The sequence below is a fragment of the Sinohyriopsis cumingii genome, chromosome 10, assembly GCF_028554795.1.
Source record: "Sinohyriopsis cumingii isolate HCF-2022 chromosome 10, ASM2855479v2, whole genome shotgun sequence".
Taxonomy (NCBI): Eukaryota; Metazoa; Mollusca; class Bivalvia; order Unionida; family Unionidae; genus Sinohyriopsis; species Sinohyriopsis cumingii.
Genome location: NC_142970.1, coordinates 121,090,307 through 121,345,887, shown reverse-complemented (window position 1 = coordinate 121,345,887; position 255,581 = coordinate 121,090,307). Strand labels below are relative to the sequence as shown.

Below are 255,581 nucleotides of genomic sequence, written 5' to 3'. Positions count from 1 at the left end.
CTTGGTCCAGTATCATCGTTGATGAAACAACATAATGCCAAAATACGACGAGGACATACTGCAATTCACCGTGATCAGGCAATTGTTGAGCGATTTAATCGAACACTCGCTGAGCGGTTATTTGGATATCAATACGCGAGGGAATTTATTCAAGATGAAAGATCTCGCGAATGGGTTGCAAGATTATCAAGCGTGATAGCTGCATTAAATAATGAGATTACACGAACAACCAACATGAAACCCATTAATGCAATTACAAAAAAAATATACCAACACAACAAGGAGATGTTGAAAAACAAAAAATATTGGGTGATGTTACAGTTAAATATTTATATGAGCCTGGTGAACTTGATGGTGGTAAAAAAAGAGCGACTGATCCTATTTGGAGTGTTACCACACACAAAATATCCACCGTGACAAGATCCTCAGGTAGACCTGCAATCTACAGATTAGATTCGGCTGCTCCTCAACGTGGATTTACACGTGAACAACTACAAATAATCCCCGAGGATACACAACTACCACCGCGATCACTTAACTAGCATTTGTGTCAGCACCCAAGGCGCTGGCTCCTCTACGTCGATTACACTCGAGGCAGGTCAACATGGTATTTTCTCGTGTATGACCGCGACTATTATCTTTTCTATCTACGGTAAATTGTCTTGAATAATTACTCGAATACTGCCGTAACATTATACAATTGCAACTTGTGCAATGATTATTCTGCTGCTGTTTTAACTCAATAATAAATTCAGCATCAAGATCAAAGTCGCGTTTATTTTTGTTATCAGATTGTTTGTATCCGACTAATTTTTTTCTTATTATATCATCATCGATGTTGTTAAATTTATCAACGATTTCAGGAATTATAATTCTAAGTAATTGAAATATTTTTCTGACCCTCGATACCGCTAAATAGACTAAATTTGACCACTCGATGCGATCGTCTACAATCCAGACTCGTGTATCAGAAATAGTTAATCCCTGAGACGAGTGGATCGTCATAGCGTATCCCAACACCCATGGAGATTTGTCAGCGTGTAATGCATCTTCGACCACACTGATATCAACGGCGACAATGTCATTTAATACGAGATTCTGTTTTTCAGTCTGTCCTGGAATATCAACATTAATATTCTGTTTTCGTGTATCTGATGGTCTATAACACAACGGTACGGGCAATTCTGAATATTTTTCTTTATGTAGTTGAAATAACTGCTGCTGTAAAGCGTCTCTGATTATTTTTCTGCTTGCTACTATCAAATCGTTGGGTCTCCATAAATTTAAAAAATCACTCATTGAGGTCTCTGAGATTACTCCGCGTATTATTTCACACTGAATTTTGTTTGATTGCAATCTGATTAATTTTTTTAATTCCTTCAAATTTGCATCGAGAGCTCTATGATCATCATCTATTTCTTCGTAATAATCAACGAATTTTTTTAACCAATTATGTGGAGATGGTCCAACAAAAGGCGGCGGTTGACCATGATCGCCACACATTATTATAGCGGTATTTTTCGTCAGCAACCAATCAAGAAACATTTTTAATGTATCTAATGACACCGTACATATCTCGTCCCAAATAATTACTTTGGGTATATATTTTTCTCCCATTCGTTCAGGAGTCCATGTATCCCCGCGCCATCGAAAGAAACTATGATACGTGCACGATTGTACTTGCCGTTGTTTCATCTCGCGTGCAAGTCTATGTGTGGGTGTCAGCACGATCATATCTGAATTTCTAAAAACATTAATTGCTCGAGTCGTTTTGCCGCATCCACCAGGTCCATTGAGATATACTGTCTTATATCTAGTTATTGGATCACTCAAAGATGGCGCTTTCGACATTTCTGATATTTTATTACCCTTACGATAAAAATTTCTCATTGGAACATCTGCTGATTCTGTGTAATTGTGTAATATTTCTTTTTTATCCTCCACGAACCCCATCGTTCATCATTACTTGTAAATTTCATAACAGATTCTAAATATTTACTCGAAATATAAAACGAATCTGTTGCGACTCTGACTGCGGTCTCAGGAAATCTATTAATCATCGATAATATATTTATAGAAACATAAGCCAGCATGGAAAATCTTAGATGAGTATACTGTGGGGAGACGTCATTTATGTAACTAACGATTGTACCCAATTTTGTTCCGTCGGATAAATAAACACCTTCTCGATTTACAAATATATTTCTCGCTGTTGTATCAGCGATTATAAAATCGTACTCGGCATCATCTAGAATTAATCGTGCGTGGTCTTTTATGATCATATGCACCACCTTGAGTAAATTTACCTATAATTTTTCTACCGAGATCTTTTGCGGTTTTAAGTTTAATCTCGAGAATTTTAGGAGCTTCTTTGATAATATCATCTTCGGAAACATCAGGACATTTTTCCTTAAACTCGCTAATAACTTCATCAATACTGATAGAATCTGGCATGGGCAACCAAACTTCGATCTGCGCGTGATATGATATAATTGCCTCACTATCACACAATCTAGCATATATCGAAATAAAACTATAGGTGCCCAACGTTTTTCACAAAAATGTCTGCCAAACCAAACATAACAAATCTTATGAAGATTTTCGTTAAACTCGACTGATTCAACACAAGCAAATCCAGTCAGATCAAAATCAGGTAATGGTCCATTGATTGCCACTCGCGTCATCTCGTTTATAGGGTGACCAAATCTTTTAAAGTACACAGAACAATCTCCGTATCCTAGAAAACTTCCTGGAAAACATGCAACCATATCAACCGAAATAACATCATTGGAATTATACATGGTATTCCACTATCCGCCGTGTCCGTATTCGACGCAACTTGCGCGTACGTCCTCGAGTAAATCAAATCGTGTTGGTTTCCATGAATTTCTTTCTCTGTCGAAATGAGCCGCAACAGATGGAACGGTAAAACAATTAGTTAGTAATTTGTCGTACTTTCCGCGTGTTTGCACTCTAAAAACGTTTCCGCGAGATTTTTCATCTCGTCATGGAGAGATTCTGTTCGATTTCGATATATTTCACCATTTGGTCTAACAAACTGATCAAATTCACCTTCCTCATTACTTTTAAATAACCATACTGATACAGGATCGTTTTTACTTATTTCCTTAATAAAATCAAACATACTATCTGAGGGGTAAAATCTAACAGTTCGATCACGTGGAAATATTGTTACTGCGCTGGTCCATGCATGCGCGTTATGATCAATAATATTTATTGAAGCTCCTTTCGATTTATATTTAGATTCGTACAGTACCTCTCCCGTTATTGTTGATCCTGCTATTGGAAATTTTAATATTTTTCCTAGTTCAGCAACATCTTTTATTGTAGTACCGGTATCCTTAACTGAATCAACCCACGAGTTCATTTTTTTACGTCTTAAATCAGTTAATCCATTTCCACGCATCGCGTTTTTAAAGTGTTCTATTACTCGTTCGGCTACACAATTTAACCTTGAAAATTTCATGGGTGCCAGTTTATCAACGTTGGGTTTTTTATTTATCTCATAGATTCCATAAATAACCGCTGTTACAGGATACGCTCGCTCAAAATACGGTTTGTCAATACCCGCTAATAGACCCGGTCTGGAATTTTTACTTAATATGGCAATTTTATTATTACCAAGGACAGGATCATATTTGTCACGGATAATCCAACTACCTGTTTCTTTTAGTACAATAAATTTTACTTTGAAGAAATATTTTTGATTACCCTCGTATTCAGTGATGTAGTTAATGATAGTTGCCGCTCGCTTGTCATTCATTGTAGCATCCTTGACAGTATTGCGAATAATCTTGAACGTTGACCATGTATGAGATGCACCATCTGTGTAAAATTCTTTCTTGGCGTCGTGAATTTTTGAGATCAGACTTTTATTTTTCGGATCAACCAAATCTCGTACTGGCAAGTCAGAAGATAATCTGTCGAGGTTGAATTTATATTTAACAGGCCTAGTTTGGGATAATTTCTCAAACTCGTTCATATAATTAAAACAAATATTTAAATAAAAAATATTATATATACAATGTCTCAATGCAGATGGTTGATGATCGGTTCAGTAAATCGATGCAACAAATCCTGTATAGGTGAATTTTGTTGGATGCACTTACAGGGCATACGACGAGGAAGTCTAGGACCAATACCGTGTCTGCGATGTCTATTGGGGTGCGAGGCAAAACAGAATTATGTGGAAAGTGCGGTGGAAAACGGTTCAGAGAGCTTAAAAGATATTATGACAAAAAAAATAATAATGGTGAAAACGCTATAAAATCCGTGGAGGATTATGTATCAAGATTTCAGACAAACAATGATTTAAACAAATAATATTATTGTATAAATGGAGCAAAATATATTTGTCCCACATCCTGTCATTAAGAATTACGAATCAGATCGTAATGGCATGATTAGAAATTGCATGTTGAAGAGACCGGTTGGTACTGTTGATAATACTGGCTATCTTAAATTTACTGTTGGGAAGAAAAGATATCTTTGTCATCGATTTACGTACGAGTGTTTCTTCGGAGTGATCAAAGATGGTCTTGTGATCGATCATATTGACGGGGATCCTCAGAACAATAGTTTATGCAATCTGAGGGTTGTCACGCAAAGTCAGAACTCTGCACGTGGTAATACTGGAAGATGTAAGACAGTTTCTAGAAGGATGATCAAGACTACAAACACAGAAACTGGCGAAGAAATTATATTTCGTTCGATATGTTCTGCTCCGAAATACTTTAATATTTACCCATATTCAGTACAAAAAGTAGCAGAAAATATATATAAAACTGCTTTCTCAAAAAAATATAAACAGAAAATTACATTCCAATATCAATATTTATCATTACTACCTTAAATTATATTATTATTTGAGGAGACCCAGTACTGTATAATCGTATACTACTGAATTTTTGATTATACAAAAGGGAGATTACTTTGTAATATATAGTTTTCTTCGTAGATTTCTGATTTTTTATGATCGTAATTAGTCAGTTTAACTAACTACGTCGTAATTAATTACTCGTAGAAGTATATTTATGGTTTTTAAATATTTCCCATCATACAACATTACGAGAAATCAGGGCAATTTTACAACCGCTGTTATTGATCCGCAAGGTAGCTGTATATGCTGCATTTACAATCAGCTTAGAAACCGTTGTTATGGTGTACAGGTGTATTTCACAATCCGTTATTGATTTCGCAGGTTTGTATTTGCAGTCTGTTTTATAATACAGATATATTCAGAAACCGCTGTTTATATATACAGAAACCGTTATTTTAATGCAGAAACAGTCATTTAAATGTAGAAAGTATTATTATTCAGAAACCGTTATTTTAGTGGAAATATATTTGAAATTAGTTCCTTAGCTATATATTAACTTCCGAAACATATGTTTGTAACAAGATTCGATGGCTCAGTCGGTATCGTATTGGACTGTGACGCTCGCGGTCCAGGATCGAATCCCCATGGCTGACAACTGGTCGGTGGTGTACGCATAATTGCGATTTTTATAATAATTGGGGAACCGCAAAAGCCCCGCTCAGCAAAACTCAACCACCAGTGGTTGATACATATTTTCGTATCACCCACGGGATTGTTTATTGTGGGTGGGGTTTTGCTGAGCGTATATGTTTGTATTGTCCTTTATTCATTTCATAATATATGTTGTGCCGTCCCATGCATAATCTGAGCTCGCTAATACACTCGATAGGGGCTCCTCATTCATAATCTGAGCTCGCTAAGACACTCGAATAGGGGCTCTTCATTCATCCCGACGAACTCGCTAAACACTCGATAGGGGTTCTATAGGGATAATTTTTTTATTTTAAAGATTTATATATTATATAATGAACCATGAAAATATCAAAGACATTATTTCTGCTATCAAAAAACTAGAAGAAAATTAATATATCTGATGAACTAAATCCTGAAAAAATAATATCTGATTTTGAAACGTAGAAGAACTTAAAAATGAAAATAAGTATGTTTTATCATCTCAATATAAGTTCATAAAGCGGATTCAGGCAGCTATGTTTCAATCACTAGCTATGGTGAACGATGATCAAGTAAATGAATTTGTTCCTCTTTCTGTCGCAGTAGAAAAGGTCAGATCGGGATTATCCAGCGAGTACGAAACGAATAAAACAATCAGTACCCGCATAAGATACTTAAGAAAAATTATGTCAGCAGGTAACGACCAAAGCAACCCTGTCTGAAATATTATTTATTTATTCTGAGATTATATTTATTTATTCTGAGATTATATTTATTCTGAGATTATATTTAGTCTGAATTATTATTTATTTTTTCTGAAATATTATATTTATTCTGAATTATTATATTTATTCTGAAATATTTTATTTTTTCTGAAATTGATGGGTCAGTTGGTACTCAGAATTATATAAAATGATCAAATTCATAATTTTGATGGGTTAGTTGGTACTCAGATTTATATAAAATGATCAAATTCATAATTTTGATGGATTAGTTGGTACTCAGAATTATATAAAATGATCAAATTCATAATTTTGATGGGTTAGTTGATACTCAGAATTATATAAAATGATCAAATTCATAATTTTGATGGGTCAGTTGGTACTCAGAATTATTATTTATTTGTTTTTTCTGAATTATTTTATTTATTCTGAAATTGATGGGTTAGTTGGTACTCAGAATCATGCAAATCAAACAAATTCATAATTTTGATGGGTTAGTTGGTACTCAGAATCATACAAACCAATCAAATTCATAATTTTGATGGGTTAGTTAGTACTCAGAATTATATAAAATGATCAAATTCATAATTTTGATGGGTTATTTGGTACTCAGAATTATATAAAATGATCAAATTCATAATTTTGATGGGTTAGTTGGTACTCAGAATTATTATTTATTTATTTTTTCTGAATTATTTTATTTATTCTGATTATTATTTATTTATTCTGAATTTGATTGGTTAGTTGGTACCCAGAATCATGCAAATCAATCAAATTCATAATTTTGATGGGTTAGTTGGTACTCAGAATCATGCAAATCAATCAATTTTGTAATTTTGATGGGTTAGTTGGTACTCAGAATTATTATTTATTTTATTTTTTCTGAATTATTTTATTTATTCTGAATTATTATTTATTTATTCTGAATTTGATGAGTTAGTTGGTATACAGAATCATGCAAATCAATCAATTTTGTAATTCTGATGGGTTAGTTGGTACTCAGATTTATATAAAATGATCAAATTTATAATTCTGATGGGTTAGTTGGTACTCAGAATTATGTGAAATGATCAAATTCATAATTTTGATGGGTTAGTTGGTAGTCAGAATTATTCTGAATTATTATTTATTTCTGAATTATCATATTTATTCTGAATTATTATTATTTCTGAAGTTGATGGGTTAGTTGGTAGTCAGAATTATTCTGAATTATTATTTATTTCTGAATTATCATATTTATTCTGAATTATTATTTATTTCTGAAATTGATGGGTTAGTTGGTACTCAGATTTATTCTGAATTATCATATTTTTCTGAATTATTATTTATTTCTGAATTTGATGGGTTAGTTGGTACTCAGAATTATGTAAAATGATCAAATTCATAATTTTGATGGGTTAGTTGGTACTCAGATTTATATAAAATGATCAAATTCATAATTTTGATGGGTTAGTTGGTACTCAGAAATATGTGAAATGATCAAATTCATAATTTTGATGGGTTAGTTGGTACTCAAAATTATGTGAAATGATCAAATTCATAATTCTGATGGGCTAGTTGGTACTCAGATTTATTCTGAATTATTTATTTTTTCTGAATTATTATTTATTTCTTCTGAATTTGATGGGTTGGAATGATACAAACCAATCAAATTCGGATTAGTTGGTACTCAGAATCATACAAACCAATCAAATTTGGGTTAGTTGGTACTCAGATTTATTATTTATTTTATTTTCTGAATTATCCATTAGATCGTCGGGTAAAGTTGCCTGATTCTCTAATTGATTTTAATTGAATAAAATACCAAAACCAGTAAAAACCAGTAAAAATTACAAAAAAATCAGTAAAATTAGCTCAAATATCAGTAAAATTAGCTCAAAAATATGTAATTTTTTACTGATTTACTGGTTTTTACTGGTTTTGATATTTTTTTCAATTAAAATCAATTAGAGAATCAGGCAACTTTACCCGACGATCTAATAGACAAAATCACCCAAGATGGGTAAAATACCCCTCAAAAACACGAAATTTGTTGATTTTTCACTGAAATTCAGAAAAAAATAAAATATTTCTGATAAAATAAAATAAATTAAAATAAAATAAAACATTTCTGATAAAATAAAATATTTCTGATAAAATAAAATAAAATAAAATATTTCTGATAAAATAGAATAAAATAAAATAAAATAAAATATTTCTGATAAAATAAAATATTTCTGATAAAATAAAATATTTCTGATAAAATAAAATAAAATATTTCTGATAAAATAAAATAAAATAAAATATTTCTGATAAAATAGAATAAAATAAAATAAAATAAAATATTTCTGATAAAATAAAATATTTCTGATAAAATAAAATATTTCTGATAAAATAAAATAAAATATTTCTGATAAAATAGAATAAAATAAAATAAAATATTTCTGATAAAATAAAATAAAATAAAATAAAATATTTCTTAATCCACCCCTTATTTTATTCATTCTGGAATATTATTTTTTTAAGTTGATCGACTTTAATACAGGAGTGTGCATAATTTAGAATCTGATCTCTGCTACAAATGATCTCGATAATATGTTTTTGACGGAGCTCATCTAACTGTTCTTGTGTTAATAAGAAATCCTCGTTTTCGTATTTATCAATAACTAAATTAAGGTTAAATTGTTCTGTATTTTGTGAAAACGTTGTTCTGATGGCGTTTTCAAGTACTTCTTTGTCATGTATAAAAACCCTCACATGCTGGTACATTATATACTATTTACTTGATTAATTAAGATTTCACATACAGATTTACCACAAGCTCTTCTCCACGTATGTCAATTAAGCGATTAAGGTGGTCTGTGAGCTTAAAATTTATTCGTGTTAACATATTATTGTGATACCGCAGATACACAGGATTAGTTGGTTCTTGCACGATTAAACTTCCAGGGGAAACTTGTGGTGTAAATGTATATAAAATATATCCTTGTTGAGCCTGATTTGATTTACCGAGATCTATTTGATAGCTGCCATCGACTACGTCACAAACCAGATTGACCACGATCGTGTTGGTTATATTAACGATTCCCGGAGAAATGTGTCTGCCGCCGCCATGTGGATCATTATTATATCTTAAAACAGCTGAAGGTGGTGACAGTTTTCTCCACGCATCGAGTATTTTAGGAACGTTTTCGTTGATAAGATCATTGAGATTTTTTTTTAACTCAGTTGTGTCAAATTCTGGTAATGTAAAATTTAATAATTCCTCGGCGTTTTTTTGTAATGATTGGTAAATAGATCATTAAAAGAATAATTTAATCTTACACCTGTTAATTTACCTCCAAATGTAAGTCTTGTGACCGATTTACCAACAATTACTGCATTATCATCACGAAAATCTGATATAATTTTATTTAAATGTTGTATTGACTAAATTATTTGTTGTTTTACATCATCGCTGTAAAATTGTGTAATACTAGAAAATAAATTCTGTAAAATTTTAAATCGAGCTTGATATTCATCCTTAAATTTTTTACTTATTGACTCAATTACTTCTTTGGTAATTATTTTATTGGAAATTTCATAATTAAAAATAATTCTACCAACGTGATCATTAGCGGAGTTTCCATTAAGATAATTTAATCCGCTTGCATAATTACTCACTTTCGTAAGAAAATCATTTAATTTTGGTTCTGGTGGTCCTTCATACACTGGCGGAACATCCGGCCAACCTAGTACGGATCTTATCGTGGATTGATAAATATCAACGACGTAATCGGGAGAATGTATCTCAACCGTCGAGGATAGCGTCGGTTCATGAACGTTAATTGATATTTTTGCTTCTTTTCCGGTTATTGATTTTATTCTACGCTGAAATTCCTCATTGATATCTTCAATCTCATAACTACCAGTGGGTATTCCAACATCTATCCAGTCAGGAGTACCATCTGGTTTGTTCTTGTTAGCAAATACGAGCGAATTATTTGCTGGTGTACCATGAAATGATTTTGATCTGATATTTGGCCAGCTGTAATATACCCGTAATTGAGCTAACGCTATTTCTTTTACTGGAATTGCAGTAGGAAAATTAATACTAAATTCAGGATCAGATGAAGTTACCGAGATCATCGTTATCTTTGGCGGAGTTGTGTTAGTCACGATCTGCTGGAGTAATTCTGTCATTATTAATACTTGTATCTTTAATACCGATACCTTCGTCATATATTTTAGTCATCATTGAAAACTCGAAATCAGATATAATTCCATCACTGAGACTCGCTGATAACAACGAGGATAATTTCGAGTACGCTACCGTCGCTGTGTGTAATTTTATTATGTAATTGGATAATTTTTCGTTCGTGCAAGTACATATTTTTTTTTGCGATGATATTAAGCACACCTGCAATCGTTGTTGCTGCTGAAATGCAAATAGTTACGGCTACTGGTGCCATCATTGTCACCGCTGATAATAGAACACCCGTTCCAGCAACAACAGCGGATACTGAATAAACAATCACATCAACGATAACTAATCGTCGTCGATATTTTTTTACCTTTACTGTATATTGTTCAACTTGATCTTTTAGCGCCGCCTGCCATTCACGCGCTTGATTGTACCTGTATTGTGCACCATCCATATATTTTTATGCAGTAACCAATTAAGGTGTTTCAGCTACAAATTCCAAACACCACCAGTAAGATGTTGCGGTTAATTTCTTATCAGCTGCTTCCAGAATAAATATTTCTTCAGTTCCGCTATTTAATATAACAGATACAACCCTGGAAAACCTATCCGTTGAATGACGCCATGGAAACGTTGTAAATATCTCAAATCACGCAGCACTGTGCATTGACAACCTGTACACGCCAGTGACTGTTGCGGTATATTTGATAGTTTTATTTTGCTGTGACCATGTTGCAAATCCCGATGATACCGTGTATACGATGTTTGTGATATGTCCGGGAGTTACTGCCACTGAAATTTTAATTAAACTGGTTTTGTTAACGATCTCAGGAATCCCCGCTACGATGTATTGCTGTGTTCGTTTGATCGTGTCAATGTTGGTCTTGATATCAGAAAGTTTCATGTCAATGGTGTGCGGAGTGCCGAAGAACTCATCTACAGATTCGTCGGTTTTTTGAAAGTTTCTTCGAAGTCTTGTAAAAGCGCCCACGTGAACATCATACTCAACCCTCAGCGTGGATAGTTTTCCATCCACGTTGTCAACGTACTTTTTTGTTGCTGCGTCTTCGTCGGATGTTGGATCTCTTAAAACTACTATCTTATTTCCGTTCATGCTGAGTTCACCCGTCATTGTGTCGCCGGTGTTTTTCACGCGATTAGCAACGCTTCTTGCAATTTCATCTCTGATAGTTTTAAATGATATACTTGAATCCCTGATTCTGCCGCTGTCAGTAAGCACGGGAATATTATCCGTAACTGCACCGAGTACTCGTCGAACTATATCATTCCATCTGATGCTGCTCGTTTTTAGTTTACCATATCGATCTTGAAAAATAACAACCTCATCTGGGTCAACTCCAGCCAGGCTCATGATATCAGCGAGTTCATCTTTAGTTGCGTACTTTGACAGATCAACGTCGCCGGATGTTCTCTTAACGCGTGAGGATCTTCTTCCGTAAATATCAACCATTATAATAAGACCTGTTGTTTAAAACGCTTTACGCGAAACGAATCGGTAACTTGTATAATCATGCACAACTTTATGTGGTGGTTTGGATGATTTTGATATAGCGTCGAGTACATTAATTACTTCACGGCCGCATATTGGCGGATCTGTCATTGTTTGTGTGGATAGCGTTGAATACCAAACTTGCGCGTGAAGTGGTGCGACATACTTGATAAATTCAACGGGTGGAGCTAATAAGTATGAATCAAAATAAACGATTCCACGTGGATCAATTGCGTATGATACCCAATGAGTACCAGGTCCTGAATTCGAGTCTAGATTAATAATACCTGTTTCAAGTTTATTCGGTTGTTTTGGTAATTGATCTCGCATAAAAACACCTCTAAAGGCTTTTATTTTAAATCGTTTAGCAGCATCAAGTAAATCAAAATTTGATGCTGGAACATCTAACGTGGAAGCCTCAGACCTCTTCCCCAACGAGATCCTGGTAATCTTAGACCGCGTCCCTTTTTCTGTTATATCGTCCACCAGTAATTTTATCAAAAACTTTTTTACCCGCCGCTCCAGCAACACCTAACGCGGCTGCTTTTGCTACGGCTGGAGCAGCAGCAGTTATTAACGCTGGAATAGCCGCAAGAAGTGGAAATATACCACCGGTTTTAACCATGTCTTTGATGACACTCGGAGAAAGATGAAATTGAACTCCGGTTTTTGATTCTAGGGCTTTATTGAAATGTTTAATCTGATTATTTGTCAACGATAATTTGTTTGGACCACCACTAATCTGATCTCGTTTTAGTGATATTTTAGTTCCGCATTTGTTGGCGGTTTTTGATTGAAGCTTTTTTACCTGACCAGGAGTCAGAGTAACATTAACATGACCATACGACATTTTTATATAAATAATATTTTTCTAAATAACACGATTAAATATTTTCCACTGGTGCATCAACGACTCTCATTCGACCACTACCACCTTCAAGTAACATGGCTTTATCGCTAAGTATGACCGCGATTGCTCTATAATCAACACCACCTGTATTTAATGTTGCTTTAAGATGTATATCAACGACAGATAGTTTTGATAGATCAAGATGCTCCAACGAAAAATAATAAATCGGATATAAAGTTCTGAAATCATGTTGCGATATTTGCAATCCAGTATCAACATTTTGATCACGTCCCATGAATGACATTAAACGATGATATGCACGTCCTATACGATTCTGTTCATAATTTAGTTGTATATTCTCTGTTGGTTCTTGTTGTCCGTTTATCCGTAAAGAAATGTCTGTGATACCTAGTTTGTCAAATATCATATGAGAGTGAACTTGTGAACCTAATCGATTAGTTTCCTGAAACGCAATAAAAATATGACGCGGTGCAGAAACACCCTGTTGCGATGCTATATGCCATGTAAACTGACCGTTAACGTTAGTTTGCATACTATCTGTGCTTGTTGTTAACCATGACAACAAGGATTTACCACCAGTGTCCATGAAAGAAATTAAATTTTGTTCTACTGCGATCGTTGGAGTCATTACCGGCATCCATAGTGAAAGTTTCGATAATATTACTTTACCAGCATCACCAACAGGTCTCCACAGAGCATCGTTATCATCACCTTTTCGCACAAGAACAACCGTGTGTCTAGCTCCAAAAATAACCTTTCTAAAATTTCTACAAAATCCAAAAATATGCGATAGTGGAATTGCACATGAAAATCTTCTATTGTCTCCTAGCAACATATTTCTACGTGCTGCAAATCCCAAGTTGAAATTTTCGCTAGAACCATGAACCACTGGCCACACATTAGCATCCGCGTTATCGGCAAAATTTCTTGGTCGTCTTATATTATACGGATCGCTTTCAGGGTGATTGGAGTTATCTTTCACAAACATCATTGTAGGACCTGCTGATCTTGTATAATCATCAGAATATCTTGCTAATCCTATTATTGTTGTTGCAACGTCTACATCTTTCTGAATCGATTCAATATTTGTTCCATCGATCATATAAGTGGCGCTATCAAACAACGCCATAATCCCATTGTTGACAAAACCAACTTTTACTGCAACTCCATAATTAGTATCATCCGTTTTTATAATTGTACCTTCTACCTCAAGAAAAGCCTTAGCGGGTAAAAAGTATCTACTTGTATCATGAATTTGTAGTTCAATTCTACCACGTTGATTTGGTATTCGTGCTTCATAAGAATAAAACTGATAATCACGCACAGATTCATGTTTAAGGACAGGTGCTTCCATGTCAAATGCTTCATCGGATTCACGTTTAAACATTTTATTATAATTATTTTCGTCTAACACGAAAACCGGGTTTAGAAATTCCACTCCCTGATATCATGCTTGAAATATTATTCCCTGATTCACCTGTTAACGCCGCTAGTTTTTGATTTGCAGCCTGATTTATTATTCTGCTGACATCTGCTAGCATAATTTCAGTACTTTGTAATTTTACTGGTGTTGTGATTTTCGTCGCAATAATCGTGCTAGTCTTTCTTTGATCGCCGAGAACGCCTTACCAGCAACATTGACAATTGCACTAGGAGCTTTTTCACGAACAATATCAATAGCTTTCATCAATAACTGTTTTGCAATAGGTGCTGCTTTTGGAGCTATCCTTGTAAATAATCCCCGTACAACATCACCAAGTCCATCTCCGTAAGTACCTCTGTAGATTGGTAATCGTGAGTTTACCGCTCTGACCTGTACTGGTTTACGATGATTATTATGTATGATCATCTTATTTTTATTTACCATTTATTTAACAACTAGTCATCAACAAGTTCATCGATAAGTTCTCGGTAAACGCCGATATCCATGATACCACCTTGAAATAATCGCCGACAAATATCAGATGCTTCATTAATTATTTCTGGTGAATTATTTCCGGCACGTTTTCCTCCTATGAGAACCTCTAACCGTGACACATCATTAATAATATTATCAGGACAAACAAAATCATCTCCCAGACTACTCCCCCATACTTCTTTTTCTTTTTCTGATTTTTTAGGTGGTGTCGCTCCAAAAATTTCTTTAATTTTCGACATCATTGGTGAATAAGAATATTGTTTTTGTTCTGTTTGTTGCAGAGGTGGAGGAAGTTGATACTGGGAGAGTTCTTCTTGTTTCTCTCTCTGTCTCTCTCTATAAAGTGTGTTTACTTCTTTATAAAGAGCTTTATATTTCGAATCATCCTCTCTAGCTTGTCCTTTATTTGCATGTATGCGATATATCCATCTAATAAAATTATCATTTTTTATTTTTTCATTAGGGGGGTTTAAAACAGCAGATTTGTTAGATATATAATCTAATATTTTTTCGGGTAATTTTTCTCTTTTAGTATTTCTAATATCTTCGACAAACCCTTCCTTAAAATTTGTAATTAATTTTATATTTTCCTTTATTGGCCAGGGTTCAGGTGTATGTTCTTTCTTCGCGCCGGTGACTTCAGTATAAAGTTTTCCGATACTTTCAAGTACTTCTTCGCCGACAGGTGGAGGTTGAGCCGCAGCTATATCAACTGGAAGATCTCGTAAAATCTTCTTTGTCTGTTAAGTTCTTCTTGCTATTTTTCGGTTTGTTCTGCTGTTTGTTTTGATACCGGAAGAAGATCCTCTTTGATGACTGTTGTAACTTTCTCAGTAGCTGCAGTGACGGGCTTAAACAGTTTTTTAGTGTCTTCTTCGTACTCAACTCGTGCTTCTTGCTGCGCTTGTAGATTTTTTCTAAATGAATCTCGCACGGGAAGAAATTGTTTAATTGCTTCTAATCGTTCTCGTGCTATTCTTGCAGTATGAAATTCTGGATGTATCATTATTTTGATATAACAATCTTTTAATTAATAGCAGCAGAGAGGGCGCCTACCAATGTTGGTCGTCCAGTAAATAAACAAAAAATAAATAAACACGTAGAGTACTTTATTTTACAGCTACCTTTTCAAACTAAGGTTTTATTGATGGGGTTGGTTTCAACAAAAAATAAAAACCTCCCAGGAAACGTTTATTTGTAAAAATCTGGACCTTTCTACAGATGATTTTATTTTGTTTGTTTTATTTGTTTGTCGGAATTCTATGGTCTGTTCGCCCTCTCTGATGCTACTATTCACGATAGTCACTCTGAACTAAATTTGATTCTGTGTATTTTTTTATATTTTGTGTTCAGGAAAAACGTTTTAAGAAACTAAATATTGTGGTGTGTAAGGGGGAGAGATAGACCGAGAAAAAGACAGACAGACCTCTGAACAGACGGGAGTAGTGAAGGGGGATATTATAGGGTCTATGGGACTTATCATTAAAAATACGCTTGGGACAATATAGGGTCTATGTAAATTTAACATGGAGAAAAATCGTGGGACAATATAGGGTCTATGGGAATTAACATGGCCAAAAACCTATGGGACTGTATAGGGTCTATGTAAATTTAACATGGCCAAAAAACCCTTGGGACTGTATAGGGTCTATGTAAAATTGAAACAGGGAGGGTCTCTATATTTTTTTAAAAAAAAAAAAAATAAAATAAAAAAAGGGGTAGGCAATTCAAAGGCTATCTCTTTTCGAGAAATATGGCTGGCCCTGAAAAGGGCCTTTGGGTTTATGTTAATATGCCCTTAACATAAAGGGCATCTGTGGCATCTTCTTTTCCTCAAGCTGCGTCTTACAGCAGGGCCATACATCAGAGTCCTCTTGAGGCAACCTTGTCTCTCTATGTAGACTCTTCGTATCCACAAACTGCTGGTGGTCCTGTGGACAACGGTCCACTTGGATCGGACATACATGAGCATGTCCGTCCTGAACATCATCGTTGACACAAGCGTTGAAGAGTGCACATCGGTCCACATGTTGAGGCGCCGAGAACAGGTGAATTAAATCAGTGAACTGCGCTTATTTATAGGTACAGGAAGGATTGAAACGGATTGAGTTCATTCACCAATCCGAACACGCGTTACAAAATTCAGTCAGCCCGCATCCAATCCGAAGAGAGCAGTCTGTGACGTCACGTAGTCTATATAGATTCGCTAGCACTTGTGTGCAGTCAATCTATGCGACAGTGATTCAACATGACGGAAACTCAGAAAACGATCCATTGGGCTGCATCAACAGGGGAGACTGCCCAAGGGAACCCGGACTTACTTTCAGAAGAGGTGAATTGGGATTTTGTGGATTTTCTCTCCTCGCAAGAATTTGTTCCGGAACCTTCGTTACCTTCTTCATTACCGCAAGTGGAGAATTTTAGACAGAGACAGAAAGAAGAATTGGAGAAATTTATACAACGACAAAAGGAAGCCGAACAAGGTTTTCTCCTACAGCAACAGCAGCAAGAAGAAGAGGTAAGAAGAAAACAACAGCAACAACAGCAAGAAGAAGTAGCAACAAAGAAACAAGAGGGTGAAAATGAAACGGTCACGGTACTGTTGGACATTTTAGCGGAGTTAAGAAGTCTGAAACAAATGTATCAGACTTCTTTATCACGACCGAAGAGAATACGACCTTCCCGAGCCAAACACGTCAACCCTGTGACTAAGCCTACCGTACCACCCTTAGTGATTTCAACCCAATCATTATCATCATCATCAACATTACGCAGTCCAGAAGTAGGCCTTGGCCGTGGCAAAGGCTTAAGGCAGTTAAAGTTGATTGCTTAAACTCACCCCTACACCATAAAGAAAAAAAGGCCCTTTTCAGGGCCACCACACATTTCACGAAAAGAAATACAATTTCAATTTGCCAATAACTCAAAAAAAACCCACCCATTTTACCCTTATAGTACGTGTCTGTGTATGAGTGCGTGAGTGTACGTTCTTATTTTAAAATCACAACTCAAAGACTCTTACCTTATATCATTCATTTATTCTTTTATCCATTTTTTACAATCCAATTCACAATTCACAACACAACACTTTAATAAAAAGTTCATTGACTTCTTCTGTCTCCTTGTTTAGTCTCTCTGTTTTTTGAATTTCTTCACTGTCACACTCTTTTCCTCTTCTTCCTCCTCACTTTCTTCCCTTCTTCTTTTCTTCTCCTGTTTCTTTTTCTTCACCTGTCTGCTTTCTTCCTCTGAAGAATCCCTCTCTTCTTCCGAAGAATCCCTCTCTTCTTCTGAAGAATCCCTCTTTTCTTCTGACTCCTCTTGTTTCTTTTTTGGGCAATCTGGAGACCAATGTCCTTTTTCTTTACAATAATAACAGGTATCTTGACTTTTGTCTTTTTTAGCCCCTGTTTTTGTTCTTTTTTGACGGTCTGGACACTCTGAAGACCAATGCCCTTTCTTCTGACAGATATAGCAAGTATCTTGACTTTTATCTCGAAAGGAAGGAGAGTAGTCCGTAGGCTGGTCTGAAGAGAATTTTCTAATGACCCCTCGCAAAGCTCTGACGAAACGTTCCATCTGGTTAGTCTCTTCCATCGTTGTGCTCGGCTTGAGAGTGAAATGAATAGTGAAAGGACAAGACACACACCCTTTTATATACGCTGGTCTGTTATGACTATAAAGTAGCTCATGGTGTTTGAACTTGAGTCATTTGACTTTTTGTTTTCAAGATGAAACGATCTAATTCATTCGAGAAGAAAGAAGAAGAAAGTAAGAGGCAGAAACGTGATCTATCGCCTCGAACCAGGGCTGAAATCTTGGCACAAATTCATGCCAGTGATTTTGAAGAGGACATGAGTGAACCAGAATTTGAAACCTCTAAACCAAGTTCACCACCCTTAGTCAACCCTGAAAAGTACTATTCCATTCGAGAGACGGAAAAGCGCTCCTCTAGAAAATTTAGAACCACGGCTTACAAATACACGGTGAAGTTTAAAGATTTCAAGTCCGAAGTACCGTTAGAGAAAGCAGAAGGGTTTATCACCGGGGTGTGGGATTCTTTGCTCACTGCACTCAAGCGACAATGTCAACCCAAAGAAGACGATCGCTTGAGACTTTCCATACAACACGACGGTTTGAAATCCCCAGTTTGGATCGAGTTTAGCACCCCTGCAGAATTGACCGCTTCCAAAGTCATGGACAAGATTCAACACGTGGAACAATCTAATGACCAGTTTGACATCACCGATGGAAAGGCCACATTGGACATGACCCACGTCTCTCCTCCTCAAGGGACCGGACGCAAAAAGATGTTATTGGTGAACGACCTTCGCAGCATTAAGCGTAGCCTTGTCCAAATTCACAATCCTCATGACCAGATGTGTTTAGCCCATGCCATCGTGGTGGGACGAACCTATGCCAACAAGAACGACACGGTAGAATGGAAAAGAGACTGGGAGAACATTCGACAATCGGACCGAACCAAACAACGAAGTGAAGCAGAACTCCTGTTACGACAAGCTGGCATGTCCAAAGACACACCCTGTGGCATTCCTGAGATGCAAAAATTGCAAGATGCCCTAGCTCCACGATACACCTTGAAAGTGTACCCTCAAGAAGTGCGCGGGTCTCTGTTGTTTCGAGGGCAAGATTTTAAGGACGGAAAATACATTCACGTTTATCATCACGATGACCATTTCGATACCATTACCAGTATCACCGGATTCCTGGGATACGGTTATTACTGTGAGAAATGTGACCATGGTTATAATAATCGAGAGCAACACAAGCATTGTGGATTGAAATGCTCAGGATGTTTGGCCTCTTCACCCTGTCTGAGCGAAGAACCAGTGCCTTGTTCAACTTGTCTGCGCACGTTTGTCAGCCCTACCTGTTACCAACAACATCTGAAAACGCAAGGTTCACAGAAGAAATGTGCTTGTCAACTCCTGAGATTGTGCCCTACGTGTGAACAAGTCATACGTACCAATAATACCAAGGCACACGTATGTTCAGGAAAGAAAAAATGTCACATTTGTCACCACATCGTGGACTTGGAACACGAATGTTACGTGCAAAAATACCAACCCCCACCAGAGAAAGAGGACGGTCACAAGAAGAAAGGCAATTTCATCTTTTTCGATTTCGAATGCATGCAAGAGACTGGCATTCACATTCCTAATTTCTGCGTGGCTCATCGAGCGTGCGAGAAGTGCATTCAAGAACCTATCTTCAGTCATTGCCCTCACTGCAGCAAGATTCCTGGAGGGCGTGAAAAAATCTTTCGGGGACCAAAGACGCTAGACGATTGTGCCCAATGGGTCTTAGACCCCGTCGACAAGACGTGGAGCCAAGAGGACATCGAACGTTACGGAGATTGTCATCGTCATGCCACGGTGATGGCTCACAATTTCTCCGGATACGATGGACAGTTTCTTTTGAGGTACTATACGGAACAAGGCACCGAGCGTCCTAAAGTGACTTTGAACGGAGCCAAAATCATTTTCATGCAAGTGGGACAAGTACAGTTTAAAGATTCGATGAGCTATTTGGCCATGCCTTTGAGTCGAATGCCTAAAACGTTTGGAATGACAGAAATGGCTAAAGGGTACTTTCCACACTTTTTCAATACGGAAGCCAATCAACACGCCGTTCTACCCCATTTGCCTGAGGCTCACTATTACGACCCCGACAACATGCGTACCGAACAACGAGAAGTTTTCTACGCTTGGTACCAGGCTCACGCCTCGGACCCTTTCGACTTTCAGGAAGAAATGCTAAAGTATTGTCGTTCCGACGTGGACATTTTACGGCGTTGCTGTGGAAAATTTCGAGAACTGTTCATGGAACACGGAGGGGTCGATCCTTTGAAAGAAGCTTGCACCATTGCCAAAGCGTGTTCCCTAGTGTATCGACAACGATTCATGCCTGAAAACACAGTGGCTGTCATCAGCCCTCAAACGACCCACTATGTCAAACGTCAATACTCGGTCAAAGCCCTACGTTGGTTACATTACTTGTGCGACAAGGAAGACAAGTGGATTCAGCATGCCCGCAACGGAGGGGACGAAAAGACCATCGGAACGTATTCGGTAGATGGCTGGGACTTAGAAAACCCCAAGATCGTGTACGAGTTTAACGGTTGCTTATTTCACGGATGTCCTGTTTGTTACCCTGACCGTGGCACTAAAAATCAGTTTTTGCAACGAACCATGGAAGACTTGTACCAGGACACTTGTCAGCGACGCCTAAAGTTAGAACAGCAAGGATACCAAGTGGTGGAAATGTGGGAACACGAGTACGATCACCGTATGAAAACCGATCCCGAGTTTAAACGCCTCGTGGAAAGTTACCAGTTCATGGACCCGCTGAACCCGAGGGATAGTTTGTACGGAGGAAGGACCAATGCCACCTGTTTGCTGTACCAAGCCGACGAAGAGAAAGGAGAAGAAATCAAATACTTGGACGTGTGTTCGCTGTATCCTTACGTGTGCAAATATTGTCGCTTTCCTGTAGGGCACCCGCAATTGTTAACGGAACACATCGACCTGAAAAACATTCGACAATACGAAGGCTTGATCAAGTGTAAAGTTTTGCCTCCCACGAACCTATACCATCCCGTCTTACCTCACCATTGTCAAGGCAAACTGATGTTTCCATTGTGCCGTACTTGTGCCGAAACGTGCAACCATGATCAGCCTTGCCATCACAGCCAGGAAGAACGGGCCTTGACGGGAACCTGGGTCAGCGTAGAATTGTTCAAAGCTCTGGATATGGGATACCAACTGTTAGAAGTGTACGAAATTTGTCACTTTCCCAAGACACAACAATACCGCAAGGGTGACCCTACTCAGAAAGGCATTTTCGCCGACTACGTGGATGCCTTTTTGAAACTGAAGCAAGAAGCCAGCGGCTATCCTTCCTGGTGTCACACTCCCGAAGACCAAATAAAATTCAAAGAGAAATACTACGAACAAGAAGGCATCACTTTAGACCACATCGAGAAAAACGAAGGCAGGCGATCGTTTGCCAAAGTGATGTTAAATTGCTTGTGGGGTAAAATGGCACAACGACCGTGTTTACCCAAGACGGAATATTTGACAGAACCTTCCCGCTACTTCCAGATGATTCACGACAAAACCAAATACATGAAACACGTGGACGTCGTTCGAGAGAATTTGATCTTGGTCAATTACGAAGAAGATCTGGACTTTGTACAAGACGACCCTTTTGGAAATGTCATCATTGCAGCTTACGTGACAGCTCATGCTCGCTTAAAATTGTACGAAGCTTTAGAACTGTTAGGGGAACGAGTCCTGTACTTTGACACGGACAGTTGCATTTACATCCATCACCCGAGTCAACAGCACCCTAACATCGAAGGAGACCGTTTAGGAGCCTGGACAGACGAGCATCCCGACGACAAGATTCTAAGTTTCGTCAGTGGCGGTCCCAAAAATTACGGCTACGAATACCGTGACAAACAAGGAGAAGTTCACACGACGTGCAAAGTGAAAGGACTGACTCTGAATTATCGTACCAGTCGAGTGGTCAACTTTGGGGTATTGAAAGAAGCCTTGCAATCGGGAGAGGATGGAAACTTTAAAGTGACCACCTATCAACCGAACAAGATTGTACGTTTACCCACTCATCACATCGTCAGTCGACCCTTGGAAAAAGTCTATCAAATTGTATACCAAAAGCGAGTGCGACTTCCCAATCATTTCACCTTACCGTATGGACACGTTGGTATAAAACATTGGTTGTAAGAGGATAGTTACCCCACCAGAAAGATGACTTCGCCACAGCAAGAATCGAGTGAGAAACCCGATGAGAACTCCAAGTTCAAACCCTACCATTTTCCAGTCTTCTTACCTGACTATTGTGATTGTGCCCGTCGATTGGACACGTTTCAGAAATGGCCTACGGATAGGGAAGGATTACCTTCTTCGCATGTTTTAGCTAGAACAGGATTTGTCTACTTGGGACCTGAGTCAGGATTGGGATACGAGGTACAGTGTTTCGCTTGCGGACTGAAGTTACGAATGGATCTATGTATCTATAAAGATTCAGCTATTCTGGAGCATACTCGATGGTCTCCGTACTGTCCTTACCTTTCTATGGCCTTTCCACCCATCACACTACGGTACAATGTTGACGGTACCTTAGAGACGGTGCCTTCCAGAATAGGACATAAAAAACGTAAAAAAGGAAAGATGTACAAGCTGGAGACTGCATTGCGACTAGTATAAAAAGGGGGCTATGGTCAAGATCGATAGTTCATTGTGACTACCAAGACCGAGCGAACAAGATGAGTACTTTCAGAGAAACACAGAACAAGTTGTTTAGAAGGGCACAATTCAAGTGTGAGGCTTCGGAAGTGGAATGCGATTGTGAGCCTTGCGATGGGTACGATGCTGTACGTTGTGACCTGAGCGATGCCGTAAAGCATCATGGGAACTTTAGTGTCCCTACCCCTATCATGGAAAGTGATGCTGTGCGTGTCAAACCTGTGGGATGCGAAAGTGATGCCGCTCGTCCTCTTGGACATTTTACTGGGTTTCGTTTTAAAGGGTAATGTTCACCTTCACGTCTACCCCCCTACGGATGTCATCCAGCCCTGAGCAAACTCCTACCCATGTCACTCAACCCTCATCGAAACGAACCTGTGAAAGACGAATATTCGTTCCCTGTGCGTTTGTCGGAATACTACGACTTTGAAAATCGTCTTCAATCGTTCAAAGGAAAATGGCCAAAGTATCTGGGAGGACCGACCCCCGAAGAATTAGCCAGAGCCGGATTTTTCTACTTGGGCGAAGGAGATAAAGTCAAGTGCTTCAGTTGCGGTGTGTCACTTCACCACTGGGAACCGCAAGATTCGGCCTACGTTGAACATGCTCGATGGTCACCGAATTGTCATTACTTACCTTTAGTGGGACCGAGACATTGAAGTAACTTCTTACCATAATAATCTGTTCATGGATACTTTACAAGAGAACATTCGTGCTTTGCCTGTGGAGTTGAGAGAACGCATTTATCGAGAGCTGGTCAAAATACAAGTGAAACGTAAAGAACAATTGCATCCGTTACGTCACCGGTGTTTGAACGACTGGTACCTGAAGGCTATACAAGGATTGATTCAATTGAAAGTGTTTCATCGGACAGACATTGATGAACGATCGTCTAGTTTTAGAAAGGATTGGTTTGGTATGGACGATTGTAGTTACATCATTGTAAACGTACTGCATCGAATTCCAGAGGAAGAGTTAACGAATTACCAACATCTTGAACACAATGTCAACTTAGTGAAAGAGGAAACTTCTGAACGAATTGTAATGTGTAGATTAGTGACTCAACGATTTAAATTCGACACTGAAGTGAAACCATGTTTGTGCAAAGAGTACATTTCTTGTGTCAGACCAAAGAGGATTTAGTATGACCTATTCATGGATACTTTGCTAGAGAACATTCGTGCTTTGCCTGTGGAGTTGAGAGAACGCATTTACCGAGAGCTGGTGAAAATACAAGTGAAACGTAAAGAACAACTGCATCCGTTACGTCACCAGATCTTTAACCACTGGTACCTGAATGGTATAAGAGAACTGATTCGTCAGAAATTGTTTCAGTGGTCAGACCTTGTTCGATACTTCCAGGCCCCCGATGATTCACGTGTTGATCATTTTGGTTACTTCGAGATTCACCTAGAGCAACCCATTGAGGAAGACAAGGTAAAGGATTACCAACATTTGTTACGTGGAATCTACTTAGCGGAAGAGGAAACACCTAAACGAACTCTGACGTTTCGGTTACAGTATGCAAGATTTACATTCCCAACTGGAAAACGAAGATCTCTGGATAGAAAGTACGTGTATTCTTTTCGAAACAAAGAGACTATAAAAACAGGCTGTTATGCCACGACTTATGTCGTATGTAATCCAACAGATTCCGTGGAAGGAACTCAATGACCATATTCAAACCGTGGATCATTATCATCAATTATTACAAGAATTTTATCCATTCAATTTGGGACGACAAGTGGTGTGTGTCTTAGTGACTTGTTTTTTGGGATTTCGTTTACCAGCCGATTCTTTGTGGACTCTTTACGATCAGTACTTACCACCTCAATGGCCTTAAATGGTCACGAAAAACTCCTTTTGCTGAAAGCCTTGCGTTTTCATCTGGATACTTCTCGACCTCAACAGGAAAAAAAGATTCGTCAACTTTTAGCTACCCAAGACGTGTATGACGATGTGTGTGTAGCTTGTGACTTACATCCCCATTGGACAGATGTCCGTGCTTGGAAAGAATGGGGTTTTGAGGCTTGGACCCAAGAAGTGGCCCAGTATGCACGAGAGTTGTTCAAGGAAAAAAGTTACTTTTCAACCCGTGTTAGTGACGGTGCCAGAAGAACCCGTCACCCAGGACAGGACTGTCGTGGACAGGCCTGAAAGACCCTTTCGGGAGGACACTTGTGTGACCTTACCCCCTACTATAGAACTGGTTAGAACTTTACCCAAAACATGTGATTGTTGTACAGACACTTGTGTTTATTCCACGTTCATCGTTATCATGTGCCTTTTATTGTTGTACTTAAGCCTTTGGCTTTTATGTATTTTTGTCTTTCGTATTCATGTTTGAAAAAAAACATTCAATAAACGTGTTCTGAAAAAGTATATAAACTCTTGTCTTGTTTGTTTTTCGTGTCACAAGTGACATTTCTCACACCATGGCTACCTCTGCTGTCTCTGCTCCCTCTTCCTCTACTGTCAAAGTCATCGACGAACACTTAGATCGTGCCAGTTGGGAGGCTTTGTATCTTCGCCATCCCTTTAACATGCTCATTGCTGGACCTAGCGGTTCTGGCAAAACCGAATTCGTCAAACGTTTGATCGAACATAAACATCATTTGATCGATCGGCCACCTCAACGGATCGTGTGGTGTTACAAAGAGTGGCAATCGGCGTACAGCCTCTTGCGAGAAAGTCAAGGCGATTCCATCGTGTTTGTGGAAGGCATTCCTAAAGAAGACGACGGCATCGTCTCTGACTCCCGTCAAACCCATTTGGTCATTTTCGACGACATGTTAGGAGAAGACGAAGAAGAAATTAAACTGTGGTTCACGCGCAAAGGGCATCACCGTAATGCCAGTGTCGTTTACATCACCCAAAATTCGTTTCAACAAAGTAAAGCCCATCGTACCATCAGTCTCAATGCGCATTACGTGGTCTTGTTTAAAAGCCCTCGAGATAAATCGCAAGTGCAAGTCTTAGCCAAACAGTTAGGAACGCCTTGGCTGACTCAGGCGTACGACGATGCCACTCAAACGCCACACGCCTATTTACTCGTCGATTTGAAACCTACGACTCCCGAGGATTTGCGATTTCGTACCCACTTGTTTCACCACTGGTGCCAAGACGGAGGGCCTGTCCTGTACACGTCTCCGTCCTCGACTTCATTTCACTCCCCATAAAAAAATCTATAAAAACCTCAGACCCTTTTTCGTCTGTCTCACACAGTGCGAACATGACGTCCCTTCAGTCGCATCTTCCCGTCAAATTGATTCGTGCCTTGTATGGCATCAGTCGAGAAAAAAATCCACAAACACGAGCTCGTGTCTTAGAAGCTAGTCTCAAAGAAGTCTTACGATGGTTCACGGTGACGGCACGTCAATTACTCCAAGGAATCATTCAGATTCCTCATCAAACCAAACGCTTTTTTGATCGAAACAAAGTCGCTTTGGTCCAACTGGCCGATCCCCGCATCGACACTCAAACCAAAAAACAAATCATTTTGAAACCTGGAGGGAGCGGTACTCTAGGAGGGGTCATCATTCGCTCACTCTTAAGATGGGATCCTAATGCCCCCAAACTTCTCCCCAAGAAAAAAGTCCAACGAAGCTCCAAGAAGAAAAAGAAAAAGACCAGGTCCCCAAAGAGGAGAACTTCTCCAGTGGCAGGACCCTCCTCTTACCAGACACCACCCCGGAGAAAGAAAAGAAGCCCCCAGAAAAAGAAACAGAAAAAAGTCCCCAGAAAAGAAAAAGTCCACAGAAGAAAACTAGTCGCAAGAGAGGCACCTCGGCCAGGACGCAACCTTACACTCGCAAACCACGACCTGCCACGGCAGTGACTGCGTCTCCGGCAGCCTCACGTTTGTCCACTTCTGCGTTGATGTCACCAGGAACTGAAGAGTACTTGGAGACGTTAATCACACCAAGAACTTCTCCGTTGATGACCCCCAAAAGAACTTCCCCAGTGGCAGGACCCTCCAATTTAGTGGCAGTGGCTGCTGCTCACAAAGTACCTTCTCCCAAAATCAAAGTCCATGAAAGATCGGGCATGTTACAAAGTTTACTGGATTTGTCCAAGCAAGAACTGGCTCGATTTAGTCCGTTACGTACCCCTGCACGACGTGTCATGCCTGTCCTCAAACTGATACGACGTAAAGACAATCAGTGGCGACGCGTTCCAGTATAAAAAAGGCCTGTGACCAAGTAGGGTATCAGTGTTTTTTTGGTGCTCCTAAAGACTCAAAGATGTCACCCTCCAGAAAACCCGAAGGAAAGAAAAGGAAAGGACTGCCACCACGTTTAGCCAAACATGGGGACCTGTTATCTGTCCTGTCCAAAGCTTCTCCACCCCTACGAAAAAAACTCATTCAAACGGCTTCCAAAGAGGTCATCGATACCGTGTGCGAATGTTGTTTGAACGTCTTGAAAGGCACGATCCCTTTGTCCAAACACCAGAAACAATGCTTAAGCAAGCATCGTCACGTTCTTCGCCAAATGGTTCGAAAAAAAATTCCCATTCGTCAAAAAAAGAAGATGTTGGTCCAACGTGGAGGCATTTTGCCTCTCTTGTTAGGCCCCATACTGAAAGGAGTCTTGGGAACCATGTTGGGAGGACTGGTGGGAGCAAGATAAAAAGGCCCTCGGAAGTCCCAAGATCTCAGAATCGACCCCTGACAACCCCATGGAAGGACGAAAACTAGCTTTAGTGCCTTACAAACGATGGATGGAATACCATCGGTAGCAAGAACAATGCACCCCGCATTTACCTCCCAATCCCAATTTGAGCGAGATGTCCCAGTTACAACACGACTTACAGTCTTTGATGGATCGCCAAGATTTGTCCGAAACAGAAAAATCGCAAAAGTACGGTCAACTCTTGCAACGACTGCAACTCTTTCACCAGAAAGCTTTAGACGAAACAGCTCTACCCACTTTGAAAGATTTTAAGACCTTGATGAAAAGTCCAGCACCATCACCAGTACCAGTACCAGTACCAGTACCAGTGGTCAAGACAGAAAAAGGAGAAGAAGAAGAGGAAGGGTTTCTAACTCCACCAGAAAAAGTACACAAGTTAACAACACCACCTACCTCCAGAATTGGATGGATTAAAAAGATGATCGACACCCCTTCTTCATCACAAGAGAAAAAGAAAGTGAAGACAGAAGTGAAACAAGAACCGATATCCCCTGCTCAGACATCCTCCTCCTCTTCGACACCTATTGCCGGTCGCACACGCAAAGCCTTGCAATCCAAGAAAATACCCCAAGAGAAAAAGAGTAGCCTCTTCCAAGAGTGGGTGCCTTATTAACACACAAACACAAAAAATGGAAAAAGTCTTAGCCAGCATTTACTACGATCCCTCCCATCCTGCAGGTTACGCAGGAGTTCAAAAATTGTATCGTGCTGCCAAAACGCGACTGAAAAGTCTCCGTTTACCTCAAGTGCAACGATGGTTACAAGAACAAGCTACCTACACTTTACACAAACCCATTCGACAAAAGTTTGCCAGAAGTCGCACCCGAGTGGAAGGCATCGATCATCAATGGCAAGCCGATTTAGCCGATGTCTCTCATTTGGCCAGCTACAATCGTGGCTACAAATATTTGTTTTGTGTCATCGACGTCTTTTCCAAATTTGCCTGGGTCGTGCCCTTGACTTCCAAATCGAGCAGCGAGTTAGTGCGAGCCCTACAACGGGTGTTGAAACAAAGCGGTCGTCACCCTCTTCGATGGCAAACGGACAAAGGCACCGAATTTCTGAACCAAGCTTTCCAAAAAGAATTAAAGAAACGTGACATTCATTTTTTTACCACCGAGAATCACGAAACCAAAGCCAGCATCGTGGAACGTTTTCAACGCACTTTGAAAGAACGCATGTGGAAATATTTTACGCATCACCACACTCTGAAGTACATCGACATCTTACCGCACCTGGTGCAAGCGTACAACCAATCTTACCATCGAAGCATCGGACGTGCCCCGCAAGACGTAACTCCCGACAACGAAGTGCTAGTGTTTGAGCGTCTGTTTGGTACTTCCCCGACGAGGGCTGTCCCCAAGAAAAGTGGAGAGTTGACCGTAGGAGATTGGGTGCGCATTGGCAAAACCAAACGCACTTTTGACAAAGGTTACTTACCTAACTGGACGACCGAATTGTTTCGCGTCACTGGACGAGTGCATGGCCGTCATCCTGCCGTCTATAAATTGGAAGACATGAACGGAGAAGTACTCAAAGGAACGTTTTATTTACCCGAGTTACAACGTGTCACCAAAAAAGAAGACGACGTGTACGACATCGAAAGCATTCTCGAACGCAGAACCCGTAAAGTGGGCAAACGACGTGTCAAAGAAGTCAAAGTACGTTGGAAAGGATATCCACCCAGTTTCGATTCTTGGATCGACGCTTCGCAAGTCATCGACTATAAAAAGAAGAAGTGACCATCATGCCCTTTCACACAGCAGACGCAGCTACGTCGACCACTCCTTCTTCACCTAGTTCTTCTGTGCAAGATTTACAAAAACAACCCTTGTGGGTGTGGTGTGGAGAACGTGTGCCTAAAACGCAAATCGTCTTTTTCTGCCAAATCTTCGTGGTGTATTGCGTCATCGGGGCAGCCATCGCCAATCTAAGTTTGCAACAAGGAGACAAACAATTGTGGACCATTTTATTGAGCAGTTGCATCGGTTACCTGCTTCCCAATCCCTCCCTGAAATTCTCCTCGAACGGGAACCTTGTGTCCAGTGCCAGTGCCAGTCACCACTCCAACCACAACCAGAACCCCATTTTGGGCGGAGACACGCCTCTGACGTCCACTAACCCCTCGGACAGCCACAGAACTCTGGAAATATTAGTCACCAAGACCAATTTTACTTAACCTTACCCAGTGACAGTTCCATGGAGGTGTTTCCCCACAACACGTTGTGCTGTTACACGGCTAAATTACCTCAAGCCATCCCCTTAGATCACGAAGCCCACTGGGAAGTGGCTTTAGTAGAAATGATTCACCCGACCCAAGTCCTCAATGTCCTTCCCAATCAAAATTTTTTTACGGTGCAAGTTCATGAAGAGCAAGTGCAACAGTGGATGGATACCCATAGCAAATATGACAAGAAAACCCGTAACAAAGAAAATCCAAACTGGACCGACTATCACTTGTTCATTTCCCCAGGTTATTATTTTAGTGGTCAACATTTGGTCAACACCATAGCCACCAGGTTTAATGGCGTGTTTGGGAAAGCTTTGGAGCATGCCAAAAAAAGTGTCACCCTAGAGTACCACAAAACAGCTCGTCGCTTCCTGATGAAATTTCCTGAGGGGTCTAAAATCATGTCTTTCTTATTTTGTCCTGAATTGTTTGACATGTTGGGCGGTGACATGGAGATGAGGAAGAAAGTAGAACAACAAAAAGGCGAATTACCAGTAATTTCTGACAACGATACTTTTGCCAAGTATTTTCGTACCCCGGTAGAACTGAACCAAGGACTGAATTTGATGTTCGTGTACTCCGATGTGGTGGAGTATAACGTGGTGGGACACACCTCCGTACCGTTACTGCGTGTCATTCCTTTCAAAGTGGATTCTGCCGCAAACGCTGACGAGGAAGGTGGAAACACTTACCACGTTCACCGCGAATTTGTCCATCCTCACTATTTACCGGTCAGCAAGTCGTATTTGGACACGGTCAACATTACTATAAAAGGAGATTTGGGACAAAATATTCCATTCACCAAAGGAAAAGTCACGGTGAAACTCCATTTTCGAAAACGGTTCTCTCACGACTCGTAAGTAAGTCATGTATCCAGTGTACCGAGGGGTTGCTCGACAGCGAGGACACGGTTTAGGAGACATGTTAAAATCAGCCTTCCGTTCGGTGGCCCCATTGTTGAAACCGATGGTGACACGCGGATTGCACGCCTTGAAAGATGCGGCACTGACGCAAGGCAAAGAATTTCTCCAAAATGTCATCATCGACAAACAAAACCCTAACGATGCCTTCATGAGGGCAGGCAAAAATGTCTTGCTGCAAACGGGCAAAGACATTTTGGGTCGCCGAGACACACCTATAAATGCTCTGCACGCTACCGAGTCAGGCATTCAGCAAGGACAAGGCAGAAAGAGACGACGAAGAAAACACCCTTTCACCAGACTTCAAGCGAGAAAGGCTAAGAAAAGAAGAACCGTTCGAGACTTAGACGTTTTCGATTATTGAGACACAGAGAAAAATGATGCACCGAGAGTCTTGCGCTTGTTCCAAGACGGAACTGGATCTGTTTGCCATCCCCCCCACCATGATGACGATGCAAGAATCTCAATGGGTGGAATTTCATCCCGTCTCCTCATTGACAGCCTCAGCTCCCATCGAGTTTGAAATCAAAGGACAACCCGAAGATTACATCGATCTGAATAGCAGTTACTTGTACCTGAAAGTCAAAGTTCTAGATAAGGATGATGGTGCAGTAGATGACACTGAGATTATAGCTCCCGTCAACAATTTCATGCATTCCTTGTTTAGTGGAGTGGACTTGTACTTGAATAACAAACTAGTCAGCAGCAGCATGGATACTTACCCTTACCGTGCCTACCTGGAAAATCTCTTGACGTACGGAATAGATGCCAAGAACACCCATCTCAATGCGTGTGTGGTATGGGAAGCTGACGAAGCGGGCAAGTTTAAGATAGCTGACGCAGGTGACAATGACGGCTTTGGGGAAAGACGAAGCAGAATCATAGGTAAAAAGAGTTTAGAACTGATGGATCGTTTGCATTTGGACATGTGGTTGCAAGAGAAATATTTGCTGAACGGGGTCAATGTGCGCCTGAGACTGAATCTCAGCAGTGCCACTTTCCATTTGTTGGCTGATGAAACTGCTACTAAGACTGGCAATCCTAAAAGCCAAATCGAGGAGGCCAAACTTTACGTACGACGCGTGGAAGTGTTACCTAAAGTGGGAAACGACATCAGTCAGACGTTGAGCAGAACGACCGCCAAGTATCCCATACGACGTGTGGAAGTGAAAACGTTCACCATTCCCGTTGGACATCGTTCCATGATCGAAGATCATCTGTTCCAAGGACAGTTACCCAAACGTTTGATCCTTGGTATGGTCGAGAATTCAGCCTTCAACGGAACCTTCGCTGAAAATCCTTTCCACTTTCAACACTTCAACGTGAAGAAAATCGAAGTCAGTCGCGATGGCAAGACCTTGTGTACCCGACCTTTCGAACCTGACTTTACCAAGAACAATTGCTTGAGATCGTACTTGTCCCTGTACGAAGCCACGGGTCAGTTAGGAACCAACACCAGTCACGGCATTACGTACGAAGATTACGCAGGAGGCTATGCTTTGTGGGCTTTCGATTTCACTCCAGACCAAGGCAGCGACGAGGGACATTTCCACCCTATAAAATCCGGCCAGATTCGTGTGGAACTTCAGTTTGCAAATCCTCTGCCAGAGACAGTGAACGTCATCCTGTATGCAGAATTTGATAATACCATAGAAATCAACAGTTTGAGAGAAGTCATTCTAGACTATTAGAAGCCTATTAGAAGACTGTTCTCCCTCTTTACCTAGTGGAGAAACTTTGGAGATGGAATGTGAGGAGACTGTGGAAGAAGAAGAAGTGATCATAATGAAGTCAAGATGGCCAGAACAAGAAGCCCATTTAGTCTCCTGTTTTGCCAAACACTTGGTCGACAAAATGACGGAATTGATCAAGAAAAATTGTTATGGATGTCAAAACGATCATCCCAGTCAAATTCAACACGATAAATGCCTGATGTTGAGTCAAGAAGAAAAATTGGACGAGTATCTGGACGAAGCTTGGAGTCTCATCTCGAACAAAGACGTGTTGCACCAGTGGTATAAAGACTTGTGTGAACATTCTTGTCCACCATTAACCACTCAAGAGATCCATCGTATCGAAGCTGTCCTGAATCAGAGTGAGGAAACAGAACGAATAACCGTTTATTCGTCAGACATTTTCAAGCAAAAAGTCAGGATCGAATTGACAACTTATTATTACCTGTGAAGAAGAAGAAAAAAACACAAAACAATGGATACCTGGGAACTTTATTATCTTTTGAACCACAGTTCGTATACGGCTTCTTGGAATCCTGTCGTCTGTGCTAAAGATGAACTCCCTCATCGCAAACCTAAAGACCATCAAGCTTACGTGATCAACACGGACGACAGTCATCTCCCAGGAACCCACTGGGTAGCCGTTTACTTTCCTCAAGAAGGATGTGTGGAATATTTCGATTCGTACGGATTGCCCCCTTTGGAAGACGATATCATTGACTTTATGAGAAGAAATGCTCAGACTACCCGATTCAATAACGTGAAATTACAAGGCACAGATTCCTTGGTGTGTGGACAGTACTGTGTGTATTTTCTGCATCATCGCAGCCTGGGCTATTCCTTAGAACATTTAGTGACTCATTTCAATCCTCGTTCTTCTGCTAGAAATGATGTGAAAGTAGATCGATGGTTTTGTGACCATTATGCTTATCTTTTGTCTCAAGCTAGGAAACGTAGTGTCCATCAATGGCCTAATGATTTCCAACAGTGGAAATCACAATTTCATTCACAACGTTGTCAACCCTGTTCAAAGTAGATTGTCCATTGAGAAAAGAAAAATGTTTGTGATTTGAAAAAAAATTGTTTGATGTTATAGTGTTGGATTATTGTTAAAAATGTTAGAGTTGTTGTTTAGTGTTAAGTGATTTTAGAATTAAAAAAATGTTGTGTTTTGAAAAAATGCCTTTGTCTTTTGTTTAGCTATAAGAATGTTGGATTGATGCTCTTTCATTTCTTACTATCCCTCTCATAAACGTTGCGGCTCGAAAAACCGTGTGGGGGATGTTTTCCTTCACGTCCGCGCTTTGACTTTAAGAACCGGTTTGTTCCCAGTCTAACCATCCATTGTCGACTCATCCTCCTACGAAGATGTGCTCCAAACTAGCTAAGCTCAACGAAGCCTACGTGAATTTGCATAGGGTCAGACACAGTCTGATACCGAAGCCAGAAGAAATAGAGAATGTGAGAATGTTAAAAGTCACTGAAGACCTGATAGAAGAGCTCTTCAGAGAAGAAATGAACAGGGAGAAAGAAGAATGGACAGAGAAGTACAGACTTCAGAGACAGCAGCAACAGCAGCAACAACAGCAGCAGCAGCAACAACCTGAAGCTGACAGAGGCTTTGTCGATTGCCGTATCGACACCAAAGAGTTCTTCTTCTCTTTCCGAAGAAGCAGACCTATCGCCAGAAAGTCTATCCTCAGAGGACATCGCATTCTTAGAAACTAAAAAAGAATGCCATAGCAAACAAAAAACAGCCCTTTTCAGGGCTACCCCAATACTCTAGAAAAGAAATAACGATCGATTTGCCAATGTGTGTAGGTAGAGTAGTGTGAATATAAACACTAACTCTTTATTGATAGTAAGAGTGTATGTGTTGGTGTGTTAGTAAGTGCTAAAGTAAGTTGGTGTGGATAGTAGATTAAAATCATGTTTTTTGGGTTTTTGAGGTGTATATTTGGAGTTAGATTGGATTGCTTTGCGTATGTGGATAGTCAATGGAAGTGATTTATAAAAAAATTTTAAAATAGTGATGGGTAGCATAAAGAGTGAGTGAGTGTTTCTTTTAGGTCCGCGCGTTGTTGTTGTTTTTCTGGTCATGATCTAGGTAACATCCATTTTATGTTTTTAGGGGGATGTTTTCCATCACGTCCGCGCTTTCACTATAAATTGAAACTCGCTGGGCAGTCTAGCTACCCTTGTTGATTGATCAACACAAGAATGAATAGCAGAATAGTGAAACTGTTAGAACTCCAGATGCACCTGGAATATGCCAGGCGCATAGTAAACGAACTATCAGCGGAGGCTATCGTAGAAGAAGCAAGAATAAAGAAGGAAGAGGAGGGGAGAAGAGAGAGGGAAGAAGAGGAAAAGAAAATAGAAGAGAGGGTGTCTTACAAGATACCAGAGACAGAGGATTGGGATGCTGAGGCGAATCATCCCGCCTCTGCACTCTCAAGACAAAAAGTAAAAAGAGACTGGAGTCAAAGATGCGTGTGCGGCGCCAGGCCTGGAAGGTGCAACCATTAGATAGGTGCATCTGGAGTTAAAAAAAACAGCCCTTTTAAGGGCTACCCAATACTCTAGAAAAGAAATAACTATCCATTTGCCAATGTGTGTAGGTAGGGTAGTGTGAATATAAACACTAACTCTTTATTTATAGTGAGAGCGTATGAGTTTGTGTGTTTGTGTGTTTTTGTTTGTAAATGATGAACTAAGTTTGTGTGAATAGTAGATTATGGTTTTATTTATTGATTCTTAGCGTATGTAGAGAGTATAGTTGTGGTTATATTATATGAAATGAGAAAGTATGGGGATGTTTTCCTTCACGTACGCGCGATGTTCGGTCATGATCTAGGTAAGATCAATTTTATGTTATTAGGGGGATGTTTTCCTTCACGTCCGCGCTTTCACTATAAGAACCCACAGTGTTTGTTGTTCAAACCATTCTGCAAAGAATAAAAAGAAGATGGCGTCAAACCAAATGGACAAAATACAAACCTTGCAAGACGTTTTAGACAACTTAGGAATAATGGAACAGATGCTAATAAGACTCGTTGAAGACCATTATTCCTATAGTCCCCATCGTGTAAAGATGGAAATTAATAACTTAAGAAAAGCAAAGGACAAGATTAGTGGTGTCATGAAAGAGATAAAGGAGGAGAAGGAGGATGAAGAGGAAAGAATAAGAATACGCAAATGGAACGAAAAAATTGAAAAAGAAGAAGAAAATGAAAAGAGGAAGAAAGAAGAGGAGGAAGAGAAGAAGAAAGAAGAGGAGGAGGAGAAGAAAGAAAAGAAAGGGAAGAAGAGTGTAGGAGATAAAATAAGAACTTGGTGGAGAAAAAGAAGAAATTAGAAGAAGAAGAAAACCCAAAGGCCCTTTTCAGGGCCCCCATATTTCTCGAAAAGAGATAGCCTTTGAATTGCCTACCCCTTTTTTTATTTTATTTTTTTTTTTTTAAAAAATATAGAGACCCTCCCTGTTTCAATTTTACATAGACCCTATACAGTCCCAAGGGTTTTTTGGCCATGTTAAATTTACATAGACCCTATACAGTCCCATAGGTTTTTGGCCATGTTAATTCCCATAGACCCTATATTGTCCCACGATTTTTCTCCATGTTAAATTTACATAGACCCTATATTGTCCCAAGGGTATTTTTAATGATAAGTCCCATAGACCCTATAATATCCCCCTTCACTACTGACGGGGATATAATAAAAGAGCTGGTGGAATCCGCCTGTTTCTGGAAATGGTTATGTACATTTTCATTCTCTTTTTTTCCTTTCTTGTTTCGCAAAGTTTTATCTATGTTAAATGTCATATGACCCTGCATTTTCTTCTCCCACGCATGTACATGTAAATATGTAATACTTTCTAAAGTACGCCGAGCGTGTCGATCTAGATTCTGTCCATAAAGTACTGGCGGATTAGGACACGTTTCCAACGCTGAAAAACAAGTTAAGTCCAGGTAACGAAATTCTACAGGCATGGGATCAAGTTAAGTCCAGGTCATCAAATTCTGCAGGCATGGGATCAGCAGAAAAAAATAATGAATCATAGATATATAGTCAAGATTTTAACATTTGGATTCTATGGGATGTAGAAAAAGAATATTGATGTATACCTGTAATATCTCGAGAAATCAACAACGTGACAAATATGCACATTTTATGTTAATGAACAAAATTAAGTTATAACGAAAAACTAATATATAAACGTCGGTGGCCGAGAAAATTCATGGTTATGTGTAACTGATAAATAAAGTATAGATTTACTGATAAATAAAGTATACATTTACTGATAAATAAAGTATACATTTACTGATAAATAAAGTATTACTGATAAATAAAGTATACATTTACTGATAAATAAAGTATACATTTACTGATAAATAAAGTATACATTTACTGATAAAGTATTACTGATAAATAAAGTATTACTGATAAATAAAGTATACATTTACTGATAAATAAAGTATTATTGATAAATAAAGTATACATTTACTGATAAATAAATTATACATTTACTGGAGTTCTTCATCTGACCGTTTTGTTGCCAACGACAATCGTATAAAAAGTATTTCTTCCAAGGAAGTGAATTGTGTGCGTGAAGGCAAAAATGTGCGATGTAAATTAAAATCCTTTAAAGAACAAAACAACTTTATTATGCTATTATGATCACGTGATTTTAACTTGTGTGTAACTAACGAGGTTGTGCCTTCGAAAACCGGTCCTCGCACTTTCTGGTCTGTGTTATTTTAACGAAGTAAACAAAATCGGAAGCAGCTAATCTATGATGGAGCTGGTAACTGAACATTTGGTTAAATGAAGCAAAAAAAAAATCCTTTAACAATAAAAAGTTTTAGTGGAGATGCCGGGTCTCGAACCCGGGGCCTTTCGCATGCAAAGCGAACGCTCTACCGCTGAGCTACATCCCCGCTGTAAGAAAATATAGTAAACTGGAGTAGGTGATGTTTTTCTCTTTATAACTTTAATTTTATAATCAAGATTTGTCTACACTGCAACTTCCAAGTTGATTTACACTGTGTGCAAGGTATAAATCAAGTTCCTAACATTTATGACAAACAATATGCTCTATTTTCGGTATTACCATTATCTCAGAGTAATTCCCCTTGCGTAGTTTGGCATGTCAATGGCGGCTGTTTATCGATCGTTACACAAAATCTACCGATCAACTAATTTCAAATGGAAACTGAATGCATTAGCCGATGGCTAATTTTAAGACCCGCGATCACAGAACCCCGGGCTATGGCTAACGTTATCATCGTACACTTATTGCCTTTGTGATATGTTGAGTATATTGTACCATTCACTGCATGGCATATCTAATATATATATATATATATATATATATATATATATATATATATATATATATATATATATATAAACTATTCATTTTGATACACGTTTTCTAAACTTATTTTCACATCGTAATTATATATCACAAGGTAATAGCGTGTCGTAAACTGAAACGGCAGTGATTGATGCTAAGGATGCGCTTGTTATCCTGGATTGCCTCCCATAGTCTCCAAGAGTTATTTCTCTTGCAGTACGTAGTGCCGTTTGTTATTAGGTCAATCAACAGAACTTTAAAAGTTTGTCAACCCAGAACTCAAGATCATTAAAAAGCATCATTGTTCGCATAAATCCAAGCATACTAATCTTTAGTTAAATGTTATCATACTCGGTCTCTCTCTCTCTCTCTCTCGCTCTCTCTCTCTCTCTCTCTCTCACGCACACACACACAGGTTAGCGATGTTTTAAGTAACTGAATTTCAAACGTCCTGCGGATTTTACAGCCTTTCAAGTCCGAAACTAAATTTTAATATTATATCAATGATAACTGCATACAAGTTTGAGTTCAGATGACGTTTCCTTAAAATATTCATACATGGTCTGCAAGCTTTCACTTTGATGTAACCAGAGGCGTAGCTGGGGGGGGGGGGGGGCAGGGGGGTACATATGTCCCCGGGCGCCAAGGTACAGGGGCGCCAAAATGAGGCTTACAACGTTACATTACAATAAGTAAACAAGGGTAATATTCAAAAATGTGATTAAACGGGGAGGGGGCTAGGGCGCCAATTTTATAGTTCGTCCCCGGGCACAAAATATCATAGCTACGCCTCTGGATGTAACTAAGATCTTTTGACCATGCCGTATTGCCTGGAACTTGTGTTTGCATAGAGCTGATTAATACAGACACTCTCTTTAAATGGTACAAATCAATGTAGACATATATCAAATCAATGTAGACATAGATCAATGTAGACATATATCAAATCAATGTAGACATATATCAAATCAATGTAGACAGATATCAAATCAATGTAGACAGATGTCAAATAAATGTAGACAGATATCAAATCATTGTAGACATATATCAAATCAATGTAGACGGACATCAAATCATTGTAGACATATCAAATCAATGTAGACATATATCAAATCAATGTAGACATATATCAAATCAATGTAGACAGACATCAAATCATTGTAGACATATATCAAATCAATGTAGACATATATCAAATCAATGTAGACAGACATCAAATCATTGTAGACGTATATCAAATCATTGTAGACATATATCAAATCAGTGTAGACAGACATCAAATCAATGTAGACATAAATCAATGTAGACATATATCAAATCAATGTAGACATATATCAAATCAATGTAGACATATATCAGATCAATGTAGACAGACATCAAATCATTGTAGACATATATCAAATCAATGTAGACAGACATCAAATCATTGTAGACATATATCAAATCAATGTAGACATATATCAAATCAATGTAGACAGATATCAAATAAATGTAGACAGATATAAAATCAATGTAGACATAAATCAATGTAGACATAAATCAAATCAATGTAGACATATATCAAATCAATGTAGACATATATCAAATCAATGTAGACAGATATTATTTTTAAAGAGCCATGCCCCAAGTCCCAAATTAATTTCCTAATTTTTCTAAAAATGTCTAATCATTTGATCTCACCAAACAACTTTATAAACAAGATAACCCCAGTATAAATATGCATGTTTCTAGCAATTTAATTTACAACTTACATCATTGGGGATCTGAGATCATCATCTGATTAATGAAGCAAGAATTACTTAAGATTACCCTTAAATACTTTGTTTGGTTGATTAATGTTTCAAACGTATATGAACATGCGAAAGATTAATATATGCCAGTAGAACTAGAGTAAAGTGCTTTGCCCAGACCAAGACACTCTGGATTAAAAAGCATTGCCCAGACCAGGGACACACTGTATTAAAGTGCCTTGCCCAGACCAGGGACACACTGGATTAAAGTACATTGCCCAGACCAGGGATACACTGGATTAAAGTACATTGTCCAGCCCAGGGATACACTGGATCAAAGTACATTGTCCAGACCAAGGATACACTGGATTAAAGTACATTGTCCAGACCAGGGACACACTGGCTCAAAGTGCCATGCCCAGACCGGGGACACACTGGTTTAAAGTACATTGCCCAGACCAGCAACACATTGTATTAAAGTGCCTTGCCCAGACCAGGGATACACTGGATCAAAGTACATTGTCCAGACCAAGGATACACTGGATTAAAGTACATTGTCCAGACCAGGGACACACTGGCTCAAAGTGCCATGCCCAGACCGGGGACACACTGGTTTAAAGTACATTGCCCAGACCAGCAACACATTGTATTAAAGTGCCTTGCCCAGACCAGGGACACGCAGGATTAATGTACATTGCCCAGAAAAGGGACACACTGGATTAAAGTACATTGCCCAGACCAGGGACACACTGGATTAAAGTGCCTCGCCCACCACACTGCGACAGAAGACACAGCCTGGCCAAGGCAGGATTCAAGCTCACACCCTCCTGAGTGCAAGTCTTGCACACTACCCACTGAACACAGTGGTCCCTCAGTTTAAGTGAACAAGGTGACCCTCACTTTAAATGATATCCTGTGCTAAAATACTTTTGAATGGAAGAAACATTAGTCGAATAAACCAGCTCGATACTAAAAATGTCTGACTAGAAGCAAATTAACTAGGGTTCTACAAAATCTGTTGATCAGAGCCTGTCAATGCCACGGATGTTTTATGGGACAATATAACACTCATATGCTAGGATTTCTGGAGTCTGCTAAACCGACTCTCTCTGTGATATCAAATTTTAATGCCAATATTTATTTTTAGAACAGTTTAAAATTTGGTCTTTGAGTACCACTAATTTGCTATACACTGTGATGGGTCCAATTACATATTTTGTAACATGTGATTATGATTGTTTTTATCTGTATGTAATCTGTGTTCATCCATAGCCAACAATCTATATGACAATTCAGATGCCTAGCCCTGCTATACCCTGCAGTGGGCCCCAATACTTTATTGTATTACCTCCTTTATCCCACTAGAGCTTCCTAGCCCTGTTATACCCCATAATGGGCACCAAAAGTTTACTGTACTATCCCTCATATCCCAATACAACTTCCTAGCCCTGCTATACCCCGTAATGGGCCCCGATACTTTATTGTATTACCTCCTTTATCCCACAAGTACAACTTCCAACCTTCCAGAACCCTGTAATGGGTCCCGGTACATTATGTATTACCTTTTCTAGCCGTATATAATTTCATAGCCATGCTATACACTATAATGGATCCAGGTACATTTTTTTGTAACACCCCCAATGTTGGTATCAGTGTCCACATCAATGCATATAAACAATATACATATGAACAACATTATTGAATCTTAGCCGTGCTTTTTCCTAGGATGTAGGCAACACTTTGGGGTGGGTTTCTTGACTCCCAAGGGAAGGGCTAAGGGGGCTGACTTTGTATATACATGTAGCTTAGTTGAACATTATTGCCAAACCTTTTATATTTTGTTCCAATATTTTGCACAATGCATAATAGTTGTACCTGGAATCATAAAATGTTATAAGAGGTTGCACTGTACAAGTAATACATCCTGTAATTTTAAACCTGGAATCCTGACATTTGATGAGAGAATTCTCCTTAACAAGTACTTATACCCTTTAATTTATATTTGGAGTCCCCAATTTTTTTGTTAGAGACTGCACTGTACAAGTACTACACCCTGTAATTTTATACCTGGAATCCTGACATTTTGTGAGATGTTGAATATTGACAAATACTACACCATGTAATTTTATACCTGGAATCCTGACATTTTGTGAGATGTTGCATATTGACAAATACTACACCCTGTACTTTTATACCTGGAATCCTGACATTTTGTGAGATGTTGCATATTGACAAATACTACACCCTGTACTTTTATACCTGGAATCCTGACATTTTGTGAGATGTTGAATATTGACAAATACTACACCATGTAATTTTATACCTGGAATCCTGACATTTTGTGAGATGTTGCATATTGACAAATACTACACCCTGTACTTTTATACCTGGAATCCTGACATTTTGTGAGATGTTGCATATTGACAAATACTACACCCTGTACTTTTATACCTGGAATCCTGAAATTTGTGAGATGTTGCATATTGACAAATACTACACCCTGTAATTTTATACCTGGAATCCTGACATTTTGTGAGATGTTGCATATTGACAAATACTACACCCTTCTCACAAAAAGTAGGTTAGTGGGACCACATTTCACACTTCACTGACTTTTTGTAAGCTGTATGTTTTAAGTTTATTTATCATGCTTCATTCATATCAGAATTATTAAATTAGATGAATGGTTGCATTTATATTAGTACTACATACTTTCAACAGAAGGTCACTGTGACCTACATGTCACTTTTTACATGCTTAAATTAAGTTTTTGAGTTACTTTATAACCACATTTCATCTTTTGTGTCCTGTGTACATTCTGCCACAGCTGGAATCATGGATGCATATTGATAAGTGTCAAGATAAGAAATGCAAATGTTGTGGCCCATATTTCATGTTGCACTGATATGGGTTTAGAGTTGAAGGGGTTTTTGACCGAAAATTAATTTTTTTGTTTCTAGATTACTATAAGATAAAGCATTATGAAGGCTTCTATTCTTCTTAAAGATATTTCAAAATCCACTTTGACTCAGATGTACTGTGTAAGATAAAATATGGGGTCAAGGCTTTTGAAATCCATTTTGACTCAGATGGACTGTGTAAGATAAAATATGTATAAGTTAAATAGTGGATAAAGGTTGTACAAATCCATATCGAATCAGATGTACTGTTTAATAAGATAAAATGGAGAAGAAGGGTGTATAAATCCTTATCGACTCTGATGCACTGTTTAATAAGATAAAACGGGAGAAGAGAGCTGCTATTAAACATATTAATGTCAGTGTTTTTATCTTTAGTCAGAACCCAATTAACACCACATTAATGTGGTCTTTTTTTGTCATGATGTCTACACTGACAAGTAGCCATTTATGATACCTCTGTTATGCATTAAATGACATAAACATATACAATTCCCATGATGACTTTTAGACTGAGACACTGTCATCCATTGACTTTCATAAACATATTTGATTTCCATGCTGACTTTTAGACTGAGACACTGTCATGCATTGTCTGTCATAAACATGTTTGATTTCCATGCTGACTTTTAGACTGAGACACTGTCATGCATTGTCTGTCATAAACATATTTGATTCCCATGCTGACTTTTAGACTGAGACACTGTCATGCGTTGTCTGTCATAAACATATTTGATTTTCATGATGAGTTTTAGACTGAGACACTGTCATGCATTGTCTGTCATAAACATATTTGATTTCCATGCTGACTTTTAGACTGAGACACTGTCATGCATTGTCTGTCATAAACATATTTGATTCCCATGCTGACTTTTAGACTGAGACACTGTCATGCATTGTCTGTCATAAACATATTTGATTTTCATGATGAGTTTTAGACTGAGACATTGTCATGCATAAACATATTTGATTTTCATGATGATTTTTAGACTGAGACAATGTCATGCATTTTCTATAATAAACATATTTGATTTTCATGATGATTTTTAGACTGAGACAATGTCATGCATTGTCTGTCATAAACATATTTGATTTATTGCTGACTTTTAGACTGAGGCACTGTTATGCATTGTCTGTCACAAACATATTTGATTTCCATGCTGACTTTTAGACTGAGACAATGTCATGCATTGTCTGTCATAAACATATTTGATTTCCTTGCTTTCTTTTAGACTGAGACACTGTCATGCATTGTCTGTCACAAACATATTTGATTTCCATGCTGACTTTTAGACTGAGGCACTGTTATGCATTGTCTGTCACAAGCATTTGATTCCCATGCCGACTTTTAGACTGAGGCACTGTTATGCATTGTCTGTCACAAACATTTGATTTCATGCTGACTTTTAGACTGAGGCACTGTTATGCATTGACTATTATAAATATATTTGATTCCTGTGATTTTAGACTAGAGCATGCTGGGTCTGACCTTTAGACCAAGACCCTGCCATGAATTCACTAGCATAAACATATTTAGCTTTTGGTAATCTTGCGTGACAGGTGACACGATGGATTAAAAATCAATTTAGCTTTTGGAAAGTTCATGATTACATTTAAAAAAATTACTTACAAAAGTGGTTTCCGACATAATTAGGTATATACACACATTTCATATACTGCAACTTTAGCTTTGAAATTTGACATCGGGACTCCTTAGAATGTGTCAGAAAACACCTGTAGGAAAAACAAAACAATCGTAAACCATCATCTGAAGTTTACCTTGCATTATACAGTTATAGTTCAAACGTAAACAGTGTCCAGAAACAGAAAATCAGGTACGAAATTATTGATTACACTTAGATTACACAGTGGGGTTCAGTAAGGGATATAGGTAAATGCTGCGAAATTAGTTTGTCTCAAGGGAGATAAATGGAGGAAAATGTTATATATAAAAAATAATATCCAGGAATGTCTGATTATTAGCCTTAAAATATGTGTACGTTATGACAGAACAAATTCCAAATTTCATTTCCTTAATGAATCCCTGCAAAATAGTCTTGAAATGTTGATGTTATGTGGACAGATTTGTCAATTTAGTAATTGCTTTTCATCATATATGAATGTAATTAGCCAGATTGTTGATTTTTGCAGGACAAATACTTATTATTTATTCCAGAATCTGATATTATCTGATTTTGTAATTTAATAAATGCAATTGTGGGAGGAAGTGTCCTTTTTCTTTATATATCATTCCTTGTTTTGTTGTTGCCTGATCGTTTACTATTTCCTTTGTTTTTGTTGATGGTCATTAACTATTCACGTCATCGTTGTTGTCTGGTTGTTAACTATTTGCGTTATTGTTGTTGTATGGTCGTTAACTATTCACGTTGTTGTTGTATGGTTGTTAACTATTCGCGTTGTTGTTGTTGTCTGGTTGTTAACTATTCACTTTGTTGTTGTTGATGGTCGTTAACAATTTGCCTTTTGTTGTATGGGGGTTAACTATTCGCGTTGTTGTTGTCTGGTTGTTAGCTATTCGCGTAGTTGTTGCATGGTCGTTAACTATTCGCGTTGTTGTATGGTTGTTAACTATTCGCGTTGTTGTTGTATGGTTGTTAGCTATTCGCGTAGTTGTTGCATGGTCGTTAACTATTCTCGTTGTTGTTTGGTTGTTAACTATTTGCGTTGTTGTTGCATGGTCGTTAACTATTCGCGTTGTTGTTGTTTGGTTGTTAACTATTCGCGTTGTTGTTGCATGGTTGTTAACTATTCGCGTTGTTGTATGGTTGTTAACTATTCGCGTTGTTGTTGTCTGGTTGTTAACTATTCGCGTTGTTGTATGGTTGTTAACTATTCGCATTGTTGTTGTTGTTTGGTTGTTAAATATTTGCTTGCAGCAACCACTGCATATTCATTGATTGTCATGTGATAAACAGTAATTTACCAGAAAATTATGTCCTTACCAACATTATTCTTGAATATGTTGCTATGTAATGAATTGCTCTTGTTTTATCATAGATCAGTCCTATTTTCTGTCCTTGTTTTCTTCTAGACCCTGTTTCAAAATAGAGAGATTACCTACTAATGTATTTTGGAAGTCCTGTCACTATTCTTGCCACTTTCAGCTGTGGTTTTTCCATTTTGTCTTTCTGAATCGATCAACGAGCATCGGTCCCAGACTACGTTGGTGCATTTAAAGCTAGACCTGATATAACTTATATAGTTCTGATAACATTTTCCTTCTTAGTTAGCATTTTAGTTTTCATTGACTAGCTATTTGAGAAGATGTGATTTGTAAAATACTAGCAGTGTGACAAGTCCATTTGGTATTTGCAGAAAGCAATAATCCTAGATGGGAAATGAGAATTCACATATTTAAATTCGATATTATCAAAAACAAGTTCATGATTATTTGTTAAGTTTTTGTTTGTGATAGACATAACCCACTTGATTTTTCTGGATTAACCTTTAAGAGATCTTTCTTGCACCAGTTGTACAGTTTCATTAGATCATTATTCATGACAGTTTCATGTTCAGCACACTAAGGAGATGAATAATGCACAGATGCGTCATTTGCAAACAGATGAGCGAGAGAGCTCATACCATCGGTAATCTCATTTACATAGATTTAAAATAAGAGTGGCCTAAGCAAGGATCTTTGCAGCACACCAGCATTTATAATCATTTGCCGTGAATAGGTATCATGCAAAACTACATTTGCTTTCTATTACATAAATAATTTCAAACCATTTTATCAGGTTACCTGAAACACTGTATTCCTTCAGTTTAAAGCCTATGTGCCAACCCCCAAGCTTTTGATAGATTGGGAAATACAAAACAAGAAAGAAGAGATTGTTCCAAGTGGGTGCTCTCCAGTTATTATGTACTTTTGAGAGAGTGACGTATGTAAGGTGAAGTTGTTTGCATTTAAAACAAGCACATTGGAGAGAATGTTGGCATACTTCTATGCTACATTATTGTAATGTGGATGATTTTTCTTTGGATATTGTACTTTTGGAAATTGTACATGATCTAAGCACACTGCTAACTAAAATGACTGCTCCCTTGTGCAAAAAAAAAATCAGTTTGAATTAGTCAAAAGTACACTATCCACAGCAGGTATTAAAATAGGGAAAATGAATTTTGCCAAACTAGACAATACCAGTTTATGAAAGTGCAATAATTGAGTTACCAAATATATAAAATGTAAAATAAAGTTATCGGCTCTTTTTTTACACAATTTACTTCTGAAGTTAAAGAAGTGAAAATAACCAAGTGGAGCTAGTATTTTTTCGAAAGTTGCACATCTGGAGTAAGGCCAAGCTGTATACTCTATAACCCATATTAAATCCATCAATCATATTCCAAAATAAAGGGAATTAAAGGGTCTTTGAATTATACCTAAGATATACATTGTTAGTTTTTAATAGCCAGTAAAACCAGTGAGGATAGTGGAAGAAATTATTTTTCTTTAAAATTCTAAACCTACGCAAAATAAGAAGCTGTAGAGCGCCACCTAATGAACTGCAAATAATATGATACATTTCAATATGTTTAAAAATAGTGGAGTGAAGGAATCCTGATTGATACTTATAGAAAGACGATTTGTATGAAAGTAATTACATGTATATACTTGTAACAAAATGCATCTTTCAAGTAGAGAGATTGGTCTATAATTGGCAATTGCGTTAGGATCACCTTTTTGTAGGAAGGGGAGGGATGTGCTTAAGTTTCCATTAATCTGGAAATTATTTTCCTTCAATGTTTGAATAAAAAGCATTGATACTGGTTCCGCTATTGTTTGACTGACACATTTAAGCATTTTATGACTTAAACCATAAGGGCCCATTGGCTTTATTGAGAGAAATGGAATTTATAAGATCTTTAATTTCTTTTTCACGAATAGCAATTTCGTTTAGGGTATCAAAGAATCTTTTCTGAAACATAGGGAGAGGAACATTACTATTATCAACAGTTGAAACTGAGGTAAAATGATCATTTAGCAAGTTAGCTTTTTTATCATAGATGCAAACTGAAGCGTTATTTCTTGTACATAAAAGTGATGGAAGAGAATTTGAAAGATTTATCTCATTTAAAAAAGATTTTGTAATTTCTCAAAATGTTTTAGGAGTATTTTTTCAGGTCTGAAAGATGTACATCAGTATTATCCATATTTGACTTGTTGACACATTTTTCATATTGTTTACCATATTCCTGATTTGCTTGAATTTGTTCTAGTCGATTGGCATATCATGGTTATTGGCAAATGCTCCATCCCTTTTCCTTATCATTTTTCATAATTGGCAGTCACACCACCGTTTATCGGTTGAGCGAATTTTTACGGTTTTACAAGGAATACCAAAGTCGAGATATAATAGTATCTTTGTAAATATATCAGTTACTATATCAATATCGCTTGGTGTTAGCAATAGCTCTGCGCACCGAATTCCTGTTATTAGAGAGTTCAATTTGTTAAAATAGCTTTGTTTTAAATTCAAACAGGGCACATGTAGGTCACTTGGAGGTGCATGTTAACACCGATTGCAACATTAGATTATCATAATTAAAAATGCTCTATAAATTTTTAAGATGTCTGTGTGAATTGTATTTGTACCACTACTTACAAAGATTGGATCAACCTTGGTTTTGGCAGTAGAAGTAACTCATATAGGATTTGTTATTACATTTCATGGACTATATAATTCCATTTAATTAACTAAATTTGCAAAAGTAGAAGGCACCAGTAAATCAGGGTTTTAGTCCCCATACTAATAATAATTGTCACTAACAATACAAACTGAAGCTTTAAAACTTTTGCAGAAAATGGTTGGAGAGAAGTTTGATCTGCACCCTACCCAGAGAGTAAGGTAATCTCAATCCATATTAGTTCAGTGTCGTGATAGCCACAGTTCATATTGTCCAGATGTTTGCAAATTAGCTAATAAGAAATGTATACCATGAAGCCGCTTCTGTGACAGTTTGTATCTTTCTAAAACGTTCTTTAAATGTGTTTCACTAAGACATAAAATTTACCAATTCTTCCTCTATATTTTTAAAGTAATCTAGTTTTCATCGGATGCTCCTAATATTTAAATGAAGTAAAGCAATTTCATTACCTTCAATAGGTCATGAGTTTGTTGCAGTATCCCCGCAAAGAGTTAGAAAGAGTGAAATCATTAAAATAAATGGAGTACTCTCGATTAATAGCAATGCAACAGCTGCATTTGATTGCTTATAAAACGTGTTTTGAGATGTATTTGTAACGTTGATTTTCATGGTTTTACCGCAAAACACTGAACGATTATTAAATACAACGATGAATTGTCAATCTACAACAAACTCATACTGATTTGTGCCCCCGGATTTCTCGGGACACTCTCAAATGATCTTTTAGTTTGTACACCATTTATAGTCTCTAATTTTCCCTCCAAGAATGGCCTTTCATTTGTTTTGATGCGTATGATGGTACTGTCCTGAACTTGGCTTTTCTGTGTCAGGTTCTTCATTAACTGATTGAATGTGTATGATGGTACTGTCCTGAACTTGGCTTTCCTCCCGGTCGGGTTATTCATTAACTGATTGAATGTCATGATCGCTTGAAGCTCTACGTCAACTTCGTTTCATAATGAAGGCAAATAAAGATACAGAAATTCACGTTGCTGTTAGTTGTTTCAATTGCACGCATTTTCCTACCTGAAAATTGAGTACTAAATTAAAAAAGTCGAGACAATACATAACAACACTCTTCAAAAAATACAAAGATGTTAATCTGTGTTTACAAGACCATAGGTTAACGCTAAAAAGCACCAAAATGAACGTTCCTAAGTTTATATCTCTTATGCTGGTGATCAGACCTATTAAAATTACATATCTTGTGTTTGAAAAGTTATGAATTTGTGATATGGTGTGCCAATTTTGGTAAAAAAAAGTCGACATCCATTTGCAGTGTAACATATTTTCGAGCTATCAGAATGACATCTCTAATAATATGTACGACATGTACTACTTCCACCCTGTTGGCGATGCATCTTCCGGTTCTGATTACATTGCTTCACCCACATAAATATTGAAAAATATCTTTAAAAAGGGTAAATATATTGCTCTTCAAAACCACGTATATTTTGAGCTCATATTTGGCCAAAATATAATCAATTTAATTTAAATATTTAATCTGCCTTTAGTCACCTTACAATACATAAAAACTATAATAAAGATCTGAGGTTTTTCTTCTGCATTGTAACATGAATACAAAATGTGGTACATTATGCCATCATCAGCCAGTTTTTGCAGACTGAAACTGACATCTAATGTTAAACCATGCTGAGATTCAGCCATATTAGGTTTTCTATATAGCCAAGTTCAAACTATGACGTAATATTTTTTTCCAGGGCTTAATATGCGGAGTAAACTCTATGAAGTGCATGCATTAATGATGTCATGTGAAACGGGTGCTATGCATGATATCCAACTACTTCCGGTGTATTATGATATTGGTGAAATTGTTAATATATGATGGAAAACCGTACTTCCAAACCACGTAATACAAAACAAACGACTCGAAAGTAAAATTTTCCATCATATTTTTAAAAATAGCAAAATCTCTTAAATTCAATGCCTTTCAATGAACTGGGTGAAATATTAACGACTTTCAAGGCCTTAAACTGAGGTGCTCATTTCTCAATGACTTTCAGTGACCCTTTTATGTTCGTGCCGACCAATAAAGGTCACCGGCCACCTATATTGTACAAACGTGTCATATTATTATAGTCATAAACAAAATGCATTGGTTATGTATGCACAGCATAAAAATGTTTAATTAGACTTAAAACTCCGCTTTATAAAATGAAAAAAAAACTATTCTGCAATCTTCGTAAACAATTGGTAGTTTCTGCGTGCCAAACCGGATATGACGTACATTTATCCCTTCTATTCAACCTAGCCATTTACGTGCTTATTTTCCCCACGTAAATGTCTATTTGATATAGCGTACGATCGTGCATTTGTACAGCAAATATTGTGCACTGTGTTGTATACGGATGTAACCAAAAAGTGATGATGGGAAATAGCGTTCTTTCTTTTTCTATGTTTACCAGAAGAAGAAAAAAAGTGTATTAAATCTGTGGAATCGAATATGGGAGGGATGGGAAAGTTGCATCATTTATGCCGGATTATAGTGAATATGGCCCACAGACAATTCGGCCCAACTCGAAATACAATTTGGTCAAACTTAACAATAGTTTGTACATTCTTTTTCTTCAACAAAAAAGTAGATGTTTTGTAAGATAGGTTTTAGGGAGAAGAAAAAGACTAAATTTAAACAAACTATTTTGATATTCTTTGAAAGAAAATAATCATACTTCGTAACGTACATATTTATGAGAGTAAGCACAAACTGACCTATCTTGCTTGTTCTAATTAAAAGATTTACATACATATTTTTATGATAAAAAATATATGCATCTGTACCACGACATTTTCAGTTTAAGTCTTCCAGTCAAATTATCAATAATCATTTATAAAAGAAAATTAGGTAACATATAATATTCTACATAATACGTATACATTTCGCTAAGGGTAGTGTACATGAGATATTATAACAAATATACTTAATTTTAGGCTTCACGTTGTAACACAGCTGCATACAATACATACTAGATTACACATGAGAGAGAAAGATAGAGAGAGAATAATGTTGAGCATTTTGTCAGTATTTAGTTGCTGCAATATGAAGCTTTTGCCAGTTAATTTTAGTGTTTGTGCGCGTAAATTGAAAGCTTGTCATTACTGGTCAATATCGTCAATCATATTTGCTCCATTATTCCGTACAAATTAGAAAGGAAATAATTTTGCGTTTAATTTGTGCCGCCCCCTCCCCCTCCCGACACAACTCACACACACACTCACGGTACAAAATAAATTAATCAACATAAACTTGTTTGAAATTAAAATGAAAGAAATTAACCTTGAACTGTTATCATACATTCCTTCTTTTTTCACCGTGCGAAAAATATTTAAAAAAAAATATATATCCAGGAGCTTCGTATATGTAGCGGATGCCGGCTTGCGTATGCATACTTAGTGTAGTATGTATCACTTGTGTCAAATAACAAAATCGCAAATGAGACGAAAGTATCACCCGATTGCTTGAAGGCACCTGCCATTTACATATTATAAGTTACTTATTGCAAACTGATCCAGATTGTATTGTATCCAGGTTAAATATAAGTCGGTATCTCGCAAATAAAAAAATCATTATTTTAAAATGCATTCAATGTGAGTGCAAAAAATAATCTTTTTGCTAGCATGGGTTACAAAAGTATTATTAAAGGAAGTTATTATTGTGTATATTATTTGCCCTGCAAAAATCAATTATGATTACATATGGCAACCAAATAGAAGCCGGGGTGATAACCATAACTAGCAGGAAGCAATAAGCTCATTGTTTAAATTTACCGACAGGATATCAAACATACAGGTTATTTTATTACAATGCAAACCAACCCTGGAATCTTGCCTTTGGTGTCATTTTAGTGTGCTAATTTTTTCTTCTGAAGTCGGCCGACAAAAGGAAGTCAAGTTTGGTTCCCATGGATTCTTTTTGTGTGCCGATTTCTTTCATCATTTTTATATATATAAAGTCTGCCGACGCAGGGAAGCAAGCATTGCTTCTTTTTACCTGTATTAACGGGAATTTTAAAAATAAATTGAAACAATGGAACAGTTTTGAAAGCGACAAAATCGAGTGCTTCGTGCACACATACCGATATAAGATTGAACAGTAAATTAGTTTTCATTAGTTTTATCTAAATGTTACCTATCCATAGTTTATAGTGTTCTATTTTTCGACAAGAATCTACTTCGTCTTGTAGGGATAAATGTACGTCATTTCCGGTTGCGTCCTCTGTAGGTGGGAAATCGTAACTAAGGGAAAGTAACAGCGTTGTATACTTCTATTTCGAGTAATTAAATTATTATTTCTTCTTTACACTTGATAATTATTGTTGTTGTTCTTTTTGTGCGAGTATAACTATCTTTAATCATGTAACGCAGATCTGATATAAATAGGAAAATGTTGGAGTATGGCCAGTGACCATTAAGTAATTTCATTTTTGTTGCTAATTTTGTGCCAATACAAATTATATTTCACACATTCCTAGACCAGTATGTTTTATTATTGGGAACCTACTAAAAGAGATGGTTGAGTCCCTACACTGGCCTCATTCAAGTGTTCCTGTCTTTGCCTTTTCTTCTTCTTTCCAACCATCTTGAAATCTTCAATGAATTTTCATAATTTGACCAACAATTAGGATTATATATATGGTTACCTCTTCATTTAGGTTTTGTAGTATCATGCTGCTAGCCAAAACCAAGAATACCTTCAATTTGTCTTGCATAATTTCTCTAAGTGGTTAGAGTTCTTGGACCCTGGAAATTGTGATGTATTGCTTTGCTGGATCAATTTAACTTCTTGAGCTAATTAATTTATTACTGCAATGTACTTTTCCAAATTTTGAGTTCATCACACAAAAAGCTTTGATTTAGATCTTAGCTCCATTGTCTTGAACTGATCCAACTGATCTATTCCTCTATCAGCTATTCTGTGTGCTTCCAGTTTTATGGCCAATGTTTCCACTTCTGAAGTAGTCTTTGGACCTTGTTCCCTAAGACTCAGTCTTATGTCAGTCAATGATGCCTTCAATGAACTGATCTCTTGCTAAGATTTCCACCACATCACTACTTGCAGAATGAAATACTAATCTGGTAAGTATTTTGACATTCTGAGGTAATTCAGAAATTATCTCCCTTTCTGTCTCTATAATTCTTAATGAAATTGTTTGTGTGCAACAATTAGAGTATCATTATATTAAATTGATTTGCGTCATTAAATTAGATTGATTTGTGTCATTTTAAATTAAGTTGCTTTGTGTCATTAAATTAAACTGATTTGTGACATTAAATTAGATTGATTTGTGTCATTAAATTAAATTGATTTGTGTCATTATTTTAGAATGATTTGTGTCATCATTTTAAATTGATTGTGTCATTAAATTAACTTGATTTGTGTTATTAAATTGGGCGAGATATTCCTCAATACCTACATTTTCATGAACTAGCTGAGGTTTTAGTTTAATTATTGTTTTCTTATTCCATCATGCTACTGGGATTTGTATACGGTTTGCTCATTATCATCTGAGACTGTTCCGAGATACTTTAGTACTTTGAATTTCTTATGAGTTTTTTTTAATAGGTTGGTTACTTTAAACTTTTTCAGTCATTTCTTGCATTTCATATAATATGTGACAGACATTATTGAGTTCTGTTTTCACTGACTCATTCATAGACAAAATTATCTCTTTTATGTTGTGTGCAAACAGATTCAGATTTCTATTAAACTCCATGTCAAACAATGGAATACTCATTTCTCTTCACATTCCTGCCCTCATTTTAATGATCTATTTCACTGGAGGTAGAATACACCACCGAAAGCTGCTACATTCATCCATTTTGCTTCCACCACCAATACCAGGTTGATATATAGAAAATCAAAACTAAGCTAATTCGGTTCAATCCTTCATATTTCCTACAGCTTTGCTTTGTGTTTGTCAGGATTCCACTTCTGACACCATTTATTGCAAACATTTATCATGTTCGGAGTTTGTCTGTTGCTGGCTTGAGGTGAAAATATGATAGAAATATGGTGTTGGTGATGATAAATTTTTATAATAAAGTCTATAAAGATAGAAGAGATTACTGAGAAGAAATTAATGCTATTTAGGATGTTGAAATAAATAAAGAATACGTTATCATTTCTATTTTATTTATGGTCTCTCTTCATTTTTCTCTTATTATCACATCACAATTTAATTTACATACAAAAATACTAATTTCAATTCATTACCATACTACAAGCTTTATAAAGCAAGGCTTTCACAATACATCAACATTTCATGTGTGCTTACAAATAAGATCTTTTCTTCTTAAAACTTTCATGAACGGGTTAAACATTAGGTTACAATACAATATATACATTATTTACTAAATTAAATTTAGCAAATGAAAAACATACAAAAACTCTAAAAACTATAAACAATCTGGGCTAAAGAAAATATGGAGACATAACATTTGGTTTATGTGTGTAACAAGACAACCGGTGGGATTTTCGGATTTACAACATAACACTTTTGGCGATGATATAAATACAATGTTTAACAATGGACGACTTGAATGAGCAATTAATTATGAATATGTGCGTGTATACATAATCCAAATATTGGATTTAATTAACAAAAGAACGCACAGACTTAATGATGAAAAATACAAATAAGTTAATTTAGCAAATACAAAGACAAAGGGTGAATGGTTCACAACGATTTGAGAATAAAATGATGCATTTAGTTTACTCGGGTGGTAAAGTATGTAGAAGTTTACTCATTCTAGTAAAATGAATTCACTCAGGCAGTGAAATTATGGTGGTAAAAAAGGGACAGATATACAACTTATCTTTACAGTCCCAAAAGATACAATGGTTTTGAGAACCCCAAAAATCAGCCCATGGCTAACAGATTACATGTAATGAGATACACTCGGTCATCAGTACACTTTGTTTCACCTCAACAGCTGTTAACAGTTCAGCTTCACAGCTGCTACGGTTAATTCCTGTGGTTGGCTTTACAGCTTGCACTACGTTGACCCCGATCACTGATAACCTTGAACGCTCGGTCACTCTGGTCACGCTAGCCGCACTAAATACTTTGGATACTCCAGACAGCTCTATATACTCCGGACACTCGGAACACATCGAACTCTTGCAACACTCCAGACATTAGACACTACGGACACCCTGGACATTAGACAGCTGAAAATATATCTAATATCATGTACTATACATGACACAGCATAATAATGCAATGACGTTATACACGGTAAGTTATATAGATTATATTATCATCACAATAATGCAAAATAAAGCTGATCCTGCTCGATCAAAATCCTACTGTATTAAACAGTTCTTAAAAATGTAGCTTTACAGTATCAATATAAATCCCTTGCTAAGTCGAAAACAAGAATAGAAATAAGTACATTATACTGCGTGAACCGAAGCTACATAGCAAACACACAAAAATAAACGTGGTAATACAGTAGTTATAACTTACAGACATACCTCTACAACTGAAGATGTGCATGTCCTTAAGGCAGACTGCTGGCTGACACGACTTATCGGTATTGTAAAGAAATGTACGTACGGTGAGGTATTTATACACAGACATAGTCTGTGCATTTTAGACATTCGGTTCGTCCCATCGAGAGCACTTACCACGTGCAGCATGGGATGAACCAAAATCACTATTTCGAAATACGACACAATATACATAAATCACCTTCGGGTATCGTTATACACACACAACAAAAGTACATGTATTCAATAACTTAAAGTATTTATTACAGTGACAATGCCTCTCCCCCCAAAAAATAAGTGGCAACACTTTTAGAAAAATCACGGAATGTGAGCAGAAACAATTTGAATACTGAAAGATAATGATCTGCTAATTACATCCGAATAAAAAATAAGCACCCACATTTACCGATCCTCGAATTGCCTCGATCCGGAAACTATACGGTTGCAAAGACAACGCCCAATGCATCAATCTTGCATTGGCGATCTTTGCTTTGATCAAGAGCAGCTGATGGTCCATAAGGTAAAACTACTTTCTGCAAAGGTACGTATGGAATTTTCGTATCCCCCATACTAAGGCTAGCACTCCTTCTCAATCATGGAGTAGTTTTGCTCCCTAAGGAGCAATTTCATACTTGCATAAGCAATGGGCAATTCCATCCCCCCTTGCTCCTGTAGCAAAACAGCCCCAAGACCCGTATCAGACGCACATGTCCACAGAACAAAAGTTTCTTTCAATTCTGGCAACTTTAAGATTGGTGCACTTACCAGTTTCTGTTTTAAGGCGTTAAATGCTTTTTCCTGGCATACACTCCAGGGAACTTTATTCGGTTGCCCTTTCCTAGTCAAGTCTGTCAATGGGTTGGCGATAGCCACAAAATTGGGGAAACATTTCCTGTAAAACCCAATCAAACCTAGGAAAGATTTTACTGTTTTTTTTAAGTTTCTGGTCTAGGTGCATCGCTGATTGCTCAGTATTTATCTGGGTGAGGTTTCAACTGACCTAGTCCACTTACGAGATGTCCCAAACACTCTAGGCTAAAATGCCCTATACTACATTTGGTGGGCTTAGCTGTAAGTCTTTTAGTGTTAAGTCTATTGAACAGATCCCATAATACCTTAACATGTTCATCCCATATATGTGTATAACCAAAGTTATCATCTATGAAACTGTCGACGTTTTCCATACCGTTTAACAGTTTGCGCATGAGACGAACACACGACGCACCGACGTTGACTAAACCGAAAGGCATACCTTTAAATTGATAAAGACCTTTGGGAGTCGCGAATGCCGCTAAACTCGTGGGCATTATCAGCGATTGGTATCTATCCATATCCCTTGGTAAGGTCTAATTTGGAAGTCTATTCATAACCTGCCAACTTTTAAAATAAACTTTCCATGTCTGGCATTGGTTCTGTGTCGAACACTGTGATTTTGTTCAATTGCCGAAAGTCAATGCAAAAACGGTTCGTCCCATCTTTCTTTCTGACTAACACAAAGGGGAAGAGTATGGGGAGTTGGAAGGTTCGATCAGTTCCTGGTCTAACATTTTCCTCACTTTGTTGATTGTCTCCTGCGCATTAAAAGGTATTGGAAATCCTTTAATCCTGATTGGCTCAAGGGTATTCAACTTAATCTTGTGTTGCATCAATCAAGTACGGCCCGGTTTGTCCGTAAACATGTCAGGGTATTGGGACAAAACCTCCAAGATCTATGTACGCTGACCCACTGATAAATCTGGGCATACATTGATCTGGTCAATACCTTCTTTCCCTATGTCAATGGGGTACTCAAGGGGCATTTCTGTACTGGAGACGAATTCAGATTTGTCACACAACCTATCTTCTATCACCGCTATGCATACTATATTCAAGACCCCGTTATCTATTGTTTGTCTAGGTCTTTCAAGGTAGAGTTTAAGCATATTGAAGTGAAATATCTTGGACTTACCCTCCGTATCAATGATATAGTCCATTTCACCTTTCACCTGTTTGACTTCATTTGGCCCCTTCCATTGGACTAGCAGCTTATTTTTATTCGTTGGGAGAAGCACCAAAATTTGATTGCCTACATAACACTTTTTACTTCGCGTTCCTCTGTTGTAGTACTTCGCGTACTTACAACTAGATTTCGCGAGTTCATCTTGCGACAAGCATTGCATGAACTACACAATCGTGCTATGTCACTGTTAATCTTGGGCTAATAACATTCCCGTAATACTTTCACTGTTGTTTTATTCATTCTCAGATGTCCTGCCGTACTCGACTCGTGCACCAACTTAAGTACACGTGGCCTAAATTTCTGGGGAATAACTAGCTGAAAGAACTTCCTACCATCAGGCGTAGTATGCTCTCTATACATGACACCATTGTGATGTAGAAATCTAGAGGACCCCCCCCCCCCCCCGTTCTTATAGATCTTCACGGATAAAACTTTCTTCGCAGTTGCACGTAGAGACGCATCACGTTTTTGTTCATTCTGAAATTCATCGCGGAAGATATCAGTAATGGCCTCAGGTACTTTTAATTTACATAAAGGTTTGTTATATTTTTTTACCTGAGCCCTAGCTTGCACTGCTGGGATGATTGAGAATCGGAAGTCTGACATGGTTGGGAGTCTAGAGTCTGCCAATCGTAATTCATAGATCGGGTTGGCTATGCATAACACTTCCACGGTTTCGGTCAAAGAAGGTGTTTCAATAACTATCCTTGTGACGGGAATGTGGTCAATTGTCTGGTCTAGTAGCATACAAGGCGATTTAAACCCAAGCAATTGATCAACAAGTGCTATGTTCCATTTCACGACTACAGTAGTAAACCCTGTGTCTCGTAAAACAGTCACTTCTTGTCCGATGACATTGGCCATTTGCCATCGGTACCCATGGGAAAATACTCAGGCCAATCGATTGGATTGGATCGCGACCGATCTCAGCATGCACCACTGGCTCGTACACCGCTTCCAGCTTAGCTTGCTGGGAAACAATGAGTGTTCTATCTACTGACCGTCTGCCTTCAATGGCTACCACAACTCTCTGGACTGGTCCCTTCCGCTTAGGACAATGGGGAAGATATGACCCCACTCCTTGCAAGTGAAACATTGCCTGTTATTATGCCTTCCCTGGTTATCCCAACCAGGTTTTCCAGGTTCCCTGGGTTTCTGGTCCTTGACCTGATTCCCACCTTTGTTGTCTCGTGTGATGACGTTCTGTGAACCTCTCCGAGCTTCGGCGAATAAATCCGCCTGTGTGGCCATGTCATATATATTCGCAAAGGACTTTTCCCTCAAGAACAAATACAACTCCTTGCAACAATTTGTCAATAGTTGGTCTCGAAGCAAGAAATCGATAAGACCCTCAAATGTCTTAACGACTTTACCACATTCCACCCATCGCTGCAAGTAATTGCACATCCTACTGATGAATTGGGTGAATGTCTCGTCTCTCTCGTGTTTGCTGTACTTAAACTTCTTGCGAAACCCTTGCTCGGTTAGCTTGTATTTCTTCAGAAGTGCAGCTTTCAACACGAGATAATTCAGTGAATAGGCCATGGATAAACGCAAATACACGTCTAATGCTTTACCCTTCAACAACGCGCTAAGATGAAGTGACCAATCTTCTTTCTTCCATTTTTGTACCGTGGCGTACTTTTCCAACCTGTTTAGATAACTATTCATGTTATCTGTATCGTCTTCAAATGGGAGCAATTTTGGACCTCTGTTTAACATCACGTTCCCCTTACTTTTTAGTTGGCAAAAGCTCAATATTTCTTTGATACTCCATCTGCCTATTTATATCTTCCATCTCCAAAGTTTCGAATCTGACTTGTTTTTCCCAACTTCTGATCTACTTCTTTAAGCAATTCTCTCTTCCCCCATCTCTAATTCTAACTTCTCCCTCAACGCGTCCCTTTCCCATTCTCTCCTTTCTTTTTTGGCCCGTTTTTCTAAATCTATCTTTTCCATTTCAGCCTGCGTTTCTAATTCTAACTTCCCCTTCTCTAATTCTATCAACTCCTTCTTGGCTTCCCCTTCTATCTCGAGTTTCTCCCTTTCTATTTCCCTGTCTTCTACCTTGGATCACTTTCCCAAGTTTGTTTTTTGCGAACAAAATTTATAAGGGACTTCTCCTCATAGCCAAACTGTTTCAATAGTTCTACAAGTTATTTCATTGATGACATTTCAAAAGTTTGGTGTGACCAACCTAAAGTGCAGTATTATGCAAAATGCCTAATTATTACAACAAACCATATTTTCCTTCTCGAAAGGCAACAAAACATAAAACATATACAAAAAAAAACAAAAAACAAAGCAATGTTATGTGTCTACTCAACCTCACGGTCTTGTCAAGAGCCTCTGAAACACATAAAACAGCATACAAATATAGTGAAATGATATTAGTGTTCCATTAAAACAGAAATGATTCCACTTCTGTCCCCAAGATAACCGGGTGGAATTTTCGGATTCACAAAGGAACACTTTTGACGATGATATAAATACAATGTTAATATAATGGATGACTTGAATGAGCAATTAATTATGAATATGTACGTGTAGATATAATCCAAATATTGGATTCAATTAACATAAGAACTCACAGACATAATGATGAAAAATACAAATAAATTAACTTGGCAAATACAAAGACAAGGGGTGAATGGTTCACATCGATTTGACAATGGAACAATGGATAGTGTACTCTGGCAGTAAACAATGTAGAATTTCACTCATGTAGTAAAATGAATCCACTCAGATAGTGAAATTATGGTGATAAAAAAGGGACAGATATACAACTTTTTACCTCGACGGTTGCTACAGTTCAGCTTCACAGCTTGCGCTATGTTGACCCCGATCATTGATAACTTTGAACGCTTGGGTCACTCTGGTCATTCTAGATGATCTAGATACTTTGGATACTCCAGACAGCTCTATACACTCCGGACACATCAAACTCTTGGAACACTCTGGACATTAGACACTACAGACACCCTGGACATTAGACAGCTGAAAATATATCCAATACAGTGTACTACACATGACACATCATAATAATGCAATGACGTTATACATGGTAAGTTATATAGATTACATTATCATCACAATAATTACAAAATGACAGGTTCAAAAATAAAGCTGACCCTGCTCAATAAAAATCCTACTATATCAAACAGTTCTTAAAAAAATGTACTTTACATTACTAATATAAATCCCTTGCTAAGTCGAAAAACAATAGAAATATAAGCATTATACTGCACAAACCAAAGATACATAGCAAACATACAACTATAAACGTAGTAATACAGTAGTTATAACTTATAGACTAGAAATTAATAAACTTACATACCTCTACAACTGAACATGTACGCGGCCTTAAAGCAGACTGATGGCTGACAAGACTTATCCGTATTGTAAAGAAATGTAAGTACGGTGAGGTATTTATACACAATCATAGTCTGTGCATTGTAGGCGTTCGGCACTTCGCACGTGCATGGGATGAACCAAACTCACTATTTCAAAATACAACACAATATATATAATTCATCACTCAAGACAGTGTACTGAATATCCAAAATAGCCATGTGATTTCGATGAGTGACCAACTCAAGACAGTGTACTGAATGTCCAAAGTAGCCATGTGTGTTTGATGAAGGACCGACTCAAGACAGTGTACTGAATGTCCAATGCAGCCATGTGTTTTAATGAGGGACCGTATCAAGACAGTATACTGAATGTCCACAGTTGCCATGTGCGTTGGATGAAGGACCAACTCAAGACAGTGTACTGAATGTCCAAAGTAGCCTTGTGATTTTGATGAGAGACCGTATCAAGACAGTATACTGAATGTCCAAAGTAGCCATGTGCGTTTGATGAAGGACTGACTCAAGACAGTGTACTGAATGTCCAATGCAGCCATGTGCTTTTCATAAGGGACCGTATTAAGACAGTGTACTGAATGTCCACAGTTGCCATGTGCGTTTGATGAAGGACTGACTCAAGACTGTATTGAATGTCCAATGCAGCCATGTGCTTTTCATAAGGGACCGTATCAAGACAGTGTACTGAATGTCCAAAGTAGCCTTGTGTTTTTGATGAGAGACCGTATCAAGACAGTGTACTGAATGTCCAAAGTAGCCATGTGCGTTTGATGAAGGACCGACTCAAGACAGTGTACTGAATGTCCAATGCAGCCATGTGTTTTTGATGAGGGACCATATCAAGACAGTATACTGAATGTCCACAGTTGCCATGTGCGTTGGATGAAGGACCAACTCAAGACAGTGTACTGAATGTCCAAATTAGCCTTGTGATTTTGATGAGAGACCGTATCAAGACAGTATACTGAATGTCCAAAGTAGCCATGTGCGTTTGATGAAGGACCGACTCAAGACAGTGTACTGAATGTCCAAAGTAGCCATGTGTGTTTGATGAAGGACCGACTCAAGACAGTGTACTGAATGTCCAATGCAGCCATGTGTTTTGATGAGGGACCGTATCAAGACAGTATACTGAATGTCCACAGTTGCCATGTGAGTTGGATGAAGGACCAACTCAAGACAGTGTACTGAATGTCCAAAGTAGCCTTGTGATTTTGATGAGAGACCGTATCAAGATAGTATACTGAATGTCCAAAGTAGCCATGTGCGTTTGATGAAGGACTGACTCAAGATAGTGTACTGAATGTCTAATGCAGCCATGTGCTTTTCATAAGGGACCGTATCAAGACAGTGTATTGAATGTCCACAGTTGCCATGTGCGTTTGATGAAGGACCGACTCAAGACAGTGTATTGAATGTCCAATGCAGCCATGTGCTTTCCATAAGGGACCGTATCAAGACAGTGTACTGAATGTCCAAAGTAGCCTTGTGTTTTTGATGAGAGACCGTATCAAGACAGTGTACTGAATGTCCAAAGTAGCCATGTGCGTTTGATGAAGGACCGACTCAAGACAGTGTACTGAATGTCCAATGCAGCCATGTGTTTTTGATGAGGGACCATATCAAGACAGTATACTGAATGTCCACAGTTGCCATGTGCGTTGGATGAAGGACCAACTCAAGACAGTGTACTGAATGTCCAAAGTAGCCTTGTGATTTTGATGAGAAACCGTATCAAGACAGTATACTGAATGTCCAAAGTAGCCATGTGCGTTTGATGAAGGACCGACTCAACACAGTGTACTGAATGTCCAATGCAGCCATGTGCTTTTCATAAGGGACCGTATCAAGACAGTGTACTGAATGTCCACAGTTGCCATGTGCGTTTGATGAAGGACCGACTCAAGAAAGTGTACTGAATGTTCAATGCAGCCATGTGCGTTTGATGATGGACCGTCTCAAGACAGTGTACTGAATGTCCAATGCAGTCATGTGCATTTGATGAGGGACCGTCTCAAGACAGTGTACTGAATGTCCAATGTAGCCAAAGGTTTCCGATGTGGGACCGTCTCAAGACAGTGTACTGTATGTCCAATGTAGCCAAGTGTTTTATGATGTGGGACTGTATCAAGGCAGTGTACTGAATGTCCCATGCAGTCATATGCGTTTGATGAAGGACCGACTCAAGACAGTGTACTGAATGTCCAATGCAGCCATGTGCTTTTCATGAGGGACCATATCAAGACAGTGTACTGAACGTCCAAAGTAGTCATGTGCGTCTGATGAGGGACCGTCTCAAGACAGTGTACTGAATGTCCAATGTAGCCAAAGGTTTTCGATGTGGGACCGTATCAAGACAGTGTACTGAATGTCCAATGCAGCAGTGTGCGTTCAATGAAGGACCGACTCAAGACAGTGTACTGAATGTCCAATGCAGCCATGTGCTTTTCATGAGGGACCGTATCAAGACAGTATACTGAATGTCCACAGTTGCCATGTGCCTTTGATGAAGGAACAACTCAAGACAGTGTACTGAATGTCCAAAATAGCCATGTGCGTTTGATGATGGACCGTCTCAAGACAGTGTAATGAATGTCCAATGTAGTCATGTGCGTTTGATGAGGGACCGTCTCAAGACAGTGTACTGAATGTCCAATGTAGCCAAAGGTTTCCGATGTGGGACCGTCTCAAGACAGTGTACTGTATGTCCAATGTAGCCAAGTGTTTTATGATGTGGGACTGTATCAAGGCAGTGTACTGAATGTCCAATGCAGTCATGTGCGTTTGATGAAAGACCGACTCAAGACAGTGTACTGAATGTCCAATGCAGCCATGTGCTTTTCATGAGGGACCATATCAAGACAGTGTACTGAACGTCCAAAGTAGTCATGTGCGTCTGATGAGGGACCGTCTCAAGACAGTGTACTGAATGTCCAATGTAGCCAAAGGTTTTCGATGTGGGACCGTATCAAGACAGTGTACTGAATGTCCAATGCAGCAGTGTGCATTCGATGAAGGACCGACTCAAGACAGTGTACTGGATGTCCAAAGTAGCCATGTGATTTCGATGAGGGACCATATCAAGACAGTTTACTGAATGTCCAAAGTAGCCATGTGCGTTCGATGAGGGACCAACTCAAGACAGTGTATTGAATGTCCAAGTAGCAATGTTTGTTCAATGAGGGACCGTCTCAAGACTCAAGACATTGTACTGAATGTCCAAAGCAGCCTTGTGTTTTTGATGAGAGACCGTATCAAGACAGTGTACTGAATGTCCAAAGTAGCCATGTGTGTTTGATGAAGGACCGACTCAAGACAGTGTACTGAATGTCCAATGCAGCCATGTGTTTTTGATGAGGGACCATATCAAGACAGTATACTGAATGTCCACAGTTGCCATGTGCGTTGGATGAAGGACCAACTCAAGACAGTGTACTGAATGTCCAAATTAGCCTTGTGATTTTGATGAGAGACCGTATCAAGACAGTATACTGAATGTCCAAAGTAGCCATGTGCGTTTGATGAAGGACCGACTCAAGACAGTGTACTGAATGTCCAAAGTAGCCATGTGTGTTTGATGAAGGACTGACTCAAGACAGTGTACTGAATGTCCAATGCAGCCATGTGTTTTGATGAGGGACCGTATCAAGACAGTATACTGAATGTCCACAGTTGCCATGTGCGTTGGATGAAGGACCAACTCAAGACAGTGTAATGAATGTCCAAAGTAGCCTTGTGATTTTGATGAGAGACCGTATCAAGACAGTATACTGAATGTCCAAAGTAGCCATGTGCGTTTGATGAAGGACTGACTCAAGACAGTGTACTGAATGTCCAATGCAGCCATGTGCTTTTCATAAGGGACCGTATCAAGACAGTGTACTGAATGTCCACAGTTGCCATGTGCGTTTGATGAAGGACCGACTCAAGACAGTGTATTGAATGTCCAATGCAGCCATGTGCTTTTCATAAGGGACCGTATCAAGACAGTGTACTGAATGTCCAAAGTAGCCTTGTGTTTTTGATGAGAGACCGTATCAAGACAGTGTACTGAATGTCCAAAGTAGCCATGTGGGTTTGATGAAGGACCGACTCAAGACAGTGTACTGAATGTCCAATGCAGCCATGTGTTTTTGATGAGGGACCATATCAAGACAGTATACTGAATGTCCACAGTTGCCATGTGCGTTGGATGAAGGACCAACTCAAGACAGTGTACTGAATGTCCAAAGTAGCCTTGTGATTTTGATGAGAAACCGTATCAAGACAGTATACTGAATGTCCAAAGTAGCCATGTGCGTTTGATGAAGGACCGACTCAAGACAGTGTACTGAATGTCCAATGCAGCCATGTGCTTTTCATAAGGGACCGTATCAAGACAGTGTACTGAATGTCCACAGTTGCCATGTGCGTTTGATGAAGGACCGACTCAAGAAAGTGTACTGAATGTTCAATGCAGCCATGTGCGTTTGATGATGGACCGTCTCAAGACAGTGTACTGAATGTCCAATGCAGTCATGTGCGTTTGATGAGGGACCGTCTCAAGACAGTGTACTGAATGTCCAATGTAGCCAAAGGTTTCCGATGTGGGACCGTCTCAAGACAGTGTACTGTATGTCCAATGTAGCCAAGTGTTTTATGATGTTTGACTGTATCAAGGCAGTGTACTGAATGTCCAATGCAGTCATATGCGTTTGATGAAGGACCGACTCAAGACAGTGTACTGAATGTCCAATGCAGCCATGTGCTTTTCATGAGGGACCATATCAAGACAGTGTACTGAACGTCCAAAGTAGTCATGTGCGTCTGATGAGGGACCGTCTCAAGACAGTGTACTGAATGTCCAATGTAGCCAAAGGTTTTCGATGTGGGACCGTATCAAGACAGTGTACTGAATGTCCAATGCAGCAGTGTGCGTTCAATGAAGGACCGACTCAAGACAGTGTACTGAATGTCCAATGCAGCCATGTGCTTTTCATGAGGGACCGTATCAAGACAGTATACTGAATGTCCACAGTTGCCATGTGCCTTTGATGAAGGAACAACTCAAGACAGTGTACTGAATGTCCAAAATAGCCATGTGCGTTTGATGATGGACCGTCTCAAGACAGTGTAATGAATGTCCAATGTAGTCATGTGCGTTTGATGAGGGACCGTCTCAAGACAGTGTACTGAATGTCCAATGTAGCCAAAGGTTTCCGATGTGGGACCGTCTCAAGACAGTGTACTGTATGTCCAATGTAGCCAAGTGTTTTATGATGTGGGACTGTATCAAGGCAGTGTACTGAATGTCCAATGCAGTCATGTGCGTTTGATGAAAGACCGACTCAAGACAGTGTACTGAATGTCCAATGCAGCCATGTGCTTTTCATGAGGGACCATATCAAGACAGTGTACTGAACGTCCAAAGTAGTCATGTGCGTCTGATGAGGGACCGTCTCAAGACAGTGTACTGAATGTCCAATGTAGCCAAAGGTTTTCGATGTGGGACCGTATCAAGACAGTGTACTGAATGTCCAATGCAGCAGTGTGCATTCGATGAAGGACCGACTCAAGACAGTGTACTGGATGTCCAAAGTAGCCATGTGATTTCGATGAGGGACCATATCAAGACAGTTTACTGAATGTCCAAAGTAGCCATGTGCGTTCGATGAGGGACCGTCTCAAGACAGTGTACTGAATGTCCAATGTAGCCAAAGGTTTCCGATGTGGGACCGTCTCAAGACAGTGTACTGTATGTCCAATGTAGCCAAGTGTTTTATGATGTGGGGCCTTATAAAGGCAGTGAACTGAATGTCCAATGCAGTCATGTGCGTTTGATGAAGGACCGACTCAAGACAGTGTACTGAACGTCCAAAGTAGTGATGTGCGTCTGATGAGGGACCGTCTCAAGACAGTGTACTGAATGTCCGATGTAGCCAAAGGTTTTCGATGTGGGACCGTATCAAGACAGTGTACTGAATGTCGAATGCAGCAGTGTGCGTTCGATGAAGGACCAACTCAAGACAGTATACTGGATGTCCAAAGTAGCCATGTGATTTCGATGAGGGACCACATCAAGACAGTTTACTGAATGTCCAAAGTAGCCATGTGCGTTTGATGAGGGACCAACTCAAGACAGTGTACTGAATGTCCAAGTAGCCATGTTTGTTCAATGAGGGACCATCTCAAGACTCAAGACATTGTACTGAATGTCCACAGTTGCCATGTGCGTTCGATGAGGGACCGACTCAAGATAGTCTACTGAATGTCCAATGTAGCCATGTGTTTTCTATGTGGGACCGTATCAAGACAGTGTAATGAATGTCCAAGTAGCCATGTGTGTTCAATAAGGGACCGACTCAAGATAGTGAATTGAATGTCCAAGTAGCCATGTTTGTTCGATGAGGGACTGACTCAAGACAGTGTATTGAATGTCCAAGTAGCCATGTTTGTTCGATGAGGGACCGACTCATGACAGTGTATTGAATGTCCAAGTAGCCATGTTTGTTCGATGAAGGACCGTATCAAGACAGTGTACTGAATGTCCAAAGTAGCCATGTGATTTCGATGAGAGACCTGATCAACAGAGTGTACTGAATGTCCAAAGTAGCCATGTGAATTTGATCAGGGACTGTATCAAGACAGTGAACTGAATGTCCAAAGTAGCCATGTGTTTTGATGAGGGACCGTCTCAAGAGTGTACTGAATGTCCAAAGTAGTAATGTGCTTTCGATGTGGAACCGTATCAAGACAGTGTACTGAATGTCCAAAGTAGCCATACAATTTCGATGTGCGACCATCTCAAGACTGCAATGATTATCCAAAGTAGCCATGTGCTTTCGATGTGGGACCGTCTCAAGAGAGTGTAATGATTGTCCAAAATATCCATGTGATTTCGTTGTGGGACCGTATCAAGACAGCGTACTGAATGCCCAAATTAGCCATATGATTTTGATGAGTGACCATCCAAAGACTGTCTACTGAATGTCCAAAATAGATATTTTGATTTTGCTCAGGGAGCGTATGAAGACAGTGTACTGAATGTCCAATGTAGCCATGTGGTTTCGATGAGGGACTGTCTCAAGAGAGTGTACTGAATGTCAAAAGTAGCCATGTGATTTCGATGAGAGACCATCTCAAAACAGTGTACTAAGTGTGAAAAAGGTAAATTACAACCATTTTAAACATTAATAAATATGAGATACAAACAGTACTACATTTGTCATATTTCACAAATTCTTTTGAAACTATCTAGTATGATCTCCAGTATCAGATTTCTAAAAAGAAAGAGTCAGTTCACATTTTCTTTAGAATATCAAGATTGATGCCAACACATCTGAATGCCTGTTGCAGATTCCTGAATGTGGCCTGCCTGGCCTGCCTTTGTCTCCACTCTTTCATGATGTCAAAGCATTGTCTGTGAACACTGTCTTTGTGTTCTGTAAGAATCTGTTCAATTCTTGAGAATGGGACTTCAAGTTCAACACCCAGATGCACATGTCCTGTCCCAATCCCTCTACAGATCTGATTCAGCTGTTTATCATTTGGTTGTTTATCTAACATTGCAGGTGGAAGGCATGACACCGTGTCCCCTGCAAGAAGCCCATAAAATGAGTCAATACATTGCAAACTGAGAAGTCCTGCATAACAAAATGCATATTGTATACACTGATAACATGAACTTTCTTCAACATATTTCTTTAAAATGTGCATTGATAATGTTTTGCAATTTTATAAATTATTGAAATCAAAATATTTATTGTGAATCAGTGTGATATATACATTTAGAATGCTTTATTTTCAATCACTGTGATATATACATCTAACTCAAATTGCTTTTTTTCAATCTATCTGATATGTACATCTCATTTAGTCTGTTATATTGTCAGTCAGTAATATGTACATCTCGCTTAAATTCCATTATTGTCAGTCAGTGAGATGTACATCTCATTTACATTGCTTTAGTGTCAGTCAGTGATACGTACATCTCATTTAGACTGCTGTATTGTCAGTTAGTGTGATATGTACATCTCATTTAAATTGACTTATTGTCAGTCAGTGATATGTACACCTCATTTAGATTGCCTTATTGTCAGTCAGTGATATGTACATCTCATTTAGATTGTTTTGTTGTCAGTCAGTGTGATTTGTACATCTCATTTAGATTGTTTTCTTGTCAGATTTAGTACTGAATTTGTTAAACATATTTATTACGAGACCATGTTGCATCTTGGGATCATTAAATTATTTTCTCCTTAAAACTGAACAGAGGAGAGGGGGTCATTCTGGTCATAGTTGGGACCTCTCAAAAGAGTATCAACAAGGGAGGTCACTCTGGTCATAGCTGGGATCTCTGAAAGGGGGCGCTCACAGTTATTATATACGTTTGAGAGAGTGACGTATGTAAGGTGAAGTTGTTTGCATATAAGACATGTACAGTGGAGAGAATGTTGGCAAATAAAGGGAATTAAAGGTTCTTTGAATTATACCTAAGATATACAAGGTCTTTTTTAAATAGCCAGTATAACCAGTGAGGAGAGCCGGGGAAATTCTTTTTCTTTAAAATCCTAACCCTATGCAAAATGCGAAACTGTAGAGCGCCACCTTAAAGCAAATTTTAAAAAAAATGTTTGCAATTTTTTTTAATTTTTCATATAATTATGTATGATCTGAATAAAATGGTAAATTCATATTGATATTAAGCATGAAAATAAGCTAATTATTATCATTTTGCTCTTGCTTACATAATTTGTCATGAGGCATGTTTGTGTGAGTAGTGACCGTAATTATGGGGAAATTGGAAGTCTTAGAATACAGAAATAGAGTCAACTTAAATTTAAAACTGTTGCAATAAGTAGAAGAAATATATGGTGAAATTGTTTCTTTTAATTTATTTGCAATGAAATAAAAAATAAATGGGGAGAAAGTTAATTTGCTTCTTCCATATTAAATAGGCAAATATTTTACACTATGACCTTTGACCTTTATGAACCTGATGAGTTACCTCCCTTTTCAAATTGTAAAATTCATTGTTGATATCTCAGAAATAATTCTAGCTAGTTTCATGTTCCTGTCATTCAGCATAATATTAGTTGCTACATTTACAAAATGTAATGTGCATTCTTAAAATAGATCACTTTTTATCTTAAGGGGGGCTGGACTTGTTAGAGTCTCTGACACTCGTAAATACTGATGCTTGCACCTTAATGTTTAAACATAATTAAATCATACAGTATAGTCTCTTTATGATGCCTGTGCATGTGTCTCTTTTTTGTATTCTCACCAGTTATTATGTACTTTTGTTTATACATTTTATGCATTTGGTAATTCATTCATTGCACTTTCAGAAGCTGGTACTGTCTTGTCTGGCAAAATTAATTTTCCCTATTTTAATAGTTTCTACTTTAGACTAATTCAGGCTGATTGAGCAGTCATTTTAGTTAGCAGAGTGCTTAAATCATGTACAATTTCTAAAAGTGCAATGTCCAAAGAAATATCATCCACATAACATTAATGTAGCATAGAGGTATGCCAACATTCTCTCCACTGTGCATGTTTTAAATGCGAAAAACTTCACCTGGCATATGTCAGTCTCTCAAAAGTGCATAACTGGTGAGCTCCACCAAAAGGATTTTATTAAAACCCAACAGTGCAGAATTCGCTCAAGAAAAGATTGAAATAACATAGTATTTGCCCAATGTTAATGCTTTGTTTATCCCATTTGGTATTTCTATAGCACATACCAGGCCTTTACTCTTGAGGTATTATCATTAATGACCGCTCTAGTTTCCAGGTCTTTCTTTAACTTAACATCTCAACTGAATCAAGAGTCAATGAGTATGACTGGTCAATGTCTGTTTTTGTGATGTTGAAGGTCAGATCAGCAAAACTGTCATCAGGGGAAAAACTATATATTACAAGTGTTTTGTGATGTTGAAAGTCAGATCAGCAAAACTGTCATCAAGGAAGAACTATATATTACAAGTGTTTTGTGATGTTGAAGGTCAGACTAGCAAAACTGTCATCAGGGAAGAACTATATATTACATGTGTGTTGTGATGTTGAAGGTCAGATCAACAAAACTCATCAGGGAATAACTATATATTACAAGTGTTTGTGATGTTGAAGGTCAGATCAGTAAAACTGTCATCAGGGAAGAACTATATATTACAAGTGTTTTGTGATGTTGGTCAGATCAGCAAAACTGTCATCAGGGAAGAACTATATATTACAAGTGTTTTGTGATGTTGAAGGTCAGGGAAAAACTATATATTACAAGTGTTTTGTGATGTTGAAGGTCAGATCAGCAAAACTCATCAGGTAAGAACGATATATTACATGTGTGTTGTAATGTTGAAGGTCAGATCAGTAAAACTGTCATCAGGGAAGAACTATATATTACAAGTGTTTTGTGATGCTGGTCAGATCAGTAAAACTGTCATCAGGGAAGAACTATATATTACAGGTGTTTTGTAATGTTGAAGGTCAGATTAGTAAAACTGTCTTCAGGGAAGAACTCTTTATTACAAGTGTTTTGTGAAAACCACATGTCAATGAGAACTCTTTATTACAAGTGTTTTGTGAAAACCACATGTCAGTGAGACCGTCTACTCTTGAGGAATAACAAGAAGGGTTCAAGATAGCTGTCACATTGGATTTCTGGAACTGGCCTTTTCGTTTAGAACCAACAAATGCTCATGATAAAGCAATGTGCCAAGTTTCATGACTTCCCTCCATGGAGTATAAGAGTTAAAGAATTGCTGATAGATAACAGAGTTCTGCAAACAAATCTTAGCACTGTACTATATTTTTACAACTTATCCTCTAAATAAAGATCTCTTCAATGTCTTCACTAGATATGGGTACTAAATCAACTGACTCTTTAAGTGTTCGATTTAAGGCCACTGTCATCTTTGCACAACCAGCCGTATAAAATTATTCCAGGAAAATATATTTTTAGTAGTCATGATCTAAAGATTATCCCACCACCACTGTTTCATACATGTCTTGGCTTCATGAATGTGACAATTTTATCTGTAAAAGGTTTTAACCAGATATGTTAAAAAAATTAAATTGGATTATATTATCATTATTTGTTTATGATTTTCTTCCAAACATACCTGCTGTGTCAATGGAGTTGAAAATATCAACATCAATGCCAACACTTATGAATGCTTTCTCCAGATTTCCAAAGGTTGCTTTATCTCCACACTGATCCTTCCATTTAACCAAAATCTTGAGACAATGAGTGGCTGCATTGTGATAGTCTTTCTCTATTTGCTGGATAGCAGCTGTAGAGAGTCCCAACTCAACGCCAAGAAGGAAGAATTCATGTCCAATTTTCTTTGACAGTCGGCCTAATTGTCTCTCAGATGGCTTCTCATTTTGCATATTAAATGGCAGAGATGAAACTGGAATGTATTACATAAAGTAAATTAGGACAGCTAACCATACAGACATGTTCAAATGTATAAAGCCAAAATTTTTATTTTGTTTGATTCCTATGTTTGATAGCTATGAAATGTCTACATTTATTGGCCAAAATGTGAACAGCATGTTGTTCAGTTCATATAACATTTTATTGAAATTTTACCGAGTGGTCTAAAGCGCTTTTCGTTATGGATCACTGCCATCTCACCTCCATCTGTGGTGGTTCGAGTCATGGATTCAGCCATTGTGGGTATATGAGAAAGCTTGCCAGTAGCTTCTCATGGGTCTGTGGTTCTTTCCGGGGTTTTCCCGGGTTCTTCCTCCACCATTAATACTGGCCGCCATGTATAGCCTATTGTGTGCTGAAAAATGGCATTAAACCCTACAACAACAACAACAATTAAAATTTTAAGCCAGAATGTGTATCTTGTTTATTCTTATAATTTATAAGACATGATGTATAATTTATTTGATTCCTATAGCTATGACATGATTGCTAAATTTATAAGACATGATGTATAATTTATTTGATTCCTATAGCTATGGCATGTTTGCTAAATTTATAAGACACGATGTATAATTTATTTGATTCCTGTATCTATGGCATGTTTGCTAAATTTATAAGACACGATGTATAATTTATTTGATTCCTATAGCTACGACACTTTCAATCTGATTCGTAGTGCAACCCAATCCACTAACTGTAACAAAGTTTGACACTGCAGTGGGTTAGTCTAACAAATATATGCACTTACGATGAAATCTGAATAAATTGGTGTTTTCTTTTATCATTTATATCCAAATTTTCAAAAAGATTCTAATGTCAAGGTGGCACCATTTCACTTCCTAACACATTCACGTTTTAACTGCATGCTTGTATAAAAACCGCATTTCTTTTCTTCTGCACCTGGAACTTGCATGCATGGAGAAAAAGCCATATAAATTCATAGTGATAGAGTGCAGCCAGTACATGGATTGTATGTAATTACATGCATTAAGAATAAGCCATATAAATTCATGGTCACTGAGTGCAGCCAGTACATGGATTGTATGTAAGTACATGCATTGAGAAAAAGCCATATAAATGCATGGTCATTGAGTGCAGCCAGTACATGGATTGTATGTAAGTACATGCATTAAGAATAAGCCATATAAATGCACGGTGATAGAGTGCAGCCAGTACATGGATTGTATGTAAGTACATGCATTGAGAAAAAGCCATATAAATGCATGGTCACAGAGTGCAACCAGTACATGGATTGTATGTAAGAATAATATACTCCATGCAGAAAATTTTAATTTTCATAAAGATGTTTTATTTTATTTTTTAATCAATTTGAATAGTTCTACCATACATTTTAAAATAATACTTAATACAACAATCCCCACTGTTCATCTGCTCACTGTCCTAGATACCGTGGCATACAGCAATCTATATTCTACATGTGTGCATTGCCCTAGATACCATGGCATACAGCAATCCATATTCTACATGTATGCATTGCCCTAGATGCCATGGCATACATCAATCCATATTCTACATGTATGTATTGCCCTAGATACCATGGCATACAGCAATCCATATTCTACATGCGTGTATTGGCCTAGATACCATGGCATACAGCAATCCATATTCTGCATGTATGCATTGCCCTAGGTACCATGGCATAAAGCAATCCATATTCTACATGTGTGTATCGGCCTAGATACCATGGCATACAGCAATCCATATTCTACATGTAAGCATTGCCCTAGATACCATGGCATACAGCAATCCATATTCTACATGTATGTATTGCCCTAGATACCACGGCATACAGCAATCCACACTGTATGTGTACTCATGTGATCTAAAGACCAGAACATAAAGAAATCCCTATTCTACATGTACTCATAGCCCTAAAGACCATGGAATACAGTTATCACTAATGTTAATGTATTTACTGCTCTGAAGATAATCACATGCAGCAGTTCCCATTCAACATGTACTTACCTTCCTTAAAGACCATGCATTCAGAAATCCCCAGTGTACATGTACTCACTGCCCTAACAAACATGACATAACAGCAATCCAAATTATATATGTACTCACTGCCCTAGAGACCATGGCATACAGCAATCTACATTATACATGTACTCATTGTCATAAAGACCAAGGCATACAGAAATCTACATTATACGTGTACTCATAGCCCTAAATATCATAGCGTAAAGCAATCCCCATGTCACAGAATTGTATATATCTATCATTTATTCATTATTTGGATGAAATACATGTACTTGGGCTTCATTTCTGTGTATAGCATTACCTGAGGGTGGTTTAGGTATCGTATACTATTTTGAAATGGTGAGTATGGTTCATCCCATGCTGCATGAGCAAAATGCTTATGAAGGGAAAACCAATTATACCTTGAGTGCACAGGCAGTGTATGGCTACATGGCCTGTGAATAAATTACCTCATCGAAGAGCTAAACATCACATTACAAAGATTTCTGTCAGTGAGCAGTCTATTTTATGATGCGTGATCTCCAGCTGTAAAGGTATGTGAGTTAAATTTGATTTTCCTTTTTGTATTATAGGATGTAATTATTTTACTGTCACATTTAGCTTGTATTTTCGGTAATTCTGACTTGTGTCAATACTGCATTGTTATAGTCTGTTTTCTAATTTACCTGTATGTAACTTAACATAATGATTATATTCACAACAATATTGTGTTTATTTAGGAAGAGAATGTGCTACATTCAGTATTATAAGATTCTTATCAGACACAGGTTCACTTCTAAATCTGATCATCACCTTGTACAGTAGTCCCGATAATATAATTTGTATAAAATAATCAAGTTTACAGTAGATAACACCATTACGTGCTGTTATACATGACTGTTGTTTTGTAGTACATGGATTCAGATATTATATTTTCAGCTGACTGAGTGATTGATAACCGGTGACAGGTGAATGCTGAGTGTAGTGCTGATGGAGTGAAGCTATGCTGTATCTCCATATATGCACTGTATTGTAGGTGTTGTTTAGCCATGGTGCTAACTTGGGTTGTGTTATACCCAGTGTGATGCTGTTGAGGGTGATGTTGGCCCTGGAGAAGAAAAGGTCATCATGTGGTGAAGAACCAAGGCTTCTGAACCAATGGGTTTGCAGAGAACAAGATATTTTATGGATCTTTAGGCAGACCAGGAGGGACAGACCACTCATCGTGGCTCCTAAACCATTCGACAGAGGGTTGGGGTGGAGAAGACCGTTATGATTTGTGTTTGACTCCGCAAGATATGTCCCATTGTTTCATATCATATTGTGGAAACTCATAATATTTAATTAAGTGAGTGAAACTTATTATACATCATTAGTTGAAATATATCATATGCACTATTTGAGTGAACTATTTCACTTATTCCTGTTTGTGTGGAAATTGTCAATCTTTACATGAATCATAATTTCCGTTGTTTGTGTACAATCATTTTGAATCATTAGTCATTGTATCTTTTTACTATTTAAGTTTTTTTCTTGCAAATCAGTTCACATTTAATTTAAATCGCAATACATTATTGGGTTCGTGCATAGTTTGTTAAATATCCAATATTTAGATTTTGTTGGCACATGAATCAAACAGTCTTTTTCATTGAATTATTCATGAATAAACATTGTTTTTTTAGCATTATTAGTGTTCTTCGTTATAATCTGACCCCAACCCAGTTATCTTGTTACACCTCATTCTCCATGTACTCACTTCTCAAAAGACCATGGCCCTGAGTGGTCGAGTGGTTTAAAGTGCTCTCTGTTACAGATCACTGCCATCTCACCTCTGTCTGTATGGGTTCGTCTCAGATTCGGCCAATGTGGGTATGTGAGAAAGCTTGCCAGTAGCTTCTCGAGGGTCAGTGGTTCTTTCCGGGGATTTCCCGGGTTCTTCCTCCACCAATAATACTGGCTGCCATGTATAGCCTATCGTGTGCTGAAAAATAGCGTTAAACAATACAACAGCAACAGCAACAACAAGAAAAGACCATGGCAAACTGCAATTCCTATTCTACATGTACACACCTGCCCTAAAGACCATGGTATACAGGAATCCATTCTACATGTGCTCACATACCCTAAAGACCCAAACATATAGCAAACGTCATTCTACATGTACTCATTTCCCTGATGACCATGGCACATAGCAATACACATTCTACTTGTACTCACTGCCCTAAAGACCATGGCATTTAGCAATTCAGCTCTTAATACAAGACAGGATAGACTGTTCAAAGATGTGCAAAGGAGACACTTTGTTATTATAAATACACATCAAAATGAGGACAAATAAAGTATTTGAAATATTAAAATTGTTTTCAAAATCCCAAATTTCTAGTTTCACTGCATATTCCAATCAAAAGATTTATGTTGTATGATGATTTGGATAACCCCTGAAAAACTGGATTTCCAAAGGAATTATAGTTTTGTAATATTCACTACATAGCTCTCTTTTATAAAAAATTTAGAAAGTCTCTAGCTGGCATTGTAAATATGAATAATTGAGAAAATACATTCTGATTAAAGATGCCTTGACCTCTGACATCTTGGCCCCCGTGAAAGGTAATAAAAACTATTGAACATGATATATATATATATATATATATATATATATATATATATATATATATATTTTTTTTTAATTTGACTGACAATCTACTGGGCAAAAAGAATTTCCAAAAACTATTGATCATGATGGTGTGTGTATATATATATATATATATATATATATATATATAATTTAAATATCTTGATTGGACTGACAATCAACTGGGCAAAAAGAATTTCCAGGTATTCAAGATGAGCCCATTTCTTCCTCTTAACTGTTGAGTGCTGATGTGATGTGATTTTGATTTTTAACGTAGCTTTAAAAAATTTTCAGTCATATCGCTACAATGTCTGCAATGTGGCAGTTTCTAGTGATGTCATTGGGGCATCATGCCGCAGACATGTAGCATGATGTCCGACCCAGTCACATTATCCTGACACCAGGCTGACCAGTCCTAACACTAACCTCTTAATGCTGAACACCAAGCGAGGCAGCTGTTAGTACCATTTTTCAAGTCTCTGGTATGACTCGGCGGGGGATCGAACCCACGACCTCCCGCATCCGAGGTGGACGCTCTAACCACTAGGCCACCGGAGCGGTTGGGTTGAGTGTTGAAACCATCTCTCACATTCTTCAGTGATTTTTCAAATTAGCTACTGAGGTACACATATTGGATGTTAGCTTCGCACCATTGTCATTTAGGGCAAAGTATACATCATCAGGAGTCTTTTGGTGAAACCTCATGTCATAATGATCATCCACCCAGGAGAGTAGTGACTACAAGATTTTAAAGACAGTCTTCATGAATAATTAATAACGTTTTCATTTAGGACCAACTAGGTATCATAGGAAATCAACTGGTAATGTGCCATGTTGGTAGAGACAACAATTTGGAACATAAAACTAATATTATCAAATTATGACTTTTTATTCAGGAGGAGTATTAACAGCATGATTTTGAAGATGGCTGCTGTGGTGGCCATATTGGAAATCAGATAGGTACCAAGTTTCATCTAATTACTGGTACAAACATCTGCATGAGAAATATTTAACTCTGGTGACTGCACATTTTGGGGGCCAAATACCATGTTAAAATATAAATATACCAATTACAACATTAAACGACATATGAAATAATTGTTCTATCCTTTGTCCAAAAGCTGTTGCATTAAAATATGCAAACTTGTTGAATAACAGTCAAGAGTTGTCTTTTCTTATTTAAATCAATGTTGGTTTAACATATTTTTGGGGATTGTTCTCAGGGTGTGATCAACACTGAAATCCACTACCTTGCTGCAAAAGTCAATGAATTCTTTTTTATACTTGACTGTGGTCAACGACGAAGTGTTTTCATGTATTAGTGAAATTATTCTAAGCTAGCATCAAGTTGACATTGGTACATTTAAGTGGTTACAACTGTTGAACTCTATTTGTCTCTTAACATAACTTAAGTTTAATGTATACTAGGATTTTTTAACATCAGTCTGACACATATTCATACTAGGGTTGTTAAACATTACTCTGACACATATTCATACTAGGGCTTTTTAACATTACTCTGACACATATTCATACTAGGGTTGTTAAACATTACTCTGACACATATTCATACTAGGGTTGTTAAACATTACTCTGACACATATTCATACTAGGGTTGTTAAACATTACTCTGACATATTCATACTAGGGTTTTTTAACATTACTCTGACACATATTCATACTAGGGTTTTTAACATCACTCTGACACATGTTCATACTAGGGTTTTTTAACATCACTCTGACAAATATTCATACTAGGTTGTTAAATATTACTCTGACACATATTCATACTAGGGTTTTTTAACATTACTCTGACACATATTCATACTAGGGTTTTTTAACATTACTCTGACAAATATTCATACTAGGGTTGTTAAACATTACTCTGACACATTCATACTTGGGTTTTTTAACATTACTCTGACACATATTCATACTAGGGTTGTTCAACATTACTCTGACACATATTCATACTAGGGTTTTTTTAACATCAGTCTGACACATATTCATACTAGGGTTGTTAAACAATACTCTGAGATATATTCATACTAGGGTTTTTTAACATCACTCTGACACATATTCATACTAGGTTTTTTTAACATCACTCTGACACATATTCATACTAGGGTTTTTTAACATCACTCTGACATATTCATACTAGGGTTTTTTAACATCACTCTGATACATATTCATACTAGGGTTTTTTAACATTACTCTGACACATATTCATACTAGGTTTTTTTAACATTACTCTGACACATTCATACTAGGTTTTTTTTAACATTACTCTGACACATATTCATACTAGGGTTGTTAAACATTACTCTGACACATATTCATACTAGGGTTGTTAAACATCACTCTGACACATATTCATACTAGGGTTGTTAAACATTACTCTGACACATATTCATACTAGGGTTGTTAAACATCACTCTGACACATATTCATACTAGGGTTTTTTAACATTACTCTGACACATATTCATACTAGGGTTGTTAAACATCACTCTGACACATATTCATACTAGGGTTGTTAAACATCACTCTGACACATATTCATACTAGGGTTGTTAAACATCACTCTGACACATATTCATACTAGGGTTGTTAAACATCACTCTGACACATATTCATACTAGGGTTTTTTAACATTACTCTGACACATATTCATACTAGGGTTTTTTAACATCACTCTGACACATATTCATACTAGGGTTGTTAAACATTTTACTGACACATATTCATCAACAAGTGGAACAAAATCCCCATCAAAGTTAGTGTCACCATTATATGGATCACCAGGGAATAAATATTGGGGGGGGGGGGAGAGAAACAACTAGTTAGCCAATTCTTTTCCCATCCAGCTGATTGATGCCCTCCTCCAATTACAGCTTTTGTACTTTACAACAATTAGCAAAACTAAATTTAAAACATGTTAACCTTTTTTATGAATTTAATATGAACAAATTCCCAATTCCAAGTTTATTTGTTTTTAAAACCATCCATATTAAAAAAAAATATGAATGCCCTTTCTTCATTAAGGGGGTTAATGTGTTTGCATTCTTTGTTAGGATTTTATATATAAGTATGAAATAAAATGAGGAAATAAAACTATTTTAAGTTCTCATATGTAAGAAATATGATTGTCTCAACTTTTCAATTTTTATTATCATATGTAAAGTTAAATAATTTTTTATTTTATTGAAATTGCTAATTAAACAGAAAACAAGACGTTTGCAACAAATTTTTCTCAAGTATTCTAGGTGATCCTTTTCCATCCAGCTGAAAGTTGCCTCCCAGGGAAGGCATTGAGGAGATTCCTTCCCTCCTCCAATTACACCTTTTATACATTACAACAATTAATTAGCAAAACTAAATTTAAAACAAAACAGATATTAACTTATTTTACAAATTTAACAAGAACAAATTCCCACTTGAATACAAGTATATTTGTTTTTAAAACCATCCCATTTTTAAAAATTTTTTTTTATTTTATCTGTTGTAAGTACTACACTATTAAAAAAATATTAATGCCCTTTCTTCATTAAGGCGGGTTTATGTGTTCGAATTACTCTGTTAGGATTTTATATATAAGAATAATAAAAATGAAGAAATAAACTATTTTAGTTCTCATATGTAAGAAATATGATTGTCCCAATTTTTCAGTTTTTATTATCATATGTAAAGTTAAATAATTTTGTATTTTATTGAAATTGCTAATTAAACAGAAAACAATAAGTTTGCAACAAATTTTTCTCAAGTATTCTAGATGATCCTTATTGTATGTTAAAGGAAAGTGTCAAAGATGCGATAAATACAGGTGACTGTTGTTGTTCTCACTGATATTTTTAGTGTTCAAGGGATCAGGCCAGTGTCATTTGAAATAGACACTAAACTTGAATATGGCAAAGTCAGCAAGACATTTCATAAGTTGTGTACATAGAATGTGTGTGTGTTTCCAATTTTAAAGTAGCTTTAAAAATGTTTCAGTCATATCGCTATGGTCTCTGTAGTGGGGCAATTTATTGTGATGTCTAGCACTGGGGCATCATGACGCAGACATGTAACATGATGTTCCACACAGTCCTTTTATCCTGACACAAGGCTGACCAGTCCTGAAACTAACCTTCTAATCCTGAGCAGCAAGCAAGGCATCTGCTAGTACTATTTTTATGTCTTTGTTATGACTTGGCCAGGGTTCGAACCTTAAACATCCCGCATCTGAGGTGGATGCTCCAACCACTAAGCCACTGGTACATAATAATTATGACAAGTAATTACAGCTGTTCCCTGCAGGAACTTGTTCTTTAATTCATGTATAAGAACATCAAGTGGCATCAAATCAATTTGAATATCTTTACTATTATTACTTTTTGACGTACATATTATAAATCATAAGTCATGCATTGATATTGTATCATATGTCAGTGATGACACCTACCCAGCAAATCTTACAGCTATCAAAGATCTCAAAAAGAGAATGAGTGAAAAGCACATCATTCTTATTAAGGCTAAAGGTTTTACTGCAAGCAATGTTGTCCTGTATAAAAACAACTGCCGCGTTCTTAGAAAATTGTAGTATCAACGGTCCTTGCAAACCTTCATTCTGGTAAATAGTACATTAAAATAATTAGTATTCATAATGTATTATTCAGATTAAATATACAGACCCTGGGTCTATTGTCCTAAAAATATAACACAATTTAATACTTCTTGCCAAGCTATTTAAGACAATATGTCCACATTCTATCAAGGTCAATTATCTATCAGTACATCAGGGACTGATTAGATTTAATTAGAAGATCTGAATGGGTATTTGGTAAATAAATTGACCCAATCTGTAATTAAACTTATAGGGATTCTTCCTTATTAGAGTGTATATTTGCATATATTTGAATTTAAAGGCCATCAACTGTCTTCAAAACCTGTCCTACTTCTCTGTCCCTTCCACTATATCTTCCCCTCTCTTTCTCCGTTTGTCTCTTCTACATCTTCCTATTTGTTTTCCTCTCCTACTATCACTGCTTTTTGGTTTTCGCCTCTCTTTTATTCTCTCTCTTACCCACTCTCTCTCTTTCATACCCTCTGTATTCCTCTCTCTCTCTCTTTCGGTTCCTCCCTGTCATCCTTCCTTCTCTCTCTCTCTTCACATATGTCTTTGTCTGTATCTGTTTTTCTGTTCTCATTTATTGTCTCTCTCATCACCTCTCTTCCTCTCTCTATTTCCTGCATGTCTTCCTTTTTTCCTCTCTCTCTCTCTCTCTCTCTCCTCATACTCCCCTCTTTCTCTTTGTCAAAGTAAAATTGAATTGTTATATATTTATTGTAGCAGATAAATACGCTGTGGGACATCTAGGCTGTAACAAAACATGCAAAATGCCAGGAAGGGTACTACTGGAATTAAACGTAATAAAATATGTATGTGACTGGGATGAATGCAGGTATCCAAAACAAGTGTTGATGAAGTAACAAAATGTCTACTTGCTATTATATATGGACTTTGTCTTACGGACTCAGTCGTAACAGAAATCATGAAAATAATTCACAAACAAGCTCATAGATAACCTAAGATGTGAGCTGAAATATCGACCACAGAATTTCCTCTGCATACCATCCATAAACCAATGGAGAGAGAACATGACAATTGTTATGAATATTTGATATTTTTATATCTAATTTCATTTTTTGCAAGTTTTAAAGTCTTTTATTTTTTTTAATTTCATTATGTGTCAAAATAATGTAGTTTTGTTTACTAGGAACTCATCCTTTTTCCAGAAAATAGTTTGACCTTGACTGTTCATTTTAGTAAACACATATGGCTGACCTTAATTCAAAGTTAGTAACAGTCACGTCAACAAGTGTTTTTTAATTTATTTTTTATTGTGGGAATAATAAGGTTGAGATTGAGGTTGTGTAGGATATGTGACCCTTGACTTGTAAATAGTTTTTAGTGAAGTGAACAACTTTTATTCTCTGAGTTAAACGATTGGTTCTCATCAAGAACATACAGGGGCCATGTGATTTTCATATGTAAACAAGATCACGTGACCCTTATCTGGGCATCGGTTTTGCAAGTTTTAAACCATCATTTTAGAGAAATAATCTTGGTTGGGCTTCTAGACAGAGACGTAAAGGTGTTTCTCTGTGTCGTTTTAGGAATTGCATTTTAATGTTTATTAAAATCATTTTGAGTCAAAAGGATTAATTCGTGTCTCTGGAAATATTTTGAGTGCTCATACAGAATTATTGAACAAAGATATTTCTTAAAATTTTGTTTCGATTTCCAAAACTGGACTGATATTTCTTGTTTCTATAAGGAACTGTACACTTCAACACAGTACAGTTTACAGCACACATCATCACCTTCCATCTTGGATTCTTCATTGGACTAGAACTTTAATAGATTAGAGCATTTCAGTATTAGAACTTTTAAAATTTTATTCATGGATTATACTTGGATTATTTTTGGATTTAATTCTTAAAACCATAAGTTCTTATATTTTCATTTTTATAATATTTTTCCACGGAAATAAATAATTTTTTAATTTTTTCAATAAAGCTTGTTTTTTTCACTCTTTTTTGTGTTGCTGTTTATTCAAGCCTAAACATGTAACACAATAGGATTCTGAAAGAAATCCTATCCAAGGCAACCTATGATCAAGCAACAAATTGGGAAGTCTAGTTACCCAACACACTGTTTGCATACAGGACAAGTGCACAAGCATCTACCAAGGTCACACCTTTTGAGATTATGAAGGCACATGTAATTTCCACACATGGCCAATGCAGAGATTGCACTGAGCTCTCTCATGTTTTGGTAAACATTAATAAACACAGGGAGTTTCTAAATCAAAGTGTAACAGAAGCACTAAAAAGGCAGAAATCCGCCATAAGCGAAATTTCCATGAAAGAAATAAATCTTTTAAAACTTTTGTTCTTATTAAAACTGACAATAAAATGTTGGGCTGAAAACTGACACCACTATGGGTGGCTGTTATGTTGTAAGAGATGTTCTTCCAAAGTGCTGGGAAAGAATGCAAAATGAATATATCAGCAAGCAGCTATCTAACATCTATCACTGCTGGCATCCGAAACTGTATACCAGGTGACCAGCTATGAGGCAAGCCGCCACCACCAAACATACCTCAAATCCCCCCCAAAACACAGAAAGGGCTACTGAGTAGACACAACAAGAAACAACATCAAACTTTAACTCCTCCAACAATAGTAATGGAAGTAATGGTAATCTGCCTCAAGTTCTTCAAAACATACAATTAAATGTTTGAAAAGATTGCCAAGAAGCAAATACTATTAAAAAAACAATCAATTTTAAATGCACCTACAGAAAACCAGTGTATAAACAGCTACAGAAAAAAGATCACCTTTATGAAGCAACTAAAGCATAATTTTGTATGACATCACAAGCCCCAGCAAAATTGCAAATTGAACAGGGGTTATGGTAGTTGTATGTTTAGATCAGTCAACTTTTCAATTTTATGTAGCGAAGAGAGCTACAAAATTTGCCTGAATAGTATTGTCAGGCATATTTGCTCCACGAAGTGTTAAGAAAAAGTTTAGCAACTAAATTAAATAACAATGTTCGTAAGTTACAGGGCAGTAAGTTGGAGTCAAATACTGATTGGGCAACTGATGCCAAGATTGTGCATTCAGAACCATTGTTTTCCACAGACAGTTAAGTCTATAGTGCCTTTCCTTGGACACTTTGATTCAGTCTGGAATTTATTTGAAAAACCTTGCCAGTGACCATTTTAACGTAGCATTAGGTTTCTGAGATGAAGCATGAACATTAATTAAAATTAGTGTCTTTTGCCATGTAAATGATTTTTGAAGGGCTGTTTAGTTTAAAATTGTACTCTGTATTAATGTAAAGACTTGTTTTAGATAAACCCTATGTGAGATTTTATTAAGTGGACAATTGCATGTATTATATTTTACATGTGAGCCTTAAGCACATTAGTAATAAGCCATTAATGACAGGAAACCAACTGGTTGTAGTGAGGAAAGAAATGGCTAGCTGACATTGCCCCCTTCTCCACACCATTTGTTAGGTGACCCATTATATGCCTACTATTACACATGTGGGCATTAATCTTAGTACCAAAAAGTCCATTAATTAACACATTAACCCCTGGTGACAAGTTTACATGGCTGGAGATAGTAGCCTACTGCCAAGCTATGTAGAGTCAAGGTCATGTATGATACACTAAAGTGGGTGGTATTATAGAAAGGTAGTTATACACTAAAGTGGGCTGTATTATAGAAAGGAATATATACACTAAAATGGGTGGTATGATGGAAAGGTAGATATACACTAAAGTGGGTGGCATTATAGAAAGGTAGATATGCACTAAAGTGGGTGGCATTACAGAAAGGTAGATATACACTAAAGTGGGTGGTATTATATAAAGGTAGATAAATGTAGCTTTACAAAGATACCATGGTCATGTATGATACACTAAAGTGGGTGGTATTATACAAAGGTAGATAGATGTAGCTCTACAATGATACCAAATAATCTGGAAGGTCTTGTTGCACTACAAAATACAGAGGGAAAAACCTCATTTTTTGGACCCGATCTTTCTCCACCCACAATTCACCCGTGGTCGAAATCTGATTTTGTGTCCAAATTTTAGACTGTTTGGTCTCAGATCTAAGGCAGACCAGTATGAACTGCAACCAGACAGATAAACCTTTACAAAAAGTAGGATAAGATGAGATTTTGGATAAAAGAGTGGACTCGATATGAAAATAATGGGTCAATTAAGCAAAAAGAAAAAGAAAAAAGAAAACAAAATCTCCAACATTTACCTTTCTGCTCAAGCCAAATAGCCAATGAAAAATGATGTTTCCAATACAACTAGACATTGTTATTTGAAGATGACCTGAAGTTGCTTTCTTAGGATTATTTCAGAAATAGCTTTCAAAATATGTTTCCTACTCTAATTTCAGGCGAAAACGACAAAAAAAAATCCTCAGGGGTTAATGTGTTAATGACAAGAAAATGATTGGGGGGGGGGAATACATAGAAGGAGAAAGTTGTTGTTGTTTTTCTAGGGTTTAACGCCATTTTTCAGCACAAGATAGGCTATACATGGCAGCCAGTATAACTGGTGGAGGAAGAGCCCTGGAAAACCCAGGGAAGAATCACCAACCCCGGGATGTTACTGGCAGGCTTTCCTACACTAGCCAAGCCTTGGACCACGCAGACAGAGGTGAGATGGCAGTGATCCGGAATGGTGAGCGCTTTAGACCACTTGACACTCGGGGCCACCGAAGAAGAAAGTAATTATTTGTGAAGGTGGCAAGTGGATTATTGACTAGAGGGGGAACTAATTGGTATTTGTTTGGGGTGGGGTGGGGGTGAAATAACTAAAGGGGGAAAGAATTAGATATCCTGTTCTTTAGAAGGCAGGAAAGAAGCGGCTATTACACCAGGGGAAGACATTATTGGATTTGTTCCTCTCCTGTTAATGAGTGCAGATTCATGTTGGGTATGTTAACATACATCTTGACCTGGATATTGTGCAACTCCAACTCAGATATCCTACTTTTGAGGCAGCCTCATTATGTCCAATATGGCGACAATGCTTTGTCCATCACCAACCATCTGTCCTATTTCAGCTTACATGGGCCATCTTGATATAATACTTCAGTGTGATTACACTAAGCTGCTTCGAGTGCATTATGTAAGAGTTGTAATGCTGCTGGGGCATATACATAGCTAGGCTTAAAAAAACTTGTGCCTCTTGGCAACATGTGAGATTATGTTAATTCATATCTAGATCATATTTTGTAAATTTTTTATATTTGTTTTAAATGTGGATTACATGGCTGAAACTGGGTCTGTTGTGACTAGATGACTCTTGCCCCTGTCAAGTTCCAGCAGAGTTATCTCTCTTAAATGCAATGGAGTACCTGGTTTTGTCCTTGTCAAATTGACAATCTAGCATTGTTCTCTATGACAGTATATGACATGCATGCTGAGGTAGGACAAAAAGTATATCTATTTCACAAAACATTAGCATTGAGGTATAAGGAAAAACAATTGGTACCATGATGCCCTGTGGCTAATGCAGACAATGACATCAACATCAGTATATGTATCATGTTTCAGTATGCCTATTTGTGGCACATACTGCCAGTAGTGTCAGAATAATAATAATAATAACTAGTATACCGGTCGTATAACCATTAATCCAGATATGGCAAATACATTCAATGGTGTCATCACTAGTGTATGTGTCTCAGATTATTTAAGATAACCATGGTACATGCAATATGTGTGCTTTAGTCTTAAGTTTGGGAAGGCCCTACCCAGGCTTTGGAGTCATCAGGTTCTTCTCACAAGGGTAATAAACACAACGTACAGGCATTCTTTAAATATCAGGTCCACACAGGGACACAAAAGATCGGTCCAAAAATGTCAAGTTAAATAAAATCCAATGAAATTAAAAATGAATACTCACGAGCACAACACAAACCTTAATCAAATAATCCATGAAACAGGGCTAACACAGATCAGGAAAGCTAAAATTTAATGACTTTTCAATGACTACTCACGGTATCAAGTGTAATGCTTCAGTTACTAATTTAAATACAAGAAACAAACACAAAACCAATACAGATTTGTGATTTTGTGACTTTGATTTTTTTTTAACGTAGCTTTAACAATTTTTCAGTCATATTGCTACGATGTCTGCAATGTGGCAGTCATAACACTAACCTCTTAATGCTGAACGCCAAGCGAGGCAGCTGTTAGTACCATTTTTTAAGTCTCTGGTATGACTCGGCCGGGGATCAAACCCACGACCTCCCGCATCCGAGGCGGATGCTCGTACCACAAGGCCACCAGAGCTGTCACCAATACAGAAATAAATGTAATACGAAAGGGAAATGATAGTTAAAAAGAAGGTCATTGTAACCCAAATGTTAATCATGTCCCTTTGGCCTCTATACTTTCTCCTCCAGCTGCAACTCCAGTGCTCTCACTTCTGAGATGCTGACATGATTTTACCTAATGGGGGTGGGTTGGGTACCCACTTGATACGAAGGGGGTGGGGGAGTAGAACAAAAAGGAGGGAGGGAGGAGGAGATGGCCATAGTTTACTATATACCTAATACTAAAATATCCATCTCCTTCTTCTGGCTATACTCTGTTAGAGCCCTAATGAATTCAAAATCTTTAAATGATGTTACCTCTAGTCGAATACACATTAATCTCTTGATTTTTCTGAGTTAATCTATTCCTCACCATAAATCGCTCCGGTGGTCTAGTGGTTATAATGTCCGCCATGGATGAAGTTGGTCATGGGTTTGATCCCGGGCTGAGTCATAATGGTACTAACAGCTGCCTCGCCTGGCGCTCAGCATTAAGAGGTTAGTGTTAGGACTGGTCGGCCTGGTGTCAGGATAATGTGACTGGGTGAGACATCATGCTACATGTCTGCCGCATGACCCCCCAGTGCTAGAATTCATCTTGTATTAATTTAATCCAACAAAAATATATAATGATGTGAAAAAGTATATAATTCCATGTTACTATTCGTTGTTTAAATTCCACTCTGATGTAAACTGAGTAGTAAATAAATTATCCAGGCAATACTTTAAAATACTCCTCAAGAATAAGATGGAGTTAATAAATGTTTATAAGTCCAGAGATGTTTGCTAACAATCGTCAAATGAAAAGTCCAGAAGTTTACACCTCATAAGCTGGTAAGCAGACCCATCAAACTTACATATCTAGTGTTTGAAAAAGTTATCAATTTGTTATATGGTGTGCAGATTTGGGTCAAAAAGTTGAATACGTTTGCAGTGTAACATATCGAGCTTTCCAACATACCTCTCTTTTCTGCTTGTACTTCTGTCTTGGATTTTATTTGTTTAGGTATTGTTACTGATGGACGGACGGTGGTGTCAATGGGCCGCTGTTTAGGAGGGACTGGCTTTGGTTTGATGTCTGATTGTTTGGTCGGGGGCAATTTGGACCGTTTCGGAACTGCTCCTGCTCCGGCATACTGTTCTGTCTGACAAAATAAGTTTAATATTTGTGATCAGAAAGTGTTAGCTTTCATTTCATCACAATAAAAAACTAATATTAGAAACATTTTATTTAAGGCTACCCTCAGATAAATTTACTCAACCCAACATTTACGGGACTATTTCCAGCTAATTTCCATTTCTAAACCACAGGAACAATTTATGCAAGACATTTACACATTTCAAATGAACTTACTACAGTATTCCCATAGGAATACTATATTATGTAATTCTTATACAAGTACTATATTATGCAATTTATATACAGTATTCCCTATGAAATACTATAAAATGTAATTCTTATACAGCATTCCAATGAAATACTATATTCTGTAATTCATATACAGTATTCCCAATGAAATACTATAATATGTAATTCATGTAGAGTATTCCCAATGAAATACTATATTATGTAATTCTTATACAGTATTCCCAATGAAATACTATATTATGTAATTCATATACAGTATTCCCATTGAAATACTATATTATGTAATTCTTATACAGTATTCCCAATGAAATACTGTATTATGTAATTCATACAGTATTCCCAATGAAACAGTATATTATGTAATTTATATACAGTATTCCCAATGAAATACTACATTATTTAATTCATACAGTATTCCGAATGAAATACTATATTATGTAATTCATATACAGTATTCCCAATGAAACACTATATATGTTATTCATACAGTATTATGAATGAAATACTATATGATGTAATTCATACAGTATTCCAACTGATGTACTATATATATGATGTAATTCATACAGTATTCACACTGATGTACTATATAATCTAATTCATACAGTATTCCCAGTGAAGGATTATATTATGTAATTCATATATATTATTCCAGTTGAAGTACTATATTACATAATTCATATATAGTATTCCCATTGATGTACTATATTATGTAAGTCATACACAGTATTCCAGCTGAAGTACTATATTACATAATTCATATATAGTATTCCCAGTGAAGTACTATATTACGTAATTCATATATAGTATTCCCAGTGAAGTACTATTTTATCTAACTCATATATAGTATTCCCAGTGAAGTACTATGTTACCTAATTCATATATAGTATTCCCATTGAAGTACTATATTATGTAAGTCATACACAGTATTCCAGCTGAAGTACTATATTACATAATTCATATATAGTATTCCCAGTGAAGTACTATATTACATAATTCATATATAGTATTCCCAGTGAAGTACTATGTTACCTAATTCATATATAGTATTCCCATTGAAGTACTATATTACGTAATTTATACATAGAAATCCCAATGAAGTACAATATTATCTAACTCATATATATATATAAACTGCTGTGTACATATACTGCATAAGTTCATTGTGTAAATGTTGTTACCTACCTCATCTTTGAACCAGAACTTCAGCAAGTCATGTGACACAACTGCATGCTTAGTGCCATGGGAAGAGCAGGCTGATTCTTTACTCTTGCGAAGTCTTGTTACCGGGATTATGCTTTCCAAACAGTCTGCCTCAGACAACGGGCACTGGATGTACCAGTCAGACTTCAGGCTGTAGCACTGGTCTCCAATGAGTTTAGATAGATTCGTACTAACGAATTCCCTAACGTTGATGCAAATGTCTGAGTCAGGGGTCTTTTCTGTCTTACTTGTTTTTGTAACTCTCAGAAAAATAATGTAGTCCTTGAAGTGTAGTGTGAGTTCATGAGAAGGGTCAACTTCAAAGACACAACATCCACAGAAAATAAGTTTCTGCGAATTCGTCATCATCAGAGGCCATTTAGCCAAACAGGCAGCCAGAAGCCTGTTAAATATTGGAGTTGGCAGGAATTTCTCAACAAACACATAGCAAAGAACTGATGAGCTCCCCACCTCAGCCTGTGGCTTTGGGTTGATAATCTCCCTTGGTGCTGCTTGGCGAACCATACATGGGACAAGATAGTAGTCCTCCACCTGGAGTACAGAATTAAAGAACAATAAAACTCTGAAGCAAAATAAGAAACAACATCTATATCCTTCTTCAAAAACGTTTGTCCAAAAGACAGTGATAAATACACTTGGAGAGTTCTAGCTTCCTCCAGCATACAAACAACATCTGAGTCTAAAACAAAATTTGAAGACTGAATCACATGTAGTAGTGACCTATCAGGGATTTCTGAAATGATATGCATCTCAAAAGTACGACGACTTAACAGTTCCAGGCATATACTTGCCATGAGATCCAAGTGGCTTGAAAAAAATCACTCAGCTACTTAGTTTAACAATTGACCATTTCACTATGCAGGTTTATGTTGAAGTCAGCCCAGGAAAACTATCTCCAGAACCTTATATCCTGATAATAATTGTCTATATTATATATTATAATGACATGTATACATGATGTTAATAGTACCTCAAGTTCCATGTAAAACCAGCTCAATCAGATGCAGAAATCAATTCTGGGAATTTAATTTTTTTTAAATCCGGAGGAAAAAGTGCTAGGTTCAACAATCCAAAACAGGGATGGCTGGCCAACTGGAAACATATCTGATGTTGCCTAATAGATGTATATCATGATCATAATCAAACTCCGTCAGCATTTACATACGGCTGTTTAAAAAGGTTCATCCAAATCTGATCAGATAACATAGTTCCTACAGTTTTCATCAAATCAACTGAATCAGATGCAAGAACAGATAGATAATATTCCAGAAATTCACTCACAATACTACTCAACCAAGATCTATTTACCAAGTTCATTCTAAATTCTATTAAAAGTACAGCCTCAAGTAACAGCCAATTAGATAAACTATAGCATATATAAAGTGCCAACATCACTGGCAATGTACAAAATAGCCATGCACGAAACATGCAATCTGCAGTGGAGAATTTACCCAAACTAAAGAAAAACTGTGTAGTGCTTCATAACTTGCATGGGTATAATGGTCACTTGATTGTGCAAGCAGCAGCCATTGCATCAAAATTACCAATAAGTGTTATTCCAAACAGCAAACAAATAACATAACGTTTGTGTGGGGGCAAATACAGTTCATTGATTCATTACAGTTTCTGAATTGAACTCCGGAAAATCTAGTAATAGAAAAGTCTTAGGTATCTTCCCACCAACATTGACCTGCTACTGAGAAAAGGTTTATATCATGTAAAGACAAGTTTGCTGAAACTCAACTGCCACCGATTAAACAATTTGTCTGCTGCAGTTGTGTGTAGGTAATTCCACTAAAGACATCAGGCACACAACGAAGGTTGTGTTTGGGTAATTCCATTAATGACTACAGGCACACAAATAAAGTTGTGTGTAGGTAATTCCACTAATGACTACAGGCACACAAAGAAAATTATGTATAGGCAATTACATTAATGACTACAGGCACACAAAGACAGTTGTGTGTAGGTGATTCCATTAATGAGTAACTATCATGATTTGTATCTGTACACTGATTTACTGTTGCTCGCTGATAAGTTTGCGGAATTTTGTGACCCGTATCACTCCATCAATTTGGATGCAATTGTAAACAATCTTGAATGGTATGACACATGCCAATCAATCCAATGCAAATAATTACACGAGATCGGCACAGAAACACAAAGGTTATTTATTTTAAACAATGATATGCACATGTACCTTAAGTGATCTGTGACAACCATATCATGATACTATTTTGTGGTATTGATGCTCATGATCTTGCAAACCTTCATTGGACTTGTTGTGCCGCTGACCACTCACAGGATGAGTTTCATAAAATGTGTGAGCGGATCACTACAGGTCCATATACTTTCTCATCACTCACTTGACTGGAACTCGCAGTCACTAGAATAAGCATGGTGTGGGTTTGGATGCGAATGTGTCTCACAATAATTTAACAATCATAACAATTACATGAAATATCTGCCAATGATGATAAAGAAGAATATGAAAAGTGATGAGCTTGTAACAAAGCAGCTTGTGAACACCAGAAATTAATTCAAGAATTCATCACAGGTCGTAAAAATGTCAAAGATGTAATATTCATGATAAACTGGACAAGAAGACCTCACATCGGGTACTGAACCAACATTTGCACTGCTGCTTAAACCAAAAGCAGCAACTGTGGAATGCGACAAGGACATTAAAAAGGGAACAAGAGCAACAATGAAATAAGTGGCACAAACAGACAAAGTCTTGGGTCCAATTCATAAAACAGCTAACTGCACCAAGGACATCAAGAAAGACACATAGACTATTATTTATTTGCCAATGATAATCAAGGAAGTCAAAGATGATGTTGGTGAAATTGAAGAAGCCATTGGTATAATAAGAAAAGGTATCCATGCACTTGACGAAGAGTGTAGATAGGCATTTACAAAATAACTACACGTGCCACCCAAATACAAGTCACAAATTGCCAACAGCATGTCAATACTTTAATAAAGCAACTCACTAGGCGATCTATATGAAACTAATTCACGTTGCTCTTCAATGTGCAGCAACTGGAAAGGGTATATGTTTAAAATATCATCAAAGACACATGAAACAAGATCAATGGCTTAAAATGGTATTCAAATTTACTGGAAAGAACAAGCTAACAGTGAATGGTATAATCGTTTTTTATAAATCATATAATGCATTATGAGCAGAGAAAGTGTTAGTGAAAATGCATGGACATTGTATGCATTATACACAACTCAAAGAGTAATACCCTTGCAAGAACAAAATGAAGTTCTAGGACAACAATGATGACAACAACAAGCAGCAAGTGCACCCAAAGGCAAAGACTTTGCTGTGCATACATTAGCAAAACCCAAAGAATATGAACAAACAACAGGTGTATCACCACATAGAAAAACACTTTAAAATAACAATGTGACTATGAGAAACAACATCTAATATAAAAGTTAAAAGAAGAAGTTAACATTCTTGGCCTGTGGATAGCAAAACCAAAACCAGGAGAGGGTCTTCAAGGACTTCACAGATCAAGTCCTAGTGACTTCACAAATCAACTGCAAACTACTAGTGGTCTGAATTTGAGCAGGTAACAATGCAAGAGAAGTCATTAATGAGCAGTATCAATTTGTCAGAGTTACTGAAAAAGGCCATGATCAGCAAAAAAGCATTTCATGCTTGAATGCATGAAAGTGCTGAATGATTACAACACAGATGACGCCTTATGATGTGATTCTGCATTAAATCAATGATTATAACACTGATGATGCCTTATGATGTGATTCTGCATTAAATCAATGATTACAACACAGATGATGCCTTATGATGTGATTCTGCATTAAATCAATCATTACAACACTGATGATGCCTTATGATGTGATTCTGCATTAAATCAAAGATTACAACACAGATAATGCCTTATTATGTGATTCTGCATTAAATCAATGATTACATCACAGATGATGCCTTATGATGTGATTCTGCATTAAATCAATGATTACAACACAGATGATGCCTTATGATGTGATTCTGCATTAAATCAATGATCACAACACAGATGAGGCCTGATGATGTTATTCTGCATTAAATCAATGATTACAACATTGATGATGCCTTCTGATGTGATTCTGCATTAAATCAATCATTACAACACAGATGATGCTGCATTAAATCAAAGATTACAACACAGATGATGCCTTATGATGTGATCTTGCATTTAATAAATGATTACAACACTGATGATGCCTTATGATGTGATTCTGCATTAAATCAATCATTACAACACAGATGATGCCTTATGATGCGATTCTGCATTAAATCAATGATTACAACACAGATGATGCTGCATTAAATCAATGATTACAACACAGATGATGCCTTATGATGTAATTCTGCATTAAATCAATGATTACAATATTGATGATGCCTTATGATGTGATTTTGCATTAAATCAATCATTACAACAGATGATGCTGCATTAAATCAAAGATTACAACACAGATGATGCCTTATGATGTGATTTTGCATCAAATCAATGATTACAACACAGATGATGCCTTATGATGTTATTCTGCATTAAATCAATGATTACAACACAGATGATGCTGCATTAAATCAAAGATTACAACACAGATGATGCCTTATGATGTGATTTTGCATTAAATCAATGATTACAACACAGATGATGCCTTATGAAGTTATTCTGCATTAAACCAATGATTACAACACAGATGATGCCTTATGATGTTATTCTGCATTAAATCAATGATTACAACACAGATGATGCCTTATGATGTGATTCTGCATTAAATCAATGATTCCAACACAGACGATGCCTTATAATGTGATTTTGCATTAAATCAATCATTACAACACAGATGATGCCTTATGATGTTATTCTGCATTAAATCAATGATTACAACATTGATGATGCCTTATGATGTGATTCTGCATTAAATCAATCATTACAACACAGATGATGCTGCATTAAATCAAAGATTACAACACAGATGATGCCTTCTGATGTGATTTTGCATTAAATCAATCATTAGAACACAGATGATGCCTTATGATGTGATTCTGCATTAAATCAATGATTACAACACAGATGATGCCTTATGATGTGATTCTGCATTAAATCAATGATTACAACACAGATGATGCCTTATGATGTGATTCTGCATTAAATCAATGATTAAAACATTGATGATGCATTATGATGTGATTCTGCATTAAATCAATCATTACAACACAGATGATGCTGCATTAAATCAAAGATTACAACACAGATGATGCCTTATGATGTGATTTTGCATCAAATCAATGATTACAAAACAGATGATGCCTTATGATGTTATTCTGCATTAAATCAATGATTACAACACAGATGATGCCTTATGATGTGATTTTGCATTAAATCAATGATTAAATAAATTCCTTTGTATGAGGGCCTCAAGGTAGATTAGTTTTTAGCTAATTGTGTTACCCTCTTTAAATAAGGTCATTATTATTATTATTATTATTTTTATTACAACACAGATGATGCCTTAAATCAATGATTACAACATTGATGATGCCTTATGATGTTATTCTGCATTAAATCAATCATTACAACACAGATGATGCTGCATTAAATCAAAAATTACAACACGGATGATGCTGTATTAAATCAATGATTCCAACACAGATGATGCCTTATGTGATTTTACATTAAATCAATGATTACAACATTGATAAAGCCTTATGATGTGATTCTGCATTAAATCAATGATTACAACATTGATGAAGCCTTATGATGTGATTCTGCATTAAGTCAATAATTACAACATTGATGATGCCTTATGATGTGATTCTGCATTAAATCAACGATTACAACACAGATGATGCCTTATGATGTTATTCTGCATTAAATGAATGATTACAACACAGATGATGCTGCATTAAATCAATGATTACAACACTGATGATGCCTTATGATGTGATTCTGCATTAAATCAATGATTACAACACAAATGATGCCTTGTGATGTGATTCCGCATTAAATCAATGATTACAACACAGATGATGCCTTAAATCAATGATTACAACATTGATGGTGCCTTATGATGTTATTCTGAATTAAATCAATCATTACAACACAGATGATGCTGCATTAAATCAAAGATTACAACACAGATGATGCTGCATTAAATCAATGATTCCAACACAGATGATGCCTTGTGATTTTGCATTAAATCAATGATTACAACATTGATAAAGCCTTATGATGTGATTCTGCATTAAATCAATGATTACAACATTGATGAAGCCTTATGATGTGATTCTGCATTAAATCAATGATTACAACACAGATGATGCCTTATGATGTTATTCTGCATTAAATCAATGATTACAACACAGATGATGCCTTATGATGTTATTCTGCATTAAATCAATGATTACAACACAGATGATGCTGCATTAAATCAATGATTACAACACTGATGATGCCTTATGATGTTATTCTGCATTAAATCAATGATTACAACACAGATGATGCCTTATGATGTGATTCTGCATTAAATCAATGATTACAACACAGATGATGCCTGATGATGTGATTCTGCATTAAATCAATGATTACAACATTGGTGATGCCTTATGATGTGATTCTGCATTAAATCAATCATTACAACACAGATGATGCTGCATTAAATCAATGATTACAACACAGATGATGCCTTATGATGTGATTCTGCATTAAGTCAATGATTACAATACAGATGATGATTTATGATGTGATTCTGCATTAAATCAATGATTACAACACAGATGATGCCCTATGAAGTGATTCTGCATTAAATCAATGATTACAACACAGATGATGCCTTATGATGTGATTCTGCATTAAATCAATGATTACAACACAGATAATGCCTTATGATGTGATTCTGCATTAAAAATCAATCATTACAACACAGATGATGCCTTCTGATGTGATTCTGCATTAAATCAATGATTACAACACAGATGATGCCTTATGATGTGATTCTGCATTAAATCAATGATTACAACACAGATGATGCCTTATGATGTTATTTTGCATTAAATCAATGATTACAACACAGATGATGCCTTATGATGTGATTCTGCATTAAATCAATGATTACATCACAGATGATGCCTGATGATGTCATTCTGCATTAAATCAATAATTACAACACAGATGATGCCTTATGATGTGATTCTGCATTAAATCAATGATTACAACACAGATGATGCCTTATGATGTGATTCCGCATTAAATCAATGATTACAATACAGATGATGCCTTATGATGTGATTCTGCATTAAATCAATGATTACAACACAGATGATGCCTTATGATGTGATTCTGCATTAAATCAATGCTGTGATGCAACAATTTTGAAAATACAACCCAAGCATTACCTTGATGTGCACAACATCAATTATGCCAGATTTCAGTGTGACTTTTCTACAGCTGTTATTGCTGGGGAATCACGCACAGCTGAGATCATACTTATGTCACTGGGAGTTTATTACATTTGGCCTAATATCACAGCTGTCTGATGGTCTGACCTCAGCAACAAATTTCTGTTTCTACGAGATCATGCAACATCTTGGGGTATGGTAGAACTTTCTACAGACACATACAGCCTGGGGTCCAATGAAGAGTGTAAGTGTTGACTGGCAAACACTCTGAAAATTCTATACGTAACTTGAGGCTACACTCTCCTCTGCCATCACATATTAATCTCTGCAATATTTGGTTCATATTGGGCAGTCATTGTTGAAAACAGTTATTGGTTGGCGTAAAGATCTTCCCAAAATTCATAATGTTTGCAATCAGGATATAAAGGGAATGCATATCATATGAAAAGTATGCAACAACATGTGTAGGTACATTGCCTCCCAGTGTTATATAATTTTTGGATTTTCGTCAACTGATTTACCAGGTGATTTGATATAAATTATGGCTGCAGCACTTGTGTATCTTCCACTGCATAATAATCGATTGACACATAATTCGTTTTACCAATGTGGATGAAGATTGGCACATTGTAGATCTTCAACATTAAACAATGATGATAAAACTGTACATTAGCGATCAACATGATAAGTAATGTAATGACAGTTGTAAGCTGATGTATGTTATTGTGAGCAAACCCAGTTACTGGACATATTATATAACTGTACATTAGAGATCCACCTTATAAGTAATATAAAGACAATTGTAAGCTGACGTATGAACCCTTCGTGTATTGTTATTGCGAGCAAACCCAATTACTGGACATATTATATAACTGGCTGTGGTGACGTTATTCATGGATTGTTGATAGGTGCACTTAAGGTGCTCACAGCATTGTCATCGCTCACTGCATCAGTCACTAAAGAATTTGCAATGTGAGATGTTCATAGTATCAATCATGTTGCTGTGGATCAGATATAAAATTGGATTACAAGCGACTCAATCACTTCAAGATCAACTAAAATGATTAGTGACTTGAGCACCACCAAAAGTGGATACACTACCATCAACATAAAGAATGTCAGCTGCTGTTGGCAAAATCATTGATGAAGCCACTCAACAATGGCTGTCTGATTCGGTGATTGCTAAAAGGATATTAGATGAAGTTATTAATGTAGAAACAAAGGCTCAACTCAAAGTTTTAACAGATGTCAATGTTACATCGGCGTACCTGTGTTGGTGGATCAAAGCAAATTGGATTTTCAGTACTACTCATACCGGCCTAGGCTGACTGATCAACACAAAGTAGAATTATACATGCAGGATATGTCTATGTCTTTACTTCAATGTGAGGCAGTCTTGAAAATTGATTAACCTTGTACAGAATGACAATGCTGATTACCCTGTAAATACCAAATGGGATTTGTCAACAACGTAATAATGGCGTTGTTTAACAGTGCACATCACTGCAGTCGTGAAAACGAAATCTAATCAACTCTTGATAAATCACAATATTATATCACGAAGTGAAGTTTGCCTTAGTGAAAATGAGGTGTCAAAAATACAAAAAGTAATTTTTTTTTAAAAAAAACATTTTTGGGGCTACACTGAAACTTTCTCCAGCAAAATTAACTGGAGATTTCTCGGTGTGGTTGAACTAAGTGTCCCTGTATTGTAAGGATCTTCAATGTTATCAACCTGAAAAAATAATCGAAGTCGAGCAACATTTTCAAGAGGAAATCACAAAGAGAACTGTGCTACACATAAAATGCATACATGTTTGTTTGGTTGCAGGGCTTACCACAGCACCAAGTTGATCTTGGTGTGACTAGCTTGCAACCACAACAATCAACATAGTTGCAAAAATCAGAATTATTGCCAGAGCTATATCAATAGTAACCAGTCATTTCTGGTGGTGCTTGCAAATAATTTTGATAAATGCTGTATTCATGTGTACATGTTTGTTCAGAACTCTAAGTAGCGGCAATCGAGGATAAAATAATAAATACTGCCAAGTTTGAGACAGTGTTAGCAGAAATGGAAAATCACCAACAACTCTCTGCATACTGGAAGAACTGTTTAGCCAATCTGCAGACAGTACCAGTCAAATAACACAAAAAATTCTGTGATAGTTTTTCCAGTTACTGCTCTCTGTGTCACTGCTAATAATCCATGGGTTGCACAATGTGTGTGGGTTGCATTTTAAAATGGGAACAAATCTTTGGGGATGGAGACTGTGACATGTAAACAGATTTGATTTTTTCCAGCTATTGCTGATAAATTGGCTCATGAACACCATACACGTAATTAGGTAATTGTTAACATATATTTAATTAGGTAATTGTTAATATACATGTAATTAGGTAATTGTTAACATACATGTAATTAGGTAATTGTTAACATATATGTAATTAGGAAATTGTTAACATACATGTAATTAGGTAATTGTTAACATACATGTAATTAGGTAATTGTTAACATATATATAATTAGGTAATTGTTAACATACATGTAATTAGGTAATTGTTAACATACATGTAATTAGGTAATTGTTAACATACATGTAATTAGGTAATTGTTAACATATATGTAATTAGGTAATTGTTAACATACATGTTGCACATCTTCATTTCCTCTAAATTTCATTTGTCTGCATTTAAGCAAATATCTTACTTATATGGGATCCAGTAACATTGGCATGATGTGTACTTACATTTTCTGCCCCATTTATCTTTAATTTATTTTCTTAGATCTGGCAATAAAATTACAGCATTATCTTATTATTAAATGTTGACTTGCGCTTGTTGTTGTGTATATACGGCTTTAATGGCTGATAAAATATGCCTGTAGGTTTATCAACTGTGACAAAATGAACTGACCTTGATTTCTGACACAACATATGATCTTGGCCTCACAATAATGTTTAATTCTTCCATGAGTAGTACAATGTGGTCCCTGTTGTCATGGAATTCCGGGCAATGCTCTGTTGTCCAGATAGCATCTACAAATGAGAAGGAAAATGTTCTTATATCAGAAAGTTTGATTTTCATATGGATACAGTTTGTGAGATAATTATGAAAATATAATTGGTAACAACATTGAAATGAATTCTATTGAAACAGTTTTATATAGTAAGAAAAACAAGATATTCTAAAAATATATTTACACATGGGTTTTATAAATATCCAATCACACCCATTTGCATTATCATGCTCAAACCCAACTAGAGATAATAACACAAGTCATGCCCTTTGACCCGAAGATCAGCCTAAGAATGTTGATTATCAATACCTAAATTGGAATGCAAAATAATAATAATAATAATAATAATAATATTATGACATTATTTAAAGAGGGTAACACAATTAGCTAAGAACTAACCTACATTGAGGCCCTCATACAAAGGAATATATTTAGTTTAGCTGCATCTCTGAAGCAACTGGATATACTGGACTTGGAAGAAGGAAATAGAGAAGCATTTCTAATCTCAACTGAAATACTATTCCAGAGCAAAATTCCAGAGTTGGGGAGTATTGACAGGTAGCCTATACTGGAATAATGATTGTAAATATTCAAGAGCACTATTATTGTATATCCTGTACATTAATTTGACTTTTCTCAGATTCTGTCTTTAATAGGTAATATTTTTAACTCACCAGCTAAATTTTCCTTGCTATTTTTCTGGATATTAGCCAAATGCTCTTTTTTGAAGATGTGCCAGCTTTGCTATGTTTTTATCATTTGAATTACCCCATACTGTATTACAGTAGTCTAAATAGGGTTGTATGTAACTGTTATAAAATAGTTTTCTGTGCCTTTCAGGGAGAAAATGTCTTATCCTACTGAGAAGCATAAACATGAATTGACTTTTTTTACTGACATGTTTGATTTGTCCAGTCCATTATAGGTTATTATCTACCAAAACACCAAGTAGTCTATCATGACAGACCATTTACTAAATTTTATCCTTCCATGGCAGACATATTTCATCACTATCAAGATTTATTTATATACACATGCTGTGTTCTCTCACTTAAGTATGAAGTAAACCATCTAAGTGTGCTTTCATCACCTGGTAGATTTTCAGTTTCTTCAAAAGGATTTCATGATCCACCATGTCAAAAGCTTTACTGAAATCTACAAATACAGATCCTATTATTCTATCTTGGTCAAGTGCTTGAAGCCATTTATCAGTTAGGGAGATCAAGGCAGTCTCACATGAATGTTTCTGTCTAAGGCCTGATTGATTATGGTGTAACAGCAAGTGTTTGGTTAAATATGACATGAATGAGTCATAGACGTGTTGTTCAATCAATTTTGACAACTTTGGCAGTATTGAGATTGGTTGGTAGTTATCAGCATCATCCTTAGAACAAGATTTGTGAATAGGAGTTACTTTTGCAGTTTCTATATTTTGGGGACAGATGAGGTTGTACTAATCAAATTGATTATGAATGTCATGCTATCTACAATAGCAGAGGCAAAGATTTAATGAGTCGTGGACCAATCTGATCCAGTCCTGTAGCTTTCTTGGTATCAAGTTCATTGAGACATATTTTTTTAAAAAGATTTTGATACTGGTGGAATAGAGAAACATACCTCTTTAAAGATTGTGCTGCTGAAGAACTTTTTCAGTTCAGTAAAGTTGCATTCTATCATTGGTTCTTTTAACGTTGTGATAATGTTGGTGAAAACAATCATTGAAAACATGACATGTCAGTGTAATCAATGACTATGGCGTCATTTACCAGAAGTGAATGAATTTTATTTATTTGATCTTTATGTGTTCCTCTATTGAGTTCGTTGAAAACTTTCCAAATGGAGTTTATGTTGCGTTTTTTTTTTCAAGCAATGATTGATAATAATATTTTTTTTAACAGTTTTTTTTAATAAAGCATGCTATTTTATTTCTCCATACTTTATATTGTGAATGGTTTCCTATAGCCTTGAATTGATCTTGTTTTCATGGTGTCTAGGATTTGAGTAGTAAGCCAATTAGGTTGGATGTCATTTTTTACTCAATGTACTTTCAGTGGTGCATGCTTAGAGACTACATCCAGAGGTCAATCCACATCCTCAGAGCTTCATCTATTTCATCCAAATTTTGGATCATATTCCATGGTACTTTATAATTTAAAAAAATATATAAAATTATAAAAGTCTGGCCAAAATTCACTTGTAAATGTACAAGTTTGTGCCTTCATACTTACATTGATACAATTATAAAAAATAATTGGTAATAACATTGACATGAATTCTTTTGAACCAGTTTTATTCAGAAAAAAATAATACTTTAGTGAGAATGCCATGTTGGTACGACTCAGTACATTAGGAGAATAAGTCATAAGAAGATTTTCAGGATGAATATGAAGGCAGCCATTTTGTAGGATGTTTCAACCACAGGAGATTAAGCCATATAAAGATATCAGGATGGATATGACGGCAGCCATTTTGTAAGATGTTTCAACCACAGGAGATTAAGCCATATAAAGATTTTCAGGATGAATATGAAGGCAGCCATTTTGTAAGATGTTTCAACCACAGGAGATTAAGCCATATAAAGATATCAGGATGGACATGAAGGCAGCCATTTTGTAAGATGTTTCAACCACAGGAGATTAAGCCATATAAAGATTATCAGGATGGATATGATGGCAGCCATTTTGTAGGATGTTTCAACCACAGGAGATTAAGCCATATAAAGATATCAGGATGGATATGAAGGCAGCCATTTTGTAAGATGTTTCAACCACAGGAGATTAAGCCATATAAAGATATCAGGATGGACATGAAGGCAGCCATTTTGTAAGATGTTTCAACCACAGAAGATTAAGCCATATAAAGATTATCAGGATGGACATGATGGTAGCCATTTTGTAGGATGTTTCAATCACAGGAGATTAAGCCATATAAAGATATCAGGAGGGATATGAAGGCAGCCATTTTGTAGGATGTTTCAACCACAGGAGATTAAGCGATATAAAGATTATCAGGATGGATACGACGGCAGCCATTTTGGAGGATGTTTCAACCACAGGAGATTAAGCCATATAAAGATTATCAGGATGGATATGATGGCAGCCATTTTGTAGGATGTTTCAACCACAGGAGATTAAGCTATATAAGGGGGCACTCACCAATTAATATGTACTTTAGAGAGAGTGACGTATGTAAGGTGAAGTAGTATGCATTTAAAACATGCACAATGGAGAGAATGTTGGCATACCTATATGCTACAGTAATGTAATGTGGATGATATTTCTTTGGATATTGTACTTTTTGAAATTTTACATGATTTAAGCACACTCCTATCTAAAATGACTGCTCCCTTGTGTTAAAAAATCAGCCTGAATTAGTCTAAAGTACACTATACATAGCAGCTATTAAAATAGGGAAAATGAATTTTGCCAGACTAGAAAATACCAGCATCTGAAAGTGCAATGAATGAATTACCAAATATATAAAATGTAAAAATAGTTATCAGCTCTTTTTTTATACAATTTACCTCTGAAGTTCAGGAAGTGAAAATGACCAAGTAGAGCTAGCACTTATTTGAAAGGTGCACATGTAAAGTAAGGCCTAGCTGTATACTTTATAACCCATAGTAAACCCATCAATCATACATCAAAATAAAGGGAATTATAGGTTCGTTTAATTATGCCTAAGATATACAAGGTCTTTTTTAAATAGCCAGTATAACCAATGAGGAAAGCTGGGGAAATTCTTTTTCTTTAAAATCCTAACCCTATGGAAAATGTGAAACTGTATAGCGCCACCTAAGCCATATAAAGATTATCAGGATGGATATGATGGCAGCCATTTTGTAGGATGTTTCAACCACAGGAGATGAAGCAATATAAAGATTACCAGGATGGATATGAAGGTAGACATTTTGTAGGATGTTTCAACCACAGGAGATTAAGCCATATAAAGATGATCAGGATGGATATGACAGCAGCCATTTTGTAAGATGTTTGAACCACAGCAGATTAAGCGATATAAAGATTATCAGGATGGATATGATGGCAGCCATTTTGTAAGATGTTTCAACCACAGGAGATTAAGCCATATAAAGATATCAGGATGGATATGACAGCAGCCATTTTGGAGGATGTTTCAACCACAGCAGATTAAGCGATATAAAGATTATCAGGATGGATATGATGGCAGCCATTTTGTAAGATGTTTCAACCACAGGAGATTAAGCCATATAAAGATTATCAGGATGGATATGACGGCAGCCATTTTGTGAGATGTTTCAACTACAGGAGATTAAGCCATATAAAGATTATCAGGATGGATATGACGGCAACCATTTTGTAGGATGTTTGAACCACAGGAGATTAAGCCATATAAAGATTATCAGGATGGATATGACGGCAGCCATTTTGGAGGATGTTTCAACTACAGGAGATTAAGCCATATAAAGATTATCAGGATGGATATGACGGCAGCCATTTTGTAGGATGTTTCAACCACAGGAGATGAAGCCATGTAAAGATATTAGGATGGATATGAAGGCAGCCATTTTGTAGGATGTTTCTACCACAGGAGATAAAGCCATATAAAGATGATCAGGATGGATATGACAGCAGCCATTTTGTAAGATGTTTCAACCAAAGGAGATGAAGCCATATAAAGATTATCAGGATGGATATGGCAGCAGCCATTTTGTAGGATGTTTCAGCCACAGGAGATTAAGCCATATAAAGATTATCAGGATGGATATGACGGCAGCCATTTTGTAAGATGTTTCAACCACAGGAGATTAAGCCATATAAAGATTATCAGGATGGATATGACGGCAGCCATTTTGTAGGATGTTTCAACCACAGGAGATTAAGCCATATAAAGATTATCAGGATGGATATGACAGCAGCCATTTTGTAAGATGTTTCAACCACAGGAGATTAAGCCATATAAAGATTATCAGGATGGATATGACGGCAGCCATTTTGTAAGATGTTTGAACCACAGGAGATTAAGCCATATAAAGATTATCAGGATATATATGATGGCAGCCATTTTGTAAGATGTTTGAACCACAGGAGATTAAGCCATATAAAGATTATCAGGATGGATATGACGGCAGCCATTTTGTAAGATGTTTCAACCATCATTTTAATAAATTTACAACAAGATATGAAGATGTATTAACTGAAAAATTCTGGGGGGTTTTCTTGAATGAAACAAATGTATAAATCACATTTGTCCAATATTTACAGATATATAATTCATTAAAAAAATATGTCACAAATTAACTGACTTTGCCATTGTTTGGCTGTAATTACTCTTCAATCAAATGAATTGGTACCAAGAGAATTTTGTCTAAATATGCAAATTACTTGGTACCCAAAATAGTCTGAAACGCTTAATGACTGTATATGAATATACAAATGAATCAGTACCCAAAAGAGTTTGTGTCTAAATATGCAAATTACTTGGTACCCAAGAGACTTTGAAATGCTTAATAACTGTATATGAATATGCAAATGAATGAGTACCCAAAAGAGTTTGTGTCTAAATATGCAAATTACTTGGTACCCAAGAGACTTTGAAATGCTTAATGATTGTATATGAATATGCAAATGAATCAGTACCCAAAAGAGTTTGTGTCTAAATATGCAAATTACTTGGTACCCAAGAGACTTTGAAATGCTTAATAATTGCAAACGAATCAGTACCCAAAAGAGTTTGAAACTATCGCCTGAATGTGCATCAGTAAAGAAAATGGCATGAAATCAAGAACAGTACAGCTAAGGTAATTAATGGTAATATATGCAAATGTGTCAAATATGGTCTGCCAACTACGTGATATGTTCTTGAAAATTAAGTCTCTTGTTCTGCGTTTAATAAACCATGGAGTAGGTTCAATGGCACCAATTGTTCTGGGATTAGATGGCACCAATTGTTCAAGCACTAAGAGGGAGTCACTTCTATTATGCCTATCAGGGTAAAAGTCTTGCATTGTGGCTTGGTATTTTGTGGCACAGCAGCAAAACCTATTAAGTGCCTATTGATGGCAATACTTACTAATGGACTGACACTATCTGCATATGTTTTTATTTTTAATAAGGATGGTCATGCTTCCCAATGGACTGACATCATTTGCCTAAGTTGTAATCTATTTTTTTTTTTATAATGAGGGCCATGTGTTATATATATTTGATTTAATTTATATTTGATTTCATTTAATTGTCATTTTGTAAGTTTTAAATTTTTATTTTTAATTGCATTACATATCAATGTAATGTAATTTTCTTTAACAGGAATTAGATATGTTACCAGAAAATTCAGTTTGGCCTAAATCTTTTTGTTAATACCTAATAATAGAAACACTGTTTGTAATTTTGACTTAGTTCCTGATCTCGAGTCAGATATCACTGAGACAAGTAAACAACTTTCTATTTTTATTTTATTCTCGAGTAAAATGATTGGTTTTTATCAAGGTCATACTAGGAGTACATGATTTTAGAGTGTAATCAGCCCTATTTTGCAATTCTGGATTTTCTGAAATTGCGTAGTAGTTAGATTTGAGTGCTCATACAGAATTCTTGGACAAATACATTTCTCTGAATTTTATTCAGAAATTCAAACACCAGAATTTTGTTTGTGAATCAACAAAGAACTGTGGACACATCCGTAATATAAAGGTTACAGTATACGTCATCGCCTTCTGTCTTGGATATTTCATCAAGACTTGAATTTGATTTCATTAGAACTTTCATTGCTAAGACTTCTAAAATTAAATTCATAGATTATTCTTTGATAATTTTTGGATTTGATTCTTAAAACCGTAGTTCTCAGTTTTTCATATTTACATTGGGTTTTTTCCAGAGAAATAAATTATTTGTTAAATTTTTCAAAGCTTGTTGTTTTCATTTATTTGAGCCTAAACACATAAGACATAATTTCTAATGGACTGACAGCATTTTCATGAAGTTGTAATCTATTTTTATAATTATGGCCATGCCTGCTAATGGACTGGCATCATTTTCAATGCCTTTATGACAAGATTTACCCTAGATTTTGTCAAAATCTGCAGAGTATTATTTGAGAATAGTTTTACTGTTTTATTCTTGATTTAGTAAAGCAACCTTGCTTTTATGCAGATTGGCATCATTCATTAAAAGATTCTGAAAGACTTTAAATCAAAAATGTTTAATGTCAAAGTGTTAAAAAATTTGGTTGAGCAGTTTTAGGAATTTGATTAAATGGTCTTCTATTTTTATTCAAATCATTTGGATTCTAAAAGATTAATTATTTTCTTGGAAATATTTGAGTGCTCATACAGAATTCTTGGACAAATACATTTCTCTGAATTTTATTCAGAAATTCAAACACCAGAATTTTGTTTGTGAATCAACAAAGAACTGTAGACACATTCGTAATATCAAGCTACAGTATACGTCATCGCCTTCTGTCTTGGATATTTCATCAAGACTTGAATTTGAATTCATTAAAACTTTTCATTGCTAAGACTTCTAAAATTAAATTCATGGATTATTCTTTATCATTTTTGGATTTGATTCTTAAAACCTAAGTTCTTAGTTTTTCATATTTACATTGGTTTTTTTTCCAGGGAAATAAATTATTTGTTTAATTTTTCACAGCTTGTTGTTTTCATTCTATCATTACCGTTTATTAGAGCCTAAACATCCGCCTCAGATGCGGGAGGTCGTGGGTTCGATCCCCGGCCGAGCCATACCAAAGACTTACAAAAACAGTACCAACAGCTGCCTCGCTTGGTGCTCAGCATTAAGAGGTTAGTGTTAGGACTGGTCGGCCTGGTGTCAGGATAATGTGACTGGGTGGGACATCATGCTTCATGTCTGCGGCATGATGCCCCAGTGCTAGACATCACTATAAACTGCCACATTGCAGACATCATAGCAATATGACTAAAATATTGTTAAAGCTATGTTAAAAATCCAAATCACACACACACACACACACACACACACACACACACACATGCACACACAGAGCCTAAACACATGAGACATAATTTCTAATGGACTGACAGCATTTTCATGAAGTTGTAATCTATTTTTATAATTATGGCCATGCCTGCTAATGGACTGATATCATTTTCAATGCCTTTATGACAAGATTTACCCTAGATTTTGTCAAAATCTGCAGAGTATTATTTGAGAATAGTTTACAGTTTTATTCTTGATTTAGTAAAGCAACCTTGCTTTTATCCAGATTGGCATCATTCATTGAAAGATTCTGAAAGACTTTAAACCAAAAATGTTTAATGTCAAAGTGTTTAAAAATGTGGTTTGAGCAGTTTTAGGAATTTGATTAAATGGTCTTCTATTTTGTCAAACAGTGACTATATCCGAAAGGCTTTTGTGTCTAAATGCATCCTGACATACTTAGTTTAAAGCAATCTACCTTTTGTTTCACGTCATGTCACAAAATGTGAGTATTTCGAAATCCGACATTTTGATTCCCTAGCAAACCAGCACTTAATAAGATTGTTCTTCCCACATATTTAAGAAGACATTGAAATGTCAACCATCTTTTTTATACATTCATAAACCAATGGGTGCATAAACAAAAATAGAAACATGTAATGATTTTCAACTTCCAAAGATTGAAATCAATCATTTGGTTATCATTCAAATAAAACAGTCAATCGTTACATGGTTCATATTCCTTTGGTGTGAAAAAATTCAAGGACTTTTTAAGGACTTTATCTAATTCGTTCAAGGACCCTTATGCCCAGTGTACTTTATGTATATTTATCAATGGCCATTTAAAGGATTAGTGAGAATGTTGTAATTTCCTGAAAAGGGGCTTCCTAATAGTTGTGCAATAAGCATGAGCCTTTATGATGGTGAATAAAACACTGAAATCTTAGGAGAATAACAACCCTTGTTTTAGAAAATAAAACAAATTATTTCATATCTTTATCAACAGTTCTTTGAATTCTTAACTCCAACTACACTACAAGTACAACCACTGGAGATCAGAGTCTGCTTGTATAACAATCACAAATCATCATATGAAAAACACAATGCAATGGAAGGATAAAAGTAGACAAAGAGAATAGTTAAACATGACCACACTACAACCACTGACTTTTTAAGTACAAAGTTTTTTAACATGGTCAGCAAGTTCCATTTTAATAGTTTCCATTTCTGACTGCTTGTGCAGGTTCTCTTTCTTCAATGCATTGGCTTGTGTAACAAAGAAAACGTTTCTGGTAGCATCTGCTTTTCATATAATTTGTCTGATGTTTTCCCGAGATACTGGATGCTGTCCTCAATCCTTTGCTTCTTTTCCTTCAACTCCTCCAGATAGATAATCCATATTCTTATTGCCATGCATCTGTGTTTATCCTTTGGCAGGTGCGAGTGCAGCCTACTGAATATTCGGTAGCAATCGAAGTTTACGGAGATTGACAAAGCACACATTCTCTCTTCGACACATTTCACAAAAACACATTATAGTATTCAAGGACCGAGCCCTGTTTTCAATAATTTTCAAGGACTTTTAAAGGTAAAAATAATTTTTAAGTAGTTTTCAAGGATGAATTAAAATTCAAGTAATTTTCAAGGTACCATGCAAATATTGTGTTAATTTAATATTTCCTATTTCTAAAAGCATGTCAAGAAAACTAGGTTTTTGACATTTGGCACAAAGTCATGCTCCATTAGACATATTCATTTTAATATACTGAAGATGAAACTTATCTGGTTCTTGCTTTCATTCTGTATTACCCTACATCAATCATCTCCACAACAAATACAATATTTGACTGTACTAATTCAATATCATCCTACACCAATCATCTCCACCGCAAATACAATATCTGACTGTACTAATTCAGTATCATCCTACACCAATCATCTCCACCACAAATACAATATTTGACTGTACTATTTCAATATCATCCTACACCAATCATCTCCACCACAAATACAATATTTGACTGTACTAATTCAATATCATCCTACACCAATCATCTCCACCACAAATACAATATTTGATTTACTAATTCAATATCATCCTACACCAATCATCTCCACCACAAATACAATATTTGACTGTACTAATTCAATATCATTATACATCAATCATCTCCACCACAAATACAATATTTGACTGTACTAATTAAAATTGGTTTGTCAGCTGTCTTTGGCACAATCACTTGTTTTCACGAAAAGTATTTGTATATAAAATCTCAGGTATAATACACATGCTACAAGATTTTAATTCCATAACTGATATTGTACCCTGGAGATCATTATCTGGAATACTCTTCTAGGATGACAATCGTAGGGACATCATGCAAAATATACATAAAAAATATCAATATTGCCTGTTTGTCAAAAGGAATTGCATTTCTATTTGACAACAACTTCACTATTCTTCATAAAATATAATCCAGGAAACATCCAACTTTTAAGTTTACCTTTATTCAATAGGACACTTAATTTTAAACATAACTTTCTTTCTGATGATACTGATGATTGATGATTTGGCTCTCCAAATACAAGGGTTCAACTTTGAAAGAAAAGATAGTGAATTCATATGTGGGGTGGGGGTATTCTTCTCTATGTAGACAGTTCATTAGTTATAACAGACATGTTGATCTAAAGACTATTGGGGTAGAGAATATCTGGATTGAAGCAACCCTTGCCCAATCAAAGCGAATCTCTTATATTCAGTTTACAGGCCACCTAGTTCCACAGCTGATTGGATTGATAGATTTGAGGTGCAAATTCAAAAAGCATTAGGAAAGGAAGATTGATAAACTATCATATTAGGTGATTGTAATATTGACTACATGAAAACTCCACCATTAACATGGATAAGTAGCTTTGAAACTTACAACTTTAATTAACACCCCAACAAGAGTAACAGATAAAAGCGCTACTATCATTGATCATGTCTTTACTAATAAACCTTGAAACATACGTGAAATTAATGTGCCAGTGTATGCACTGAATGACCACTACCCAGTTTGTAAAAGTTTACATGTCCCAAAATCAAGTAAAAATGGTCAACACATTGAAATACAATACAGGGACTTTAAACAATTTGATGAGGAAATGTTCTTAAATGATTTAGTTTGCAAACCCTTCCAATCAGTCTGCAATATAGCTGACATCAACACTGCCTTAGACAAATGGTATTGAATGTCCAATGCAGCCTTAGACAAGCATGCCCCAATTAAAACAAAAAGGGTTAAACACTAAATTACACCCAAGTGGATTATCCCTGAGATCAATGAGGCTAGGCACCAAAGAGATAATTTCCACAAGAAAAAAAGACATGATAAGCTATAGAAAGTGGATGAATAAAACTAAGCACCTGATAGATAAGGCAAAAGAGAACTACCATAAACAGGCTATTAATGAAAGTAAGAGTACCAAAACATTGCGGAAGCATCTAAAAGAGCTGAACCCACCCAGGAACAGTTGTCGTCCCCCTAGACTTAAGCAAAATGATGATATAGCAACATCTGTACAAGACATTGTGGAAATGTTGAACAATTTCTTCATAAGCAACTATAGTAACAGTATTCAGAACCAGACTAACAGCCCAGTCAAGGGTTTATTTTATTTGTCTCATGGGGAGACAAATAATGTACCCACTTAACCGGGATGTCTTTGTCGCGGTCCAAACCCCAATGTAGATTATTTTTCTCACCAAATATTTTCCTTTAAAGTAAACATAACTCTTCACTAGTGTTATATAGTTCACGTCCAAAATGTCTACATACAGCTCATTAATACAAATATGTTATTGAGGGCTGTGATGTGACGTTGCATCCGAAGTACACAGTTTATATGCATGAGGAAACAAAAATAACAACATAAAACATCCCATAATAATGAGGTATTATCACTTTTAAAATATGAATGTTGTATGAAATTACAAAAAATAATTAATATTTATTACAAGAAAATGTTTCATTTTCATCAGTTCCAGTTTTGAAAAGTTATATCGTAAATAATGAAACGATACTGGGTACACATCTCTACTGCAGTTATACTTAGTACAAGCTGTAATGAAGAATAACATGTTGCATTAAATTATGCATGGGTAATTAGAGATCTGTTTCACTATTGTATATAACTCTCCTCTTCTTTGGAGGAGGTGAAACTGTTTTGTGACATACTTGAGTTGTAATTAATATTATTTGTAAAATTACCCTCGTGTATGAAAGACCCTACAAATACGAATGCTAGCGGATAACAATGTGCTGAACTTTCATGTTCATGGTTTATATGAAAATGACTACTTCTGCCTTGGAAATATGGCAAGTGCTACAATGAAATTTTCTTATGGATTAAGGTGTGAACGGATACATGATTCCTTCTAACTAATAAATTAATTATTTGTCGTTAAAGATTTTATGTACATGTTTGATTGAACTGGGACACAATTTCAAATTCTCAAAAAAAATTAGAAGAAAGCGTGTTTGATATAACACATTTGTGGCTGTTACTAAATTTCCTGTGGTTGTTGAGAGAGTTGGGATTTTTGTGACTGGTAATGTGTATAACCCGAGTGTCTCTTGATGAATATAATCTTTGTTGGGATTTTGACTAAGACAAGGAAATTCCAGTCAAGGGGTTATATTATTAATCACTCCACGAGGATATGAAGTATGTAGCCTAGTCTATGTGTATGGATCAGTGTTTTCTGTCATCGTTCATTCCACACAGCATTGAGAATTTTATCCTATCTGTAGCACAATTAGTTTTCAGGTCATCATCAATAAATGTAGCTAACAGTATATAACTTGTTTCACACAAGTATTTAAATTTAGTTAGGTGGCTTTACATACATTTAATGACGCTGACCTGAAAATGTACTGAGTTAGACCTACATCTATGATAAAATTGATAATGCTGTGTGAAGCTAACAATACCAAATAACTCGACGTCGTGTGCATGTGTGTCTCTCTCGAAATGTTTTGTTTGGTATGTTCTCAAAGACGGATTGACCTTACGATGTTTTTGTTATATATTTCTTGTTGTTTGGTTTTAGATCAACTACGTCAGGCACAGCTGAAGACAACAAGGTTTTCTTTTTTACAAGTATTTCTGAGCACGTGGACACCTTGACTGAGACGGCTGGTCTGAGATGAATAGACTGATATAAGAAAAGTAAGGTTGGCAAAACAGCAAGCCGCCTGACTGCCAATGCAATTCACAAGTACCAGGTCAAATTTCATCAACATCCTAGTTTTATTTTGTCTTTCAGCAGATTAAAGATGAAGATTTTAATACTCACAACTTATGAGAAAATAAATAATTTTCTTATCAATTTAATGCAGGCCTGACTTGATTTAACAATGTTTAAGTTTGCTAGGCCATCTGGTAAATGGCTGTTTTTTGCTGACACCTTGTTGGCCTCTTGTGATGCTAGACTGGTTTTCATATCTTCCATATAAGATAAGAAAAAATATGGATATCGAGCTGTCTGTTGGGAAAAAAGTCTACTATATGAATTTAATCCACTGAGCATTTGGATTGACTCAACAAATGTGTTTATGGCAAGCAACCTCCAAATCTTCTGGTTAGAACTTGTTAAATTTAACTAACGATCAATTCAGTTAAGTTACATAATTGTTTCGGCAGTCAAGTGGCGGTAGAAAATTCCCAGGTTTTTCCTGACTTACATCAATATTTGCAAAATTCCAGGACTTTTCACGGTCAGAAAAAAATTATTTCTGCCCCCTTTTTTCAAATTTCCTGGTGGCGTGGGACCCCTAGACAATGCATGATAGATGGACAGTGCATGTAGGATGGAAAATGTATGCCCGATTGACAATGAATACAGGAAGGACAGTGCATGATCGATGGACAATGCATGATACAAGATGGACAAAGCATGCAGGAAAGTAAATACATGATACTTGATGGAAATGCATGATACCAGATGGACAATGCATGCAGGATGGACAATACATGATACCAGATGGACAATGCATGACGGATGGACAATTCATGATGGATGCAGGTCTCAACATTAATGTACATGGCCTTAGAGCAAGAGGAGATAAAAGTCATGTGACCACAATAATATTTGGCCTTTTGGCATGATGAGCCAAAAGTCATGTGACTACAGAGCTTTGTCAACCTGCACATCATGCACTAACAATTATACTATTTTTTTTACAGCAATCGTTTGGAAAAGTGTAAGACTATGGTTACCATGTGTCATTTATGCACATTATGAAACACACGTATCATCCACTAATTATCATACCATGTGTCATTTACCAGGAAATACGTACACATACTGAAGGATAGGATTATAATTTCTGTAGTTTGATCTTGAAAGGATACAAAAATAAATTGCATAAAAATTTCAGACAGCTTACAATGAATAATTCTGTCTGATTTTTTATGTAAGCTGTACTGCCATGGTCAGATTTTAACAATGTTCTAAACAAACTAAAATGTTTACAAACCAATGAGATCTGGATACAGTATTCCATAGTCCTTGAACATCAGCACCTTGTCAGAGACTTCAGGGTTATTTCTCATGACATCCATATCATTAGCATTGATGAGGGACTTGAGGGCATCAATCATCCATTTCGGGTCTAACACAATCTTCTTTTTCAATATTTCTATGCTGTAATTAGTAGAAATAAATACATAAATTATGTCAAGTTTCCAAACTGTATCAACTGTTGTTTTCTTCCACACTCAATAAGAACAGTATCTTTCTCCATGACCTTGCTTAAGGCAACTTGCATTTCTCAGTCTAGCAAACATAATATCTCATAAAAATAATTAAGATCCATGTTTGGAGTAATCTGTAGCATGCTACATTGTTAACATATCGTCCATCATTCAGATTATATAACCTTCCGCTTCCATTTATTTATAAAATTCACCATCTTTACGATGCGATAGTAAGGGATGAACAAAAAATAGATGAATGCAGGTAGATATGCTAGAAAGCCTGCCAATATTTTCAATGGGTTGGTCATTCTTCATGGGTACTTCCTCCACCAAACATATCGGCTGCCTTGTAAAATGTATGACCTTCTAAAATATGGCATTAGAACCAACAAAACCAAACAAACACACACACATACACACATATATATCATCATCAGTCTCATGACCTAGGGTGGTCATCGAGGCAGTGTGCTGCTGAACATCTGACTAGTTCCCTCCACTTGTCTCTCTCTCTCTCTCTATATATATTAAAATTTTTGCTTCATGTTTGCTTTGTTTATTTAAGCTGTGTTATTTCTGTTTTGTACATTCTCTAGATGAGCTTGGCTAGATGTAAATGTTGGGAAAACGTTTTGAACTTATGACAAGGAAGAGCTTTTAGAGTTTACTTGATCCAGCAAGGGATCATTTGTGCCAAAGATTAATAAAAAAACTGATAACGAAAAAAATCAAAATTATTTTTAGCTAGCCTGAAGCTATTTCAAATTTAAGTCTTATAGTTTCAGTGTTCATGGGTGGCCCATCCAGTTGGATTGCTTTCTTTTTCTGGTTTTGGCACTTCAGTTGCAGTTTTGGGAAACTGCAGTTAGCCTTATGGTCACCGAAATCATTACTATGGGATGAAAGTGATAGGCTCCTGGACTTCTGTTCAAGTACTTACTCACCTTACAAATCCATGAAGATTGATCCTTTGTGTGGTTTGTTTGTTGTTCTGACATAATGAAGGCCTCAGATCTTACACATTAGATAAATTGCTTTGTCGTGCAGTTTTTTCTGGACAATGGCTATTCAATATTTCACCCAGGACTACTAGAAACTGTTTTTGTCTCTATCATGTATTGACATGTTTTGTACATAGCAATAATCTGTCCTCCATTTAAGTAATACATGTATACATGTACCTATAGTGTTCATGCATTACAGTAAACACATGTACAAATTGTACACCTTCATTAAGGTAAATACATGTACTCACTGTATTCCTTTTATTAAAGTAAATGCATGCACTCATTGTACTCCTGTATGAAAGTAAATATATTGTATTCACTGTATTTCTGTATGCAAGTAAATGCATGTACTCAGTGTATTCCTGTATAAAAGTAAATACATGTACTCACTGTGTTCCTGTATGAAAGTAAATACATGTATTAACTGTACTCCTGCATGAAAGTAAGTACATTGTACTCAATGTATTCCCGTATGAAAGTAAATACATGTACTCACTGTACTCCTGTATGAAAGTAAATACATGTACTCACTGTACTCCTTTAAGAAAGTAAATACATGTACTCACTGTATTTCTGAATGAAAGTAAATACATTGTACTCACTGTATTCCTGTTTGAAAGTAAATACATGTACCCACTGTACTCCTGTATGAAAGTAAATTCACTGTACTCACTGTATTCCTGAATGAAAGTAAATACATGTACTCACTGTACTTCTGTATGAAAGTAAATACATGTACTCACTGTACTCCTGTAAGAAAGTAAATACATGTACTCACTGTACTCCTGTAAGAAAGTAAATACATGTACTCACTCTATTCCTGAATGAAAGTAAATACATTTACTCACTGTACTTCTGTATGAAAGTAAATACATGTACTCACTGTACTCCTGTAAGAAAGTAAATACATGTACTCACTGTACTCCTGTAAGAAAGTAAATACATGTACTCACTGTATTTCTGTATGAATGTAAATACATTGTACTCACTGTACTCATGTATGAAAGTAAATACATTGTATACACTGTATTTCTGTATGAATGTAAATACATGTACTCACTGTACTCCTGTATGAATGTAAATACATGTACTCACTGTACTCAGGTATGAATGTAAATACATGCACTCACTGCATTCTTGTATGAAAGTAAATAATGTATTTGTTGTACTCCAGCATAAAAGTAATACAGGTGTTCACTGTATTCCTGTATGAAAGTAAATAATGTATTTGTTGTACTCCAGCATAAAAGTAATACAGGTGTTCACTGTATTCCTGTATGAAAGTAAATACATTGACTCACTGTACTCCTACATCAAAGTACATTGTCTTCATTCTCATTTGAAACATTTTCTACAGCTGAAGTTAAAAATAAGAAGAAACAAAATTGTTCAAGTGGAAAATAAGAAAAAAATCTCACCTGAAATAAAGGATCATGCCAATGTCATGCTGAAATCTTAAGAACAAATCCAGCTGATCTGTGGCAATCTGTTGTGTGGCAGCCAGGTCTTCCAGTACACTCCGAGAAATAACCTGCAAACGTGTGAAAAATATCATTTTAGTATAATAGGATTTGTCTCGTTACAGAAGTAACTTTTAATGTCATAATTTTACCTTATGAATGTGGATTTTGTTGTTGTTGTGGGGTTTAACGCCATTTTTCAGCACGATAGGCTATACATGGCGGCCAGTATTAATGGTGGAGGAAGAACCCAGAAAACCCTGGAAAGAACCACCGACCCACGAGAAGCTACTGGCAAGCTTTCTCACATGCCCACATTGGCTGAATCTTAGACTCGAACCGCCGCAGACAGAGGTGAGATATGAATGTGGAGTGCCATATAATATACATGTAGTACTAATTTGCCTTCATTTAACTGAATAAAGAATGATGAGAGAATTTAAAAGCAAGGCCCAGCAAGATTAACTAGTTACATTTATTTAGTCATTTGTCTACAGATAGCATGCCTGGTATTATTAGTAAAATAAGATGGAAATGAAATATAAATTGATGATAAGTGTTATGAGATGGAATTGGGATATAAAAAGATAACAGGTGTTATTGGGAAAAATTTTCAATGCCAGCAAATACATGAAAACTAATTTTAGCAGAGAAATAGTTCACTTAGTAGTCAGTCAACTGAAATGTAAAGGGTACAACAATACTAATATTCTCCCAAAACTAAAAGAATAAAAATAGTCAAGGATGTTAAATTTGTAGATTAACAGGGCTCAACATTCTTTTTAATTTTACTTGTCCATTTAGGCAAAGCATGATGAAATTCATTTGCTTGAAAACAGTTGTAACTTGTCACAAAATGTCAATATAATTTTCACTGCTAAGTTCTAAAAATGTGTCAACTCAATAAGTGGACATTAGTTCATTAATTTAAGCATATCAACTGGACAGGGTGGGGAATTAATTAAATATCAGAATCAAGTTCCAGTTATTCTGGGTCACATGACCATGTTAGTTCCCAACAAAGAAACGATATAATCAAAAGGTTTCATCAAATGTTGCAGATAAACTGAATCTTACGTTTAGATGTATACTTTTTTCCATCATGATGTCATAGATAAACTGAACCACACGTTTAAATGTATACTTTTTTCCATCACGATGTCATAGACAAACTGAATCACACGTTTAAATGTATACCTTTTTTCCATCACTATGTCATAGACAAACTGAATCACACGTTTAAATGTATACCTTTTTTCCATCATGATATCATAGATAAACTGAATCATATGTTTAATTGTATACCTTGTTTCCATCACGCCTGAGTTTCATTAATGCCTGTTCTAGGGTTAGCCATTGTGCAGGTATTCTCTCACCCCAGTATTTCTGCTGAGATGCCACCTGGACAATTTTCCTCTTCAAATTTTCTAATTTGCTGTCTACAACAGAGTTGTCAATGGCAAACTCCTCATTAACTAAATGAACCCTGGAAGGCTTGTCCTTAAGATAGGTACGGATTTCTCTGAAGTAGTCTTCACAGACCTTATGTCTATCGCCCTAGAAAGGGAATAACAATTCACATTAATAATTCACATTAATAAAGTAAATCAAGGAAAGTCTTCTTTAAAAGAATTAGAGATGAAATTATACCAGTGCTGTATCAATGATAAGCAAAAATTTATTTAGAAGTAGCAGTGCGGACAAGATTTTCAAGGCGTTTTCTACATTAGATGTCAGATATGAACCTTATTTATTAAAGAGAAACTAAATATTATAAGAATTACTTACGTAAAACTCCCTGTTGATTTGATCATCTGTCCTGGAGGATTAGCAACAGCATGATACTTAATTTGATAGCCATACTGAACATAAAAATGGCACCATTTTAATTTGATAACCATACTGAACATAAAAATGACACCATTTTAATTTGATAGCCACACTGAACATAAAAATGCCACCATTTTAATTTTAGGACCAATTAGATATCATAAAAAGTCTACTGGTTAAAATATATATGATGACATTCCCATTCACATGGGAGAAATAGTGATACGAAGATATTTTACATGAATGCCATGAAAGTCATAACTTATGTCCAATCAGAACCATTTACATTTTTGAGCGACTATCTTTTCTTGTAGTGAACACATCACATTGATATGACTATTCATTTTGAAGAAGTAGTGATGAGATTTCCAAGATGAAGAACTAGTGAAGAGATTTCCAAGATGAAGAAGTAGTGATGAGATTTCCAACATAAAAAAAGTAGGAATGAGATTTCCAAGATGAAGAAGTAGTAATGAGATTTCCAAGATAAAGAAGTAGTAATGAGATTTCCAAAATAAAGAAGTAGCGATGAGATTTCCAAGATGAACACTGCAGCAGCCATATTTTTTCTGATTGGCACTTTTGATTTAGGACCAATTAGCTTTTGAATGTATTCATACAGAGTGTTCATATATTTAAGTCAATCCGTACATTACAATTGTGGTTGGAAATGACAGTTGGTAGCTCAATGCATTTTCTACTGTATCTTTATTTAGGACCAATTAGCTTTTGAATCAGTTTCATGGCAATCTTACAAGCTGTTTTTAAGGAATTGTTATAACAAACTGGTACTAATGGAATACAGATACAAGACAGAGAACATACAAAATGCAATCAAATAATCACTTTTGGTTTATGGTCAGCAAAAACAAGACAAATGTTCATTTTGTTAAATCTATAACATTTCTCTTCATATTAAATAAATAATTTTGGAGATATTGGGTTCACCTTTATTTTATCAACATGTGTTCCAACCAAAATCACAGGAGGGATGCCTTCCTCAGGAGATGATGCACAGGAATGTATGGAGTTCATCCAAACCTCAGCCATGTCTGAAGAGGATAACAGCAAAATATACAATGCAAACTTAATTTGCCATTACAATATAATGTTCTTTCACAAACTTTTACAAATTGTGTGCCATTGGAGTTGACATGTCCTCCCTTAAATACATTAAGATTTATTGTCCTGATGATGTGCTTGATAGTAAAACATGGCTCTTCAAAATGACTGTTCCTGGAAGTCATGGAAAGAATCAGAGAATAATAAAACCAAACTTACCAACAAATCCAATCAGGCAAAAAAGCTATCGATAGAAAGAAACCCCTTCAATTTTTAAAGCAAATAAGCCTGGCAACCTCTCTTGTCAAGTGAAACTGAATCTTGTGAAAATACAAAAACAACCTGAGTAAACTGCTATCCTGATCCACACATAAGGGCGTTGGCTCTCCATTTCTCAAAGGGATAGGCTTAAAAAGGATAAACTGCTAGCTAAGACCTATAAAAGCTTGCATCCACTCAGTGAAGAAATCCAAATGAAATGAGGCTTGTTTACAGATACCAAACTACAGGTAACATCACAAATTGAGGACACAGCTCTCAAGCATGTGTCAGGACAAGAACCAGAAGCCTTATGTTGTAAGACATCCTGGTCATCAACCTAGCACTGCAAAGGACTTATAATGAGCTTGTGAATAACCTCATCAACCATTTACTTTAGAAGACTGAAATCTTACGGAAGTGATAAATAAAGTATTTCCAATTTGCACTCTACACAGGCAGTAGTTCACTTTTAAAACAGTCAAACTACTTTCTTATGTGCTTTCAGTAAGGCAGAATGTATTATGATACTGCATGTTCATCTGTATTCCGCATATACAGTTATCAACATTGTAGAAAGGCAGGGGCTTTGGGCTCTCTGTTCTCTGTTTGTTGGTTCACCAATTGTTTTTTTCTGGAATTCTACTGTGCTGTGGCAGAGCAAGTTTTTAAATTAAAATCTCTTTTTTGTGATAGTGAGATGGATGCTAGAGGGCACAAAATATACTGAAGGAAGAGTTAGAACTGATGATGTTTCACTAAATATTGTATTGTGGATAAAAGCACTGGCTGGTAACAAAAGGACAGTCAAAATCATGCTCTGGGCAATGAATTTGATGTGGATAAAAGCTCCAACTGGTGACAGAAGCACAGCTCAAATCATGCCCTGCACACAGTCATTACTGGTGACAGACACTTTTTTATATGGACATACCCTTGCTACATGTGACACAGTTCATTATATGTTTACGAGACTGACAACCAATGAGGAATGCCAGGCTTATTTGCTTTAAAAATTGATGGTGAATGAGTTCTCTCTCGATTTTAAAGCACATTAAATATTCTTCTGTGAAAAATAATTACACAGCTAAAACAATTGGACTTTACTCTTCAATTTTAATAGATGTCTACCTTAAACGTAAAATGGTTAAAACTGCTGTTAAATGTAACACCACTACATTGCTTAACAATTCACAGGCATGCCTATGCGGATGCGGTCTGCTAGGTAACAGGTGTTCTATTTATAGCGTGCTGCACTTTGTCACTATGCTCTATGAGGTAAAGGGTTAATGAAGAAAGTATTATTCTTGCAGAGTTACTTCCCTTGTGTAGTCTTACAAACATGCAAATATTCAAAGCATTTTCAAATATAAATGAAAATCCACATCTCTTGTCAAGAAAAACTGTAACTGATGAGATGATAGTCAGTAATATCATTGACTGAAGTGAAGATGCAAACACAATGCATTTTGCAAAGACTGCATTTTTAAGGCACATACATTTTCAAGGTCTTCATGGAATATAATTTAATAGCTAAACTCACCTCGTACACGGCATTGAATTTTTCCTCTGCTATCAAGATAACACTCATCATCCACAAGGTTGTCAAATTTCTCTCCGACATCCGAGACAAGGAGGTAAATGGCACGCCTGGTCATAAAAGTCTGATGTGTGGCATAAAAGGCATACTGGCCAGCGAAGTCCCATACAGCCAAAGATGCATGTTCACCTGAGCTTCGTGGTAGTTTATGAGCTTTCTGACACAACAACGACTGTAACATATCTCCTTTTAGATCTATATTTGGACTTTTTTTAACCTGTGAAACGTTGACCTCTGATATGTTGCTGGTATTCTCAGTAGGTTTAGATTGTTCTTCTCCACCAGAAGTAGAGGGAACACGTTTGCTTTCAGATATTTTTTTTCCCTGGCTTATCATGATCTTATTTTTAGATGTAGAATGGACTCCCCTATCATGTTTTTCATTGCCAGGATGTTTCTTCTTTGGACGGTTTTCCGGTTTTGGCTGATCACTGATATTTACCTTTGGTGTTTCTTTGTTCACAACGTTTGCAACTCGCAGAATTAGGGCATCCTCCTTTGAATCCTCTGACTCTGTGGAGAGATAACACTGGATATGAATTTTTTTTATATAAAAATACAATAATTCTGTCAATATTTACTTATTAATCTGTTGTATTAGATAATGACTTAAAAATCAGGATTAATTTTATAATCGATCAGCTACTCAGATCTAACTTTTATGACATGTTGTTGGGTTTGAATGTTAATTTGATAAGAAAGGGCAATTAAGTCAAGAAGGAAAAAATATATAAAAATAAAGTTGACTCATGTGAGCTTTAGTGTAAAGGCCATATTAAAGACTGTGATGTAATACAAAACAATTTCTTTGTTTCACAATCTGCACTGAGTTGGTTTTCTAATTCTGAGGAGTTTTGAACCTAGAAAAATACAATGATTTTGAGATTTAAAACAATACAATAAATGGAACAATACATGATTTTAGTTTACTGCTGAAGATCTACACTAGATGGTTACTTCTTAAATGTACCAAAATCCATATTAAATTTAAATGTACCAAAATCCATATTAAATTTAAATGTACCAAAATCCATATTTAATTTAAATGTACCAAATTCCATATTTAATTTAACTGTACCAAAATCCATATTTAATTGTCTGAGTCCTGGACATAGAAATCTTGCCAACAGTAAAATCAACAACATTCTCTTAGCAGCTGTTGCAACATGGGCTTTTCTGACAAAATCCCATCTCAGAGATCTTTTGATGGACTGTTACAACATAAAAAGGGTTTAGGTACTGTAAACTCTCTCTCTCTCTCTCTCTCTCTCTCTCTCTATATATATATATATATATACCATATTTGCCAGCCTTTAAGTCAGTATTTTTTTAGCAGGAAGCCTGGGCTCTGACTAATAGACTCCAATCGAATGTATGACTTTTGTCATTTCAATCACCTCATTGTATGTCATTTAATTTTACGTATGTAAGAAAAACAATATTTATTTTCAAGCATGAAAAATAATGTGTAATGGAGAATCAATTACAAGCTAACAGACCTACCAACCGTAACAAGTCCATCTCAGTAAGGCAGTCGCTTTTTCCCACGAGTTAGACCAGTTTTCAGTAAGATGTTAAGATGTAACAAAACATCATGTACAGCTCATGTTTTAGTGAACAACACAAAACAAAGGTTTGGTCAAACTACTGTAATGGCTAGATTACAACTGAGTAAAATGGAAAACTAATTTCTCAAGCATACAGGGTTACAACTTAGTATGGAGCCTGGAGCTGACCTTATGTGACCTGTAACTGTTAGAATCTTTGTATCCACAAAATATCAATATGTATATTATCACAGTGCTAACGTCAAGCAGCAAAACATACAAGTGCATATGTGTGATTCAAGAATGCAAGACTGATGCATTTTTCAAGAATATTCCTTTTTATTCTACTTATTAAACTTTGAAGGAGGTTTATCATCCCTCTTGTCTTAACCTGTTACCTGCTGGATGCAATTTTAAAAATAATAAGCAACAGCTTGTCCATGCAGACATTTTGCATCACAAAATATGCACTGTGTAAAGCGTCTGAGGTAACATTTGTCTGGTTCCCTGACCAATTCCAATGAATCTAATAACAAAATCTGGATCTGACTCAAACACAAACAAGTCAGTATCTGGATCTTAGCACAACCAGTCTAATTTATGTAATCCGTGTTTTTATTCCATAAAACCATATTTGTTGTTGTTGTTGTTCTACGGTTTAATGCCATTTTTCAGCACAAGATAGGCTATACATGGCGGCCAGTATAACTGGTGGAGGAAGAACCCTGGAAAACCCAGGGAAGAACCACCGACACACGAGAAGCTACTGGCAGGCTTTCCCACGTACCCATGCTAGCCGAGCCTTGGACTCGAACATACGCAGACAGAGGTGAGATGGCAGTGATCCGGAACGGTGAGTGCTTTAGACCACTCGGCCACTCGGGGCCCAAAACCATATTTAATGTGTCATTTATGTAGGACTGATGGCAAAATCATAACAGTTAGCATTTTTGAGTTTACATGAAACAGCACATATCTTAAGTTATTTTATGAACATAATACAATGTTGCCCTTAATGAATGCCCCCCCCTCCACCACCACTGGCTACCCACCCACATTTTATGGCCAGAATCACTTGGCACCAATTATTTTGTGTTCAAACGTAACCCTCTAGAAAGGCCAGCAGCAAGCATATTAGTACAAAAAATACAAATTTGATCGCTCACAAGAGGCCACGTTTGATTTGAATGTGTCCATAGCCAAAATTTAATTAATATGGTATGCAAGTAATCCAAGTATCTTTACCGTTGTGTTTCCCGATGTCAGGCTTTCATTACTGAAAGATGTGTTGGCTCAAGTACACTAAGGTTAATGTTATATCGTTAATGCTGTAGTGTGCATGAAATGGAGTCAAAAATGTTGTGACAGAATTTTGGGCTTGACACAGAAGTGGAGTTTTTTTACATTGAGGATTACGACTGGACATAATTGTCTAGATCATAACATGGTCAGCACTGAATACATATAGATTTTGTGGATTAACACACAGTGGGAATTAACCTTTAACAAAACATGCTCCAAAACGAAGACCAAAAAATCATGTGACAGTGCATGTATTGATTCTTTTATAAATAAGGGATTTCGTTGACACTACATAAATTAATTTGCAGTACTAAACAATTAGCAACATAAGAATAAACCATTACAAAACATTAAAATATCATCACATAAATGGAGATTTAATACTTTACAAGACAACGTAAAGGTTATTCGACTTAAGGAGAGTTCAAGAGTTCTGGCCTAAAAAGTTTATGTTGGGAAGACTCAGATATACAACATCATAACACATGAGAATATTCAGTGTAAAAATGGACTAACTGGAATGAGAATGAATTTACATGCCAAGCAATGTATGTACCAAAATTTAAGATGCCAGCAATACCCTACTTGCATTTCACGCTTAACTCATTCGGCCCCAGCGGCTTTTGTCGTTTTCGCCTGAAATGTGCATAGGAAAGACATCTGGGGGGCTATTTCTGAATACATCGTAATACATCAGCATTTAACAGATTTTCATGAGACCAATGCCTAGTTGTATTAGAAACATCATTTTCCATTGTTTATTTTGCTTGCGCATGAGCAGAAGGGTAAAAGTTGGATTTTTTATTCATTTTTTGTTTTTGCTTAATGGACCCATCATTTTTGTATGGAGACCGCAATTAATTCTAAATGCCCGCCTTATCCTTGTTTTTTGGCAAAGAATCACCTGTCTGTGTACAGTTACGACCAGTCTGCCTTAGATCTGAGGCCAAAAGGTCTAAAATCCAGACACAAAATCGCATTCCGACCTCGAGCAAATTTTGGGTGAGAAAAAAAAAACAGGTCCAAAAAATGAGGTTTTTCCCTCTGTATTTTGTAGTGCACCTAGAACTTCCAGATTATTTGGTATCATTTTAGAGCTATATCTGTCTGCTCTTTTTTAAATACCACCCACGTTGGTGTCTCTTAAATGACCTTGATGCTACAGAGCTCGGAAATAAGGTACTGCCTCATCACACCTATAGACGGGATCGGGGCCGAATCGGTTAAGAATAAGAGTTATAAATGTACGTAAACTTGAAATAAGTCAGTTCTTAAGACAAGAAGAACCTTTTAATAATTGGGGCTACTTTAAATGAAGATATTAAATGCTTTGTAGTTATTTGTAGCTTTCTTACTACACACATATACTTGTCACAAACATAGCCCTCCTCTGGAAAGGCCATCCGTCTTACATGGCCACTTTCCCGGTGCAGAAGGGGTGGCCGTATAAGAGGAAGAGCACTCTAATGACTTTATTTAGACAGGTTAACTGAGTTAGTTACAGAATTAGGTTACCATGAGGCCATCTAGCTATGCAGTATATTAGTCCTACAACGTAAGACGTATCACATGGTATTTATGTTTAGATGATACGTCTTACTGCCTAAATAACAGCAATGTGTAGCGTGTTCTGATGTTGACTGGCATCAGAATGTGAGACCTAATTTTCAAGAATATCTCACACACTTTGCATCACATACGAAAGCTTTTCCACAAATTAAACTCGTGTTGATTTAGGTGGACTTTACTTACTCTGATCTCTTTTTTCTAATAAATTCAAATCTTCAAATGGACAAATATTTTCTTCAATATTAGTACATTTTTATTTGTTTCGTTAAGGAAACATTCTTCAACCTAACCCGATTTTGGCATTCCTGACTTCCATCGCATTCCAATAAGCTGAATTGAACGTGAAAATGCATCTATTTGCTACTGTCAGATTTTGATTCTATCAGGAAAAAGGCAACAAAGCAAGTATAATCAATTAGATTAAATTAGTGGAAGAGTGTTGATATGAGGTACTAAGTGTGTGAGATATTCCAGAAAATTTGACCTCTGGTTCTCCTATAAGTTGACCTGGGAACACTCTACACAAGACCATTATTTAGGCAGTAAGACGTACCAAAAGAAAGGTATAATGTGATACGTCTTACATTGTAGTACTACACAATATATGTGATAATGAGTGCACTGAATTGTATGCTGCCCCCCTTATTGGCTGACCAATGAGGGGAAATTATTCCATTTAGCTCATATCACATGAATAATATACGGATGCAATTATGGCTATGTCAAATAGTAGCATGGAAAAAGTGTCCTTAAAAATATATTTTGAAACCTTTTTTGTAGGCGTACAAAGCTGAATGTGTGAGATAAACATTAGTATCAAATTTGTTATGCTACATGAAGTTTATCTTGAAATATCAGCGCTGATCCCTAACTTAGTCTCATCAGGATTATATAGCACATCTATAATTTGTTGGTAAATTATACTCATTGATACGAGTCCCTGTGATACCACCTGCATCAAAGGTCAGCCAATAATATAAAAAAAAGATTGGAATGACATTACCACCTTTGTTCTCCTTGTTACTCTAACACCCTGATAAACATCCTACATTTAGCCTGAAACTCTAAAGATTACAACCCGAGTTACATATATTATTAAGAACAAAGAAAATCTCAATCTAATTTTGATTCAGGTATGCCCACCCAAGTGTGTCATCTCTGAACTGTTAGCTCTGCCCAGTTCATATTGATCTGTATAGATGTGATATTATTGGCCAAAAAAGTGTAAACAGTAGTCTATAGCAACCAGGGATTTGTTATGGATAAGCGCATGCTCGTTAGAAACTTGTGCCAGTCTAAGAATCAAAGGTAATTATGACTAAGACTAGTGTCCAAATCAACACGCATCCTAAAAATGCAAAGGCTGGAATTCCCATGTGTCAGAAATCAACATGCATCCTAAATATGCACAGGTTGGAATTGCAATGTGTCAGAAATCACATTCATCATAAAAATGCACAGGAAGGAATTTCCAAGTGTCAGAAAGGAACATGCATCCTAAAAATGCGCAGGTTCGAATTTCCATGTGTCCGAAATCACAATCATAAAAATTCACAGAAAGGAATTTCCATGTGTCAGAAATCAACATGTTTCCTACAAATGCTCAGGTTGAAATTTCCATTTGTCAGAAATCACATGCATCATAAAAATGCACAGGAAGCAATTTCCACATGTCCGAAATTACATGCATCATAAAATGCACATGTAATTTCCATGAGTCAGAAATGGTTCAAATTTAAATTCTGTCAAATATGATCATACACGTCTACTGAGAAGCCTGAATGGCGTCTCTTTTTAAAAAAAAGGTTACACCACACCATCCAGGAATACTCATAAAGTTATAAACAATATCACCCTCCCAATCACTTGCCAGTTTTCGGATGACCTCTTATTTATATCATCCTTTGGATCAATCTTATACATCTATAAAAGACTTTCCCAATCCTACGCTGAAAATATCGAGATTCGTTGATAGCAAAATGAGAAAATATTAAGAAAGAAAGGAAGGTTCTATCCATGTGCCTTTGTATCTTGGCTTGACCTATTTGAGTATGTGAAAAATAAAAAGTGTCAAATAAAGACTGAATAAATCATGTAGATGCTCTTGTACTATAGGATTAAATGATCGTGGTTGGGTGTTTATCGATGTATAAGTTTCACCTAATCACTCACAAAGTTAACATAAAGTCCGAATTTATCGAGGTGTAAATTTTACCTAATCACTCACAAAGTAAATAAAGTCCGAAGGACTTTATGTTAACTTTGTGAGTGTTTAGGTAAAATTTACACATTGATAAATACCAAGCCATGATCATTTAATCCTGATAATTCCAGTTTACTTCCTTCCTAACATCTGATCAACACATTTAATCAACTAAACATTCACTTTTAGGTACATGGAAGTTTTCTTTCATTAGCCTCTTAACTGCAATAGAATACATAACCCTATCTTCGCTAGCCAAGATTCATTGATTCTTTATAAAGTGATACGGGGTAGCATGTCATAGCGGGGCATGCCTTCGATATATTGCTATGACCATTACTTTAAGATATAAAAAATGGTTGTTGCGGTTAAACCATGAATATTCCCTTTTTTCGAAAATTACGCTTGCGTATGACGTGTTGTTATAGCAATGTCGTTATGTTCTACACATTTCGATCTTTCAAAAACAAAATCGGGTCCATATTAGTGATATCCCTTGACATATGGCCCTGACCTTCAATAATCGCTACTGTAACATGTTGTCGAGGTGAAATGCAATATTTTCCGAAGATTGGCTTCTAAAGCCTGCCAAAATCCTTCTTCAGCAAATGAGGCAAGTATTGGAGTACATGAAGGTCTGTGGAATTATGTTGTTTTCACTTCTAATGGTCTATTTTAATCTGTGGCTTGTCATTTTTTATCAGAAATCACAGAAGTGGTAGTGTGGGATCTTGTTGTTGTTATTATTAGGGTGTAAGGCGTTGGTACATATAAAACGTCACATCAAATGATCTGGAAACAGGGAAACAAAAGTAGTCTGCAGAATTAATCAATGTGTAAAATATTCCAGATCAGTATCACATGACCGTTTACATCCAATCAAAACATAGAAAATGCAATCAATTCATAAAAAAATGGAATTATACCTCCATAAATTCATGTATGTATTGTAAGCCAATAAACCTCCATAAAGACATCTATGTACTGTAAGCCAATACAACTCCATAAAGACATCAATGTACTGTAAGCCTGTACACCTCCATGAAGACATCAATGTACTGTAAGCCAATACACCTCCATAAAGACATCTATGTATTGTAAGCCAATACAACTCGATAAAGACATCTATGTATTGTAAGCCCATACACCTCCATAAAGACATCAATGTACTGTAAGCCAATACACCTCCATAAAGACATCTATGTACCGTAAGCCTGTACACCTCCTTAAAGACATCCATGTACTGTAAGCCTGTACACCTCCATAAAGACATTTATGTACTGTAAGCCAATACACCCCCATAAAGACATCAATGTACTGTAAGCCCATACACCTCCATAAAGCTATCTATGTAGTGTATGCCTGTACACCTCCATAAAGACATCAATGTACTGTAAGCCTATACAAATATCCATAAAGACACCTATGTACTGTAAGCCAATACACCTCGATAAAGACATCAATGTACAAGAACTGTCTTGTGAAAATCAATCCTTCAATGTACTGTAGCCATTTTAGGCCTCACAATAATGCTATGTATGTATGTATGTATGTATGTGTGTGGTGTTCTACAGGGGTCTGTTCTTGGACCTGTTCTCTTCATTTGATACACTCAGTTTCTCTCAATTGTCATAGATCACCAATTGTATGCTGATGACATGCAAATATACAAATCTAGCCACCCAGCTGAAGTTGATGCTACCATCCAAGGTGTAGAGAGGTGAATTTCTGATGTGAAATCATGGATGACATGTAACAAGCTGCAGATGAATAATAATGAAAGTGTGGACATTCTGATCACATCACAAAGACTTTCTCATTCACATTCTTTACCTCAAACAATAAATATCAGCAACACCAACATTAAATTCGGGGGCCCCGAGTGGCTGAGAGGTCTAAAGCATTCTCCGTTATGGATCACCGCCATCTCACCTCTGTCTGCATGCGTTCGAGTCTCGGATTCGGCTAATGTGGGTATGTGAGAAAGCTTGCCAGTAGCTTCTCGTGGGTCGGTGGTTCTTTCCAGGTTCTTCCTCCACCATTAATACTGGCTGCCATGTATAGCCTATCATGTGCTGAAAAATGGCATTAAACTCTACAACAACAACAACCAACATTAAATTCACACAATCAGTAAAAAACCTAGGTGTTACCCTGGACAGTACTCTCACAATGCACCAACATGTCATGCACATATGCAAGGCTGTATATACTGAGCTGAGACGCAGCAGCTCCATTAGCAAATATCTTTCAGCTGATGCCACTAAAACACTTGTGTGTTCATTAGTACTTTCAAGAATGGACTAGTGTAACTAAATTCTGTCTGGTTCATCTCAGTATCTGCTCCAGAAACTTCAGAAAGTTCAAAACACAGCTACTCGGATCATACTTAGAGTACCACGATCATAGCACACCTCCCTGCTGCTAAGTATCCTACACTGGCTATCCGTGCGATCCAGAATTAAACACAAAATGTGTTCTCTGTGCTACGTTTCACTGACAGAGCAGTCCAACATACCTATCCGACCTCAGCCATGTTTATATACCAGCAAGATACATACACTCCTCTTCTGACAATTGTATATACTCATTATTCCCACAATGAAAACAAAGTCATATGGACAGCGTTCTTTTGTATACCAGGGCCCAGCAACGTGAAATGAATGCCCACTGAACTTAGACACAAAGACACAGTAATCACATTCAAGAGGGCTCTCAAAACTCACTTTTTTTTACTGGAAGAACAAACTTAAGGACCTAATGTTTCCTACCTTAAATATTCACAGCATGTTTTTTATGTTTTCTAATGTCATGGTGTTTGTTTTTGTAATCATATCATTATATGCTTTTTTATCTTATAGGTGTTGTCTAATGTTGTAATGCGCTTACAGCTTTTAAAGATTAGGCACTATACAAAGTCCTCAGTATGTATGTATGTATGTATGTCTGTCTGTATGTATGTTTGCATGCAAGTATGTAAATGTTGTGTTTTTTGAAAGATACAAATGATGTATGAATGTCTACATGTAAAGTAGTGATGCTGTCCAGTATTATAATAGTATCTTTGAAAATTAACAAATGAAAGGAATAAATCAAACTTCGTCTTTTTGCCAATTTTAATTGACCTCGAATACTAGTACTTTAAGGAACTAAGCTGTTTCAAATAGCATTGAATCACTCAATGACAGATTTATATAAAACTCAAAGCTTTATTTTTATATCATAATTCATAATCTATTGCCAACACTTCCACCCTTGTTAAGTAGCAATTAAACCAAGTTTTCAAGAGGGTTCCATTTTGACTATATTCCATGTCAGAAAGGCACAATTTTCATTTATGACCAACTAGATAGCATAAGAAATTGAGCAGCAAAACCTCCATGTTAGTATGACCATTCATTTATGAGGTGTCATATACCTGTCTGTCGCACTTTCCATTCAAATGTTTCCACAGACACATCACAACAGTGCATGTCGACATCAATGCCTTCTGTTGCACATCTTTCCTTAATATTGACTTTCTTTCCCAGAAGCCTCTTAATCAGGGTCGTCTTACCCACACCACCATGGCCGACAACCATGACTCGAATATTGTAAATCTTTTCTTCTCCTTTTTTCAGCGCTTCCTTAAACAGCAGCTTAGATTTTTCATCCATTCTACGAATTTCTGCTGGGAGGACTGTAATGGAATAAGCATAATGAGCCATATTGAATCAACTGTAATGGAATAAACATAAAGAGCCATAACAAATCACCTGAAATGGAATAAACATATAGGGCCATATCAAATCAACTGTAATGGAATAAACAGAAAGAGCCATAACAAATCAATTGTAATGGAATAAACATAAAGGGCCATATCAAATCACCTGTAATGGAATAAACATAAAGGCCATATCGAATTAACTGTAATGGAATAAACATATAGGGCCATATCGAATCAACTTTAATGGAATACACATAAAGGGCCATATCAAATCACCAGTAATGGAATAAACCTGAAGACCATATCAAATCACCTGTAATGGAGTGAATATATAGAGCTATATGAACTTACCTGTACTGGAATAAATATATACAGCTATATGAAATCACCTGTACTGGAATAAATATATAGAGCTTTATGAAATCACCTGTACTTGAATAAATATATAGAGCTTTATGAAATCACCTGTACTTGAATAAATATATAGAGCTATATGAAATCACCTGTACTGGAATAAATATACAGAGCCATATCAAAGAAGCAGATTGCAAGTTTCAAAACAGGAATACACTCTATTTATTATTTGCCTTTATGTCAAAGTGTTTTGAGACAAATTCATCCTCCATATTATTATTATTTAACTTTTATCGAAAGAAAATGCAATTTTTCAATATATCCTGATCACAATGCCTTACAGAGTCATAAAAATCATATTAGGTAAGTGTATTTATATTGTAAATTATATTGACAAATAAATTAACCAAACTGAAGGATTAGTTATCAACATAATTATGCCGAATTAAATAACCAAATAAAATTTGGAGGCAAAGTTCGAAGTTGAATAATAAGAAAATCATATGTAAAATGTTTATTATTTGATAAATTGTTCATTTGAATAACTATCGAAAGAAAATGCCGTATTTCAATGTCCCAATAGTATAAAGCCTGACCGAATCGTGCAAAGTCATATTCGAACAATGTATATTGTAAATTATATTGACAAATAAATTAACCAAACAGAAAAGGCCTAGTTTCAACATAATTACAAATAATGATATAGTCTGAGAAGAACAAAAAAACATTTGAAATGTTTGTTATTTTAAAAACTGTTCTTTTGACTGATTCTTTAAACAGTTTGACAAATTCAACAAACCTTTTGATGTTTCAGAAGAAAGGCATAAACTGCCTGACAAAGTCATACAAAAATGTGTACTATTGCTAAATGGTGTAATTGCCGCATAAATTACAAATGAAAAATGTTGAATTTACTATGCACATAATAATGAATGACTGGGAACTGGGAGACAAATTCCAACTTCACTGCATCTCAAAAAGGCATACAGAGCCTGAAAAGGTCTTAACTGGAATGTTTACTATTTTAAAATGTTTGTATATGATCAATTGGAATGTTTATTATATTAAAATGTCTGTATATGATTAATTGGAATGTTTATTATTTTAAAATGTTTGTATATGATCAATTGGAATGTTTATTATTTTAAAATGTCTGTATATGATTAATTGGAATGTTTATTATTTTAAAATGTCTGTATATGATTAATTGGAATGTTTATTATTTTAAAATGTCTGTATATGATTAATTGGAATGTTTATTATTTTAAAATGTCTGTATATGATTAATTGGAATGTTTATTATTTTAAAATGTCTGTATATGATTAATTGGAATGTTTATTATTTTAAAATGTCTGTATATGATTAATTGGAATGTTTATTATTTTAAAATGTCTGTATTTGATTAATGTCTGTATATGATTAACTGGAACGTTATTATTTTGAAATGTCTGTATATGATAAACAATCGACATAACTGGTTATTTTTCACACAGGCACACAATGTCATACAATGGCATAATATAAATGTGTTAACTGAGTTAAAGGTATCATAATCCTACTCACCTACTTGTGACTGCAACAGGCGTTGACGCTTGTTAATGGAATACAGTAGCACTTCACTACCATAAGCCATAAATTTTATATCAATAATAAATAATTTCCAGTATTGTAAGTTTGAAAACGTTTCTATCCTTGTACTCAGTTAATTAGAAAATTACAAAAATAATGATCATAGACAAAGCAAACATTTTCTAGTTCTGTTAAATTTATTCATATAAATTTTGTATCAACACTATATATTTTTTAATATTTTAAGTAATTGCCATGTATTTACCCATCGTCATCCTGTAATTTTTTCCCCCAACACTTAAGGTAATTAAGTATTTTTATACATGGGCATGAGGATGTTTCACTGTAACATAAAAGGAGAAAGAGTAGAATTAACAAATAAGAAAATTCAACCTGCCATTTTATGACATTGTGTCCCTGTGTGAAAAATAGCCGTTTCTGTCGACAATTTTTGAAATATATATATTTTAAAACTAAACATTTTATTTACAAGTTTATCAGGATGTGTGTGCCTTTGTTATGCTTTATAAAATATCGCCACACTTGCTGAGTTTGCCAAAATGTTTGATAATTCAATAATACGTACTTAAAGATATGCCATTTTATTTCCATAGTTTACCCAAGTAACTCATAAAAATACAAAACATTTCAAGTATGATTTTGTCTGACTTTGTTCTTATCCAAATTAATTAATCTCCCAATTTGCGGTCTATTAATGGGACACGTGTATAACCCTCATCTTTTGGTTTGGTTGATTTATACATCAATCTGATATTGCAACATACATACACCTTCCGAATGTGACTTTTTCTGGCTTTGTGTACCTTTGTTATGTTGTGTTGAATACAGACAAAAGTAGCTTTACAAAATTGACAACTTGTAATAACATACATTGCAAAATCGCATTTTCTGTCCATAATCAGTTGAAAGAACAATGTATAAAATAATAACAAACATTTCAAATATAATTGTATTGAGACTTTATCAATATTTAATCATTGTTAGAATTTGAACTCTGTCATCCAGTTTTCGGTAATTATTTTGGCCTAATTATGCTGAAAACTATTCTTTCAGTTTAATTAATTTATTCATCAATATAATTATCATGGAACTAAACTCTTATTTATTGAATACATGTACTTGGGTTTCGTTTTTTTGTGTACAACAACACCCAAGGGTGATTTATGTTTACTGTGTCGTATTTTGAAATACTGAGTTCAGTTCATCCGATGCTACACGTGCGAAGTGCTCTCAATGGGACGAACTGAATGCCTACATTGCACAAACTGTCTTTGTATAAATACCTCACTGTATGTACATTTCTTTACAATATGAAATAGTCTTGTCAGCTGGAAGTCTGGTTCAAGGTAAGATCCAAACAAACTCGAGTGTGTATAAAATACTGAATATAATTATACATTTAGATAATTAGCAGTATCTACGCTACTAATCTATTTTTACCATGGCACAATACAATTGTCCATTTTTTTCTTTGCTATTGTCTGCTCGTATTTAGCGCTCAATTGCGCACTCGAGTTTGTTAGGATCTTACCTTTCAGTCATTGGTGAAATCCAAGACTGTCCGAATGCAAAATTGCACTTCTAGTTGGCCTGTTGTCCAGACGTCAAGATTAGTGAACAGTTATTGCATTTTCTCCATTATATCACAAAATGAACAAAGTGTGTCAGACTGTTTTGAAAATTGAACTATTCTTGATTATGACTGGCCTAAGTTGGAAATTAGCAGACGCAATTAGAACAAACTAGCAGTGTTGGAACTACCAAGGGGTGCTGACCGGTGTCTTCCCTTGTTTTATATTATTACAGGTTAGAACCCCCCATTCCTTGATTTTGTTTGTAACGAGCCCCTGTGCGCCAACTGTGGGAAATGTTCAAGTCAACATGACATAACATGCAATAAATGTAATGGACACCTTTTTTTATACCTTTTTCTAAGCATGACCAAGTATCAGAGTAATCTGTTTTATACTTTTGCGACCAATGTTTCAGCTCTTCACGAGGCTGGTTGTCCTCTCCACCTTTGACGCATTTTTGTTTGGAAGACATTTTCAGATGACCGGATGACAAAACGAAAAACAGAAGTCTATATCAGACGCATGCTTCTCACAAACAAAATAGGCCGGTTTAAAGCATCTGAGGTACCAATGTACGGTTAGTCTGGTTCCCAACCAATATCCACTCAGTCTAAGATGAAACTCCGAAACCAAAAACAGAATCTAATATGAAATACGGATCCGGAAAGAACCATTAAAAAAATTTCCAGAACATAATTTTAGTGATATTTTCTTAAGAATTACAGAAAAATCATTAGAACTGGCAAGTCTGTATGTCTGGCACCAATTTTCTTTTCTTTTAAAACTCATAAACCACGCTCCATGCACCCACCCCACCCCTGCATTGTTATGCTCAGAAAAATGATTTTTACTGGCCTTAAAAAGAGAGAAAGGGAAAGACGTCTTTTGGTCAACCACCATACATACTATACATGTCCATAGCATGTAGTCTTTATAAAAAAAATAAACAAAAAGAACAAAATCCAGCAAATCTCGTAAAGTTCTGCAAATAATTTATTTCCCTTGAACTCAAAGTGAAAATTAGAAAACAAAATCACATGTAGCACATATATAAATTTCCAATTAAATTCCCTATATTTTCAAATAAAATCTAATACTGAAGGTGTTGATGTACCTTTAATTGTCTCTGGTGTGCCAATGGTACGAAATGTGGCAATTTATAATCAGTCTTTTCACTTCTTTATAAAGTATGATCCAAAATGTCATTGACTAAATTCATTCTCACCGCTCTGGTGGCCTAAGTGGTTATAGTGTCTGCAGGTTCTAAGCCCAGCTGTCATACTAAGACTTATAAAAATAGTAATAGCAGCTGCTCGCTTGGCGCTCAGTATTATGAGGTTAGTGTTAGGACTGGTCAGTCCGGTATCATAATAATTTGACTGAGTGGGACATCATGCTACATGTCTGTAGCATTATGCCCCAGTACTAGATATCACTATGAACTGTCATACTGCAGTCATCACAGCAATATGACTGGAAAATTGTTAAAGCTACATTAAAAATCCAAATCACACACTTGACTAAATTCACTATAAATCTAATTTAATGATTTGATTGCAGAAGTATCACTGATCACTTTGTAATTCCAGAGAATAATATAAATAAATAAATCCACCCAAACTAAAAACTGAACACAGCACAGGACTTATTCCACCACAGATGTTAAAGTATGAATGAGTAATTTTTCAGGTAAATGAGTTTATATAACCCTTCATTTGGGCCTAGGTCGCAATTACCATTTTCTAGAAATACTCTGTCATCTTAATGGAAGATATCATTTCTGGAACCTTAAATCGAATGTCATGAATAACTTCATTTTGTTTATATAACCATAATGGCGAACTGACTGTTTGCTATTTTGTAGTTATGTCTCCACTTCCATCAATAAACAGGGTTCATACAGATCAGGAGAGCTGAAATTCAATGACTTTTCAATGACCAGTTTTAAATTTTCAATGACTACTCACGGTATCAAGCCTTCTGCTTCAGTTACTAATTTAAATACAATAAACAAATACAAAAACAATACAGAAATAAACAAATAAATGTAATACAAAAGGGAAATGATATTTAAAGGAGACCAGAAACCAATGGAAATACAGAATAATAATAAAAGCACTATTGAAGAAAACCTGATTCTGAAGTATCATCTGCGACCGTAATGCCAATATTCAAATACTGGCATATCTTCTAGGAGCTGAATTTCCGTGACCTCGTATGCAAAATTTCCGCGCCTATTTGGTTACTTTCGGGGTGTGATGTCATAGTAGCGACTCCAGCATCCCGACTGGGAGTTGCCAGAGTAAAAGAAAATGTCGTTTTGCATTGCTTACGGCTGTAATAGCACATTAAGAAAAGCCTGTGGACAACATTTTTTTTTTTTCTTTTCCAAAGATAAAGGCATAAAGAAAGTATAGGTACATTATTACAAGTGAGTCGATTTCAAAGCATCACCATACATCACTCTCTGATCATTACATTTCTAAAGGAATGTTACGAGAACGATCCTTAAATAAAATACAGCTCTAGGATACATAAATGTTTGGCGTAGACTAAAAAGATGTCGCTATTCCAGACATACTGTTGGATATTTTAAATCCTGGGAAAAGTGTTAAACGTGTGAGTTATGAAAATAAGCAGAAAGCCGAGTAAGTGACCACAAAAATGCAACAGTCAATTCACAGATCTTTTATCTACACCAGCAGTGCTAAAAATGTGATAGCCCAACACCCGGGGCCCCTCTAATTTTAGTTCGGGCCCATCCTGTATTAAAAGTTAGGTGCCCGTTGGGTTTGTCGAGGAAAATTTGTTTGCCTGCGGAAACTTTGATCGCACTGATGAAATGAGTAAATGTATTTTCAAGATGTTGACATACATACCTTAACACGGCACAATCGAAATCAAATCACCTCTGTCCTAGGTGAAATTGAGATCTGATTTTAATCAAATGGAAGCTTTGCTAAAAATAAGATTCTAAACCCTGACACGGTCATGTTTCGATATTTTTTATGTCGTCACTACAATATTTACAAATGATAAAATAGAATACGGCATCTGTGGATTGTATATGTTTTATCTATTTATGTGGGGTTTTTTTCTTCTTCTGAGAAATGAAAATTGGCAGACATATTATAATAATAGGGAGTTCTCTGCGAAAACTCTGGAGATAGTACGAGATCGGGAGGTAGGTGTGGAAATACCCCTAAAATCGGAGGGTTTTTCTCCTGGCTTGAGAGTTGACAGGTATGAACTGTCCGGGCTTGTGGAATTTCAGTCAGGGCTAGTGAGTTTATTTAAGTCACCAACCCTGGGCGTGGGCCTAAAAAAATTCTTTCAGCACTAACTAGTACAGTACACACTGGTATACTATTTATACCAGACATGTATATACTATCAGATTTGTCAATACGCTATCCGTAACCTGCATGTAAGATACACCATGTTTGAATCATAAGACTGAAGCTTCTTAATGTTTAAATTAATTACATATGATTTCTGCTTTGCAGATTTATTTGTGTGTGTGTGACTAATGCTTAATTTTCGACCGATGAAAACCGTTTTCAATGCCTTTTACACCTCCAAGGTAATGGATATTGTTTCACACACAAGTCTGTCCCCGTTCTAGTCTCTTCGCCCAGAATTCAGTAATTATCTCTCAGCGTTTCAGTGTGGAATATATATTTACAAGATATTATACCTTCGGTGGTGGTGGTGGTGGTGTGTGTGTGTTGGGGGGTAGGTAATGAATATGTCATTTACATATAATACGATTGAACCGCATCCTGCTTAAATGAATTAATTGCATTTTGGTAAATTTTTATTTTTACATTGGGCACCATCACTTAATTCTTATCACATTTTTGCAAACACACGATGTATAAGTATTTATTTAAAGATTACATTGCTTTTTTTAAAAATTCCAAAATATGAAATATGAGCATCTTCTTACTGTTGTACTTTTCTGCTGTCAGGTCTTAAAAACATTGTTAACACACAATTCAACATATATAGTTATGAGCATAACTCGGAAGCATATTCAACTTTTGAATTAGCAACCCAAATCTGGTCTCCTCCTGTCATGTATATGTTTGTATTTGACGACTGGCTAGTATTGCGTCACGGGACCACGTGATCTGTCGTCTCATCAAAGCTTGGAAAAGCTCAGCAATTTACGGAATCGTGGTATCTTCCGCGAAATATAATCACTACCCGCCTACGATATTTAATTTAGAAACATCACAGTCCAATTAAAAATTTGTTGAGAATTACATACATAAAAGGAAATTTTTTGTTTCTGGTCTCCTTTAAAAAGAGCATGCTACTGTATGAAGGACATAACGCTGAATGCATTACATTATTGATTAAATTGTTATATCCTGCATACTGGGATCACATTCTTCTGTTCGACATTTCTGCTCAGATCTCCATTTATCCCATCTATACATTTGATATTTTATTTTATTATTTACTAGATACAGGCAATAACACCAATGTCGATCATTCTCTAAATGATGATAACCGGAGATGAGAAAGAGTGAAAACAACAAGCTTTGAAAAATTTTAAAAATAATTAATTCCCTGAAAAAACCCTGTAAAAATGGAAAAACAAGACCTCACGGTTTTAACAATCAAATCCAAAAATAACCCAAGAATAATCCACAAATAAAAGTTATAATGAATTCAAGTTCGAGTTCCGACAAAAAATCCAATATGGAAGGTGATGACGTATGCTGTATCCTATACAATGCTGTTGTCTACAGCTCCTTGTAGAAACAATAAATAAAACTGGTGTTGGAAATCCAATTTTTTTAAAAATACAAAGTGTCTTTTTTCAACAATATGTATGAGCACTAAAATAATTCCAGAGAGAGAAAAAAAATCATCTTTTAGAATCCAAATAATTTCAATAAAAAATCCAAATGACACAACAGACACTTTCCACTGTAGAGAAAATGCCTAGACTGAGATCTCTCTCTCTAAGCATCACTATTAAAACAAACTAATGCGCAATTTCAGAAACCCTAGAACTGCAAAATGGAGGCTGTTTACATATAAAATTCACATAGCCACAATATGATCTTGAAAAAGACCAATCATTTTATTCTATGAATAAATAATTTTTAAAAAGTTGTTTATTTCACTAAAACTATTTACATTTCTAGGATCACGTATCCAATACAGTCTCGATCTCACCCTTATTATTCCCACACCAAAAATAAAAATGAACTTGTTCCAGACCTGCCAACCCTGTTGAGTCCATCTCAGTAAGGCAGTTGATTATTGTTCCGTAAGTTTGACCAGTTTTCAGTAAGGTGTAACAAAATATCAAAAATTGCTATTGTAAAGCTGGAAAATGTAATAAAGAGGTTAGGTTTTCGAAAAGATGCAGCGACGATAAACATTACGTTTAACTTAAAGTTTGAAAAGTACACATATACTGTATTTACCACCAGTACATTTTTGTTCCAAACCCTATGCTGCTCAATGGTTTGTTGCTCTCAACTTGACGTAATTCCTGGGAAAAAACTCTCCATTTCACATGACGATGGCAATCATATTTCCCGCAACGAGTCATACTCAAATTGGAATGTGATGTCCAATAAACATAACTGTGTCCCTTCTGGCTTTTATTCACAAGAATCTGAATATTTATTTTTATTGTGTCCCTTCTGGCTTTTATTCACAAGAATCTGAATATTCCTTTTTATTTTTATGTGTTGCTTATTCACACTTTCAACAGGCTTAATTTCCCTTTCGTCTTAAATAGGCATCGCTTGCTGGACACCATTTGTGAAAAAAATTCTCTGATCAACAGTTTGATCACGCAGACGCTTTGCATAAATAAATGGGTGCAGTTTAAAGCATCTTATGTGCTGCTGTAAAGTTAGTCTGGTTCCCTGACCAAATTTACTTCTTCTAATATGAAACCCGGATCCAAATCAAACATGGATGAACAAATTTTCCAGATTTTTCAGCAATGATCATTTTTCTGTAGTTTCTGCTTTTATGCCGATAAGGCGGTATTTTATGGGTAATTTTCATAAGACTTACTGCAAAATTGTAAGAGTTGACAGGTATGTTGTTTAAGTGGCTGTAACTAATTTTGAATAAAGGCCAGCAGCTAGGTTAGCCTTAGGTGTTTACAACTTAAGAGTCAATGTCAAACTATTTTCTGAAAAAAATTCCAAATCACGTAAACAAGATTATATTATAATATCATATAATAGAGAAAAAAATTACAGCTGACAAACAATCAATAAAATTAAAATATAAATTAAATCAGATGAATGTAACAATAGGCAAACTACCACATAACATCTTCAGGATTTGATTTTGGTGGAATTATTTATTAAAATTATTATTCACTGGAAACAAAGTGCTCATCATTTTAGGACTATTGGGATTAAATTCACAATACTACAAGTTAAATTATAAATTTTCACTTTGTATTCTAGGGAGATAAATTTGTTGTTTTTTGTTCCTAAATGATAAAACTGCTCAGCAGACATCCAGTATGGCTGCCATGATGAACATATTAAAAACCTGATTATCAGTCATTCTGTTAAATGGATGGTCATACTGAAGTCTGGGTTTTCGTCAAAAGCCTTCAAGTGGTGTCTGATTTGCCAAAAAAAGAAATTAATGCAAATCTTACATCCTGTATAGTCATCAAAGTGGCTAATATGAAAACATCCCTTAGGTGCAACAGTAAGTCCCAATTTGATATCAATTCCAGCTTTCCACTCCATACGAATCCCTTAGGTATAACAGTATGTCCCAATTTGATATCAATTTCAGCTTTCCACTCCATAAGTATCCCTTGGGTATAACAGCAAGTCCAGATTTGAGATCAATTTCAGCTTTCCATTCCATAATACCTTAGGTGTAACAGTAAGTACCAATTTGATATCAATTTCAGCTTTCCATTCCATAAGAATCCCTTGGGTATAACAGTAAGTCATAATAGTTATGTCCCAATTTGATATCAATTTCAGCTTTCCACTCCATAAGAATCCCTTAGGTATAACAGTTAAGTCCCAATATGATATCAATTTCAGCTTTCCATTCCATAAGAATCCCTTAGGTATAACAGTAAGTCCCAATTTGATATCAATTTCAGTTTTCCATTCCATAAGAATCCTCTAGGTATAACAGTAAGTCCCAATCTGATATCAATTTCAGCTTTCCATTCCATAAGAATCCCTTAGGTATAACAGTAAGTCCCAATCTGATATCAATTTCAGCTTTCCATTCCATAAGAATCCTTTAGGTATAACAGTAAATCCCAATATGATATCAATTTCAGCTTTCCATTCCATAAGAATCCCTTAGGTATAACAGTAAGTCCCAATCTGATATCAATTTCAGCTTTCCATTCCATAAGAATCCTTTAGGTATAACAGTAAGTCCCAATATGATATCAATTTCAGCTTTCCATTCCATAAGAATCCCTTAGGTATAACAGCAAGTCCCAATTTGATATCAATTTCAGCTTTCCATTCCATAAGAATCCCTTAGGTATAACAGTAAGTCCCAATCTGATATCAATTTCAGCTTTCCATTCCATAAGAATCCTTTAGGTATAACAGTAAGTCCAGATTTGAGATCAATTTCAGCTTTCCATTCCATAACAAAATAAATACCTCCTGAAGAAATGTTTTCAATATTATGGGCACTAATTTGAAACAGAATCCCGAAGGAAATACGAAAAGGTGCAAATATAAATATATTTAATTATAATCTAATGCAGTGGATGAAAAGATGAACCTGTCTGATTTTACAAACTACATTTCAATTACAAACAGAGAAACTTTCAACTTTGTTGTCTCACTAATCTTGTACTCTATCAAAAGATTGTACTTATTTTGTTCCAGCATTCTGATAAATTGACATTTTATTATATCATTCATAAATTTAGATGTTTAACACAGCTTTTAAAAACTTTTTAGTCATATTACTAAGATTTATAGTGTGGTAGATGACAGTCATGTCTAGCACTGTGGCATCATGCCACAAATACGTAGCATTATGTCCCACCCAGTCATATAATCCTGACACCAGGCCAACCAGTCTTAACACTAACCTCGTAATGTTAAATACCTAGTGAGGCAGCTGTTAGTACCATTTTAATGTCATTGGTATGACTCGGCCTGGGTTCAAGCCCACGATCTACCACATTCAACTCAGACGGGGTTCAAACCCATGATCTCCCGCATCAGAGGTGGATACTCTAACCACATAGGCAAATGGAGCAGTCTATTGTGTTTGCAGCTATGTATGTAAATATTCAGATTTGTTCCACATGCATAATTGTGTCACCCACTATAAATAAAGTTGTGATTGATATTATTATTAATTGACAAGAGCCAAAGATACGTTGAATATTTGTGTAAGTATGCAATTCAAATAATTGAAACACAATAAAAATCAAAATCAAGCATACCAAAATCCAAATAGAATCCCATTTAGGCATTACTGAAATAGTATGTCTCAATTGTTTTCCATTCTCATATTTTTGTCTTCCTCCATTTTATGTATTAATACAACAGATCAGTTCTAATTTCTGCACTTTATACCATGCATTACCATATAGACCTGATATTATCCCTTTACCTCATAGTGCATAGTTACAAAGTGCAGCGTGCTATAAATAGAACATGTTACCTTATCGACTCAATATGCTTAGGCCTGCCTGTTAACTGTTAAGCAATGTAGTGTGTGTTGTGTTTAACATCAATTTTAACCATTTTACATTTTTGGTACATATCTATTATGTGTTGAAAAATTTAAGAGTAAAGTCCGATTGTCATGGCTGTGTAATTATTTTTCACGGAAGAATTTTTTTATGTGCTTTAAATTCTTGAGAGAACTTGTTCACCATCAAGTCAGTGAGACTGCATGACCAACTGAAGCTGCCATTTCACATACTCAAAATTTACAAGTTTTCGTCCGCGTCTACACCACTAAGTCATCTGAATTTGATAATTTATAAAAACTAATCGCTGACTACATCAATATCAGAGCCTTTACCTAAATAATTGAAGCTTTCATAGTTGTGATTCTAATCGTGAAAACTTCGTAAGTACTGAATGAAATCCATGACCTCCATTTTGGAGAGTGGCGATTACGTAGTACTAATATTAGTACCCTTACTCGTACCTCAACCACAACAAAATCAAGTTGAGGCTACGACATCGTAGCTAGCGATTACGAACCCGTTACATTAAATAGCAGATATAGATCAGAGCATAAACAGTGACCACGTGATCTGACGTAATTGTCATTCGCAGAAATGAATGTAGTATTTAATAGGGGTTTTCCCCCGAAGGTGGCGCTATGAAAACCGGCTCATATTTACAGCAGACATCAAAATGCACTTCCATGCAAATGGAGTAGAGACATCAAAAGGTGCTTCCATACAAATGGAGTAGACGTGTCCAAAGGCGCTTGCATGAAGTAAAGGGTTATTTCATAAACCAGTGAAATTTATGTCACCACCATGTGAGGCTTTGTACTTTCAAGTGTTGAAGTGCCACTGACAATTTGAGATGCAAAATGCCACCACAAGGACTCAACAAGGGGAAAACTATAACGCAAAAAAGCAAAATCGAGGGTTATTTTTGGACATTTTAAACCATCAGATTCCACAATTATTGTATCAGGTAGTTTAGATAATTTCATTTAGGAATGCGTGAACCCGGCAAGCGCAATTGTTGCTGATATTTTGTGTTTTATCATCAGTTTGAATCAAAACGAAAAAGAAAAACATGACAGCTAACAACCTACAGATTCCATCCTGCTCCTGTAACTGTACATGTAAGTGAAATCATGTACATTTATTTCTTTACTCAGCTGAATTTTAAAATATCCAATTGACAAAGATATAGGCAAGGAACAAAGCAAATCAACACTGCTTATCTGGGGTTCTGAATAGGTATTCACTGGCTAAAGAAAAATCATGTCATATGGTTGCTGTTGAACTTAAAATGTTTGCAGAAGGTTAATACCTAACTGCAGTGACATATACAGTAAATAGGACAGCACAAACCTCTGCATTGTTATCAATGCCCATGCATGTATAAGAGTTTAGTTAGAACATTATATTCCTTCTCCTAATCTGAACTCCCAGGTCAAAGGTGTCCTGGCTAATGGCTTATATGGTTAAGTACAGATACCACTCACCATGTAGCTATGTTACAAAGCAGGTTGTCATGCTGCAGAGGATGATTAAAAGCCAAAGAGTGCATAAAGATGGGGGGGGGGGGATAGAAAATTGCTGTAAATTATGTTGTTAGTGTGAGTGAAATTATTTACTGATATATAGATGTATATTTTTTTCCATATCTATACAAGAGGTAAAGAATGAATACAAAACAAAATCTAGCTTATACATTTATGGGACCCCGGGTGGCAAAGGATCTAAAGAACACACATTTACCAGCCATTTTCATGTCAAATCTGACTGTGGGTTCAAGTCTCGGGTACAGCTGCCAGTAGCTTCCCATAGGTTAGTGGCTCAGCCTCTTACAGGGGTTTACAAGTGTTCTTCTGCCACCAATTATACTGGCTGCCATATGCAGTGTAGCCTATCTTGTGCTGAGAAATGGTTTTAAACCTAAAACAACACAGCATACAATTTTCTATAAACTTCAGCAGTTGTGATTAATTGTCATTTGCCTTTCCAACTTTCAAATCTGCTTTATTCATCACTGATGTCTCTCAATCTTCATGCATTCATGTCTTGGACTCTGCCAACATATTTGAGAAAGCCCACCTGTAGCTACCTGTGGGTTGGTGTTTCTTCCTTGGATTTACCTGCTTCTTCCTGTACCATATATACCGACTGCCAATCATGTACTGAAAAATGTTGTTAAACCTATAACTGCAACATGGAAAACAAACTTGAATTGCCTTGTTTTATGCCAATAGATGTAATCAGCCAATGAACATGCTAACGGGATAAAAATAGTCATCTTGCAAAATCTGTAATGTGAAGAGGTCAGTAAGTGTTGTCAATAAATTTCTTTCTCACTCAGAGAAACGAGTGTCTGTGTTCATTACAGTTGTTCTGCAAATGTAAGAAGCTTAATGTACTGGATTTACTTGTTAGTCATCTCCACTCTTATATTCAAACTTTGTCAAGATACAATCATTTTCCTTGCATGAGTACAGGATTTACTTGTTAGTCATCTTCACTCCTATATTCAAACTGTCAAGATACAGTCATTTTCCTTGCATGAGGAAAATGCTCTATTTATTCTGCTTTGAAGATAACACTGTACTACCTTCCAAATTTTAGAGAAGATATGAAATTGGTAATAAAATCTTCTAAAATTATTGATGCTGTGTGAAACAAAGGGCATGATGTCTAAGATGACTTCTTTACCTCATCAAATGGAACACCCTGAAATGGCCTAAAAAGTCAAACAAAAGGCATTGACAAATCATTGCTAACCCACTTCTGACCATGTGTGTGTTCAATTCTTCGGTTCGGGCAATGCGGATCTCTGAGAAAGTTGCCAGTAGTTTTTCTGGGCTCTTCCTCCGCCAGTTATACTGGCTGCCTTATAGAATAGCCGATCTTGTGCTGAGAAATGGCATTAAACCCCCAAAAAACAACATATTTATTGCCATGTAAAAGAGGCAGTCTGTCTGAAAGTATTTTTCCTTCTTAACATGGATGACAGATGATACATCTATATCTGTAATCTGCATGCTAAAAATGCAACCAGCATGTTGAGATGTATAAAATGGCACCACCCTACCATTAGAGACGATATAAGCATGAAAAGACCATCAAGTTGATATGTGTATCAATAATGCTCAGACCTTCCAACCCTACCAAAACTGTCAGGACCACTGGGTTCATATGTGTATCTAAAATAAGACCTTCCATAACCATAACACATCTAACACAGTAAAATGTTAAATATAAGCCCTTTGTGGTAAGGAATTTGTTGAAGTAATTAAATCATGAAAATATAGCTCACAGTGACTTGTCTGGCTGATAATGGGTGTACAATGCACCACTTTACCAGTCCTATGATTCTAGGTAGAATAATGTGCATACAGGGTGCAGTGTCACACAAAGACTTAACCAAGAATGTACAGCTATCTATGGATGTACTGTACAAAGTCAGCCTCTCATCATGTAGTACGTGATAGGAAATCCACTCCAAACTGTTCAGTTAAAAGCATATTTTTTAGTGAATTGAATCAGAAACTGGTATGTGAATATTCAGTGTATTATTTATGTGTAAATGTTGCCCATATTTTAAGATAGACTAAACTAAGTATTTAAGTGACTAAATTTGTTATCAGTGGTTATATGGAAATTGTAACAAATATATGGTGAATAACTCATTTTCAATAATGCCTCTAAAAATGTATCTAAATTTGCTGCTCATAAAATTGTATTGGATATAGAAATATTGTCGAGAGTATAAAAGTATGAACCAAAAGTAATGGTTTGTGAAAGCATGGCCCGGATTAAAAAGACTGTTTTCATTAGTGTCACTAATTTTGCAAACAACAATGGCAACTTCTATGGGCATGAATTGGAATGTATTGCAGCAAAAAATTCTGTTAAGTGGGTTTAATCAATATTTTTTTGTGTCATCCACTCCATTTTGCATAGAGTAGATGGCTTACACATCAGCAATCTGAAGATGAGTTGTGGTTGCAGGGTTTAATGCCATTTTTCAGCACATAATAGGCTAGTCATTGAATTTGTATAAATTCACTACCTCTCGTACTGATATGGTTATTGTTACAGCAAAAATATTGATTGATCTATATATTGATGAATCATTTCACCCTTATTAAACACTATGCCAGCTTAATAGCAAGAGTGACTAAACAATATGCCAGATTAATATCAATTATCATTTACTATCCAAGTGTAATATCACTAGATGTACATGGATTAGTTGACTTGATTAGTATGTTAGGAAATGTGATTACACACTATGCCAGCCTTACAGCTAGTGTGACTACCCACTAATATCACCAAGATGTACCGGAACCAGTTGACATCATTATTAGATCAGGAAATTTGAGTAAGACACTACGACAGCTTTATAGCAAGTGTGATTACACACTATGCCAATTTAATATTACTAAGATGTGCATGTCAGTTCACATGATTAGTATACAAGGATTATACACCTTGGCAGCTTTACAGACAGTGTGATTACACACTGTGCTAGTGTAATATCACTAACTGTACAACTTTTGGTATATGTAGTCCTCATTCTCAATCCCTCTATACATATTTTAATAGAACAATGTACAACTGTTTGTCTATGTAGTCCTCATTGTCAGTCTCTCTTTCTTTATACACATTTTAATAGATCTGTGTACAACTGTAGGTCTGTGTAGTCCTCATTGTCAGTCTCTCTCTCTGTATACATATATTAATAGGTCTGTGTACAAATACTTGCAATGCTACCACCAACATACTGTACAACATTAAGTGTGGATCAATAATAAACTGTAACGATTTCTAAAATAAGTACAATATAAAATCATTAATAATAAAATATTAACTTCGGAGCTCACATGATAATAAGTATAACAGTTTGAGCCAATCATCATTCGGTATTGATGTGTGTGCCGCATAGTTTACCTATTTTGAAAATAGAGTCGCATGTATATGATGTCTGTGCAGTGAAGAAGGCAATGTCTTATTCTTGCATGGAATAGTTTCCTAAAGTTGAATCCAGTTAATCGTAAGTAAAAACTTAACTTTTGCATCTTACACTGTTCTCTGATTGAAAAAGGGATGCATCGTAGAGTCGTAAAAATGGTACATGTAGCTCTTTTTGCCATTTTTCACATATACGTGCACTTGTCTCAGAGTAAACATTCGCGAAAATTGCATGTAACTTCAGTTTGGTACAACGCAGAAAAGTCAATAATGGGTTGATGAATAGAAAAATGTCTCAAGAGTAAAACAAGCTATACATTATGGCAGTATGCCTTTAAACACGGATATAGCAGAAGGAAATCGAGGGTCATGGGTGGAACAAAGTATCTGTAAGTTCCGTACCATCCCTCTTATTTATTATGACAGAGAGTGTCCTATGTCAAAACACATACATGTAATAATGGTAATCTAAGGTATTTTTTTTCCTTTAAATTATTGTTTTATTTTTCTCAACATCAAGCTCGCGTCGAGCACCTGTGGTTTCTACAATGAACTGAAAAAAAAAAGTACTGTACAAGATACAGCACACGTCATCTTGGATTCTTTTCTGGAACTCAAACTTGAATTCATTAGAACATTTCATTATTAGAACTTCCAAAATTTTTATTTGTGGATTATTTTTTGGAATTAATTCTTAAAAATTGAAAGTTTTTATTGTTTTCAGATTTTTAGTTTGTTTCTACCAGGGATATAAATTATTTGTTATACTTTCAAAGCTTGTTTTCACGCTTTCTTTTGTTACTGTTTATTCGAGCCTAAACATGTGACATAAGATATTAATCCTTGTTCATATTTGCTTGGATTAAATATAGGCCATTCTATATAATTGGGGGGGGGGGGGTGTCAAGCGTACGTACACAGGTGAGGGGTGTAAAAGAGTATGCATGTGTACGGAGAAGGAGAGGGGTCAAGCTTTGCCAGATTTTTGCGTATGTACTAAATGGATGGCCCCTAACCACAGTTCCATCCAAAGCAGTTTCTTAACCTGGCCCCTGGCAAATTTCTTAATTGAAGGCTATGGTGTGACTTTTTCAGCTGTTATTGTTTACTATTTATAGATATGGATATATTTGTGAACTAGGTGTTTCGGGCTTGTGTTGTTCTTGAAATTGATGTCAGGCATGCACACTTCCATAGTTGTTCTGCAGTATGTTGCTAATGAAATACCAATAGTACGTGGCTAGGAAGAAGAGCTAGCATCCCAAGGCAGTAAACACGTGGGTTCAAGGAAAGTAGAATATCTCAAAAATGGCTTGGATGACAACTATTCTGAATTGCATGAAACAATTTAGCAGAATGTTTTTAAAAATTTTCATCGAGGGAAATGGCTTGCATTTGCACTGTGAGCACCACATGCTGTCAAAAATGGACTTTGGATGTGAAAAATGCATGTATAAAATAGGGGTTGGGGTGTATAAACTTCTGCTATGAACTGCCATTGACTTCTCTGGTCAAGTGAATAATATTCGTATGCTTTGTTTTAATATAGGTATCTAAAAATATGAACCTTTATGACCTCACTTGTGTATTTGATTTTTTTAATGATTTCTTATAATGATTGCGGTATTAAATTTGTACATAAAAACTGGTCCCTGCCCCAAGAAGGTTTCAAGCGGTTGTTTTTGCATTGGAATGATGCTGCTTTGGACGCATGCGTTAGCATTTTAAAAACAAGGTCATTCATAGATGTATACATAGGTGTTCTGTTCGGCTCATGGTCGTTCCGTACCCAAGTCGATTCGTACCCAAATGAGTCGTTTCATACCCAAAACAATGGTCATTTCATACCCATGGTGCTGGTCGTTTCTTACCCAGTGATATAGTCGTTTCAAATGTAACCACAAATATCATAAAAAGATATTTCATACATATTTTCTATGTTGCTTTTTTTCCTTTGTGATATATATACATAAAAATAATGATAATAATATGACTGTATACTTTAACGGGAATCATAATTGAAATGTATTCAAATTCTAAAATCCACGGATATCTAGTAAGTTTAAGCTTTCAAGCTTGATTCAATTTCACACGTGTTTGATTTTATTTTTTTGTTTTCTTTTATTTTGAAATAATTTCAATAGGTCTATAATTTTCAGCAGTATTTAGATTCAAAAAATTTGTACTAAATTTCCTGTCAATAATTCTTTAACAATAATACTATATTTACCTCACTTGTTTACTGGGGATTAACTTTATCTTCGGAATTTAAAATTGGTCTCCTCAGGCACTTATACTTTAGTATCAAGAGCATATGGCAAACTTGGAGTTATATACAATGAATTTAATTTATCATTAAGCCAAAAAGAATCAATTATCAAATTCATTCATTTGTTCCCATGGACACATACATTGTTACTAATTGTCCCTGCTCTTACTCTCCTTTGTCGGTTATATTACAATTTACATATGTTCCACTCCTAATTGTTTTGTCGTCAGGTATTGTACAATGTACGTTTGATTTCTATCTCAGTTTATTTTATGTTTTTCTATCTATTCATATAAGTAAATGAAGCCAACTTTTATAACGCGATCCAGATATAAATAGTTGAGAAGGTTTATAAAGAAGTATTATAAGAAATAGACGTCAACACACACAGGCAAATACAAGCAAGAAATGGACAACTGTGTAGTTTGTTTCCAAAGAGTAAGACCTTTACAACATGCTTTACAATGTAACGCTTGCCAAAAGTGGCAGCATCGTAAATGTGAGACAGGTATGTATATTATTACTATTAATAGTGTGTCTGTGTATGTGATTTGGACACTTTAACGTAGCTTTCACAATTTTGCATTCTTATCGCTACGATGTCTGCAGTGTGGCAGTTTATAGTGATTTAGAGTGTCTAGCGAGGAAACTCTTTGTACCATTTTTATAAGTCTTTGGTAAGACTCGGATGGAGTTCAAACCAACGAACTTCCACATCCGAGGCAAACACTCTAACCACTAGGACACCGGAGTGGTAATGTTAATAGTAGTAGCAGTAAAAGTGGTAAAAATACTGCTGGTGGTGTGTTGGTGTGATTTGGATTTTTAACGTAGCTTTAACAATTTTTCAGTCATATCGCTACCATGTCTGCAATGTGGCAGTTTATAGTGATGTCTAGCACTGGGGCATCATGCCGCAGACATGTAGCATGATGTCCCATCCAGTCACATTATCCTGACACCAGGCTGACCAGTCCTAACACTAACCTCTTAATGCTGAGCGCCACGTGAGGCAGCTGTTAGTACTGTTTTTGTAAGTCTTTGGTATGACTCGGCTGGGGATCGAACCCACGACCTCCTGCATCCGAGGCGGACGCTCTAACCACTAGGCCACTGGAGCGGTCCTGCTGTCCTCCACCACTGATTATGACAGATGACAGTCTCAACAATATGCCGAACATTTTGCCAATAGCAGAGAGTACACATCTGACTGTTGCTGAAAGACATGATGTTCACGACCCTACATATGGTGATCTTATAGACAAGGCAATGAATACTGACGTCAATAACAGTGTCAATGATTCTGACATGCCAATCGACAACTCTTCAGTCCAGTAAGATATATATCCTTCTATTTCATCTTAATTTAATCGATCTAAACGTAAGAAACAAATACGTAATAAATGTGCAGCATTTTCACATTAGGTAACCACTTAAATGTTCTTTTTTTCCAGATTGCAACCAGATGTTAGTTCTCATACCTGGACAGCGTCCCAAAATACAGAAGTGATATGCACCTTTAACATAGATGCCTCCTTCAAAGTCAAGGAAAATCAAGAAGAAGAGTGGGTTTATTATTTTACAATCTTTGAGAATTTTATTATGTTGTAATGTAAATTTCCGTTCAATACAACACAATTAAAGTGGAACGTAGTTGAGAAATTAATAAGATTACATATTATGATTAGCTAACTAGTGTTCTGGAGAAAATCATAATATATAAGACACTGAATAGCACAGTATCCAAAAAGTACCACATGCTCCATTGAAATATTCTTTATTCACGAAATTGAATTTTAATCTTTTTATACAGGTCCATACAGGAACCGACGTTACAGCTAAGACTAAACCATGTACATCTACCAGACTTTCAGATCACTCTTACTGATTCCAAAATGTTGCGTCCAAAACTTGCGGAGGCTGATGGATATTCATACAGTGTCAAGGTTAGTAGTAATATTGGTAATTGCCATAATGTCATCATCGTTATTGGTCATATTTGTAGAGGTGTTGGCGGTGGTAGCACTGATATTCGCACATTTGAATGTTTAAAAATCTTTCTTCTAGCGTAAAAGGGCAGGCGTAACATCCTGGTGGTGCTCTGTCCGCTCTAAAAAGATGCGATGCCCAGCCACCATAATACAACGTGGAGAGAGGACTACACCGGCATGTACATAGCATCGATCCAGGGATCGTCGCGAAAGTTAAGGTATCATCGGACATTAGTTGCATGTTGACAAAATCTCGGTAATTTCAAAATATACAATCGCTCATTACCCTGCACCTGTCAATGTTCATTGTTTCTAATAGGAACATCAACGTACGTGTAAGTAATATTTGATATACACATCATTAAAAGATAACGTTCCACTATACACTCGTTGTTTATTTATTTATTTATTGACTTGTAACACTCACATATTCTATCATATATTCCATAGGTGAAGAGTGTAGCGAAACAGCATAAATATACATCAGCTGCTACAATCGTGGATAGAGTTATAAATGAATTAGTGCCAAGGGATGGTCACTTTCTGCCCAAACCAGCGCTCTTAATTAGAGCTACCAATAGGACCCGCCAGAAAATGCGACCAAATGAGCCGTGTGACTTAGAATTTGTTGTAAGTAGCACAAATCATTTTGTATTAATATTGCGGTTTTGTGCACCAGGCCCTTCAATATGTATTATTTGCTTATTTAACTTCTTTAAGTTGAATGAGTCATAGTTTTCTGACAAATTTCTTCGGAAAGACATTCATGTTGGCAGTAAACGTCACATTTTATTGGCCACTGACAAACAGCTAGAAATTTTGGCAAGAGCAAAGATCTGGTACGTTGACGCCACCTTTAAAATAATCAGGGACCTGTTTAAGCAGTTGCTTTTCGTGCACGCCTTTGTCAAGAATGATGAACATGAAACAAAGCAGCTGCCACTGGCGTTCACTTTTATGTCAGGATGAAGAAAAAGGATAACAAGAAGGTAAATATTCATATTTTTTCATTTTATAAGGATTTATTTGATTATAAATTGTTTTCCAAAAGCATTCCTGCATGTAATATCATCATCAATTGGATACGATGATAATATAGTTATCGTATTTAACACAGTTTGTTGTTATAATAATAGTAGCAGTAGTAGTAATAATAAAATAATAATAATATTAAAAATAATGTTAATATCATTATTATTATTTCATATTGTAATGTTGCATATTACAGTACTTTATCTCAGTCTTTTTCATTGTTTGTAATTAGGTATTCAAAGCTTTGAAGCGACTTCTCCCGTCTCCTCCCACTGTCAAAGGTATTGTTGCAGACTTTGAATCAGGTTAGTACAGTAGTAGTAGTAGTATAAGTTATAAGTAGTAATAGTGGTTTTAGCTGTTGTTATTCGCGTAATATTAATATAAAAATTTTTGTTATTCTTCTCCAATTACTAGCCAAGCAAATATTATTTTTTTTAACCAATGAACTATTTTCAAGATTCTGGCTAGCTGTAGCCAATTTATACATTTGTATACCCTCTTTTCATGTTAGCTTTCAGTATTATTTCATTGCACCTTTAAATTGAAACATAGCTGCAAACAATTATTTATGTATATTAATTAACACACGCACAGATTTCTTCTTCATCATCACATTTAATTTTTAATTATTTAGGTATCTGGCTAGCTTTCTGGCGTGTGTATCCAGGAGTGCCTATCCACAGCTGTGCATTTCACCTGGGGCAAGCTATGTGGTGAAAACTTCAAGAATTGGAGTTGAGATAAACCTACATTCAAGAAAAGAGTGTTCATCAGTTTTGCAGGAAGGTAAGAAATAATACTGACACTCAAATAAATTCGCTAATGTGTTTTTTAAATGATATATTTGTCATTATAATGTGTTATCATATTAATCAATTGCTTTCATTATGTGTTTCTTTTTCAGGTGATGGCGTTACCATTTTTGCCTGCAGAACATATAGCCCCTGCTTTTGCCTGTCTGAAGGATCAGTCCAAGATGATTCCCTTGTTATATAGTTCGGTTGACTATGTAGAGTCAACCTGGATTACGAACATCACATTCCCGGTTCACTCATGGTCTGGGTTCCGAAAATCTGCACGAACCAACAATGATGTAGAGGGTTGGCATTGTAGGATCAATGCGAAAGCCAGCAAAGCCAATCTTCCATTCTATGTGCTAGTCAGTCTTTTATAAAACGAAGCCACTTCAGTTGTAACACAGATTCAACTGGTATTGGAAAAAAAAGCTAAGATACCAGAAAAAAATATCAACAAATGCAGGCGAGAATATTCTCGGTGTGGGAAGAGTATCAGAACTGTGTTATCTCCTCCTCAAAATTACTGAAATGTTGCAGCAGTATATACGGCCCGACAACTGAATGACAAGGCAATTTAACTGCATTATTATACCATGCATATTGTAATTGCATTTTCTTCATGTATGCATGTAATAAAACTCTAGAATGTACATTTCGGAATAATGTTGTTAGTCTTTTGTTATTTAAGACACCTTTTTGAGCTATTCTTTCGTCTTACTGAGACATCTCCTTCAGTCATTCTTTGGATGGTAATTTTTACTGTTCTAATCTGGCAAAAATGTATGCTGTATTGAATACGTTTCATAGTGTGCTGTATTGAATACGTTTCAATACTGGCTCAATCAAAGCATGCATACATATCTTCGATTATTTAAATAATTAAATCTGTTTTAAAACAACAAAGTAAATATATGTAAAATGCAGTGCCAAATTAAATCTCTCTCTCTCTTATTTATGTGGAAGATAACAAAAGTGAGCAAAAATGTGCATAAGTATGCCAATGAGATCGGCTGTCTCCCCCTCCCCCCCACCAAAAAAATGGCTTGGTTGCCGGTATAATATACCACGTTCAACACCTTTAAAAGCAGGCGACAAAAATTGAAATTAACACCAGTATTGGGTCTTGGAGAAAAGAAACGTACACAAACGACACTAGTGTATCTGCATTCTGCCCCATTATCAAAAGATCGCAAAATGTATAGTTGTTTTGAGGGGATGACCATTTGTAATTTATCGGACGTGTTAGTCATTACTAAATAAAACCAAGAAATATGACAAGTAATTGTTAATTGGAACTATACAAAAATAATGGACTTACTCAGTTATTTAAACCTGGCCAACGTTTTTTTTTCTTCTTCTTCTTACTGGCCGTGTGAATATTTTTTTAATTCCATTTTTTTGTACATAGATGCTATTATACAGTGAAAACAATACAATTACTGTAATTATCTTTGTTTGGTAAATTTTTTGCCCGGATATGCTTTGTTTAAGTAAGGAAAAGGGAGCTGTAAATATGAAAATACTTGTACACTTGTAAATTAATTAGTGCAAAACGACAAGCACCTTGGGTACGAAATGACCAGCACCTTGGGTACGAAACGACCAATTTCTACTGGGTACGAAATGACTTGGGTACGGAACGACCAGGTACCATTCTGTTCTGACAGGGATTATTACTAAAAAGTGAATGCTCTGAAGAATTTAACGCCATGGGTCAAAAGAAGCGGCTTTTAGTTTTCATCCGCATACCAAGGTCAGTCGAAATAAATTTATTAATTACTAGCGAGCGTCCGATACATCAGAAATGATGGGAGGTTAACACAGCGTAAAACTTGAGTATGAACTACTGTCAGACAACGTTGGTCAGCGCTGTGAGAATTTTATTTTAGCTGAAACCTACTTGTTGATCTACATATGTACAAGAGATTCCTGAAACCTTTCTTGTTCCTAATGGATGCATGCATTTTTTATAATAAAATTCCACATACCTTTAAATGGCGAATATTCATTTTGTTTTCTTGTCAATAAATTTTCCTTGCATAATCATTATCAATGCTCCTCGAGATAAATGCTTCAATACCACTGATCATGTATGCCGCCATTTTTAGTCAACACTAATCCATCTCTGCAAACCAGTCAAAACCGGTTTTTAAGTCGCGTGCTAAAGGTGGCGCTCACCAGATAATATGTACTTTTGAGAGAGTGATGTATGTAAGGTGAAGTAGTTCGCATTTAAAACATGCACAGTGGAGAGAATGTTTGCATACCTCTATGCTACATTATTGCAATGTGGATGATATTTCTTTTGGATATTGTACTTTTGGAAATTTTACATGATTTAAGCACACTGCTAACTAAAATGTCTGCTCCCTTGTGTTAAAAAATCAGTCTGAATTAGTCTAAAGTACACTATACATGGCAGCTATTAAAATAGGGAAAATGAATTTTGCCAGACTAGACAATACCAGCTTCTGAAAGTGCAATGAATGAATTACCAAATATATAAAATGTAAAAAAAGTTATCAGCTCTTTTTTATACAATTTACCTCTGAAGTTCAGGAAGTGAAAATGACCAAGTAGAGCTAGCACTTTTTTGAAAGGTGCACATGTAAAGTAAGGCCAAGCTGTATACTCTATAACCCAAAGTACACCCATCAATCATACACCAAAATAAAGGAAATTAAAGGTTCTTTGCATTATACCCAAGATATACAAGGTCTTTTTTAAATAGCCAGTATAACCAGTGAGGAAAGCCGGGGACATTCTTTTTCTTTAAAATCCTAACCCTATGCAAAATGCGAAACTGTATAGCGCCACCTTAAAGAAAATATAAAAATGTTTGCAATTATTTTTTTTATTTTCATATAATTAGGTATGATGTTCTGAATAAAATGGTACATTCATATTGATGTTAAGCATGAAAATAAGCTAATTATGATCATTTTGCTCTTGCTTACATAATTTGCCATGAGGTATGTTTGTGTGAGTAGTGACCTTAATTATGGGGAAATTAGAAGACTCAGAATATAGGAATAGAGTCAACTTAAATTTAAAACTGTTGCAATAAGTGACAGAAATATATGGTGAAAATGTTTCTTTTCATTTATTTGCAATGAAATAAAAAATAAATGAAGAGAAAGTGAATTCGCTTCTTCCATATTAAACAATAGGCAAATATTTTGCACTTTGACCTTTGACCTTTATGAACCTGATGAGTTACCTCCCTTTTCTAATTGTAAAATTCATTGTTGATTTCTAGAAATAATTCTGGCTAGTTTCATGTTCCTGTCATTCAGCATAACATTGGTTGCTATGTTTACAAAATGTAATGCGCATTCTTAAGAAAGCTCACTTTTATCATGGGGTGGGGGGAGAGGCTGGACTTGTTAGAGACTCTGACACTCATAAATACTGTTCCGTCGAGGAAAAGGCAGGAGAATTATTCAAAAGGATTGTTTTGATGGCTGCGACTTAAATGTTTCAGCCATATAAACATAATTAAATCATACAAAAATAATACCTATATTTTCTTTATGGTGGCGCTCACTGTTAAAAAATCAGTCTGAATTAGTCTAAAGTACACTATACATAGCAGCTATTAAAATAGGGAAAATGAATTTTGCTAGACTAGACAGTACCAGCTTCTGAAAGTGCAATGAATGAATTACCAAATATATAAAATGTAAAAAAAGTTATCAGCTCTTTTTTATACAATTTACCTCTGAAGTTCAGGAAGTAAAAATGACCAAGTAGAGCTAGCACTTATTTGAAAGGTGCACATGTAAAGTAAGGCCTAGCTGTATACTCTATAACCCAAAGTACACCCATCAATCATACACCAAAATAAAGGGAATTAAAGGTTCTTTGCATTATACCTAAGATATACAAGGTCTTTTTTAAATAGCCAGTATAACCAGTGAGGAAAGCCGGGGACATTCTTTTTCTTTAAAATCCTAACCCTATGCAAAATGCGAAACTGTATAGCGCCACCAAAACCCTCAATGAAAGCGACACCTGGCGGCAAATATTTTTTACTACGCGTAAGAAGAGTGATTTTGTGGGCGAACGGCCATTGATGTTCGTGTTTACATTTTTTTTGTCATAACCAAGGCAATACAATTATTAAAACTAAATAATGAACATACCTATTAAAAAGTAGCTTAGTATTAAATTCTATAACAATAATGAAAATTGTGTTTATAAATTATTTAATTAAACAGGCCTACACCTACACACATCACTGTTTTATGCATACTTCAATCATAACGATGTTATTTCAGATTGAATTTAAATTTAATTTTATTTAAATATTTTAAAATGTTAGTGTTGATAGTAAAGTTATAAATGTGTTGTTGATGTCAATAAAGAAAAATAAAATATGTTACTTGCCTTGATGAGGTGTTTGGTACATGGAGATGACATTACTGGCCACAGCTGCCACGTACAGAATCCCACTGTCCCAGAAAATGACCCAGAGACCACGTGGTATCCCCTCCGTATGAATGGCCACTAACTGACATGTCTCTGTCAGATGATGAATGGAGTCTGAATTCCCATCACACACAAATAAATGTCCATCATCATCTACAGTTATTCCAAGTGGCCATTTCAGTCCCTTGTATTTGTATGGCGGTTGACTTGGATTCTGTAAATTAAATCCATACACACCTCTTTCATCAGGGGAGTAAGCATTACACGAAATATACACCATGTTTCCTTTTGTCGTCAACCAACTCATCCCCCCTCCACAGACTTTGTGTAAATTGTCATGTTGTCCATCTTGCAAAGACACAATGGTCCAACATGTCGTCCTGTCTTTCCAACCACTGACAACAACTTTGTCCCTGAATGGAGCTACACCATGACAGTATTCAAATGATGGTCGTAAATGAAATGTTTTACCCTTAGAAATGAGACCGGAGTCCTGTACCGACATGAGTGTTATTATACCGTCACTCATAGCCACACATAAGTCCGTGTCATTCACACGACACACGCAATGGGGACTTGACTCCAGTCTGTCGGATGAAGAGAGCAACATGCCGTCATGGCGTCTGTACACATGGACTTTCCAAGACTCCCCGTCTGTGATGACCAGCTTGTCTCCGACCACAACGACACCAGTAGGGTCGAGGTCGTCTGTAAATAAAAATGATATAAACATCAATAATGACATGAATAATTATATTAAAATAAAATATAACTTATAGACATAAACATAGATTGAATTTATGACTTTAAATAATAGTCAACTGTCATAATTAATCACCAACACCACAATCATCTGTAAGAGTGAGATATTCCACGCATTGTCGTCTGTCGCCATCAGCATATTAGCCGACACAGCAATTCATCTTTGACAATGATGGATTTTGGGGTGGGGGTGATTATGAAATAAAATTGATTTAAAATAAATCAACAGGTATAATACCATCTTAGTCGTTTTGTTGTTGTTATTTTTATTACAAGTAATTAATATGGAAAAAATACTATATGATGGTCGTAGTTGTGTGATTGCATTATTATTATTATTATTGAGGGATTAAACAGCAGACATCACATGGAACCAGTAAGTACACTATTATAGTTCTGTACAGTATTTTAGTACCTTTCGTTTACTTTGATATTAGTACTAATTAAAACAATACTGTACAGAGTCATGAATCATTTTAGTGTGATAACTACTTCCATGTGGAAACTTGTTTTTCCTGTCATTTTCAATTGATAAACAAAATTAAAACTTGGGTCATTAATACACCTATAGATAGGTGTAGATTGTGTTAACTCTATCGTTATTATTATTATTATTATTTCAAGAGGGATCTTGGACCAGACGTCACATGAAACCAGTAAGCACACTATTCTACTTCTGTACAGTATTTTAGTAACTTTAGAATGTCAGATCTACCGTACATTTATTTGGACATATGTAATGTATTCATTTAAAAAATACTGTACAGAGTCACGAGTCAGTATCGTGTGATCACTGGTTCTATGTGGAAACGGTTGTTGTCCCCCTATCAATTCTAACTATTAGTACACTATACAAATAAACTTTGGGTCATTGATATTCCTAGTGATAAGCGTAAATTGCTAACAAAATTAAAGTTCTTACCCGTAATATTGGGGTGGGGTTAGAGCGTAGAGGTGATTTTTAAATAAAAATTTTAAGAAAGTTCAAAATAAGTCAAGTCCTATATAGATATACACATTTGCTACGTACGAAATACATTTATATATGACTGAAAATGACTACGGGGTTTTCGATTTCTGGCCATAAATTGGAACCAGCTGAGATGATAGATTAATATTCATACGCTACATAGGATAATTATTATTGTTTATAATTTTATAATTTTTCTCAACTAGACCTAATATCATGGATACAATAGTCATAGTTGTTTTGGGGGTAGGGGTATCTCAAACCAGGCAATATTATTTTAAGCTCTTTGAGTGTCAGTTTTTTTTTGCCCCCCCCCCCCAATAAATAAATACGAATGGTGCTTTATTATCCTTCAAATAAAATTACCCTTGACTACTTTTAAATTAAACATCACACTACTGTAGAGGAGGAGCAATTTTTATACTGCACAATTTATTGCATTAAAAAATAAGAAAAATGTAAAATTAGCTGACTGCTGCAAAAGTTATTTAGAAATAAAAGCGCTGGGCATACAAAATAAACGAGGGTTCTATAAAACAAGAATGATATATATATAACAGAAATAAACCTTACTGTAAAGATTAAAGATACACTAATTGATCATTCATCTAAAACGTCCCTGTCATTCTCAACATTTCAACGCACCCTAAATATACTGTTACCCTGAATATTTCAGTGAAAATCCCAGTTGGTAGATTCTGTGAATTTCTTCCCTCTCCACTGTGTCGTCTGCTGCTCTCAGTGTCTTACCTCCCTTGCGTTATGACGTAGACACTGGCAGAAGGCTGGTGATCAAATTCCACCAGACAAAATTATACAATGTGATAACGACATCACACTAAGTATGACGTCACACAGCGTGTTTGAGTCTGGTGATTAATATTTCTACACCATTGATTTTCATGGATCATGAGCGGGATTACATCAACTTGTCTGTATGCAAATGCGTGGAGCTGATGTATTGAGGTTTAGATTACACAGGAATAAAAACAACCTTACGGTAGCGACATATTATAAAATGAATTTAAAGCGTGAGGAAATTGCATGATTTCTTGTATCAAACAAACTCTGCCTGATACATCAGTACAAAAAAAAAAAATATGTAAAAGCGAAGACATTAAACATTACAGGAAAATGAGTATGTGTATTCTAAAGTTCTTATTTAATGCAAATCAGGTTTATTTACAGTATGGGGAAAAAATCGTCAGCTTATAACTGAATTGTTTTAGGTATGATATTGCAATACTATAATTTCCTATTTTCACATTATATTTAAGTGTGTTTATGGTTGTGTTTTTTTTTTTAAATCTTATAAAAGCAATATTTCCTGATTTCTAATTCAATTAAAATTCAACCAATTTCATTTAAATCGATTCTGCTACGATCGAGCCTCCCAAGCCGTAACGCTAAATCATACGTGAAAATAAGTGGAGAGAAAACATACTGACCTGGATTACGTACTTGAATCTGAACATACACCAAGTAACCTACAAGAACTTCGGTCCTTATAACCGTATGTGTGGAAATTTTCTACTGTTATGAACGGTGACAAAGATACAATGTTGCAATAACCTACTGAGACCAGATGGCTGTACCGTAAATTCCTTGGCTAGGTGACACACGTATACGCTAATTTAGTTGATGCTTTTTTTTAAAGTTTGCCTCTTAAACCTTATATGGTTCTAATGCAAATCATTTTATGTTAAAATTTCCTAAGTCATCTCCGTCTACTGTATCGCTCCCTGCTTGTTTGTTGATCAGCCTTACGACATTTTTACCCACCCACCCGCTAATTCGACTCTCTCTTTCTCTCTCTCGCCGTAGATCTATGGTGGTTAAGCTAAGAGACTAATCGACCAACAGAGACATTAACAATAAAGCCAATCGTATCATCAGTAGCTTCCCAACCCCCTCCCATTGTCCAGAGCCCAATTTGGGGGCAAGCGACACGGGCAAATAATGTGGCGTCACAATTTTCAATGATAAATAAGGGATTTAAGTAACTAAATTCGTGAATACGTATCACAGCTGATTTTCTATCTGCAGATGTTTGCTTCTGGCATATGTCGATGTATCTGGACCTATGACGGTACAACTGACTCTCTCGACCGCTCCGGTGGCCTAGTGGTTAGAGCGTCCGCTTCGGATGCGGGAGGTCGTGGGTTCGATCCCCGGCCGAGTCATACCAGAGACTTAAAAAATAGTACTAACAGCTGCCTCGCTTGGCGTTCAGCATTAAGAGATTAGTGTTAGGACTGGTCGGCCTGGTGTCAGGATAATGTGACTGGGTGGGACATCATGCTACATGTCTGCGGCATGATGCCCCAGTGCTAGACATCACTATAAACTGACACATTGCAGACATCGTAGCGATATGACTGAAAAATTGTTAAAGCTACGTTAAAAATAAAAATCACATCACATCACTGACTCTTTCTCTCTCTCTCTCTCTCTCTCAGACACACACACACACGCACACACATAAACACACACACGTCAAAAAAATGTAATGTTGGTAGCGACGGTAAAAAGAGCAAGCCTCGTTTCCTTCAGGTGATAAATTTATGCACATCGTGTATATACTGCAGGGATAAAATTCTAATTCGGTTTATTTTTGGCGGATGAAAGATTTCAGCAGTAGTGTACCTGTTATATACGTACAAGACAAGCAGATTTTTGTTTTGTGGGGCATGAAACAACAATAACAGCAACTATAAAGGAAAACTAAAATAAACTGAAAGGGAAAAAAACAAAAACAAGAGAGAACTGAATTCGGTATAGTCTTCCATGGATCGCTTTGCCAACAAAGTAAAACCAAACCGATAAATTCTGAGCGTGTACGGTAAATTTTGAGTTCTTAGCAAAATATTGTTACTTCCCGACTTCATTACATTGATATTTTAACATTTCCTCTTAAAGATGCAATCTTTTGACGAAAAGTGTATTTAAGAAAAATGGTTCAATTCATCCTAATAAAATTTACATTTTTTTCACGAATAACCTACGCACGTGTATGCAAGTTTGTCACATAAATAATCTGAAAAAGACATGTTATTCTTTTAAAATTTTTCTTTTTGAAATTACTGAAATGTTTTAGCGTGGTATTCCTCGTTTTCAGATTAGATTTAAATCGTACATAACATTCCCTGATTTCTAATTTAATTAAAAATGTTAACCAATTACACTGAAATCGATTCTGCTGGCCCTCCTACTCTTACGCCATAAAGCTAAATCATATGTGAAAAAATGAGGAGAGAGAGAAGAGAGATGACGATGACGATGATATTCTTTTACTCCTTAATTTTCTGAAGATTTTAAGACAAAGTATAGAAATGCAATGAAATACATAGAATCACAAAAATAGTGGATTCGTTACTTGTGAAGTCCTCTGAACTATTTCCCATAGCAAACGAATAAATAAATTAATATCATTACTAAACTATATAATATTTGAAAATGTATCAACACAACAAAAATAGTTTCCTAATCGCTTTGCAATCCAGTACAAGTATTTCTTTCCTTATATTCTGTGTGAGTTCTCTATTGAATCGAATATATAATATCCTTTATCTTAATGAAATACTTGGTAGATAGTCTGATCATATTTATCCGTGCCTCAACAAAGATACAATGTTGTAATAACCTACCGTAATGTTTTTTGCTTCTTAAACGTTATAAAGTACTAATGCAGATCACTGTGTACATTAAAATGTCTGTAGGTCTGTCCGTCTCTTTGTATCGCTAACTTCTCTTTTGTCGATCAGTCTGTACGCCAGTTTTACCCCAGCCAATGCCTCTCTCTCTTTCTCTCTTTATGCATGGCTGTTAAACATACGTGAAAACATGTGGAGAGAGAGAGAGAGAGAGAGAACACGCTGATATGGATTACAACCTTGAATTTGAACTTGTACCAAGTAACCTACACGAACCTCTGTCGTCATAACGTACGGGATTTTACTACTGCGTTCAACGATAACAAAGATACAACGTTGCAATAATCTACAGAGACCAGATGGCTGTACCGTAATGTTTTTTGCTTCTTAAACGTTATAAAGTACTAATGCAGATCTCTGTGTATATTAAAATGTCTGTAGGTCTGTCCGTCTCTTTGTATCGCTAACTTCTGCACAACGCCTGGCTAACAGGCGAAGAAGCAATCAACCGTCGTATGATCAGGATAGTGCCTAAATGCCCTTTATGTAAAACAGCAAACTCCACCAAACTACATACGATTGCCCAATGTGATAAAACTAAACACAATAGGATAAAGTTAATAATGGAAATATGCAAAACATATAAGTAAAACAAAAATAGCATTTTATTCATAGATGTAGACTACGAAAATAAAATCGTTCGAAAAATTATAGACTATATAGTAACTAAGATGATATCCTGTGGAAAGGTGATAAATATTTTTAAATAAGATACGTGGTACAAATAAGAATATTAACCACAATACGAACTCAATACGTCTTAGGACGAACAGATATTTACCGTCAGGCTGATATAACGCAATTTATGTTGGAACTGGGGAAGAGAGGAGGAGGGAGGAATCGGTATTACAGACCGAAGGGTCAAGTAACGCAATTGCGAGCCATTGCCAAACCCATAGCGGAATTTCTCACCCCAGAACAGCCATATTTCAAAGAAAATTTCAAATTATATTTCAAATAATTCAAAAAACCCATATTTTATTTTTTTAAAAGGGAAAGGGAAGAAAAGAAAAAAAGAATTTTTTGTTACAATTTTTTAAAAAAATTCTCTGAAAGAAAATTCTAAAGACATAGTAAGGGACACAGGAAAACTATATGGGGGAAGTAAAAGGCGGTGACATCATGGGGCTAAATCACATGGCGCTACGCGAAGTGGACAGGCACGTCCGGTACGTCCATCTGTCCATACATTCGCACTGAATATTTCTAGATTGATCCTATCCGTCCTGTACTTCGATCTGTCCAAACATTCGTACTGAATATATATTGATTGATCATACCCCTCCTGTACGTCGATCTGTCCATACATTCGTACTAAATATATCTTGATTGATCATACCCTTCCTGTACGTCGATCTGTCCATACATTCGTACTAAATATATCTTGATTGATCATACCCTTCCTGTACGTCGATCTGTCCATACATTCGTACTAAATATATCTTGATTGATCATACCCCTCCTGTACGTCGATCTGTCCATACGTTCGTACTAAACATATCTTGATTGATCATACCCTTTATGTACGTCGATCTGTCCATACATTCGTACTAAATATATATAGATTGATCCTATTCGTCCTTACTTCGATCTGTCCATACATTCGCATTGAATATATCTTGATTGATGATACCCCTCCTGTACGTCGATCTGTCCATACGTTCGTACTAAATATATCTTGATTGATCATACCCTTTATGTACGTCCATATATCCATACATTCGTACTGAATATATCTTGATTGATCATATCCGTCCTGTAGGTCGATCTGTGCGTACATTCGTACTGAATATATCTAGATTGACCATATCCGTCCTGTACGTCGATCTGTCCATACATTCGTACTGAATATATCTAGAATGATCCTATCCGTCATGTACTTCGATCTGTCCATACATTCGTACTAAATATAGATTGATTGATCATACCCTTCCTGTACGTCCATTTGCCCATGCATTCGTATTGAATATATCTAGATTGATCCTGTTCGTCCTTACTTCGATCTGTCCATACATTCGTACTGAATATATCTCGATTCATCATACCCGTCCTGTTCGTCGATCTGTCCATACAGTCGTATTGAATATATCTAGATTGATCTTATTCGTCCTGTACGTCGATCTGTCCATACATTCGTACTGAAATTATCTGGATTGATCATAACCGTCCTGTACGTCGATCTGTCAATACATTCGTACCGAATATATCTGGATTGATCCTAGCCTTCATGTACGTCGATCTGTTCATACATTCGTATTGAATATATCTCGATTGATCCTTTTCGTCCTGTACGTCGATCTGTCCATACATTCGTATTGAATATATCTTGATTGATCATATCCGTCCTGTACCTCGATCTGTCCATACATTCGTACTGAATATATCTAGATTGATCCTATTCGTCCTTACTTTGATCTGTCCATACATTCGCATTGAATATATCTTGATTGATGATACCCCTCATGTACGTCGATCTGTCCATACATTCGTACTAAATATATCTTGATTGATCATACCCTTTATGTACGTCCATATATCCATACATTCGTACTGAATATATCTCGATTGATCATATCCGTCCTGTACCTCGATCTGTCCATACATTCGTACTGAATATATCTAGATTGATCATATCCGTCCTTACTTCGATCTGTCCATACATTCGTATTGAATATATCTTGATTGATCATGCCCGTCCTGTACGTCGATCTGTCCATACATTCGTATTGAATATATCTTGATTGATCATACCCGTCCTGTACGTCGATCTGTCCATACATTCGTAGGGCCAATCCGGGCTTGTCTGCAACATTGAGAAAACGGGGAGGAGTGTCACTGAACACAGATGCATTAACTTGGTAAGCTTGTACCTGTTCACATATACATTAAGTTGGGTAGTCTTGTACCTGTTCACAGATACATTAAGTTGGTAAGTTTGTACCTGAACACAGATACATTCAGTTGGTAAGCTTGTACCTGAACACAGATAGATTCAAGCTGATGTGCTTGTACCTGAACACAGATACATTAAGTTGGTAAGCTTGTATCTGTTCACATATACATTAAGTTGGGTAGTCTTGTACCTATTCACAGATACATTCAAGTTGGTAAGCTTGTACCTGAACACAGATACATTAAGTTGGTAGTCTTGTACCTGAACACAGATACATTAAACTGGGTAGTCTTGTACCTGAACACAGATACATTAAGTTGGGTAGTCTTGTACAGCACAGATACATTAAATACATTAAATTTGGTAGTCTTATACCTGCGCATAAATATGATTCATACTAAATATTTCACACTATCAAACAAATTTAATTTTCTTAAAATCGTTTGTAAATTATTTCAAAGAAATTGAAAATTAAATTCATAACCTTTAATAAATTTAGATTTTTTGGATGATTTAAACGTTTTGCTGAAGTTTAAAGAAAGGAAAATCAAAAGGAAATGTTGCTTTAGCACACAATAGGTAATACATGACGGCCCAGTAAAAACTTACGTATCAAGGGAGCTACAGGCAAGCTTTCTCGCGTACCCACAAAGTGACATTGGACAACCCATACAATAAGACTTTTGATGACAAATATTGATAAAGGTGAGCACTTCTGATCACTCCCCACCTGAGGCACCAAAAGAAAGGTAGATTTGTGTTTGTTAATGTTGTTATGTTGTTATGGGGTTTAACGCCATTTTGCAGCACAAGATAGGCTATACATGCCGGCCAGTATTAATAGTGGAGGAAGAACCGGGGAAAACCCCGGAAAGAACCACCGACCCACGAGAAGCTACCGGCAAGCTTTCTCACATATCAACATTGGCCGAGCCCGAGACTCGAACCCACGCAGACAGAGGTGAGATGACAGTGATTCGTGACGGAGAGCGCTTGAGACCACTCGCCCACTGTCTGTATACCTAAATGGTTGTCCTTGATCTTTCTTTAAAAAGGTACATGATCTGATGATAATGATCCGTATGCGCATGTCTCAGAGAGAGAGAGAGAGAGAGAGAGAGAGAGACACGTTGAAGACGATCCCCAAACTACAGAAATGTATCCAGATCACTTCCACAATATACAATGTAACATTTTCCCAAGGTTGGCAAGTGATAAGTGGATGTCAAGCTCGTGAATACCCATACACCCTCCTCTCACCCCACAACAGCCATATTTCAAAGAAAATTTCAAATTATATTTCAAATATTTTTAATTTTATATATAGGCGATGACATCATGGGGCTAAGTCACATAGCGCTACGCAAAGTGGACAGGCCCATGAAAGAGTCTTTAAAAACACCCCGTGTAGATGATAGACAAAACAGACAGAAATACATACTGTATAACACTTAGTTTAAAACCCTACTAACTTCTTCTATATCTTAAAAGCCATACAGATGCCGCACTGTATGGTTGACCACTACACAATAATGTAGTCTAATAAACAATTTTGGATCTTTCAATAAAGAATAATTAGATAAACTAAATAAAGGAGGCCTAACTCGACCCAGGAGAAACACATAGAGAATAAAGAAGTGTGAACCTTGGATAGAGCGTGACCTACCTATCAACATCTTTAAAAACTATTACCAGGAATGACACATACTATCACTCGAATAATACAATAGGAATTTTTTTAAAAACAAAATCTAAATCGTACACCGTTCCATAGGCAAAATTCGAAAACCCTGAAACAAATTAAAAGATAAAATATAACATATTATAACGGATCTTAAACCCAAATTAGGAAGAAATACAACTGGGAAAGATATTTGATCTATACTTGCTGTCTCAAACATACAGAAAATATAGCATACACACAACATAGCACCACTACATATAGTAAACACTGAGACCTAGGCGTCCTATAGCAAAGGTCACAAAAATTTCAAGGAAAGGAACTTCGAGCAAGGTAAGGGAAATCAGGCTCGGATGAACAACCCTTCAGATAACACTAAGGAAACATAAATACCCCATCAAAAATTCTAAAAACTAAATTTTTGATATAAAATTTTGTATTAAGTAAAACATACAACACATCTGATGGGGAAATACACAAAGATATAATACTTTTATTTTTTGGAAATGGGGGCATTTGTCCGGTGCCCCCCCCCCCCACCCAAGTGAATGGATGAGGGTTTGCGGGAAAATAATAATGACAGGGAGATAATTATGAAGTAACTTGTCAATAAATTGGAATCCTGAGGAGAGGAGGAGCAAAACGGGGATGGGAAGGAGAGCTTCGGTGGCAACCCACTATGGGTGTGTTACTGTCAGTGCGCAGGCCAGAGCCTCCAACTCATCCCCCGACCCAGACATGAGTCCCACCAAACCTTAGGATCCAATTCCAAATTTTAAAATTTCAACTGTTTTTAAATCCTAAATTTAATATAAATTAAATAGGAACCCCGAAACCAAATATAAATTACATAAAATTTCATTGGTAAAATTTGTTCATAATCCGGAAAAATTTGAAAATTTCAAAAATTGTGTATAAAGTTTAACCGAGTTCAAAGTTTTTTGAAACTTTAAATTTTCTTTATTAAAATTTTTCTCAAAAATTAAACCTATAAAGATAATTTTAAAAATTTACTAAATTACAACAAGGTTTATATAGGAATCCTAACTTACTGTAGCTTTGAAATACCATTTGAACTTTCTAAAGGATCCTAAGACGCTACACATTGGAAAATTCCAAAATATTATTACCTGAAATAGTTAACTACAGGGAATCCACAGGGAATCTATATGGGGAAAGTACAAAGCAATGACATCACGGGCCTATGTCACAGGGCGCTACGCGAAGTGGACAGGCCTTTGAAAGAGTCTTGGAAAAACACAAATACAAATACAACAGTACAACCCCACTGCTTCTCCAAACATGCAGCTCCCGCACTGTATGGTTGACCAACCTACAATTTTGTAGTGATTAAACAATTTTTGGAATTTTCTAAAGAAATAGTTTAAATAATCAAAGGAGGCCTAACTATTCGGGAGAAATACAAGGAACAAAGAAGTGTGGACCTTGAATCGAGCACAGCCTACATGTTTCCTTCTTTAGCACGTATTGACTGGAACGGCACATATTACCACTCGAATAAAAGAATATATTTTTTTTTCATAACCTAATATATCACACCGTTCCGATCGCCAAAATTATAAATTGAAAATAAATTAAATGAAAATAACAAAAAATAGATTGTAATGGATTTTAAATCCAAATAATTGAAATATGACAACTGGGAGAAAAAAACAACTTTATTTATACTTGCTGTCTCAACCATACAGAAAATATAGCATCCACACAATATAGTACCAATACACACAGCAAACAGTGAGACTTAGGAGACCTCTATGAAAGGTCACAAAAATTGCAAGGGAAGGGACGTCGAGCAAGGTGAATAAAACCAGGCTCGGACGAACAATCCTTTAGATAACACAAGGGAAAAATAAATACCCCATCAAAAACTAAAATTAAAAAGTTTTGATACAAAATTCTTTCTAAATAGAACATACAAAACATCTGAGGGAAAACATACAAACTTAAAATACTTTTCATATTTTATTTTTTTAACGGGGGGGGGGGGCATCTGTCTGGTGCCCCTCCCCCCCAAAAAATCATAAAAATAAATAAATAATCGAAACCACTTGTGATATCGTCGGCAATGGCATTTTCAAAGCAAACTGTGATTTCATATATGGATACGTGTAGCCAAGGAAAAGACTAACAACTCAACATTGGAGTATGTAGAACGGTAAACACTACTTTAAAACAAAACATTGGAAATATAAAACTACAAAGAAATCTTACAAAGTGAACTCAGCACGAGATCAAATTGAGGCAGCTAGGAGAGAACTGAAGAACTTAGGAAATTTTTCCAAATCAAGAGAATTGAAACTAGTGAGGGAAGTTTTATTGAATGCGCTTACAAGGATGGAACACAAGAGATAGAATACCGGGAACAGCAGCGGTGATGGTTGCATTGAAAGTACAGAACCCATATTATACTAAAAACTTGTACTCAGTTAACCCTAATGTGTATAAAGGATATATAATCAGACCCAGAGGAAAACAACCAATTCTACCTTATGGAGAGACGAGCATAGGGAAAGAGAAAGTTATAGTCATAAAAAGACACCCATATTAAGGAAAGTCAAGAAACAAACTGGAGAACTATACCGGTCAGACATTTCACTAGAAATCCCACTAGAGGATGTAGCAGCACAATTTGAAGAAAAAAATTCAACATCAAGTGATTTCATCCAGACTGGCAACTATCCCCTTAACAACAATTTACAATGGGATGCTATCCCCATGACAACAATTTACAATTGAATGCTCTCCCCCTAACAACAATTTATAATGGGATGCAAATACTAGAAATCAAGAAAAACAAATTGAACGACATAAAGAGAGCATTTTTTATATTTGGATTTTTAGCTAAATCATGGTACAGAGGGTGTATCTACGACAGAAAATGTAACATGTGTGGAAATACAACACATACACCCTTCAAATGTCCAACACATCAGGCAATACAATCAGAGACTGGAGACCCCCAAATCACGAAGCGGTAACAGCAATAACAAAACAACAACAACAAAGTCAGAAAAACCAGCAACTAGAAGTTAATCAAAGCACTAACCAACAAGCAAAAGAAGTGAGACAACAACAACAACAACAACAACAACAAACAAGACCAAATCAACTACCACAGCACAAAGCAATGCAGGAGCAGGAAGTTAAATTAACAAATTCGAAAAGTTCCACAACAGTACAATCAATTATGACCGGAAAACAAAACGCTGATCCACAACAAAAAATGTGAGACACCAACAACAGGGAAAGAAGCAAGAAATGCAAGAACAGGAAAAACAATGCCCAAAAGCACAACCAAGAGTACACAAACAGCAAGAAAAAGAGAAGCAAGGGACAAAAAGCAAGAACAAAAACAAGAGAAGGCAACATTAATAAAATTGAAAACCCCGACAACAGCACAATCACCAATGACGGATAAAGATAGAGATAGAAGTAGAAGAAAGGAAGAAAAAGAATAAAAAAACTAAGAGGAAGAAGAATCCCGAATGGCAGACGAATACTTATTTATTCAAGATGACGAATGCCTAGGAGACAAAATTGATTCCGATTATATATACAAAAATCAAATTTTTTATTAAAAAAATATATATAAAATTTGTTTTATACACAAAACAAAATTACAACCAAATTTTAAGATAAAGCAATATTTAAAAAAAAATAATAAATTACAAATGAAAGAATTTTTTTATGCAAATAAAATACAAATCTATCTTTAAAACTATAGCACACACAGTTTATAATATTACGGGAGGAGGGTTTCTTAAAATGGTCTGGAAAGATTAAACGGAGAGTTCCCCTCCATAAAAATAAAACTATAAACGACTCATTATATAAAATTAAAATGTCTGAAAGTCTCTTCGTCTCTCATTACGCACACCTTGTTTGTTAGTCAACCAGTATGCCAGTTGTACCCAAGTTAATTCTCTCTCTCTCGCGCGCGCGCGCGCAGAGAATGATCGACCTATAGAGATAAGTTATGATCAATAGTCCCTCTTCCCCCTCCCTATATTTTATTTTTGGCCCAATTTAAGGGCAAGCGACTTAAGAGACTCCTGAGGCGTCGAACTTGCAATAACTAATGAGCGCAGCTAACTGTTTTTCAGTGTCATGTGACGATGCATCTGGACCTATGATGGTTAAACTGACCGATAAATCACACGCACACGCACATACAAACACACACACACACACACACACACACACACACACACGTGCACACTGTTCATATTTTAAGTGTTAGGCAAAGATGCGCAATATTTACGCTAAAAATGATCATATTTTATTACGATTTTGACAATATTAGCTGCAAACATATTCATGAGTAAAGACAACCTGTTCACATAAGGTGACTTTCGTGAAGAATATACTTTTTCGTGAAAATATCTACATTTTCATGCAAGTCTCTTGTTGACGAAAATTCACAGTTTCATTGACATGAATGATCATTAATAAGAATATACTCCTTTATAAGTCACATCGTACATACAAATTAATAGAATGAAAAATGGGGCTAAGAAAAAGAATTGATTTTGTCCTTTTACTTTTAGTCTTAAATAGTCGTGGTACTTAAACATCGGAAGTCAACAAAATTCCACGATGGTCACGTGTCTTTTAAAATATGCAATAGTCTTCGGCTGAGTTCAAACCAAAATCTCCTAACAAAATGTTTTAAAAATGACACATTAAGTTTTAAATATAAATTTTGCATTTAAGTATTTTCTTGCAGATAAAATCTGGACACTCAAAAAAATGATTTTGCCGAAATGAGATCGCACTGGCTTGTGGAAGAGGCATCTATGAAACTGGGACTGCATGACTCAAGATTATGCGTGGCCAGTCCGAAGTAGCAAATGCAAACCCTGGTTGACGTTGAGGTGGGGTTGGGGTGGGATAATTATTAGTTCTCTTGCTTCTACCCATGTCAAAATAATAGCATGTACATAATATGTACAAATGAAGCTAAAGGTAAAATACTGAAGTTATCCAACTACGTAAGCCCTCGTTATATAAAGTACCATTTACCATGTTCATAATATGTACAAATAAAGCTAAAGGGAAAATACTGAAGTTATCAAACTACGTCAGCCCTCGTTATATGAAGTACCATTTACTATGTTCATAATATGTACAAATAAAGCTAAAGGGAAAATACTGAAGTTATCAAACTACGTCAGCCCTCGTTATATGAAGCACCATTTAGTATGTACAGAATATCCGCATGTAAAGCCAATCCAGAAATTATAAATTCGACTAATAAAATAATTGTATATCACAATACAAGTACAATACCATAAATGAAAGGAATGGGTAAAATGGCGCTTTATATAACGAGGTGATATTGATAATATAATTATTATTATCACTTACCGGGTTTTAGTGTCAGAGTCCCGATGTTAAGCAGATTGGAGCCAATTTCTTTCTTCCCTCTGGTGGCCATGTTATCACTTTAAGAGCCTGTATTACAACGTTACTGACTTCAGATGAAGCGAGTTGTCAACCTAACACAATGCTGACGTCAAGACTTCAGGACTGGGCTGTAAGACAAGGATGAAATCTTTAATTTGGTCCACGTTGCTTAGGGGGCGCTCACTAGTTATTATGAACTTTTGAGAGAGTGATGTATGTAAGGTGAAGTTGTTTGCGTTTAAAACATGCACAGTGGAGATAATGTTGTCATACCTTTATTCTACCTTTATGTAATGTGGCTGACATTTCTTTGGATATTGTACTTTTGGAAATTGTACATGACCTAAGGACACTGCTAACTAGACTGACTGCTCCCTTGTGCTAAAAAGGTCAGCCTGAATTAGTATAAAGTACACTATCCTTGGCAGCTATTAAAATAGGGAAAATTAATTTTGCCAGACTAGACAATACCAACTTCTGAAAGAGCAATGAATGAGTTACCAAATATATAAAATGTAAAAAACGTATCGACTCTTTTTGTAAGCAATATACCTCTGAAGTTAAGTGAAAATGACCAAGTTGAATTAGCACTTTTTTTAAAGGTGCACATCTGGAGTAATGCAAAGCTGTATAATCTATAACCTATAATATACACATGAATCATACACTAACATAAAGGGAATTAAAGGTTCTTTGAAATGTACCTTAGATATGCGAGGTACTTTTTTAAATATAAAGTATAACCAGTGAGGAAAGCCGGGGAAATCCTTTTTTCAAAAAATTCTAACCCCTATGCAAAATACGAAACTGTAATAATTGTATTACTCCTGTATATAATTATTGTAATAATTATACTACTGTCTTATATAATTAGTGTAATAATTATATTACTGTCTTATATGATTAGTGTAATAATGATATTACTTTCCTATATAATTAGTGTAATAATGATAATACTGTCTTATATAATTAGTGTAATAATTTTATTACTTTCTTAAATAATTAGACATTTATAATATGTCTGCGGCATGATGCCCCAGTGCTAGATATCACTATAAACTGCCACATTGCAGACATCGTAGCGATATTACTGAAAAATTGTTAAAGCTACGTTAAAAATCCAAATCACATCACATGTATAATTAGTGTAATAATGATATTACTTTCTTATATAATTAGTGTAATAATGATATTACTGTCTTATATAATTAGTGTAATAATGATATTACTGTCTTATATAATTAGTGTAATAATTATATTAATGTCTTATATAATTAGTGTAATAATGATATTACTGTCCTATATAATAGTGTAATAATTATATTACTTTCTTATATAATTAGTGTAACAATGATATTACTGTCTTATATAATTAGTGTAATAATTATATTAATGTCTTATATAATTAGTGTAATAATTATATTACTTTCTTATATAATTAGTATAATAATTGTAATACTGTCCTATATAATCAATCCAGCACAGCAACAACTCTTGAAATACAAAATGAAGACTGAAACTGACCTTTACACAGACGTGTTACGTGTAGACATCACGTGCACCCTTTTGTAATTTCTCTGCGAGGGGGAGGGGTACAAGTAGAAGAAGAATGTCATGTTAATCACCTGTATAATTCAATCAGGGCAACAACTAATGAGAAGAAGGTTAGTGGCTTGTGTATATACTCTACATATGTATGTTGGTGGTGGATTTAAATGGTGTCGATGGGCAGGTTAGAAATTGGTGTAAATACTGGTTGAAAAGGTTAGTGGTGGGTGTAAAACTTTAGATGGGGAGTTATTTGTGGGCGTAAATACTGTACATGAGGAGTTCGTGGTGGGTGTAAATACTATAGATAGGGAGGTTAGTGGTGGGTGTAAATGCCTTATATGACGAGTAGGTGATGGGTGTAAATGCCTTACATGAGGAGTTGGTGGTGGGTGTAAATAATGTACATGAGGAGTTGGTGATGGGTGTAAATAATGTACATGACGAGCTGGTGATGGGTGTAAATGCCTTACATGACGAGTTGGTGATGGGTGTAAATAATGTAGATAGGAAGGTTAGTGGTGGATGTAACCACTGTGGACAAAAAGTTAGAGTTGCCTGTAGATATTGTGTATGGGATGGTGGTGGGTGTAAATACTGTTAATGAGGAACTCGTAATTTCCAACAGCATTTAACGTTTAGACTCCACAATGGTTATTTCCAATCAGTAATAACATTTCATTTACTGACTCATTAGGAGTTATTTCCAATACCATTTAATGTATTCATTCAATGCGTGTGTGTTTGTGTATGTGTGTGTGTGTGTGATTTGAATTTTAAACGTAGATTTAAAAAGAATTTCAGTCATATCGTTACTATGTTTGTGTGACAGTTTATAGTGATATCTAGCACTGGGGCATCATGCCACAGAGATGTAGCCTTATGTCCTACCCAGACATGTTATCCGGACACCAGGCCACGTAATACTGAGCGCCAAAACAGGCAGCTGCTAGTACCATTTTTATAAGTCTTTGATATGACTCGGTCGGGGTTTTGAACCCGCGACCTCCCCCATCCGAGGCGGATGCTTTAACCCAGTGCCAGATTTAAACCTCGTGGAGGCCCTTAGGCAGTTGAACCCCCCCCCTGCATATTATCTCCTAATACGTTTTATCAATTTTATTTTGATCCGTTGTCGCGGGGCCCCTAGGCACTCTGCCTATTTGGTAATCCGGCACTGTTTTAACCACTAGACCATATGTTTTTCATGTGCTGAGTTATTTCCAATAGCATTGCATGTGTTGCTTCAATAAGAGTTAGTTCCAAAAACATTACATGTAATGACTCAATATGGGTTATTTCCAATAGCATTTCATATAATGACTCAATGATTTCGAATAGCATTTCATGTACTGATTCAATATGAGTTAGTTCCAATAGCATTTCATGTAATGACACGATATGAGTTAATACAATTGTAACCACAGTAGGTGCTATATCAAACACAGGTAGTTTTAGAATCGTACATAGTACATTTATACTTACAGAATGGGTATAAATCCCTTGAATGAGTATACAGCCCTTGAATTGAATATAAATCAGCAGCAGGGAGGGCGAATCCTACAAAGGTCTAGAGACCACCAAATGATAAAATAAGCCTTAAAAAAAAAGCTAATCCTACAACAAAACGAGACTTCCAAATGCTAAAATAAGCCTTCAGAAGGGGGGGGGGGGGATTCTACAACAGCAACGAGACAAAAAAACGCGACCCCCCCCCCAACTTGTTGTCGCCGCCCGGGGCTGCTCTCTTCGAGTTTCTCACGTTAACCATACAATGTATCAAGTCCCATACGGTATCGTGTCCGCGGGTCGTGTAAATTTATTGTCACAAATCCATGCGCGATAATTAAATCGCAGGTTATCAAATAATGGCAAATATCGGAGAAGCACTCACAACTAGACTGGCACGACAACGACTAGCCGCGATTAAAAAATTTCTTCCGGTTCGTGATTCCGTCAAGGAAAAATTAAAAGCAAGACAAGAAGCGCGAGTTGAGTTTGCAACATCTGCGGAGGAATTATTTAAGCCTATTACAGCAGCTACTGGTGAAGTTAAAACTGCAATTGTAGGAAAACCTGATCTTGCCGACCCTACCAAAACAAAACGAGGGCTACTTCAAGCAATAGAAGAACTTAAACAGCAACAGGCAGATGCAGGTGCTGTAGCTGATCCAGGTGCCGCCGGAGTAGTGACAGTTGCTAAAAAAACATTTATTGATAAATTTACCGAAGATGGTATTACTGAAATAAAAAATATTCCGCTTACTAACATAGATGAGCTTAAGGAGTTTTCTGCTTGGATTGTCTTAAATTATCCTAACCGGCAAGATTTTCTAAAACCAGGAGCTGGCTTGGGTATGACCCAGGGTGAGTGGCGGGATTATGTTTATAAAGTAAACCGAGGCTATTCTCGAATACCTAACATTGATGATATCTATAGTTTTATAAAAACTGGCGTAATTGTGGTTAATAAGGAACTAAGAGACAAACGAATGGAGGCAAGGGAAAAGGAAAGGCGGGCAAAAATACAAGAGATGGAAAGGGAAAGGCAGGCAAAAATTCAGGAAAGGGAAATGAAAAAGCAGGCAAAAATACCGGCGAAGAAAACACAAGCTCAAATCCTGCAAATGACACTGCCCGATCCAGTGCCTGAATTTTTATCGCGTGAACAAATGGGCGCTAGCGCTCCCGATGACGATGATGATTTTTCCACTCCTGTTTCGTCGTCCATTTCGCCGCCCTCACCAACACTAAAAGAATTACTCATAAAAGAAAGTGACCTGGTGAGGGAAAAGTTCGGTCTTCAAAAAGTTGTAGAAGAAAAATGGAAACTTGACAAAAGAAATAAGGAAAATAAGGATGCATACCAAGCCGCAGTTATTCAATACAACAAAAAGGGAAAAGAAATTGACGAAATAAGAGAGAAAATTAAGAAATTAGAACAACAAGAAAAAGAGAAAACAGGCAGCGGATATAATAACCACATCTGTCCTGATAGCATCGTCAATGACGTATCACGGTTGGAAGTTCTCATCTGAGGAAGACGTGCCGGAAACAACTCTCCGGAAATTATAAATGAAGCCGCAAATATCTGTCAGAGACTATTTCAGCGTGGCATTATGGATATCGGCATCTACCGGGGGCTCATTGATGAACTCGCAGACGGTTACCACAGCGACTAATAATTAAATTTGCTAGCAAATTCAGTTAGAGAAACAATAATTAAATAAAATGATACTACACGATTCTTTTCGCAGACCAAGAAGTGTCAGAGTAGTAAACTCACGATTACCAGTATACGAGGTTGTTTACGGAGATGGAGTCGGTGATGTTGTTAGGGATTTAGTCACAAGAATCGCTCCGAAAGCTGGACCGTTAGCAAAACAATTCGCGATGAAAGCCGCTGATGTTGTCAAGGATAAAGCCATTGGCACTGTTGGTAGTCTTGCCGGGAAAGCATTTCAATTAATCAAGGATCGACTAGCACAGCTGATACGAAAAAAAAACCCAGTCGAGAGGTTGGTGCCAGTAAAACTACCATCCACTGAAGCTATGCCGGCAAATGTTAGTAGCGTAGTAAATAAGGCCGTAAATCAGAAATTAGCTGAGATCGCAACAGCAGGAATTACCTCCAAAGCGTTGCAAGATAGTGTAACTGCTAATTTGATAGCTGGTAGTGGTTTCCGGTGACGATAACATTTTAATTAGATCATCACAAATAATAATAATGTTTGCACGAAAATCCAATGACGCGTTTGATATGTCCAAACCAGTACTTAGGGATGATTCTGTACGTGATTTTCAATATTATTCTTATGAAGCACGTGATCCTAACCAACGCGGAAGAATTGAACTACAGGTCCAGGATACAAGTAGATACTTCTTGCCCGCTGAGGCCTTCATCGAAGTTGAAGGTAGGCTTTTAAAGAATGATAACACCGGCTACGGAATCGGCGACCGAGTTGGATTTGTTAACAACGGCATCATGGCGTTATTTAAATCCGCTATTTACATGATAGATGGAAAAGAAATTGAAACAATTCATGATAACGTCGACGTTGCCACAACAATTCTCGGGTTGGCGAGATACTCGGATGATTACACCAGATCAGCCGGACCATCAATGATGTTTGCAAAGGATATAACCGACATCCCCGAGAACAGGAATGTAACAATGAATAATGCCGGTGACGCAGTTGCATCGATGAACGAAAATTTTAATTTGGGTTTTGCAACACGTAGATCGATGTTAAGTGGAGATGAAGAGTTCTCAGGTGTGATTCCATTGTCTCACATCTTTGGATTCTGCAGAGATGTCCACAAGGTCATATTCGGTGCCAAACACACAGTTGTACTTGTGCGAAAACCTGATGATAATGACGCTATCTGGCGAGATGCTGCTGTTGCCCCTGGTCAGGTAATACTAACTAAACTGTGGTTGTGGATGCCAGTGTTGTCTCCGTCAATCACCGAAGAAGAACGACTGTTGTCTTTCATGAACACGGACGGTAAATCACTGCTATCCTGGAAAACAACAACCACAGACGTTATTCAGGGTGATCACGGTGGGTTGTTTACATGGCATATATCATCGCAACAAGGAGTATCAGCACCACGACATATTTTCATTGCATTTCAACTCCGTGCTAGAATAGGTAGCCAGGAAAGAAATCCAATGGTATTTGATACACTTGGAGTTTCTGAAGTTTCGTTGAGAATAAATGGGCATCAGGAGCCATCTGAGGATATATTAATAGATTTCGCACATCATCGTGTCGCACGCGCGTATTATCGTCTGATGTCATTTATGGGGCGCGACCTTAATGTAGACACTGGCCTGCAAATATCACAGCGAGACTTTATGAGTTTATATCCGATTTATTACTTTTCGCTGGAACATCTTGATCTGGTTAAACAATCTGTTGTCGACCTACATTTCCGAGCTCGTGTAGGTGTTCCTGCTGGTGGTTACAGAGCGATTGCGGTTATACTCTCCGATAAAGCAATGCTGCTTGAAGGTGTTGGCGGACGAATGAGGGTCATCGACGCTCCAATCGAGAATATGTAACGCAATTAAAATCAAACTTAGGATATAATGTCATACAGTCATGTTAATGTCACCTTGACTTCCGGTCAAACGAAGAAATTGCAATCGAAGAACGCAAGCACGTGCGGGACATCAATAACACTAAAACGAGATCAACTTGTTGGTGGTCCAAACAAGCTGTCGTTGACTAATACTCAGCTTAAACATTTTAATAAGGCACTAACAGCAAAAACCGGTGTCCGACTTGATTTCTCTGCTGCAGCTATCAAGGACATGACTAAAACCGGTGGAATATTTCCTCTTCTCGCAGCAATACCGGCATTGATTGCCGCAGCAGCACCAGCCGTAGCAAAAGCCGCAGCACTTGGTGCAGTTGGAACCGCAGCTGGAATGGCACTAAAGAAAGTAACCGGAAAAGGGTATAAGAAAAAAAAGGGGAAATCCGCGAGCGGATCAGGTCTAAGACTACCAGGAACTCCGGCATCATGGTACCCAAAACGGGTTTAAAAACGCTTCGTGAGACGCAGTTTCCGATGAGCAATTTTGATTTATTAGATGCTGTTAAAAAATTGCGTATAAAACATTTCAGAGGAGTATTTATGCGAGATCAATTACCGCAACAACCGAATAATCCAGAAACTGGCATTATCAATCTCGACAACAAAGATGGTCCGGGAACTCACTGGGTTGCTTACGCGATCGATCCACGTGGAATTATCTATTTTGATTCGTACGGTTTAGCACCGCCAGTTGAGTTTCTCAAGTATGTCAGCAGATTTTCTAATGTTCCAGTGTGGCAGTCGACGTTACCAACACAAACATTAATTGATTTGCCCATTTGTGGGAGCGAGGTTTTAAATGTTCTTGATGCAATCTCAAGAAATCCAGCAACTCCTCCTCATAAAGTAGTGTATGAATATACCGCATCGAGAAATGCTTAGCATTTGAAAAACAGCAATAAGAATAATGGTGGATATTTACGGAAGACCTTTCACACGAAGAGGTAAACCAAGCACAGATGCTGATCTCTCAAAATATGTGACCCGAGATGAAGTCGATAATCTTTTGAATATAGCTGGAGTTGACCCAGATGAAGTTGCTATTTTCCAAGACAGGCAAGGAAAACTAAAAACGAGCAACATTAAGTTGAATGATATAATTCGCAGAGTTCTTGGAGCTACCAAGGATAACTTCGTTGCATTTAGTGATGGCGGCCGGATCAAGGACTCGAATATATCAATCGCAAGCATCAAAGACAGTATTGATAAAGGTGTTGATAAATGTGTGAAAAAAGCCGGTGACACGATGACAGGCGAACTCAGCATGAACGGCAACAAAATAACTGTTCTAAAAAATCCGGAAGGTCTCGAAGATGCCGCAAATAAACAATACGTCGACACGCAGTACCAACTCGTTGCTGGCCTAATCATCGACAGAGTAATAAAATCCGGCGACGTAATGACCGGCGAACTCAGCATGAGCGGCAACAAAATAACCGCGTTAGCGAATCCCGAATCCGACCAGGATGCGTCAAACAAACAATACGTGGACATCATCAACGGTAAACTAAATACGCTGCGGTCAGAGTATGATGTTCACGTAAACGGGTTTAAAAGACTCCAAAGAAACTTCGCAAAAACCAGTGAAACCGTGGATAAGTTCTTTGGGACTCCTCCAGTCGTCGGTGTAAACCTCGCTGATGTAAAGACCGACATTAACACGATCAAACAAACACAGCACGATATAGTATCGGGAATTCCTGAGATCGTTAACAAAACCAGTTTGATTAAAGTTCCCACTGGAGTTACTCCGGGGCATATTACCAACATCGTATTCACGGTATCATCGGGATTCGCAACATGGTCACGACAAAATAGCACTATCAAATATACAGCAACGGCCACCGGTGTTTACAGGTTGTCTGTGTTTTCAGCCGCTAAATTTGAAATCTTCACAACATATCCTTGGAGACATTCCACCGATAAGTATTCCGGGGTTGTAACCGTAATACTAAACAGCGGAACCGAGGAAACATTTATGCTTGAAGCCGAGGACGATAGTTTAACAGCAACATCTTACTGGTTTTGTTTGGAATTCGTCGCTGCAACGCCTCAATTGGTTACCGCGTAATTGAAAATCGGCAGCGATTTTTAAATAAATGTCAACGTTGAAATCCGAAGGATTTCCAGATGCTCAACAATATCGATACAATCAAGTCCGTGAGTGGCAATCTGAGTTAAAAACTGTCATCGAAGTAACCAGTCAAAAAGTAAAAAAATACAAGCGCCGCATAACAGTGTTAGACGTTATGGTTTATTCAGTATCTGCCGTTGTTGCATCCGCGGGAGTAATACTATCAGCGGTCACTCCGGTAACTGCAGCAGTCGCCGCCACGATCTGTGTTTCCGCGGCCACAACAACAGCTGAAGTTTTCGGCATCATAGCAAAAAAAATATCCTCGTGTGCTAACACAAAATTACACGATTACACGACAAAATTAAATACAGCCACGACCGCATATCAGAAATTATCATCGCTGATATCATCATCGTTAGACGTGCAATCCAGCGACGCCGCGTCGATATCAGATTCTGAATTCAAACTAATGTCAGATGCGTACAATGACTATTTGAAAACTAAACAAATAAATAATGTCACAAGAACTGCTTCAGCAAATAGTCACAAACACAACACCGGTAAGGACCACAATGATCTCAGTGTCCTCGACGACACCACAATTCAGCATTAATTTTCCAACTCCAATTCGTGTGAGTGAAATCGCGTTAGCAAAGCTCAGTGTGTATCACAGCTGGCCCAATGTCAGGTCGGCATCATTTGGCGGTCAGCAGCCGAATAATTCGTTCGTGTTCGGGAAACCCAGCGCGGACCCACAACAACGTGAATTTGAATGGGATACAATTACACTCCCCACTGGGAGTTATCAGATCGAAGAAATCAATAATGAGATACAACGCCAAATAAAACGAATCACCGGCAAGGAAGCCAAAATATCTATAACAGCTCATGAACCAACGCTGTCTGCGGTCATTGAAATCTCAACACCGGGATACGCCGTGGATATATACAATAGTTCAATCAGGACCGTATTAGGATGGCCACAAATACAACCGGGGTTTGAACAGGGTCCACCAGAACCTAAAAAATCGGATTTCGAGACCGATAAACAAGAACTACACGACATTTTCGCACGACCAAGGACCGACAGATTGGGTAGATTTCAAATTCCACCAATATATGATGAAGTTTATTTCATGGATACCTTCGAAGACGGGTTGGGGTTAAGGTTCTACCGAACCGGGTACCCTGGTTCCCTTAATATACACGTGACCCTGGTAGGAAATATATTTGATCTGATCAAACAATATCATCAAGAAGAGCTAAGACTATTGCGGTGGTATTTTCAAGAGTATATTTCTTCCAGTGATAAAATCGCGACTCGTAATAAAATTATCACGACCATAGAAAAACTAAATAAACTCGCATCCTTGATGGAAAAAACAAATCAAATAGTAATTCAAAGATTTTTGGTTGATCCTACCCCGGACAGAAGAATAAAATTTGCGACGTTGAATAATATCCGTGTGGAAGATATTCCGGGGTTTAAACTCCCCGGATATAATGTGCCCGCGATGAAAAAATCAGTCAAGGATCTCATCGAGAAATCTTTCGAAGATATTCTTGCCGCGTACACGCGAACAAAACCGCAGCCGGTTATTCTCAAGCACGACAACAGTACATCCGCGGACGGCAGACACATCTCCGTCGGGATCGTAAATATCACAGATGTTATCGCGGTCAATCTTGTATGTGACGTCATCGACGGTAGCTACAGCGCTAGCGCTGACACTACGGCCCAACAGGGGTTTATCCTGTATACGTTCACACCAAAAGACCCCCCTGGTTTTCTGATTGTGCAAGAACCAATCAATGTGGTCTATCTACGGTGTAATAATCCGTGGTTGTCAACGATAAATTTCAAACTCACCGACCAACGGGGAAATTTGTTGGACCTGCGTGGCGAGACAATCTCGGTGAACTTACTGGTGAAATCCTGAAAATGCGCAAAGCACATTTTGGAAATGCTCTGCATCACTCGAACTCAAAGAGTTTCACGCATTTAAAAAAAAACGGTTGTATATAATGTGTGAATACATTCACGCACGAGTTCATATTCATGATAAGCAAATTCTTCACGAAGCAATAAAAACCGCATTTGGAAACTCAAAGAGTTTCTCGGAACAGTATTTCCCCGTTAAAATAATCGTTGACGTGTATGGCAACGAAGACTTCTTGTTGACGTCGTCACAATTGACGCAGTTACAGCAAAATCATATCACAGCTTGGTGTCAACGAGAACAGATTATGAACTATTCTCATTGTTGTATTGATGCGCCCGCGCTCGAGCAAATTCTGAAAATGTAAAACATTTCTCTGGCGATGCTAGCATGAGAAACTCTTCGAGTTTCCACGCTTGGGCAAAAAAAAAATGTATTATTTTTTTTTTACCGTGAAAATGTACAAAGCGTGAGACACTTTCATACTTCGTCGACGGAGTCACAAACACTAGTACCCGTAGGCATTTCCGTGTCAGAACTCGAAGAGTTTTCGGAAGTGTTAGCGTTTCCAAGATTCTTTATGTGACCTTGTAGCCGTCGTACCCTGGTGTTGATTAATTTTCGAGTCTCATATTGTTGTGACAATTCAAGCCTGATCTTCTCAACTGCGCCGCACAGTGGAACGAATTCAGATACCTGATCGTCAGTTATCGACGCAAGTGACCCGTAAACGTAATTCTGTATATTTTTAATGAACCTATAACACGCGGCGAGATTGTTCTTGCCGGCGCGCTCATTCAACGATTCAAAATCTGACATAATTGTTTCAGCGTTTAGTAAAATATTAAAACCACGCTGTTGCAATTTTTCGAGTTCAACAATTATGACATTTATGTTTTCGTGATTCATATTATTATATTTTTTATATTTTTAAATTGCATGAGAGTGTTTACGAGTTATCGTCGAGGATAAGCTGTATGTAGGAAAATGAAATATATTGTTTGAGCTTTTTTGAAAATGCTGTTTTGTAGATCCCATTTGCGACTCGTTGTACCGAAGGTTGACAAATACCGAAATATTTGCCAGCTGCGGCCATTGATTGAAATATCATTTCTTGGCCCGTCTCTGTATTTCGAGACTTAACAGCCCGTTTTCCAACTGTTTTACAATGACCTGTGTTACCCAGTAAGCAGTTCTTGCGTTGCGTGACCATCCGAAGATTGTTTATGGCATTATTGGTCGGATTCCCGTCAACGTGGTCAACGACAAGACCCTTAGGGATCAATCCATGGAAACATTCATAGACGAAACGATGACAGAGATAATCTTTTCCTCCAGCATGGAATTTTAGATAACCGGTATTGGATACAACACCGATTGGTTTCCGTCGCCGGCAGTGTCTGACTGTACCATCGTGTGACGCTTCATAATTTGGAATAGTTGGATGTGGAACAAATTTTTGTTCGGGGGCGAATTCTTGATTCATTATACTATAAGCAAATCATTTGTCTAATTCATAATTTGTCTGAAAACTTATTTATGTAATCACGCTCCGAGAGAGTGTTCGAGGCTGGATATTTTTTATCATAATACCGTTTTAGTTCTCGATAGCGTTTTCCACCACACGCTGAACATAATTGCGTTTTTCCTCGTACTCCAATGCCGCGTCTGATACACGGTATCGGTCCTAGACTCCCACCGCGGACCTGTTGAGCATGTTGTCCACAGTATTCGCCTCTGCAACGTCTGTTACACGGCGCTGATGAATTTAGTTTGATCCACTTGCATGAGAAACTCTTTGAGTTTCCGTTCATTATATATAATATATTTGTCTATTTAAATACTTGTCTTAATTATAATAATGAGTTTTGAAAGACTATCCAGAATAAAACCCGCAGGTTCTCGATTCGATCTTGACCGGTTAACCACTGATCGTCGACGAAGAGAGTTAGCAACGGTAATTGGTGTTATCAAGGATGCCAAAGAAGAGTTTCGTCGTGATGGTGCCGCACACACGTGGTCTTCGTATAAAATTATCCCGGAAATGCAAAGCATTTCTCCTCGAAGAGTTTCCCGTGAAAACTCCTTGAGTTTCATCATTGATGGTACCATCAACGATACAATCGCGCGTAATATAATTGAGTATCTCGACGATAGAAGATATTTCGTGCAGATAAAATTTATTGTTGGAGTCGACGACGAGGGAACCCGAAAGTGGATTATCAGAGACAAACTAGACCCTGTTCTTGATCCGCGCGGAAAAACCATTTTGTTGAGCAAAGACTCAAACCCGGGAGTACTTGTTGGGATTGATAAACCGTATTATGCCAGAGCGTATCCTGTGACCGCGGTCGTTTATGGAATTTATCCGATAAAGAAACCAAGTGTCGATAAACTCGCCCCGATGAGGGTGTCGCCGTTGACAGAGTCAAGGATGAATTGTGTAGCTGAGCGAGTAATGGAACATTTTAAAAATGCACCACGTGGAAATGGTCTAACCGAGATCAGAAAAAATAAAATAACAGAATGGGCTAAACGAGTAGCGGATACAGGAGCGTCAATAAATGATGTTGCCGCGTTGGAACGCTCGCTGAGATTTCCTATAACGGTTTCATCGTTAACCGGTACGGTATTGTACGAGTCGAAATATAATCGCAATGGAGCTTCAATAAATATTATCGATCATAACAGTCACGCTTGGACTGACCAGGTTAGAATATTTCCGCGAGACCGTGTTGTGAAGTATTACTCGGGAAATATGTTTGATTGTATTCATCGGATAAGTAAAACCGATCCAGTGTCGGTGTGGTTATTCTCGAGCGAAGATGGAGAATATAATCAGTTTGTGAGACCCGACGGGGAAATATACAGAACGGCGGCGTTACAGCACGAAATGAAAAAACTCGCAGAAAAATATCATGCGACGGACACTGATACGTTACTGCGACACTGTTTTACTGTCCCGGGTGTTGTCGCGCATGTAGCCCGGGAACGAAATTCATGGAGACCAACTCCGAAAAGTTTCCTTGGGGATATCCAACAGAGCTGTGTCGAATACGGACACGGCGGTTTGTGGAATACTCGGTATGATTACCGCGATATGATATCCGTGGACATGACGGCGTGTTATCCAGGAAGTTTCCTTGGGCGTGGAGAATGCAGCGAATATTTTAAACGGTTTGGCCACGTTACAAACTCGATGACAAGAGTTGCTGTAAACGGACCATTGCCTGATTTTGACTTGACCGGATTTGCTTGTGTGTCGTCGTTTAAATTCGCTAAGGATTTACATCCTGTGTGTTATGTTTGGTTTGGCAGACATTTCGTTGAACAGCGATGGGCACCGATAGTGTTATTGCGATACATGCTTGACAGTCGAATACTGTTGTCGCTGACGGTCAGCGAAGCGATTATATGTTATTGTCGTCAAACCGAAGTTTGGTTGCCAACTCCGGTTACGTCACAAGAAGTCATCGAAGATTGGTCACGAGAATATCCAGAAGCTTCTATCGACGATATTATCAAAAATGATGCAAGCACAGCAAAAGATCTAGGACGAAAAATAATAGGGAAATTCACTCAAGGTGGAGCGTATGATCATAAACAACATCACAGTCGATTAATCATGGACAAGGCTGAATTGGATCTTGTTGTCGCTGATGCAGCCACGAACAACATGTTCTGTAAACGCGAAGATGTGTTTCTGTCAAACGGAGAAAAACTAGGGACTGTTTTTAGTTATATCGACGGAGAATCATCTCAGTACACACATTTGAGATCTTCGATGCTAGCTTATGTATCCATAAATTTGTTGTCGATGATTAATAGATTCCCCGTTGACGCAGTAAGAGTTGCAACGGATTCATTTTATATTAATAAAAAACACTTAGCGGTGTTGAATAATGTTATATCGGATGATCCATCGTGGGGCTCGTGGAGAATAAAGAATGAAATGTTACACGGATATTGTGAATCAGCTGACGTTGAAATCGTGGATGAGTATCGCAGCGCAGAAATGTCTTCGACGTCGTTGTTGCCGCCGGTGCACGATCCTGTTACAAGACACAAAACAGTTTATCTGAACGGTCCCGGTGGTTCTGGTAAGACAACTCGGGCGATTGAATTATTTAGAAACTCTGACATGATTGTGCTAACACCCACACACAGACTTGCCAGGGAGATGAGACAACGGGATGTTAACGCGTGCACGTATCACAGTTTTTTCAAATACAGCGGCGGCACGTGGACACCTGAACGAATGGGAACGAAATATATTCCCGAGAAAATAATCTGGGATGAGATAGACACTGTGCCGTTGGATACATTAAAACAGTTTCTGGATTGGTTGCTAAAGAAAAATACCGCAGTGGTGATGTGCGGCGATCATGGTCAACCACCGCCATTTACAGGTGAATCTCCACACGAGTGGCTGAAAACTTTTGTAGATTATTATGAGGAAATAACTAACGATGTTAGAGCACTCGATGAAACGCTGAAAGAGTTTAAGGCGTTGATCAGGCTACAAACCAATAAAGTCCAGTGTGAGATAATGCGTGAAATAATTCCACAGACGGAGCTGAGCGACTTTTGGGAAACGTGGAAACCAGGTGATTTAATTGTGGCAAGTAGAAAGATAGTCAGGGACACGCTTCAGCAGCAGTTATTTCAGTTACATCAGAAGAAATTTCCCATGTTGCCAGTGCCGTTGTGTTATAGACCAGCTGATACGCGATTGCAGAATATTGATGTTGATATTCCAACGCGCGTATCTGCGTCGGGGGTGGAGAAACAGAATTTAGTATTAAATGATATTGTCACAGTTGATGTTGATGCTGTCGAACAGGCACTGAAAATGAGCAAATCCCCGTGGACGCTAGGATACGCTATGACCATCCACAGTTCGCAGGGACTAACTATTTCAGATACAACAGTTTGGATTGTTGATGATCGCATCGAGTGGTCAAATTTAGTTTATTTAGCCGTGTCAAGAGTAAGAAGGATAGCTCAGTTACAAAGAATTGTATTAGATGATGTTATCAACGACAGCATCAACAGATCAATCGCTGATGATACAATAAGAAAGAAATTAGCCGGTTACAAACAGAGCGACAAAAAAAATGGTAGAGAGTTTGATCTCGACGAAGCATTTATTATACAATTACAACAACAGCAGAATAATCACTGTGCGAGTTGTAATTGTTTATTGCTGTGGCAGTATTCGAAAAACGACCCAAGGCAATTCACCGTAGATAGAATAGATAGCAGTCGCGGTCATACACGTGAAAATGTAATGCTGACCTGTCTTGAGTGTAATCGACGCAGAGGTGCTGCTGCAGTTATTTAAGTGATCGAGGTGGTAATTGTGTATCCGTGGGAATCACCTGAAGTTGCTCGCGTGTAAATCCACGCTGAGGAGCAGTTGAATCTAATCTGTAGATTGCGTTTCTTCCAGTTGATCTGGTTATGCTGGATATCTTGTGTGTGGTAACACTCCATGTCGGATCGGTTGCTCTCTTTTTTCCTCCTTCTAGTTCGCCTGGTTCGTATAAATACCTAACGGTGACATTACCCAGCAGTGGGGACGCTAGCGTACCTGGCCGAGCTGAAACATGTCCGCGTTCACTGACGGGGGGTATATATTTTTTTGTGATTGCATTTACAGGTCTCATGTTTGTTGTTCTGGTAATTTCATTATTCAGCGCGGCTATCACGTTTGGCAGTCTTGCAACCCATTCACGAGATCTCGTATCGTAAATGAATTCCCTCGCGTACTGGTATCCGAATAATCTCTCAGCGAGTGTTCTATTAAATCGCTCAACAATTGCCTGATCCCGATGAATTTCAGTATGCCCTCGTCGTATAACAACGTTATGCTGCTTTGTCAACGATGATACCGCGCCCTGAAATTCCTTGCCAGGATCAACTTGTAATAATCGGGGCCAGCTTAGAGGTCCTCGCTGATAAATTCGTTTAAACGCAGAGGCGACTTCGGACGCTGTTTTAGTCGCTAACGGTTCTGCTTCTTTGTATCTACTAGCAACATCAACTACTGTTAGCGCGTATTTGTATGTTTTTCTACGGACAGTATCATGAGGCAGAAATAGTATGTCAGCCTGATGAACTTCATTGGGGGTACTAACATCAAAATGTGCAAAATTGATTTGTCGAGGTGGTGGTAGGTAGATTTGCCATATTGCTTGTTTTGATAGCCAATTTTTGGCAACCTTGCGTGTTACTTTTGCTGCGCTGGCGAGTTTATTAATTGCTGAGTTACCTCTCCAGTATCCGGCCGGGGAATAATAAATCGCTTCCATTTTTATTTAATTATCCAGCGCCTAATACTAATTTAGATTTCATCGCTGATCTTACTAACCAATTAGCGAGTGACTCCTTAAATGATTTATTTTTTATGGCGCTTAGTGCATGAATTAATTTCACATCCGCGATATGCCTGTCTTGTAGATCTTTACTTCGATAAGCAACATCATGTATGTGACACGCTGCGTCGATAGCGTTTATCGGATACTCTCCCGGTTTTGGTTTAGATTGTTCATCAAGTCTGATATCTAGTCGGGTCCCTGGACCGCAGTAATTGTATCCCGGAAGATGTTTTTCTCCGGGATATTTAGCCCAAGGGGTACCTGGAAGTCGTCCGAGGGTTGCTGCAATGTCACCTCCGCTGACTTTGTCAGGCTTTTTTTTTGAAATCTAAATTTTTTTGTGCCACATCGCACACACGTACCAGAGAGTGCTTGTCTGTTATTTTTTGTTGTAATGGTTGTTATGTCGTTTGTAGGGGTTCGTGCCTTACACTTTACACAATATAAATCCATAATTATTATTCCTTATATACAAATGGAAATTACAGATTTTTCTGCGACGCGAAGAAAGGAGCCAGTTAAGCATAATTCCGTGCTACCAAATTCTATCAGAATGATCATCATAGGACCGTCAGGATCAGGTAAAACGCAACTGCTACTGAACATGATAATGAAGTGGATGAAATGGGACAAACTATACTTGATAGCTCCGTCTGTGGATGATCAACGTTGTTATGATGTTATAAAAGATTTTAATGAGAGTGCAAAAGCGCTGAGTGAAGACGGCGAGGATGTTGTTGAATTTATAACTGATATTGAAGAAGCTCCGTCCGTGGAAGACCTTAACGGGGAAATAAATAACCTAGTAGTGTATGATGATGTGATGCTGGACAAGCAAAAAAATCCTGCAAGAATATTTTCACGAGGTCGTCATAAAAACACTGATGTGATTTATGTTACTCAGCGTTATACACAAATTCCTAAAGTAATTAGAGACAACTGTAATCTTCTTGCGGTGTTTAATGGAGTTGATGTTCACACGCTGAGAAACATTCATCAGACATGGTGTAGCGGTGATATGGACATAAATAAATTCAAAAATTTCTTTAGTCGCGCTCAAAGAACCCCGCATGGATTTGTGACAATAAATTTACACGACCCGCGGACACGATACCGTATCGGACTTGATACATTGTATGGTTAACGTGAGAAACTCGAAGAGAGCAGCCCCGGGCGGCGACAACAAGTTGGGGGGGGGGGGTCGCGTTTTTTTGTCTCGTTGCTGTTGTAGAATCCCCCCCCCTTCTGAAGGCTTATTTTAGCATTTGGAAGTCTCGTTTTGTTGTAGGATTAGCTTTTTTTTTAAGGCTTATTTTATCATTTGGTGGTCTCTAGACCTTTGTAGGATTCGCCCTCCCTGCTGCTAAATCCTTTGAATGACTATAAATCCATTAAATGACTATAAATCCACTGAATTGACTTTAAATCACTTGAATGACTATAAATTCAGTGACTGACTTTAATTCCCTTGAATGACTAAAATCCATTAAATGACTATAAATGACTATAACTTCAGTGAATGACTATAAATCCCTTGAATGACTTTAACTGACTATAAATCCCTTGAAATGTCAGTCTCCAAAGCTAAGCAGTCTATTCTCTCGTAATACCAGATACTTGTGTCTTGTGTCTCAACAAAGTCTTGTTGGTATAAACAAAACCAGCCGATAACTACAGTGAATTTCTGACCTACTTAGCAACAAGGTAATGGCTAAATAGATGGCCTTATATACAGGACGCTACTAACTGTATAACCCTGGGTGGGCGGAGCTTAATGTGTGGTGAAACGTTCTATTCAGATAGAAACAACATAACTTGATGTGATTGGTGCATTATGCAAGAGTCGTAGTTTTCGTCAGGCTTGGAAATATGCTGACTCTCTTGACGACATGTGGTTTTATGTTAATTCATATCTAGATCAAATTTTGTATTTTTTATGATTTATTTTAAAAGTGATACACATCGTTGAAAATGCATCTTGTGTGACTGGATAACTCTGACCCTACGCTTAGTTCCAACAGTGTTATCTCTCTTAAATGTAACTGGTATAACCTTATCAAACTGACAAATAGGAAAAGGAGAAGTCGTGCTGGGGTCCACAAACGTCAACTGAGCCTTTCTGAAATGCCACAGATGTACTAAGGTTCAAATTCTGCCCATTGTTAACTCATTTGGGCGATTACTTACAAACCAATAGCATGTTAGCCTCATTGTTAATAAAAACAAAACTCCAAGATGCAGATATCATTAATTACTAACATTCAACTTTGAGTTTTGTGTAAGTAGTGTACATCAATTTCACAAAGCATATAACTCAATCCGCGAGTAAAAGTTACACGTTTTAATTTAGTATCACACACTAAAGTTCGTCAATGTATGGATGAATTTTAGAGCGTGGTTCCAAAACGGCCGATATTGTGATTTGAAAGAACACTGTCAAAGGCGTGTGTGGGTGAAAAAGTCGACATGAAAACACGTAACAGTCGGGCAAATTTGATCTGTCAGCCTTTGAAAAAGTCTGAATCAGTATCATCATCGGACAAGTGGTCGGACAGACTCACCGAATTTGAATTATCCTGTGTGCTTTAATGCCTCGAAATCAGTATCATCTTCGGACAAGTCCTCGGGCAGACTGACCCAATTTGAATTATCATGTGTGCTTTAATCCCTGGAAATCAGTATCAGCTTCGGACAAGTCCTCGGGCAGACTGATCCAATTTTAGTTATCCTGTGTGCTTTAATCCCTGGAAATCAGTATCATCTTCGGACACGTCCTCGGGCAGACTGATTCAATTTCAGTTATCCTATGTGCTTCAATCCCTGGAAATCAGTATCATCTTCGTTCACGTCCTCGGGTAGACAGATCCAATTTCAGTTATCTTGTGTGCTTTAATCCCTGGAAATCAGTATCATCTTCGGACACGTCCTCGGTCAGACTGATCCAATTTCAGTTATCCTGTGTGCTTTAATCCCTGGAAAAGTTTGTTCCCCTTTACATCGATATTCTCTCCAGGCCTGTTGCACGCCATTGGTCTGTTATTTGCAAATCCAGGAAACCTCTTTTGACCTTTTCTGTTCTGCTTTTCTGCCTTGCTACACTCTTAGATTGGCGCCCTCTGCGTCGGTGTAGTTTCTGGTGGTTACCCCAGTGTACGCTTATACAGTCGTTGGTATTGCTCTACAGCTTGGTGTAGTTTGACCATCTTTTATGACGAACTGCCACATATTTGCAGCTACACCGCTGCTTTCCTTGTGTCCAAACCATAGGCTGGTCATTAGCTGCACGATCTTGATGTTTGGACAGCTGGGATACATTTTACGACGCAACCTAAGGTTTACGCATAGTCATTGTAAGTTTTAAACGTAAGAAAATCTTATGCTATTTCGTAAGTATGCTTCACATGTATATCCGTAGTAACATTACACATGATAAAATCTTGCTCTTTTTATGCGAGGTGGATAATAAAGTCGGTAAAATATAATAAGGCACTTGCAAATGAAGGCGACGAAGGCAATGACAAGAACAACAATAACAATACAATGTCCCTCTAAAACACACACACACACAACTATATATCTATCTATCTATCTATCTATCTATCTATCTATCTATATATATATATATATATATATATATATATATATATATATATATATATATATATATATATATATATATATATATATGTTGTTCTTGTTGTTGTAGGGTTTAACGCCATTTTTTAGCACACAATAGGCTATGCATGGAGGCCAGTATTAATGGTGGAGGAAGAACCCAGGAAAAAACCCGGAAAGAACCACAGACCCACGAGAAGCTACTGGCAGGCTTTCTCACATTCCCACATTGGCCGAATCGGAGACTCGAACCCACGCAGACAGAGGTGAGATGACAGTGATCCGTAACGGAGCGCGCTTTAGACCACTTGGCCACTCGGGGCCCCCTATATATATATATATATATATATATATATATATATATATATATATATATATATATATATATACAACAAACCAATTGTGCCTGGACCATTGGTAATTTTGAATGAAATATATGTATTATTTCTTATTAAAGAAAAGAAAACGTGCATGTGTGTGTGTCCGTGTGTATGTGCGTCTCTGCGTTAGAGCGATGGATATATTATTTTGCCGCCCTTACGTGTTCTGTTAGAGTTGCTAGATTCAGAGAAGCAGCCCCCCTTCCCCGTGTGCCCAAAATAAAGCCTTAAAAACAGACCCTCTAAAGGCCTTTACGGCTTTAAATAAAATCAAAATTTGTAACTATGGCGTATTTGTTCAAAATAAATACATTTTGAAAACACAGCCATGTTTTCATACTTAAAGATGACCACACACCAAATATTTTTCTGCCTGCTAGGAAAACCGTAACTCAGTGTGTGTGCGTGTGTGTGTGTGTGTCTGTCTGTGTGGTTTTGTGTGTGTATGTGTGTGTGAGGGAGGGAGGGAGAGTAGAATTCGATAAACAGAAAAGAATTTAATCTACCTGTTAAAAAAACAGTTAAGCCATGCTTCTTTAGTTATCTGTGTCAAAATGATTATCTAATCACTTCACTGTATTTATCTGTATGTAATCACTTCATTATATGCATCTATATCCAATCAAGTCATTATATTTACCCGACTTCTTTAGTTATCTATATCTAATGACTTCATTATATTTACCCGACTTCTTTAGTTATCTATATCTAATGACTTCATTCTATTTACCCGACTTCTTCAATTATATATATCTGATGACGTCATTATATTTACCCGACTTCTTTAGTTGTCTATATCTAATCACTTCATCATATTTACCCATCCTCTTTAGTTATCTGTATCAAAATGATTATCTAATCACTTCATTAAATTTACCCGACTTTTATTTCCGGTCTCAATGAGAATTGTAAGAAAAGTGGACAAAAACTATTCAACGTATAAAAATTAACTTTTGCTAGCGTTCTTTTAATAACACCTAGATGACATGATTAGATTTTCAGGTCATTACAATTATCTTTTATTTTTTTATTATTTTTACACGTTTTTAAACTGTTAGAAATTATAAATTTAAAAACAAAACCATTGTTACCAAGGCTGATCAAAAACCACTGAAGGCAGAAAACATTACGTTCAATAGTTTATATTCGTAGATAGATGAGTTTATTGAATTTTATGAAAATTACATGAATTTGTTTGCTTATTTAGATACTTTTTTAATTATTTTTAAGGATCCCAGGGTGGTTGAGTGGTTTCAAGCGCTCACTTTTACTGATCACTGCCACTGCTTGGGTTCGAGTCTCAGGCTTGACCAATGTGAAGATGTGAGAAAGCTGCCAGCAACTTATCGTTGGTCGGTGGTTCTTACTGAGGGTTTTCCCCGTATTCATCCTCCACTGGGCGCAATGTTAAGACTATATCACGATGAGAAATGACGTTATACCCAGTAAACAACAACAAATTTTTAAAATGATTTGTATTCTACTTTATGAATCTAAATCTTCTCAGAATATCCAGCTTTTTGAGAGAAAAGAAATCGGAATTAAACACTAGACAATAACATATACGAAGAAATATATAAAAAAGTTAAAGTAGCATGTACACTCATCATGAATCTCGAGGCATATAACACCATATACTCATCAAGGCATATAACACCATATACAAATCGAGGAATATAACACCATATGCTCATCATGAATCTTGAGGCATATAACACCATAGCCTCATCATGAATTTCCAGTCATATAACACCATACACTCATCATGAATCTCGAGGCATATAACACCATATACTCATCATGAATCACGAGGCATATAACACCATAGCCTCATCATGAATCTCCAGTCATATAACACCATACACTCATCATCAATCTCGAGGCATATAACACCATATATTCATCATGAATCTCGTGGCATATAATACCATATATTCATCATGAATCGCGTGGCATATAACACGAATACTGATCATGACTCTCGATGCATATACTACCATAGACTCATCATTTATTTTCATGTATATAACACCAATACTCATCGTGAATCTCCAGGCAAAATAACACTATATACTCCTCATGAATCTCGTGGCATATAACACCATACACTCATCATGAATCTCGAGGCATATAACACCATAGCCTCATCATGAATCTCCAGTCATATAACACCATACACTCATCATCAATCTCGAGGCATATAACACCATATATTCATCATAAATCTCGAGGTATATAACACCATACACTCATCATGAATCTCGAGGCATATAACACCATATACTCATCATGAATCTCGAGGCATATAACACCATACACTCATCATCAATCTCGAGGCATATAACACCATACACTCATCATGAATCTTGAGGCATATAACACCATACACTCATCATGAATCTCGAGGCATATAACACCATATACTCATCATGAATCTCGAGGCATATAACACCATAGCTTCATCATAAATCTCCAGTCATATAACACCATACACTCATCATGAATCTCGAGGCATATAACACCATAGCCTCATCATGAATCTCCAGTCATATAACACCATAGCCTCATCATGAATCTCGAGGTATATAACACTTATACTTATCATCAATCTCGAGGTATATAACACCAATCTCCAGGCATATGTCAGGCACTGAAAAGATAATCTTTGTAATTTTCTATTTTGAACAGCATTTAAACACTCAAAAGTATGAACATTCTTTCCTTTCAAGAAAAATTGATATTCAAATGATATGCCATTGTAGAGATCTATCAAAAAATAAAGACTGAGCCAAGATATACAGTTCTGAAATGTCTGAAAGTCCTAAATAAAAAAGGGACCCATTCAATTTAATTATAAATAGACCTATTCAATTTAATTATAAAACATCCATTCAATTTAATTATAAATATACCCATTAAATTTAATTATAAATAGATCCATTCAATTTAATTATAAATAGATAAATTCAATAGAATTGTAATAACATATTGAAATATGTTCAGGAAATACGGAATGCACGTGACTATATTTAGGAAAATGCAAGAACATAATTCTTCTGCAAAAAGCTACAAACTCGAATCCTGAAGAAAACGTGATTAAAGTTTCAATAGAATTAGAATTTCCTCTTTTTTGCATCTATTTTATTCTGCTGCAATTTTCCGCAGCTGTTTGACAATCAATATTACCTGAATTATGTGTACTGGACCGAGCAACCGTCTGGTTTGGTATATTTCAATTTAATTTTCATATCAAGTGCTGTGCACTCTATTCTAAAATTTTCCATGGCTTATAAAGAGACAGCTTATACTTTTGCTATAATAATAGTTTGTTGAGGTTTGCATAGATGCATCAACGTTTCTTAATCAAAATCATCTGAGAAGTCATTGTACAAATATACAATTCAATGGAAATAGGAATACAAAGCGGGAATGTTTTATTAATCTCACATTGGAGTCAGAATATACCAGTGGGAATAGTATATTTGTCTGTCTGTAAAATCGTTGTATCGCAATAAAGCACTGTGTAAAATCCAACCGGAACTAAATAATGTACAAATGTTATATATCATACTAAACATGATTTGTTTAAAAAACTTTCTATTTTATGTTGTCTTTAATAACACACACGTCACTTTATAAATACTGGTTTCTTGTTTTAGCTGAGACATTCTTTGTCTCTGGATCACAAAGTCTTCATGAAAAAATTCCTATTATTAGCCGTTATTAAAGCATTTATATATTTCAGTTTCTTGAGGCTATGGCATTTCTATTATAGTGATTAAGGCTACTACTTTTATATTATAGTGATTAAGAATACGACTTTTCTGTTCTAGTGAGAAAGGCTACGACTTTTGTATTATTATGATAAAGGCTACGACTTTTGTATTTTTGTGATAATGATACGACGTTTTTACTATAGTGATAAAGGTTACGACTTTTCTATTATAGTGAAAAAGAATACGATTTTTCAATTACAGTGATAATGATACGACGTTTTTATTCTAATGATAAAGGCTACGACTTTTCTATTAAAGTGGTGAAAGGCTACGACTTTTCTATTCTAGTGATAAAGGCTACGACTTTTGTATTACAGTGATAAAGGCTACGACTTTTCTTTAATAGTGATAATGTTACGACGTTTATATTCTAGTGATAAAGGGTACGACGTTTCTATTATAGTGATAAAGGCTACGACTTTTCTATTCTACTTATAAAGGCTATGACTTTTGTATTATAGTGATAAATGCTACAACTTTTCTATTACAGTGATAATGATAAGACGTTTTCCCTAGTGATAAAAGCTACGACTTTTCTTTTATAGTGATAAAGGCTACGACATTTCTATTCTAGTGATAAAGTCTACGACTTTTGTGTCATAGTGATGAAGGATACGACATTTCTATTTCATTGATAAAGGATACGACGTTTTTATTCTAGTGATAAAGGCTACGTCTTTTTTATTACAGTGATAATGATACGACTTTTCTTTTATGGTGATAAAGGCTACGACGTTTCTATTATAGTGACAAAGGATACGACTTTTCTATTATAGTGATAATGATATGACATTTTATTATAGTGATAAAGGCTATGACTTTTCTATTATACTGACGAAGGATGCGACTTTTCTATTATAGTGATAATGATACGACGTTTCTGTTATAGTAATAATGATACGACGTTTTTATTATAGTGATAAAGGATACAACTTTTCTATTCTAGTGATAAAAGCTACGACTTTACTATTATGGTGATAAAGGCTGCGACTTTTCTATTATAGTGATAAAGGATAGGAATTTTCTATTACAGTGATAAAGGATACGACTTTTCTATTATAGTGTTAAAGTCTACATTTTTTCTATTACAGTGATACAGGCTACAACTTTTCTACAATAGTGATAAAGGCTTCTACGTTTCTATTATATGGATAAAGGATACGACTTTTCTATTACAGTGATTAATAATGATACGACGTTTTTATTATAGTGATAAAGGATACAACTTTTCTATTCTAGTGATAAAAGCTACGACTTTACTATTATGGTGATAAAGGCTGCGACTTTTCTATTATAGTGATAAAGGATAGGAATTTTCTATTACAGTGATAAAGGATACGACTTTTCTATTATAGTGTTAAAGTCTACATTTTTTCTATTACAGTGATACAGGCTACAACTTTTCTACAATAGTGATAAAGGCTTCTACGTTTCTATTATATGGATAAAGGATACGACTTTTCTATTACAGTGATAATGATACGACGTTTTTATTATAGCGATAAAGGCTACAACCGTTCTATTATAGTGATAAAGGCTACAACTTTTCTACAATAGTGATAAAGGCTACTTCTTTTCTATTATATTGATAAAATATACGACTTTTCTAATACAATGATAATGATACGACGTTTTTTTTGGTGTGATAAAGGCCACGACTGTTCTTTTATAGTGACAAATGCTACGACTTTTCTATTATAGTGAAAAAGGCTACGATTTTCTTTTATAATGACAACGGTTACAACTTTTCTATTAAAGTGACAAAGGCTACGACTTTTCTATTATAGTGATAAAGGCTACGACTTTTCTATTATTGGAAAAAGGATACGACTTTTCTATTATACTGATAAAGGCTACGACTTTTCTGTTAAAGTGACAACGGCTGCAATTTTCCTATTAAAGTGATAATTAAGATGTTGATGATTATGATGATCATCGTTTACAGTAATGACTGGTTGATTGCTTTCACGATTGTTTCATTAAAAGACGCGGGACTCAGCTGACTGAGTTGTTTACTGATCATTGCCATCTCACCTATGTCCGCTTGGGTGTGCGTCTCGTTCTTGGTCAATGTGGATATGTGATAAAGCTTTCCCGTAGCATCCCGTGGGTCCGTGTTTTGCCTTGGGTCGGTGTGTTCGCGTGGATTTGTTTTCCCGGGTTCTTCCTCCACCAGTTATTGTGACCGCCATATATAACCTGTCATGTGCTGAAAAATGGCCTTAAACCAAGAACTACAACAAAATAAAAGATGATTGCTTGACATCGTCACGTTGTAAACACATACTTTTTTTAAAGATACGTAATAGAAATAAGCTCTGGTAAAGGACAGTCTACTGGTTTAGATTTTACTGCATCTTGATTTATTTATTTACTAACATCAATATATTCTGTATGGCATTGGATACATAAGCCCTGTGAATATCAACACTTCCTGACTCCGACATACAATATACAAAGGTAATTATTTCCAGAAATTTCATTAAAAAAATTGATGAGGTCATATAGCTTTTGTTCATATTTTTTTCTGCTTGATCAGCTCAGTAAAACGTCATAGTATATATATATATATATATATATATATATATATATATATATATATATATATATATATATATATATATATATATATATATATATTTCATTATGAATATATGGATATACATCTGCGTGTATACTTGTATTTTACTGACTAAATCAATGCATAGCAATTTTTGTGTGTTTGTTTTTTCTCATCCAGACAATTTAATACAGCAATCTCTAGGATGTAAATACACACATCTTTATTCAGCTATAGGACATAATGTAAGTAATCAAATGGACTAAATACTCACAGACATTATGTAAGTAGGCAAATGGACTAAATACACACAGACATTATGTAAGTAATTACATGGACTAAATACACACAGACATTATGTAAGTAGTCAAATGGACTAAATACACATAGACATTATGTAAGTAATTACATGGACTAAATACACACGGACATTATGTAAGTAGTCAAATGGACTAAATACACACAGACATTATGTATTTAGTCAAATGGACTAAATACACACAGACATTATGTAAGTAATCAAATGGACTACACACAGACATTATGCAAGTAATCAAATAGACTAAATACACACAGACATTATGCAAGTACTCAAATGGACCAAATACACACAGATAATATGCAAATAATTACATGAACTAAATAGGCACAGACATTATGCAAGTAATCAAATGGATTAAATACACACATAAATTATGCAAGTAATCAAATGGACTAAATACACACAGACATTATGCAAGTAATCAATTGGACTAAATACACCCAGACAGTATGCAAGTAATCAAATGGACTAAATACAAACAGACATTAGGATTACTGCCTATTAGGTGGGATTATCACATACACAGACAAGTCGATCATATTAAGGTAAGATTGTGACATGTACAAACACAAAAGATATCACAAGCGAGTAAATAGGAAAGATTATATCCTAAGCCTGCTGAGGCGTTTCATCATTGAGAATTTACGACACAGATCTTTAAAGAGAATGGTACTCCTTTCCATCCTCATGTCAAGTGGGGGTATGGCGTAGCTATTCACGCTTGTTCGGTTATAACCATGTAACCCCGATGAAAAAGTAATTCCCCTCGTTCGACAGAACAGTATTGCGGTATCAGAAGACAACAGCATCGTGTTCCTAATTTTGAGATTCGACGGTAAATTTCTGGCTCATTCTTTGATAGAAAATTAACGGATGTGTAAACAGTTACAACTCTAAGTCTTAATCTATGCAAAATAACGACAAAAATTAAACAACGAAATTAAATTAAATCAAATTAAATAAAATGTGAAAGCAATTGATTTCTCTAATTTCCACAGTGAAACTTTAAGGGACATTTACAGTACCGTGAATTAGACCCCGTATAATCCAAAGTGTCTATCATAAGTCCAAAGGAACAGAATGTTAAGAATGAATTTCAATGGTCTTGAATATCTCGACGTTTCAGAAGGACTCAAGCCATAATGTCTCTGAGTGAGTTCACAATAAATCCCAGATAGTGTATTAATCCAAAGTCAATGAACAATTTCATAATTCTAATGAACAATTTAAATAAACTAATTCCTCTCAGATTAATCTGAACACACATACCGATTCAGTGGACAAATGGATTGAAGAGAGAGATCTAAGATTTGAATGAATTATTTGTTTAAAAATCCCATACCTATACAAGTTTTCACTTGACCTTTTATGAAAAAGAATGGTTTATCCGTCAGAAACAGATTTATCCATAGGCCTTTACGAGAAAGGATTGTCCATCAGCTTTTATGAGATGAATTGTCTCAGAAACTCTTGGTCAAGCTGTTTTCAAGACCCAACGGAGAGAGAGAGAGAGAGAGAGAGAGAGAGAGAGAGAGAGAGAGAGAGAGAGAAGAAAGACGAAGTTCAATCCTCTTGAAAGAGGTGTCACTTGACGATGAAGATGTGGCTACATCTTGGGAAGCGAAGGAACGAGATCGACTGTAAAGACAGAAGCCTGTTTGAGTTTCTGGCGAATAAACTTTTATTGAAACACTCAACGTATAAAATTACATTCCAGTATCAAACTACATAAGCTTAAATTACGGATATAAGAGATACATATATAACTACGATATTCTTTCACTTGCCAACATCATACATTTGTATAATATCTGCGTTTTAGAATATAATACAGATAATTAAATATCGAATAATTTCACCAAAGCTAAAGAATCTAAAATTCAATATTTCAGACTAATACCGCAATTGAAATATATGTTACTGAATTTATTCTTAAATGTCAACTTATTAAACTCTATTATTTAAAGAGTATTTTATTTCTAAATTAACTATTACCAAGTATGACGTTGGTAGCGAACGTTGACTTTTACTATAATCAATAATATAATTGATATATACCAATATAACAAATCAGTCACGACTATAATATCATGCCAATATAACAAATCAGACACGACTATAATATCATACCAATATAACAAATCAGTCACGACTATAATATCATACCAATATAACAAATCAGTCACGACTATATCATACCAATGTAACAAATCAGTCACGACTATAACATCATACCAATATAACAAATCAGTCACGAATATAATATCATACCAATATAACAATTCAGACACGACTATAATATCATACCAATATAACAAATCAGTCACGACTATAATATCATACCAATATAACAAATCAGTCACGACTATAATATCATACCAATATAACAAATCAGTCACGACTATAATATCATGCCAATATAACAAATCAGTCACGACTATAATATCATACCAATATAACAAATCATACACGACTATAATATCATACCAATATAACAAATCAGTCACGACTATAATATCATACCAATATAACAAATCAGTCACGACTATGATACCATACCAATATAACAGATCAGACACGACTAAAACATCCAACAGTAAGAATGACGTGCTTTCTGATAGTAATTATTACAAGTAAGCGACCAGATAAGTGATGAAAAGTCATTACTAGAAAACCCAAAATAAGCTAAGTAACTTGCAACTAAGAAATCCAAAATAATGCTGGTCAATACTAAACTACTTGACTAAAGGAAATGACGATATACCGATAAGAAACAACACCCTGTATTATATTTTAGGAATCGACATATATCCCACCAGATTAACCTTCGAAATGGATTAGGAATATGTACCCACCCCATGAGAATAATCAGGAGATACCCTAGAAATATACACCCGTCCCATGAGACAATGAGTTGATTGATTAGGAATATACACCTATCTCACGAAAACAACGAGGAGATGGATTGGGAATAAACGCACTTTCCATGAAAATCTCGAGGAGAATAATTACAAATATACACCCACCCCATGAGTATAAAACTGAGATATGTTAGGAATATACACCCATCCCATGAGAATAAAAATGAGATATATTAGGAATATACACCCATCCCATGAGAATAACGACGAACCAGATAAAAACGAGGAACCATGAACTATAGAACGTTACACAGTACTAAACGAACCAATATATTCAGAGGAAATATTCATATTGCTATGAAATGTTCAGACTATTAAATCGCCTTGTGTAGATTCGATGTTGAACGAATATTTTGAATAAACCGAAGTTTCTGTTCCTCTTTGTTTAAACATGTTTGACTTGATTTTTAATTCTCAAAGTGTTCTAAAAGTCTTGAATGCAAGGGAGATAAACTTGATTTTAAATCCAGATATTGTTCTAAAAGTCTTGAATGCAAGGGAGGTAAATTAGATCATACCCATGGCAGACCTGTTGATCTACTGAGCTGTCTTAGTAATAGCTTTTCTGGTTATCCTAAAACAGAATTTCAATTTTTTTTTCTATAAGAGGCAAAGATTGGCTTAGTATAGGATTCAGTACAATTGATAATATTCCTTAATTCAACTTTCAAATAGAAGTAATAAAACACTGTTTAACGCTCTCGTTGATTTTTTTCTCGCTTTCGATTTCTCATGAAGAGTTGGCTTCTGAGCAAGTTTGATCAACACTACAATAAATTGTAGAATACTCAAGGTCAAATACGTATGTAAATGGATGCACAGTTTATTATCTTCCATTACTAAACATGGTTTGCAAAGTCTTGCATTTTCAACTAATAAGCATGCTTAGTATTATGTCTTCCATTAATAAACATGTATATGCATGTAAAGTCATGTTTCTTACACTAATTAACATGTTTATCAATGCTGTCTTACATCTTCCATTCATAAATATGTATATGGATATAAAGTCTTAAATCTTCCACAAAGCTATTTATATTCAATCCAGAGGTCAGACAAGGCGAAAATCTTCCTCCAGCATTATTTGCCCTGTATCGAAATAACATCAAGAGTCATATTTTGAGCTTGCATCTTAATGCCATTACAAATGATGTACTGGATGGATAGCTGGTCATCTTTGGTTTGCTCCATGCAAAGAAATCGTTATATTTTCAGATAATTCAAGAGATATGCCAATTAAATATGGACATATGAATGCATGCATTGTATTTTAAACAAAACAACGGGATTCGTGATAGCAAAGTTGTTGGATTATGAGACTTATATCCAAGGGTCGCTGGTTAGATACCCACCCCGGTTGGAAGGGATGGACCGTACCTTTTTGTCTTTGGTAAATCTTTAAAGAGAGCAGTGTATGAAAAAACATTTCATATCTGAGAATAGATCAGTTTATGAAAAATCTATTTAAATCTGAAAAAGGCAATGTACAGAAAAAGCTATTTAAATTGGAAAATAGAGCAGCAGATAAGAGTCATTTCATTTTTTTCATTTTTCTTATAGGCTATGACGTATAGCTACATTCAGACGGCTGAAGAACTTCAAAAGGACTTTACAGCGACTGAAGAACTTCAAAAGGACTTTACAGCGACAGAAGGACCTCAAAAGAGAACAAATTAAAGTCAGCAAGTGGAACACTGTGAAATATCTTGGAACAACTATTACATAAACCATACAGTGATGCAGGTTTCACAACATTATTTGTTCTTCTCAAATAACACCAAGTTGGAGATTGTTCTGATTCCAACACTGTCACTGCCCTTATGGTATTCCGAGGAATCGGACAAGGTTAAAATGTTTAAAGTTAATAGGAGCTATAATTCGGTCCTGCAGTAAGTTCTCGTTTAAAGATTAAACTTTCACGAAAAAATTGTAATCGATTCAAATAGCTGTTGTATCTGTGCGATCTTAAAAGTATGAAAATATCTAATTATCTTATGTGAGAAAGAAACTGTTCTCATTATGTGGATACATCTTGTAAACATGTTACATGTGAAACATCACAAACTATATCCTCGTCTCCTTTGATGCAATCTTAAAACCTATATAGACCATTTGGACCTGAAAATGGAATATATGAATTTCTAATTCAACCCTTTGTGCATCCGTTCTGTGGGCGCATCTGCACATGAATGTGTTCGTTTATAAGATAAATATTCCGCCAAATAATTTTATATACAATAGGGCTAATTGGCGTTGATTATAAAGTAATGCTTTTACCGTAACTGTCATCAAGTTTGTTTGACGGTGAAACGCTCGAAGATAATGAATGTAGATAGTTGGTGAATGTTTCACAGCCTATCGTCAGTTACCATCGAGATGTCACTCCATCAGATAGGCAAGACATCTTAATTTAGGGGAGTGGATGAGGTAGCCATGATTGAACTACATTTGTATATAACAGAATAAGATTTTAATACATGTTTTCAGCTTACCGCCATAAAACGTGGTTTGGCCTCACTATTCATAAGCAGATTTATGAAGCTGATAATAACAATGACACAAACATATTTCAGGCAGCAAAATCAGCCTACTACTGTACCAAGGTGACTGAAAGTTCCGACTGCAAAGAGCTCTTAGAGCTTACGAACAAGTTATTGTCTAGGAATAAACGTCAACCACTTCGAACGACTTTCATGACCTGTTTTGTAATTCACTCCGTGACAAACTTCAATCGGTTAGATTTCAACTTGACTGCACAATTTCATTTACTTCATCGTCACAATACAGATGTGATATAGAATATACACGACAATCTTTAACAGCATTTCAACATGTCTCTATGTATTGGTGCATACAGTTGTGACAAATCGTTCCGATTCCGACATCACTGCTGCATGTGTGCTTTGATTCAATATTGCCTTCACGAACTGATGTTATTACCTCTATCTCATCAGGGGAATTATCATTATTTTTCAAAACTGAATGCGAGGCTTCTGTTGAAGAAACCGGCATTGGACTCCAAAAAGAACAACCAACCCATTTTTAACCTCTTATTCGTTTCAAAACTCTTTGAGAAGGTTGTTCTATCCAAAATATATCTCATCTGAATTTAAATAGTCTTTTTAAAAATGTACAGTCTGCATATACCCCTCGCAATTGTACTGAAACTGCTCTTTTGAGAACAATTAATGACCTTCTTTCTGACTTGGATAGTGGAAAAATTACAGTCATCGCCCTTCTTTACTTATCTGAGGCATTTGACACAATATACCATGCTAGATTACACCATGGGCTCCAACACCTATTTGGTATTCACGATACAGCATTACAATGGTTCACATCATACTTTGCCAACATGATTGTTGTTGTGGGGTTTAACGCCATTTTTCAGCACGATAGGCTATACATGGCGGCCAGTATTAATGGTGGAGGAAGAACCCGGAAAACCCCGGAAAGAACCACCGACCCACGAGAAGCTACTGGCAAGCTTTCTCACATGCCCACATTGGCTGAATCTTAGACTCGAACCGCCGCAGATAGAGGTGAGATGGCAGTGATCCGTAACGAAGAGCGCTTTAGACCACTCGGCCACTCGGGGCCCCTTGCCAACATGACACAAATTGTGTACATAAATGGACAACATTCCCGCTCAGTTGATCTATGTTTTGGTGTTTCACAATGTTCTGTTCTCGGCCCTGTTCTCTTCATTCTGTATACTCAGCTGATCTCAATTGTCATAGATCGACGTCCGGTGTCTCACCATTTCTACGTTAATGACACTCAACCATACAAATCTAGCTACCTAACTGAAGTCGATGCTACAATTAAAGTTATTGGATAAATTTCCGATACGAAGTCATGGATGACATGTAACAAGATGAATGATAATAAAACGGAAACCACCCTGATCACCAGGCAAATGCTTTTTAAGTTACATCTTTTACCGCAAACAATACGTTTTGTTATCCCACATTAAATTTACAGCCAGTAGGAAACCTGGTTGTCACTCTCGATAGTAGGCTTTCATTGCACCAACATATCACGATCGTAAGCAAGGCTGCATATCTGGAACTAAGACGCGTCAGCTTCATTCGCAATTTTATTTAGATTGATGTCACAAAACTCTGGTGTTTTTCGTTAGTACTTTCAAGACTGCACTATGATACTTTAATTATATCTGGTTCGTCTCAGTATATATTACAGCAATTTTAAAAATCTCAAAGCACGGCTGCTCCGATCATCGTTAAAATACGAAAAACATGGCACACATCCCCCTGCTCTGTAACGATCGCTGGCTATCTGCTGGGTCCAGAATCAAACACAAAATATGTTCACTGTGCTATATTTCATTGACATGCCCCAGTCCAACATACCTATCTGACCTCACCTATCTATACACCCCATATAGAAAAATACGTTCCTCTTCCGACACTCGCATTCTCATTGTACCTACTGTTAAAACAAAATCATACAACGTTCTTTTGGATACTATGGCCTAGCTAGGTGGAAGGATTGCACATAGTATTGGATCTATCATGACAATTAGGAATGCTGCGATGTAGAGTGTCATGACAATATGAACACTGTGATGTGTACTGTCACGACAAATAGGAACGCTGTGATATGTACTGTCATGACAATATAAACAATCTGATGGGTACTGTAATGACAATAGGAACAACGTGATATGTACTGTCATGACAATAGAAACAATGTGATGTGTACTGTCATGATAATAGGAACAATGTGATGTATACTGTCATGACAATAGGAACACTGTGATTTGTACTGTCATGATAGTAGGAACAGCATTATGTGTACTGTCATGACAATATGAACACTGTTATGTGTACTGTCATGACAATAGGAACACTGTGATTCGTACTGTCATGAAAATAGGAACACTGACTTTTACTGTCATGACAATAGGAACACTGTGATGTGTACTGTCATGATAATAGAAACACCGTGATGTGTACTGTCGTGATAATAGGAACACTGTTATGTGTACGGTCATGACAATATGAACACTGTAATGTGTACTGTCGTTATAATAGGAAAACAGTGATGTGTACTGTCACGACAATAGGAACACTGTGATGAGTACTGTCAAGACAAATAGGAACACTGTGATATGTACAGTCATGACAATATTAACAATGTGATGTGTACTGTAATGACCATAGGAACAGTGATATGTACTGTCATGACAATAGAAACACTGTGATGTGTACTGTCATGACAATATGAACAATGTGATGTATACTGTCATGATAATACGAACACTGTGGTTTATACTGTCATGAAAATAGGAACACTGTGATGTGTACTGTCATGTTAATAGAAACAACGTAATGTGTACTCTCGTGATAATAGGAACACTGTTATGTGTACAGTCATGACAATATGAACACTGTGATGTGTACTGTCATTATAATAGGAACACTGTGATGTGTACTGTCATGACAATATGAACACTGTAATGTGTACTGTCATGACAATAGGAACACTGTGATGTGTACTGTCAAGCTAATATGAACAATGTCATGGGTACAGTCATGATAATATGAACAATGTGATGTGTACCGTCATGACAATATGAACACTGTGTTGTGTACTGTCATGCAATAGGAACACTGTGATGTGTACTGTCATGACAATAAGAACACCGTGATGTGTACTGTCATGACAACAGGAACAATGAAATGTTTACTGTCATGACAATATGAACAATGCGATGTGTACTGTCATGACAATATGAAAAACGGGATGTGTACTGTCATGACAATATGAACACCGTAATGTCTACTGTCATGACAACATAAACACTGATATGTGTACTGTCATGATCATAGGAACAAAGTGATGTTTATTGTCATGACAATATAAACAATGTAATGTGTACTGTCATGACAATATGAATAATGTAATGTGTACTGTCATGACAATACGAGCACTGTGATGTGTACTGTCATGATATTATGAACAATGTGATTTGTACTTCACGACAATAAGAACACTGCGATGTGTACTGTCACGACAAGTAGGAATACTGTGATGGGGAGTGTCCTGACAATATGAACACTGTGATGTGTACTGTCACGACAAATATGAACACTGTGATGTGTACTGTCATTCCAATATGAACAATGTGATGTGTACCGTCATGACAATAGGAACACCTTGATGTGTACTGTCATGACTATAGGAACAATGTGATGTGTACTGTCATGACAATAGGAACACTGTGATGTGTACTGTCATGACAATATGAACACCGTGATGTATACTGTCATAATAATAGGAACATTGTGATGTGTTATATTCTATGTATGTTGTAATTATTTCTAGAATGAATCGTTTTAGTAGGATGAAAGCTGAACGCCTGTTATGTTTGTTATTTTTTCAATATTGTTGTTTTGTCTCTTTTTTACTCTACAATACTACATTTCACATTACCATGGCCGCTCAGGCTGTATCATGCTCGACTGCCTTGGGAAAGGATGCATGGATGGTTGACCAGTAGGTAAGTGAATGTGTGGATAGATGGGTACGTTGGGTAGTTCATATTTAATTTCACTGAGAACAATCTAGCAAGTAAATAGTATTCATGCTAAAACTCTCGTCAGCGCACTTATTGCTATCAATAACAACTCTGGTAATAACACTATCAATATCAGTTTGGGCAATTGCACTTACTGCTATCAATAACAACTCTGGTAATAACACTGTCAGTAACAGTTTGGGTAATTACAGTGATTAGTATCAATATCAACATTGGCAATTACACTATCAATATCAGTTTGGGTAATTACAGTGATTAGTATCAATATCAACATTGGTAATAACACTATCAATATCAGTTTGGGTAATTACAGTGATTAGTATCAATATCAACATTGGCAATTACACTATCAATATCAGTTTGGGTAATTACAGTGATTAGTATCAATATCAACATTGGCAATTACACTATCAATATCAGTTTGGGTAATTACAGTGATTAGTATCAATATCAACATTGGTAATAACACTATCAATATCAGTTTGGGTAATTACAGTGATTAGTATCAATATCAACATTGGCAATTACACTATCAATATCAGTTTGAGTAATTACACTTATTACTATCAAGTTCAGAGGTTATATATTCTAAACAATTGCCATCTATTCAAGTATACGTGTTACATGATGTGGTAGAGACATATATTGAAGTATATGTGTTAAATGCCTTACTAGAGACATCTATTCAAGTATACGTGTCAAATGCCTTACTAGAGACATCTATTCAAGTATACGTGTTAAATGCCTTACTAGAGACATATATTCAAGTATACTTGTTAAAGGCCGTACTAGAGACATATATTCAAGTATACGTGTTACATGATGTGGTAGAGACATCTATTCAAGTATACGTGTTAAATGCCGTACTAGAGACATCTATTCAAATATGCGTGTTAAATGCCTTACTAGAGACATATATTCAAGTATACGTGTTAAATCCGTACTAGAGACATCTATTCAAGTATACGTGTTACATGATGTGGTAGAGACATCTATTAGAGTATACGTGTTAAATGCCGTACTAGAGACATCTATTCAAGTATACGTGTTAAATGCCGTACTAGAGACATCTATTCAAGTATACGTGTTAAATGCCTTGCTAGAGACATATATTCAAGTATACGTGTTAAATGCTGTACTAGAGACATATATTCAAGTATACGTGTTAAATGCAGTACTAGAGACATCTATTCAAGTATACGTGTTAAATGCCTTGCTAGAGACATATATTCAAGTATACGTGTTAAATGCAGTACTAGAGACATCTAGTCAAGTATACGTGTTAAATACCTTACTAGAGACATCTATTCAAGTATACGTGTTAAATGCCGTACTAGAAACATCTATTCAAGCATACGTGTTAAATGCCTTACTAGAGACATCTATTCAAGTATACGTGTTAAATGCCTTACTAGAGACATATATTCAAGTATACGTGTTAAATGCCGTACTAGAGACATATATTCAAGTATACGTGTTAAATGCCGTACTAGAGACATCTATTCAAGTATACGTGTCAAATGCGTTACTAGAGACATCTATTCAAGTATACGTCTTAAATGCCTTACTAGAGACATATATTCAAGTATACGTCTTAAATGCCTTACTAGAGACATATATTCAAGTATATGTGCTAAATGCCATACTAAGACATCTATTCAAGCATACGTGTCAAATGCGTTACTAGAGACATCTATTCAAGTATACGTCTTAAATGCCTTACTAGAGACATCTATTCAAGCATACGTCCTAAATGCCTTACTAGAGACATATATTCAAGTATATGTGCTAAATGCCATACTAAGACATCTATTCAAGTATATGTGTTAAATGCCGTACTAGACACATCTATTCAAGTATACGTGTTAAATGCCGTACTAGAGACATCTTTTCAAGTATACGTGCTAAATGCCGTACTAGAGACATCTATTCAAGTATACGTGCTAAATGCCATACTAGAGACATCTATTCAAGTATACGTGCTAAATGCCATACTAGAGACATCTATTCAAGTATATGTGCTAAATGCCATACTAGAGACATCTATTCAAGTATACGTACTAAATGCCATACTAGAGACATCTATTCAAGTATACGTGTTAAATGCCGTAGTAGAGACAGCTATTCAAGTATACGTGCTAAATGCCATACTAGAGACATCTATTCAAGTATACGTGCTAAATGCCATACTAGGGACATCTATTCAAGTATACGTGCTAAATGCCATACTAGGGACATCTATTCAAGTTTATGTGCCAGCCGTCATCGAGAAGAATAGGGACCTTTAAGTAATAGAAATATACCAAGTATTAAAATTTCTGTATTCTCTATCACAATCTCACTAGTTTTCTCGCTCTATTACAACTGCAAAATTGAATAATTATACCAATAATGCCTGTGCTTCATGTATTATAATTTACGACAGTGAGCTCACGACTTCTCAGCCCTGTTATTGCTCAATTTTGATTAATGTAATAAATAATGTTTTATTATTTTTAAATAAATGAATAAAATAAGGAACAAAGAACGTCAGAAAGATAGATAAAATCGGGTGATTGAGGTCACGGCGCTCTACTCTTTTAAAATGAAAACATAAGTGTTAATGGCGATTCTCATAATCTTTCTTTTCGCGCTGGAGCGGGAGAAAGTAGGGAAAGTATAAATGAATTGATTTTAGACAAGAGAGATACCTTAGCTTATATATCGTCGATGAAACAAACTGAAAATAAACATACTGAAAGAAGATCAACTATTAAAAATAGTAAAACAAGATGATTTGTAAACATGGTTAAACAAACCCATGTGCAACAAGATGGCAAACAAAATGAAGTGTATAAACATGAGTCTATAGTTTTACTGGAATCGAATACGTCGCGTCAGATTTCAAACAATGTTGCTTGTAATTTTTCTGTAAGCAATTACATTAAACATTGGAAACTTAAGCGAGTGGAGTAATTTAAAGATCAAGTTTCATTTTATTGCTTTCATTGTTTTTATTGATTTAGTATCGCATAAAGATTTAGTCAAGTTTTACTGTTTCCTGTCAAATATTTCAGAGTTAAGGTTAACCTTCAACTAAGAAGTATGCAGATGAATCATTAGAAATTTAGATAACTCTCAGTAACTATGAGTACATCACGGATTGAAAAGATACTCGCACTGGGCTTACAATCGACGTCATTTTATTGATACGTGACTCTCTTTAACCCAGATGATTTTATTGTATGAAATGAAATATAAACTAACCAACAATCCATTCATCAGCGCATCCAATGAACCACCTAATCGACATTAATTAATCCCTTGCCAATATATTTACCGTAACAAATTTGGTACTATAAATACAATATTTAAAATTGAGGATAGTGAAGAAACACAAGCTCGAACTTGCCTCCCCCTCTTCTGACTACCTTTAGTAGATAATTGCAAATTGTTCAAGGCACATGAAAAGAACTAATACATTGAATCTTAACTTTAAAAAAAAAAAACTAAAAGAACTGCTTTGGGTAAATAATGCATAAAGTAATCTGTTGTAATAAGAAAAAGACTGAATGACATTTGCAGTAATTGGACTATAGACATAAATGTGAAACCCATAGCATTGAAAGCATTGGACAAAAGCAGTCTATAATTTTCATACATAATGTATTTTATGTCATGCAATGACTTATATTCTAACAAGGTGTTTTCAGGAGATTTCGTTCAATACAAGTCGCATTGAAAACTACATGGGTTTTAACTCTTTTGATAACAAGTTATGGTGAAATTCAAGCAAAGGAACACCTTATCACATTAAAAGAGAACAAAAGATTAAAGAAAATATATATGCGGATTTATACCAACAGACAGTCCCTGTCTCTCTGTCGCTCTCAGTAAATAAATAGATAGATAGATACGTATAGGATTAAACGGAAATAAAGAGAGAGAGAGAGAGAGAGAGAGAGAGAGAGAGAGAGAGAGAGAGAGGAGAGACTGATTATAAACATGTTTATTACTTTATCTTTGTTTCATTTTCTTTACAGAAATAGAATTTTATCTCCAAACTGTTACAAGTTCTGACAAAGTAGTCCTATGACAACAGTTACAAGTTCTGACAAAGTAGTCCTGTGACAACGGTTACAAGTTCTGACAAAGTAGTCCCTTGACAAAGGTTACAAGTTCTGACAAAGTAGTCCTGTGACAACGGTTACAACTTCTGACAAAGAAGGCCTATGACAAAGGTTACAAGTTCTGACAAAGTAGTCCTATGACAACGGTTACAAGTTCTGTCACAGTAGTCTGATGACAAAGGTTACATATTTTAACAGAATAGTCAAATGACAAAGGTTACAAGTTCTGACAAAGTAGTCCTATGACAAAGGTTACAAGTTCTGACAAAGTAGTCCTGTGACAACGGTTACTAGTTTTGACAAAGTAGTCCTATGACAAAGGTTACCAGTTCTGACAAAGTAGTCCTATGACAACGGTTACAAGTTCTAGCAGAGTAGTCCGATGACAAAGGTTACATGTTTTAACAGAATAGTCCTATGACAAAGGTTACAAGTTCTAACAGAATAGTCCGATGACAAAAGTTCTAACAGAATAGTCCGATGACAAAGGTTACATGTTTTAACAGAATAGTCCGATGACAAAAGTTACATGTTCTAACAGACTAGTCTTATGACATCGGTAATTCAGTCCACTCAAACTTAGCAAAACTGGCCAAAGGTCTGTTATCACCTTGTCAAATAGAGTACACGGGTCTGTTATCATCACCTTTGCAAATGGATTACACAGTTATGTTATGATCACCTTGTCAAATAGATGACAGTTCTTTTATCATCCCATTTTCAAATAGATTACACTGATCTGTAACCATTACTGTGTCGAATATATATATATATATATATATATATATATATATATATATATATATATTAAACAGTTATGTAATCATCATGGTGTTAAATGGATTACACAGTTCTGTTTTCACCATTTTGTCAAATAAATGACACATTTCATTTATCATCACCTTTTCAAATAGATTACACTGTTCTGTAATCATTACTGTGTCGAATATATTAAACAGTTCTGCAATCATCACAGTGTTAAATTGATCACACAGTTCTGTTATTATCACCTTATCAACTAGATAACTCGGTTCATTGGATTACACGCTTTTGTTATCATCACCTTGTCAAAAAGATTACACGTTTGTGTTATCATCCTGTCAAATAGATTACACAGTTCTTTTCAACCAAGCGTATTTCTTCCTTAATATTGCAACCAGATATCCACATGCATTAGAAAAGAATTATTCTACTGATCATAGACCCAGTGAGAAGCCTACATACATTACTAATTAGTTAAAGTATTTATAAACTTCAAATTATTTGCTAAATATAGATTTTGAGGGGGTATAAAAACCGAGGAACATGATTTTATTATCTTATCTTAGAAAAACCAGAGATACTGAGAAAAAAAGGCTGTGTCACTTACAAAAGGAATAATCGAAACTATGACGTTAAATCATACACGTTGGAAAACATAACCTGATATATATGTATTGCATACATGTGATTGTTATTTATATTAACCATTGCATGGTTGTTATAACTTTGATAATAACTATCTGGTTAGCATTTTCACAATTAACCCAGCAAATACATTTAATTGAAAAAGAAAGGAATACAAACTTACATTGTACTAAAGACCGTCACGACATTCATGAGTAATAAATGCTTATAGATATTTGCCCAGAGAACAAAGGCATATACATCTTTTAAGTTTTCATTAATACAAATACACACGCACGTACGCACGCACGCACAGACATGCACACGGACGCACACGTTAAATTGTGCGACTGCGTGAATAGAGACTGCATGAAAGTGGGCCAAGGCAAACATAGCCTTATTTACAGGGACCATATTTTTAACGAGGATAATGTTCTTGACAGATAACAATTAGTCTTTAGTTACGATCTACGAGGACGTCAGGGTCTATTTAGACTATTCTTGCCTTCACAGATAATAGTTTCGATATATGCAGAGGCCAGGTTCTATTCAGTCTATATTTCCCTTCATAGATAATCGATCATTAGTTTCGATCAAGGAGGAGGCCAGATTCTAATTAGATTGTGTATGCCTTTGCGTGTAAAAATACTTCAAATGTATGAGAGAGACAACCACACAGGTTTACTTAATTTATCGATATATTATACTTCCAAAAAGCATTGAAATATCTTTCCACTTATTTTATCAAGAGAAAAGATAAGTTGACTGATAATTGAAACACGTACTATGGACTTCATTACTCTAACGAGATTACAAATAAAGACTGTATGCCAATATTATAGTACTTGTGATTATCACGTTTACAATATCTGCTGAAAAAAGCTCCGTTGGTCTATCACGAATTCTTTCAAATAGCAAACTGAAAAATTATACAGGTTTGGGTCATGAACAAGTTCGAATTCGATCTTCTTTCATCGATTATTATCACGCTTCTTGTGAATTTAACATTTACATTGCATCGAGTATATACCTTTTCTAAAATATAACATTCATTTTGTAAAGACTTTTCAGTTATATTAAAGTGAATTTCCTTAACCTAACATTAACCATCCGCATTTATGTTACTTCGCAACTCGATAAATTAATATATACTTGTAGCATAGTGTGACTATGTGGCGACATAGATGGAAATTTGGCATTATAAGTTTTAATCCATTAGCAGAACCATTTCAATTGTTGCTACCAAAAACTGCTTTTAACAAAATAACTTTTAGGCGACATCATCATTTCCAACATCTTATTCAGTCCTGACTACCTCATGCAGGTGAAGTTATTATGGGATATCATCAAGGTTACATATATTTTTGTATGGAAGTTATTATGGGCTATCACCAAGATTACATATGTTTTTGTATGGAAGTTATTATGGGCTATCACCAAGATTACATATGTTTTTGTATGGAAGTTATTATGGGCTATCACCAAGATTACATATAATTTTGTATGGACGTTATCATGGGATATGACCAAGATTTCATATACTTTTGTATGGAAGTTATTATGGGCTATCACCAAGATTACATATAATTTTGTATGGAAGTTATTATGGGCTATCACCAAGATTACATATATTTTTGTATGGAAGTTATCATGGGCTATCACCAAGATTACATATAATTTTGTATGGAAGTTATTATGGGCTATCACCAAGATTACATATATTTTTGTATGGAAGTTATCATGGGCTATCACCAAGATTACATATATTTTTGTATGGAAGTTATCATGGGCTATCACCAAGATTAGATATATTTTTGTATGGAAGTTATCATGGGCTATCACCAAGATTACATATATTTTTGTATGGAAGTTATCATGGGCTATCACCAAGATTACATATACTTTTATATGGAAGTTATCATCGGCTATCACCAAGATTAGATATACTTTTGCATGGACGTTATCATTGGCTATCACCAAGATTACATATATTTTTGTATGGAAGTTATCATGGCATATCACCAAGATTATATATACTTTTGTATGGAAGTAATCATGGGATATCACCAGGATTACATATACTTTTGTATGGAAGTTATCGTGAGATATCACCAAGATTACATATGCTTTTGTATGGAAGTTATCATGGGCTATCACCAAGATTACTATTACTTTTATATGGAAGTTATCGTGAGATATCACCAAGATTACATATGCTTTTGTATGGAAGTTATCATGGGCTATCACCAAGATTACTATTACTTTTATATGGAAGTTATCGTGAGATATCACCAAGATTACATATAGTTTTGTATGGAAGTCGTCATGGGATATCACCAAGATTGCATATACTTTTGTATGGAAGTTACCATGGGCTATCACCAAGATTACATATGCTTTTGTATGGACGTTATCATGGGCTATCACCAAGATTACATATTCCTTCGATCTTCTTTCATCGATTATTATCAAGCTTCTTGTGAATTTAACATTTAAATTGCATCGAGTATATATCTTTTCTAAAATATAACATTCATTTTGTAAAGACTTTTCAGTTATATTAAAGTGAATTTCCTTAACCTAATATTAACCATCCATATTTATGTTACTTTGCAACTCGCTGAATGTATATATACTTGTAGCATAGTGTGACAATATGGCGACATAGATGGAAATTTGACATTATAAGTTTTAATCCATTAGCAGGCCCTTTTCAATTGTTTCTACCAACTGCTGTTTACAAAATAACTTTCAGGCGATATTATCTTTTCCAACATGTTATTCAGTCCTGACTACCTCGTCTATGTGAAGTTATCATGGGATATCACCATGATTACATATGCTGTTGTCTGGAAGTTATCATGGGATATCACTAAGAGTGCATATACTTTTGTATGGAAGTTATCATGAGCTATCACCAAGATTACATATACATTTGTATGGAAGTTATCAGTGGCTATCACCAAGATTACATATACTTTTGTATGGAAGAGAAGAGTCTAGTATAAAGGAAAATGATGTCTCAAGCGAAAATTGGTACTGCAAATTTTAATAATCTTTCAATTCTTCATGTTGAATGAAATTTATATATTGTTTCTGATTAAGTAAAATAAAGTACAAATGTGTGAGTGTGCGTATGTGTGCGTGTGTGTCTCCCTTTGTACAATGATGGGTATATGATCTTGCCGCCATCAAAGAACTGTTGGAGTTGCCACTGAAAGATGCAGCACCCTTTCCCCGCGTGCCCAAATGAAACCTTAAAATCAGATCATTAAATGACCCTTACACTATAAATAAAATATTTTTTTTTTTTTAACTAAGGCGTCTTTATACAAAATAAATATATTCTTTAAACACGTCCAGGCTTTCATGTTTAAAGCTCACTCACTCCCACCCCCACCCAATATTTCCACCGTGGGCAGCGGCATTATCTGCCTACCGGGAAAACCGTAACTCTGTGTCCGAGTGTGTGTGTGTGTGTGTGTGTGTGTGTGTGTGTGCGTATTAGATAGAGAGAGACATGCAAACAGAGAGATGGATGGAAGGAGCAGAACTCGATAAATACAAATTTAAATTATTTGTTGAAAAAATTGTTTTAAAGGCTGAGCATAAACCTCTAAACACAGAAGAAAATTAATTGCAATAGTCATTTTTCTATTCATTTGTAGATGAGGTGATTATTTTTATGAAACTTCCATGAATTTGTTTATTTTGTTATGTTAGTGTCTTTTTTCAAATTTTTAAAGGACCCATGGTGGCCGAATGGTCTCATGCGCTCACTTTGACTGATCATTTCCACATCTGCTTCAGTTCCAATCTCGGGCTTGACCAATGTGGTATGTAAGAAAGCTGCAAGTATTTCTCGCAATGATATAATCCATATTATTCCCTAAATGTGATTTAGTCCGAAAATCAAAATAGTATTTTAGCCCAATCTTACCAAAAGCTGAACACAATAACAGTTCGATTTACTGTACTGTTATTCTTTATTCTGTACCATTAATTATACTAAACAGCTACTACTACAACTACCACTACCACTAACACAACCATTTTATCGATGGTGTTGTTACGAGTAAATGCTCTTAAAATAAGTAACATAAACGAGTTAAGACAAAAAACTTTGTGAAAATATAACAAATTACTTATTATGAGAAAAAAGAACTTAAGGTATTGCGAATTGAATAAAAAATGATCCAAGAATTAAAGACAGGTTCTAGTAATAAACGTACAGATGGAAAGCAGTTCAAGTTGAAGGCGATTACTTGTCTGTTATGGTCCGCGAAGTGCTATTGTGTCAACCGTCTCTTTTTGAACTAAAAATGTCTTCATCCAATAATTTTGTCAGAGCACTTTGTATTTCTAGAGAAAATAATCACCTGAATTCAATAATTTGAAGAAAATAAAATTCAGTCCAAACTGGTTACAACATAATATAAGTTAAAGTGCTAGTGGTTAAATCACGACTCATACAATCCTCGCAGTCACGAGATAATATAGTTCTCATCTTGACCCCATGTCACACATTAGCATTTTCTAAGAACAATCATTGCCTAATACAAATAACCTTCGAGAATGATCTAATGAGCCTTGTTTACTTACAACACAATAGCCTATACAATTCATTTTGGAATCTCCAAAACCCCGAACCAAATCAACATGTTTACTTGAATAATAGTTTGGCTAAAAAGCTCATACACATAGAGAATAATGAAGCCATTATTAATTACTTACATAAATGAAATAAACTAACTTTAAAAAGTCAATTAGTTCAAGCAGAAATGAACATGGTCAAGTCCCGCAATCAATCTTACATTACAATAACATGTAATGGAATAAAAAAAGTTAAAACTAACATACTAACAATTAAATGAAATACACATAACAGTGTGATATATGCAGTTGTATTTTGTAACAAGATACCCGGGTTTATTTCTGATTAATATCAGAACACTTTTGATGGTTGATACAAATACAATGTTTATTGATGAATTACTTGAATGAGAAATGAATTATTTTTAATACATGCGTGTATCCAAATCCAAACATTTGACAAATTAACAAAATATGTACGAACCTAATAATATAACATCTGTGAATAAAAGTAAATGTCCTTAAACAGTACAAGGACAAAGGTTAATGATTATGAGTAATTTCACACGACGAAAACAAGGCGTGTTTTACTCAAAGAGTACAAATTCTTCACGGTAATTTCACTCGACGAAAAGAATGACGTGTTTTACTCAAAGAGTACAAATGCTTCACGGTAATTTCATTCGACGATAAGAATGATGTGTTCTACTCAAATAGTAAAAATGATGTACTTTACTCATATAGTAAAATGATGAAACAATGGGACAGGTATCAAATAAAATATCTTTACAGTCCCAAAACAATGGGCATAACAAACCCCGAAATAAACTAACAGCTAAATGATTACATATATATAGAGAGTGACTCAAGTCTTTTGTTTGCACTTTTCCGTGACGGAGGCAAATACCTTCATTCCCATGCTTTGAGTCCTTATCTAATGTGAAAGTGATGTGTGTAGAATAGAACAGGAAAGAATACATCTGAGAATAAATGAGCAAGAGGAGAAAGAAAAAAGAAATATTTGTATTGCTGAGTCCGTGTATGTTGTGCATTTTATACCTCGTATTTTAGAAGATTGTATAAGTACCCCTGTTTGTATGTTTTCGTAATGTCCTATAAGCTGACCATACCATTGGGGAGATCCGATACGATCCGTGCTACCTCGCGTGCTGCCTCGCGTGAGCCACGTACATTAGGCATAATATACTCCTTGATGAATAAGGCCAATCACTGTCTCACTGTCTGTGTTATTTTTGTAGCTATCGATGTTATTGCTTGCATTAGTTTGTACGAGGTATTAATTGTTTTTATTAATATGTTATTTCATTAGCATTCTGTATTTAGGGTGATAGAGAATGTCAAAATTACAGTTGCACAAACGATGCAGAGAAGCTCGTTTAGGATAAACCTGTCTCTTTGGATCTGTTTCTGTTTGTATATCATATACAATGACTTTATTGTTTTCCTTTATTCGGAATGTTTTAAAGTATATGAATAGTTATAGCTATTCATGTTATCTGTGGATATAAGAACATAGTTCCAAAATTGCAAGCCCTTAATTAGACTGCTCACTCACAAGACGTTCTGTAATCAAACAATTTCGTCCTACGGTGAGGCATTTTTGTACAGGTAATGTAGCCCTACATCGTCTGTGCGCTTGCTGAATCGGTTTTTCCCATGGAAAGCACTTCGCACCTGCGGCATAGGATGAACCAAACTCACTGTTTCGAAATGTTGTTCAAAATACATAAATCATCCTCGAGTATCGTTGTACACCAAAAAACAACGAAACTTTAGTACACGTATTTAATAAATAAAGTGATTTATACATTTCAGTGATAATATTGCCACTAGCTGTACATATTCTAATCATTTCATTCATTACTCGTTATTTGATACCGTAACTGAAACAGGGAAAAAGGGAGACAATGACAAGATATGACTTTCATTTACCCGAAAAAATATCAACTAGCACGCATGAATGAGAATACAATTTGTATATTTGATTGGTGAGATCATGCGGGGCTTTACCGGTCTAGATTTACTCAATGAGGAATTGATGAGATCGGCAGCCAGTATAGACCACCATTATTGCCCATTCTATGTGTCAACCATCCTGGTCTTGACTGTGATATCTGTCGATAAAGTATTAATTTGGGATCGCAATCCAATGTTGGATTGTTTGATAGCTTACCAGCCTAACCTGGTTAGGTTGCTTCGGCGTGTTCTTGGGAAGAAAACTTGCTCTCTTTCCACGGCATTTACAGCCAATAATGTGTTAATGTGAGAAAGCTTGGCAGTAGCTTCTCGTGGGTCAGTGGTTTTTTCCAGGGTTTTCCCGGGTTCCTCCTCCACCGTTAATACTAGCCGCCAAGTATAGAATATCTTCTGCTGAAATAGGGCCTTACCCCCCAAAATGAAATAAAACAGCAATTTAAACCAGCTACATCAACTACCGTCAGTAAAAGAACTCTACAAATGATTAACTAATACCTCATTTTTCTTTATAAATTTGTGTTTTCACAAAGATTAAAGATTAATATTGAAAATTTACAGATGAGGACTACTTAGGGACATGTTAAGAATCCCTAAAACTGAAGAGCAAGTAAATACATCAATGTAGTTTGCTAGGAATTGAAGGTAGCTAAATGCCGTAAAGTGTCGCTTTCTAGCAGGAAAACATGGTGGAAAATATTAATTATTAGTAGCATGAATGACAATAATGGCTTTGAGTCTTAACAAGGCATGATTTAACAAATATGTCAGTATGAACTCTGGTTTGCATAATTTACCAATACTGTAATTTTGACTTAGATTCCAACATAGCTACAGTACAGAATGTTTATATTTATGACATTAACAGTTTACTATAGACGATCATCTGGTCAATTAGGAAGACAATACAAATTCATTAAATTGTAATAAATTTGCAAACAATCTAACTTTGCTTTAGATGTAAATCATACTGCCACCAATGTAAACACTGATGTACACGGGTCAGAAAAAACATACTGTCACTAATCTAAACACTGATGTATTTGGTCAGAAAAACCATACTGTCACTGGTCTAAACACTGATGTACACGGGACATAAAATCCAAACTGTCACCATTGCAAACACTGAATTACACGGATTATATAAACCATACTGTCGCTAATGTAAACACTGAAGTACACGGGTTATATAAACCATACTGTCACTAATCTGAACACTGAAGTACACGGGTCACAGAAACCATACTGTCACCAATCTAAACACTGATGTACAAGGGTCATAGAAACCATACTGTCACTAATCTAAACACTGATGTACACAAGTCATAGAAACCATACTGTCACTAATCTAAACACTGATGTACACGGGTCATAGAAACCATACTGTCACTAATCTAAACACTGATGTACACGGGTCATAGAAACCATACTGTCACCAATCTAAACACTGATATCACTGGACAACAAATTTTTACAAAAGTCATGTTACTGAAATAAAATTAGTCAATTCTTATCAATTTTTATGTGCTGAACACGAATATGACAGTCAAATTGCAAAATTGGCTCTAGTTTTTTTGTAATCTGCAAGAAATTAATGTTTACATAACGAAATGCATTCCAATAGTAAAAGGTCAACTGTAATAGCCTACCTATAAAAAATCAAGTCATTGACTACATCTTAGATTTCTTCGCCTGTCTCTTGTACAGCTGTTCGGGAGCATCTCTGAGGAGTGTCCAGCAGTAGTCAGCCAGCATTGTAGTGGACCATTTTCCCTGGTATCTTTGTTCCATTGTTGCGATATCTTGATGAAAACGTTCGCCGTGTTCATCACTAACAATACCACAGTTGCTAGGAAAGAAATCCAAATGGGAATGAAGGAAGTGAATCTTTAGAGACATATTGCAGCCAAGTTTCTTATACTTCATCAACATGTCTTCTACTAGTTCCTTATAGTTTTCTGCCCTAACATTTCCAAGGAAGTTTGTAGAAACTAGGCGAAAAGCATTCCATGCTTGTTTCGCGTCACCTTCCAGCAAGTTGTTGAACCGGTCATCTTTGAAAAGCTCTCGAATCTGAGGACCCACAAAAACTCCCTCTTTAATCTTTGCTTCGCTGAGTCGAGGGAATTTTTCATGCAGGTATCGGAATGCTGGCAAAGTCCGGTCAATGGCTTTCACGAAGTTCTTCATCAAACCTAGTTTGATGTGAAGGGGTGGTAGCAAGATTTTCTGAGCCTCAACCAGAGCTGGGTGTTGGATATTCTTCTCTCCAATGGCTACATTCTGCCTGTGAGTCCATTCCTTCCTCATGTAGTGCATTTCTCTTGCTCGGCTATCCCACTCGCATAAGAAACACATGTATTTTGTATATCCTTGCTGCAGTCCCATTAAATGGGCAACTACCTTCAAATCACCACAGAGGTGCCAGCTGTACTTGTTATACTCAATGGAATTCAGTAGCTGCCTTAAGTTATCGTATGTCTCTTTCATGTGGACAGCATACGCTACTGGAATAGATGGAAGAATGTTTCCATTGTGCAAAAGCACAGCCTTGAGACTCAGTTTCGAAGAGTCCACAAATAGTCTCCATTCTTGTGGGTCATGAGTGATTTTTAAAGCATTCATGAGGCCCTCAATATCGGAACAGAATATCAGATTACTTTCCTTTCTGAAGAAAGGCTCCAATTGCTGGTGGCGCTTTCGATATGCAGTAATTGTGACATCTTCTTCTAGAAGATTCCATTGTTGGAGTCTTGATCCTAGCAATTCTGCCTTGTTCTTTGATAAGTCCAAATCACGAATCAGGTCATTTAGTTCTTCCTGTGTTATTCTGTGTGGGGTTGATGATGCACCACAGTGAAAATCTGGATCACTGCATGCTGATGGACCAGGAGAAGAACAGGTCGACTCACCTTTGTCTTCGTCAGATGAATCAAGAGAATATTCTGCTGGAGGTTCTGGAATAGGAAGTCCCTCACCATGTGGAACTGGTCTCAATGCAGACGGAATGTTTGGGTAGACTATTCTCGACTTCTTTCGCTTCGTTATTCCGCCGGAAAGACGAGGAACCAAGCAGAAGTAACAGTCATTTAGGTGGTTGCTTGGCTCTCTCCACACCATTGGGACTGCAAACGGCATTGATGACCTTTTGCAATTCAACCACTGTGAAAGCTGTGTTGTACATGTAGCACAGCATATATGCGGAGCCCAAGGCTTGTCTTGGTCACCAACCTTGCATCCGAAGTAAAGATGATATGCCTTCTTCACTTGAGAATTGATACTTTTCTTCTGGTTGGCAAATGTCACTTCCCCACAAATATAGCAAAAATTGTCCGCGGTATTAACACACTTTCGAGGCATTACTGTTCTTTATTGTACGTAAATGGATAAAATAATAAGTTTTATGTAACAGTAGCTTGAACTGTCTCGCACAACGTCTAAAATATTTTAAATGCTGAACCTATCTGATTGGGCTTTATATAGTACACTGCTTACGTCAGCTTCAGCAGCCGCCTGGCATTAGTATAATAGGCCTACACATGTATAGTACACTGCTGACGTCAACTTACTTCAGCAGCCGCATGGCATTAGTATTGCATTGCATCAGAAAATGATGCAATCAACTGTGGATGATGTGAGCATGATGGTATTATGCAATGTTACATCATTATTCCGGATGTTGCTGCAGTCCTACTGGAGAAATTTACACAGTGAAACATAGAAAATGAGGTATATGAATATCTTCAAAACGAGAGCCAATACAAATTTTTCACGGTTATATTCGTGTTCGGCACACCAAAATACTACAGATTAGGGCCTTTTCAAGTCAGTAATGATTTCACTGTTGACCAGTGTATACACAGGTCATAGAAACCATACTGTCACCAATCTAAACACTGATGTACACGGGTCATGGAAACCATACTGTCTTTAATCTAAACACTGATGCACACGGGTCAGAAAAAACATACTGTCACTAACTTAAACACTGAATTACACGGGTTATATAAACCATACCGTCATTAATTTAAACACTGAATTACACGGGTTATATAAACCATACTGTCCCTAATCTAAACACTGATGTACATAAGTCATATAAACCATACTGTCACCAATCTAAACACTGATGTACACGGGCCATAGAAACCATACTGTCACTAATTTAAACACTGAAGTACACGGGTCATAGAAACCATACTGTCACCAATCTAAACACATGTACACGGGTCATGGAAACCATACTGTCACTAATCTAAACACTGATGTACACGGGTCATAGAAACCATACTGTCATTAATATAAATACTGATGTACACGGGTCAAAGAAACCATACTGTCACTAATCTAAACACTGATGCACACGGGTCATAGAAACCATACTGTCACTAATCTAAACACTGATGCACACGGGTCATAGAAACCATACTGTCACCAATCTAAACACTGATGTACACGGGTCATAGAAACCATACTGTCATTAATATAAATACTGATGTACACGGGTCATAGAAACCATACTGTCACTAATCTAAACACTGATGCACACGGGTCATAGAAACCATACTGTCACCAATCTAAACACTGATGTACACGGATCATTTAAACCATACTGTCACTAATCTAAACACTGATGTACACGGGTCATAGAAACCATACTGTCATTAATCTAAACACTGATGTACACGGGTCATGGAAACCATACTGTCACCAATCTAAACACTGATGTACACGGGATATGGAAACCATACTGTCACCAATCTAAACACTGATGTACACGGCTCATAGAAACCATACTGTCATTAATCTAAACACTGATGTACACGAGTCATAGAAACCATACTGTCACTAATCTAAACACTGAAGTACACGGGTCATAGAAACCATACTGTCACCAATCTAAACACTGATGTAAACGGCTCATAGAAACCATACTGTCATTAATCTAAACACTGATGTACACGAGTCATAGAAACCATACTGTCACTAATCTAAACACTGAAGTACACGGGTCATATAAACCATACTGTCACCAATCTAAACACTGAAGTACACGAGTCAGAACAAACATAATGTCACTAATCTAAACACTGAAGTACACGGGTCATATAAACTATACTGTCACTAATCTAAACACTGATGTACACGGGTCATAGAAACCATACTGTCACTAATCTAAACACTGAAGTACATGGGCATACTGTTACCAAAGTAAACTGATGTACACAAGCATACTATCACCAATGTTAACACTGATGTACACGGGCATACTGTCAATAATGTATACACTGATGTACAAGGGCATACTTTCACCAATGTTAACACTGATGTACACTGGTCATAGAAACTATATTGTCACCAGTGTCAATAATGATGTACAAGGGCATACTTGTCATCAATGTAACACTGATCTACACGGGCATACAGTCTTCAATGTAAACACTGATGTACGCGGGTCATAGCAATAATATATTGATACTTAGTAACGAACATGACAAGGATCTGAATCATATCAGGGCGGACATAACTATTTTAAAAATAAAAATAAACAGTGACTTCATTGATGATTTTGCGACTATTCTCGCCATTTCGACCTTTTCTCCACTGTTCTTTCGGACATTGGAAAGGTCATGTCTGTCCACTCTTTAATGTTACCTTCCTATATATTTTTCTGTCTGCCTCGTGTTTTTCCTCCCACTGGGCCCTAAAGGATTGTCTCTGACAGGCCACATGAGCATGAAACGTGACCATATCATCTTAGTTGGCGTTTCGTTATGGCGGTGAGCAGATTTTCGTATGGTCCAATCGCACCATGGATTCTAACATGCACCCCCTTCGATAATATCTCATCTCTATAGCATGGATTCTTATCACTAGTTCTGCTGTCAGAGTCCATATCTCACATGCTTACAGTAATATGAATCTGACGAGGGAGCGCATACTCATTATTTTGGACCCAAGCGTGATGTTGTTGTCCTTCCAAATAAGCTTCAGCCTAGTCAGTACAGGTGTTTTTGTCGTTGTAACCCTGGAAAGACTCAGGATTTGAACCTTCATCAAAAGTTATAGCATCTAGATACTTGAAGGTTTTCACTGTGCTCAGTTTTAACTATTTACCCCTAGGTCTTTTCTATGACACTCTGTTTGTCATTAGCTTGGTCTTTTCTCCATCCCATTCCTGAGTGATGCTGGGTTGAGACGGTTAACTAAAGTTTACAGTTCTTGTTCATCGCCTGCTAAGCCATCGGTATCATCAGCGAAGAACAAGTTGGTGATCGTTCTGCCTTTAGCAATGTCACTGCCATTATGGTCTTCCTAGGAATCGGACAAGGTTATAACGTTTAAAATTACTAGACGCTAAACTTTCATGAAAAATCATCATAACAGTGAATATTTAAAATGCAGTGAAAATCACAATGTTATCAGTGTCGATTGGCGGGTAGTAAAAAATCATAAAATCAATGTCTATCGACGGGCAATGCAAAATCGTAAAGGTATCTGTGTCTATTGACCGACAGTGAAACATTATAATGGTATAAGTGACTTTTGAGGGGAAGTAAAAGGTATCAATGGTATCTGTGTCTGTTGACTGGAAGTGAAAGGTCACAATGGCATTTGTGTCTATTGACCGACAGTGAAGAATTATAATGGTATCAGTGTCTATTGACCGACTGTAAATACTTATAATGGTATCAGTGTCTATTGACGGGCAGTGAAAAAATATTTATCGTTTTTCACCCAATTGAGTTATCAGGATTATTACTTCACAAAATCCAGTAATGTATAGCATGAGAAAAAGTCAATAATGCATAACAGAGGGATATAAATAGAGAGGAATGGCTTCTAATGTGCACGTGTAAATCGTAATGGATAACCTTTCTCTATGTTTCTTATGGTTAGGTTCAGAGTTATATATTTCTAATCAATTGACATTTATTCAGGTATATGTGTTAAATACCACGATAGAGAAGAATAGGGACCTTTTGGTAATATAAATATAAAAATGTACCATTTATTTTTTCTCTAGCACGCTCACACTCGTTCTCTCTCTCTCTCTCTCTCTCTCAACTGCAAAATTGTTTAAATAGATTAATAATGCTTGTACTTTATTTATTGTAAGACAGTCAGTGAGCCCATCGCTTCTTAGCCCCGTTGCTGTCCTATTTCGACTCAGCCTATTAATGTGCTGTTTTGACTCATCCTGTTACTGTTCTAGTTTAACTCAGCCCTGCTGCTGTCCTATTTTAACTCAGCCCTGTTACTGTCCAAGTTTAACTCAGCCATGCTACTTTGCTATTTTGATACAACCCTGTTACTGTTCTACTTTGACAAAGGCTCTGAAGATTATTTTTAAAACAAAGAAAAAAGAAAGAAGGAGCAAAGGAAGGAAAGAAAACAGTCTGGTGATTAAGGTCAAGGCGTTGTACTAATTTTGAAAACAATCAGAAGTGTTAATGGCGATTCTCATAATGTTCCTTTTCGCGCTGGAGCTGCAGGAAAGGGAAAGGTAGTCATTAACTGATTTTAGAGAAAAGAGATACCTACGATTAAATATTATAGTTGCAATAACCTAAAAATAAATATGGAGAAAGACAATTACGTGAAAACAACGGTCCAACAAGATCTCGTATAAAAAGATGGTCCAACACGATCTCGTGTAAAGAGATGGTCCAACAAGATCTCGTGTAAATAGATGGTCCAACACGATCTCGTGTAAAGATATAGTCCAACAAGATCTCGTGTAAAAAGATGGTTCAACAAAATCTCGTGTAAATAGATGTTCCAACACGATCTCGTGTAAAGATATGGTCCAACAAGATCTCGTGTAAATAGATGATCCAACGCGATCTCGTGTAAAGATATGGTCCAACAAGATCTCGTGTAAAGAGATGGTTTAACAAAAACTCGTGTACATAGATGTTCCAACACGATCTCGTGTAAAGATATGGTCCAACAAGATCTCGTGTAAATATATGGTCCAACACGATCTCGTGTAAAGAGATGGTCCAACAAGATCTCGTGTAAAGAGATGGTCCAACAAGATCTCGTGTAAATAGATGGTCCAAAAAGACCAAGTGTAAAACCAAGAGTCTATAGTTTTACTGAAATCGAATACTTCGCATCAGATTCGAAGCAAATTTGCAACATTACTATAAGGAATTCTATGTGATTGGAAAATTAAACAGGGGGGTTGTTTCTTTTTATTGCATTTATTATCGTAAATCACGTTGATGAACTTTGAGCTTTACATTTCTCTGTCCAAAATATTTAAAAGTTAAGGCTACCCTTCAGCTAAGAAGTATGCAGATGAATCATCAGAAATTTAGTTAACGCTAAATAACTTTAAGTACATCACGGATTGAAAAGATACTCGCACATGGCTTACAATCAACGTCATTTTATTGATACATGACCCTCTTTGACCCAGATGATTTTATTGTATGAAATTAAATATAAACTACCCAACAATCCATTCATCAGTGCATCCAATGAACCGCCTAATCGACATTAATTAATCCCTTACCAAGATCTTAACCGTGACAAATTTGGTACTATAAATAAAATATGTACAATAGAGGACAATAAAGAAACACAAGCTCGAACTTGTCTCCCGCTCTAAAGTATATATACATTTCAAATTATTTGCTACGTATATATATTGATGGAGTATAAAACCGATGAAGATTTTATTATCTTATCTTAGAGAAAAACCCCAGAGATACTGAGAAAACTATGGTTGTGTCACTTACAAAATGTAATATCGAAACGATCACGTTGAATCACACCTTTAGTTATAAGACTGCTTGAATAGAGACTGCGTGAATAGAGATCAATGCATACATAGCCTTATTTACTGGTACTATACTTTCCACGAGGACAATTTTCTTCACTGATAATAATCAATCTTTAGTCGCGAACTAAGAGGATGTCAGGTTCTATTTAGACTGTACTTACCTTTACAGATAATAGTTTTGATCTATGGGGAGGCCAAGTTCTATTCAGTGTATATTTGCCTTCATATACATATTCAGTCTAAATTTGCCTTCATAGGTAATCAGTCATTAGTTTCGATCTACGCGGTGGCCAGATTCTATTCAGATTGTATTTGCCTTTGAGTGTAAAAATAATTCAAATTTATGAGAGAGGTAACCAAACAGGTTGAGTTAATTTATCCCTATATTATCCTGACAAAAAGCATTGAAATGTCTTTCAACATATTTTGTCAAGTGAACAGATAAGTTGACTGATAATTTAAACACGTACAATGGACTTCATTACTCTGACGAGAGTACAAATAGAGACTATGCAAATATTGTAGTATATGCGATTCTCATGTTTACAATATCTGCTGAAAAAAGCTCCGTTGGTCTAACACGAATTATTTCAAGTACCAAACTGAAAAAATTATACAGGTATTCGTCATGAACAAGTTTGAATTCGATATTCTTTCATCGATTATTATCACTCTTCTTTTGAATTTAACATTTAAATTGCATCGAGTGTATAACTTTTCTAAAATATAACATTAATTTGTAAAGACGTTATATTACAGTCAATTTCTTTAAGCTAATATTTACCATCCATATTTATGTTACTTCGCAACTCGATAAATTAATATATACTTGTAGTATAGTGTGACTATATGGCGACATAGATGGGATTTTGACATTATAAGCTTTAATCCATTGGCAGGCCCATTTCAATTGTTTCTGCAAACTGCTGTTTACAAAATAACCTTTTGGCGATATTATAATTTCCAACATGTTATTCAGTCCTGACTACCTCATCTATGTGAAGTTATCATGGGATATCACCAAGATTACATATACTTTTATATGGAAGTAATCATGGGATATTACCAAGATTACATATACTTTTGTATGGAAGTAATCATGGGATATCACCAAGATTACATATACCTTTCTATGGAAGTTATCATGGGCTATCACCAAGATTACATTTACTTTTGTATGGACGTTATCATGGGATATGACTAAGATTACAATTACTTTTGTATGGAAGTTTTCATGGGCTATCACCAAGATTACATGTACTTTTGTTTGGAAGTTATCATGGGATATCACCAAGATTACATTTACTTTTGTATGGAAGAGAAGAGTGCAGTCTAAAGGAAAATTATGTCTCAAGAGAGCATTGGTATCATCCATGTTAGGAATCGTTCGATTTTAGCCCCACCCTCATCTCAAAGAAATAATATACGCTACCCATTGCCAATCGTTATGTATTTTAATGTGTTTTCTAAATACGTGTTTTATATATGCACGTTGTATTTCACAACTAAAATTTATTCTCCCTCGTCACTCCAAGGTCTTGTGGGTGATAGCATATCACTGTGTTCATGTGTATGTGAGGAACACTATTCATGTTTTCTTTCAGAGATGTCCTAAATGTGCCACCTTCCAGTTTCAATTAGAAACCCACCATTCGTTGTTGAAGTAGTATTCTTTTATGCCAGAAGTGTTACCAATAGTAGAAAATTACAAGATTTTAAAGACAAATCCGATACGTTCTACTTTTAGAGGAATTAAAACTAAGAAAGATCCTCGTCTCTAAGCATTTATCATTTATCTAGAGATCTGGAAGGTATAATGGTAAAGAAAATATTATCAAATAAGTTTCCGTTCTAAATCAAATATATATACTGATCTATTGATATTTACATGCAGGATCAACAAAGCCTTCTTGAGCTTGGTCTTTGGTTCTCTTTTTCGCTGAATAAAATGAGGCAATTGCTGAGATACAAATAGTTGTTTACAAGATTTAAAATTAATCTTAATAATAAAGCTCTTGACAATGTCAGCTAATTTCTCACTAAGTGATTGAGTCAGGTGGTTTATGTTGCGACGTTAAGTATTGTGAAATATGTCACATGGTAGGTATAGCAACGTGCATCGAGTAGACAATATTGCGATGTAGAGCAGTAGTATGTATATATGCCGAGTAAGTCGGCAATTACTTCTTTCCTTTTCTCGTATCTTAATGTTTTAATATCATTGTGCAGATGTATTTAATGTTGTGTTTCGATATAATTTGTGAGGAACCATTTGTTTGGATTATAAAGTGCTCATATTACTCGATTTAAGGAAGATTGTGCGATTATTGGGAATTCATTCAAAAGAGGCCATTGTAATACATTGTGATACATCAAAACTGTTGTCACTTCAGCACATTTATTGCTACTGGTATGTCAGCACATTTAAGGCTACTGTTATGTCAGCACGTTTAAGGCTACTGGTATTTCAGCACGTGTAAGGCTACTGGTATTTCAGCATATTCAAGACCTGGATTTCATTCAGGACGCTAGATTCTTTTAGGCTTGTGCAGTATGATTATTTTGGATTGAAATCATAATAATCTAAGATCGTCTTCAATTTTCATCTTATGACTTAAAGAACTAAATTAATTGTTAAGTTTTACAAAACTTGTCTATTCTACATCTTTTCGTTACTTAGTTTAAGATCATCGAGTCGTAACATACATTATATACATGCTATACATATATTAACATGTCTTGCTTTAAGTGTTTTTAAACCTGTGATATATTGATTAGCATACATTGATTCATGCGGCGCTTACATTCATATACAGTATAATAACAATGTCATGGTTTTATTGGTATGCACTCGTATTTGTTGTCTTTTAATATATTATAAACATGGTAGCCTTATTAGGCTATCTTTGTTCACATTACCTTAATGTGTTATAAGTTACTGGCAGCTTTCTCACATGGCCACATTGGCCAAGCCAGAGACTCGAAACCAGACGAAAAGAGATGAGATGGCAGTAATCGACAATGGTGATTACCTATGACAACTCGCAGTGTCATGGAATGCACGTGAGTCGTACAGGTGTGTTGTTACGACAATTAAGTACTACTATATATATGTCATATTAATCGATGTGTCATGGTACTAACATACTATCATACACGTGATTGGTACTAGTATATGTCATAACACTGATGTGCTACTATATATATAAGTCGTATTAGTAGATGTGTCTTGGTACTAACATACTACCATACACGTGATTAGTACCAGTGTATGTGTCACAAAACTGAAATATTACCATACATGTGATTATTACCAGTGTATGTTTCATAACACTGAGATACTACCGTACACGTGATTAGTACCAGTGTGTGTCATAACACTGAAATACTACCATACACGTGACTAGTACCAGTGTATATGTCATAACACTGAAATGTTACCGTACACGTGATTAGTACCAGTGTATATGTCATAACACTGAAATACTACCATACATGTCATTATTACCAATGTATGTGTCATAACACTGAAATACTACCATGCATGTGATTATTACCAGTGCATGTGTCATAATACTGAAATTCTACCATACACGTGATTAGTTTCAGTGAATGTGTCATAACACTGAAATACTACCATACATGTGATAGTAGCAGTGTATGTGTCATAACACTGAAATACTACCATACATGTGATAGTACCAGTTTTTGTGTCATAATACTGAAATACTACCAGACACGTGATTAGTACCAGTGCATGTGTCATAACACTGAAATTCTACCATACACGTGATTAGTACCAGTGTATGTGTCATAACACTGAGATACTACCATACACGTGATCTGGTGGCTGCATCAATAGCCTTGTTATTATTATGGAAGAGAGAATAAAGAGAATTATGAGAGTGCTGACACCCGACATAATAATATCGATTCGTAGTGATTCTTGGTCAAGTGTATGGTACGATTGGGAATTTCATAAATATTGCACCATGTCTTTACAGTACAACCCTTTTTAGAGGTCCAGTGCATATTTCTAAAGTTATGCATTAATTGTGCAAATTATAAGGACACACACACACACACACACACACACACACACACATATATATATATATATATTTTTTTTCTGCATCATCTGAGAGGAGAAGGGTGGTTGTTATCATTATTATTATTGTGGATTTAATGCCATTTTTCAGCATATGGCGTGCTATACATGGAGGCCAGTGTAACTATCGGAGGAAGAAAATGGTAAGGCCCGGTAAGAATTACCCACCCACGGGAAGCTACTGGCAAGTTTTCTCGTATATCAACATTGTTCGAGCCTGTCTGTCTCATTACATATAATTCAGAATTATGTTCACTAATATTTGCTTATCTCAGACAAGGGCTGACAACCAAGTAAAAAAGACCACACCCCCCCGAATATAAAACAACAAATAACCCAATCCCCGTTAGAGTGATTCTTTGGACACTAATATTTGATTACATCAGACCAGAGTTAACAAACCCGCAGAACAAATCAGACCCCATTTGATTGATTCTTGGGTTACTAACACTTGATTATCTAATACAGGGGCTAGCAAACATGTATAAACTATAAAACAAAAATAAATCCCCATAAGAGTGATTCTTCGGACACTGATCAATGTGGGAGGTTTACCCTCAGTGCCGGATTGCCAAAATAGGCAGAGTAGGCACCGACCTATGGGTCCCACGCCTTTTAGGGGCCAAATTAATACTGATCTGATTTTGAAAGAAAATTACAATCAACCTTTCTTAAACTGTTTCCAAAAGATAGAAGAAAAATGAATCAAAGAAACGAACAAATTTACGTTAAAGACTCCTTAGAGAAAATACATTATTAATGTAATGTACTAATTAGCAACATAAAGTACGTGACCATAGGCACATATCATATTACAGTTTGTCTCTTAAAAGCTTATCTTCTGTCAGCTGTTAGTTTGTAAAGAAAATTCGGTGCAACCTACGTACGTCTAATGTACGGTAGTGATGGTCATCTCCATCTAGCGGATAATTTGTGAGGGGGGTCCCAAGATTTCGACTGCCTAAGGGCCTCCACAGGGTTTAATCCGGCACTGTTTACCCTGTCTCCATAACATAAAAACTTTAAATGTAATACTCAAAAGTACAAAACACTTGGGTAACACAAAACATTTGAATGTAATACCACACTTTTGTATAATAATTCAATGGAACATTTAAATGCCGTACCTGGACTATATAATTTACCCACCTTTACATCTCTGTTCATGGACATTTTGAAAGGAAGATAGGTGGAGATGAATTCACCATTCTTCACATGGTCTGCCAATGAAACATTACTTTCAAATTTCTCACAAAAGATTTACCTCCTGGGCGGCCATAGTACTTCAATCACACTTGCAATGAATTTCTAATATATAATTATAGTATGACACTTGACAATTCATTCATTTATTTATTAACTCAAGCCGATTTTCAGATCCAGTGTGGTTGCTATGGCCATGGAAAAACATCACAATCACAAAAGAAATAATACATGACCGAGTCAAGTCCATTGCCAATTGAACTATTACATGACCTATTAGGACCCCGAGTTGCCGAGTGATCAGAAACGTTCTCCGTTACGGATGACTACCATCTCACCTCTGTCTGCGTGGGTTCGAATCTCGAATTCGGCCAATGTGAGCATGTGAGAAAGCTTGTCAGTAGCTTTTCGAGTGTCGGTGGTTCTTTCTGGGGTTTTCCCGGGTTCTATCTCCACTAATAATACTGGCCGCCATTTATAGCCTATTGTGTGCTGAAAATGGCTTTTAACCCTACATCATCTTCAGCAACAGCAACAACATGACCAAGTAAAGTCCAAAACAAAAAGGATTCTTTCAAGACCAAATTAACATTATTTCCATTGACATATGGAATGAAATATGACGTGTGTGTACATATGTGTATGCTTATGTGTGTTTACGTGAGTATGGGAATTTCTCCGACCCTTGCTGCATACATCAACATAGCATTATATTAAACAGGATGGAGAGAAGGACTCTCACATATACTTTTTAGTACAGGCATTTTCTTACTTTTCTTCTTTCCTCCATTTCAATTCTTTAACTACACGACTACACATTGTCCGATAATAAACATACTGCCAGAAAGTGTTTTTCAATGTCAATGTTTTGTGATGCAGACTCGTGTTACAACTCTATATCTTAAAATATATAACATAAAGAAAGAGAATAAACAATTACACATACAATTAACAAGAAAAACTATTTCCCTGCAATACAACAATACAGTTCAAAATACATTCACATTGTTGCGAATTAAGTCCCCAATAGCGATAAATGTCCTATCATTAGTCCAAGATTATATATTCTTCCGGATAAATTCCAATAGTCTTGAGTGTTATGATATGCCACAATGATGCTATCCATAATGTCTTTGAGTGATACATTCTAACAGTCTTGGGTGTAATGATATGCCATAGTAAGGCCATTTAGAAGGTCTTTGAGTGATAAATTCTATAGTCTTGGGTGTAATGATATGCCACAGTGATGCCGTTCAGAAAGTCTTTGAATGAATTCATTAAGACCAAAGTAAGCATTGACCATTTTGCGAATTCAAATGAAAGATTCGAAATAAATAATTCCTCTCGAATCGTTTTGATTTCAACGAATTTCAATGCATAATTTTAAAAAATAATTCTTCTTTAAATCCTTTTGATTTCAACGAATTTCAATGAATAATTTGAATAAATAATTCCTCTCAAATTATTTCTAATTTCAACAACTCTGATCACAAAATGTATTGCCAGATTTAAAACATAAATATAGTATTTGCTTGTCAACTCTGTATCATTTATACTTGACCTCTTTCGTAAACAAATGCGAACGAATCTCATAGAAAAATTAAGTCTAATTGTAATCAAGAATAGCTTTGAACTCAAATGCCAGGAAACATTTGTTTACCAGTATCACTTACAATAATGGACAACATTTAAACACACAATATAGATATACATAACACTTATTATTTTAGGTGTTACAAAATGCACAGATTTTGCACTCCAGATTTTAATACACTCGGTAACCTTATCCAATGTCATTTCACTTGGTTACAAATGTATACCATTGACACGCTACGTGTTAGCACATTGAGTGACTTTACCCGATGTCATTTCACTTGGTTACAAATTTACACCATTGGTACACTAATCTTGCTCACTGACAGTTCAGTATGTTATAGGTGTTGTTTATTATATTATGAATGCCTTACCCCAACTTAGTTCACTTCGTTACAGGTGTTCTTTATCGTATAATAAAAATGAAATAATACAGCACGATGTAATAAATGCTTTGGTCTTTTCAAAGTGCAACCTTTAAAACTGCATCAATCGGAATCATGTTATATTTTCCCTGTGTATCATTTAAAATGCATCAATCGGCACCATGTTCCATTTTCCCTGTGCAGCATTTAAATAGCGTTTGAATTTTTTATCACTACGGTAATGATAACCCGTATCAAAATTTCGATGTAAGTGCTTTAATACTTACCATGTAGACTGATGTCTGCAGTCTGCAGTCTCCAGAAGAGACTAAGCCCTAGGGTAACTAGCATAATTATTATATTTTAAATCGTTAAATTTTAGGGATGGGGGAGGGTTTTGAAAGTTAAGATTTAAATTGTAAGGAAACATAATCTGGGTTGGTATATTTGGGTATATACAACTTTATTCTGGATTCTATATGTAAATAAGGTGTGAACTAAGCCAACGGGAACTCATAGGAATATTCATATGGAATTTACTCCTGTCACATTATACACATCAGTAGTCTTTATAAGGGGGTTTCTGGCCCAAACCACTATTTTGTATTGACGACATTATAAACTTTCCTCCTCTGAGATTAGCTCAAAGCTGATTCAATGTTTTATCATAAGTCGCTGTTGCTGTCTTACAAGATGCGCTATTGTCCTCACCATCGTTTGGCTGACAGTATTTGCTGATAATTTCAAATTCTCTGATATATTCTTTTAGTTGTGGACCTCTCAAAATTGTCTTCGTTATCTGTTAAAAAATGATTTTAAAGTTAAACTTTTCGTTTTAGTAATTTTACTTTCTTCTCGTGCTTCATTTACATTCTTTGGGTCTAGCTGATCAATATTAGCGACCACCAATATATCTGTTTCTGTTTCAGGATCAATAATAACATCGTAAAACTCTTTTCCATCTCTGATGTATGAAAGATCAACATATATCATAAATACATCTACATTAAATCATCAATGGCGTACAGCTGAAACATTGTCAGACCCGGGTAATAACTTTCTGCGTTGACAACATATATCCGAAAGTGAATGTACTTGTCAACCGTGTTATTATCAGCGATAGTAACCGTTGACTCATTGAGATATAAACACCCGATGTTCTGTACGGAGTTGTCCATGTGGTATTATATGTCGCTCCCTCTATTCCCCAGTTGTATATGCGGCGGACACCAGCAATTAATCGTCTTCGTAAATGAAAATTCCAGATTGCTACAGCTGCCGGAGATTGTACTTTTGTATCAAACAATTGCTTGATTTTCCATATGTTGCCCACTCGAAACCTCTTGATAAGATGCTGTTAAACGAAAAGGGAAAATTCTGATCCTTCCAAGGGTATTGTGTTGATGTTGTCGCTGTATAATCTCAACGATTATTTGTCGAATCAACAAGATGTGGAATATAATCTAAGTCGTTTTGTGCTGCCAACACTATCAACATAAAGTTTGTTTGCAAGATCAGAAATAGCATCATAAAAGTATGTTGACGTTATTTTATGTGCTACCATGTCGATGGCTCCTGTAATTGTACCTCATGTTCGCTTAAGGCAAAGAATATCAGCTGATGTACCTGACACAGCAACTGCATTATTTGCTGCCACGTCGACGAAATATTTGTTTGTCAGATCAAATGGAGATACTGGATAATATGTTGTTGTTATCTTATTTGATACACTATTTAGCGCGCCTGTCATTGTGTCGCCTGATTTAGCTGTTCGTAATGCAGTATAACCGGTTATCATATCATGGACGTAATTTTTGTTTTTTAGATCTGCTGTTGTTGTTGAAAACGCAGGTGATGTTATTTTGTTGACGCCCATGTTTAACGTGCCTGTTATGGTTTCGCTGGATTTTTTAACAAAATTTTGTCTGACAAATGTTATGTTTGCTACCCAGCTATTATTTGACAACGGATTTTATCGAGTTGTGTGTTGTGTATTAATTTACCTCCAATGTCTAATGAACCTGTCATTTATCTTGCAGCAAGTTCTAAGTACTCTGTCCTTTTAGCTAATCATAGGATGTTGCATCTGATTCCCTACTCAGTTGAATATCTGTTGGTGTCCTGTTATCGTTGATAAACGATGTTCAATCAACCTATAGTAGATTATAGATTCCTACTCTGGTGATGGTTTTCAAACATCCCAAAGTAAACTGTAGCCTCGAACTCTGGTGATGGTCTTCAAACAATCCAAAGTAGAATGTAGCCTCCTACTCTGATGATGGATTTCAAACAATTCAAAGCAGACTGTTGGCAACAAACCTGGCAATGATTCTCTAACGACCCATAGGATGCTGTAGAAATTAGATCTGGCAATGTCTTTCAAAGAACACAAGGTAGATTGTAGCCTCCTACTCTGGTCATGGATTTCAAACAATCCGAAGTAGACTGTAGCCAGCAAATCTGGCAATGATTTCCAAACATCCCCTAGTAGTCTGTGGCCAACAAATCATACAATGACTTCCAAACACCCAATATAGACTGTAGCTTCCTATTTGGTGATGGATCTCAAACAACGCATTATAGACTGTAGCCAGCAAATCTGGCAATGATTTTCCAACAACCCAAAGTAGAATGTATCCTCCTACTCTGGCGATGATTTTAAACAATCCAAAGCAGACTGTTGGCAACAAATCTGTCAATGGATTCCAACAGCCCATAGTAGACTGTAGCCAACAGATCTGGAAATGATTGTCCAACAAATCACAGGAGAATGTAGCCTCCTACTCTGGTGATGGATTTCAAACAGACCAGCGTAGACTGTCGGTACAAAATCTGGCAATGTCTGTAAAACAACGCATAGTAGACTGTAGCCTCCAACTCTGGTGATGGATTTCGAATAACCTATCGTAGACTGTAGCCTCCTACTCTGGTGATGGATTTCAAACAATCCGAAGTAGACTGTAGCCAGCAAATCTGGCAATGATGTTCCATCAACGCATAGTAGGATGAAGTCTCCTACTCTGGTGTTGCATTTAACACAATCCAAAGTAGACTGTAACCAGAAATTCTGGCAATGATTTCCAAACATCCCCTAGTAGTCTGTGACCAACAGATCATACAATGACTTCCAAACACCCAAAATAGACTGTAGCTTCCTATTTGGTGATGGATCTCAAACAACGCATTATAGACTGTAGCCAGCAAATCTGGCAATGATTTTCCAACAACCCAAAGTAGAATGTAACCTCCTACTCTGGCGATGGATTTTAAACAATCCAAAGCAGACTGTTGGCAACAAATCTGTCAATGGATTCCAACAGGCCATAGTAGACTGTAGCCAACAGATCTGGCAATGATTGTCCAACAAATCATAGGAGAATGTAGCCTGGTAATATGATGGAATTATAACATGGTAATATGATGGAATTATAACAGAGGTGATAACATGGAATTATATCATGGAATTATACAATGGTAATACGATGGAAATATAAATTGATAATACGATGGAATTATAACATGATAATGCGATGGAATTATAACATGGTAATATGATGGAATTATAACATAGTAATATGATGGCATTTAAACAGAGGTGTTAACATGGAATTATAACATGGCAATATGATGAAATTATAACATGGTAATATGATAGAATTATAACATGGAACTATGATGGAATTAGAACTTGTAAATATGATGTATCAAATCAGGGGACGTGATACTAGTGTCATGAGCTATACTGTATAAAATCAGGGGACATGGTAGTAGTCTTATGGGTTATACTGTAAAAAATCAGGGGACATGGTAGTATTCTTATGATATATACTGTATAAAATCAGGGGACATGGTAGTAGTTGTATGGGTTATACTGTACAAAATCAAGGGACATGATAGTAGTCGTATGGGTTATACTGTACAAAATCTAGGAACATGGTAGTAATCTTAGGGTTATGCTGTATAAAATCTTGGGACATGGTAGTAGTCTTATGGGTTATACTGTATAAAATCAGGACACATGATAGTAGCCTTATTGGTTATACTGAGTAAAATCAGGGGAATGGTAGTAGTCTTAGGGTTAAACTGTATACAATCTTGGGACATGGTAGTAGTCTTATGGGTTATCCTGCATAAAATCAGGGGAATGGTAGTGGTCTTAGGTTATTCTGTATACAATCTTGGGACATGGTAGTAGCCTTATGGGTTATTCTGTATAATATCAGGGGACATGGTAGTAGTCTTATGGTTTAAACTGTATAAAAGCAGGGGACATGGTAGTAGTCTTAGGGTTATATTGTATAGAGCAGGAGACAAGGGTGGTAGTCTTATGGGTTAAAATGTATAAAATCAGGGGACATGGTAGTAGTCTTATGGGTTATACTGTATAAAATCAGTGGACATTGTAGTAGTCTTAGGGTTATGCTGTATCAAATCATGAGTCAAGTGTGGTAGTCTTATGGGTTATACTGTACAAAAACTTAGGACATGATAGTAGTCTTATAGGTCATACTGTACAAAGTCAGAGGACCTGGTAGTAGCATGATGGGTTATACGGTATAAAATCCTAGGACATGGTAGTAGTATTATGGGTTATACTCTATGCAATCAGAAGGCAAAGTAGTTGTCTTATGGGTTATACTTTATACAAAATTAGGACATTGTAGTAGTGTTACGTGGTCTACTGTATTAAACCGGGGGGCATGGCAGTACTGCTACGAGTTATTCAGTATTAAATCAGGGGACATGGTAGTAGTCTTATGGTTTTACTGTATAAAATCAAGGGACATGCATGTAGTCTTAGGGTTATACTGTATGGAATCAGGGGACATCGTAGTAGTGTAAGGGTTATACTGTGTACAATCAGGGGACATGGTAGTAGTCGTACGGGTTATTCTGTATTAAGTCATGAGACACGGTAGTAGTCTTATGGGTTATACTGTATAAAATCAGGAGACATGGTAGTAGTCTTATGGGTTATACTGTATAAATCAGGAGACATGGTAGTAGTCTTATGGGTTAAACAGTATATAATCAGGTGACATGTTAGTAGCATTATGGGTAATACTGTATTAAATCAGGAGACATGGTATTAGTCTTATGGGTTATACTGTATGAAATCTTGTGACATGGTAGTAGTCTTATGGGTTATACTGTATAAAATCTTGTGACATGGTAGTAGTCTTATGGGTTATACTGAATAAAATCAAGGGACATGGTAGTAGTATTATGGGTTATACTGTGTTAAGTCAGGAGACATGGTAGTAGTCGTATGGGTTATACTGTATAAAATCTTGTGACATGGTAGTAGTCTTATGGGTTATACTGTATAAAATCAAGGGACATGGTAGTTGCATTATGGGTCATACTATATACAATCTTGGGACATTGTAGTAGTCGTAGGGTTATACTGTATAAAATCTTGGGAAATGGTAGCAGCTTTACGGGTTATACTGTATAAAATCAAGGGACATTGCAGCATTCTTATTGGATATACTATATACAATCTTGGGACATGGTAGTAGTCTATGGGTTATACTGTACACAATCTTGGAACATACTAGTAGTCTTATGGGTTGTACTGTGTAAAATCGTGTGACATGGTAGTAGTCTGATGGGTTATACTGTATAAAATCAAGGGACATGGTAGTAGTATTATGGGTTATACTGTGTTAAGTCAGGAGACATGGTAGTAGTCTTATGGGTTATACTGTATAAAATCTTGTGACATGGTAGTAGTCTTATGGGTTATACTGTATAAAATCAAGGGACATGGTAGTAGTATTATGGGTTATACTGTGTTAAGTCAGGAGACATGGTAGTAGTCGTATGGGTTATACTGTATAAAATCTTGTGACATGGTAGTAGTCTTATGGGTTATACTGTATAAAATCAAGGGACATGGTAGTTGCATTATGGGTCATACTATATACAATCTTGGGACATTGTAGTAGTCGTAGGGTTATACTGTATACAATCTTGGGAAATGGTAGCAGTTTTACGGGTTATACTGTATAAAATCAAGGGACATTGCAGCATTCTTATTGGATATACTATATACAATCTTGGGACATGGTAGTAGTCTATGGGTTATACTGTACACAATCTTGGAACATACTAGTAGTCTTCTGGGTTGTACTGTGTAAAATCTTGTGACATGGTAGTAGTCTGATGGGTTATACTGTATAAAATCAAGGGACATGGTAGTAGTATTATGGGTTATACTATATACAATCTTGGGGCATTGTAGTAGTCGTAGGGTTATACTGTATAAAATCTTGGGAAATGGTAGCAGTTTTACGGGTTATACTGTATAAAATCAAGGGACATTGCAGCATTCTTATGTTTTATGCTATATACAATCTTGGGACATGGTAGTAGTCTTATGGGTTATACTGTATACAATCTTGGAACATGGTAGTAGTCTTATGGGTTATACTGTCTAAAATCAGGGGACAATGTTGTAGTCTTTTGCGTTATACGGTATTAAGACAGGAGACATGGTAGTAGTATTATGGGTTATACATTATACAATCAGGGCACATGGTAGTGGTCTTATGGGTTATACTGTATAAAATCAGGGAACATGGTAATAGTATTATGGGTGATACTGTATAAAATCAGGAGACATGGTAGTAGTATTATGGGTTATTCTGTATAAAATCAAAGGACATGGTAGTAGTCTGATGGGTTATACTGTGTAAAATCAGGGGACATGATAATAGTCTTATGGGTTATACTGTATAAAATCTTGTGACATGGTATTAGTCTTATGGGTTATACTGTATAAAATCAGGAGACATGGTGGTAGTATTATGGGTTATACTATATACAATCTTGGGGCATTGTAGTAGTCGTAGGGTTATACTGTATAAAATCTTGGGAAATGGTAGCAGTTTTACGGGTTACACTGTATAAAATCAAGGGACATGGCAGCATTCTTAAGGGTTATACTGTATAAAATCTTGGGACATGGTAGTAGTCTTATGGGTTATACTATATACAATCTTGGGACATGGTAGTAGTCTTATGGGTTATACTGTATAAAATCAGGAGACATGGTTGTAGTCTTTTGCGTTATACGGTATTAAGACAGGAGACATGGTAGTGGTATTATGGGTTATACTTTATACAATCAGGGGACATGGTATTGGTCTTATGGGTTATACTGTATGAAATCATGGTACGTGGTAGTATTCTTATGGGTTATTCTGTATAAAATCAGGAGACATGGTAGTAGTATTATGGGTTATTCTGTATAAAATCAAAGGACATGGTAGTAGTCTGATGGGTTATACTGTGTAAAATCAGTGGACAATATAGTAGTCTCATGGGTTGTTCTGTATTAAGTCAGGAGACATAGTTGTAGTATTATGGGTTTTACTGTATTAAGTCATCAGACATGGTCGTAGTCTTATGGGTTATACTGTATAAAATCTTGGGACATAGTTGTAGTATTATGGGTTTTACTGTATTAAGTCATGAGACATGGTCGTAGTCTTATTGGTTATACTATATACAATCTTGGGACATGGTAGTAGTATTATGGGTTATACTGTATTAAGTCAGGAGATATGGTAGTGGTATTATGGGTTATAATGTATAAAATCAAGAGACATGGTAGTTGTCTTATGGGTTATACAGTATACAATCAGGGTGCATGGTGGTAGTCTTTTCTGTTATACTGTATTAAGTCAGGAGACATGGTCGTAGTCTTATGGGTTATACTGTATAAAATCTTGGGACATAGTTGTAGTATTATGGGTTTTACTGTATTAAGTCATGAGACATGGTCGTAGTCTTATGGGTTATACTATATACAATCTTGGGACATGGTAGTAGTATTATGGGTTACACTGTGTAAAAGCAAGGGACATGGTAGTAATCTTATGGGTTATACTGTATAAAATCAGGAGACGTGGTGGTAGTCTTATGGAATATATTGTATAAAATCAATGGACCTGACAGTAGTCGTATGGGTTATACTGTATACAATCTTGGGACATGATAGTAGTATTATGGGTTATACTGTATAAAATCAGGGGACATGGTAGTAGTATTATGGGATTTACTGTATAAAATCAGGGGACATGGTAGTAGTATTATGGGATATACTGTATAAAATCAGGGGACATGGTAGTAGTCTTATGAGATATACTGTGTAAAATCAGGAGACATGATAGTATTATTATTGAATATACTGTATAAAATCAGGAGACATGGTAGTAGTATTATGGGATATACTCTATAAAATCAGCAGACATGGTAGTAGTATTATGGGATATACTCTATAAAATCAGGGGACATGGTAGTAGTATTATGGGATATACTCTATAAAATCAGGGTGATATTAGTATTATTGTGAGCAAAACATCCAGATATTCGTCTTGTATCATAATTTAAAGATTTTGTTTAAAAAATATTTAATTAATGATTTCGTACATATATTCTGTTCACATAAAAATGTCTGGCTTTACTGGTACAAACTTAAAATATGTTTACTAGTATGACTAGTGAAGAATGACCATTGAGCAATCCTATTTGGCTTGTCAGTCACCTTATTCACCCACTTGACACCCCTTTTCCATGATTTGTGTAACTTAAATATAAAAGCATTTAAGTTATAAATTCCCTCCCCAGTACAAAATCAAAATCTATGTCCTACAAATTGCAGACACGATACAAATTTAAAGTTTCAAAATTTATTAGAAGATTTTGATACATTGTTATAACTGCATAAAAACTAAGCAGGTAAATGAAATATACATACAAGTGTGTATTCTAGATGTCAAATGGCTATTTTGGCTTACCATGCTAGAAAGAGTTCATCAAAAATAAAAGAGCAAACAAAAACATAATAAAACCAGTACTGCTTGTTGGAAGATTTCAACTCTCTTTGTGAATGGGCTTTGTGCGTGGTCTGTCAATCTACCGTCTCTGTAATAACATATCATACATATTTGCATATGGTTTCTTAGATGGTGAAATTGCCAGTCGACCCTATCTGTAGTACAATAATCGACAACCCTTGACTAGCCATGATGAGACTAGGTCCCAATTAAGCAGAGGATTGCTTTGTTAATACATACTAGACCATTAGTATCCGAACAGTTTTGGAGATCTGATTTGACAGACTAAGTCACAGTGGGATTGCTTAGTTGGTTACTATTAATCAAGGCACATTTACTATACTACTTACTATACTACTACTACTACTACTACTACTACTACTACTAATAATAATAATAATAATCACAAATGTTCTGGAAACATGCCAATATTTAATTTGCCGTATGCTAAAAAGTAAACAACCATAATTTATGTAAGAGATAATTATAGTGGTTAAAATGTCATCATATAACAAGAGTTAGCTGTTAATATGTCTGAATATTATGTCTGATGAACTGGTTTTAACGCAAAATCAGCTGCATGACCTATCAAATGAAATTAACATCAATTAGACATTGCCATTTAAAGCCGAAAACTATTATTATTATTATTATTATTATCATTATTGTTACATGTCGGTTCGTTAACAAGAATTTAATGACTAAAATGAACAGGCCAAATTCAGTAAATTATATCACACGTGCATTGAGGGCATAGACAGGGCAAATTCAATAAATCATATCAAACGTGCATTGAGGGCATAGACAGGGCAAATTCAGTAAATCATACCAAGCATACATTGAGGGCATATACTGGGCAAATTCAGAAAATCATATGAAACACGCATAGAGGGTATGGACAGAGCGAATTCAGAAAATTGTATCAAGCGTACATTAAGGGCATAGACAGTGCACATTCAGTGAATCTTATAAAAAATGCATCAAGGACATAGTACAGGCTAAATTCAAAAAATCATGTCGAACAAGCATCTAGGGTATTGACAGTACAAATTCAGAAAATTAAATCAAACAAGCATTGAGGGTATCGAGATGGCAACTTCAGAAAATCATATAAAAATGAACTGAGGGTGTAGGTTGGTCAAATTATATTGTATATGTTAATATGGACACATGACACCTTTTTCTTTAGTATTCTGAATCAACACACAGGGTAAGTTTAGAAACGTGCATCATGTAAAGCATTTAAACATTATCATGTGTACAAACAAATAATTCTCAGCTCGCATGCATCACTCACATCGTGTGTGTGTGTGTGTGTGTGTGTGTGTGTGTGTGTGTGTGTGTTTGAGAGAGAGCATTGTGAGATGGGGGACAACGACATTATGTGTGTTAAGGGAAACAAACAATACAAATCAGTGTTTCTGATTTATGCAACAAAACAAAACTGACATTCATTCAAATAAAGACGGGTTTTCTGTCAGTTTTCAAAACATGAAAAGTGTGTGTGTGTGTGTGTGTGTGTGTTTGTTTGTGACTTAGATTTGTAACGCACCTTTATCAATGTTTAACTCATATCGCTACAATATCTGCATTGTGGCTGTTCATACTGATGTTAAGCACTGGGACATTATGCCGTAGATATATAGCATCATGTACCACCTGAATCCAGGCCGACCAGACCTAAAAGTAACCTCTTAATGCTAAAGGCACAGTAAGATAGCTGCAAGCAACATTTTTATTAGTCTTTGGTATGACTCGGACGGGGTTCGAACCCGAGATCGTCCGATACCGAGGCGGACGATCTAAACACTTACGCCACCGGAAAGGTCGACACATACATACATAGATACATATATACATAATACATACCTACATACATACATGGGGCCCCGAGTGGCCGAGTGGTCTAAAGCGCTCTCTGTTACGGATCACTGCCATCTCACCTCTCTCTGCGTGGGTTCGAGTCTTGGATTCAGCCAATGTGGGTATGTGAGAAAGCATACATATATGCATACATACATAGGTACCTGCGTACGTACGTGTGAGCGTCCTTACACACAAACAAACATACATACATACATACATACATACATACATACATACATACATACATACATACGTACATACATACATACATACATACATGCGTAGGTGGCCGAGTGGTTAGAGCGTTCCCCTTGGATGCGGGAGATCGTGGGTTCGATCCCCGGCTGAGTCAAACCAAAGATTTACAAAAATGATGCTAACTGCTGCCTCGCTTGGCACTCAGCATTAAGAGGTTTGTGTTAGGACTGGTAGGCCTGATGTTAGGATAATGTGACTGAGTGGGACATTATGCTACATGTCTGCGGTATCATGTTCGAGTGCTACACATTACTCTAGACTGCCACACTGCAGACATCGTAGCGATATGACTGAAATTTTTTTAAAGCTACGTTAAAATCCAAATCACACACATACATACGCAGGTACATGCGTACGAGCGTACATACATACATACATACATACATACATACACTTAGGACTTGTCGCTTATTGTAGCTTTTTCATACAGTATTTAGGGCATATTGTGTTTTATATGTTTTGCACGAATTATAATATATGTTAAAGTGTGCCGACAGGAACGACGTCATATGGATCATTTTTTTAAAATTTGATTTGGCGCACCATGCATATTTATAAAAGAAGAAATGTGTGTATGTGTGCCTGTGTATATGTGTGTGTCTGTGTGTGTGCCTGTGTGCGTGTGTGTGTGTGTGTGCGTGTGTGACATTTCACACTAAATGTTCTACAACGATTAAGTATTATCATTATTACCTAGTAAAGAAAACAAACATGTGGGTGTTAAGGCTCATACTTCACTCTAAAAGATATACAGATCTTATATATATATATATATATATATATATATATATATATATATATATATATATATATATATATACAGAGATAGAGAGAGAGAGAGAGAGCAGCAGGGAGGGCGAGCAGACCACTTGTCTGAAACCTAATTTGCTTAAAATATAAGCTTCTTCTGAAATAAAATACAAAATAAGGTCACTACGTACCTGACCGAGAGCTGTGTTTACATACCGGAGGTCCCCGCCCTCTCTGCTGCTATCAATTTATCCAAAATTTTTATCAAGTCTGTTCTAGGATCATGTAAATTTATTGTTATAATTAATTTATCCAAAAATTTTATCAAGTCCAATACGATATCTTGTTCTAGGATCATGTAAATTTATTGTCATAAACCCGTGCTGGGTTGATTGTGCCTGTGAAAAGAAATTTCTGAATTTAATTGTATCCATGTCACCGCTGCACCAAGTTTGATGAATATTTTGCAACGTGTGCGTATCAACTCCATTAAACATAGCTAAAATATTACAGTTATCTCTGATCACTTTTGGTATTTGTGTGTATCGCTGAGTAACATAAATCACATCAGTGTTTTTATGTCTGCCACGTGAAAAAATTCTGGCAGGGTTTGATTGCTTGTCCAGCATTACATCGTCGTATACAACTAAATTATTAATAAATCCGTCTAAAACATCAACGCTCGGCGCTTCATCAATATCGTTTATCAATTCTATAACATCCTTATCTTCGTCCAGCAATCTTGCGTTTTCATTGAAATCTTTAAGTACATCATAACATCGTTGATCATCAACTGATGGTGCTACCAAATATAACTTATCCCATTTTAGCCATCTCATTATCAGATTAAGTAATAATTGCGTCTTACCCGATCCAGATGGACCTATTATTATCATTCTGATCGAATTTGGCAACGCAGGATTGTGTTTAATTGGCTCTTGTTTTCGTGTCGCTGAGAAATCAATTATATCCATATATAAATAATATGAATCTATATTGTTTACGTTGCAAAGTTAAAACTCCAACTAATGATCTATCTGCGGTTACAACAAAAAATGCGAGAATAGCATACAGTGGAAGATGTGCAGTATGTAACAGAAAAAAGTTTTCGTTTTTACCCATGAAGGATGGTGGTGATATTGCTAAATTAATGTCAAAGTTCCCAGGCACTCCCTGGGCTAAATACCCAGGAGAAAAACATCTACCAGGATATAATTATTGTGGTCCTGGTACCCGGCTTGATATCAGGCTTGACAATTAGGATCAACCAAAACCAGGTGAGCATCCCATAAATGACATTGATAAAGCATGTCACGTTCATGATGTGGCTTATAAAAATAAAGACCTACAACATAGGCATATCGCAGATGTGAAGTTGATTCATTCGATAGATTCTGTAAAAAATAAAAATATCAGAGAATCATTAACTAATTGGTTAGTAAAATCTGTGATGAAAGGTAAACTCGTATTAGGGGCCGGTAATTAATTATAAATGGAATCAATTTAGTATAGTCCAAGGGGATATTGGAGGGGTAAAGCAGCAATTAGTAAACTCGCTGATGCAGCAGCGGTTAAACAGTCTACTGCTAAAGCGTGGTTATCCAAACAAGCAATATGGCAAATGTACCTACCATCACCGCAACGAATTCAGGACGCGTATTTCGATGTTAGTGTTCCTAATGAAGTTCATCAAGCAGATAGTCTGTTCTTACCTTATGATGCCATTAAAATCCGAAGACGTCAAATAACATACAAATACGCGTTAACTTCATTGACGTTGCAAGTAGATATAAAGAGGCAGAACCATTATCAACGAAAACATCATCTGAAGTAGCCGATGCGTTTGACCGAATATATCAACGAGGACCTCTACGATGGCCACAACTATTACAAGTTGACCCTGGCAAAAAATTTCTTGGTCCAGTATCATCGTTGATGAAACAACATAATGTCAAAATCAGACGAGGACACACTGCAATTCATCGTGGTCAGGCAATTGTTGAACGATTTAATCGAACACTTGCTGAGCTGTTATTTGGATATCAATACGCGAAGGAATTCATTCAAGATAAAA

The 255,581-nt window shown here is 36.2% G+C and overlaps 1 protein-coding gene, 1 long non-coding RNA gene and 1 other non-coding gene across 9 annotated transcripts; 1 reads left to right on the top strand and 2 right to left on the bottom strand.

Moving 5' to 3' along the window:
• Positions 1-37,434: 37,434 nt before the first annotated feature.
• Trnaa-ugc (transfer RNA alanine (anticodon UGC)) lies at positions 37,435-37,506 on the bottom strand. Its single transcript has one exon. It is a non-coding gene; the product is annotated as a tRNA-Ala (tRNA).
• Positions 37,507-54,374: 16,868 nt separating this feature from the next.
• Positions 54,375-179,539, bottom strand: LOC149791115 (uncharacterized). Of its 6 annotated transcripts, XM_089973026.1 has the most exons (16): positions 179,485-179,539; positions 176,413-176,579; positions 160,964-161,713; positions 133,028-133,288; positions 122,932-123,501; positions 121,017-121,120; positions 119,544-119,795; positions 118,197-118,309; positions 115,552-115,718; positions 100,988-101,109; positions 90,604-91,173; positions 89,011-89,194; positions 72,220-72,510; positions 61,087-68,691; positions 60,544-60,746; positions 54,375-55,429 (listed from the first exon to the last, which is right to left on the bottom strand). In XM_089973026.1, the coding sequence occupies exons 2-14, from the start codon at positions 176,480-176,482 to the stop codon at positions 68,396-68,398; spliced, it is 3,750 nt and encodes a 1,249-aa protein (XP_089829152.1). In that variant the 5' UTR covers positions 176,483-176,579; positions 179,485-179,539; the 3' UTR covers positions 54,375-55,429; positions 60,544-60,746; positions 61,087-68,395. The 6 variants fall into 6 exon arrangements, with proteins under 6 accessions (XP_089829152.1, XP_089829151.1, XP_089829153.1 ...); XM_089973025.1 differs by having other exon boundaries at positions 54,375-60,746; XM_089973027.1 differs by lacking the exons at positions 176,413-176,579; positions 179,485-179,539 and adding an exon at positions 163,383-163,527 and having other exon boundaries at positions 54,375-60,746.
• Positions 146,179-157,231, top strand: LOC149791116 (uncharacterized). Of its 2 annotated transcripts, XR_016423663.1 has the most exons (9): positions 146,179-146,650; positions 154,206-154,316; positions 154,565-154,697; positions 154,819-154,960; positions 155,193-155,372; positions 155,463-155,731; positions 156,007-156,079; positions 156,412-156,563; positions 156,682-157,231. It is a non-coding gene; the product is annotated as an uncharacterized LOC149791116 (long non-coding RNA). The 2 variants fall into 2 exon arrangements; XR_016423662.1 differs by lacking the exon at positions 155,463-155,731.
• Positions 179,540-255,581: the final 76,042 nt, after the last annotated feature.

Bases quoted from the DNA above. Each gene is read 5' to 3' on its own strand.
- LOC149791115 (XM_089973025.1), bottom strand. From the start codon at position 176,482: ATGGCCACCAGAGGGAAGAAAGAAATTGGCTCCAATCTGCTTAACATC. The intron at 133,289-160,963 runs GCAAGTAACATA...ATTCCATTACAG, and splicing joins GTACCAAACACCTCATCAAG to TCCTCCCAGCAGAAATTCGT. The intron at 89,195-90,603 runs GTAGGTAACAAC...TTATTTTGTCAG, and splicing joins AGTTCTGGTTCAAAGATGAG to ACAGAACAGTATGCCGGAGC.